The sequence below is a fragment of the Chamaea fasciata genome, unplaced genomic scaffold, assembly GCF_029207755.1.
Source record: "Chamaea fasciata isolate MVZ Bird 193981 ecotype frontalis unplaced genomic scaffold, bChaFas1.0.hap1 SCAF_10, whole genome shotgun sequence".
NCBI classification, from domain to species: Eukaryota; Metazoa; Chordata; class Aves; order Passeriformes; family Sylviidae; genus Chamaea; species Chamaea fasciata.
Window position 1 is genome coordinate 11,975,720 of NW_027094095.1, and position 288,358 is coordinate 12,264,077.

At 39.7% G+C, this 288,358-nt stretch overlaps 1 protein-coding gene and 2 long non-coding RNA genes across 12 annotated transcripts; 2 read left to right on the forward strand and 1 right to left on the reverse strand.

Moving 5' to 3' along the window:
• Positions 1-4,838: 4,838 nt before the first annotated feature.
• On the reverse strand, positions 4,839-158,308 carry NTNG1 (netrin G1). 7 transcript variants are annotated; one of them, XM_066192339.1, is made up of 10 exons: positions 158,086-158,308; positions 151,401-152,101; positions 92,878-93,518; positions 64,372-64,544; positions 54,501-54,527; positions 44,643-44,708; positions 42,670-42,729; positions 37,454-37,621; positions 31,849-31,986; positions 4,839-8,239 (listed from the first exon to the last, which is right to left on the reverse strand). In XM_066192339.1, the coding sequence occupies exons 2-10, from the start codon at positions 151,644-151,646 to the stop codon at positions 8,019-8,021; spliced, it is 1,740 nt and encodes a 579-aa protein (XP_066048436.1). In that variant the 5' UTR covers positions 151,647-152,101; positions 158,086-158,308; the 3' UTR covers positions 4,839-8,018. The 7 variants fall into 7 exon arrangements, with proteins under 7 accessions (XP_066048436.1, XP_066048430.1, XP_066048431.1 ...); XM_066192333.1 differs by lacking the exons at positions 42,670-42,729; positions 44,643-44,708 and having other exon boundaries at positions 158,086-158,306; XM_066192334.1 differs by lacking the exons at positions 37,454-37,621; positions 42,670-42,729 and having other exon boundaries at positions 158,086-158,305.
• Positions 18,772-51,896, forward strand: LOC136294529 (uncharacterized). 3 transcript variants are annotated; one of them, XR_010722439.1, is made up of 6 exons: positions 18,772-18,841; positions 26,590-26,637; positions 31,950-32,083; positions 32,171-32,247; positions 38,092-38,287; positions 51,870-51,896. It is a non-coding gene; the product is annotated as an uncharacterized lncRNA (long non-coding RNA). The 3 variants fall into 3 exon arrangements; XR_010722438.1 differs by lacking the exons at positions 18,772-18,841; positions 26,590-26,637 and adding an exon at positions 28,888-29,024; XR_010722440.1 differs by lacking the exons at positions 18,772-18,841; positions 26,590-26,637 and adding an exon at positions 28,888-29,019.
• A 39,342-nt stretch (positions 158,309-197,650) lies between the features above and the next one.
• On the forward strand, positions 197,651-276,629 carry LOC136294918 (uncharacterized). Of its 2 annotated transcripts, XR_010722523.1 has the most exons (6): positions 197,652-197,921; positions 260,042-260,241; positions 261,151-261,303; positions 263,924-264,036; positions 271,883-275,573; positions 275,949-276,629. It is a non-coding gene; the product is annotated as an uncharacterized lncRNA (long non-coding RNA). The 2 variants fall into 2 exon arrangements; XR_010722524.1 differs by lacking the exons at positions 260,042-260,241; positions 275,949-276,629 and having other exon boundaries at positions 197,651-197,921; positions 271,883-274,727.
• Positions 276,630-288,358: the final 11,729 nt, after the last annotated feature.

The window sequence follows — 288,358 nt, forward strand, 5'->3', positions numbered from 1 at the left end:
TATTGCTGTGGATGAGGTGTCAGAATTAATCTCTTTTTCTGTAATTGAGTTTGTAAGTCTCTCAGCATCTTCAAGATTCAGTCCTTACGAATAAAATGGAAATAACATGCTTCCCCGCTTTGCAGTAGTGTCATGAGGCTAACCTCAGTACAGTCTGGGAGATATTCTGATGTTAGATATTGTCAGTAAATGAGAAAACTGTCAAAAAATGGTTCAGCACTCCATCTACATAGTTTAGTCATCGTTCCTTACATCCTACTCAACGAGCGAATTGTAAAAGTCGTTGTGCCTCTACCAGATCTGGGAAGGCAAAAGAGCACTGCCAAGACTAATTCGTAGGTACCAATCCACCTACTTAGTGCCTGTGGGGGATCTGCAGAGCTAAGTAAGAAAAATAATTTATGAGGGCATAGAAAAAACTCTGACATGAGGGAAGAAAGCAAGCTGGAGTATGGCAAAAGAAAGCAGTATAATAAATGTAACTACCAGGATGTTCTACATGCTAGTTCTCCCATCCTTCCAAGCAACAGTAATTAGAGGTAAGAGCTGTTAAGAAGACACGCATCAAATGAGTCAGTGCATCCAGGGCCTTGTTGTACGTGGTGACTGCAGATGCCAGTAGAAGGAAGAATCTTCTCTTCTGAACACATTTAATTTTCTATGTCCTCATAAAAGTTACTTTTAGAGATTTCCGGGGTATGTGGCAAAGAGCAAATGTAACTGCTGGCATGGCACAGATCCTGACAAGGGGATTCTTCCTGCACTGTGCTTACTGTGCTGTGGCCTGAGCCAGGCCTGTGCTGTGTGGAAAAGCGTCTGCTTCATGAACATCTGGACTAGATGGCCAGACTCGTGTGAAGTGCACAGCTGGAGCAAAGACAAAGCAGAGGTGGTGCTGATGGGCCTGGGCTCTTCTAGTAGGTAAGTGAGCAGTGGATCACCTGAAGAGAAGGTGAAATCCTCAAGTGAAGACTCTCTGTGCGAGGCTCAAGTGCTGCAATTTCCAAATCAGAGATTACAACGCTAAAATCTGTGCCCACAGGTTTGTGAGAATGGATGTAGTACCCAGACTGGGTACTAGGACATGGCTTTTGTTCTCTTGCTTTTCCTTCTCCTGGTGTTAGGTTTTCCTCATTTTAAGTCTTTTATCAAGACTTAGAATATTGTAAGTCTTGAAAAACTGGACTTTTTTTTTTTTTTTTTCCTTTTTGCTTTGTTTCCTTCTGGAGCCCAGTACCTTTCATATACATTTCTGTTTGGATTGAGGTAAAAATTGTGTCTGATTGGTAGTAACATTTTTAGTTCTACTTCATCTTGATCTTGCTGATCTGCCTCTTCAGTAACCTGTTTCTGCTGTGTGGGCTCCAACATTTATTTCTCTCTTTAACCTTTTAAATTTCTACACTGTGAAGCTGAAGACTTTGTTTTAATATTTGAATTTCACTTCTTGTGAATGCTTTTTAGTGTTATTAGCTGAGCAAATCTCAACTTTTAAATGTGACTGTCATTATATTTTAGCTTACAGGTTTGGCATACATAGCTTGGAACTGGGCATGTATTTAGCAGGTCTGTTTTACAAGAAGAATGTAATACACTTACAATGCATGAGGTCAGTAAAACCAGCAACAAGTAAACAATAAAATATTTTAGTACTTGTCTAAATTTATTAGTGCATTTTTATAAATACATTAAATTCTCCTGCAATTAAGATGACTAATATTAAGTTATAGGAAATAATTTATGAGATATCATGATTGTTAAAACCATGATTGTTATCACTAATTTATCAACCACTATATTTTGTTTATTTTCATTAAAACACCAGTACAGGAATACCATCTTCTTTATAACCTTGATACTCATAACCCTTAATAAAGTGAAGAAAGAATGAAGTTAAGTAAGACTATTTACCCGTTCAAGCAAGGAATAATTTCACACCATTTGGGATACATTTGTTTGTCTTGCTTGTTACTTGTGAGAACAAATTTGGCTTGATCCTCATTATAAAATGAGGAGGTGTGAAGTTGTATTCTCTAGTTAGTAAAATAGGTTATGCATAAAACTATTCTATTATGTGTATGCTAATGCTATGCACAGTGGCAGTTGTAACCAAAGCTACCAAGAAGTTTTCAATACTCTTGTAGTGTAACACTATTCATATTCAATGCGCTGTGAAGCTTGAGTGTGCTGAATTTGTTCCTTGACTTTGCCAGCTGCTTCTTGGGTTGTTTCAGGCAACTTCATTTACCTCTCTGAATCAGTGTCTTCATCTCTGTTAAAAGATACCTGAAGTATCTGAACATTTATAGACTATAGAGAATAAAAGTCTAGCCCTATTTGAGAGTTTTTGAAGTATCTCACTTGTGATAAATGGAAGTGCTTTGACTTTGAGTGTCATTAGAATCTTGTAAGGATGACTTAGCCTTGTATTTATTTAGTTATAGCAAACAAATATTCATTGAATGAATTTTTTCATTCATTGTGTTTGCAGAATCCAGTCAAAGGGACCCAAGCCTTTGAAGGAGATTTCTTGGTCCTGTCAATTGCAAACAATTTATACAGGCAGCAGCCACTACTTTTCCATCTACAATTATTTGCAGGTGCAAAGTGAACCATGTTCCCAGTAGATGTAGAAGGCTTGAAATGTTTTCATTTATTTGTTCAGGTAGAACTGAATGCAGCCACTGAGAGATGTGAAAGCATCAGCTAGATCAAGGCTTCTTAAAACTAGGGAACTTAGAATATACCTTACACAAGCTGACAGAGTAAGGGCCTGAATGATCTACATCTCATCAGGTGTTTTTTGGTAGTTTTGTGGAGGAATGGTATTGCATTTCTGTAGGCAGAGAATGTGTTAATCTCAAAACAATCGATGTCCTAACCAGAAAAAATTATTAAAAAACCCCCCTGTTTGTTCAATGGAGCTGAATCAGAAATCAGAGAGTTTTTTCTTTTTTTGTTCAATCATGAGAAGTCATGCTTATATATATAAACATTAGAATTATTTATTCTTGGATGTCACAAATACTTCCACAGAGTACTTGGGTGAAAATTACATTATATGAGAAATGGGAAACACTCATCCCAAACCAGTCCCATTTTCTCTTAACCGACAATCATAGCCCCAGAACCCTCCTCTGACCCTCTTTTCCCAGAAAACACTGCTATTACTTCAGTTTCTCAACAACAGTTTGCTTCTACTACAAGGAGTGTATTTCCAGTGACAACAGTAGACTTGAACATGTGTCCAGCAGCTCCACTAGGCAGCAGCTGTGTACTCAGGAGGTGTCTTGGAACTGGAACAAGCACATCTGCAAACGCAGATGCCAAGGCTTTGATGGGGGAGTGATGCCTGGGTGTCCCCTGTGAGACGTGCCCCTGCTGCCAGATGCAGGGCCCACACCCTGCTGTGGTACTTCCTCTCACTGGGCTGGCACTTTGGTTCCCTGCCTGCTGTGAGACTCCCATTCACTACATTCCATGGGGTGATCTTTATCCCAGTCTTCCTCAGGGATGAGCACTGGATAGCAATGTATGCAGAAATTCAAGCCTGAAGCCTTTACAATCTGTTTAGGTCTTGATTGCATGAATTAGTCTCCCCTATACTATTTCAGGCTGTAAAAAGTCTCAAGCAGTATTTCATTGTCTATGTGTTTGTGTCTGTTTAGATAATGATGGCCAGAAAAACAATAAAGGGAAACATATGCTTTGTACTGGAATTTTATCTGTTGCATATTATGGCAAAATGGTGCCTTGGTGAACATACTGCTCTGGTGATGAACTTTAATTTCATCAAATGAAATGCACCATATGGTGCAAAATGCTGCTGCTCTACTAGTTTGTTTTGCATATACTTATATCCTCTTCTTTTTGATACTGTGTGAGGGTGGGAAAGGTATTGTTGGTTAATATAAAATTTCTAATTTATAGTGCTAGATCTGCATTGTAGTGGATAAATGTTTGCATCCATAAATAATTAAACTTACAGTTTTTCTTGGGAATGAATTATGTCTTAATATTTACATCTGTAACTTTGCATTTGCAAGGACAAACATGAATGCTAGGCTGAAGGTTGCCTGGAAATCTGGTCTTGCATATTCTATGAAAAATATTACTCACATTTCTCACAGGTGAATAAACTGCACGCCTGGATGAATCTAGTTAATTCAATGGTTTAATAAACCTAGAATCCCAATGAGGTTATAACAAATCCTCCTGGCATCTTGGAGTTATGAGAAAGATGTATAAAATTATATGCAAGCAGAAGAGCTCTTTCTAAATTTGAGAAGTCTTTTGCACATTATTTTTTTGTTCTGTTCACTACATGAAATAACTTCTCACCTGTGGCTCTGTCAAGATAAAGTATTAGATCAATTATTTTTTGAGGGCAATATCTGGGGTCAATTTACATCTGACTAGATTTTTTTTCCATTTGGATAGTTTGTTTATGAAACAATTAGGTAGCATGAAGACAGATGCCTCTCTCTTAATTTCCCTGTGAGAAAGATGGCTGGCGTGAAGTGGAAATTTCTGCAGTTCTCTTGTCCGGGAGCAGCACCTTGTCATAAGCTACCCCATTTTCAGATGTTAAACATGTGTGGATCCTGGTTCAAAACCCATTCCCTAGGTACAGAAACAGGAATAACAAGTTGACTAGGACTGAGCGATCTAGCAAAACAACTGGAACTAAGATAACTGACTAAATTATGATGAATGCTAGTTTAAGGGTCACTGTACTCTGAACTATAACCTGGAAAACTGAGCAATCTAAAGCCTGGTCAGTTCTTGGATGAGAAACCTTCCAGGAAAGAAGCATCAGACAGAAAATGATTATTCCATAGTAGGTTTCTTTTGCTGCGTTTTGATACAGAAGCTAAATCCTTGGGTAGGGATTGGGTTGGCCTTTTGCAGTATCATGAATGTGTTGTTATTTTACAGGCATTCACAGGGAGAGGATACCCATTCCAAGAAACCTCAATATGTTGGAAGGGGTCTATATTTTCTAGTGAAAAATAAAGCAGACTCTGCGACTGCAAGTTATCATGGAGAGACCCTGCTGCATGCTCAGGAAAAGGAATTTGTTGTTCACAGCTTCTGAAATGGGGAACAAGTTCTGCCTTCATTTCACACTGAGTTAAGTAAAAAAATGCAGGTAAAGTAATGCTGAGTGCTGTAAATCTCTCTCAAAGATGCACATGTACTTTTAGAAGTATACATGGAATACAGTAGCAGACACTCAAATTTTCATTTAGTAAAGTTCTGTGGAGGAAAAAATAATGAAGCTGAAGAAAAGCAGGATTGATAAGAAGACTTTCCACTGAATGTATTCCTGTATAAAATTGTGATTTTATTAACAGGTGAGGGAGGATAAAATGCACAGAATGGTAGCTAAATACGTGGAAAGCCATATACTCTGCCCTGGTTTAGAAGATCTCAAGTATACGAAATTGAAATGTAGCTGAGTCGATTGTGATCTTATATTCATTATACTTCAGCACTGCTGGCAGAATCCCTTCTAACCAAATGAGCATAACATGCTTACTTAGCACTTCCACAAAGCCTTGAGTTTATAATCACAATTAAAGCACTTCTTTTGTAATAATTACACAATCTGAATTGGTCTGTGGTAATATGAGAAAATTTTAATTCCCCATTTTAATATCAGAAATCCACTTAGTTATAGGTAGTCCCCAGCTCTGTATGTCACCTTGATTAGCATTTATATTCCTCATTGAGTCTGCTCAGTGTACTCTTCTGTATATTTAATGACCATAGTTCTAAAATATACCTACAATTTCATGTAGGCCATGGCTGGCAACCAGCAAAGCACTTCATTTCTCTCTGCCTTATCTTAGTTAGCCCACAAACGAGTGCAAGTGTGAACAGCAAACTTGCGACATGATGGAGGGTCAGGGCAACAGCCTGAAGAGGCAGCAGCAGCTTGATGTCATCAGCATCTTCATAGTATTCTTTTAGAATCCTATTTCTTTTTAGAAATGAAGACCTGGTTTCCCTACCCACTTCTGGAGCCTGGGTACTGTCCTGCAAAATTTGCTTCCTCAGCGAAAAGAGGTTCTCCAAGAAAGCAGTGCCCTAAATTCTGCTGTTCACCATTTGAAAGAGGCAGCCAGGTAGAATTTATTTCTCTCAGGAATTTTTCTTTTGCTGATTAATTGTTTTCCATACTAGGCTATTATGTTGGTAAAATATTTATACCCATTATGATGAAAATTGCCAGGAAGTGAATTCACACAGTCCTGCTACCTTTAGATTTTAATTTTTTTTTTTTTTTTCCCAGGACTTTGAAACACTGCTCTGGTTTTGGCTTGCCTCTCTAGTCTTGCTATTCTTTTCTGTCACACTCAGTAATTGGCCTAATAAAAGGCAGTAACAAGAATTTATTACACCTTGGGCGATACTTGAAACAAACTTTATTTGCTGGAGCAGCACTTTTTATCTACTCGCTGCTGTATATTTTGACAGTCCTTCTAAATATTAAATCTGACTTTATTAAAAGTTAAATCTTGGTGCTTTTTTTGTGATTGCTGCTGTTTTTGCAGTTTCTTAAGCAGACTAGTACATATATAAACATATCTTTTTAATGAAGCTTTCGGAGAACTAATGTAAGCTGTATCTCTATCTGCTTATTGCCAGAATCCACAAAAAAGGTATGAATTAAAGACCATCTTCTCTGTTACCTTGTAATTTAGTTTTAGAATAATGCACGTGATTAATTGAGAGAACAAAGATGAGAACTATTCAACTTTTTCAGGGTTGGGATTTGATGAAATCTTCCTCAATCAATTGATACCTTTAACATTTTACATTTGCAAAGTGAGAGAAGTAAAATTAAAGCCAGGTTAGATTGTTATGATGTAATTTCCACTTTTGAATCTGGGTTTCTTCCAGATACTGAATGGTAAAACCATAAACTTTGTTTTCTAAAAAGGCCTTGAGAAACAGCAATACGTCATCCTGGAACTGTTTATGCAGGAATTTTTATTCTTTGAAATCTTCCAGTGTTAAAGCAACAAGAAAACATTTATAATGTCCTTTGGTGGAATCTTATTACACTTGTTATATATGTAAACTGATATTCTTTGATGCCAGCACGTTGCCCATACAGAGAAATCTCTGCACAATTAAATGAAAGGAAAAAGAAAAAGGACTAAATAAAAAGTAATAGTTTTCTCTTACCTGATTAGAATTAAATACATTAATAAATTGTCTGGTAACACAAATAGGCAATAATACAAAAAATCTACATTGTACATTATTTCAAGAAAAATAACTTCATTTGAATACAAAAGGATAAATACACTTTTTGTCCTATAGCCACTCTTGTACAGTCGGTGAACACAGCATCTCACTGATGCGGTGCTGCTAAGGTATACAAGGATATGACTGGCTCGAGTTTTATTGAGGGGGCTGTTACACATGTGCATCACTAACATCAGACAAAGAAATCTTTCAACCAACAAGGGTTACAGAGCAACGTTCACTAAAGCACAGGTCGGAGAGGATTTGGGGACTGAAGCAGGCCAATATGGCAGCTTTTACAGATTTCCTTAAACCCACAATGCACTGACAGCAAAGAATGCCGTGGTTTGGTCAGTCCACACGCCGGGCGGAGGTTCAGAGCGCACCAGAGAGGAGGAGCGAATGTCGGTGGGATTCTCTTCCCATGCCGGGGGCTGTCAAAGCCATGTCAGTCCTGCAGCCAGCGCTGTTCGTTTGACAGAACAGGCAGCTGCCAACGTGTCCCGAGTCAGAGGTGAACAGTCTTGACTCGCAGCCCTGTCCGTGACTGAGCGATATGGCTTAGTTCAGTTCGGCCTTCTTCCTTTGTACGTGGTTATTTTTACTCTTTTTTTTTTTTTTCTTTTTTCTTTTTTTCCTTTTGGGGTTCCAGTGGCGGACAGCGCCTGTGAGTGGTGTCCCGTGTCCGTGCGGCGCGGTGCCGCGCGCAGTCCGAGCGTGAGGCGGGCCGGGCCGGGCCGGGCCGGGCCGGGGCGGCCTCAGCAGAGCGCCCGGGCGGCCAGCAGCGCGGGCAGCAGCAGCGGAGCGGCCCCGGACAGCAGCGCCCGGCCCGAGCTCTGGCTGCAGCCGCCCGGGTCCCGCTCGCACTTGAGCTTCTCGCACAGTATGCCCGTGTAGGCCGGCGGGCACTGGCACCGCACGTTGTTGATGCACGTTCCCCCGTTCTGGCAGTGCAGGAGTTCATTGTCGCACACGTTGGCTGCAAGATAGCAGGGGAAAGGGGGGGAGAGAACAGACAATAAATGTAAAGTTCACGCACAGCAGAAACGCACTAAAACCAGAACTGAAGCTCCACCTCCCTCCTTTTCCTGAGACATATTGAAAGGGGCTGTGCTTTTTCAAATACTCAGATTTTCTAAATTTTTTTTTTTTTCTAATTTTTTCTTAAGGCTCTATTCTTGGAAAACCATCTAATTCACTTAACACCACCGACTATGGTATTGATTAATTTTATATGAAGGACTACTTAATAATGAAATAATAAGAATATTAATACACGGCCTTGTGCTAATGTCTGCATCTTTATAGTTATTACTAAGCTGGAACTGTAGGTGGTGTGTGTTATTTGAAAGGGGCAGTGTATCCAGAGCTTTTGGAAAGCATGAACAGTGGTTAAAAATGCAACATGGCTTTGCTGAAGTAAAAAGATCTGCATGAGAGGGCAAGGTTTTATAATCAAGAACTGCATGTAATAATGATCTGAAAAAATTATGCAAAAAAGGCAAGCACAGGCAGGAAATTCAGCATGCTGTTGGATGGGGATTATATGGTACAGACATCTGGAAATAAAAGATAATGTTATTTCCGTTATAGATCAAATATTTCATCCTAATTAGATTTGCTACTTTGGTACATGGCATCTTAAAGCTATCTTGGATATTGTAGCCTGATAGTAACTTCAGGAATCAGATTTGACAAGGGAGTTAAGAGAAAATAACACAGGCAAAACTTTTAGACCTGCATAATATTGTAGTATTAGAAAAGCTGACAGCTTTACTTTGTATTGCTTAATATCAATTCAAATACTTCACGGGTGAAAATGCAGAGGTATGAGCAACATACTAATTCAATGTGTCAATCTGTGTTTTATTTCAGATGATATCACTAGTATGATATGTGTTGGATTACAGCTCTGCCTTCCATAGAGAGGCAATTTTAGTAAAGGACTTGCACCCATGATCTAGGTAGAAGGTAACAGTAAAAATTTTAACTTAGTGAATTAGGGAAAAGATTATTTGATTAAGAAGCAGACTCAACATCATATGACGTTTATGTATACCTTAGCCTGAAATTACCCTAAATAATTCAGAATAGAGAAAGTTTTGTTAATTTTATCTTAAACATTGTGGTTTATTGCTACAAAGAAGTACAGTGTTGCAAATGTTAATTTACTTATTTTTAAAAGCAGTCCAAATATCAAGAGAACTACTAGTGAAATGGTCCAGGTTCTTAAGTGGAGTAGTTCTGCATAAATCTGTACAATTTTGTGCACCACTCACTGGTAATCTTACCTGTCCTGGCTTGCTTTCAGAAAAACTACTTTCTCACCCTAGGAGGTCTCTCCAACAACTGCTTTCTGATGTTCCACATCCAAGTGGACCAAATAATGCAATATGTTGGAAACTTGTAGATGCAATTAAGGGGGACCAGTAAATGACTATTTTTTTTGGGATTCCCTTTAGCAATCAAGGGATTTTACAAAGAGCTATGGATTTAATATTGTTGTCCAGTTTCTGAATTGCAGTGGAAAAAATTTAATGGTAAGGTACAAGAATACTGTTTGTTGATGATTCTATGTCTGAATTTTAATATTCTACACATACATTAGAAAAAATTTGTAAGAAACGGTAAGTCACCACCAAATAAATGTGATGAGATTAACAACCCAGAAAATACCATGGTAGCAGGCAGAAAAAATTATCTGCATTTTAAAAGTCAATATTTGCATTACATCCCTTATGACTGAGGCTATGTATCTTTGAAGTTGATTTTATTATTCAGATTGTGTATATTTAGTCACCTCGATATGCAAAATCAAGGTACTTTATCTGATGGTACAGCTACTGGATCTGCATGTTCTAGACCACTCATTCCTGGGATGCTTTCTACAGTTCAGGCAGTGCAAATTGTGAAATACCTGCCCCATCAGTACAGACCCTTGTTGGCCTTGACAAACTCAGTGGGAGTCAATAGTTCATTAAATACCACTTCTTAAACCGCAGAGAAGATGTTTCACTTTACATCTTACCTGGAATAATTAAACCAAAGTTTCTCAAGTATTAGGTGAACCATATTTTTTAAAATGTATTATAAAACAAATATCTTTCCTGTTTTAAATTTTATTCTGTAGACTGTAGCCTGTTATTTGAAGAGGCCCTTAGCCCAGATCTGGTCTGTAGTTACAGGTGGCTGGAGATGGAGGGCTGAAGAGGTGTTTTGCTCCATGCTGGCTTTCCTAGCTGACACACTCAGGCAGACTGCTATCAAATGTCTCTAAACGTCTGCCTTCTACAAAATTCTGGATACAGTGTTATAGATGTTGATTTCTAAATTTTTGAAATGTGCTTGAAGTCTTTGAAACGTGCTTAAAGAAGGGATGATGGATCAAAAGCTTCATCATTATTCTTATGATGCTTTCAAATGTTTGCTCACAGGGAAGCAGGTAGATTTTATTGTTCTAGGCAAAATACTGTATAGCTGAAAATTCTGGAATTGTTGATCTTGTATTGCCACAGCTTTCCTAATGCTGTGCTTTTATCTCTTTCTCTTGCACACAGACATGTGTGCACATATATGTGTTGTGTGGATAGCAACTGTGAGCTGGAAGTTAAATGAAAAAAAATCTGGAAATGTTATGAAATCTCATTATTTTTTGCCAATTTTGTTTTAATTTTATTCTGACCAACTCTAATACCATTTTCACCTTTCTGAAAGTATGGTCAGGATTACTTTCAAAACTTTAATATTGTCTAATAATTATCTGAATGGCATCAGGTACCAAGTTCTGACCAAAGAGTGAAACATGGAGAAGGTACACAAGTAAAACCCCTAATTCTGAAGTCATCAAATTGAAGATTATTAAGACCTGGGTGGCTGAACTAGCTGTGGGTTTGCTGGCAGATCTTCTTTAATTAGAAGCCAGAACATCAAACCGGTCACTTAAGAACCAAAACAGGTATCTCATTTGTTGGATATTTCTGAGCACAGTGTCCAGATCTGTGCTACTGCATGAACTGAAATATTTAAAGTAAACTAAAGGGAATTGTTTTAAAGTTATTCTCATAATTCATCAATTTACAATCCAACTGTGGTCCAATTATAGGATCCTTAAAACACTTCACAAAGGAGACAGAAAAGAAGGCACAACATGCCTTGCATATGTCACAAAATATTCTTGATCTTTAATTGCAATGTTAATAAATTTGGGAATGGAATAAAGAAAGGAAAACAAGGGAAAAATACCCATCTTTGAGCTGGCTCAAGGGGTAGTGATAGCCTGTCATAGATGTGCTAGTGTTTCATAGAATTTGTATTAGGTATTAAATGAAGAATTGTGAGGAGCACAGCTGTTTGACAAATGACTACTTTCCTCTTAAATGTTCAAATCTGAATAATACATGAAAGTTCCTTAGTCTCTCCAAAACTCAACTTCACTATCTTTGCAGCTTCTTGAAAGAAGAGCTCTGGTTGATTTAGTTCTGAAGCAGCAACAGAGAGAAGCAGAAATGCAGGCGTTGCTCTCTTCTGTCTGGAGGGGCACCTCGGGCACAGCCTTGTGATCTTGGCTTAAGGACCTTCTGGTTACTGTGCCTGGGCACCTACACAGCACAGGCCCAGGGCTTTAGGTCTGCCGGCTGCCCAGACAGAAAAACAAGATGCTACTGAACTTGAATTCAGTTTCTTCTACACTCCTGTCTTTCCCAAAGGCTATCCAAAAGGGGAGAAAATAAAATTTGTACCTGTCTTTGTGCTACCTTACTTTTTGTACAGCTTGCCTACAGTAGCATCCTATTCAGGTGGGACAGGCTATTGGCACAGTTTTTAGCAGGGATAGATGGTGTTCTCTTTCTGCATCAAAATCCTGATTTATGATGAAATTTTCGTTGTGGAAACAGCATAAAGATCATTAATGATAAAGTCGTAGAAAGAAAAAAGAATTATTAGAGGTTCTTGCTTCCTTTCTTGAATTCTGAAGACTTAAATTTCAAACAATCTTTTCTATGTTCGCTTCTATCGTTATTTTTCTTCAGCGTGCACCTTCCATGCCATCATATGTTACAGCCTTCTCTCCTCCTCTCTCTCTTTTTAAACCATCCCTTTGCTTTCCTGCTTTTTGGCTCCCAGATCATGAGTATCACAGTCCCTGGACAGGTTGGTGGGTTGACAGCTCTGAATATATTACACAAAATATTTGTCTTTTCAAAAGCACTGATGCAAGCTTTGCCCTGACTTCTGCTGCAGTGAATTTTCCATACTGTTTGTCAGTGGTTCTTGTGACTGGCACCACTGAATTTTTGACCTTGGATTCCATCCATTGTTCATAATTTCGAGAGCACGTAGGTCTCATGGCTGAAGAAATTTTTCTTGGCTGTTTTTGTCTCTAATGCATTTGTTTCATTGGTACTTCTCATTTAGTAAAGAATTTTACTTGAACTCATGAATGAGGAAGATTTCAGCACACATGCTAACAGAATATTCTGTCTGTGCATGAGTGAGTAAAAACCCAGCACAGTGAAACCCATGTTTTCAGTTATCATGTTTATAGGTAGCTCCAACATATGCAGTGGCTGTCTGTATGTAGACACTGAACAGCACATTGAAATGCCATGAAAAAATTGGGAGGTTTCGTCTCGCTGCATAAATAAGTTCAGTAAATCCAGGCCAAGCACAACTGATTTCTTGTCAAATGCAGAATTAGTTCCTAAGAAAACGATGAGGAGCCTGTAACTAACATGCATTATTCTCTAAAACTGTGATCATTTAATCAATAAATGGTAAAAACCATCTCAGAATATAAAAGAAATTGCACTGAATGAAGCTTGTGTGTATGCCTAATAAGAATGTGGGCGTCTACACACATATATATGGCAAGAAAACCTCTGCAGTTGTGACAATATTAGCAATATTTTTCCCACAATTTGTGAAATAGGCAGAAGTGGAATTGGGGAATGCAAAAGACTTTGTTTCATTCGAATGCAAAGGTGTGAAATTCTTTCCAGCTAAACATACGTGGCCACAATCAAAATATTTCAAATTGCCAGTCAGCTACGAATATCTTCATTATTTGGAAAAAAAATCTTAGAAATACAATATACACTTGCTGTGTGTTGAAGATCTCTACGTGGAACTCCACTGACTCATGAGATGTCACCTATATAGCATGGATGTCAGGTAAGAGGATATAAGGGCATGGGGAAAACAGAAGTAGTCAGGCTTCTCCTGAATGGTTACAGTTCGTGTTGCACAGCACATGACAAAGCTTCAAGTTTTTATAGCTTAAGTATCTTATTCATTTGAGTAACCAGTGAGTAATAACTGAGTTAAAGGCTTTGTCACTGAGGTTTCTTCCCCTGCCTGTCTTTCAATTAGAAGTACTTATTATACTTATTTTATTCTAATTTTTAGAATTTAATTTATCGTTACCGTTTACATTACTGCCAAATGGCTTTAAAATGTTTTGCTACCATGAATATTTGTCAGTGTTGATCAGACTTCTTCAGTGTTTTGAATCCACAAACATACCTGATACGAAAAACAGCTACTGCTTTTATAAATGAGATATTCATAATTTCTTTGTTTGGAAGTGACACTCATTCAACATTTGCTGTAGTAGTAAAACTATCTTAGGATACCGTCAAATCAAGACAAGGCAGATGCTTTGATAGCATGAAAATAAAACTGGTTTGCACTTATCTACCAAAGCACATTCTTTAGACAAAATAAATCACTGCAGACAAATACAAGCCTAAAGTGTATCCTGTGTAAAAATTATGGTCACAAAATGACAAACATTAAAACAAAGATCTCTGGTGCAAAGTTGAAACAAAGTTGTGATTAATTATATTGCCAGCAATACAAGGAAATAAACATTGACCAAGTGAGAGTGGTTTCTAAAGGCAGACATCTCCATCTTGACTTGTCTTAGAAATGCCTGTTAGAAGCAGAGTTGAAATGACACTTGCTTTTTTATCAAAGCAGTTTTATTAAGTTATCAGAGAGTAAATGAATAGGGGAGTAATGGAGATGCTGCATTCACTGAAAATTTCCAGTAGAATTTTTAGATTGTTTACCTACATGTAATTTCTGTTCTTTCTGCACAACCTGCAGTTCAAAGCCAAACCAGTTCTAATCAAATTGCAGGCAAAGTCTTCAGAATTTCTACAAGATGATGTAGCTATTACTCAGAGTTCTGCCCAGCACACAGCCAGAGAATGGATGGTGATTCCTCTCTCCTGCATATAGGCAGCAATTTATCCTAGCATCCACAGGGGTAAGCTTAGTTGATTATGTCTCTCCACTGAAAGTACAAAATCCTGTACAGAATATGTGGGGGTTTTTAACCATAGTATAAGAATAGCAGAGGTAGAAAGTTACTCTTTTTCACAGGTTGTGTCCGTGCTTTCTCATTTTTCATCTCTATTCTTAATCTAAAATCCTTGGATTTAATTAATAAAAAATTACGAGAAGAAACACATCTAACCTGTCAAAGGACACAAGGGAGAACTGAATTTTGGAATCATTACTCTCACATGATAGCCATTGTAGCTTTGGTAGAAACTACATGTGACTGTGTATTAAAATGGATGAAAACAAATCCAGATTTAGTTACCTACGAATTTATAGTTGAACTAATACCTTTCCGTTTTCCTTGGTTTCAGGAAATGAATGATTTAACCTTTCAGTGTTCTGATTTTGGTGGTTCCAATTTTATACTTCTACAAAAGAGGATGATTCCCAAAGTGAGGGGAAGAAATATTTCCCTATTATTTTTATTGCTTTGCTTATGAAGGAGCATCACTGAGTTGGTATGACCCTGATCATACTTTAGGGTAATCTCAGGAGAGCAATAAACTACATATCAGCTTTAGTTGCTCAAAAGGGACTACATGCCCCTATCATTCATATTCCACTTACAAAGCTGTAAGCTGCAGTGCCATTATTTCTCTCTGCCTGGAGAAAAATGAGCATTCTTACATGATCTGTCTTCTCTTTCCTTAACTAGGAAAAGAAGCAGTTATAACTACAGAGTTGTTGGGTTTTTTCCTACTGCCAACAGCAAGGTCAGGGTTTAGATGTAACCACTATCAATAAAAACTGGTTAAGCACAAAAAATGCTCAGATGCAAAACATGAAGTCACCACAAGGCCCTATGAATGATTGGGGGATGGGATGTGGTTCCCTAACTACGAGCAGCTACTGCCCTTAGCCGTGCCAGGAGGTGTTTCAGAGATGTACAAGGAGCTGGCAGGTGTGTGCAGCAGCTCTGGGAGCTTTACCTGGGGAGCAGAGCTGGGAGCTCCTGGGCCCTGCTGTGCTCTGCCTGGTGCAGCTCCCCAAGCTGAGGCACAGCTTCCCTGGCTGCAGCCAGCCTGTACCTGATGTCCTGGCTGCCACTGGAGCTGCCCTGCTCCCCTGGCCTGGGGAACTATGTCCTGCTGTCCCTCACCTCTTCTGTCCTGCTCCTGGCTCAATGGCACTCTGGGGAACACCCAGCTGCCACTGCTCCTGAGACATCTATGGCCAGTTCAGTCCTAGCCAAAGGGCTGGCAGGGGGCCTTGCCTGCACAGCAGCTTTTTCTGCTTCATGTGCAACAACAGGATTTTCTTGGAATTTCCCAAGAACTATGAAACAGACCTGCAACAAGTATTGCTTTTATAGAGCACAAAACCACAGGAAAAAGTCTGGAAAGCAAACCAAAGCAGGATCATGCAAAGGTCAGCAATTCAAATACATGATTATGAATTATATAAAAGGTTGAATGTTCCTGCATCCTTGGCTGCTAAGGTGTTTGATTTGGGATAATGTTATGGACACAAAAGAATGCAAAGAATTTTTCTTTGTTTACAGTGAAAATAGTTTCTCTTTTGGCTATTCTTCCCAGTGAACATTACACTGTAGACTTTCAAAATCCATGAAATAGTCCCAAACACTTGTTACTTTGACAGCAAAACCAGACAAGATAATTGCAACTGAAAATACTTCCTGTGTGCATTTGTCAAAAGAAAGGTCAAAAGATACCAGGACAGTGTTCTCCTACAGGAGATCAAATCACCAGTGTGCAAAGTTAATGGTGTAGAATCTCTCAGGAGATGAACATTCAGAATTTATGTGAACATTAGTTACAATGCAAAGGCAAAGGTAAAACATTTGCATAATTCCTACAACATGTATGAAGTGAGGGATGGGCCTTTTTGTTCAAATAACAATGCTGGCAATCAGGACATCTTTCTGAATCTACGCTGATTTATTGTTTTGAGCGTGGATGAAATGCTGCAGAGTGCTTTTGCTGAGCCAGCTTTAGAATGGGGATAAAAACACTTCCCTATAGGTGTCAAAGCTATTCAGAGTAAAACTTCTTATTGCTAGTGAACAATGGGGAAGTTGATGCCAAGGAAAGTCCAATGAGTTGCCTGTGCAAACAAAAGGAGGGAATGCAGGTCCTATGAATTCCTGCTCTATTTACTACATTGCACTGCTGATTAGATAAATGCAATAGCAGAGTTGATTATTGTTTCCAGGGGAGTTTGCTGACAGTCAGCTTTAAAAAGGTTTCTAAACTATGAAGTGTAAAAAAGGACTGCAATCTTGTGCAATTGTCATATGTGACTGCATAAGATGATTAAATACTCTGACAATCTCAAATACCAATGTTGTGTATCGTATCTCCTAATCTCACCTATCAGAACTTCAGCTGCTTCATATTCATTCATAAGGAACACAGAAAAAATTTGCAAATTTTTTAGTCCACTCTGCTTCATCTGACATATAAAAATATTACCTGTTATTGTCTATTTTTGTATTACAGTAAAATTAAAAAATGAATTCCACAGGCAGATTCTTATATCCTAATTCCTGTCTGAGATAGACCTGATGATAACATGCTCTCTTGTGAGTGGGATTTTAATTGGTGCAATGCTTTACTTTTCCACTCTTCATCAGAATACCCGTAAGATGATTCAAACAGCTGGCATGTAGCACTCTGCAAAAATAAGAACTAATAAATTAATGTATCAAATAATTAAAGCTATTAGTTGCTTCATGCTATTTTTCATCTACGATATTTATTGCTACACACAGACTTGCTTTGGGTTATCATGGTGCATTTGTCTTCATGACAGAGCAACCATTAGATGGGAAACCCCAGATAACAGATGCTCTCTTTCCAACACAATCTTCTTCAGGCTCATCAGTTTTTCTGCAGTATTTTACCCAGGTGTAACCAATGTCATAGTCTTAGCCAGTGCTTTTTTTACCTGAAAACATTTTAAAAACTGACTTATCACACAATTCAACAAAAATGTCTGAAAGACGTTCATTATTACACACCAACCAACAGAGCTGAAGCAGGCACACAGGCAACCTACAGATTTTTCACAATATTGATATGCAGGCTACCACTAAAAAGTTGTTGCAATAGTAACAGAATTATATTAATCTTGTTTAATCAACTTTAAAGCTTTGCTACAATGTAGAAAAAGATCTGAATAAACATAGACCTGTCTTAGAGAGTACACAGCATGGTTTGTTCAGGATAGTGTCTGAGAGGTTCTTTCTATCAGTATAACTAAAGATAATGTCTTAACCATGGATGTTGATTTTGCTTACTATGATGAAGTGTTAAGGTAATTAATATTATTAAAAATACCAGAATCTTTTAAAATATTCTAATAAGTAAGAGCTGTTTCCCTGTGAGCTTTATATGGTTCTAGCATTACTTTTCACATACTGATTAATGTACTTATATTTCTATTTATCAATTGTGATGCACAAATGTGTTAAAATTTAATTATTAAAAAAGACTGAAATAACCTAGGATCCTTCAGGAATAGATAACTGCCAAATGCAATTTCACTTCAAAGTAATTTCCTTATTTTCTTTAAAATTATTTTCTCCAGTTTTTACTTTGTCAAGTCATGCCAGGGTTGAAAAATACCAAGGATATCTCCATTAACTGATCAAATAAATAACTCCAGATAGTGTGTTAGGTATTTCTAAAGATATGTTGTATCAATAGCTTTAAATTTAATGATGGAGAGAAGTAGTTGTGTTACTTAAAACGTCTTCCACCTGCACTTAAGACTGAGAAACCAAGACCCTGGTCATTTTCTCCTGCTCCTGAGAGGCTGTGTGTACAGCAATGTCACAAACCTCTGCTTTGGAAAAGGAAGGGTCACACAAAAAATCTCAATTTTTATGAAAATGTACTTTTAGAATGTACTTTTAAAACATAGTGTCTGACTATATTTATTTTAGAACTCTCAGTGAAGAAGCAGACAAATTTTGGCACAACAGAACTGGGATGGTGATGAATCAGTATTTCCTGGCAAGTTTCTCTCATTGGGTCCAGTCCTGTCATCTGCCCCAGAGAACCCTCTACATTACATAATATGAACTCCCACAACTCCTGTCACATGTTTGTCCTTCTCTTCCAGCAGCCTTGGCAAGGAAGGCAATGGAAATCTGACTGATCAGATCCCACTCTGTATTCCTCGACATCGACTCCTGTGGCAGGCATTTGCAACACGCCTGTGCTGATGGCTGTGTGTGCTAGTGGAGGGCAAGGAAAGGCTGTCATTCCAGGTAGGATGAATTTTTGTAGGCCTGGAGCCTTGTGAGGGACAAACACTGGGGGTAAACAGCAATGGAGCCTCCTCCTGCTCCACGGAGCCCCAAGGCAAGCAGGGCTGGCAAGCATGGCCAGCCAGCACAGTGCCTGTTCAGGTTTCAAACAGGCCCCAGAGTGAAGTGAGGGCATGACAGCAGTGTGAAAGGCAAAGGTTTTCTGCTGTGAGACAGCATTTCTGAAGTGGTAACATGGCAGATCTGAGTGGGATGCTGGTTTTCTGAAGACTGCCAGAAAGCTACAGAATGAGTAGCTGTTTAGCTAAAACAGCAGGAGGAGTGCTAAAGGGAAGTAGTTGGAACTGGAACAGAGAGGTTTGGGCTAAAGCCAGGGCGGGTGGGAGTAGGTGAGGGAGGTGCTCAACACATCTTAGCTGGCTGAATGTTTTGTATTTGCAAAACACTCAGGGTCCTTCTAATGGTGCAGTGCAGCGTGGGCTGCAGCATCATCACTAAGTTGTCGTGTTCCCACTGAATAAAAGATATAACTGGAGTACACTTCTCTAAACGTCATTGCACTTTGTTTTAAATCAGTAATGGTTTAGCATGAACTAACAAAGCTCTCAGGTCATTGCAGAAAAATTATTGCAGTATGGCTTTGACAGGTGGTGTAAATCTCAACCCAAATTTTCATATTTTGCAGGAGTTATGCAGTGTACATGCCACCTTTCATATTTCTCCCCAGTTGTCTATCAAAGGACACATGTGTAAACACAATTGGAAACATTTCAAAGCATCCAGCTCAATTTTTGAGATGTTTATGATGCAGTAAGCTGTTGTAATCTGTCTCTAAGATATGTGGAATAGGATGCTCTCTCTGAGAGCGGAAGCCTCCTTGCAGAGAACTGTGCTCTGCTGCATAATGGCGACATAATGGAGCTGATTTAAGGATGCTGTACTTGCCCTCAATATGAATTTCCTTGCATTAACAGCCCCAGTTTAAATCTGATTGTGGGATTCTCCTGTTCCTGAAATCAGTAGGAAGTAAGTCAGGTGTTTGAATTTTGTGAGAGTAACTTGTGCTCCTTGGATGCTAGTCACTGCTTATTGCCTCACGATCAAAATGCAACTTCAGCTCTTCAAAGGAACAGCTACATATGATGAAACTCTCTTTACACTCCTTGGAAATGAAATTCTAAATTGTTCAAAGTAAGAGTCCTATTTCAAGGATCCTTTGGCTTAAAAAGGAAGTTGAATTCCCATTTAAAGTATGTGTATGATTCAGAGCTCAGTGGTGCAGCATCTCATTAACAGAACACCCTGCTGAACTGTCTGCCATGGACTGCTATTTCTATATTGAGGACACTGGAGTTTGTTCCTCCTGCACTTGTCAGCATATTTGGGGACTGGGTAGTGCATGTGGGGAGCAAACCTGGTAGCTCTTTATTTTAGCCCCTGTGTGCCCTTGGTCTGTAGCTGCTTGGTGCTGCTTCTTAAGGCTCACCTAAACACCTATTAAAGGGAGAATTCCTCCTCCAAAGAGATTATGACTGAACTCCTTATAACCTAGAAGTTTTGAAGGGCAAGAATAGATCGTTGGGTCTATTGGAAAAGGTTTCAAATTTAAGCAGGAAATAGAGCAAGAACATGGGCTAGTGTTGGATATTGGTTCCATGAGCTGGAGCAATGTTTTAGGTTATCCACAGAGAGATTTGTAAACCTGGAAAATACATATAAATGTATAAAAAGTGTGAAAGATTTGGAAAACTATTCCACTCAGTCTCTAGAAAGGGAATAAAGTGGGTAAATTGATCTACAGACAAGTGCAAATCAAAATATTGGCTCTAGATTCAGCCAGTGGCATCAGTGCAGTTGTTACTACATGGCTTTCCATGTCCATCTGAACAAAAAGACAGACAAGTCACTAGCAAGAAAAAAAAAGCATATAAAAAGTACCTGTCCAAGATATAGTTATAAAAATGCAACATAATTTTGGGTATAACACTTTAATCATCCTGAGCCTCAGCTACCTAATGTCATCAGTGATGTTAATGAATACAGTCCCTTTAATATTTCAAGTTGATTTCAGGTACAAGTAGTCTTCTATAGAAATTAATTACCAACAACTGCATTACAATCAAACTCTTCCCCCTTCTCTGTAACATCTTTAAACTTCCAGCACTGTCACTTCTCACCTGATGATTACAGGCAATAATTTTATTAACAATTTAATTATTCTCTTTAGAAGCCAAGGTAATTATAAGGAGCTTGGCTTCTACCAAAAGTATTTTTAAATGATTTTATTGTTGACTGTAGTCCAACAGGAGAGGAGAACAGACCATAATCAACAAAACCATATCTCAAAATTGTGCAGAGTTGGGAGAAATCAGAAGAGCAATGCTGTTAATATTTTACTGAACATCATGGTACTTTTGTATGGGCTATGAGTCCTCTCTAAGTTTATACTGACAGAATCCTGTAAAGCTCTGTTCACTTTCACAGTGAATTTGTGCTATAAAAGGTAGTAGTCAAAGATCTGGCAAAAAGCTGGACTGACATTTATGAGATCAAGCTTTTGTTCCTGATTTTATCATACCCATGTTCCTTGTCAAAATCTTTCCTTGCATGCTTAACCTGAAGAGGAATTTGAAATAGCTGGAAAGGCTCATCCATGTCTCAGGTGTATGGATCTGGGAGAAGATGATCATGCTTTTTACTGGAGAGAAATGCAAGAAAAAGCTAAAGGAGCAGGGTGTTTACAGGTAATTTGGTGAGCTGGTTGTATTTGAGATGCAGAGTAAAGTGAGTATCAAAAAAACCCCCAACAACAACTATTTAAAAGGATTCTTATAAAAATTACATTGTTAGCAGCAGATTAAAAAGACTTTCTAAGAAAATACATTTACAAAGGATAAAGAAAAATGGTGCAGTTATGCTGAAATGAAGGAAAAGAGGAAAGAGTACAATGTTCTCACAGCTGAGCTGTAAGAACAGGTTAAAGTTCCATAGTAGGCCAGAAATGATTGAGCAATTTAGTAAAGTCATACCAATTAGCCATTTATTTTTTTTCTAAACATAGGAAAAGTCAGACCTTCTAGAAGGGCTGTAGGGCAAATAAATGCTTTGTAAGGCATTATTAACTATTAACTATGGAAGAGCTTTGGAAGTTACCAGACTCCTGGCTATGGTGTTGGGGGCATGTTCCAGAGGTGTGTCTGAAAGTTTATACAAACCATTATTTAAAAATGGAAGGAGTCTGTTGCATCAGATCACCAGAAGCAAATATTTTTGGTCTGAGAATTTTTAAAATAATGCAGAAACAAATTTGTCACTGCTACTTGTGATTTTTATAATTTAATTTTTCTAATTGTCAGGATGGGTTTGATTAACTACAAAAAAAAGGTGACTTTTATAAAGATTTTCAAGGAGATGGAGGAACTAGAGACTGGCAAATAGAACTTCTGCAGCAGGCAAGTTAATGGAAATTGTGATGAAGAACAGAATTAGCAGTTAGATGAGTGACCATGAAGAGTATGAAAGAGAGAAATAAAAATGTACAAACCTAGTAGAAGATTTTTTTAAGGAACAGAGTAAGCATATGGATGCAAAAGATCAGATTGACAGTGTATCTTACTCTAAAAAAGTATTTTCCAAGATCCCTCAGTAAGGATCTTTTTTTCCCCCCCCCTTTTTTTTTTTAATGGAATAATCATAGCTTGAATAATAAGAAACAGGCTAAGAGTAGATGTCAGAAACTACTAATCAGTCTTATGCGGACTTACACATATAGAATTCTGCTAGAAGAGTGAGTGGAACATGGTGTATGTAATAAATTTCCTTAGACTACAAATGTATTGTGGCTATAAAGACTTTCAGAAGAATTTCTAAGGTGCAGGTGACAAATCAAGTGTTCAAGAGTAATGTATTCCTACAGATCCTTGGCTTTGCCATTTAGGAAAGGCACCTTAAGAGTAATTCAGGGTATTTTATTGAAAATGTTGACTTAATGCTCTTTATCAGTCAGAAAGGCAAAGAGATTATTGAATTTTTCAAGACAGGAAGAGGAGTGAAGTGGAAACACCACAATGTCACTATATAGCTTCATGATGTGCCCATCTCTTGAACACTGCATGAAGTCCTGATATTGAAAAGATATATATGTATGTAGTACTACCATAAAAGGTAGAATGAAAAGCTGCCACAACTATAAGCAGGCCAAATAAAAGAAGAGATTAAAGAGATTATGTTTCTTCAATGTAAGAAAGGGAAGAAAGATTGAAAGAAAATAAAATATACATCTGTAAAATCACTGATGTTATGGAAAAGGTGAATTGGAAATGATCATTCCTTCATTCTGTCTCAAGAACCAGGAAGGACCAACCAACCAGTTAAACAAAGACATTTTCTTGTTGTTGTTGTTGTTAACTTGTCCCCAGAACATTTGGATAACAGAAGTATGAATGTCTCAAGAAATTATTAGGCAAATTAGTGGATGAAAGACTCTCTGAGACCAATGAAATATGAAGATACTGATAAGTTCTTTGGCTGAGAAAATCTATAAGCTGCACCTTCCAGCAGCTGGATTCCTCTGGATTCCTCTGCTGTCCAAAGCTCATACAGCCTGCAACTGCCACATAGAGGGCACTGGTCCAACTCAGAACTGCTTTAGTTTCTACTGTGAGGTGTTCCATTGTCTACAAGCATGCAAGCATGAACATAAATAAACATGTGACTCACAGGAGTGAAAGGTTTTGATGACCAGCTCTAAAAAGAGCCAGGTAAAATGGTCAGAAAATAGGATGAATAGGAACTGGGAAATGTGAAAAGGCACTTCTGTTAAGTGCTTTAGTTAAGAGCTCAGATCTTGAAAGACCTTGATTGTATTCAGAATGTCTTTGCTGAAGTATTCATTTTATTGATACTAAATAATAACTCCCTTAGTTTGACTAGATATCCTTAAAACCTTCAGTCTGAATTTTTTTAACCCCACCTCTACAGGTTACTTATAACACTGTCAGTTAATCAAGACATCCAAAGTATTTTGAACAAGTATGTCAAGTATGTATGTAAGAAAGGTCTTGAATTCCTTAGCTGTTAGATCCTACAATACTCAGCTCTGTAGAACTACAAGTCTGACATTAGAAAAGCTGATTGCTTTAGAATTGCATCCATTCAGCATGTTTGGATGCAGAGCAGAAACACACCTTAACATCATGTGTGCCCCTCTACCTAAAGTAACTCTGAAATCCATCAAAACTACAAGCTAGTCTTTTAAAATTTAAATTTACAGGTGGTAAAATCACAGTATACCTACTTCCACAGCATCCATTTATTCACGTGTAATCAAGTTAAATTAATGTGTAATTAAAAGGCATTGTTTTACTTTTAATACCACTGGGAGAGCTTAACTTCTTTTAGTGGAGGCTGTCAGCACCTTGCAAGTTATAACCCATCAGCTCCTTCCAAAGGAAACTTTGGTTTCCATACTGTTGTGTTTGCACTTGTGTAAAGGAAGTTAAAGCAACAACTACTGAAGCCTTGATAATCAGCCCGTGCTGGTGCCAGCAATGCCACCAGTTGCAGCAGTGCCAAGATAGGAAACTTGGCTATCTTTATTTGCCTCAGGTCAGTAATTTTTATCTGCAGTTAAGTGGGATGGAGATTACTTACTCCTAAATGGTCCTTTTTAGGCCCCTTCATAAAAATGTCTTGTCTGGGTGTGTCTGTGCTGCTATTGATCTCTTTATTCTGTCCTCATAAAAAGGCAGTGAGCAGGCAAATTACACAGAAGTTATGGTCACTGAGCAGGCTTAAAAGGAAAGCTTGACAGATTTTTCAGAGGAAAAGAAGTCCTGCTCATCACTGTTCAAATGAACATTTAATAATTCATAACAACTGAGTTATAAGTTTCCTCTTCAATACGTTTCCAAATGTGAATAGATTAAATAGTAATTGCTATCAAGCTTTATGTTCTATTTCATGTACCTAATAAAAGTTTATCTAGTGGAGCTTACTTTGTATCTTTTTGATCTATTCCTAACTGACTGCAATATACTCTATTAAAATATTTATCATTGTGCTATCAAATATTAACCATTTTAAAATCATCTGACTGAAGAAAACAAATAATGTTATTTGCTTAAGTTTTTATGAATTTCCTGATATTTAGTTGTTCAGAACTCCCCCCTGATATAGCACTAAAAATACACAAGATGCTACAAATTGTATTCACTCTTTTTGAACTGGGCTGTTTTGGAAATGCACTCTGCTCACATCCATCACCACTGTCTGATTTGGCTCTGCATGCAGAATCCTAGTTTTGCTGTCTGAAAAGTTGTGATTCTGCTTCAGTACAAGAGCATATTAGAGAGTTGTTTTTTCTATAGGTTAGTGGATTTTTAAAAGTATTTTAGGACAGCACAGAATGCTGTTATTTTTTCTTTAAGGGTAACATTTTTAAGACGTTTCCCTAATTATCCACCTGCTCACCTATCTGAAATTATGTGGCTTTGTCAGGCAAAAATACTGGCAGGGTCCTAGAGTGTAGAATGATCTAGAGATGGGAAGTGGAGAATACTTCTCCCCCAGACGTGCCACGGTTGCATGGCAGCCCAGCCCAGCCTGACTGGCTGCCAGGCTTCCATCCCTCCCCAGCTGAGTGGGTTATGCTCTCCCAGGGTGCTCCTGCTTGTTCAACCAGTGGATGATTCATATCACAGAGCTAACATAGCAGAAAACTATTCTTTTTTGGTTAGTGTCCTGCTGAGTTAGATCTGAAATCATTCAGTGAAAGGTCAAACAAGTGCCTGAGAGATTGCTAGGGGTGTGGGACTAAATAGTGGGGAACTGGGAGAAGAGGGATTGCAGCAGTTGCAATTAGAGCAGTTTGGACAGCCATGAAATAGCAGCTTTGAAGCTGACACTTGGGCAAGATCAAGAGGAGAACAACCTCTTTGCTCCAGTCCAATCCCTCACGTTGCTGGGGAGAGATTGTTCTGTTAAAGGTCAGGTGTATAAATGTTGCTACTGAACCATTTCTTTTGGCTTTGGAGAAAGCAATTCCCGATCACCAGGTTATCAGAGTAAATCTCCTGAAGAGCTGCAGTCTGTCAGGAGCCTGGTGCCTCTCAATAACATGGTAACTATGCTAACTAGTTCCCTCTTTTGAGCCTCACTCTCTACTTGATATATTTACCTGTTATTTTCTTTCGTTTCTCCACACACAGATATTACCTAATTCACAACCCCATCCTGTTCACAGAGGCCTTCCAGCACAGAGACACTGAGATAACGTCCTTGAGCTCTCCCCAGTACCCTTTTAATCTATTGCTTCTGCAGGTTCTTCCATTTCCACAATCTCCCACGCACTTAGTAGGCAGCAGTGCTAAAAGAAGATTAAGGCATGGTCTCCAACCTAGACATGCTACAGGAAATATGCAGATCTGTATAACTCTTTGAGAGAGCATCTTACGTTTTCATCTCTGTGCTCTTCATAGAGGAGAGGTGCCTCACTTCGTAATTTCTGTTAATATAGAGTGTTTGTGTTCTGACATGTTTACTCTGACTAAAATACTTTCTCCTCAGAGAGAGATCAACCTTCCTTTCTCCTTTAAATCTAGCATCTCATTAAAAAATAATAACATTCCATGATATTCATACTTTGGTGAACAACTTCCTATGTATCCCAGTATCTGTATGATTATTCTGTGGGTTGTGTATTTTGGGAGGAATGCATTAATAAGCACATTTACATTGTTGTTTCTCAGGTTTAAAAGACCCCGGTTTTAAAAGAGTATCAGGATGGCATTACACCGGTAAGTCACCAGCATGCTTCCCCTGAGGCAAGCAGAACCAGTGCTTTGCATCCTCTGAGGATCAGGTCTGATAATGCTGTGATTTTGTTTGTATTCTTGCCTTGCTTGACTTACATCTGTTAACCATACTTTGCTGTGAGTTGCAGCAGTTGGATTCTGGATTAATGTAAAGAGAATTATTCTGGATTTAAATTCGGAGCCATTTGAAGGAGAGTCTGTTCCTCTTGCACCCAATCCCTTGTACACACACACACACAATTTCCTTAGTCTGTGTAGCAATCATGTAAAATAGGTATTTTGAAAGCAGTATTTTCTGTATAAAGACCAGGGGCAGATGACTGTTCCCCGAGGACCACAAGGCTCAGCCCCAGCAGTTTTTTATCCTTTTCAATAAATTCTATTTATATTTTACTTCCCTTCAGCTCCAAGTGTGGCTGTGTGCTTAATAGTACCAGCCTTGGCACCAAACCACACCAGAACTGAAAGTGTATACAGCATCTGTGCAGAGGGGAGTCCCACTGTATCCTGACCAGCTAACAGCATTAAAACTCCTATTGGTATAAAGATATAAAAATAGATAGGTGGATCTTCTAAGGCTCCCCACACAGGCAGTTGCAATGGTGAACTGGAAAGCAGGGCATCTTGATTCTGCGTTTCTATTTTTTTTTATTTTTTTTTTTGGTCTTGTCCCCTAGGCACAAGTTCAATGTGTAGGTATGAATACAGCTGTGTACAAATGTGTAAAAGATCACTAACCTCCACTGGGGAGACAATCCCATTTATATGTATTTAATCCATCTAGAAAGAAGTGCAGGGTGCATTTATTTGAAAAAAGATTTTTAAAGACTTGGATGGTATATGTCTTTTCCTTTTTTCTTGCTGAACAGTAAACCCAGTCTTCCAAAAGCAAATGTTAATATAAGTTTCAAGTTTACAATTTCCAGTTTAATTTTCTTTGGCAACTCAATCTGCATGACGATTTTGATCAAATGCCCCAGCTTCTAACATTTGTAACACATGATAAAAATCCACCCCCAAAAAGCTCACATTTAAATAATCATATAAGTTGTTAAATGCACACTGTGAGAGAATATGAATTATCTGACAAGCTGCAGAGTAATACAAGTTTAGTCTGGAAGACTGATACAAGCACTGAGTCCAATTAGAGCATTGAAGGTAAAAGTACAATCCTTTGCCTGCTTCTATTTAAATGAATGAAAAAGGGTAAAGTGAGGTACATTGTTCAGACCTTGATATAAGGCATCTGGCTGGAAACTCATTTGCTAATTGTTTAAGATTAGCACCATTGAACCAAGATGATTTAAAACAATGATTCATTATGGGGTGCCAGCTACCATTGGTAACTCTCAGTCTAGGCCTTTGTGGTGCTGTGGGTTCAGTGTGTTTACTTGTTATGAAGGGAGATAGAGAATAATATCAGTCATTGAACCTTCCCTCACCTTTTCCCCCATGAGGAACATGCCTAATGAAAATTCGAGCTGTGCTGCCAAACTGATATTGGCAAAAGAGCCACTTTTTCTTTGCCTGATTGGATAAATAAGCAGCTGGTTTTGGAATAAACGCTTCTGTGAGTGAAATTAAGATGTTCCTTTAAAATGCTGCTGTATGTATGCAATGGACTTTAGTCACCTGAAATGTCATGGCCAAGAAATACAGAAGATGCAAGACTGTGAGCAGTACGTGTAGAAAATCAAGTGAATGGTCCTACTTAATATTTTGGCCGTATTTAAAAGTTTTTGCCTTTTGATACAGGTTCCTTTTATCAAAAACCACTATGTTCAGTTTAAAAGTGGCCCAAATCAACTGTAGTTGCAGGTTAAATTTCTTGCCAGGCTTGGAGCTTTCCATTCTGTTTTTAATGTTCATTTTTAAAGGAAATCGTTCAGTTTTTATAAAACAGAAAAATCAAATATATGCTATGCTATGTGATTTCTCATGTTCCAGGAGTTCTGAAAGGGTTTCAGGACCAAACTGTTCTGTTGTGAGTTCATTCCCGGTGCTTTGATCTTGCTTGTGAGGAATCCATTGTGGGGCTGTGGCAGGGAGGCCCCGCTGAGCCCAGCACGCCCAAAGCCGGCGGCCGCGGGGGCTCTGGGGAGGGCTCAGGAGCCGCGCCAGCCACAGCCACGTCTATTGTGCCTCTTCTTCTGAGGGCAGCAAACCTTCCTGTACCAGCCAGACCCCGCTGACCGCTGTGTCTGCAGCACAAACCCTGAATGCAAGAAGATAACAGCTGCTATCACAGCGCTTTTTATCTGGGAGGCAAAGTCTAAAATTGCATCTGACCTCGGTGTGCGCGGAGACGCCAAGCGAGGAGCGCTCTGCCTGGATCCTCAGAGGGTTTAGATTAAATCACCAAGGGTGAGGTACCTAAATAAATAGTTTTGAGGATAATAGCTTCTGTTACTTCTACTTCGTGTGGTACAAAGTAGACTCCAAACTGTAATTTATCAAATGATATACTGTAGGCCTTAGAAAAACACAACTCGGCTTTTGTGTTTTTTCCCTAATAGGTTTACTAATATATAAAATTATGATAATCCATTTACTTATAGACTCATACATGTAATTAAACTAGTTATGGTATAGATTTAAATTTTTTATTTATAGGTCAAGCTTCTGTTTGCCCTAGGTCAATGGTTTTTAGCAACAAAGCTCCATAAGAATTGAATTTTTTAATAATGCCAATAGCCTATGTATAACAAAAAGCAAAGAAGCACATATTGGTCTGTCGAGTGAGTGTGTGTATCCATCTTTGCATATCTATGTTCCTGTACAGCACAGGCTTAGGGAAAAGCAGATCAAACCCACATGCTACATGTCCAGACAAATAATCTTTTTGAGCTTTGCCAAGGCAACAGAATGAGTTCTTATTTTTCTTGTATATTGGGGTCTGCTTGCTTGCCCGGTCATTTGTTTAGAATTCAATGGGAAAATAACAAAGCTAAAACTGACACAGTACAAAATTAAATTAATTGGAATTCTGTTCCTCCATGATAAGACTTGAAATGAGATTTAAATCAGTGTGTGGTTGGCAAAACATGGCAATTTGATGCCTGCTCCGTAAAACTGACAACCGCATCTAGTTGTTTTTCTTCTGAAATTGTTCAGATAATTTGTTCAAACTTGGAAAATATCTGACAGTTACACAATCAGACTGAGATTTGTTCAGAAAATTACAACATACCGAGGGAAACTCAATTAGTTTTGTCAGCAAATATAAAGGCACTAGCTTGCATTTCCAGAAAATGTCCAAAGCTTTTACAAATATTCTTGATTCAGCTAAAATCAAGCTAATTATATGCTGGGCTCAAAAAACTCCTCATTAAAAGAACATTATTTGTCTTATACTGTCCAAACCTGAAAAGATAGGAAATACTGAAATTAATAAGTAATTGCTTTGACAAACTGGTGTATGTATATTACTGTAAAATTTGCTCAACAGTCCTCCAGACTTTTTCAGTATCTCAGCTACCTGATATCTTTTTAAAACCCACTGTATGGACACAGTATTAAGTTTTCTTTATTCAGATTCTGTGCAGAGAACCACACTGGTTTCTGTTTTCAGTTTTTCCCCTTGTAGTTCAGGTCTGCAATATTTCAAATGCTTCACAAATTCCAGTGGTTATTTTGCCGGTATCTAGGATAAGGCACAGGGTGGTGACAACCTTCGTCTGCATATGGGGTGCAAGGCAGAGGGAGACCTCTTATTTCTGAGCGCGTTGTTTTGGGAGGTAACTAGGATCTCATTTGGTGAAGAATTAGTAATAAAGAACTTTGAAACTTGAAACATTACTTCACCTGCTCTCTGCTGCAACTCTAACTGCCCAGTAATTTTGTGAATCATAACTCAAGTAGAAGCAGCTGGAAAATGAGAACACAGTCAGCAACCACATGTGAAAAGTATGGTTTAAATGCCCTGCCAAATACAAACAGGAGCTTGCTGGTAGAGGCTGAGGAAGTCCAGTTTTCTCAGGTTGCACTGAGCAGTGTTACAGTGTTGCCCAGGCAAGCTTCTTTTCTCTTCATATACTATCTTTAATGCTAATTGGTTAATCATCACAATTATTTCCTGAAATTACTTATTGGCTTTCTTTCCAGATATAATCTGTTGAGATGTCACAAGTCCAGCTTTTCTGATTCAGAGGTACTCATCACTTGGAGAGGCAGCAGTAATCTCTAGCAGTATTGCTTTTCTTTTTTAATTTTTTAATTATTATATAAGATTTGCATTTGCTTTTGAGTATTTAGAGCATTTGTATGGCTATTGACCAATTTTATAATATTTGTCTAATTGGTCTCAGTAATTACATTTTCTTGTGTTTCTCAGTCTTAAGAATCAAAAGCAAGCTCAAGTAAAAATTTGTCTTTAATACGTGTGTGTTTAAGAATGCAGAAAGGCAGTGAGAGAAGGTGAAAGAAAAATGTGAGAGGACTCTCCAGAGTTTCTAGAAGTAGATGATCAAAACTGTTATAAAGAATAAATCTTAAGAATTTACTACAAGCAAAATCTGCAGTAAAAGTCTAATCCTGTATATACTGAAGTAATATTTTTTCTCACTTGTTTACAAGACCCGTTAACCAGAAGAGAGGCAAAATATATTATTAAGCATTGAAACAACATGTATTCTAGCACCATTTAAGGAAAATTTCAGCTCTTATTTTTAAGGATATTAAGTATACTTCCATTTTTTCCCAACCATTAACTTTCATCTAGTTTTCACTATTTATTACGGGTACCAAGCCAGTGTTTTGCAGTTATTGTCCAGGGATAGTTGAAAGGTATGAAAGCATAATTAAGTTAGTCAAGAAGCTGAAGTTTAGGACAGAAAAAAAATGAACATGCAGAGAAATCACCTTCTTTCTTTTAGTAAGAATTCTGAACTTGGAAGTAATATGCTGATGTTTTAGTATACAAAACTTCATAGTTGCCAAGACACGTGTATTTACCTATGCCAGCGGGAGCTCCTCCGGGTGTTAGTGGGAGAGAGAGGACAATGAAAGTGTACTGAATTAACTGGATGGCACACTCAGTGCCCTCAGCTGGGAGTCTCCCAGGGTTCAGGCATTATGGCACTGGTACAGCCCAGAGCTTTTGCTCGTTCTCTGCTCCCAAGAATTGGCACATGACAGCACACGGACGAGAGGCAGCGGAGCTGCGGGAGAGGGGCGACTCTCAGAGTTACTTACGTTGACAGCCCAAGCTGTGCCAGATATATCCCGGCAGACATTTATCACATTTAGGCCCTGATGTTCCCTCCTTACACTCACAAAATCCTCTGTCATTACAGCGATCATGGACTGAACCAAAAGGGTTACAATAACAGTCTGCAGAAACAAGACAACACATACACAACTGGATTCAGGTCTACATGTGGAGATAATTCATTCAATACCAATAAAGGGTGCATTTCCAGTGCTAAAGGTAAAGGAAGACTGTCTATTATGGATATCTAGAGTAGTGAATATAATTACTACACGTCCATTTATTTGTTTGCATGTGTCATTTCAGGAAGAGACGTTTTATGATGCAAAGAGAAAAAGTAAACAGAAAAGATATAAAGGCAGAAGATACCACAGTCTTTCAGGGTAAGTGATTGTAACAGATTCTCTTTGGCAAGAATATTTTTGACAATTTAATGAACATTAGAAAAGCTTTGTATAGTATGAATATATCCATGTGCCATCAGGGTGAAATGTTTCGCTTTATTAAAATAGGCTTATCTGTATTACTCCGTATTTTCAGAAGTGCTAGATGTCTTTACAGGGCTATATAAATGCACTTTACTTATTTCCAAGATAGTCTTCCTTTATAGGTTTGAGCAGTATAATAATTGATGTGAATATTTGCCATTGAACTGATGAGATTATATTTATCAGTGACATTAATAAACCTTTTGCGTATTCTGCAATGAAAAGCTTGAGGTGAGCACTAATGTAATGCAAAACCGTTAAGAACGGGCTTTCTGCAGCCATTTTAATTTCTCTCACCTCCCAGCGTGCAGATGGAAAATGCAGTGAGGCTCATTCCCCGCTGTATATTTTTCACATGTGTTCAGCTAATTAAAGAATAAGTAGGGTAACACATTTCCTCCCACAACACTTACTGTGTTGTTCATTCACAGCCCTTTTCTTTAATGTGATTACAGTATCTGTGTTCAGCTTTCAGCCAGCTGAACAAAGGCAAGGAGCTTGCAGAGCTCAGTTTTGGCACTCCTGTTCTTCACCTTGGTTATTCAGATTTTTTTTTGTTTTCAAATTATGGATTATCTTATTTGTATGTAGACCCATGTAGACCCAGAGTAACTTCACTGTTAACTGAGACCACAGACACCTTTTAGAAGCATCTGATCTCTGCTGCATCCTGATTTGGGGCAACCTGCTGGGAGACTGGATTTATATGTCTGAATCAGTGCTACTTTGATGACTACACTTGGCAATTGTTCCCTAGCATTGGGTTAAACCTCAGTGGTACCATAAATGAAAAAATGGAGTTGAACTGGGAAGTTACATATGTACATATCTCCAATGAAAAAACTAACAGGAAAAAATTACCAGAAAGACATTTGTCATCTGTTGTCTCACTGTTTATTAACTATGAATTACAGATGGCACTTTGAACATTTGGGATGCTGAAGAATAGTTACCTTTGGCAAAAGGGTTTCACAATAATAATGGAGTCAATTAGCTGGCAACATTCATTAATGAAGTGGAAAACTGACATGCCAAAAATACTGTGCAAGGCTGAGTATTAATAGCAAAGTGAGTGCCCTTTAAGAAGCTGGGAATTCTGATGTTAATCAGATGTACCAAATGTTTATGTAAACAGGCATGGACTTGAGTGACATTCTGAATGCAGGAAGCAAAATTTGCTTGAAGAGTGTTTATAGAAAACCTTGAAAGACAAAAGTTTGGAATTAATTAAAAACAGGGCCCAATTCTTCTTAAAATAGCTTTGTTAGACATAATGAAGTTACAGTGATTTAAACAAGTATTTGTGAAAGAAATGCATAGCCTGTGATATTGGATGTTATATTTTCCAGAGAACAAGGCCCTGAACTAGTGAAACCTTTCCTATTGAACTCTATCACATAAGCATGTAAGAAGTTCCAGGCCCATATCTTGCTATTGAAGGGAAAGTAAATAGTAGAAACAAAGCTTTAAGCCTGGCCCTTTTGCAAAATTAGTAGATCCAATCAGAACACTTGAAAGACTGATTCTAGCTCCCATCTTTCTCAATTGATACCACAGTAATGTAAACTTTACTGACTTTACAGAGGCCCAGAGAACATTCGGGGTCATTGCCCAACACAATATTACAAGCTGTGGAACACTTCCCAAGGCCTACCAAATGCTTAAGACATTAAAAATCTCAAAGGTGTCAATTTCAGTGTGCCACAGGGGGGCAGTGAGTATCTCCAATGCCCTTGCAACAACAAGGCACTAAATCACACTAAACTAACATTCCAGATCACCCCAATAAGCAAACCACACACAGGTTCCAGGGTGGAGGAAAAAGCCCCTGCAGATCTGAACCAAGAAAGAATTTTCGTCCTAACCTTCATCTGGTAACTATTTGTGAGTAAAGGAAGATAACAGGAATTGTAATCTGTTCACTGGGGTTCACTCTATCAGTGCTTCAAACAAAACGCAATGGAAGTAAACAAAAAAGGAGGTGGGGAAATGGGCTGAGGCTCCCTGCTTATCAGTCTGGGCTGACAGTGTCTACAGGACAGGCCCCAGGGTTCACTTAACCGCTTGTCATTAGGGCTTCTGGTGTTAACTGAAGCTTAAGCTTGAGTGCAAGGGTGGCTTTGTTAAAAGTGGGACAACATTCACCAGTTCAGTATTTATGCTGCAAGGCAAAGGCCATGTTTTATTACTCTGGGTCTACTTGGTGGTTTCCATGCTAACCTTTTTTGTCAGTGTGTGCATTCACTGAAAGTTACTAGGGTTTTATCAAAAACCAAAAAACTCCTCAAGCTGTTCAATTCTTTTTCACACAGAAGGAATAATTTTTAACTTCAGAATACCTTGCTTTATTCTGAAACTGCAGTTGCCCATATGAGGTTATTTTGCTGTTAACGTACAAATCCACAAATTTTCGGTATTTCATTTTAGGAAATAAAATCTATTTTGCTTCTAAAGAAATTAAGGGCATCAAGAATTTAGATTTAAGCCCATTGTATAATACATTGCATTTGGCTCACTGGTAAAAACATTCTCAGTATTTGAATTCTTCAGTCTTAAAAATGAAACATTTTACATTTTCTCCATTGATTTAGCATCAGCTAAGATTCACAGATTTGTTATCCATGTACTTACCATATGTATTTCTGAAAACTGTGAAGCAGTTTTGATAAATCAGAGCCAAAGCCCTATTAGCTGCCATTAAACTAGCTTATCCAAACATTTGTTACCCTTCTACATATATGGCTGAAGAGGAAAGAATTAGCCTGAAAAAATGACTTTCATACGGGAATAAGACTCGCACATATCACTGGAAATCTGCTTATTAAAATATTCATGCCAACATTGCACTTGTAGTTAATTGTGAACTAGAACACAGAACACTGCTTTTGAACTCAGAGAAAAAAGAAATGAGCGTTTCCAATAGAGCAAGACTGTGCTTGACCTAGAAGGGTGGTGAATCCATCAACTCTCTCACAGGTGAAAATACTCCATGTTTTGCCCAATTCAATCTTAGGAGCCCCAGATCAAGACAGCACTTTAAGAACAAACTTCTCTCTTTTCTGAAAAGTGCTCAGGTGTCTGTTCATTTTACTGGCTTTACACAAGAAGTAGGAAAGACCTCTTTAGTTGGCAAATCAGCTAGGACACATACATTGGGAAACATACATTTTCTATGGTAACTGTGATTGTGAAAACTGTCTTAGTCCAGCAAGAATGTTATTTATATAAAATTAATTGCCTAATATGTAGCAAACCAAGGTTTGATCCTATAGTTATTTCATATGGTACAATTCTCATGGGAGCCCATGAGAACTCTGCTTGCAGTTAGGTGGAAAGTCAGCAAATGTTTCACATTGCCTTTTTTTTCCCCCAGACGTTTGCTAAATAAAATATTTAAAAATTTTATTTCCTCAGTGTTATTCTTGGCAATTTTTATTATTGTTCTTGGCAATTTCAAAGCGCACAATTGTCTTACCAAGGCATTTAAGTATATCACTCATAAATTAATTTTAAAATTACTTTTTTTTGGTTTTTTGTTTACTAACTTCCTTGTCTTATGTAGCTGCAGCTGCTGTCTTGGCATTTCAGTGTATATGGGAAAACAACAATACTGAATGAGCTGATGCAAAATTCCAAACGGAGCAATTTAGAGTCATATTCATTAGGCCTATTTAGGCAGCTGAAATTATACAGCCCTGATGTCATACCAATGATGTCTGTCATCTACATCAAACAAATATGTGGGACAGTAGTTTTTTCCAAGAACATTTGATAGTGTTAATCTTCTCAGCACAGTCATACAAAATCATGACTTGCCTACTAAAGTTCTTATTAGTTCTGACTAATTACTGGCAAAGGAGATCATGCATTTCCTGAATGCATTGCCAAGTAAAGTTAAAAGAAGGACACATGAAATGCAGTGCATGGATGGATCTGTGTGTTTATCACAAGATAAAAATATAAATCTGTCAAAGTTACAAACTGAAACAACTAATAGCAACATAAATAGTTTCTGGCTTGAATCTCAGCAAGGGATTATAAATGTATTAAAATATAATTTATTCACCCATAGTCTGTTTTGGTTTTACAGTATCTGCTAACTATTCTTTGCTTCCTGGAAGATGGAAAAAAAAATCCCAGTGAAAATCCAGAACAGGTCCTACTGATGCTTATGTCTATAAGAAACATTATATAATTTAGCTCTCCACCTCTGTTATTAGAATAGCGTCTTTAGTGGCTATCTGTTAATTACTGGCCATTGTACCAGGCTTCCTTTATTCACCGTGTTCAGGCTTCACCTAAAGTGTCCTAACTTTGCTGTATAATGTCTGTGGTGACATGAGAACAATGCATATTCTTCTGGAGTGATAAAGATCTTAATTTTTTCCTAATGTGCTTTTCTTATTATGTTCTGACATTTTCTCTAATTCTGCAGTTTGAATGTTTATAGCAGATGCTTGTTCTAAAGCACAGTTTTCACCTAGGAATCCTTTTTCGAAATTGACATCATGTCACACGGATTTCACAAATTCTGTTCCTAACCTCACGGACATCATTTCAGTTCCTCCTCTAAGTAGAGGGGAGGTAGCACGGCTTTTACAACCGTGTGTCTGGGAGTAGAATTTGCTGCAACATGTTTTTGTTAAATTTAGTGAATAAAAGGGGTTAATAGAGATCCCTCCCTATGTCCTCTTGATGCAGCTGGCACTTTTGTAGGTCTCCAGGCAAGTATTCAAGAGTCTGTATAATAATTGCAAAAGTCAGCTTGAGAACAGGTATTTAGACTCAGCCACTTAATTTTCACGTGCGACCCCAGTGTGGCTCCCTCCTGTGTAAGGACAGCACATTCATCTTCTCAGGGGCTTCTGGGGAAAGTCTACCCAGGACCCACAGCCAGAGAGGTTCATCATCATTTACGGATTCAAAATGCCTCCTTGGGGCTACCAGGGCAATAGTAATGAGGTGAGAAGTCTACACAGATGTTCTGATCCATTGAAAAAGCTCATTCTGGCTTGAGTGGCAAGTAAGCAGCAGTGGTCCCTAGCAGCTGCCAGGAGCTGAAAAGGCACAGAAGAAAAGGCGCAGTTATCCCGGGACTGACCTATGCACACATTTTCATCGTCCAGCTCTGCAGAAGCATTTCTGAAGTAGCCCAGCCTGCATAACTCGCAGTGCTGACCTCTAGTGTTGTGCTTACAGCTCACGCAAATGACCGTATTGAGCAGCTCGATGTAACTGCACCGGTTGGAGTGCCCGAAGCATTCACAGTCTTTCAAGGAAGAACAGAAATGTATACAAAGTGTATACAGCAGCAGAGTAATAGCACATTACATGCTTAGTAAAAAATGAACCATGAGCAGAAGTATGGATGAATGGCACATACATGTTAATCAATGTAACATGGACAGCAGCAGATGTTTATCTGCAATGGGAGTGGAGCTGGTTTCAGGCAGGTTAGCGTGACCCGACAACCATGGCATGACGTCGGAGGTTAGCTGTTGTTGGCAGACCTGATGGAACTGAAGCATTTGCAGTTGTAAACCTTTCTGGGTTACTGGAGGCTCAGTTTCCGCTGAGAGAAATGCACATATTTTTTCACATTTGAGATGAGTATAAATCAAGACCCGGGAAAAACCTCCTCATATTAACAATGTTAAATTCAGTGGACAAATTTGTCAAACTTAATTATGATTAAATCCACAGCTGTAAGTAATTTAAAAGCTTTTACTTTTCTGACAGAAATGGTGAATATTCAAAAATGCTATTGAGCTTGGGGAGCTATCACTGGTAGGCACCACAAGAACAAGAGTGTTTTATTTCATGGCCAAACAAATCTCCAGTTTGACAATTTTGGCCAACACCTCCTAAAACGATTAACAATGAAGAAAAGGAAGGAAGACAGTTATTGGAGAACTACATCCACTGTACTTTTGAGGTAAGCATTAACTGGTTTTTGTATTCAGAGATGAAAACCAGTTGCGCCAGAAAAGATAATGAAAATTCTGAGATGGGTACTGACTAGAAAGCATGCTTACTGCAGCCGTCTGAAATGAAGTTGGCATGACAGCCACTTTAAAAAAACTCTTCATTAAATATAGAATGCTAGTGCCTTTTAGTCTTTAATCACAAGCAATGCTTGGCTTTATGCAGAACAAAGAAGAAATCAGAAATGTATCAATAACATTGTAGAAGACACAGCTCTGCTTTGTGTTGAACACTTGGGTAAGCTGATCACTCAACTCTTGGGATTATGAGCCCAGAATGAATGCAGGAAAGGTTACTAGGATGATCAGAGAAGCTGAGTCTATTTCAAAAGCGAACACTAAGAATTTTTGGCCTGTTTAGTCTAGGAAACTGATGATGGAAGGTATCACTGGGCTATAAATATGTCAAGGAGCTAAGCCTACTGCCATCCTAATGGACAGTACTGGCAGAAGAACAAATGGGTCTTAACTGGCTACTGAGAAATTTCAGCTGGAAATTAGAAGATGGTATCTAGCCATTAGGGCAATGAGGTTCTTGAACACTTTCCATTTGTGACAAAACACAGTTATGCTTTACAGATGCATACAGTTTATTAACTGGTAGAATAAATTACAGTGTTTCTTGCAATAATGGAGCACTGGATGCAGTGACTTGGAAGGGCTTGGACGTCTTGAAGTTCCCTTGTAACTAGATAAAGCTGTAGCAGAGGGTGTAAAATGTCTCCATATGACATCGACCAAGTCCCCTGTTCTGCCTTTCCTCTGGTATGCTCCTGATTATGCTGGGGCACCTGACCATCCCCCTAATTGGTGGAGGAGGGCATCATATCCAGTATTTGGGCCTGTCTGTGTTTTTGTAAAAAAACAACAGTCCCAGTACATGTTTCTGAGTATGCTCTGTGCTCCTAACACATGGATATTTCTTTGGCTTTTGTCTGATGTACTGGACCGTAAATAGATTGCACCGTAAATAGATTAAATTTTTCTTAGACACTTAGCACAACATATGTTTCAATCTTGAGAGCTGCCTTTCTGCTGCCAGAAAACATTAATCCATTTTACATATATGCATTTAATTAACATATATTTCTTGTTCTCTTCAATGTTATTCTGCTAAACCACTGTTTTGTGGTTTGTGCTAATCTGATAATTTTGATGCCAGTAACTGCTGGAGTACAGGAAAACATTTGGTACATCAGTCTCAGTATGTTACCACTTAACACAATTTAATAGGGAGGAAAAAAAATGTTAATGTTTGTTGTCTTTTGCAGCTGGTCAGTCTGATTCAGCATCTCAGCCAGCTACCCTGCAGCATTTCTCCCCAAGTATATCCATCTTGCTCAAGTGAAAACTTCCTGTGTGGAACAGATGAGATGTAAAAGTAGCAACTAGCACTAGCAAACAGGAGTATGGAAAATTGGTGTGACTATGTTTATGTGTTTGATTTTTAAAGTAAGAAAAACTGACTAGTGATAAGCAATCTGATCTTTCTGAGTCTTGGATTCAGAAGCGAGGCTGTCAGTCCTTTCTTCTGACAAAGGACCTGTCTTCTGCTAGCAACAGAGAATTGCTTTTGGTGAGATAATCCTGTACTGGTATGTTGGTCAGACTTGTTGCTAAACATTTTCATACTCCAAGTGAATTTAGAGGAAATAATTTGCCTATATACTATAAAGGAAAGCTGACTATGCTACCCTATCTTTTGTATTTAAGGCAGCAGAAAGAAATTTGATAATAGCTCATGAATTAATGACTGCACTACTTCCACTCTGAAACTGTAATATGACCTTCAATAATATTGCTACTACACATAATTAGCCATAACAACAGCACAAGAAACAAAGCTGCACATTAAGCGATTCACTCTGTAACACAAGGCCTGCTCCAAGTTATGATTTGGAGTGAAGAAAAATCTAATAATTATGAAGCACTTGGATGTATGCACACACTCTGAAATGTATGCAGAAGGACTGCCCAAGTTCAGACATGGGTCGTCAATACCAAAGGTAAAAAATGAGACCAGTTCTCACACTTGGTTGCATTTCTATGGGTATTGCTCTTCTGTAACCACTGTGCTGAAACAAAGTCTTTGTCTCAAAGTTAACTAATGCTAAGGTACAGGAATGCTCTAGGAGTCTTGATCAGGCTAGTAAATGCTACATGGTGTAGAAAAAACTACAGTTAACTTGAAAACAGTTCAACATCTGATCAAACATTAGCAATGCCAAAAGGAAAAAAAAAAAAAAGAAATGGCAAGTAACAATTAAATCAATTTTGTGATAACGTTTGCTTCTCCCCTGCCTCCCCACCCTGTTGTTAGTGCATTAATCTTTTGCTGTTGGCCTGGACAGTGAATAATTTTCACATTCCTCTGTGCTTAAGAAAATAAGCTATGTAAAAAGTCCTCCTATGATCGAAATGGAATTACTTTCTCCCCTGGCTACATGAGGTGCTACCCTAAACCACTCAAACATAGCACACAGAATTGCATTCAGCACCATGCCAGCTGGGAAGCTGTCAGTGCTGTAAGGCCCTTCCAGCCTATCATGTGGTTCACCTTAACCAGAAGGTGTTCTGCTTGTTAACCTGTCAGAAGCACAGCTTAGGGTCTTTGGGCACATAGCTCTGGCTAGCAGCCTAAAGCACTGTCATGCACTGGCAAAGTCATGCAAACACTGAAGGAGATGGGGGAAAAGTATCAAAATCAGGCTGCACATGGTTTACCAACCATTGTGAAAGGACATGAGCTTCTTACAGTGTTAGAAAATGCTGCTTTCAGTTCAGAGTACCGCATGTCAGAAAAGACACAGAGAAGGTGAATAACAGTAAGGAGTGAATGGTTCAGAAACCAAAATCTCAGAGAAGAGGTAATGACAGGTGATGACAGATAGGTTTGATGTGGAGGAAAAAGGGATTGCCATGTTAGATGTGATCATTGTATTTGGCTGATTTAGGAACTGTCAAATCCCTTGCAAACTCACAGAAGCATTGACTCTCTGAATCTCCCTGACTATTTTCCAATGCAGTGATTTTATTGAAACAATCTTGATTCTGTTGCAGAAAGCTTGGAAAAATCACCCACTGAAGCAGGTTCATTCTGTTGATAATCTAATTGTTTTGTTTCTATAAACTGGACACTTTCCCCCCTATCTAATGCTATGCATTTACATCTTTGATATAATGTAGTTTTACTGTGGGGACGAGGTTCAGATGAAGCTTCAGCTAGGACCCTTGAAACATGAAAGGTCATCACATGAAACAATGATAAACACACATGGAAGGGTAGCATTATTTCTAGACTGAGACAGGTTGCATGAGATAGCTAGTAGTGTCACTTTTTAATTAAAAGCACAAAGCATATTTCAAGAAAAGTGCATTCACAAATCATTAAATTATTTTTTCTTTTTCATTTCCCCGTCACTCTGTGTTCCTCCTCCATACACTAAGGCAAACAAAGGAGATTTCATTGTAACCTTGGAAATTACCTGCTTCATAATAAACAGTATGGCTCATTACCATGATCTCATCAAATGGGTCAAACTAAGTTCAAACATTTCTTAATAACCTTTTTGCTTGTTAATATGTATTTCATGAATAATGAGATATTCACAATAGCTGCAGAAAGACAAAACACCTTCATACATACTCTTTACAGATAAATTGATGAGGAATAACAATGAAAAGATCTCAAGGTTCAGACTGTGAATGACAGATATGCAAATGAAACAGGTTGCCTGTAAGTCAGAAAGAATATTGGCATCCTTTATTATGTCCATATAATTCCATTATTTTGATAGAACGCTGGAACATCAGTTCAAAATGTAATGCCTGCACTCTGAATTTGCACACTTACAATAAAATGAAGACATAAGGCACAGTTACAATGCATTAAAAGACACAACAATGCATTACATTCCATGGCATTTACAGATACTTCTTGAGGACATGGACAATTGATGTTTTATGGATTGTTTGCCCTCAACTAATCTGCTTAGGTTTCCTCTTTTACAATTTATGCATATCAATGAGGAAAACAAGACTCGTAAACATCTGCTTTCTAGGCAAGGATCTGAATAGTCATATTCATACATTTTACTCCTTTAAAATTAAATGCCATGTCACTTTATTTGCCACCAACAACCGTCTAAGAAGCATATTTATTTTTCTTTGTATGGCTTATGTTTATGTGACTTAATGCTTCTGTTGTATTCAATGAAGATGCCTCACCAGTAAACTAATGGGTACACTGCACAGATATTCCAGATTCATACAGTGCAATGTTTTCACAACACAGAGCACTATGGGATCACTGTATGAATCCTAGAATTCCTACCTCTCTTGTGGTTTGCAACTTGAACAGAAGAAACAGTTGACATAGCTAATTTGGGAGCAACTGGATAGGTAATAAAATGAACAGCAAATTAGAAAAAGTATCATATATAAACAAATCAAAATATTAAAATAAACATCTTTATTCTCTAACTTTTAAGTTTAACAATTTTTTTTTTTTTTTTTTTTTAAGGAAAGGTTAAAGTTACAGAAAATGAGTTATACACTATCAATTATTGAATCATTTGAGCTGCAACATCCAAGATCAAGACAGGGAATGTAATTCACATCTACACACTTTGGCAGTTTTGTGTTAGAGGTTATTTGGTGGTTTCTCTCAGTCCATGACAAATGACTATATGGTAACCAGAGTGGTCTGAAAAGGGTTTTATTGAATTTGAATACATATTTATGCTGGCCAAATAGTATAAACCTAAACCCCACAATTAAATAATTAGATTTAGGCAGATTACTGTAATCATTCTTTTCATACACTATCCTTAACTGAAATATTTGATCTACACTATATGTTAAACACTGTAACAATATGCTGCTAACACACAAAAGCTGAATACAAATGCTTTGAAGTTTTTGTGTTTTGTGCTCCCTCCCAAAGCATCAAAACTAAATTTACTTAAACTCTTAATTTCAGGGAAGAAACACTGAATAATTCTGTGCTGTTCAAGACGTACTTTGCAATGAAGTTAGGTCTTAGATCACACACAGTATAATTAAGCAATGAAATCCATTAGAAATGCTAAGTATAATTTAATTGGGAATGTTTTGATTTAAAATTCTTCTGAATAACGTAGGCTAATCCTTACAGAGAGAAGAGGAAAAGAGATCAATCTGGGTGGGTTTGTTTGTTTAAAAAAGACATGCAAAAACTTGGAAAATACAATGGGAGCTAAATGAAATTGGAATACTAGATACTACTTTATCAGAGATAGTTCATTTTAAATGTATGTGAATCGTCCAAACTAAAGTACATTTCTAATCCTTACAGAGAGCGCAGATCAATTAGTATTTTCTGTTTTGTTGGGCACATAGAAACTTGCACATATAACATGGTAGATTTCACATGCACATGCATATGTTTGATTTGGTGATTGTGATCCATAGATTTAATTATAGCCCTTCCAGTGTAATTCCCAACAGATTCCCAATACATCTTGTTTGGTTTAGTGGCCATTTTCTAGATTACCTTTTCATTAATTTTCTTCTCCACCTCTGTTATAGTACAGAAAGGACACCCTTTGAATATGAAAGCAAGCGACAGGCCAGATTTCTGCAGGGACTTTTAGGGGAGGAAAGGGCGGTAAATAAGAAGAACAGAAGGACATTATTTTTATAATGAGCAATCACTTTGAAATGTGAAGTACAGCTGAATACTTCTTCAACCAACAAAGAATCTTAGTTTTATTGGTCATCTTAAAAAGTAATTTTGTTTCTTTCAGTGCTAATCATCATGCCACAGTATGTGAGCAATTTTTTGTGTAGCACTCCAATTGTAGAAAACCAGGTGTCTTTCCTGCAGAGAACTTGCTTGTATTGTGGATGGCATGAAAGCTGAGAATGCTGCTCAGCTCACTCGGGAAAACAAAGTGGAAACAAGATGTTAAAAATGCGTTTGATGTAGACAATGACCACCTTTGTTCTCTTAAAAATCTTAAAACTTAGTCAAAATATAGACTGTGCTACGTAAACAAGTCCGAAATTATCTTGGGCTTTCTGTATATCACAAATTTTAGTCTGTATGCCTACTATTTCCATCTTTGCAGTAATGTGCACAGTTTGTGTTGGAAGACTCCCTTTCCAGGTGAGGTTTGTTTTATAGTTATTTTCTCAGAGGACAGCATTACTTAGCACCAGAGCAAAATGAGTTGCATTATCATCGTTACTACTTTTGCCACCATGTGGGACTCGTTGAGAGCAATTTCAGTACTTTAGATCACTAGGAATTTTACAGCATCCTACCTTGGTTTGGTTTAGAAACCTCAAGGGAAGAAATATTCGGCCATATCCTATCAAACTTTGGAGGATCTGCATGCATCAGGAAAAATCAGGTTTTGTTATTTACATCTGTGATATTGTTCTAAACAGGCAAGCATATGGACAAAGACAGAGATTACACACAGCTATTACTGGACTAGTCTAAGTTGCACTAGAACAGAACATGACTCCACAGTGAACAAGAAAACAAGCAATTGATGATTCCCAAAACACCAAATGGACATAAAATACTGTGCATAACAATTTCTCTTCTATGGCTTAAAATATAATTTTTCAAGACGAGAAGATATCCTAGGCCAATATATATGGTTCCAACACCAGGAACAAAACAGGAACATATTGTGTTAAATCTGCTCTGCAGAGATAAAACGACAGTATCAGACAAATATGGATTTCTTACCAAAGACACATATCTTACTGTAACATCCTGTTTCAGGGCCTTTTGAGTGAATTACATATCTGTTATCAGAAGAAATATATTTACCAGTAGAGTGGGCCTTTTCTTTGGCTCTCACACTTTTGTGTGTTTCATCTATTTCCTGTCACCTCTGCTGATACATTTTACAGCTTGATTTTTTTTTGTCATGATGTTAAATATCTAAATTTCTTCTAAGTTCTACAAAATGTGTTACTTGCATGAAGCATTTTGTGTGGAGCAGTAGAATTAGCTGTGTCTCTTTAGAGCTTCATCTCCTTTGATTAATGCGTTATAGGGCTGGGGAAGTGAGAAGTGACAACCCTTAAAAAAATGGTGCTGGGTCTTGGAGCTGAAAGTGAAGGGGATGGGGTTGTGGGGAAGGAAAGAAAACTTGTTTCTCCAGTTCCATGTGCCTAATTTTGAACATCATATTTGGACCATGTTTTTATCATCTTCTCTGAGTACTGCAGTGGTTGTGTCTTGTCTGAACCAAACAGAATTCTTCTTAAGGGTCACATCGGTCTTCACTGTAGGGAGAGAGCTATTCCTTCTCCTCTACGTATGAGGAATTCAGCTGCCTAGTGAGTAGACTGCAGTTGTCATAACCTGGTTGGCATCAAGGGGTTAGGCCTGTATATCTTCAACTAGATGGTGAGTTTTACTGTTACATCCATCTTTGTGGAAAACCTGTAGGGAAGCTGTGACAAAAGGACTGGGGCTTCAAACATCTGATATGGAAGGAAGACATCTCAAAGTATCTTCTGACCCATTTGTCAAGGGAGAAAAGAAATTGGCTGGGTAGTGTCTGTCACTGAAGTCCTCCCTCACAGAGAACAATTAAAGGAAAGGATGGGGACCTGCACTGTGCCATTTGCTGTTAGGCAGTCTTCTGCAACTGAATGGGTCCAGTTGTTATTTAACCACATAATTACATCAGATTCCTGCATTTTTGTGCTTTTTTCTTTCAACCAAGAAAACAGAAGAAAGAAAAACTGAGTCAGTTTAGAAAATTCTCAAGCAGTCCATATATAGACTAACATTAACCTGCCTCTACAGTTCAGATCCACCAATTCCCACACATAGGAAGTGCAGACGCCCCAGTCAGAGTGGATGACAAAAAAGTATCTCCAAGCTATACGTAGTGAGGTGGTGTGGTAACCTTCACCCCCTCCACTGACAGACTGCTACCACGTACCTGAGACCAGCTTCCTCCCCCTCAGACACTCACTGACAAATTACTTGCACAGTTAATTACCTGTTAAAATTTTGGTAGATTTAGGAACACTTAGACTCGACCTAAACATTTTAAAGTGACTAGACATTAGGCATAACATAAAAATGAGGAGTTAAAAAAGGAAAACCCATTGCTTATGGACTATGTTGTCCTGCTGTCCCCTGAGCCTTTTTTTCTTTTAGCCATTGTGCAGCATCAGAGTTGTTGCAGAAAACTGTCACATTTCTGGAGACTGAAGCTCCCAATATCCTATTTGTGTTGTTGAGTACTGTGTGGTACACCTACTATAAAATTTCACATGTATAATTTCACATGTAAGATTAATAGTGTCAAACAACTTTGCAAACAGCTTTTAGGACTAACCCTCTGGAATTTGTCATTTCATAAACTGTAGGTCCTATATAGTCAATCAGATACTTTACATAATTGAACTGATATAATCAGTAATATTTAATAAATAATTTATCCTGGTTATGATTTCTGTAAGTAATATCATCTCCAATAAAATAATTCCTTGTAAGGCAGAAAAAAAAATTATGTATTTCTTAGAAATCCTATAAATGCTATAGATCTGTGCTTGTTTTAGCAAACACTTAAAATGGAGGTTGTGACTTACTGCAAAATAATTAAAAATTCCCTGACCCTTTAAATTAGATAACACTGAACTGAGTTTTTTAATGGGCACCCAAAACAATAAGGAGCATATTTACAGTGCCTGGAGATTACCATTGAAGTATTATTACTAGTGATTATTACTGGTTATTGCTGATAATTATAACCATATTAGAAGTGACTTCTGGAGGCCATTTATTTCTACAGTTTGCTCATGGCAGGGTCAACTTTAAAGTTAGATGAGGTTGTTGAGGATCACATCCTACTGAAAACAGCTGCTGCTTGGTAATGTGGTTAATGCTCCTGAGACTTAATGTTTCTGTTATGGGCTTTTTTTCAATCTTTGGTAAAGAGGATATCTTTTTCTCATATCCTTTATTCATGGCCTGTATTTCCATCAAGATTAGAGGTTTCTTGATAAAGGTCTTACTTCAAATCTTTAGTTTTTTTTTTAATGGTGATGACTTTAAATGCTTTATCTGAAAAGGTGGGTGAGATGTCCAAGTCCAAGAATGCTGGCTGTCATTCCCACATGTACATTGGAGCAGATGAGTCATCCCTTGAACAGACACTGGGAAGATTCATTTAGCAGCTAGTTATTCTTTCACAGCAACCTGTGAAAGTATTTCTAGTCCTTGGTGATTACCACTAAGGGCTTTATTTATAGAGAAGTTGACTAGATAAGCCAGTCTTTTCCAGAACAGTTCCATGTCTGGAAACTCCATTTTGTAATTAGAGTCATTATTTAGCAGAATAACAAATGAGTCTTGGTGTAGGTATTCTGTAAGATGTGCTATTTCAATCTACTGTAAAATATTCCATGACAGTTTTTCTGGGCAAACAAGGCTAAGAAATGTGAAAGAGAGTTTCTAAATGTATGTTTGAGTGTTATTATTTAAAAAGTGAAGCTACTGTAGGCATCTTTAAGAGTGAAGGTATGCAAGCTGTGTGACTGAGCAGAAAATCAGATATGACGTTTTAAATTTGCATTGGAGATTTTTTCATTTTTAGTTACTATTGTTCCAAAGCCAATTATATGTAGAAAGTAACTACTGGAAAAAAAAAAATTACTTTCATGAAGTAAGGAAAAACTTACTGCATTATACTTACTAGATGTATGATAATTTTCTTTTTCTCCTCCCAAACTTTTTTTTTAATTTCCTCCCTGATATACAGTATCAGAATTACTTTCAATGTTAAACTAAGAGAATCTGTCTCAAATATTCACTGGAAGTGCACCATGGGCTCTATCATGGTTTCAAACTGGGGAAATAAAGGAAATGAATGGGTCGTTTCAGCCTAATTCCAGCCAGACAGCTGCGCATGAAAAAAACCTGTCACGATCTTGGCAGAAATTAATTGGCATTTTGTTGGTTTCTCACTCCAACCAAGTACTGAGCTGGCAGTAAAACTGAAATGTGTTCCCAGTGGGAGGGGCTGTCCCTGCTCAGGGATGAGAGCAGAGGTGATGGAGCGCAGGAATTCTCTGCTCTGCCCGGGCACCTGCGCTCTGCAGCCGCCAGTGCCTCATCACCTCTTCAAGTGATGCTGCTGGCCCAGCCCACAAACAATGCATCTGCTGGAAATCACCACTCATAAATCTGTAAGCCTTAAATAATGCTCACTAGTGGCAGACAGGGAGCTCTTGTCTTGGCAACTATCATTATTAACTTAATTTTTAATAGCAATAAGGAACCCTAGTGAGCTATGCTGATTAAGATGTTTTCTAACTTTCTTTCCACTTAAAACAAAAAAAATATTAAAACTGCATCAGTAGAACTTAATGATTCAGTAGAACTTCATGTCTCTAGCCATAGAAAGCTGGCCTTGCCACTGCCTATTTCAAACCATGAGTAGGCAGCAGGGAATATCTGTTCTAAATTAGAGATGTCTGCTGAGGACAGTGGACTTACGACAGTTTTCGGTGCTAATATTGAACAGAAAAATCAGGGTTTTAAAGAAATAATGCTCACTGAAATCACTGGCAGATTTAGTAGCTGCTGGAGTCATCGAGTGTGTTTATTTATCAGATTGTATTCCACCACTTCTTGCAATCATCATATCATTGTTACAGCATTTCTATCTCCTTTGGTCTTTTTGAAGTTACGATAATCTCATAAAATTTGCCTTTTAGCACTTTCATTAAACTGCAAAATCTAAATCACTGAAAGAGAGAAATGTTGATTTTTTTTTTTACCGACCCTTTATTGTATGAATTAAAAAAAAATACTTGGCTGATATTAGGCAATCTTTCTTGGAGCAATGTAGGAAGTTTCATACCTGTTCCTTTGAAGAAAAGGAGAATTCTGCATAAATGTGAAGATGTGGTTGTTTTATGGTAGCTCCTCAGCCATAACAGCTTTTATAACTGTTGGAAGAATTTAAATGTAATTAGTCCTTTATGTGTCCACTTGTAGAGTAAAAAAGAAAGTGATCTTTTTAGAGGCTTAAAAAATAATCCAAAGATCCATCTCTGGAAACCTTCAGATATCAGAAAAAAAATACCACTGATTTGAACAAATTGTTGGCTGATTCTCAAAATAGTGAGGGCTGAGGGAATTCTTCAATTTTAAGTATTTCCACTAAAATGTTTGTAGAAGTGCACAGTCAATTCAAGTATATTTGGAATGAAACATTTAGGTACCGTCTCATGAAAAAAAGAATTACTTTGTTGATAGTTTGCAGGGGTTGTTATTTTTTATTTGGACTGGTTCTGCTTTTTCCTACAAAAATGCTAAAATTGGCTGATTGCCTGGAATTACTGTGCAGTAATTCACAACTGATGAACAGTAAATCAAGTTTTTTTTAAAACATCACTATGCTGATTTGAAAACCTCATTCTTTGCTTTAGTCTGTGAAATAAACTGATTACATGTCTTAAGGAACAGAAAGACAAAGATGAGAGGGGAACACAGAAATACATTTTTTCCTAGCAATTTCTCCCCAAGCTTTATAGATAATTAGATTTTAAAATACCTTTTTAGATCATGTCTACTCTCTACAAACTTCCTTGAATAACTGAGCTCAACTTTTATATTGCAAGTGCCATGTATTTTGCATGGGTACCATGGTACATATTGCAATGTTGATATCTTATTTTCTAGAGTATCCTATTATTTATTAATGGTTAAAAGAAAAATAGCTATTAACTTAGTAGTTTTCTATATTACAGCAAATAAAAAAGCATTGAAACACTGATTGATTGACAGACTGATTTAAACTCAAGATGATTATGGCAAACTGGAAAGAGGAATATCGAAACTGTCAGTGGCTGTGTCTGTGAGACTGCTGAGCACAGCTCTTCTTATCTGTTAAAATTGGTGGATCTGGCAAAACCAAAACCGAAACAAAGGCTCCCGCAAATCCCATCCCAATGACCTCTCAGTGCTCCCTGCGGCTGCATTGGTGGTTTCTGACCCTGCCCTGGAAATCACTGCAAAGAGGCATTTTCTACTCTGTGCTGGGCTCAGTTGTGCTTCCTCATCTTCAGGGGTCACACCCTAGTTGCAGCAGCAAACTGGTTTCGTTGTGACTCCTACCAGGTAAAACTACCCGTAATGGAATTATTTGGAATGGAAATTTCTCTCAGATCCAGTATTCAAATGAGCACATCATACCACAAAGGCTGTTTGTATCTTCTTTCAGCTCAAAAATGTTTTAATATAGTGGAAAATCTAATTTTTAAAGCAAAAGATTCCAAAAGCTTCAAAGCATTAAAGGAGGGAAAACAAATACTGGCTTGATATTATAATCAGTTATCTAGATAAGGTGATTGCCCTAGCCTGGAAGCCATTATTTATTGGAAAGTCAGATTTGGATAAAATTAAATTGAAATGAGAACATTTTGCTTATATGTCTAAAATAATAGATACAGTCTGAAGACAATATTGTAATGTTTTAAGAAGATAAATATCTTAATGGTCTCTCAACAGCACAGCTTTCTGTAAAACTTGACCTCAAATAATAATAGAGAAGTAATGTACAACCTAGTTATGCATGTTTATGCTCTGCTGACATGTGTGGGGTATAGACTCTAGTCCAGAGCCTGGCATGGTAATGGCTTTGATCACACTACTGAAGATTTAATGAGAGAACTTCTTGGTTACTGCAAGAGGGCAAAATCAGGTCCAAAATACTTGGTGTTGTTATTAAAAACCAAAAGAAAATGCACTAGTATTTGCTCTCACCACTTTTTAAGATATATATGTTTGCCACATTAAAATTTCATGACAAATGTGAAACACAACTAAAGCTACACTCAGCCAGACACTATTTTAGCTCCAGAAAAACACCTACAAGATTTTTCAAGGTTAAGAAAACAATAAAATAAGAAAGTGCCCATTCAGTCTTTTTCTTGGTTTTTTTTGTTTTTTACTCCTGTGTCTTGCATTCATTATCATAAAAAAACGTTCTCTTAATTTAAAATTGACTATAAGGAAGAACAAAAACATAGAGAACAAAGCAGAAAATACCGTTTGATTATTGTGATTGCATCTTGCACTTGAGTGCACGGTCTGTCTCTAAACTCTGACTCATCTGCCAACAGCAGGCTTTAAGGTGATAATCACCCACACAGAGCTATTTGCACATCATGTCTATCCTAGCCTCTATCTAATTATACCCTTTATAACAAACTGTTTAGCATAATTAGTGGAGTTATGCTTTACAGGAAAAAAAGATAGAAGCAATAGTTTAGAAGACTCAACTTTTTGAAGGCATACATGTACAGATTAGTAATTGTTGGTATTTGGTCACAATAATGAATATTTTGATGCACCGTTCTACGTAAACTTGTACAATCATTGTATTAGCAAGTAAAATAATGTAGTTTTCAGAATATTTACATACTGTATGTACACATTGCTTAAAATTATGAAGTGGTTTTGGGACTCATTAATTGCTAACACTTTCACCAGTATTTTTTCAGGCATGGCTGAAAAATGCTGAAAGGGCCAGCATTGTGATCAAGAATGCTGGAAATTGTCAGAGAACCTATTATTCAACTGATAGACAACAACAGGTACAAATGACCTTAATGGGAAAGCTCTGGGTTAAGTTTTGTTTTCTTCTAGATGATCAGAAAGGATGTTTACTAATGACCACTCTTTCTTTGTGTTCAAATTTTAGTGATAAGCTGCTTTAATACAAAATCCTTTGAGGTAAAAAAAAGAAAATAGAGAAGAATACATATATGTGCACACAGGTGAATATATTTTATTTCTCTTTGCTTGCTTTCATTTCAGTCTTAAAAAAGTGTGAAATGAACATTGCTTGAGGTGGCATCTTCTTTGCATGCTGGAAGTTTAGTGTTTCTAACAATCCCCCTGCCCCAACCCCATCCTCCTTATAAAGCAGAAAGAGCTGGGAGCACACAAAAGCCAATATCCCCCTGTAGGTGTTTGCTGCCAGGCAAAATGAAACCCAAACTGTATCTCCTGAGAGTAACTTCCTGTCCCCAGACGGGGAAAAAAACTGCTGATATGAAAACAAATACTGTGTTAGCATAGACAAAACAAAAATCATGCAGAATCCATTAAAGCAGCCACAACTAATTAATCTCGTTTGGTTTTGTGTGTTGACTTCTGTTAAATTCTCTTTGAGAATGGATTTTATCCTTGTTTAACAAAAATTCTGCTATTCCTATGTTATAGGAAAGGTGTTCAGAACATTAAGGAGGTAGAGTTATTTCCCCCGTGAGCTATTTAAGAAAAAACACATGGAAAAAACAAGCAGAGTATCAGTATTTACTTGTGTTCATGAAGAGATGCTCATACTTCACCCTTTTCATGTAGGCAAAGAAATATGTTGAATTCTACCACATATTATCTCAAGACATTTACAGCAGACCAAAGATAAAACATAGATTTGCAGGAACTTGTATTTTCTATGGAACGTTAAACATAATTTTCTCTGTTTGTAATAAATAAACTGTACTAATCACCCGAGTGTAAAATACAAAGAGGTCAACAATGCATCCTTTCAGCTCACCATTGTTCAAAAGGTATTTGAGTTTCCCTATTAAGTTTTCAAAGGCCAACATCTGCTGATGCTCAGAAATGGTAGATGTGGTGACGAAGGCTGTATGGGGTGTGAAGTGAAAACACAACCATATAGACCATGCAACACAGTACTAAGAAACTACAGCACAATCAAACTCCATAGAGCTGTTTCCCAATCATCCCATTTCTGTTATTAATTGCAGGAGTATTTCTGAGAGTGGTGACATAAACTTATTCTCTTTCATTTAGTTGAATTTTTTTTGTAATGAAACATATGTATAAACACAAAGTTTTGAAAATAGCACATCACTATGAATCTGCAAACGTACAAATACCAGAGGAGACACTAGAGCAGGCAAATGACATTATTAAGATTGAAGGCTTTCATTTGCACATTATTGTCATTGATGCTGTTTTGCTATTTAAAGCAGAAAGCAGATGCTGCGGCATTCAGCTGCTAACACTGCTCACACTTGCGAGGGAAATAGTTTAGATGGCATTTAACTTGCTGTCTAGAGCTTAACAAATCAGTGCTATTCATGAGCTTAAGTAAACTGAGTTGATTATAAATTGATATTCCTGACCCTGCATCATAAGACATGAGAGAGTTTTACCCGAATTATTAAAAACTTTTCACTTGGATATTGGGCACAGCAAATTGCTTTTAACAACTGTGATATTTTATAACTGATTGTCCTGTGTTATCCAAGTTGTCCCCAAAGTATCTGCAAAGCTGAGGCTGTGGGGAATATTCTTTCCTTGAGCCACAGCAGGATCCCCTTTTTCCCTCCCTGCTTTACTGGCAATTAACTAATGTGCCATGATGGTGTGCACTCCTCAGCTGCAGCATCAGTCAAGGCTCACAGCGCAGCTGCTGTGCACTTGGTCTCTTCACGTGCTTTGTTTAAGTAATCACCTATTTCATTGATATAGTAGCTCTTTACGTAACGATGTTATGGTTTTGTTATAGTTTAGGAGTAGTATTTTGGTCTTTATCTGCATACAGGAAAGGATTTTTCGGTGAAGGAACACAATTCTATTTATTTTGTGGCATAAAACCGAGTTCAAAGCCTGCTAGAGTTAATGCAGATTCCAGAAGATATGCTGCATTTGCTAATCTACTTCATAGAAATGAAAGCTATTCCATTTATCAACTTTTCCATTTGCTCTTTGAATTTACACACAAATATTCATACATGAAAATTATTGGTCCTATACTTCCATTATTAGCAAACGCTTTTCTTCAAAATGCTCAACAAATATTTCTTCTGCAACAGTGTCTTAATTCTTTGTGTCACACTCAGTTTTACAGGACTCAGTGCTCATCTGTTGATAAGAATCGATCAGGAAATCTGGGTCTGAATGCAGATGTAAGGAGTGACATTGTCTCTGACCACGTAATCACAGTTACTTGTTAATGCCAGAGAGGAAGGCCAATGCACAGCCCCTGAACCACAGGACATGTCAGAGAAACATTATCTACACCAGAAAGGGATGTTGGAAAATCAGATCCATGAAGCTGAATGACAATGCAAAACAATACTGGTTTTATTACTTACTACCAATACTGGAAATACTGGGTATACCTGCAGAGAAAGAAAACACAAAGAAGTGTAGTTAGCTGTTTGCTGTAGTTGGCTGAGCTATTACATCTAAGATTTGAAAACATTTTCAGAATACTTTATCAATACATAGTTAAACTCAAGCGTCTGCCATTACATGCCCAGTCCTTTATAAATGCAGAGCCTTTTAGATTTTTCAGTATGGGGCTACAGGGACCAGTAAAATGCATTGACAGATGGGATCTATACCAGCTCTCTGAACTTCATGAATTTGTTCAGAACAGTTTTGTATTTCAACTAACCAGCCATTATGTTTAATGCTCTAGATAAAAATATCAGTCATGCATGTATTATGCAGATCTAGGAGAGTAATTTAACCAAGGGATAGATGCATTGCTAACTGCTTTGGCCAGCTGCTTAAATCAGTTGGTACCTTCTGTTGCATTAATTGTGTATAGCTATTTTTCCCTCTTTTACCTGACAGTTATCTAAATTAAGCTATGTAAAAGAAACGTAATTGAGTGAAACAATCTAATGCAGTAGGTTGGCCATATTGATTAAGCCTCTCATTGATTTATTTTTTTTTCTTGTGTTAATTTCAATTCCTAAACCAAATTACTGCAAGGAAACCATTCCAGAGGCAGGTGAGATTTACCATAAGAGGTGGGGCTGTTAAGGAGTTAAACTCTTTTACTGGATAAGCAGTGTGGGATCTCATGTTGTATAATGATATCCCGAGAACTAGCTTCTTGTCAGGTCTGCCCTGAAACCTAGGCTTTGTGTGTAGCACAAAACCATGGATATGAAATCTTTCCTAAAATGCCATTTTCTTAAGATTAAATGCCATTTGTAATGGCACCGTGCCTCATCACTTGGGTTAGTCAGAAACTGCAGAACACTATTGAAATCCTGCATATTTGCATCTTCTTCCTTAAATACAGTTTTCCATTTTAAAGTTTTATTGACTTTTGTGGCATGAAATTTGTTGCAGAAATCTCTCTGTTTCTCCATTAAACATCTGCTACACTCCTTTCAACATCTATCTTAAAGTTCTCCCTCACTCAAGAGATGGCATGGACCTCACTCTGCAATTAACTGAAGGAATGTCTTGAGAATAAATGATATTCAATGTAAGCAAGGTTGCAGAGTCAATCTGGGAACAATCCTCGCTTGTGGCATGGCTAAGACAGTGCTGAAGTAACCGAATTTGCAGAATGAGGGCAAACCCAGCTTTTTTATGTTTCACCACATCAGTCCTGGGGCACATGTCAGAATTGCAGCTCTCAGGTTTCATATCCTATGGCAGCTGTGACCTGGCAGAGCACCACAGACAGCACCTGCTGGTCACCCAGCCCCACACTCAGGTGTTGTTCGCAAACTTAATTATTTCTACTTCTGCTGAGATTAACGTGTATTTTCCAAAATTTTAGGACTGTGAGGTATCAAAAGCTAAATGCAAATATCATGTAATAGAACAATGCGGTCATAGTTCTAACAGTAACCAAAAGTGCTTTTTAAAATTAGGATAATTAAAGAGAATGTCTATCCCCTTATTTTAAATGTCAAAAAGACAATCAATTTTCAAATATTTTTCCTCGAAGTTTCAATTGCAGCTTTTTAAAATTTTTGCAAGTCATTGTAGCTGGTTTAAATTAGCAGGATTAGTTTTCCTTTATACACACATGGAACCTACACAAATATTAGATAAAAGAAAAAAAAAAAACCTGTGTTCTCGCACTCACACTTGCACTGTGAAATGGTATTTGTATTTCCTCTGGGTATACTCCCCCGCCTCAAACCTCTCTGTCTCCTACACACACACACACAAATATCCTTTCCTTTCTTTCCTAAACAGATTGTAGCAAAGGAAGAGGTTTTCCTGCAAGTCTGCTCACCTCATATTATCGTTCTTCAAAATGTTCAATGAATTCACAGTGATAAATGCTTCCTGGGCAGAGAATAATGAACACAAGATGCCTGCTAGCCTGGGGGCCCTGTATTAACCTTGCAAAGATATCTTCAGGTTCTATTTCAAAAGCTGTTTTGCTATTTCTGTACAGACTTTCTTAGTTGGTATGGTTTTCTATAACCAGACTGGTTTTTGTACTACCAGGTATCCCTGTGTGAGGTGAATGGCCTTGATAGTGCACTACTTTATGCCCTTCTTACTAAAGAGAGTGAGAATGACACTTCTGAGTTTGTCTGGAAAGGAGCTGGTTATGTAGGGCCATGAAGCAGGATCTATTAACACTGTGTGAAAAGCGCACATATGATGGGGAAATTATTCTTAGAAGGAGTGTTTGTGTGAGATCTGGAGTTACATATTGAGGCTAGCTCTTGAATTTAGCTGAGCTGTATTTGGTACAAGTCCTTAGGTAATGAGGCACAGGAGGTGTGATTCTGCTCTCCCTCTCTGTCAGTGTGGAGGCAGGCGAGGGCTTGAGTGCACCTGTGTCACCACTGCTGGGGACAACAACAGGCTGTGGGGTTGTCCCACCACTGCTGGGGACAGGCTGCAAGTCACCCCACCACTGCTGGGGACAACAACAAGCTGTGGGGTTGTCCCACCACTGCTGGGGACAGGCTGCAAGTCACCCCACCACTGCTGGGGACAACAGCAGGCTGCGGGGTTGTCCCTCCACTGCTGGGGACAACAACAGGCTGTGGGGTTACTCCACCACTGCTGGGGACAACAACAGGCTGTGGGGTTACTCCACCACTGCTGGGGACAACAGCAGGCTTCGGGGTCACTCCACCACTGCTGGCCCTTGGCTTGAACCTGGTCTGTTCCATGGCATGGGTTGTTTCCAGTCAGCTTTGTACCAAAACTTTGCAGCAGTAAAGTGATGGGGACAGGTTAGAGAGATGAAGGATCAGGCCCATTACCTCCTTTGATGGACAATTCTATTGAGCAAGGTACAAAAAGGGATTGAATTTACATCTATTCAGTTGATAAACCAAAGCAATGTTCAGCCTAAATTTATCTTCCAGTTGAAATCACTGGGAGGGTTATTAATGGTAATAGATTTATAGTGAGGGGACATCAAGTAAAGCATGCAAAAAAGCTCAGAGGTTGGTACTGCCCCTGAAATGGCAAACATTGCAGGAGAAGGTCACTAATACTATTTATTATTTTTGACTTGACTTGAGGGTGATGGCTTGGTATATTACATGTTCGCTGTAAGTGCATCTAAATATATATGCATTACTTGTGAGGAAAAAAAATCTGGTGTTTTCCTTTCATGCGATCTTCTGCATCTGCCCTGTAATTTTCTCATTTCCCCTGCTTCCAGAAATGAGTTGTTTTAGCTCTTAGCTACCATGGAGCTGGCTATTGAGATGAAGAAAAAAGCAAATCATAATGCTAGCGAAGAAAGCAAGTTTTTGATTCTGTCTCTAGCTTGTGTCAGTGTGAAATCCTTAACACAAAGGAAATGGATCAAGCTGTCGGTGAGAAGGACCACACTGCTGCTTCCAGTCTCAGGGCAGGTCATACCCTGCAGACCCTTTTAGCACCTCCACTGTCAGTGCCCACATGTGCTTCTGGCAGGGCTCTTAAACAGGAACAAAATATAGAGCTTGTCATTGCAGATTCAGAGCAGGATGTTAATGCCTTATCTGATCTTTTGCTAGAATATCTGCCCTGCAGCATGACAGCACTCCCTGCAGTGAGTCTTTCTTCCCTTTGCAGATCTTCCATTGAGGCATGATTGCAGTATCAGATGCTCAGCATCAATTTCAGAACTTCTGAATTCTCTAGCAATTTAAAGCCCTGAGAAGCTCAATGATACTGGTGTCTTGTAATCCCTCACAGGGAATGATCATTATGATCATAGGAGTAAACTTTTCATGTATTGTTAAACCTGTATTCTGACAAAGGATTACACACAGTGAAAGAAAATTCTTTGGAAATTTCATCCGTTTCATTGCAAGAGCCCCAGAACTCCTGCTACTGTTAATTCTGCAGTTGTTTCTCTGTAAAGATTGAATTCATAGAAAAGGAACTGCTTTGATGAAGTTTGTTATCCCTCTCCTCTGCTTTCCCAAGCGATATCACCAGAAATAAATGGGACAGAGAAAATAGTTTTTGTTTTATTGGGTAATATCTTTTAAAATTTGGAATTTTTTGTGTTATGTTTTAGTGAGTCTAAACCAGTATTGAAAACTCTGTCTAGGAAACACCCCGTGAGATCAAAGAATTCTTTTTTACAAGTAATCATAACTTATTGGTAGAATATTAGAAACTTTGAAAAGCCTGAAACTCGGACCATTTTTGGCACTTTGAATATCTTAAAACAGACACTTTGCCTTCCCATGCTGCTGCTGCTTAAGGACCAGAAGTCTCTTTCATTTCACCTCTTCACTGTATATGGCAAAAATAGAGTTGTTTGAAACCAGTGACGTATGGAAACAATTCATTTCCCAGCAACAGATGTCACCACAGCCAGCACAAACAACCAGCTCAGCAGGGTCATACAAGAGGGTAGAGTGCTGAAGGATAATTTTTCAAGCCCCATTTAAAAAAACCCAGCATGTTATTTATAGTGCATTGTTTTTAGGTCTGTACCTGCAATGTTTCGCTGGCTATTGCACTGGATACCCAGATGAAGGAAATTGAGTTTATCACTCGCAGGTTTTTGCAATTTTTCCTGACACTCCTGTTTGCCTGAATGCTCTTGACACACTGCCCTCACACTACGTTTCCCAGCCTTTTGTGTGACATGTTCCTGTGGCTTTATACCTTCTGTAATCTTCTTGGGCTAAGATTAATTATGTAGTATAAAATAGTGGCAATGTGAAGCTTTGCTGTTTTGTAACTTATTGATTGATATCTTTCTTTTTCTCTTTGAAATACACTGCCAAAAGCATCAAGGAGCAATATTTTAGAACTTCAACATAAGTGTCCCATTCCTTCAAATCGAGTCATGAGGAAGGCTGAAAACTTCCAGTTACTTGGGAGAATAGGCCCTTAGAAAATGGGACACTGTCTAGTTTATGAGTCTGCTTTGACTGGAAAGCGGGATGTATGATCCTTTCAGTTAGAGGGATCCTTGTTACTTGGATTCCTGACCAGAGAGCACAACTTCTTTGACAACTTCGTTTATGCTGGTCCTTCAAGATGCCTTTTTGTCAGCAAATATTTATGGGGAAAACTGAACATCAATAAGGGTGACAGCAGTGCACTTCTGCAGGTGCCATAAGTTTTGCCAGAACCCGTTTCTGTGGCAGCTGTGCTGCCTTGTAAGTCTTTTCCCTTTCAGGGAGGTTTAAGGCTGTGCTGCTGAGACAGAGGCTGTACCATGGGAGGGGGACCCACCGCAGGGGAAATTCAGTAAACTGAGACTGTCTGCCTGACTCTTGACTGAGAAGAGCCACCAGCGTTTCCCATGTCCTGGTCAGTCCTTTGTTTCATGTTGAACTATGAGTTAGGAAAGTCATGAAACAGCTGGGAGGGGGTTTTGCTGGGTGTTGGGTACTTTTGATACAGATTATTGGTGGTGAAGGGACTGACACAAAGCGAGCAGGCTTTGATCCATGGCAGCTCAGTGCAGTCTGAGACAGCTCTGTCTGATGGAGTAAAGAACATAAGTGCCAAAAATGATCGAAACAATGGGAAGAAGAAAAGGGCTGGTGCTGTCAGACACACGCAGCTGCTGAGGAGAAAAGCTATCCTGTAATACCAAGTAGAGAGAAATTCAATAAGTTCACTTTGTGTGTCAAAACATATTGCAGAGAAAACTATCTACAGAATGTGGCAGCACAAGGGAATGAGTGTAATCACAAAATAGTCAATAAGATAGAGTGGAAATATAAAATAAATGCTGTGTGGAGACAAATGGAGAAATAATGTTAGTGCCAGTAAACAACAGAGTACTTGCTGTCTTTCACAGGTAAAGCATGGAAAAATATTTTGCATTCTTCTGAAAAACTCAGGATGACTTAAAATGATAAATAAATGGATAAAGAAAACAGCTTTGTATCAAGGTTTCCATTATGACTACAGAATAATCTGGAATGGTCTTGTGTTTCACAAGCTGTAGCTTGAAAAGGTACGATGAAGTCTTATTGGCCACAAAAATGGCAGAAACAGAGCAATGGAAATAACAGAAGTTTCAGCTGGGAAAGATTTGGAAATAGACGTTAAGCTTCTTGTTGAATCTGAACAAATTTCACAAATTCAGACAATCTCAAGAAAGACTCTTTGTTTTGTGAAAAGAAGAAAAAAAATCAGAGTGTTTGATTAATACAACTATTTTTAACTGTATCTTATTTAAGCATGTTCATGTAAACTTCAAATATATTTAAATTTTAAAATAATTTGGTCTTAGATGAAAAAGATGGTCTTTGAAAATTGGAGGAAGGAGAAGTATCAAAGGGACGCTTTATTACTGGATTATACAAAGTGCCCCCAGAGAACTGAAGTAATATTTGAAGGGAAATTATTTCTCAACGTGTTCCACGACCTATTTCAGAATCCACACCTGGCTAGGGAGATTATAACACCAGGGCTGCATTGCTGACCACACAATGGAGATGGTGACATAAAGGCAACAAGATAAGTGAAATTACACTGGCTGTGCAGAGAGTTTACACAGTAATACATAACTTCATATGCTCCAACACATGCAGCCTGAATCAGGAAGTGACAAAAGAAATGAAGATTTACATACCATAAATAATTGCTGCTTGTAGCAAGGAATCAGACAACCCACAAGAAGAGAAGCTGATTTAGTTCTGAAGCAGTGCATAGGACACAATTCAAGAAGTAGTTATCAGAGAACCACTTCTGGACTGAAACTCAACATGCTTGTTGAGAAGGAAAAGGATTAAAAAAAAATCCAGTGCAGTAATATTTAACTTTGAGAGAGCGAGGAAATGAAAGTGAGGAAGTTAGATGAAAGAAAAGTGAAAAGAACATCTAAAAAGATATGCATGCAAACAGCATGGAAGCGGCTGGAGACAAGTGTATGAGAGGCTCAGAATAATCATATATAACTCGTCTTTTTTTTTAACTTATAAAAATGAACTCTCTTGTAAAGAAAAAAAAATTACAAACCTCAGTGTCGAATTGAAAACAACAGAATGTAGATGATTTTGGAAAGATACCCTTCAAAAGTATAAGTCCTCCCAATGGAGAAAGATACGGGGGAAAAAAAAGCAAAAAATCTGCCAGTTTAAATATAAACCACAGTATCTGGAGAATCGACTTCCTATGGACACAAAAGTTAGTAATTCTTTTTTGTTAAAACAATCACTCTAGAAGCAGGAGGCCCAGAGAGATCACTGGGAAGATAAGCAACTGAGGTATTATTAACACTATGACTAATTAATAGTTAATTTAACATTGAATACTAAATTAATTGTTTTCACTGATGTTCACAACAAAGAAAGAGAGACTCTCACATGCTGAAGAATTGTCTCAAAGTCTGTTAGCATCTGAAGTAAATGGTATTGAACAAGGATTGCCATAAGGAAATGTTGCCCCAAGAAGTATTTTAAAGGAACTCAAATATGATGTTTCTGAACTAACTATTCTAGCATATAACCTGTCATTTAAGTCAGCCTTGAGGCCAGAAGAAATGTTTTAACTGTGGTACAGTCTTAAAAAAGGACTCAAGGACAGATCCAGAGAGTAACAAAATAAAAAAGACACATTTTTATGTAATCATGAAAGAGTCATGCTGCTGGCACGTCTAGAATATCATGTGTAGTTTTAGCCTCACCAAAGAGAAAAATGACATCACAGAACCAGAAGAGAGCAAGAAAGCACCAGAGATGTGGCATGGTTTTAGGATAAGATGAAAGAGGTCCGCATTTGTCATTTAAAAAAAGAGTGAAGGAGTGGATAAGGTCAAGTCTATGTAATGATAAACAGTGTAAGAGATGTAAACAGAGGTGCCTTATTTCTTTGTTCCTTCCTTATCTAAGAAGGTCCTGGCTAAACCATAGGAAAACATTTAAGGTAAGCAAAATAAAATACCTTTCACTCACTGTCTCAGTAAAATTTGAAATGCATTGCCATAAGGTACCACGGAGGTTGAGCTTATGTCAGCTGGGTGTCTCTCTGTTCAGCAGGAAGCAGCCCCTGCAGCCCAGCTCAGAAAGCCAGTTTATTTCATGGTAACTGAGAAGATGAAGAAGAAATCCTTCATGCTTCTTCCTGTTTGCTATAAATTGCTGCTGCTGATCACTGCTGAAGTCAGGATTTGAGGGTAAGTGGAGTATTCATCAGCTAAATAAGGTTATGTTTTCATGATGCTATCATCATCAACCCCAGAAATGACTGCCTATTATTTACAAAACGCTTTGGTTTTTGGTGAAATTGTATATTTGCTGAAATTCATTGATGTTGTTTTAACAGGAAGTTGATTTAACAAGCTTCAGACACTCTTTCAGTAGGTGCTAATTCCACTGTTCCGTCTGGTGTGTGCTCAGCTGACTGTGAATGAGGTAAATGACACAGCGAGCTGAATTTAGCTAAAATCAACCTGGAAAATCTCACCATATTTCCCAAACACAGCTTTAAAGTATTAGTTACGTGAGCCACACTCACTTTTTGTAACAGGCGAAAGAAAGTGAATACTCTTACAAAATGTTTTTCCCTGCTTTTTGGAAGTTCATTTTTTTCTGCTCAGTAAGAATTTTATCATAATTTCATGCCCCCACACTTCATGGTTTGTTACTTGGTCTATTACTCTCACATTTTACTTGATAAGGTCCTGCTTCCTATGATCTTCATTTCTGAGTTTTGATTCTTCACAGCTGCTGCTTTGAAGTCTTAGATAACATTCTGAGCATTGCACACTGCTCCTGGTTTTAAACTTTTCATTCAGCTGCATACATAGCTCTGTTTCTCTCAAAGAACTTTTTCACTAAATTGTTATATCTAATATTTTAAAACGAATGTTTTGCTTTCAATCAGGACAAAACTGTGGACTCTTTTCTTAAAAGAAGCTAGTAACTTCTGTCAAAAAAGTTTATCCTCATTTTCAGTCCTTTCTTCAAAGGAATTTAAGTCTATTAGTCAGTTAAGGAGGATTCTGAATCACTGCATATTTCATATACACACAAAAGGGAGAACTGATGGTCAGACTTGCCTTTGTGCCCTCCCTTTCACCACCATGTTTTATTTTGACTCAATCCTGTCCTGGACCAGGGAATAGACCTGTCAGTAACTTCTTCCTTTGGATAACATGGAAGTGTGCTGGAATAGGACACAAGTGGTGTGGAGTGGCTGTTAGCTGGAAACAGGCAGATGTAAAGCCTCAACTTTTGCCCTCACTTTCTTTCTTCAACACTTGATCTACAAGAGTGCATCTGAATCTGGACTGCAGGTCAACATCAGGGAAATGTTTCCCAACCTTTAGGTCTTTAGCTAGCAATATGAAAAATTTGGCCTGAGTTTTTTTTTTTTTTTTTTTTTTTTAAATGGACAAGATATGAGCAAGGATTTCACAGGTTGAGCTGAGAGTGTTGCCAATCTCAAGACAAAAAGGATGTGTGAATGGAGAGCTGAGGTCACTGTGGCTGGAGCAGTACTGCAGTTATTCCCACTGTTTTCACTCATCTGTGTGGGTTTTTTATGTGAAGAGTCCTAATTTTTTCATTCCTTAGCCCTTTTTATCCAGTGTCTGGGGATGTGTCGATGGATATAAACACGTGGTTCTCCTGGAAGTTATTTACAACCATGTGAGAGCACAGATAATGTATATTTACAATTAGCACTTACAAATTGACACCTTGTCCCATTATTCATGCTGAGTCAGAAAGAAATGACAAACCTTTGCAAACATTAATCTTCCTTCAGAGTCATGATATGGGGCAGAATTGTAATAATGAAATATCCTTATTATCCAAAACTACTTACAGATATTAGCAGTGCCCTTAGGTATAGGCAGATAAGAACCAGGGCTCCATGGTCGGCCCTGATAATTCTTCTTGCATTTTCCACAGTCTGGGCCCGTTGTGTTATGTTCACATTCACAAAGTAGTCTTTTGTTTTCTTCTTTACAGCCAGTAGCATGAAGGTTGCACTTACACCTAATTTTAAAAGGCAAAAATAAAACAAAGTGGGATATTATTTAGAGGTGAGGTGAGTTTAAGCTCAAGTTTTAGAAAAGCATGTCCTATGGCAACAGCTCGAAATCTCTGTTTTGCCTGTAGTATTGTTCTACCATGAAAGCATGACATCATTGCAAAGAGCAAGTGGCAGGATCTTCAGCTCACACAGGTCTAAAGGCAGAAATGCCACCAAGACTCCAAGATGCTGAATCTCTTCTCATTTTTACTAATGCAGCTCCACTAAGAACAACAAAATGATTCACAATTTTTGCTACAGACAGGTCTATAATCTTGCAAAAACTCAGGAGTTACTGTTCCGAGGAATAAAACAAATCCTCTGCTTATGTCCAGCATCTGACCCAAATTAAGGTCCAGATTAGGCCCCGGCAGCCTGAGAAAAGAGACTTCATTTAAATATCCTCTGCAATGCCACACTTAAATAGAAGGAAAGCTCACGACAGTGGTGTCTTGCCATTCTTGTTCAGCAAGTACTGTCTTGTTCAGAAAGGAAATTTATTTTCCTGCTTTAATTCAACATAGCTGTAGTAGCTGAAGGTCAGACAAAATATTTTGGTGGACACATTTAATTTTACTTGGGAAAGAAACCTAATCAAGCCTTGTGGCAAAATCATTAGATAAACCAGATTCTGCATCTGGTCTTAAAACAATCGTATTTTCCTTAAATTCCCCCCTTTTCCTGAAACTAGGACACTTACAGAATGGGTAGTTTGTAAGGTATTTTCACTTTTTTTTTTTTTTTTTTTTTTTTTTTTTAACAGTAAGGTATTTTCACCTCTTTCCATCCTTTTCCAAGAGATGTCAAATCCAGCTAAAATCTATTTCTGTTTGGGGCTGGAGAGAAAACCAGTACTTAACGACCTTTCCTGTTTGTTTTCCTAATGACCATACATCTAATAATTTACAGAGTTCTCATGTGGGCATTTGTCACCTGTTCCATACAGTGACCAATAATTAGAGCGAAACAACACGTAGAATGGCCAAGTGCAAATTAACAGCTGTCAAGCTGACTTCCATTTGGAAGGAATATGACCTGAAGCAATTGGCCACATACATATATATCCCCAGGGTAAAACAAGCTTGCAGTTGTCATAAGTGGCTGCTGGAGGAAATCCACAAGAATATGTAATACAGTAGATGGTGGAGCATTCTCCTCTGTGCTAGAAATGAGGCAGATGAAACTGCTGTTATTTGTGCAATGCTCATTCTAAAGAGAAACAGGTTCAACACCTTTAAAATTGAAATTACAAAAATATATTCAATATGCTGGACAAGAGAAAAGAGAGTAATTTTTACACAATTTACAAAACATGTGTGCTTGAACACTAAACCAATTGTGAATTTTCAGTGAGTAGCCATAGCAGAATGAAAGATGCCTGTCTGGGCATAAGTGGATGACATCTATCTGCTCACTAGACGCTGAACATTTTGGTGAAGGGTACTGCTATTAAGAAAAGCCATGGGTTGTTTTACTGTCCACAGGAATATGAAAATGGAAGACATCAAACAGGAGAGATATACAGTAAGAACAAGACCAAAAAATAGAGGAGAAAAGCAGGAGAGGCTGTCGAGTAACTAGAACAAATTAGAGAGAGGAAAGGACTGGATTTCTTTCAGGAGGAGACTTCTGTTTTACTGCAGGGACCCATCAGTGTCAGAGGCAGCAAACTGATCTAGGCAAGAGGAAAAAAGTGGTTGATTCTGAGGAAAAGCTGTAGTACCCAGTGCTCTGAAAGCATGCTGCAGACTTGTATGGGAACTGAGGTCGGGGAAGATAAAGGAATGCCCATCTGCTAATTGGAGTAAATATGCACAGCTATTTTAACAAGCACCTGAAAATAAAGAATTCTTGTGTCACAAAACCTTATGCAAAATCTCTTTGCGCTTCGTAGGTGCTGAGCTTGTCATGTGTTCCTGAAGAGAGACTGACCCTTCCTTAGTGCTGCTTGCATGGGTAAAAGTCTTGGATGGACTCTGGCCTTCTCCATCCTCCTCTGCTTCTATCCAGCCTGTGCCACGCCTCTTCACATATATATACAAAACATCTGCATGTATTTATATGTATGGATGTACACATGCAAACACAAATAACTCCCATATAGCCTCACAATTTCCTTTTACTGCCCACTTTCCCTAATCCCTCTGTGCCCCCCCCTCTTTACAGGCTTCCTCCTCCTTTTCCTGATTTCCCAGGCAAGAGAGCACGGGCATCACAGCTCTGCTGCCTGCTCTGGTGCCTGTTTTTTTAACTTCTTAGGGCAAGGCTGCTACAGAGGAAGTGCTTCAGGGTCCTGCACAAGGCATCTTGTGTCACTGCAGCCACCAAGCCCCGCCGGTCAGACAGAATGAGACACCTGGAGGGCTGTGTTTGTACCAGATACAGGTACAAAACCAGCAAAATGCATTTTCTTGTAGAAGTAGCTGGTAACCTCCTGTCAAATTTTAAAACTCTGTTAACTCAGATTTAAAACCAACAGCCCCCATATGGGCATTCAGACTAAACACACACAAAATAGACAAAGTAGGGAGAGTTTTGCCACTTAGCTTCCTAAATGGAAGAATTGCTAAATGGCTCTTCTTCTCCTAAACAAGTAGAATAATTGAAGATTCATTCAATCAATGCCTTTACGCAAATAAACTTATTTATATGCTTTATATGTATTTTTGAAAGCTGTTCCAGCAGAATTACCCAGAATGCTGCATCCCATCTTAAAAGACAATTCCAAGTAATAATAAAAAAGCTGAAAAAAACTCCCCCAAACCAAACCCCAAAGCATGCCTCCCACCAAAACAAAAAAAAAAAATCCAAGAAAAAAAAAAACCCAACCTAACCAACCAAGAAAAAAAAAAAAAAAAAAAAAAGAGCAATGTGGAGCGAGAAGAGAGTAGTGTAGCCTTCTAGGAGTATGATTTAAGAAGAATAAGAGAAACAATAAGTTTGATCACTGGAAAAAAATAAAGGACTCATCTAAAACTTTTGTAGGCAGAGGATAGTTCAAATCTAATGTAAATAACTGAGCAAAAAAAAGCCAACAATGGTGAATTTCTAAAGAATCCTCAGAATACTTCAAACTTAGCTGTGTACACTTTTTAAGGAGAAGAAAGCAAAGAACAAATGTATTCACTATGTTTTACTACAAGACCAGCTAAAATTAAGGTTAAAAATACATTTGTATTAAAAATGTCAAATTTGACTTAATATATAATATTTGACTAAGTTATACTAGGCACAAAAAGAAATGTTTAAACCCCTCCCTAAACTCAAACCACAAAAGATCAGACAATGTGTGGTAAAAACTTTGCCTTCTTAGTGTATAGGCAGCAGAAAAGTTGGCTTTGGCTCATGATTATTAGTGTTATACAAGTATGAAAAAATCTGGAGATTAATAAAATCTGAAGCGACTGAACCGACAGTCTTGTTAGTGTCAGCAACTACATATAAGGAGTAAAAGAGTGGAATCATACGTAAAACAAGACATTCGGAAGCCTGAACCAGAGGCTCTGATTCTCCTTTTGCACCATTTTCTTTTGTTGAAGGCACTTGACAGATCTTGAAGAGATAGATCATGATTTCCACTGCAAATCAAGGACTCAGATGAATAGTGAATGTGGATAAAATGCAGGCAGTGCTAAAACTGAAAGAGAACAAAAGGCATCTGTAGAAAACAAACTGGAGGGTACCATGGCTGGGGAAAACCAAGCCAGTATCAAAATCTGTGGTGTATGTGGTAAGAGAAACAGGGAAATAATATTTCATGTGCTTTTGGTTTTTTAAAAAGGTTGCACTAGGAATTGGGCAGTCTGTCCCAGGGACCTCATCAGAGTGTCCATATGCACAGTCTCAGAGACTTCTGCAAAGAGAAATGCGTGTGGTGTTTGATGGACAGACATCTCTGGATGACTGAAAGAGGGAAATGAGCATAGCGGGGCTGAGAGATGACTAGGGTACAATAAAAAGCTCCTTCTATTTGCAGGATAGGCAGTAAGGAAAACAGAAATATTTAGAGTTACAGAAAGAAGGCTATTTAGATGAAAGTAGCACCCTGACAGACCATAAGAGAACCACTCTTTTGATGAGATGCACTGGATTGTCAGTGGTGTGAAAACAAAGCAGCACAGTCTGGACCTTAGGAATTTCAGCTGTCAATCAGCTGAGCACCACTGATCTCGGAGCTGGCTTGGGCTCCCAGCAGACCACTCAAGATGTGCAATCAGCTTCCTGTGGAGGATACCCAAATTCATCTCTTTCTTATGGAAGATTACCTTTCTTTTCTACTCCAGAAGTAAGGAAATATTTTGTTATATGAATATTCATGGTGATAAATTATTGCTGAAAATCCTAGGTACCATTTGTTATTTCATTAAATACTTGCTTTGAAGGCTGTTCCTAGCTGTTACTGCTGTCAATCTGAAATACTAAAAAAGCTTTAATTACATACAAAGCACATTCAACACAACAATCCCATGGCCTGTGTTGATGCTTCCGTTGGCAGAATGTGGTTGCTTTGTCTGCTTGTATAAGAAGGGAGAAGGTCTGAAAACCTAAACGACTGATTTCACCTCCAATGTACCGAGTTCCATATGACAGTATTCCATGCCCATCTAGTTTCTTGAAATCCAAAGAAGAAAGTGCAAGTCCTGTACAGGGCATGATGTACACACACCCAGAAAGGCAATTACTGGGTAGCAGTGGGTGGGAGCAGCTGCTGGCACACCAAGTGGGTTTGCCTGTGCAGAGAAGGGCTGACAGAGGTAGCTGTAATCAGCACAGCAGGTTTGAGAGCACAGGTTAAGGTCTGGCGAACACAAGAGGATCTGTGCTGCAGCCTCTGCACTGCACTGGCAGACAGCTAAGGGCAAAATCTCATGTAAGGACACAGCAAATGTTAAGGGCAAAGTGCAGTTCTGAGATACAGTACATGCTCACTGTAAATGGCACTGCTGAGGTCTAATGCTTGTATGACTTTACAGAGAATGACTGAAGTCCATGATTATAAATACCAACAACTCCATGGACAATTAGGTCACGCATGGAGAGATGTAGGCCTTGAAATGGCTTTCTACCTGAAGGGAAAAGCTGTCTGCCATTTTTATCTGGTGACAGTTTTTGCAGACTTTTTTTTATTATTGCTTCTGCAGGGACAGCTCTGTCAGTGCTGAGCTTGTGGAAGTGAACGCCATGGCCCCACAGTACTGTCTGCATTTGGAAACTTCCACCCTGATGGTTCTGCAGCACAGTGGATATCCATCTTCCCAGTTCAACCTGCGCAGACTCCCCTTGCTAAGCAGCCTGGTTACAGCACATGCAAGAACACATTTCCCTCAACGTGCAAATCCAATTTTGAATCACTGGAGATTGATATTGCTGTCCAATGCTATAAACCCTAATTGTGTGGGAGAACAAATTTGTTTTTCTGACCACTCATCTCTGACAGACTCATTATTTTGTCATAAAGCAATTGAAATGATATTTTTGGCAGTTACATAAGGCACAGGAGCGCACTGACGGAGCAGTGCTGTTGTGGTGGGAGCCCTGGGTGCGCCGTGCTCCTCACAGACTCTATTTACATACAGGCAAGTGACATTAAAATGCTGTAAATATCACCAAGGTAATTGCTAATAGCGTGCTGACGCTCTCGCAGGGGAGTGCCAACCAACAGACTGGGGGGCACGTGAGGGGATCCTTGATGTTCTGGAGATCATTCATGAGAAAGAAAGAAAGACAAGAGGAGCTCTTTGATACATTTTTAACGACTAGCCATATGTTCCTCACTCAGATACATCTTTGAATCATTCTAGGTCATCGCCAAAGTTTAGAGAATTAACTTGAAACCAACTTGGAAGCCTTCTGCACAGACTCTTCACTTTTGCACGCCACGAGCCAGCTCCCTGCTCCCAGGTAAGCAAAGCCTGAACTTGCAGAGGATTTGGCGTGTTTGCTCTTCACATTACTGCCCACACAACGTAAAATACCATCCCCACACAGTTTTAATTAGGCATTTGAAAATACTGTTGGCAATGTTAGGAGCCTTAGTCAGCTCCCCAGTGCTAGCAACTACTTCCAGAACCTTGTTACAGTTGTCCTAAAGGACTTGGCCGTGTTTATCATGACATCAAACGTGTTAAGGCTGTCATCTACATTATGCCTCTCAAGCTTACTAATGACCTTGAGCAGCTTCCCCAGTGAGATTTAGCTTGCTAATGTAATGTAGACAAAAAGGAAAATTCCACATTACAAATACATTTAAAGTGATAGCCAGGAAGGAAGATGAGATGTGAGTTGAGAAAGCAAAAGTCAAAATATAAGCACCTTTTATCATGAAATCTTTGCAAGTAAATCATTATTTTTCAAGTTTAAAAATAATTTTTTTTATTCTTTATGAGACAAATCCATCATAACTTGAGAAACTATATGTACAGGTAAGTTACGAAACTCTTGCACTGTTGAGTGTACAAGGTAGACATTACTTTGGTAAATCTGGTTATTCTTTAATTTTCTCTGACAAGTGAGCACATTTTCATTGAGGCTTACAGTCTCAGAAACATCATGTCTGATGAATATTATTATTCATTATATTGTAAGATTTTTCCATGTCGTGTCAAAACCCCAAAGTGTGCCGATCCTTATCTTAGTTTTCTAAGCTTAATAGATTTTGTGGAGATAAAAACAAGCATAAAGGATACTGCTGTGAAGAAATAAAATGACTGGTGGCCAATTGATTTCCATGGGGATGCAGCAGACACACTTTCATCAAAGAGGTAACAAGATAATTACTGCAATCTTGGCTACAAGTGCTCACTGTTAGGACTGCCCATCTGAAGTTCTGACCTAAAAGGGTCAAAAACACCTAAGGACAGTTGACAATCAGAAAATGGCATGGATTGCTGGCTGCAAGTAGGTCTGCTGAGCAAATGTTCTGGCTCACAATGAAACAAAAAAAGTAACTTCTGTTTTCTATTCATATTTGTTTTGAGTCGTAATATCTCGGCTCCACATTGCTGTATGGAATCTAAATGCAAAGAGGGCATGGCATCTTCTTCTGGACATTAGGAATAAGACCCCTGTGGTCTGATGGTTAAATGTAGCCACTGTAGTGATAGTAATGAAATGCGAGTCCTTTTTTTCACTTGTTTATTTCTGGAAATGCATTTGGTCACCAGTTTTTCTCCCTGTCCTTTTCCCTGAATTTATCTAATACATCATAATCTCTCACTGAAAAAAAAAAAATTCCTTTGTGGAATAGGGCTACACCAATCATAAGGGATAAACAAATTCAGTAATAAAAAATATAACTTTGTATAGGTAGATATATTATTCTTTCATTTGCAAAGCAAGGACTAATGTTGGATCAGGTTTTTAAGCTTCTTAAATCTGTAAGTAGCTTTGTGGTTAGAAAAGAAGTTTAACCTGTCCTTGATAATCCTGCTGCACCTTAGTACCTTAGAATCCAGAGATTTACAGAAGCCTCTTCAACTTTATTCTTTACTGTTTCGTTTTCACTGCTAAATTTGGGAGGAAATTGAATTAGATTCCCACAGGCAGTATGGAAAATTGGGGAAAATAGCTTCTTATTCTCCCTCAGCTGAACATAATGTATCTAGTGGGGAACAGCAAAGCCGAGGCACAGAAAGCATGTTTGCTCTGCTTTCTCAGCGGCCTACTTCCAAGCAGTTTGGAAAGCTTGAAATTAAAAAAGAAAACAAAGTCCAAAAGGGCAGCATAATTCCCTTTCCCACAGTCCCGAGGCTCACAGAAAGCTAGCAGGGCATGGAATTGCCCACTGTTTGCACTAAGCTAACCCAACAATAAGAGTACGCAAGTGCTAAATTTAAATATTAATGTGTTTGTAAGATTTATTGTGTTCATATGCTAGTAAGCATTTCTATATAGTGTGAAGTAAATGCTGGCCATACAAACAACTCCAGCATCACTACTGATCAATTTATATCTCAACCCGTATTTGATTAAGATTGATTATTGTCTGACAGATGCATGCTGTCTTCCTTTTGAAGCAAAATATCACTGAGGCAGGTCCTTCTGGCTTTGCTTCTCCTTTTCCCCTGCCCCTTTCAGACAGAGGACCACAAGGTACCACACCCTGCCAAACAAACTGTAGATGTTTCTGAAATGCAGTAGTTTACCAGATGACAGCCTTCAAGAAAAACAGAGGCAACTGAAAATGTTACAGCCTAGATCAACAGCACTGACCACAAACACAGCAAGGAGGAGACAGTAACCTGAGCAAACACCCCATAGTTAGGCATTTATTAACTGTTCCGATTTTGTGACTGGGTAAGCAATGTCACAGACCAACAGATATTCTGACTTCAGAAAATATGCAGACTTCCTTCAGTTTCTTAGATCCGAAGTCTAAAAGTAATCCACTGATGCTTATGTCTAGTAGAACAGAACAGCTAATTCTGAGTCCAAGATATTTCAGTTTACCACATAAAAACCCCCCTTTCCTTCATATTAAAAACTTTTATAAACTTAGCCAAGTGGAGTGGACACATGCTTTTTCTAACTTTGATTCCATATTATCTAAGTGTTAAAGCAGAAATAAATGTCTGAATATATAGCTGCTGTTAACTGCTGCAGAGAACTAACTTCCATTCCCTTCCTAAACATTCATTTTCGCTTTTTTCTTCAGAGGTATTAGTTTTTATGGAAATGTGTCAATAAAGAAAGTGATTATAAAATCTGCTAGAGTTTGCCAGCAGCGTGTTCTGCAAATACTTTCACTCGTGAACACACTTTGTCAGATTCTTAGCTGATGTAAATCCATCTGGCTCCCGTAAATTCAATGAATTTATGTTAGTTCACACTGCCTGAAATGAAGCTTAATTTGTTTCCAGCTTTCATTCATATTATCCTAAGCTTGGTGGCTTTTTTTTAGGTAATGACAGATAATATTTTTAAAATTTTTAGTGGCAGGCCCAAGGCCTTGAATAATCATGGGATGGAAACTGGGAGTCAGTGGAGGATAAGGAGCCCAGGTGTGATGTACTTAGGGACAGGACTGCTGACTGGGCAGGATGCCAGTATTCCATATTGTTGCCACGCATCTATTTTGCTCTAATCTTTAACCTCAGAAACAGGAAGCTTTTCTTACCTACATGAAGGATACTGAAGGGGGACAAAGGCAGTCATGTCTCTCCCAGAGAGGAAGCAAAACCTCTTGTGAAGATGAAATCAAGAATGACAGTTTCTTCCAGTGTTACCAACTGGTTGTTTAACACTAGTGATTGTTTTAGTAGGTTCCCAGACTACCAATGAAGAACTGAGAAAAAGCAGCTGATGTAAACTCAAAGTACATCAGTATTACAAGTAGTTTTGCTTTTTCTTTGTCTCTTACTTGAAAATTTCTTTCTTTCTCACTGGAATCCCTTTGGTCTGACCTACTAAGTTGCTGTACTTCACACAGCAATCAGTGTCGTGACACAGGGATGGGATGAGACGGCAGAGGGGGAAGGAGGGGTTGCAGAGGTTAATTTCATACTGATTTTGGTAACCTTTGAGGGACTATAATCGAGAAAAAGCAGCATAAAGATATCCATGGTGCACACAGAAGTCAACACCAGAGCTCAGGTGTTCTCAGTTGCCATGACGTATCTCCTGTTTTAATTGGTTTGCTCCAAATATCAAGAAAAACCAGGATATGCTAAAAACCTGACTATCCTCAGCTCCCCATAGTGTTACATATCAGCGTGGCAAGGAGTCCTGGGACAGAAATACATCTCTCTCCACCAGCTGGAATAACACAGTCTGCTTGGCAGGACCCTGCCATTTTCTGTCTGAAAGTGCAAAGAAGTTAAGGAGCAACTCAGTTAAGGGACTAACTGAGATTTGACAACTGCTCATTGCCATCAGGATATTAAGAAAGAAAAGCTTTCGGTATTTTAATTTTTTTGATGCTGTCCAATATCCTTCTTAGCCAGTCTTAGTTTGCCATTCATTGTTGGGCAGTTAGTCATTATCAGCAAGTCAGTAGACATGAAAAGATACCTGAAAACCACCTTCTATTTTAACCATGATAATACCACCAGGCAGAATTTAACCACTGTATTGCAGCAATTGTAAAAGTCTCAACCACAACCTGCTAGATTAAAGAATGTGGGACACAAACCTTGCATGAAAGGTGTGGCAATATATCACTGCAAAGTTTTATACCTTACAAATTTAAAAAGAGAAGTTAATAAATCTTTAGAAATCACTTTTTCTGCTCTTTTCTTCTGATACAAATCTGAACACTAGATTTGAAGCTCCCGGCATTCTGCTAATGTGCATCACTACTTTTAAGTTTATTGAGAAATCAGTTTTTCTGGGTTTAATTTGATTAATAAGTACCAGTCTTACATCTGCTTAGCAGCACTCCCAAGAAAGCTGCTTTAATATGCTAGTGATTACACCAAGCTTCCTGTCTTTAAGTAGAATTTCACAGCATCAGCTGCCAGCTGGTCCCGAATTCTTTTTCCCAGCACAACACTGAAAAGGAACAATTTGTTGTGTGGGAGGTCTAAAACTGTGGCCATTAAATTACCATTCAAGTGGACATGGTTTACAAACCCCATTCAAAAATGTCATTTAACTATCTGCAATGGGAGAAATATTATTCTCGCATGCAGCAATATCCCAAGTGAGATGTTAGGAATTTGTGTCCATGACTGATGCAGGACAGACCTGGCTGAAGCAGAAATATCTTTACTAGCTTAGAAAAAGACTCAGGGCATATCACCTATTGTGTTACAGTAGGGAATAAAGTATTTATTGTCAAGAGAGCAGTGTTTCTGCTACATGAGAAACAAGCAAGGTTAATTTCATACTGATTTTGGTAACCTTTGGGGGACTATAATCGAGAAAAGCAGCATAAAGATATCCATGGCGCACACAGAATTCAACACCACTGAAACCAGCTCTCTGAAGCCCTACATCTGCTGCTCTTCTTAAAAGGTTTTAAAGCATCTCTGTTTAAGAGACCTCCCAAAGACGCATTCAAAAGCTCAAACATGTCCCCAGTAGTCACTGCTGTGGATGGTGTACATGGAAGAGTGGGGTATGGGCTGTAATTGATTGCCTCCAAGGGAGAAAAAATACACCTTGTGCTCCTCTGAGCAGTGGTCCTGGAGGAGCGGGGGATGTCCAGGGCTTGCTGCTGTCCTTGCTGGTGGAACCTCTGCTCCCCTGGCAGCTGCAGAGCTGGGAGGGCAGGATCCCTGTAGGCACAGAAGGGGTGCCGAACAGCCCACTCCACACTGCCTTTTGGACACCAGGTATCACCTGAAAAAGTGAGACCTCTGATGGCTTAGGTGCAATGAATAGCCAGGTCCTGGCCTACTGCAGTCAGTAACAGGAAAGGTTTTCCTGTGGGTGTTGCCATCAGGATTCAGTGAGGAATCTTCTCCCTATTCTCTGTTAGACGTCTGTTGTGACCAGCTCTGCTTTAAAACCCTCTTGTTATGTTTATGTCTGTAGGTGAGGGGATTTTACAAATCAGAATGTCCTGAGGAGATTTTCGCCTCCTTTCTAAATAAGCACGAAGACCAGGGAAAAATTGTTTCCAAGAAGAAGATGAGTTGTACTGAGAACAAAGCAAACACAAAGCAGAATCATTTATGGAGGCTGTCTAACTCTGCCAGAGGTGCTGGTTCAACCCAGCTCATGGCAGCTCCCACGGATGCCCCCAGTGACAGGAGCATATCCATACCCAAGGATATGGAGCCGGAGCAAGGGAGAGGAGCCAGCAGAAGAGCTTCAGGCAGCTCATCTGGACACCCACTTACTTTTCTTTGAAAAGAGACAGAAAGAACTCAGACTTTTCTCAAAGATAAAAGGTCTATTGAACATATCCTTGTTTTTTTGCTACATGTGTTGGCCACCTTTTGCTTTAGGTGAACCACCAATACACACAACCAGCAATAAAGCATACCAAAAAACAAAGGCTAAGTTCTCTTTCAAGTTAAGTTCTGTTAATGGTTACATACAACCTAACAGTCCCTGAAAAGCCCAGGTTGTAAGTGCTTTAAACAGAAAAAATCAGATTTTCTTTCTTTTATCTCTCTTGTTTTATAGGGGATGTGTTGGGAAAAGGTAAAAAAAATATTGATAAAATCACTCTTTTATTTTCAATATCACCGTGGGATGTCTGGACACTGGACATTTAGAAAAGCTGCTGGGGTAAGTGAGGGCATAAACAGAAATGTAATTCAGGTGGTTGTCTTTTCAGACTTCTGAGAATCCATACCTGAAAACTTTTGGCACATGATTTAGTGGCCTGTCCTCTTAGTGGATATTTAAAAATGATAAATATCTGAAATATTTTTGAATTGTGCAGACTAATGCTTGATTCTAGCTTAACACTCCTCTTTTCAGGCTCACACCTTCACCTCATCTGCAGAGAAGCCACTGCCCAAGGTTCAGCACGGCAGCCACTTTGAAAGGCACCTTCTGCCCCAGGTAAACTGTGTCCTGCTGTTCCCGTGGTTTGTTGCTCTGCTCGTTGTTGCTGATGCTGCCTGTAGGTGCTACTGAATGTGAGGCTTTGGGATGCCCCCTGTCCCTGTGCAGCGCTGCTGTGGTTCTGGGGTGAGGAGCACACGGCCGCCGCTCTCCGCCAGCTCCTGCTCCTGCCTCTGCTCCATGCCTCTCGTGAGGGTGAAGGAGAACAAGGTGCTTACTATGAGGGCAGGTTAATTGGTCTCTTTTTGAAAGACCACATTGCTGAACTTCGGCTTTAAGGATAATTATCAGGCAGCTCTGTTCTCTTCTGGACTGTATTCCAGGGTATTCCTGATTAAACCAGCAAAGCTGAGGCTGCTTAACGACCTGTTCAGAGCAAGTGAAGCTGAGTAAAGATTTCAAAACGAATTTTGTCTCGGTGTTTTCTGGTGTTTCATTCGGGTTGACTTTTAAAATGCTCAGGCCTCACAGCTCCATCTAAAATAATTGGGATCGGCAGCTGCTTATTATCAAAGCAGACACTCTCAATCTACTTTAAAATACATAGAGATTTGCAGGTCTTTGTTTTTGCCTTTTTTTTAATTTTGGATTTTCATCTCAATTGGAGTCATAACTTGAAAGAGACAAGTGTAAAAACAAAACAAAATTTCTCAGTGTTTATCATGCTAGCTTCAATTTTTTAACTTCTAAATTCCATGCAATATAAGCTCCTTGTCACAGAATAATTCTCCCTGGAATGATTATGATAAGAATTTTTTACCAGTAGTGCCATTGCAAATGATTGATTTTTTCAGTTCACTGACTGAACTGAAAAAAAACCCCAACAAACTGGGAGGGAAGAAGGCGCTTTATTTTCAAATTTTAAATTCTATTTTAGAATTTTTTGGACAATTTTTAAAAGAAAAATATTCCCATAGGAAAAATTGTATCTCTTTTGGGTTCTCAGAAAAATTATTTAAAAGTATTTACCAATGTGGGTTAAATTCTGAAGATACTTTCAGCAATCTTGGACAGAAATTTCTTCGGTGAATAATTTATACTTCAAAAATACTAATTCTTTCTCCTGCTGAAGAGAACTTGATGAAAAGCAAACTGCTAAAGTACGCCAAAAGCAACGTAGCATCCTATAGCTAACTTAAGATACTGAAAAAGAGTTACTGGGTCACCCTATCTTTACTCTTGTTGGTATAACACCACCGCAAACACACTGCTATATGCTGAGAGTAATTTTAAACAGTTTAGGAAATAAAGTTCTAAGTGTATCTTTTCTTTTTAATTTGGGAAAACAGTTCTTCTTTCATCTAATGTATTTCAATTACTGATTTTGTGTAGAGAAAGCTTATTTTCTTTTTCAAAAATACTGTATGACAGCACTTTTTAATTATAGACACTACTTATTGTTATCTGGAAGCCAATAAACTGGCTAGAATCTGCAAATGTTTTATTATGTTGTGAAGTGAGTGGAATTATACGAAGATGAGAAAATTGAAAATGCTTTTTAGTATTAGAATGCTTGAGGTAGATGATAAATGGTCCCATTTTGACTTGCTTTTTACCAAAGAAAAATCTAAAGGGAATAATTTAAGTGCAGAATCACAGAAACTTCTGAGTCGGAAGGGACCCACAAGGTGGTCCCTAGATGCTCTGGCGTGTGACTCCTAATGACTGAGGTGGTCTTCTCAAAGGTGTGGGGCCAGAGCTGGGCAGTCCTGAGCAGAGGCGGCTGGAAAGAAGCTCTTAGACCTCAGATGGTGAAAGGCAGAGGAGACCTGGCTTGCTTTGGAGCAGTGAGTGGGTGACATGTGAACACGAGCAGGTGGCATGTGGACATGAGCAGGAGACACATGTGGACACAAGCAGGTGACACGTGTGGACATGAGCAGGTGATGTGTGGACATGAGCAGGCGACACATGTGGACACGAGCAGGTGACACGTGTGGACATGCATGGAGGCCTGCCCATGGTGGTACCACCAAAGCTGGTTTTCCCCAGTGCCGAAAGAGCTCTGCCATTGGGTTGAGTACTTGTCCCAGCCACAAACCTATGTGATAAGGGACAAGAGACTTTGTGTACATCATTGTGAAATGGGGTTGCTGACACTGCTTTGGGAAATTTAAGTGACAAAGGGCTGGTAGTTCTAAAGCCTTGTATTTTAAAGTCTTAAAGTTCTGGCCTAATGTCAGATGAGAATAAAATAGTGATCGCTTTTGGCCTTCAAGTGCTCTGGAACATTTATTATTCATGTTTGTTTTTAACAAATACTGAGTAAATCAAAGAATGTTCACACAGAAGCTGCAGCGTCCACTGAGAGGTTGGGAACATGTTTTCGTTGTCTATGAAAACAGACATGCTAGGGGGTCGAATTTGATCCAGTGGCTATAATATTCCATGTACCAGAAGAACTAAACAACTTCATTTATATTTTAAATGTTTCAAATCAATACTTCCCTTCATATTCTGCGACCCCCGCCAGGAAACTCTTATAACTGAAAATTTAAAGAATAGATTTTAAGTTATGAATAATGTAAGGCTGTCATAGGGGAAAGCAACAGTGAAATACTGCTGACAGAAACAATCAGTACATGTTTATACTGAAGAACAAACCTTAGCGATTCCATCTTGCATAACACAGCTTTTAAAATCCTATACGAACTTTTCAGTTTTCCCTGAAATGTCAAGCAGTCTTCCTCAGCCTGTAACTCCACTGGAAAATATACAAGCTGTTTCTGTTTCTCAAAGACTGAGCTAATCTGGAAGTAAAATATATTAATATGCATATATTAAATAAATAGCTGTATGAAAAATAATAGAGAACTAATAGATGCAGCTAAAGAAGGAGCTTAGATTTGAAAAAAAACCCCAAAGTCCTCCAAAATACAGGGAGATCTAGCAGTATCTATTTCTCAAGCAGCAGGTTATTACCAGGAATAGATCTAGCAAGATAGGACAGGATCCATTTTGGGACACAGTCAGTCAGATGGTGAACAAGGGCTTCCTTGCACTAAAGCATTCTTCAGGGCATTAGTGTGCTGTTCAAAATGAACTGAGTTTTGTTTGCACACTGACAGAGGGTTGCCATCCATGGAAAATAAGAAGAGGTATTTGTCCTGTAGACCTGATGAGTAGGAAGAGGCATGGTGCCCTGAGAGAATCCTTATAAAAATGCTTGTGTGACTCAGAGCTTTATCTTTAACGAATTTGGGCATAATTATGAGAAACTCCCTGAATTATGCAAATAAAAAAAATCAAGAAGAAAAATATAATGGCCACTTTATTAGAAAATATTTTTGTAAGTAATACTTCTGGGGATGAAGGAGTTATTGTTTGTGTCTGATGTGTTTATAGCTGTGTTCTCTCTCAGACAATGAGGGCTGCAGAGGGGAAGGAGGAGACAGCTCACTGGGATTTAGGATGGTACCCACAGCAGTCATGACCTCCTTTCCCACCACTGCTGTTCATTGTCATTCCTCATCCATTCTCATGCTTGCTCAGCATTTCTTCCTGTTGACCTACACAAGCCAGGAGGGGGGAGCATTACTCAGGACTCAAAAGTGTCCCCAAATCTCGTTAAAGCAGTTCTCTGCTTGCAAACTAGGCAAAAAACATCAGGAGAAAAAAGGGCAGCACTTGTAGATTTTCTGGTATCCACAGATTTATCATGACATATAGCAGATTGACTGAGCCAAATGACTTTGTGGCCATATAATCATATCACAAAGGGGACAAGCTTCTGGCATCTGTTCTTCTAACAGAAGTTGAATGTAGCTTGGTTTTGTTTTTTTTTGGTTTTTTTTGAGAATGCAGTATTTTTATTCCTCTTCTTTGTTTTCCCCTATGCAAATCACTCCTGTATTTTGTATTTTACCCCTTCATAATATTCTCTGGGTTTTCAGATGCTGACCTATCTGTGAAGGTGATGTGAAAGAACTCTATAAAATAAGGGAAGAAGTCTTAGTCTGTAACAGGTTTCTCTTGAGATGCAAGCACTGCAGAATGGGAGCTCTGAGAACATCCCCGACAGAACAGCTGTTCTCTCTGAGTCTCCACCAGCCCCTGCTCCTGTGGCTGTGAGGCAGGACAAGTGCCCTGCTCTCCCCTATACTCAGGGCAATTCTTTCTCTTTTCTTGCTTGACTAATGTAGTTATAGAAGCTGAAAATTTAAACCTTTTTATATTTTTTTTATTTTTATTTTTTAAATGTGCTAAGTTTATGATGATATAAAAAGTACACATTTTATGTGTCAGGAATTAGGAGGAAGCTCCTGCATACAGGACACTGAGGCTGGACTTTATGTTGTATTAACTGTGTTTACATTGCAGCAATATTGGCACAATTGTCCAAAAGGTCTCTCTCCTGATACAACATACACTCACTGCATTTTAAATTGCTGAATCTTTTTCAGTGGCAGTAAACTCTTTTTTTCAAGTCCTAATATGTGCAAGAGATTTTTCAGAAGCCCTGGTATAATAAAACACAGTCAGAATTTCCAAAATCTCCATTTTTTTCCAAGAGTCAGCACTCAACCACTGTTACATAATTTAATTTTAAATGCCAAACGTCTCTAAAAATCTGTGAGTGATGCATCAAGTGATGCTCTTTGGATGAAGCCTTTTAGAGCATATGTATCTCCTCTCCACAATTCACAAGCAGGCTGAATGTCAGCCACACACTTCTTGTGCATTTGTTAGGCAAACCACGGGTATGACTGTACAGTGAGGAAACCAGGGAACACTAAAAGTATATCCTTTGGAATCACAAAACCCTTTGTCATTCCTGTGGTATCGCTGTCTCGCATCTCTCCTATTTAAAGCATCTATATTTTATGAAGCACCAACAGACAAACAAACAAACAAACCAACCAACATATAGACCACAAAGTCAGCATTAGTCTCCAAAAGTAGCCACTGGAAAGACAAGATATTTCAGGACCTGCTCTATCAATATAGTGATTCAGTATCTTTAAAAACAAAAAGTTTGGATATGTATTTTAAAGCATCAAGTCCAAAGCATGAGATATTTGCACATGTCAGAATGGAGGCCACTGCTGTCATCCATCTGGAAGGATTACTGTTGGAAAGAATCACCACACTGAGGGTTACTCCTGCAGTGTCTAACTCACCTACCTGATGAGAAGGTACAATGATGCCAACTGCTTTGGGTGTATAAGGGTTCTACATTGTTGAAACGTTCTTTCAAGACATGTACACTAGAGGAGAAATGAAAGATTATTTTTCATTTTACTTTTAATTTCGTCCAACTCTTTCTCCACTTCACCGCTCAGGAATAAAACAAATGGAAAAGGAGGATGAAGCCCTTTATTCACCCCTGCCCTAACCACCCTCCCATCTAGCTTCTGGATTAGGTTAAACATTTTCAGTAGCAGAATATTAACAGTTAATGACATTCAGATTATTTGATCTTTAGCTCATTACTAACTGTAACCCATCATTCTCAAACCACAGCTTCCCATCTTTTCATTCTTCTCCTGTGTTGCAGAGGGGAAAGAGCTGCCCTTGGCAGACTGCAATTCCTATGGGATGCAAGTGATTAAAAATGTAACTGGCTCCTTGCTGTTTTGCTGTCCTGCTGGAAGAATTATTTCAGGGGCATTCAAAGGAAGGAAGGCATAGTTCCATAAATGCAGGATCTTTAATGAAGCTTGTTAAATGATAAGCAATTTTCTGCATTGACAAAGTACAATAGCTTTATTTTTTTATTGTAAAGGGAGATATTCCTCCTGAAGGTTTCCATTCCTTCTTTGAGCCACGTGGGCAGCGACTCCCCATGCACTTCAGTGGAAGGACTGATGATCACATCATGCAAAAGAGAATCAAAGACAGGGAGAAATGAGCAGCTGGAGGTACGCAGGGTGTGGGACGAGGGAAGGAGGATTTTCCAAAGTGGGTCACTGATGAAACAGATGCCTTGTCATACTGCAGCTCTGTCCCCTGGCCCAAGTGGCATTGCTGCTCCTTGTTCCTGCTGTCTCCACTTCCCCAAGGGAGCAGAAGGTTGTGGGACCTGCTGTGCTCTAACTGCGGGGCAGAAATGGTAATTTTTTGAACAAACCCCAAAAATTTCCCAGGTCAATTCATGGTTGTGCTTACATGGCAAAATCAACAGCTCTAGTTCTATCTAAGGGAAGAAACAGCCCTTAGAAACAGTTGAATAAATACGAGAAAAATCTAAGGCAAATGAAAAAGATCAGCTAGTGAAGAAATGAATTTCATGTTTCCTCTCCTGCACAAAAGGCTGCCAGAGTTTCCTGGACTCCAGTGCGTGTTCATGTGCTTGGATTGGCTTTTCTGAACAGGCCTAAACCAAAGCACTACAGAACCATTTCCAAATCAATGAAGTTAAATTACTATGGTTATGACAATTTCAGTAAACACCATCCCAGCATCTAAAGATCCTTAATGCACAAGAGAATTGAAGGGGAAAATAAGTAAAATCTGTTTTACCACATATAAAAGTCAGAAACAATAAACAGTCCTGCAACCATTCCGTATCTGGTAACTTGCATTAAAATATATATAAAGTGTTCTGGGAACTGAAGCAATGCTTCAGTTCAATAAAACTAATATAATTAAAGAGAAAGAATCCTGGTTTTCCTCTGCTTGCAATTTCAAATGAGAGCTTCCTAAAACTTGTGACCATTGCTGGAATCCAATTCAGGACCTCAGCTTATCAAATTCCCAGCTCTGGCACCATGCCTTTGAGGTATTATGAAGTGCTGCTCATCACAACATCCCTGTCTATAAATGCTCCCAATAACTTTAAAGTGCAGACACCCCATTTTGAAACAGGCAAGTGTTCACTGTGAATCAAAATGGAGTCACCAAACACGTGCAGCCTTCAGCCGGTGCTTCTTTCCTTGCAAGGTAACAAAGGAAAATGTGTTAGCACAAAATGTCTCCTTGTAACATTTTAAATTTGGAAAGCTTTGCAGGACAGCACACCTACACAAAGCCACAGCTTTTAGAGACCCTGTAGACCACACATTTTATTCTGTAATTCATTCTGGGACTGAGAAACTGCCAGGCTAATGAGCTCTCCTGCAGCCTCTTCCCCTGCAGGTGCTTCCCTGGAAGCACAATCTTAAATCAGATGCTGCCATGCCAGATGTAACCTCCTGAACAAACACCAGTCCTCGCTCCCAACGTGGTCTGAGCAAGCCGTGGCAGCACCAGCGTCTGACTTTGATGAAATCGCAAACTTCTCTTCCATTCAGACGGTGCAAGCCAAATTAATTCCTCAGCTTCTTTAACACTGAGAGCCACATCTTGGGAATTCAATACAGGAACATATTAATCTCTCTGATAGGTGATAGTGCAATCTATTACTGACTGGGGAGCCAGCATGTCAACACTGTGATAGTGACCCTGACCAGCAGATGACTGAATGGGTAAGGAGTGAAGGAGCTGCTCTGGCTTGAAGGCACAGCCTCAACTTTGGCAGGCAGTCCTTCACTCTTGTCCCACTGCTAATTTCCCAACGCATTACTTTGTCGCTTGGGTATCCAGGAAACCTCATTACGAAGGTATGTGACAGCCTCTGATAATACATGTCTGTGGCAAAATAATTGATCCCTCTTTGCAGTGGTGATCTTTGATGCTTATAGGGCATGGGAGGTTATTAGACGGCAGGCACCCTTTGATGGTCTCCAGTGTAATACGTTACCAGACAGCAATGTGCCACCTATCGATCACTTACAAAATAATGTCATCCCTGAAAAAGGGCCTGGTAGTCAGGGTTAGGGGAGAAAGGGGGTTTAATTATATTTGTGGATGAAAAGATGTCCTGAGAAAAGTGTGCAGCCTGATTATTTATTGGCTGTTCAGAAGCACTCAACACAATATGAGGAAAACATCAGACTCTCCAATACAGTGGTTCACATTGCTGTTACAGACTTTAGCCTTGAAATCAAGTTCAAGCTGAAGAACAAAATTACCTCTTACAATATGTGGTTTACTTCTGAAAATGAAAAGGGTAAGAGATGTATTAGCAATGTTGGCATTAGTGGAGGCAGCTGTTTTTAGATATTTGGTATTTCAGGGATGTGAGTTTAGCATCATTACTAGAAGTACAGCTTACTATATTCCTCTGCTAACTTTCCAACAGTGAGCACAGATGGTTACCCTATTACCAACCATTTTCATTTAACATATTGTAATGATTTATATACCACATGTCACCGAGCAAAGTAAAAACAGTCGATGGTAACTAATTAGTTGAGTGTGAAGATGCATATCTCAATGTTATATATCCTTATTGTAATAAAATTTCATCATCTTGGTTGTTAATAGCTTTAATGTGTGGTCTAACAGAAATACTGGTGGCAGTTAAACGTGAACCATCATGTCACTTTACCATTGGGACAGCATTGGTATCATTAACATTTCCACCAGCACTCCCTTACATGCCTATTTTCTGAATGATGGTGCACAGAGGGCAGATTATAACAATCCATTGTGCTTCTCTACCAATCCTTCTTAACTGCATTTCAAAGTACTTTATAAATCTTAATACATCAGATATTGGCTCATATTACAGGACAACACACTTCTGGAGAGGGTGGAAGTGGGAATGCTTCTTGGCAGAGAGGAAAGGCACTCAGAGCTACCATAAAGACAGAAATGGATTTAAAGGAGAAAATGATAAGAATCACAAGGTTTTCAAGAAAGTTTGCAAGGAAGAAGCAGACAACTATTGACATTTACAGGAACATCAAAGTCAAAAGATAGACTCAGAGGTTCAGAGGAAGAGCATAACTTCAGAAACCTGCCCTGCACAACCAGAATATGGGCAGATGCATGAACCATGTATCACACTACCCATGGTACGTCCCAAGGCCTGATCAGATGTAGCTTATGATATGAAGCTATGGATTATCTGCCTTATCCTTATCCTGAAATGGTTTTTGTTCACTTTTTAGCTTATTTCAAAATGGTGGCCATCACCCCAGATATGTCAAAATAATTGTTAGTGTTACTCCAGAGTATAGCAGCATTTCCAGCATTAAAGTCTGGATGAACTGTTGTGTGAACAACCAGATGCTGTTGACAGACTGACTCTAAGGCTCCAAGGATGCTGCAAAAATTACAGGTGGTCTCATTCAGGAGTGGCAGTATGTCAAGAAGTTCAGCAGTTCCTGCTCCCTCCTAATGTCATTAGGACACCTCTTGCTACTCAGCATCCTTTCATTTCTACCAAACCCCACAGCTCTTCCGGGACACAGCCCGTTCCCTGCAAAGGGCTGCAGCCAGCATTGTGCTTTCCTGAACATGTCAGCAGCCAGACTTTCTCTTGGGAATACGACCTGCAGTGCAACTCCTTGTCTCCTTTTCCCTGACTGTCTTGCTGCCTGCTAGAATTGCAGCATTGCCATTTGTTTCCGTAGCTCTTTCCTTACTTTTCCGTGAACAAGATGATAATCTATGGGAACAGAATTACAGCAGGGTTGAAAACATACCCTGTAGTTCAGCCCAGTCAACAATACACTTCACCTGTGTTTTACTGAGGATTTTTCACTACAGCCTGCTGTGATCAAATGGAGACTGTGATGATTCCCTTTGTGCACGGGTCACTAGTACTACTGTGCACAGAAATCCCAGAGGTGGACTCCAGAGGGAATGGTAGGAAGGGTCTTACACACCCCATATAATGATAGTATTAGACCTTGCCTTTACTAATTCACTTTCTAGTTTCTGTGTATGTGTGACTCTATCACTAGACAGAATTGGCTGCTTTACAAGAGCTCCATCATACAGACATGAGACAGGATGAACAGACTGGGAGGTGTGGGTTTTTTCTCATTTTTTTTTAGACAGAAGATGGGATAGCCTTCTGACTTCTGTCCTCCCTCCTTTTTTTTTTTTTCCCCTGTTTTGTTCCTTCTGCCCTCCCTTCCTTTTCATCACTTGTTTTCCCTCATTCCTCCTACATGCATTTGAAACTCAATGGGTTCAGGATGGCACCTGAAACTAGTATCAGGACTGGTCTCTTGTTTCAATACTTCACTTTTAACATATAGGGAGTGATACAGAGCACTGTTGGCACTGTTCTAAAGGGAAATGAAAGGAAAGGCAGTGGAGTTAACTCTCTTAGTTTCATATATTTCCCTAGATCACAGCTGAATGATGGGTTATTTATTATGGCTACTGAAAAAAAAATTAACAGAGAGAGAGAGACGGAGAGAAATATCACTATATCAAGAGAAAGTACGTGGATATTTTGGGTTCAGCTACTACTTTCTGAGGCACTTCACACACTGAGAAGTGTCCAGGAAAAAACGGCTCCTAAGCAGATGCAATCAGGTACTGACATGAACAGAACTAATGGCAGGCAATACCACCCTGCTGGTACCCATGGAAAGGATCAGAATGTAAACTTAAAAAAACCTCAGACAAACCTACACCTAAAAAAGGGTAGTTCCTATTACCTGTGAAATAGTTGGAAATTTTGAAACTTTTAATGTGATAATATGTTGTACCACTCCAGCTTTAATTTCAGCCAGAAGGACATCCCTGTGCCAGGAATCATTTGTATATGTGATACAGGAGATCCTTAAGCTTATTTCAGTGTTTGCATTAAATTGTACTCTTTTCAACTGAAAAGATTAAAGGAAAGAAAGTTTCTGCAAGCTATTGGAGTCACTGAATTTATTCAGAAAGGCTCTTTGGATTGCTTTTCAGCATACAAAGCAATACAGAAAGAAAAATCTTCATTTCTTTCATCAGGATTTTTATCTCTACTCCTTTAATATTCAATGGCAAAATTGATTATACTACAAAAAGGCTTGGTGCCTCTGCTCAAAAACCCTGATCCTGCATGATACTGAGCTTCCTTGAAAGACAGCTGTGGGAGATCAGTATGGAAATACTTGATGGCTTGCAAAAAAGAAAAGATGACCAGATGCTAATGAGCCAAGGTGGTGAGTGAAACCTGGTGATTTAAACCCACTGATTTCAAAGGCCTATGGCAGAATGAGAGCCCTAGACAGCATTCAGATTCATTCCACTGCTCTGCTCCCCTTCCAGCCACTGTGACTGAGGCTGTACTGAGCTGATGGACAGAACTTGTGTCTCCAGGACGGAGGGTGGAAATCAGTATTATCCAAACACAGACAGGAGTAAAACCCACCCAGGATACCTCCCCTGAGTAAACCCCTGGAGACTGCTCATGTATTAATAAACACCATGACCATTTAATTATTTCAGTTCCTGATGATCCTAGATTTCCTTAGAGAAAATGAAGGACCATTTTCCTTAGTGACACATTACAGTAGATGTATTAAAAAAGCAAGAATTGCACTTGGGACTTACAGATCAATTGACATGCTCTTAAACACATATGTTTCTTTTTCTTTCCTGTTCTCTAATGAGTTTATAATTTAATCAGAGAAACGGCTAGGTTCCCTCCAAAACTAGTGAAAATCTCAAAGGAGAAAAGCCGCTTATGCGAGTGTTCCTGTAAAACAAAGAGTATTAAACAAAGTATGGTAAATAAATACTAGAGTCAAGTACGGTACTCAGTTGTCTCCTTAAAAGCTTGAAGGCTACATATCTTAATACTGACAGTCTGGTTCTGAGCTGAACATCAATGAAAACATTTTCTATTATAAATGAAACTACAGCATTTCTATATATTACCCCTTCCCTAGGGCAAAGTTCTGCTTTTGGGTAAATTGCAGAGGAACATTATCATATAGCGTTGGCAAGTGTATGACAAAGTAACAAAGCGATTTACTCCGTAAATCCATCCACAGACTTCATCTGCAGAATAAACCAGAGGATGGGACCCAGTACAGCCCAGCCTGCCTGGTGGAACTGCCCAAAGCTGCAGGGTGAGCTCCCACCTGGGGCAAGGGCCCTCACCCACCCCAAATCCAGCACAGCCTCAGGAGCAGTTCAGGCTCACAGCTGGCAGGAGGGGTGGGCTGACCAAGCAGACAAAAAAGCCCCAACCCCCTACGTAGCCTATATATTTTCCTTCAGATTAATTTATTCAGATGCTGAGATGGATTTAAATTTAGAATAGATAATGTGAGAGCAAGGAGCTGTTAAAACTGAGGTTACTTTTCATTTGCGTACTGTGAGTTAGAGGTTTCTATTGCAGCTGGAACTGCAGCCGCAGCTGAGACGCCGTCAGAAAACCCTGGGGCTTAAATACAGAAGCTTCAAGGCGAGAGGAGTATAAAAATAAATTCCAAAGGGCTTAATAACATTGTGCAGAGGCTGGATATTCTGGTGTCAGAAAGAAACTGGTGGCTCTTAGATCAAAACCTAATCATTCAAAAGCAATAAGAGCCTTTGTTTTACCCAGCCAGTCATTCTGTTACCCACTGGGACCATGGTTTTTACAAGCATCCCGAATTACAGTTAATTTACAGTGTATAAATGTACATGTCACTGAAAATATAACAGAGCAAAAATACTTTAAAACATGGTTAAACCTTCAGCAGTCTGATCCAAAATCTGCCAGGAACCTTTAGCCTGACTTCAAAGGAATTATTATCAGCATTTTAGTGAACTTCTTCTACAAAAATAAGTTTAGAACTGGGAGCTGTACCTCACTGCTTACTGCCAGGACTGTCCTTCATGTGGAATTGAAGACAGGCAGAGCCTGCAGACAGGTCAGGCCACCTCTGCAGGCAGCATAGTGGAAGAAACCTTCCTGAGGTTGCGGCACAGGACACCCTCTGATTCTCTGCAGCAAGGCCAGAGGAGGGAAAAATGTCTTCTCTTTCTTAGCTTCCCATCCCAGAAGACTTTATTTATGCATTAGTCGACCTTTCTAGCTGTTAGGACCATCTTGCTTCAGCAGTTAATTAACACAAGTGCCATAATTTAATACAGTTAATGCTACTTTATGCCCTTTAATGTACCTTCCATTAGTGATATTATTGTAGTATTACCCTGTAAATTAAAATAAGATCAAGAATAAGAGAGGCTCTCTTTAATTAAGGTACTGGCACACTGCATCGTCCATTATTCACTAGAAAAAATCACCCTGATTTAGTGAAGCAGACCATCAGTAAGTCAGAATTACTTCATGTGGATTATTAGGTTTCTTGAATAATGTGAGCACAATGGGGTTGCTGAAATTGCTAACAGCCACGTTTCCTTTTTTTCATCACCTTAATAAATACACAATGGAAGTGGTAAATGGAAGGAGAATAAACAGGTGGGAATAGAGGAGGAAAGGCATTCGTTCAGAGTACACAGGTTTTCATCTCTAATGCAACATACATCAGGATTATTTCACACCAAAATGCAAAGCAATGACAAAACAAACCTGTATTAAGTGGGCAAATCTCCTACCTATAACTCATTTTGAAGTATTAACCACCACAGTATCCTGTATATTTAACATAGTGGTTTTAAGATAGATGCTTTTCACTGTCATTGATGTTTAAAACAGAGTGTGAAACAAATTACATTTTTTGCTGCCTTTAGAAATATGCTATTAGGAGCTTTGGTGATTTTAACTATACTTGGCCTACAGGTTATGTTTTTCAGAAAAGGGACTTAGCTTTAAAGTGTGTCCACCGGCATCCCTCATCCACTACATGTCAAGCTCCTTGGTAACCTCCCTTTGTATCCTGTCTTCCTGGAATAGTCTAGTTTTACCAAATTTATATAAGTAGCTGGGTCTCAAAGCCCAGAATATGAATCTTGGTGGCAAAACAAAATAATTTTGTAACAACCTCCAGTTAACATTCTAAATTAAGGACCAAGAGCTGGATAGCTCAGCTGAACTGGAAACAGTGGCACAGCTACCCTGGTAACCCTGGCTTCCCTCCCCTGGTTCCCTGCTCAGGGCATGCCAGGGCACATGCTGGGAATGTTGATTGGGAGACTGATGAGGAGAGGCCATAGTATTCTGGGAGAGACAAAGAATACCTAAAACTAGGTAATAGTGGGCTTATTGCAAGTTACAACTGGTGCAACTAAACAACCAGGGGCGGTGCACTGCAGCCCCACAGCTACTCAGCAGCAAGCGAGCCCTGAAGACTTTAACAAGGATGGCTCACTAGATAGTGAAGGAAATGGCACCAAATCCCAAAAGAGCTGTTCTTCTCATTAGCAGAAAAGTGATAAGAATTCACATGAATCTAATCTAGTGAGGTACTATTACACATCAGATACTTCTTTTAAAGCACATGTCCAATTACTGCAGCATTTAGACAACAAGCATCAGCATCAGATAAGTTCTCTGTACGGTCACGCTTCATTTCTATAGATAATTTTTCACAAGACTGGTGAGCCCCAGATGTGTGCAGAAGGTTTCTGTTTCTAATTTGCATGCAATGCACTCTTTCTTAATCCTTCAGATGCTTCCTTTGATAAAGTAATGATAATCTAATTGAAGTCAGACTAAGCTCCAAACGGGTTTTCAGACAGGCAACAGGCTTTCCTTAAAGCCTAAGGACCTACAAATCCTGAGCTTTGATACGATGCTCCAGTAGAGCTAACCTATGTGGAGCCCAGTGGAGAAAATATACACATTTAAATAAGTGTGATTTTTTTTTATATTGAAGCTGATTTTACCAAACTATTTCAAACTGTCTCGTAAGCTGTTCATGATCCACTTAGCCCTCCCAAGAGACTTCTGAAAAATAATTTACAATGTAACTAATGAGCATTGCAAAAAGAATTCTTAAACCAGCAACATTTACTTTAGATTTTCAAATGCTGGACTAGTAATTCTGTATGGATGGATATATTGTTGGTGTGGACACAGAAGACTGTAACTGCATGTTAAATCTCTGGTCCTAAGAAATGTATTTTGATGATTTTGACTTTCACTACAGGAATAATAAAAATATAGCCAGCACTGTTTTATATAATCACTGTCTCTATTTTTTTCACTCAGTTCTGGGTCTGCAAAGAAAGTCCCTGGCCTTCCAAGATAGATTAGCTTTTCTGTTTGATACTTAGATTCTTTTAAAGAAAAAGAAAAAAGTTTTTTTAAAAAGGAAATCTTAAACCCTGTATAGGAGAAATAGAGGGGGAAGAAAAGGTATATTAGACTGGTGAGTGAATTGCTAATAGAGGTGATCCCACTTATTTCTTCTGAACAACCTGGCATCCAAGACCTATACAAAGGGATCACCCTCCTGCTGGAGGGCATCAGTCTATTGCTAGTTTGAGTTGGGAAGAAAACTTCCCGATAGGAATGTCACTGCAGTTATTGTTTTTGGGACTACAGCACTTGATACCAACCACCACTGGCCCTAGAGGGAACCATTTGTCTTGAACCCAGCTGAATAATCATCTTTGTTGTATTCAAATCAATCCATCTAAAACACTATTGTTTTTTTCCATTTTAATTCAGCTTCTCTGCATTTCAGAGCTAATTTAAGTACGAGGAATGGACTCTAATCTCTGCTGCTTTCCTTGTTCACAGCCAGACCTAGCGGGAAGGGTTTGTGCAAGGGCTGCTGTATCAATCACAGCTCACATTAGAGGCCTGGAAAGGTCAAATGATAAAACAGAATCTCTGTTTTTAGTTAACTGCCACTGGATCAGACTCCGACTACATAGGAGAAGAAAGCGTCCCACTGCTAGGGTGAGTTCCTGAGCCAAGGCATGAACCAATGCCATCCTGCCTGTGAGACCCAGGGCTCAAGATCCAAGGTGAGTGCCAGCCAACACCCAGGCCTTGTGCCACTGAATCAGAAACTTCTGGTATTACAGCAATGGCTTTCAGCTGAGACAGATTTCCAAAGAACATCGGCAGAAAATATCATCTTTTTTGGGGAAATAACCAGTTCTGAATACCTTCTCAAATCAAACACATATGCCTGTTTCTAAAGGTAGATATTCTCTTACCTTCCATATACCCTTATGTCTGAAATTGCATAAAAGTAGCGTGCCAGGTGTTGCTCATCTACATATATTTCACCAGTTGCTGGCCTAAGCAGTCTTATCCTCAGATCTGTGATGGTAAAGAAATCTCTTAACTTCTTGGTGGTGTCAAGCTGGCCATAAAGAGAAGCCATGTTATGAAGCCGAGGTCCAGCAAAAAAAGCAAATCTATCTTTGATTTCGAAGTGGATTATTTTACTATTTGTCATGTACCCAGTAGAGTATTCCTCTGTGCAAATGATTTCTAGGACTGTGTGCTGTGATAAATCCCTCACTGATTTTGGATCCATGTGAAAAGCATCTAAGCAGTCCGTGGCATAGTATTGGTAGGGCTGCCACGTTCGTCCATAGTCGAGTGATTTCTCCAGGATCATTTGGTCTGGGCGGCCAGATTCAAAGGTGATAACTATGTTATCTGTGAGCTCAATGGTTTTGTTCCAGGACAGTGTAATATTAACATGGAGAGGCTTCGGGTAGTCCTTCCAAGTTGTGGACTGCCAAAATGTGGAGGGATGTCTTCCTTCCAGATCGAACATCAGTTCTGGAGGGTGAGCCAGCTCTTGGGTACTTGCATCACATTCATTATTGCACATGTAGGGATTCCCCTGGAAAAGAGCAAAGCAGTGTTACAAGGGGCACCACAGATGTGAGGGTGACACATAAGATTTTTCTTGACTGAGGACTGCTTTTCTCCAGGAGGGAAGCCAAGAAAGAAAAAAGAAATGCCTACAAGTAATAACTTTATCTTAATGAGATTCATCCTGGCTGTTTTACCTGTTAAGGTAAGTGTACAAACACAACATGGAGAGCACCCTTGCTTCTTTAATATAAACCATTTTCTTAGTATATGTTAAAGAAAGAAAAACGCTTATTTGCCCTGAACAACTGTGACCAGGGATTGAGTCACAGAAGACTAAGAACAGTATGCAAGTCCCTCAGAGCTCTGTAACTCCAGCTCTCCTTGGAAAGATGCAGAAGCCAAAGAGAATTTCTTTTTGAAACAAGCATGTTCCTCAGAGGTCTGCCTAAAAAACAACTAATTTTTAGGTCAAGTGTATTTTGTTAGCAGTGCAGCCTGTGTGTACTCAGTATAAGCCAGTATTCAATACACTTTCAAGTTTCCTTTCACCCAGGTGGGAAATTTATCATGCTTAACTTGTGCTCCCAGCTCAACACTGCCTTGCCTTAAAACATTTACATTGCAACCAAAAGCCATTAGAAAAACAGCGCTCTGTCAGCTCTGGGGCTTGATTCAGGTATCTGCCATCTTATTACAGGGTACCAAAGTACTTCAGAAAAGACTTTTCATGAGGCACCAGGTTCAATTTATCAGGACAAGATAATCCAGCACTTGATTAGGTGGGAGATGTCAGTGGCTCCAGCTGGAACACTGCCGAGGTGGCTGGAGCTCTGAACTGAGGGTTGAGTTAAAAACAGCAACAAAAAAAGCTTGCCAGTAGTGCACAGCTTTTACTGCTGCTTGTCCTCTGAAGCAAGGTGAAAGTGAATTATTCTCTTTCTGGCCTTTTGATGCATTAACTTTCACACTACAATCTTCTGCCTCTTCACAAAGGCTATTTTGTCTGCAGATTAGGGATATCTTGCAGCAGTTGCCAAGATATCAGACCCTGTAGGCTGCACTGAATCACGTATATCTAATTTCAGCTTTCAACAGTACATTAGTATTTTGCTCCTTGTTCATTCTGTGTTTGTTCCAGAGAGCAACTGCTGCTCTGTCTCCTTCCCTCTGCCTCAGATTGTGGAAGAAGCCTCTATTCACTGATACTCAGCACTGCTGGGGAAAAATATGCAATATGCACATGCCCACATGCCTATACCTAGCAGAGCTCGCTGAGGTCATTAATGTAGCTGTTATTGTCATTAATCAGAGCTCCCTGCACCTGCCCTGAAAAGAGAACAAGCCCTGGCATGATGATCAACCTTTTCTTTTCTTATAATTGCAGTTATACTTCTCTCCATCTCAAAGCCTGAGGGCAATTAAGACTCAGTGCTATCCAGTGTGGAAAACAGGTTTCAAACATGAATTTTTACCTTGGCCACTGCTCTGCTCCTTGATATATTCCCACAAAAAAAGAAGCAAAAGAACTTCTGCACTCACTTCGACCTCCCCACTGGCAACTTCCTCTTACCTGGGCTGGAAAATACTATTTTCTTTCTCTTTCTTGTTAATACAGCTGAATGCTAAAACTGACAACAATTCACTGGGACTAGGAGTTAGAAAAAGAAACTACAAGACAACAAAAAGGGTTATTTGAAAACCAGCATGCTGCTTGTAACACTGACAGCTTCAAAGCATGCAGCTGTAACTGGAAATACTCCGCAAAATATTGTCTATAATCTGTTACAGCTCTGATTTCAAGCTCATGGTTGCTATTTCTATGCCTTCCTTTTGAATAAAACAGTGAAAACTAAAAGTAAGTTTCAAGCAGAAGAGAGAAAACACAGAATTTTTTAATATCCCAGCTCCATTTAATATATCAGATACAAATGCCAGAATTTGCTAACTTACATAGGCCTATTTTCCTCAGGGAAAATATACATACTGGGAAATCTGTAAAGTTCCCGACCCTTTGGCTGTATGTAAATATCACTTTAGCAGAAGTTGCTCAGATTGCATAAATCACACCTGTCTGAGGTTGCCCAGAAAAATCTGGTCACTTCTATCCATGTACCTTTAACCTATATGCTTTATGATTCTGCTTTGGCAAAAGCAACTACCCTGGGCAGCCACGGGTATCAAAACCCAACAAATGAATGCTCCTGTGTAGGCAGACAGGTGCATTAAGCACTGCTGAGGGATGGCTTTAGCTTCCTGCTCCACAATCAACCGCTGAGTCTGTTGTGATTCTTTTTGCTCAAGACTAAAGCCACTCCGATCCCTTAGTCCCTGGATGCTGGACGAAGCATGTTTTATGACTTCCAGCAGCTCACCCAGGATGTATGGGATGCAGTGTTTCTTTCTCTATATTAGTTGATTTATTTTACTCCCTTTGCCTTTTATCTTTTGCTTTTTAGTCAAAGCTGAGCTGCCAACAGAATTAGAGAATAACTGGGAGAGGGGCTCTGAAAACACCCCACAAGCTAAAGTGATGTATGACACTGAGAGCTGGTAGCCCTAGCTTGCAACTGAAATGCAATCTACAACTCCATGCACAGAGCTTTTTAGGGAAAAATGAGACTATTCCAATTAATGGCAGAGTATTGTGAGAAATAGGTCAGAATCACAGTGCTGTCTCCTGTCCTGCACCTGAAACTCTTACCAGTGGTAACAGTGGTGCACAACCTGCTGCTGAAACACTGGGTTAAGGACATCACTGCAAATGAGAATCCTAATAAAAACTTCAGGCATATCCTCATCAATAAACTGAATCATTCTTTTAATTTTATGGCACAGAATTCTCTTTTAAGAGGTGAATGATTTGATGACACCAAAATAACCTGTGTGGAGTTCAAAAAAGAACTTAAAGAAGAAAATTAGGAGAAAAAAAAATCTAAGCTGATTATAAGCCAATAAAATAAATGTCCTGAATTCTAACAGGAGGAGATAAATTATGAGTTTATGTAAATTCCCCTCTGTCTACTAACATGGCAATTGCTGATGTAATTTTGAAAAATTTAACATAATTATTGCTTCAGAGGCTTGGAATCAGGTTCCCTTTTTCTCTATTAGCAACTTGGCTTTCAACTGCTTCTAATTAATCTTAAATGTAATTTGCATGGTAAGTTTGTACTTACATTACCAAAACAGTCTAAAAGGGTCTTCCTCTACACAAATGTCCCTCAGTACATGTACTATTACATAGCACACATTTTGAAAACAATTAATTTAACTGGGATTAGTTACGTATTTTAATGCCTTGATCTCTACGATAATCCTCTTTAAGACTTTTGTCTCAGTAAAATGAATACAGCAAAGACAAACTTCGCCCAATTTGTGAAAACTAAGCTCAGTCTGTGTTGGGGCTGTCTGAAGGACTAGAGCATTAGCATGTCTAAGTAATTTTGTGCCTAGCAGGCAGCCATAAATAGATCTTCATTCAAGCCTTCCAAGAAGCAGCTCTTCAGTAGGACAATGTGGAAAATATTTACAACTTTTCAGAATTATATTTGAGCCATTAGGAGAGTTCTAAATAATTAAATACTGATAAATACTTCTAAACACTTTACTGCCAATTAGCATAAAAGGTAGCTGAGTCTTTCCCAACACCACTACCATGACCACCAAAAAGAAACCTGCTGTTTTCCTGTGCATAATGGGAGACGGATATTAGACAGCTCCTCGCAGGCAGGCAAATTAAGTTGCTATTGATTTTGGTTTTGGCTGCTCATGGAATTGAAAATATTACTGAAACTACTGACAGTCTAAGTGTTGGCTTTAGGAGGAGGTACCTGATCTGCAGGCACAGTGGGGACAGGTGGCTGTATCACATGACTTGACCACATTCAGCCCTGGCTGGAAAAAGCAGTTACGTGAGAAGAAGCTCCTGAGTAGGGCTGACTGATCCCAGTAGGTTTCCCCTGAACTAGCTGGATTTAGTTTGTTTTACCACACAGCAGTGTCTCTTTGTGCCAGCCAGCTTGAATGTCTGTAGTGGTGCTGGAGGTGCTCTGTAAGTGTCCCTGGCTGGGACGGGTCCGGGGCTGGCTTTGCTGCCCGTAGGCAGCAATGTGTCCTACCAAAAGCCTCTCCAGGAACAGCACAGTCACCCTAGGGTGAGGATTTAGGTCAAAAGCAGAGGTCCAGCAGTAGTGTGACTTCTGAATGTCAGCAGGGGCTGTTCAAGGGTTCGAGTTTGAGTGCTGCTGCGCAGGTGAAGCCTCTGGTCTCTCACCTGTACAGCTCCGCAGGGGCACCCACACAGGCTCAGGGTAAGATTGAAGATGGTGCTTCTTTCAACGTGTTATCTGTCCACATTAAGACCTTATGGACCTTCTCACTCAGGAACAAAGACAGAGTGGCTTAACTCTTCTGTAGTGTGAATACTGGAAGCTGTATCACAGATTAAATGCTGTAATGGACACCTAGCTAAATCCCTACAGAGGATTATAACTTGCATTTTCAAACTGGTGAAGGCTGCTGAGGTCAGGCTGGCCAAGATTTTAAGAAGAACCAAAATAAATTTTCAAGAAATGAGTCACTGCAACTGATTTTTATACCACTGCCACAAGGTAATTAGATCAGATGCACAAGACAAGAAATAAATTCAGCCTCACTTATGTCTGGAGTGCGGCTGTGTGGTAAATTACCACATTCAAGTCACACTTTCGGAAATAATAGAGTATTTCTGTTTTCCTTTTCAAAAGATCATTACATTTGGTGCATGCTGTACATTGTAGGTGATTAATTAGACAGTAATAGCTAACAGCAGCAATTGCCCTAATGCTTACGATTTGCACGTGGTTTCTAACCCGAAATGACTTGTTTACCATGACAGAGCCAGATTATGAAACCATTATTTGTGAGGTACTACTTATTAGGTGTTGTTCTGCTAAGGGCAAACAGTCAGTGAGGTGGAGGATTGGCAAGGTCCAGGATCTGGTACATGATAATTGACGTTATCAAAGCCACTGCATCCATTAGCTGGTTTGAGAACGTCTTGGTCAATGTCTGCAGAATTATTTGTTGTGATGATGACAGGAATGGCTGTAGACAAGAACATTTTACCATCAACAGCCTTTCATCACTGCAATGACAGCATTTTAAGTTACAGTGATTTAGGTTAAGAAAGAAAAAGTGCTAAAATCTGAGTGGAAGATTTGATGCTCTCTCAAGAGCTCCCAAGTGAGGGCATCTGGATGCCCAGACTAGAACTTTGAACTCTGAGCTGCAGGCTGAACAATGTACATTCTTCAAAATGAGCAAAAAAAAGAAAATAAAAGCATGTTTAAATCAATACCTTCTGGGGAGACTTAAAAAGATTAAACCAGGGAGGATGTGACTGGCCAAAAATAGACAGTAATGCTTAACAACTTCATGCACTTTTAAGGTTGAAAGTACATTGTAGATTATGGTCCTGATTGTGCAACAAACTTGGTATAAGAAGGCCCTTGCAATTCAGATTTTAAAAAGATATTGAAGCCTCTAAAACTCTGGCACTTTGCCATGTGGCACACAAACCTAGCTAATTATTCTTCATGACAACACCTCCACGAGGTATGGAATCCTATACCAAATTTACATATAGATGCAGAATTAGAGAGAAATGATTTTGCATGATGAACTCGGTAATCCCTGATTATATTGTACTGTTTCTTGCAAAGCCCTTTGGTAGATGATGTGAAGGTATTCCTGGCATACAGAGTAGTTCTCAGATTACTGCCTCCTTTCAATGCTATTGATTGAAAATGCTGCATAGGAAAATACTTTAATATTTGCAGCACCAAACGCATTGGTGCCATTTGCCAAAGGCATTTGCTTCCTAGCAGAACATTCTCTATTTTTAGTAACTTTAGTTACTTCTTGAAAATGATTTTCAATTTACTGTATGAGGCGAATGGAGTTTTGTTTCCTCTGAAATATTTCTACCCACTTCTGGGGAGTGAAAATCCTTCTTTTCCTCACTGGTAGATTGCTGCCGCTGAAACTGACTTGGCAAACTTGCTGATGTAACTTTGGCCACTTGATCATTCTGGCATAACCTTATGGCAGATCTTACTGGCACTGACCCCAGTGTGGTTTTGTTATTTCAGAAGCTCAATATTGGCGTTTTCCTCTTGCATCAGCAGGTATCTGGCAACATAATCACTTTCATATTTATAGCTTTTGCAGTGTCATGACATGCCTGATGCTGGGACCCCACTGTGCTGAGCTCTGGCTGAACAATACTGCAAATGTTCCAAGAAAAACTGAGTTTCTTTTTTACCAGATGCGTACCTGGATTTAAGAAACTGGAATCCCAGGGGGTGTAATATCCCCTTCTCTCAGAACCGTGGCAGTTCTCCTGGGTAAAGCAGCCCATCCATGAGAATAATCCTTGGACAAGGCAGCAGAGCGGATCCACCTCCAGCATCCTGCCCAGCTCACATCAGTGCATTTTTGTCTGAGCCAGTTTTCCAGCCATCCTGCTGCCCTGCAGGAGCTCTGGCAAGGAAGTTGTGCAGGAGATACAGGGGGTGTCCTCAACTGGGAACAACTTCTACTGCCAGTAACAACAGCTTGGGGTGTCTCTGCCTAAGGTTTCATGTTCTGATACAGCTCTCATCTTGCTCACTTTCTGATTATTTTGGACTGTCCATGGATTAGAATGGGAGCCGTTGAGAAGGTAGAAAGAACTCTCAAACACTACAGCTGAAAGTTGCCATTCCTGAGCAAGGAAAAGCCAGCACAGAGGAAAGCTGGTCCATTATCACGAACAGATGTTATCAAAGATCACAGTGATCATGGGGGGGAATGTGAGCATCAAAATCTGAGAAATTAAATCATCCTGGTGGGGACAGGAGAAATCAGGGTGCTGGAAACACTAAAAATTTGTTGTTGTTGTTGTTGGATTTTTTTGTTCCTTTGTAGTTATAAATGATTGTGTTCAGAGTTTTGGTCCAAAAAAGAAAACTGTGCAAATCAAAAAGTCTGAGAAACAGGTTTTGATAGCATGAAAGACCCCTGCAGGCCTTAATGTCTCTGGCCAGCCCCACCTGGGAGCAGGGGTTGATGTCCCTGAACAGCCCCACCTGGGCCCCAGGCCAGACCCTATATAAGATCAGGCTGAGCTCTTTACTTGGTCTTTCCTTTACCTTTGGCTTGTGTTGTAGTCTTGGGTCATCTCTCCTCCTGAGGGGGCTTCCTTGATGACCCTGCTTTGCCCACTCATTATACTGGGATGTCTGATGGGATGTCAGCGTCCCCCAGCCGTGCTCTGGCTGTGTGGGGCGGTGCTGAGGTGGCTCTCTGATGGCACATCTTCCCCTGCTGCTCACCTGGCACTCGCTGAGGGATATGCAGGGAGTGAAGGGATGTCCACAGCAGGAAAGCAAAGCTCCTCAGCTTGCCCTAGAGAGGTATGCAGAGTGGAGCTCTTTATACTAGCTGAGTATGAAATCAGATCATGAGATACCAAATCGTGGGAGCATGGGAATTCTGTGCTAGCAAAAATTTCTGGAAGAGTCCAGAGGTGTGAGGAAAGTGGAACAGCTTCCTGCAATCTGGGTAGGCTCCTGATCCTCCCATGCCGGGCACAGTGGCTTCTGTGAGCTGTGTGCTCCTCCCAGTGCCTGACCTGTGTGAGAGTGTCAGGAGAGTCTTTTCTGGTACATAAAACAACTGAGCATGTAAATGTAACTAGTTTTGTGTTTTTTATGGCCTACAGGCAAAAAGAAGAAATCTGCCCTGTAATAATGCTGGAGCCAGGTGGGTTGTAAATGGCTTTTGCTTTTGCAAAGGGTTGTTCTTAGGTTTCAAACTGCTTCCCAACAAAGCTCCATCTTCTGCCCCTATGGCCCCCACTGCTGTGGGGACAGCTCTGGAGTAATAACTATGGAGGCTTGTGCAAAGCATTGATGCCACAAGTCCTGGCCAGGATGCAAACTTCTACTTGATTTTTGTGTAAATCAAATGAAGTGAGCAGAACAGAGCACTGATGTGGTGTTTAACTGAGGAGCTGCAACAGCGTTCAGTGCAATCCTATCCTGTGCTAATTTCAGTAAATGCATCTTACTTGGACAGCTCTTTATGTAGAGCATTCATCATCACAGCCCTGAAAAAGTCATGTATGTACAAAATGCCATCTCTGATCAGAAGTGATCAGCATAGAAACACAAAAATCCTGAAGTTAATGGAAAATAAATGTACAGTGTTGTAATGACTTGAATGAAAACAACCTGGCTCAGGATCTTTCCATTAAATGAAAGAACCGTGATTTTTGTGTACATAGTTTAAAAGGAATTACAGTGAAAAGTTTTCATCAAGCTGTTACTGGTTAATTATATCTTATTATGGTAAAATGTTGGATATAAGAGGATGGATTTATACTGCAGTTTAAAATTCTTCTGTCCATAACAGATCTGGACTAAAACTCTCCACTGTCAAATTGCCACTTAAGTGGCTTAATGAAAATGCTGAATGCATTGTTTACTTATTGTGAAAGATGTACAAACCTCCTTGTTCTTTTTTCTCTTGGCTGTGATATTTTTCAATCCAGAAGCTTTCTATAACAATATGTAGCTTATTAACATCACTTTATTAACTATCTGAATGTCCACCAAAGCATACTCTCATAGCTTTTTTTTAGCACACAGCTATTCTACAGTGTTCAAATAGTTAGGGAAGAACTGTTGAATTTGATTTAAACTTGAAAAGTGGTTTACATAAGAACATACAAAAATGTAAAGTGCAAACCAACAAACTATTCTAAACAAGCAAAGCTTTGTCTATTTCTACTGTATTTTAAGTATAGAGTAATAAGAAAAGTCTGCATTATTACAGACAGTTAACTGAAAAGGAAATAATAGAATTTTTTTTAAAGTAACATCCGCTTAACTACGGGCTTCTGTGCAAGTTCAAACAAGGTAATAGAAGTCTAAAATGCTAATGTCCCTCTAGGATTATGTAAAAACAACTTCAGCACTTCTATGTGTAGTTCGTACAATAGCTCAATTTATGTGTTAGGCTTGGCAGACTGATCAACATGATAAGTAACGTGCTTTATAATTAGTTTTTAATAAATTGGGAATTTTCAGATTCAGTGAAGCTCAAAGTATGGTTACAGAACAGTATCATGTAGTTTCAAAGGGTGGTTTTGAGGCCACAGTGCTAAGGGTGGGTGTATGTGTGTGCAGGCAGACCCAAAGGGCTCCCAGCCATTCACCTGCTGCTCCCTCCCTCAGCACCGCAAAGAGACCAAGGGCTCCCAGTCACTACAAGTAATTTTGCACTAAATTAAAATAAGGTGACTCTTTTAAATAGCAGAGACATCATTCTTTTGGGCTTGAAGGAAGGGGTCTTGAAAAAATTGGAAAAGAATTTAGGAAATGCTGTTGTGCGCTTTTCTGGTTCAGCAACTTCCAGTGGATCTCTTTCCTTCAGGATTGCACCTCTGCCATGGTCTCAGTCCTGCCTCAAGTGAATATTAGCCTCACGTGTAGCAATGTTCTGCTTGCTCATTCCTCTCCCTGTTTGCCTGCCCCTGCAATTCTGCTGGGGAGCTGATGGTCTCTGAGCTGGCTGCTTCTCTCTAAGCACGAATTTCCTACAAATTTTGGAGAGCCCACATTTGGGCCTAGAAATTATGCTGATGGATGTGTCTGAAAAATAAGTACAATTTTCCTGTTGTCTAAAGTTTTTTGCCCAATCAGGTCTCTGCTTGGCCAGATGAGTACTGGTACCACCAGAAGGGATGCAACAGCTGGGAATGAAGTGAAGCAGTGCAGATAGATTGACTGGCTTAAAGGCAACATAGAAATGCACCATAAATAGTGAACAAAGAGCTAAATTATGCCCATGCTGTGGTACTCTTGCTTGTCTGTTAAAAGGTCACGTACATACAAAAACAGCCACTTGCATGTGCAAGTGTTATTTATGTTGTAGAACACTACTCGGGATGTACGTGTGTGTTGGACTTAGACACAACCATTTCTGTCCCAACAAAATTAATTTCACTACATGTGTTCCCCCAAGGCATCATTACAATTTTATTCTTACAAAGAGCAGCAGGATTTAGGACAAGAAATTCAGATTATTTCCTTTCTGACAGATGCAAACGTAGCACCTGCAAATGCTTACACTGGTCCGCACTGCAGGTATTGCTGTTGCATTTTCAACAATCTAAATTCAGGTAAGAAGAATTCTGTTTTTTCTACTGGCAGTATTTTATTTCCTCCGTATTTACATATCTGTGTGAGCATGCTTTATTTTTAATTTTCTTCACCTGATAATTTTATTCTTTCCTGAAAGTGGATCTGTAGAATATACTACACCTGGGAAGTACAGCAGTGTGATGGAAGGTACATCATGTTACGTCATTGTGATTGTAGGCTTTATGTTTTACTCTGAATACTGGCAGACTGTGTTACTGGAGATAGCCCAAGGCACTGTACCAAGCTATTCCGATTGACAAGATGCTTACACAAAACTATTTTCATGCACAGAAATGCACAACTCCTGTCCTAGGAACTAGTTAAAATGGAAACCAACAGAACCAAATCCCAAACCTTACCGAGCTTTGTGAAGACAGTCCTTGTTTAAGTATTCACCCTCAGAAACAAGATCTTACAATTTATTTCTCACTTGTAATTTTCACCAACTTAAAAGATGCTATTTGCTTGCCTAGATGCACAGCTACACAGTCATTCTGCAAAATCTGTGGGATGTTGACTATGAATTATGGCAAGACGATGAGCAGAAGAAAACCAAATCCTCCATGGGATTCATTAATGGTTGCCTGTGACAAACCACTGTCAGCTTTAATAGTTTTCCTGGGGTGATTCCTGCTTCCTCTGTGGGAGACTTTTGAGATTGCTAAAGAGGACTCCTAAGTAGTAGCAATAGTTAAATAACTTTCATCAAATGTAATGCAACGCATAGTTAGAAAAAAGTTATCTTCAATTTAATTTTATTTCTTCCTAAAGAAGTAATCTTCTTAGAACAGATGGTCTAATCAAATACCTGCACAACCTACACTAAGCAATGTGTATATTCATTAGAGCATTACCAAAACAGTGAGCTGATGTTTTACTAATCACCCCAATGAGACAAATGCTGAGTGCCATTCAATAAAGAGTTAATTTCCCAAAGCTGGACTTTTATTTTGTTATCATCAAAATTAGACAGCTTTTCCAAGTCAAGAGAAGCTGTCTTCCCCAACTCTGACAGTCCTTTATTTTGCATGCTATCACACCAGTCTGAATAGGATGTAGTGTGGTAGCTATGAATAAGGATAGCAAAACCAGGTCACTTAAAGCTGTAAAAAACCCTTTCAATCCACGTTTATGTAATATTGCATGTTTATGTAATGTTTTGCATGCTACTTTTTTAGCTCTAAATCTCCAAATGACTTACAACCATGTTCAGCTGCCCACAAAGTTACAGGTGGTGGAGATCAGACAAAGAGGTGAAGTAATTAGTGCTCAGACAAGTGGTGGCTATGCCAGACCCTTTTCCTTTGCCTCACAGGCCTTTTTTTCAAAGAAAATTTTTTTTATTAATTATTTTTTTCAAAGAGAAATCTTTTTACTAATTCTATGGCTAATGTAATTGAAAAAAGAAAGTGCAAAGCCAGACAACAAATAAAAAGGACTAAAGAGATAGAAGAATTTCTTTTCTTTTTAGGGATGTCTCAGCTGTGCTTTTGGGACTGTCTACATCTGTAGGCACTGTTCATCCTACACCAGAGTGTTATTGATTCTGTGCTCATGGATCTCATGCAAAATTGTGTTTCTACAATAACTGTAATTTTATTTCTGATAATGTCAGTACTATTTTTGACAATTTTGCACCTACTAATAACATCTACTGCCATTTTTAATAAGTTTTAGAGCTGATGGATTAACGCTGAATGTCAAACACTACAATTAGAATTGCTGATGTTATGCAAAAACACTGTTCTTAATATATATACCCCCCTCCCCCCCATCTTATTATTGCTACAGAATCTGCACTCATTTCTGTTGAATTCGGTAAGTTTTTTGTTACAGGATTCCCAGGCTTAGAGGACCTTTGCATGTATGTGAATCACTCAAAGGGAGAATGAAAAAATATAAACAATAATGACAGTTGTAAGTGAAATCCAATTTCACCTCACTTCCCTTAAAAGGTGGGCCACATTGTTTTCCCTCCATTTGTGTTTGTCAGGATGATAAAATAAATATTTTTAATGAGTCACAGTGTATACCTACATAATGTGGAATTGTTATAGAAACAAATTTGAATGTTGAATTTCATTATACAGTGAAGGGATGTCTTATTAGTATTCAAAATGAATTGTGTGATGTCTCTCCACATTCAAATTAGAGCGCATAGTACTTTGAAAAAGAATAAAGTTGCTCATCAAATCTACATTAGGATACTGCACCAATGTAAGTAATTCAATCAAAAAAAAATCCCCACATATTATCTTTTGAGGAAGGGTTGCAAACTTTGTGATAAACTGGTAATTTGTTCAGTTCTGTGCTAGACAATGTCATATAATTTCCTTATTACATCTGTCCATAATAGAAGATAACTACACAGCCCTGAAAAATATACAATGACTTCCTAAAATCATTAATCCTGTTATGTGCAAATTTATATGTCAGGTATATAAACCACCTCCTAACAACTTGTCATTTAAAAAGCTTATTTCATCATAGCATGCTGGGATATAGAGAAGCCCAACTGGTGGTGGCAGTGCTGCTAAAAGGGAAAGGAAAGCTGCCTCCCCTGTTCCATGCAGAGGGCAGGGGTGCAATGTCTGCATGATCCCTGCTGCTGCCTCAGGTGGGCACCTCAGAGCAATGGGCATAAAACCAGTCCCCAGCAAGATTTCATAGCCTCATGTACGTCCCAGATGACAGAGTACCTCCCAGGTCTGAATGTGAATATTCTACCCAAAGTAAAACAAGAGCATCTCCAAGTGCAAGAAAGGCTTATGACAATGTATGTAGCACTTTCAATTAACTCATCAGATGTGCAGGGTGCCAGCAACTCCCTTGGACTGAGGCAAACTTGCTGGGCTGATTATAAAGTAATTCAAATCTGAAGATGAAGAGACTTCTTCCCCTACAGAGCTGTGGTAAGACTTCTGCAAGCTGGGGTTTCCCTGTGAGCGTCTGCCTGCCTCCAGTGTAACCAGGAAGAGTCATGAATTCATGGCACATGAATTGAGCTAACTCAGGTAACTCAGTAAGAGCAGGGCAGCCTGGGCTGTGTAGTGGTGCTGGGCCTTTCAATGCTGCTTCCCTATGGGGATGTTGTGCTGCCGATTCTTTTCCTGTGCTATTAACCCCCTACAGAGATTAAATCTGCATGTGTATGCTAGGACAAGACAACTGTAACTCACCAGCATTGTCCAAAGAATACAACGTAAAAAGTATTTGACTTTTGGTCAGCATAGGTGGAGGAGCTTCTCACAAGAAGAGACTGAATGTAATTTTTCTATCGTGGTAAAAATAGATTTTCTACAGTCGCCAGCTGGGATGCCTGAAGGTAAAGTTTAAGGACAGGGTTTCCTTTTATCCTAATACATTTCAATCTATTACAGAGCAAGTTGATAAGAGAAGCTCTAAGTATGCTTCTTTCCACTGTACCACCCTGGGAAGTAATAAATTACGGCATATTATGTTCCCTATCAGTCCTACCCATCACACGTCTTACAGAAGATGTGATAAAGAGAAACACCTTGGATAGAGTAATGCAATTAGCTGCTGCCATTTGAAATGTGAAAAATTACTTTCTCTTATCCTAGCCTGGCTAAGTTGCTCAACTAATTTCGAGTAAAAATGCTGTTTAATGACTTGATGGTGGATTGTATGAATACTTTCCAACAGACTGTTTCTTGCAGTGGGTGCAAGACACCCTTGCACCAGCCTGCAGTGTCCTGGCTGTGCATCCCAGAGGTCAGGGGTGCTGAGGGACAGGAGAGTACTGGGACAGCCCAGCTCCACCTTAGCTGCCTCTGTGAGGGGCACAACAGGGACAGCCCCTGCCCGACACCGAGGGCAGCTGGGCAAGGCAGCACCTGAAGCCAGAAAGGGATGAATATGAGAGACATGCCTCCATGTGTTCCTACAGGGACTCTAATTCAAACAAGCCAGTGCTGCTCAGCATTTATCTTTCAATGGAACTTTAGGTTCCAGTTAATATGAAAGCAACTGCATGAAGTGCACTTACTAGAATGCGAAGTATCTGTTTATAAAGTAAGTCAGTACTTGTAAGGGTGCAAAAAAATAAAAGACCTCGGAGAAGGGGCGGTATTCTCTCATCTGACACAGAATGTACTATGCTACAAACCAGAGCCATATGCCCCTTTCTTTAAAGGTATGCAACACTTACATTTTTTCATATAAAAAAACCTTTGCATATAGCATCTGAGTATTTTCAGGCCCCAATAAAGTATTTTACGGATAAGAAGTGGCATAGCTCTGCTTATAACAACGTCTTTAGACAGCATACAAAATCACCCTGTTCCACATGGCCATCTGTGATATGTTAATGCAAAAGTAAAAAAGAAAAAAGCAACTTCAAAAGATGTGCCCTTGGATTTTTTTAATTTTCATTTCTCCTAATTTTTCACTGGGCATTTACTGAAAGTGCTGCAGTGAGATCAGTGGAAAATAACTCCGAGTTTTAGCTTATAATGGAAGCAAACATAAGGCTGTAAATAATTTTAAATGGATTTGAGATTATTTTTGTGAATTTTGTTATATAGCACTTGAATGCACCAGTTAATAATACATTGTGGGCACATGCAAATTCAAAAAGCTGGCCAATAATTAAAATATAAATAAGAAAAAACCAAGCCGCTTAAGGTATCTTTGATTTCAATGGTTCATAGTGACATAGTAAGGTTATGGAAATTATGTATTAATGTAATTTATTTAGGAAGCTGGAGAAATACTTGTCTTTGTCATAGGAGCTATTAAAGAAAAAAAATCTGCTGTTTACCTCTCATCTCCTTGCAAACATTTGTGACTCTGTATCTCTCTACTTATCTGTATATATTCTGCAACACAGTACTGACTAGCTTTTAATCATAAAATCAATTCCTCCATCTGATATTATGCCAACTCAAGTTCCTTTCCAAGTTCCTTCATATTTCTTAGACTGCTTTTCTAAACTTCATTTTGTAATCGTTATTTTGCGGATATAAGAGAAACTTAGAATCACAACTATATATCACAAACTATCTTTATGTAATATTTTCTTGTAGGATCCTGTAACTCCCCAAACCTGGAAAAACTGCCTGCATACTTGCAGGTATCTGAACTTGGCTGATGCCAAAAGTTTGGATATGATGCTCAAAAATAGAAACTTCTGGCTTTTTTAAAAATCTGCAAGCACATAAGAAAACCACTGAAAACTGTGTGTTGAATATATGAAGGGATATTTAAGTAGTTATAAAACAACCCTATGCCATAGAAAATATTTTATTAGGACTTTATAGTTTATTTAAATTCTCTCAAGTTCCTTTCAATGAGGCAAATCCTATCCTGAGATTCAATTAATTTAATTCCTAGACATGAATTTGCTGAAACCAACAGATGTTCTTACTGAATAAAACCTGAATAGCAATGGAATGAAAGCTCCGGGAGGTATCCCAGTGCTTATGAAGTCCCAGATCATCCTGTCACTTCCCAGCAGCTTTTAACTCTGCACACATTGAGCTGCTCTGACGCTGCTTTGCCATCAGCTGCTCTCCCCAGTGGCAGAGGAGGAAAATGAGGAGGCAGTTTGTGATTGAGGAAAAACTACAAGTCACTGCTCTGGTCCTGGAGCTTCTAGGTGTGGCAAGGCTTAGGACAAGATCCCTGTGGCATCCTGGGGCTGTAGGGAGTCCATGAAAACAAGGAATGGGGGCCACAGCCCCACCTGAAGGCAAATGAAAAGGCAGTAAAACAACTGTGACTCAAGTAAGTCTAAAGAGTAATTGTGTCTCTCTGAGCGTAAGGCAAGTGTTTCATACCAGCGCTTGCCTTCTCAGGTGCTGCCTTTGTTAATTAAAGAAATGCTTTATAATAGAATAGCTGTCATAGATGATATAATGCTATCCCTTTGATATCTTAATGAAATTACACTGCTGGCTCTAAGTCCTTCAGGACACCTTCATTTAAGATGCTCTGTATTTGTCAGTCACCATCAAATAGGATTTTGTTTTGTTTTCTTTTAATACCTACACCTACAAATGCCTGGCTTTTTTAGTGGAGTCTAGGCTGGCAGCGTGAAGGTAGGCATGGGATGATGTAACTACCAGAGATTAGACTGAAAAGGCAGATTTGTTCAGGTTCTGACTAGCTTTTATACAATAATGAATCTTATCACCCTGCAGGAGAGTTTAATGTAAGTTGTATAGTAATGGTGTTAAAATGTGAATTATGTAGTGGACAGGCCACATTTTCCATTAAAAATCATAGATGTCAAAGAGCCTAAACTCAAGTGTTTGTTCATCCTGCGTCTTATTTCCAGCAGAGGAGCCAGATTTCAGCTTAAGCAGTGGTCTAAGGGGCATAACTGCGTTGCACACCATAGGTCTGTGTAAAATGTATATAGTTCAGTTACGTGAACAGGATTTATACAATGGTTGAAGCTAAGCAGAGAAAAAAGCTTTCTGCTGGCTGTCATTCTGTTGAATGTCTCAATTATTACTATTTGTTTACACGTTGGTGTTGCAGTGGCATGTCATGGAGTGGTGCAAGCCCAGGGCTTGCTGAGGGCCTTTGTCCTAACACGGGTGAAGACAACCTCTGCCTGCAGGCACTGCCCACCCTGACAGCATTTTAATATCTCTCATTGTCAGTTTTATTATTTTGTTGATGGCCAGCTGCTCTTTTGTCACTGTTACAATGACAAGCTGTCAAGCATGTGCTGGTCTTAGCAAAGCTCAGGTGTTTGCTTGTTGCTGTGTCTTGGAGAAGGGGATGCAAAACAGCCCCATCCTACACTCCTGAGTAAATCCAAGTAGGAAAACTTCAGGAAGCAGCAGAAGTATAAAAAGAAAATATTTACATATATACATATATGTATTTGGTGCTGTTACTGTGGCATTTGTGATGGACAAGTCCTTCATGTGTCACTCTTAACTCCCACTGAAGACTGTGGGAATCTTTGCACTGATTTAAACTGAAGCAGACCTGCTCCTAGATGCTCCAATTATTGTTGCTCAGCAGCAAGAGCTTATGACACAAAATTTTCTCACACTGAGAGAAAAAAATAATGAAGGGGCACAATGTATTCGATGTGGGACACCAAATAAAATCAGTCTCTTAATGATGAATAGTTGCAAAGGTTAAAAAAATGACATTGCAACAAACAATGTGCCCTTCTAGTCACCTCAGATGAGGACTGAGTTTCACTGTGTTTCATTGTTTAGTGTTATTTTATTACTGGACCTAACTTGATGTAAAATTAATTATTCCTTAATATATCTGCATTAAAAAAGTGCCAAACACCAATTATGAATGATGACATTTAAAATAATTCACCAAGTGAGTTTAATTAAGTTACAAATAGACTGTTCTGCAAATAGAACTGCTGCTCTGAGGGCAGGCTGCAGCATGGCATTAGCCAAACAGGCACACATGATGCATTTGTGCACTAGACTTTGGAACCAAAACTTTTCTGAACTGGTGAAATACCAAGAATAATAATTACTTGTGAGAGTGATCTTGTAAGAAAATATGCCATACATCTATAAAGGCAGTATCCCAGACTGCAGTGTCCTAAGTGATTCCATGCTTTGTATTTTTTAAAATAATTCTTTAAAGAGCCATTGCAGTATAAGCCAACTCAATGGTGAAAAGGCTGCAGGAAGGATTTATTTGAGTTTTGAATCCGTAGTAGAGCAGATGAGTGAGAAGGGTTGAGGAAGGCTTATAAATTTTTGCAATGATTCAACACAAGCAAGTACTTGTAAGAGCAATACATTTCCCTTCTTGCAGTACATTTGCTTTTTCAGCTTCAGAAGAAACTCTTGTTTTTTAACACTCCTCCATGACATAATACAGGAGAAGTTACATGCAAAGGAGATTCTGTGTTGCATTCCTAAACTGCTCCAGAGTTTGAGGGGAGATGAGCTTTCTGGATGATATCAAGGGTGACTGAATAAAATCTCGGGAAAAATACACATTTACTCTTTAGTGCTGTGAAAATATAGATAATCTGGACTATAGTGCTTATATTCTTATCTTTAAAGAAATGCTATGGGAAATCTGTGTAAATCAGGATAAAGTGGGAATAACTCTTCTGACTTTTTTAAAGCTGCAACAGACAACAAAAAAATTAGGAAATTAAATCTTTTAGCATGCATTAGGTTGTCTGCAGTACCTTTAATCAAAATCAAAATTCTCTAAAAAACACATTAGGAGTTCAGAAGCTGAATATTTTGATATTTGAATATGTGAACTAAATTATATTTTGGATGCTTGACCAAGTGCAACTGATGCTGGCATCATTATTGGGATTTTTAATTTTCCAAGTGCCCCAGGATGCCTAACTGCTGCAGAAGTGGGAAGTTTCAGGGACAGAGGAACACTGGTCGGTTTCACAGGCGGCGTTTACTGACACATGCTGCTGATAATCTCGTGGCCAGAGAGTTAAATGTGAATTCTTTATTCACAGCTCAGAGCCTTCACCCCCCAAAGCAGCCACCATGAAGTTACTGCAGCTGTATCTGAGAGGTGAATGGTGTGAGCTGCGTGTGCCGCTGCATAAATGGGATCAGTGACTGCAGGGATCCCTTCTAGGGCACTGCAGCCCTTCCTCCTGCATCCTACAGGGAGGCTTTGGGGTGTGTCCTTGGTCAAGAAGGAAGTTTGAAAAGAAAGTGGGGAGAGCAGAGGGGGAGGAAAGAGTACAGGTAAATTTTGAAACAAGTTAGTGACAACTGTCAGCAACACCAGACAAAACTGATTCATAGAGGTGGTAGTGGTACAAAACGGGAAAGGAGGGGTGTGAAGCACTGAGGTCAACAGAAAAAAAATGCAAAAGCCAATTGAAGTTTAAAAAGAGAACTTCTTGTTACTGTTCTCTTTCTCTTTAGTCCTCAATTATTTCAGGTCATTCCCATGAATATGTGTCATGGTTTAAGTCAGCTGGTCACCAAGCCCCATGGAGCTGTTCACTCACTCCCCCTGCAGAAGACTGGGGGGAGAATTGGAAAGGTAAAAGCCAGAAAATTCATGGGTTGAGATAAAAGTATATAAAGAAAGCAAAGCAAGGAATTAATTCACTACTTCCCATGGGCAGGCATTCCTGCCCTTTTTTTATTTTTTTTTTAAATCTGTGCTAACACAGTCCAAATTTCTGAACGACAATCATGCATATAAAATCACACTTCCATTTTGCTGGGTATGAGGCAAAGAATTCACTGCCCAGTCTGAAGGCAGTAGAGGAATTTTGCACACAAGAAGAAAAGCAAAAGGAAATAAAAGGTCGCTGTCGTATGATGGGTAAAGAAAATGGGATGTAAAAGGGCCAGATTGCAAAAAAGTGAGTTACCATTAAGTAATTTTCCATACTGCCTGATTTCCTTTCACTTCTCTAGCTTAGTAGACATTATGCTAAATGGCAAAACAAATGGTGAGGACAAGAACTTCTCACGTAGAACAGCCAGAAGTGCAACTTGGTAAGTCGTATTTTTCTCCCTTTTCCCCCAATAGTCAAAAGATGCTCTTATAGAGAGTCTATGCTTGTGAACAGAAATGGGCTTCTAATGGAACTAAACCATAATTTATTTTTATGGCTTGCAATGTTAAGTAATTTTACTTAACATGCCATTTTTGAAACTAAATGCATGACGGAAGGAAAAGTATGAGACACAGCAAGTGCATGAAGGAAGATTTATACGTTTCCATTGAAAAATAAACTGCTGGTCTGGTTCACTGACACCACATTCCTCAGCATTAGGCAACTCTTGCAGGTAAGTCTGCTACAGTGTTTGACAAATAAGTCTACTTCTGAAGGTGCTTGTAAAATTATATATATTCTTCTCATGAGGGAAAGATGTCACAGTTTAGCATTAATTGACTTACTGGGTGGACCAGCGTGAGAGTGAGCACTGCATCGACTGGTATTGCAGCACAGCATTTTGTTTTCTGGATGCAGAAGTTTAGCAGCAAGTCAAAAACTTGTTAACTATCTGTTTGGTGTCACTGTGTCACATCCATCACCACCACATCTAGAACCCTCCACTTGAGAGTTTATCTCATTACAGCAACTAAAAGGAAAAGGATCCTCTGAACCCCTTCTGACTGGGGCCTGCTACTGGCTCCACCAGGAAAACAATTAGGAAACAAAGCTGTTGTTGGAAATATTACCATCTTAAATGCTTGCTAAGATCTTTTATCAGGCTCTAGTGATTATTTTTAAGTTTAAAGAAAAATTTATTTTTTTCTGCTTTATTAGCCTGCAATTAAAGTGAAGTGAATTATATGAATGAACGAAGACAAGCTTCACGTCTGATGCAAAGTTATACAAAGCCTTATAGCTTATTCCCATTTTTTAAAGCACTGCATTGCAAGGCAATTTTAAACAACCTATTTAGAGCATGTATGATTGCTGAATTGTTTTACTTTTTGTCTTCTTTTCAGTACCTCATATTTTATTGTTGCAAACAGCTGTATATGATCGTGTGTTTGGACAAAAAAGGTGAACAGTGGGAAATATGACCTGTGAGTCTATCTGGTTAATAAACATATTTCAGGAGAGGTACAGGAGATAAATAAAAATTGAATGGTTCCTGCCTTTATCCTATGCCAGGCTCAAGAATTTTTTTGAATTTTGAAAAGAATATTGGACATATTTTTGAATTCCATTAAAGCAAGCGTTCCTAAAAATACCTGTAAAATCATTTCGATACTAATTGGAACATTGTGGTTTTTTCCACAGGAAGCTTCATGTTCCTACTTCTGCCTCAAACCAGCCAATTTCTAGGAGAAACATCAAGCAATTCATTGCATTTGCCTGCAAAGCCTGGGTCACTCTGTTGTCAAATGATGAGATTCAAGGCCTAGAAACTTGGATATTTCCAAATTATGTGCCAGCTACAGCCAAGATTCAGGTGGGCTCTTTTGTTAACCATTTGTCTCATCTATACATATCTGCCAATTGGCATTTTTCTGTAGCTTTAAAATTCCTTTTCCTTAATTTTAATTACGAGAGGTACATCAGTAGCTAGGGCTATGTTACTATGTCTAGACTGAGGCACTTTAAAGTAAATGTTTGTTTTATAATCTTCTGCTTTCTAACCTGGTATTAATGCAGACGTGTGTCGTGGCTTCCTGACGTGACAGATGTAGGTATCCTCATTCTCAGGGGCCCGGCCTGCCCTCAGTATATCTGCCAATGTTGAAGCCTTAAAGATGTTTTCCCCACAGAAACCACAAGGTAAATGTAACAAGTAATCAATCTTTGGAACAACAATCAGGAAATCTCCTAACAAACATCCTACACAAATGAAATAATTAATCTAAGCTATGACCTGAATGGCAATGAATATAATCAGCTTGAAATGGTGTGCATACTGTACTCTTTTTTTTTTTTGGCTATCACAGATAGTCTGTTATAAGCAATACAAACATATTGGGCTGTTTTGAAGAACATTAATTTCAGGAGGAGAATGTGACACAAGTGGTGCATGCAGACCAGGTTGTCTGTTCTTACATGTTCAGACTAAGGCAAAACACAATGTCAGTGTCAAGGCAGAACAGGAAAGATATAACACACTTAGAAACCAAAAAACCCCAAGCCACTAAACCTAGCACAAACCACACAGCACACCCGGTCCTTTAACCACAAAACCTCAGACAAGAGATCGAGGGCTGTGAGCAATAAGTGGTGGAGGAAGAGATGTGTTTGGCACAGGTTCAAATCAGGCAGTGGAAGTTCTCCTTTATTAATTAGGAGGACATGTCATTTGAAAACTGCAAGCTGATCTTCAGCCAGTGTAAGTCAGCCTAGTGCCATCTTACTCAGTCCAGCTGCAGATAGTAATGCCATTTTTTTGAGACAATACATTTTTTAATCTGAATTAGTAAGTAACACTTCAAGATTTTACAAAATGAATGTGTTTCCTCTTCACTTGGCATCAACGCTGGGCATTAGAAGCAGGTGGGCAGGTTTCAGTTCCCAGTGAGCAGGCTGGAGACTGTTGTGCACAGTAATGTTTCCAGGGCAGCACTGCACAAGTGTTTTTAATAAGAGCAAAAGCATTTCCCTGAGGATTAAAATAATGCTTCTTCTAACAGACACACCTCTGACAATCTTTCCTTTTACACAGTTTTTCTTTTTTTAAATCCACCTACCAAAATTAACCTCGGAAATGCCTAAAGAGATGCCACCAAAAATAAACTCCTCCTTGGACAAATACAGGTAATCCTTACTGACTTTCACTGTCAGACATGTAAAGATGGGATTTATTGGTTTATTTATTTACTGTTTGTCTATTTAGTTTGGCTGTCACTTCAAAATGATGGGGGGAACAAAATGGGAATTCCTTGTACTTTTTCTGGTGGTAGCTCACACTAGTGGAGACTGGGTGGATGCTCCCTAGGGACTGGTGAGAAATGCTCATCACGGCATTTTTCTCAAATGACACTGAAATTGTCTTGTAATTTATCAGATCCATCACCTAAATTTAACCATGCATTAAGCATATTATACCAGGTCCATGGAAAGGTGGGGCTGGCCAAAGGATGGAAAAGTCTGACAGGTAACAGTTGAGCAGTTAGATGTCAAGAGGAAAATTAATTGTTAAAAATAACCTTGCTTACTCACAAAGAAAGAGCATGAGGAGCAATGGAAAAGAAGGGAAAAAAATCAGAGAAGTGTGGAATACAAGAACGGGAACATACTAGTGATGGTTCAAGAAACATCCCAGCACAACTAATAAAATGTAAAATATATTTTATTGAAGATTTTTTCAATATTTTTTTTCTGCTCTTCTCTGTGGTGCACCACAGGCAGCTCCTGTTTTCTCTTCCTCTGCCATGGTTAAACACACACCTATGTTTTCCTTCTCCATATAGTATGAAAGTAAGAAAAAATATTTTCCTAATTTCTCACCCATTGAAAGAGCACCTGGTGCCATTCCCACCATGCCCTACACTTTCTTTTCCTTCACCACAGAAGGCATCAGCAACTCCAAAGTCAATTCTTTTGCCTTCCATTCCACAGAGGATGTGAATTGCAGAAAGCAAGCCTCCTCCTTCCCCGTGTCCTCCCTCTGTCAGGCTTGGCCATTTCCTCTGGCTTTCTCTGTGGCCACTTTTGTCAGGGACCAGCAGCAGGAGCTCCTTGTGCCGTGGGCAGGGCTCCCAGGCAGGCCTGCACTGTCCTCACACAGCCCCTGGGACCTGCTCTGTGCTCCCACACGGAGCCAGATGGGAGCTCAGATGGTGACAGGGACAGCCAGGCACAGGCTGTGTGGGAGTGTCCCCTCCACAGAGTGTTCACTCTGGGAACAGGCTGGGAAAGGGGGCACAGGCAGCTTCCAGTCGTGCTCTGAGGAGGGCACAACTTGTAGCTCCTGAAACACTCTGAGATGCCAAAGTCTGGGCTCTGAGCTGAATGTCAAACTGAAAATTTGAAAAATTTCACTTGGAATAAAATTTCCACCAATTTCTGTGTCTAGCAAATATGACGTTTCAAAAGTGTTGACACAAACCCCTTTGAATTGATTTTTGAAAACCAATTCGAATTCAGGTTTTTGGAGGAGGAAAGAAAAAAGCAAAAACTGGGATACAGAGAAGCAAGAAATGGCAGATCTAGACATACCCTGACTTTTATTTGTGAGATTTTCATAGTTGTGACAAAATCAACCTGACTCTTTATTTCAATGGATAACACCGTCTATTAAAAATCCAATAAACCAAGCCAGATCTACAGACTATCTTTCACCTGTTCAGTTGCTTTGGTATACATGAGCAGATGAAAAATGTGAAGGGTATCCCTGCTGAAATGTAAAATGCAAGTGCAGAGGAGCTAACCAAAGCTGTATGAAAGCATACCAGCTGGGCTGGGACAGCAAAGGAGGAAGGTCAGGAACTCTGAAAAGAAAGAGGATCAATACCAAAGTCTTGAGAGGAATGCATTCAAGTCCTACAGAGAAAAAGAAAACTACCTTAGGTGAATTGTCAGGAGCAGCTGCCTGTTCAAAAAATAATGGTGCTTGTTCTTTTGCTCAAGTCTCTTTTTTTTTTCTTTTCTTCTTATTTCCTTTTCTTCTCTTCTTTCCCTCGATTGATAACAGAAAAAAATGGTGCCTCTATCTATATGCTATTGCAAAAATGTTGAAATCTGGCAAGTGCAAAAAGGCTAGAAAAATAAAAGATTAAAAATGTTAAAATATATTCAGCAGCCAAGAAGCTGACCCAAAACCACAGGTAACAAGTTCATGCAGATGTCAACCTAAAGTTCAGATGGATCAGCATTTCAAGCAAATTTTCTGCAGGGTTTTTAGAGAGAAAGGTAAGAAAGGAGATAATAAAACTGGAAGTAATCTTTCAAGCCTGTTTTGGCCACACAGTTCTGCTTAATGGAAGAGACATTCAAATAGTCTAGATTTTTTTTTTCTTTCTACAGATTTCTCAACTAGAAATGGTTTATTAATTAATGGAAACTAGTGAGAATCCCCACTAACTAGTAATCTCCAGCTCTGAAGAATGGTTTGCTTTCCCTAGACACGACATCAAGGGAGAGCTTCAGTACTAATCCTGGGCTAGGGGCAAGGTGCGGGTGGAAGGAGAGGAAGCACAATGCTCACCCCATCTCATCCCCTGCTCTCACATGTCTCCATCTTTCCTTAGGCTCAGATTTTGTCTAAATGCTTTGATAACCCTTGATATGGTGGACTTGAAAAATACTAATGTTGATAGAGAAAATGAGAGCAAACTTATACTAATTCTGCTAAAGCTACTGATTTTAGTCTGGTTTTATCAGAGCACAGCATGGACCTAACCAGCTGAAGAATAGGAATTACTGTACAAAAGGCAACACACTGCATAAACCTAAGATCTATAAAATCTCTTAGTTCTAAGGGGTCTCTGTATTTTTATCTGAGTTACAGCAATGATGTGCAATGAGATATGATGCATGCTAAAGACCTTGGCTATCAATTAGTAATAGGCAGGAATGAAAGATGAATATCTAATGTTTGACTGATCCAGTCTCCAGTGAGAGTGGCTGGGTATTTTAAATGCATGCCTGCATTTCTGGGGAACATACAGTGAGCGGCTTGATGCCCACAGCAGTTGGCACCAAACAGTTGGCAGCTTCTTCATCTGCCTCTCAGGAGAGTGCCTGATTTACACCAGGGTTTGGTTTCATGTTTAAACCTGCCATGGAGAATGACACTGATGATCAGCAAAGAGACAGTCAGCAAAGGCACCCATGTCAGGCACAGCAAGAGAGAAATGTTGTCTGTGCAGTTCAAGTGACTGCTCTGAAATAGGTTAAATCTCCTGTGGCAGGGTCACCATGGGTTCCCTGGGGCTTGGGGGGCAGTGTGTTTACTTGCACAGGCAGCAGCCTGTCCCCACAGCCTGCCCCCAGCCCCAGCACAGGAGCACAGTGAGCAGGGCTGCTCTCTATCCCCACTTTTTAAAGCTCCTCTGTTCAGAGATAAAGTTATATCCAAGGGGGATTAATGCTCTGAACATGTGAATGTCCATGTGTATCACAGACCTGTTGATAACCTAAACCCTCAGGTATTTCGACATCCTTTTAAATGAATAGTCCACATAATGTTTAAACACTTCAAATGAGACCAGTGAAGTTTTTCTACAAGAGAAGATGTTTTTAAGACACACTTCATTACAGAGTCAAAAACCAGCAAGACTGTGTGCCTTATAAGGGTTGCAGCAGTTAACACATACAGCACAAATAGATCTATTATTTACTACCCACCTAAAGGTTTCTCAGTGCCACCAGAGAGCCAGACTGAATCTTATCAGCAAAACTGCTTTGACATCAAGCTGCTTTTCTCACAGAGAGTTTTCCTGGATTCTCCAGGCCCTGCAATGAGAACTGGAGAAACATGCAGGACAGTGAACGAGCAAACAAGGCTACAGAGGCAGCCTGTGCTAATCATTTGAGCTGTTGGCACACTCCTAACCTCTTGCCAACAGCTGTGAAATTATTCTTTTTTCAGATCTGAAAAAAAAAAAAAAAAATCAGAGTTTTATTTTTTTTCCTCAAAAAGTTCCAGAAACAGTGATATGACCTTTAGGGCAATGCTACAGAAAATGGGAGAGATAATGGGTCCTTTGAAACAATGAATCAATGGGGGAAATGTATTTTCTTACATAATCCATCACCCTGATAAAACTTGCACTTGCTCTGTTAGGGAATAAACTGGCTATAAACTGTTCTGTGCCGGGTGCGTGCTGCAGTCTGTAATGAGGACACACAACTGGGGATATTTTGAGCTGAGTGATTTGCATAAGCAAAGAGCCTGATCCTGTGCATGCAGGACTCTGGAGCAATGGAGACCGCAGGGAAGCAAAGGAAGGAATCACCTAACTTCCATGCATTCCCATGACTATGGAATGATAAAAAGAAATGAGTGGAGGATAATCAGGCTGTCTGTGCCACGGCTGGCATGGGGGGCTGGCTGGGCACTGCACTCAGCTTTTCTTCTTGCCGGGCAAGTGAAAGACTCTGATGGCTGTGAAGATGAAAACTTTCACCTGTTCTTCTCTGATAGTGTCACACCTTTTGTGAGATGTTTTGGGAACAGTATATCAGAGTCGAGGATTTTTCAGGATGTTCTGTGGAATTCAGTGGCAGTCAGCAGAATCACCAAAGGTTACCAGAGCAGGATTGATGCAGATTGTCTTGGACTGCAGATACAAATCATACAATTGCACCAACACCCTAAGAGTTAAGCATGTAAAATACCTAAATATTACAGGTAAAAAGCATCAACCAATCTCAAGATAAAAAGATGCATCTGCTAAAAATTACTGGAGCCCATACCAATGTAAAATTTTCTGTACAGGCTTATAGCTGTCATCTTTCAGCCAGAGTCCTTTGGGAATCAGAAATACTGCATGCTTTGAGAATCTTTATGAATCCACTATGAGAAGGAATCATGCACAGCAGTATGTCTAGAAAAAAAAATCTCCAAACTACTATTCTTTTTAAATGCTCACAAAATTAATAATTCAGGGTAATAAAACTCAAAATCATTGCCTTTTTAACCTTACAGTAACATTATTAAACAAAGAAGCAAAACAACTCTCAGATTTATCTTTGCTTGATCATCTGAGTGAGTTTTAGCCGATTACTGTGAAAGATGAAACCCCCAAATTACTACCAGTGTAAAATGAAAATAATAGAGGATTTTTTTCCTCTGCTTTATCATGCCTTCATCATCTCTTCATTGGACAGCAGTGTGGATTTAGTTCATTTCACTGCGGCCAATGCTGGTTTGCCACAGGTTAGGTCAGGCTGCTTCTCTTGTGCAGGGTGTCAGTAACAAATACGAGAGAAATGAACACACAGGGAAAAAATCCTCTACAGTAAGAGTCATGGAAATTGCTGGGAGCGTTAGGCATGCATCACAGCTGAAGTAATTTCTGCCTGTTTAAAAAGATAATGTTTCAATTTGATACTGTCACTTCAAAACAAACAAAGTGAACTAACATTTCCTTGAAGGAAATAGCCATTTCTTAAAAGACTAGTCTTAAAGTTTGTTTAGATGTTCCTTTTTCAGAACAGGAATATTTCATAGCAGAGAGATACGTTGAAAGGTGTGTAGTTTGTTAGCAGTAAATAGTAGTAAATACAATCCTGCTCTCTCCATCCTGCCATTTATATAGTGAAGCTGGCTGCGCTGCCAGCTCTTCTGTCCAAGAATACATTAGCAATTCATCAAAAGAGCAAATGTCATTATACATGGCAAGCCCAGGGAATTATTTTGCATTTGATTTCCAGCTCTGATAGCATTATTATTGATTTAAATATTCTCCTGCATAACATGCACTAGACACAAAAGATCATTGTAATTTTTGAACTTCCAATCACAGTCATCCTGAGTTGCCCAAATACTGATGGCTTTAATGCAAATGAATACGCAAACCCCTTAGGTCAGACTTCTAGCCTGTTCGCTGACAAAGTTCAATGGAAGCTGCCAGACTAAAGCACAATTTCCAAAATATCTAAGAACACAACCCTAAAATAGCTGTATACCCACAAAGCCAGGCATGAAGCCTTTAGTGTAAAAATCTGGTTTAGGTAGAAGCAGTGAGCAAATGAATAGAAAATGAAGAAGGAAACATTTCCTTGTGTTGTCTGTCTCAAGGAAATAATGGCACAGTGAGGTCATGTGTAATCACAGCTCAGCCTCCCCAAGGGACCGAGCCCAGGCCCCCTGTGAGTACAAGGCTCCACCACCTCCCTTAGAAAAGACCAGTTTCAGAGAAACATGGGAAAAGACCAACCTGATAGAGAAGAAATGTGATCATTTTCTCTTTAGGTGAAAAGACTTTTACTGTATTCCTCGAAAATACGACTTTATGATTTATTTAAAGCTCAAAACTATCTGGCTGCAGTGCTGGCTATACCACGGGAAATTATGCACATGTTGGGACTCCTGGGTCATAAGAAAGGTGTTCCTGTGAATGTTTCTGACAGACATCATGTGTCAGACCCCACCTGACAGGACCCGTGTTGAAGGGTACTTATGGTACATGGCCAAGGCATCTTCAGCAACTTCCCAAGCTGCATTAGGAAGCTTACAGTTCTCCAGAAAACAAGGACTCATGGATAGCCTTTGGTCCTCTTGAAGAATAAACATTAATGAACGTGAAAGAGACTTGGCAGGAGACTGGGACACAAAACAATTTTGACACTGGTTTGCAAGATGTCCAGAAGAAAGATGGGGAGTTGTTTCTGCAGCTAGTGAGACACTACATTCTGCCACGGGTGGAACAGGCAGGACTGCGGCTTGCAGCAATTTAAGGCTGTGTAGGGATTTAAATCAACACAGCTGCTGAAGGAATCAGGAAAAGGAAGCAAAAAGACCTTATGACTCCATGTGGCCGTATCTGAGAGGACTAGCTGGGATTTCCCACAAGCCCAAAATAAAACAAGTGAGGGTGAGAACTTGGTATGAGAAAGCACAAGTTTACTCTTCCTTAGTTACTCTGCTAGTAACTAGTATTGGATACAGAGTGGAACTGGTACTGAAGGAATTTGAGCCTTCTCTCTGTAAATGCTAAACCAAAAAGCAAACAAACAAAAAACAAAAGAGAGAAGGAGCTTTGTTTCGATAAATGCACCCGTCCAAAACCGAGAGACACGAAGTGCTGCTGGGCTCAGACACGATGACACTTCCAGCTCATGAAGGGCTTTGACATCTGCTCCCCGGTGACTCTGGCAGGAGGGATGAATTCATGGCCCCTTCCCTAGAGGTCACAGCCCCACAGCAGCTGGCAGAGGAGACTGGCTGCTCATGTCAGTAAAGAATTCATCAGCTCTGCTGACTGCCCTGCTGGCCGTGGTTCAGAGCTAAACCAGGAGGGCTGTAGCAGTGGGGGAGCCCTCTGTGGCCTCGGCTGAGGGGAAATGGGCAATAACCCCAGCAAGCAGAGGAGGACACTCCAGCAAAGGACAATCCATCTTTAGCCATGTAGTGCACTTATTGAATGAAGGTTAAAGGACATTGAAACACCAGATTCTGTGGAACTAGAAAACCTCCAGAGGTGGCGGCCCATAGAGAGGACAATAGTGACAAATAAGATTACCACCTCTCTTCCGGATGCTTCACTAGATTAGCATCTGCTTTATTGAAATGTGTGTCTTGCTTCAGCCTCCATTCCTGGCAGTGATGGGGTCAATCTTTTATCAGCAACCAAAGAGGACTGTGGTCCCAAGACAAGAGAAGTCAGGATGAGTGTAGACATGCATACTGCAGCTTTCCAGACCCTGCTGGCACAGCTCAGCTTCCTCGCATTTAGCCAGACAGGTTACAATTTTTATTTTCTGTCTTCTTTTTTTCTCACTTAGAAAATTGCACTGGGGAAGTTTAGTTATCAGAAGTAACTCGTTTCTGCCACACTGGTAATGACATACATAGCTGCCTACATGCTATATAAAAATTCAGTGATCCCATACCTAGAAAAACACATGTATGTGGGCTAGGGAAAGAGTGGGATGAAGACAGGTACAAACAGCACGATTTAGTTAGCTTGACTGAATGTTAAGGTTTCAATTGTTATTCCAAGATATCTGTTTATTTATAGGTTTGGATTTTTGATCATACACCTTTTTTATAAAATTAATACTTCTTTATAAAATTAAAGTATCCTCTACCGAGAAAGCATCAAAACACACTTCAGATATCCAAGGATGACAGTGGATTTGCTCTGCTTGATTTATTTATTGAAGTTTTATCCACCTACATCTTTCTCAGGTGCTACCATTCTGCTTCCAGTTTCACATTTTAAAAGGAGTATTAAAAAGAGGCATTCTTCAAATCCTATGAAATCTCCACACTAGACTGTTACTTCTAAAAATATAAGTCTAAAAATGCAGTGCACAAATATGTTTTCATCATATAAAAAATACAGTACTGATGGACTGCTCCATTCCCAAATAATTGAAGCGTGAGGATTGTAACATGCATTTTTTTTTTTTCAATTCCATTGTTTCATTTTTTAGGTTGACTTCTTTTGAGAGCCATGCTGAAACTTTGCCTCACCCTGGACCCAGCTTTCAGAAGCAACGTGATAATTAGACATGGATGATTCTTCTGGTTGAAAACCTCCACAAATTTACCCAATTAAGGGTAAATGGTGGTTGTTAAATAAGAGGTAAGCAAGCTTGTTATGGGTGATCTGCAGATGTTGCTAAGTGTTTGGAAGGCTGTGATGGCTTCTAGTCAGTCCTGAGCAAGGTAAGTTTCAAACTATTTGAATAGGACTCATGGTTTTTATTCTTGTAGAATTCTGCAGCTCTTTTTTTTTTTTATGGGCAGCCAGTATAATTACTTTTTATGCTGTGTTTACCTGCTGAAAGTGGTGTGTGCTCACCTCTTACTGTGTGTTACTGTGTTGCTCACTCTGCCCCTGCTGGAAGGGCTCTCAGCAAGTGGTGAAGGTCAGAGGACAATGCTGTCAGGAAAGAAATTGATTGTTTGATGTTGGGTCACTGCTGGAGCTGCTGCTGTCACCGTGGATGTGTTCTGGATCTCCTCAGTGGCAGTGCTGTGCCTCAGCTGTGCAGTAATGTTAGTTCTCAAGTTCTCAAAGCTAAAGGCTTGCGAGGTTGTGTGCAGGGCCCCCTTGGCTCACCAGGGAAGGCTTCAGCACGTCAGGAGACACCGAATCAGAAGGCAGGCCTGGGGCAGCTGCAGTAGTGTGTCCAGGGTACTGGAGTGTCCACCATCAGAACAGCTCTTTTCTTCTAATTTAAAATATGATATGTACTGTGAAAGAAAAAATCCTTCAAACAACCTGTGTTTAATACCTTCCCAGTGAGGCACTTTAAATAAGTTTAAGTAATAAAGGACTCTCTATCAACCCAAGGTTACCGTACTTCACAAAAGAACAGTAAGAGACTGCCCTTGGTGTCAGATGCTCTGAGAGCACCTGGCTGCCATACAAACTGTTTTCCAAGACATTAAAAGCATACGACTCCTCCAGTAAGGGATGGAAAATAATCAATTGCCATAACTTTCTCAGAAAAGCTTCTTCCTTGATAAATTTAAGACTCTCCATATTGTATTTTGCTTAAAGCTGATTTCAAAGTATCTTAGCTTAAGCTTTGAGGAGGTAGGTGCCTACTGAAGATTTTTTTTTAAAGTATTTTCTGTGGTAAACCAAAGTTCTTTCAAGTCTTTAAAAGAACCTAAACCAGCACAATGTGTACGAAGCAGAAACTTCTATGGGAAAAAAATTTCATAGCACTAAGATGCAAAAAGAATAGGATAAAAAACTGGGAATACTGAGATGTCACTCCATAAATCATTGTTGTACCCTACTTAAAATATATTTTTGCTTTCCTCACCTGACATAGGACATTGCAGGAATAGAAAAGACTCACGATCATGTGATAGAAATGATTAGATGCCTGGACTGACTGCTACAGCAGGAAAAATGAGAGCATGTTCAGGGAGAATAGTGTGACTTGCACAAAAGTAGCAAATGAAGGGCTCTATTTGTTATTTTTGTTAATGAAATGAGGTAAATCAGTGGAACAGGCAATGTATTTTAAATTAATTAGTGATGGAGCTTAATCCTATGATGTTTAACTGAATGCCTGGGCATTGCCAAAAAGGTAACAAACATGAAGCAGAAATGCAACAAAGCACCATTTAGGTCAAGGTACATTCTGGACTTATGCTGGTTGTAGCAGCACTGAAACAGAATAAAATGGCTATTTAAAACTTGAAAAGAAAAAAAAAATACAACAACCAACTGTTTCAAACCTCATCTTCAACCCTCAAAAGGTCAAATTCAGCCCCAGTACAGCAGGTACAAAGTATACACAAGCTGAATTTGGTGCTGGAAGTGTATGACTTTATCCTTCATCTCCAAGGTTTTCCTGTATTTTTTAAAAATTTTTTGTTAAAAGCTTGGACTGAGTTATTATTCTCAGCACAGTCCCATAGGCTTTAATGTGACTATCATATTTTATTTGTGCGTTTTAGTCAAATGCATTAGTCATGTATCAGAGATGACCTTGTACAGGATAACATTGAAAGCAGGAGAATATTACAATATTATGAAAGGTAATTTAATTAAAATGATAAAAGTTAATAAAGACAGAGCATTAAATAAAAAACAAGCTCAGGGAAGGCACCAACTCTAAACAGAAGTAGGCAGTGCATATTGTCATTCAGAATTATTGTTGCTCCAAGTATGTCCATTGTTATGGATATTTGCAACTAAATGCAATTAGCACGTTCCACTTTGTCAAATACAGGGCAATCTATTTTACACTGACTCTTTTTCTTGCAATATTAAAAAAAAATTAAAAATTGCCCATTAGAAAATGCTTAATAGCAATTGCAGTATACAAACCAACTGAAAAAGGGGAAATAAAAATAACGAATGACCACTTTTCCTGAGACAGCAGGGAGGACTTGGTTTATTGTTTGCATCAGTGCTGCAGGACAATGCACAACTTGCTATCGAATGCAGGCTGCAGCCCATTCCCTTCGCCGTGGGATGAGAAATAGCTTTCATGTGCTGGGGCTGGTACTGGAGGTGCTGAGCAGAGCCGTGGGGAGCACAGGGCTGTTGCACACACCCGGCAGGAGGGGCAGTGGCAGTGCTGGTTTGTCCCGGGAGTCGCCTTCTCTGTCCAGGCTGACTGACCTAGGCTGGCCCTGCTCTTGGTACAGGGATGTGGGGTCGTGTCTGTGCCCAGAGAGCACCATGGTGCTCTGAGCACCTGCTCCTCCCCTACGCAGAGCTGTGCACAGGACACACAGCACGACGTGCAGGCTGTGTTTGTGCACTGGAAGCCCAAAGAAAGCAGCCAAGAGGCGTATTTATATCCACTGCCAAAGCAGAGAAAGAAACTGTACAAAATTCTGGTCCTAACTTACACGAAAAACTTAGAAAATGCCATCATTACAGTCTTATGTACTATATAGCCTGAGGATGTGACCGTGGCAATTTGCACATCCTCAGGAAAACTAGTGATTATCTCAACATGGCCAGAAGAAAAACTCCTGACAAAATAGAAATGGAATGAAAAAACCCGATAACACAAACACCACCAACACACATGAATCTGATTAAATGCTGCCCTCACTGAGGAGAACTGTGCTTTATGTTCAGAAGATGCGCTGTGCCCTGAATGAACACTTGAGCTATTTAATCCAAATATGGTTAAACTGAAAATTGTGTTATCCCCTTTTTAGCCTAAATTGTGGGCAGAGCTTGGCACATGAGGCTTGCCTTTGGAAACGTGCCGATTGCATGTCACTGCCTCTCCGCGGCAACGATGTGATTTCCATTAGCCAGAGGGGGATGCTGACTGTAAAGAGCAATCCCATCACCTGACAATAGCTCTGTGATGAAATCTCTTACACAGATTAGAGGGAAGGGCAATAACTCACCAGAAAAAGCAGAATTGCCTGCTTAATTACTTGAAAAATGTCTGAGCCACTACCTTTTATGACACCTGGCGGGTATAAACATGTCCACAATTTTAATTAATTTTACCTCTTCTTTCATTGCACCTGTATAGCCCGGAGAAATGGAATTCTAATGAAATTACAATTGCGCATTTCTATGTGAGTTTGAAACACACTTTGGCAATAGCCAAAAAATGAGGCATTTCTGTGGATTTAATTAGAGACAGAAAGTGCACTTGGAAAAATACTTCCCAACAATTATAATTATTCTAAATCAAGCCACAGTGCAAAGTCCCTTCTCTTAATTCATATAACTTAGCTTTTTGGTGTCCATTTTAATTAAAAAAGATAATGGAGGAGGCTTTTCTCTAGAGTAAAGCAGAGTTATGGTGAAAATCCCTCTCTTGGCATTTTCAAAGCAGCAACGGCATAAGCTCATACTTTTGACCTTGCAGTCCTGCTACTCTCATTTAAAATTGATGAGTGAGACCCTTGAATTTATTCTGCTGAAAACAACACTTTTTATAATGACTTTTATAAACATACTACTAATTGTTCAGCATCCTGAAGTGCCAGCTTTGCAGAAAAATGAAAGGAGCAGAGGTCGTTCTTGGCCCCCCGCCCTTTTTTGGGGGGGCAGGAACAGGCTTGCTTCCATTCTTTGGGGACATGAGGTAGGAGCTACTGACTTGTTAAGCACAGTCTGAGTTTGTGCCAAAGCTTAAGCGAAGATGCCTTTCATGTTCCTTATTTCATATCACTCTAGGGAAGTCATGCTTCTGCTGGTCTAAAGCAGATAAAATTGAGATAAAACCTTGCATACAAATTCTAGATAGAAATCAAATGTTCTCTAATACTCACTCAGTCACAACAGGTGACCCTTCTACAGTGGAAATCTTTCACTCCTTTCCTATATTAGTCTGTGAATTTGTAAAGAAAGCAAGTGCTTCAGAGGTTGAAATTGTTTTAGTGGATGAAATCAGGACAAATTGAGGAGGCAGGGTAAATACTGGGGGAAGCAGAATCCAAAGTGTGCAGGAATAGCGCAGTCACAGCAATGTAGTATTGACATTTCTATCAAACCTCAAGCTTCATAGCCTAGGAGTTTGGGTTGGTGTAGGACCAGTGCTTGGGCAGAAGCCAAGATTTGCAGTGTTCCACAGCACTGCTGATGAACACAATGACGGCCTCTGACTTGGCTAATGCTGACCAGAACATTTTCTGTGGGCCCCAGCCACAAAAACACAGACCTTCTGAGCTGCTGAGGAATGGATTGAGGCTAGCCTCTAAATTTTATTTGTCTCAGTCATTAAATTTCTCATTCCATGGACAGGTACTTCATAGTAAATATAGCTCTAGTTTCTCAAAAAGTCATTGACTGATACTGTTTTAGGATGTTCATAGAGGTGTATGTAGCTAGGTCTTATTTTATGCAATCAAGCATATTACACTGGTTTTAAATTTTTGCTCCCAAGGCTTAATATCTGGAAGGTACCAAATTAATAACTATGAAAATGTCATCCCGATGATATGAAATACTTTTAAAAATAATTTTGTATCTTGATAATTTAGGAAAAAAGACCCGCAGTATACTGATGGTAATCAGATTCGAAGTAAAACAGCATAAATTTTCAAGGTTTTTTGACATAATTTTTTAGCAGCATTTTGGATTTCATGTTTTCCCCTATCCAGAATGCCTGTGTTTATCATTTAGCATCATTAGAAAGCTCTCAAATATTATCAGGTATCCAAAATTCTTTACTAAGTGCACTGAATGGTTTGGGCCTACGATGGGATGTGTGCATCCTGTAGCAGTGCAGCCTGGAACTGCCAAATGGCTCAAAGCTGGGCGTGTCTCGGAATGACCAGTGTATCCTTTGGGAAGCAGACATCAGAAATCTCCATATGCTTAATTGCCCTGAATAAAGCCACAGCAAACCTGACATGCTGAGGCAAGAGAAATGACAACATGCTGCTTAGGAGAGATACAGCAAAAAGACAGATCCAGGAAATGTCTATTCCTTTGAGTGTGTCGCTCCTGCCAGTGCATGTCACTGCTGAGGATCTGTCTCCACAAACACTCTTTGCAATGCCATGGAAGACAAAACAGAACTGGATTCTCAGTTTTAAACTCGAGGTGCTGGGGCAGGAAATGGGGTTGCTGTAGGGAAATTGATCAGCAAGAGGAGAGGCTGTAAGTGACTGAAATTGAGAACTGGAAGTGAAAAGCAGGACTGCAGAGAAGGGAAACTGTGATTGCAGGAAACATTCTGCAAAGAATGACTTAAAGCGAGCAGGATCTGCTGTACCTCCCGCCTGTCAGGTGGATTAATTTGGAAAGTCACACTTAGGCTAAATATGTTTCCACTGTATTTAGTTGCACAGAGCAGAGAACTGAGCTAGCTATAAATCTGTTGTTTAGATGTTCTTGTGATAGCTAAAAACCCGATAGCTTGGGTAGCAGACGCCTCGCTTTGGCAGCACAGTGCTCATCATGGGCTAATTGGCCTTGCTGACAGTGGACTGGCTCTGCCAGATGATTTATGGCTTCCATGCTACATCACTATCAAATCACTGTGATATGGCCTTTCCTATCCATCTTCCTAGTTAAACTCTCATTGAGGCTTTTCCCATACTGTGTTTTGATTACAGCAACAACCTTTTTTCTGGCCTTGACAAATGCAATCTAGGCCTGTTGATAACCATCCAGAAATCCAGAATGCTTCTGCTAAGATCATTTTTCTAGCTCACTGCATGCTCTTGCTGCAGTCCAGCACCAGCTACTCCTTCTCCATCTCATCAGCCATCAGCTGTTTGCTCTCACTTTCAAAACCCTTCACTGCCTGTTCCTGCCATGCTCATCATCTGCAGTTAGTTATCAGTCAGTCAGTGCTGCCCTTATATCACTGCTTGGTGATAAGAGTCTTCACTCCTTACCTGTTTGTTTTTACACTTACTTATGCTTTTTTATTATACAGGAACCCCTGTCCTTTCTTCTGTGCTGCTTTTCACACTTGGCAGGAGTTCTCCACAAAAATCTGTGATATGAGATAATGAATCTCCTTAAAGGGGCCCCTCTTTTTCAGCAAGTGGAAATATGGTACTAAATATTAATTGTGTGCTCTGTTACAACTAGTATAGTTCATGCTGGCTAGTGTTGATTCCTTACTTCCCTGTATTTCACAACTTATCCATAAAATGACAGCTTGCGTTTGGGGTAGGGGATCACCCATTTGCTTGGACAGCATGCAGCTAGCACAAGAATGGCTCATAAATACATGTTACCCTAAAAAATACAGTTGTACAAATGTTTTTACAGTGACAGCATAAAAAATGCTCACTTGGGAATCAACCAGTTAAAGCCCCATCTTCACTAAGTTTATGGGAAAGGATGCATCATTAAGTGCCGACGCAGAGTGTGATATTCCTCTCTGCCTGGCTTCCCCTGCAGACTCCCACAAGTTTTTAGACATTGTTACTGCTGTTGTTCTCACACTATCTGATGTTCAGAGAACTCTGATTGCCTTGTGACAAAGAAAGGATGAGATGATTTTTAGACAAAGAGGATCTGGACAGCTTGGTGTAGTTGAAGGAGATGTATTGAGAAATGATAGATGCAAATAGAATTAAGTTGCTATAATAGCACCATCAACTTAAAAAAGAAAAACAATTAACTGGAATGCCTGAGTTATAGCAGCAATCTCCTAAATTTAGCTGGCATGGCAAATAAGTGCTATTCCTTGAAAGCTCCCACTGTGACTGACTTTAAGAATTCTATATGAAAGCAGGAACTTTAATGCTCTGTGATCTCCTGTATAGCCTCTAAAGCATTAAAAAAACCCCCAAAACAATAACCTTAATTCTTTTGAAGGTACCTGGAGTGACCAGTGAGACAGACAAGGAAATATGATGTTGGTTTGCTATAATTTTCTTATATCAATTTTCCTCTGGGAGAATTCCTAATCACAGTATTCAACACCAGTGCATTACTGTGGGAAGTTGACTGCTCATCCATGGAACTGACGTGAGCTGAGGTGCAGGTGCTGGCCCCTGTTCACAGCACATTACTGCAAGTACATGGATTGTCACAGGTACTGCAGATGAACAGGAAGATCATGGTATAAATCATATTACTTGAGTCAGAGGTCTTCAGGTTTTACAGGGTGCCCCACGATGCATTTGTTCCACAACACAAATGTTAAGTGCAATGGAAGTCCTTCAGAGAATGCATTTCTCAGAAGCAGTCTTACAACTCTGTGCTTCAGCTCATGGTAACAAACTGTAGTGTAATCACCTACCACCGTCCACATTTATTTCTGGTCATTGCAATTTAGATTAGTTCATGCCTCTACAGGATTTGTGTCAGGCACCCTGGTTACAAGTGAGTCATTGCTCTGGAGAAGGGACCAACTCCATGCACTCACAGAGATCCACATTTATCACAGCACAACACCTACAAATGCTTAGGTCTCCTGTGAAGGGCAGGAAGCAGCACTGATTTATGTGCTATGAACTGAACGGAAACATCATAAAGGGAGTATTTTCAACTTGAAATAATGCTATTCTTAGCTGGCAAGTCTTGTGATTTTGACCCTTCTCAGATACATAGCCAACAGTGAGCTATCTGGCTGCACAAATGCCCCCGCTTTTCTTCTCTCTGTTAAATCTGTGATTCGAATGCATGCTCCAGTCCTCAGGAACATTATGTAGATTTGCAAAACTTTCAGAAAGACTTCCTGTCCATTAGCCACTGGCTGCTTTACAAAAAATGCATAAAGATAGCATTTTCCTCTTGTAACAGATGTAAGCTCCTTCCACTGTTGTTGGAACTGCTTGAAGGAAAGCAATATTCCTTTTCTCTTTTTGCTGAAATAGTGGCATCTCTCAGCATAAACTGAAAGTATACTTGGAACTTAATTTGATGCAGCTCTCAGAATTTCACACGTGAGGGATGAACAAATGAGGATCAGCTTTCTGTAATTAGTGAGACATATTAAAAGGGCTGCATCTTGTAAAGTATTCTGTGCTGCGATTTGTGCTGCAAGTGACTTGTTCTTGTAGTACCAAGAAGCAGTGAGGATCTGTGTTCTGGGCCCTTCACTTTAGGAGATGGAATGTGTCCACAGAAAGGCAACAAAGTTAGTGAAATGTCTAGAGTCTAAGTCCTATGAGGAGTAGCTGAGGGAGCTGGGGCTATTTAGCCTGAAGTAATGAAGCTCAGGGAAGACATTTTGCCCTCCAAGATGACCTGAAAGGAGGCTGTAGCCAGGTGGGGATTGGCCTCTCTCCCAGGCAACCAGCAATAGGAAAAGACAAAATGGCTTCACACTGTGCCAGGGGAGGTTCAGGTTGGATATCAGGAAGAACTTCTCTGAAAGGATAGTTAAGCACTGGAAGGAGCTACCCAAGGAGGTGGTGGAGCCACCATTCCTGGAGGTATTCAAGAAACAACTGGGTGTGGCACTTAGGGCCATGGTTTAGTTGACAAGGTGGTGTTTGGTAATAGATTGGCCTCAATTATCTTGGAGGTCTTTTCCAAACTTAGTGATTAGATTCTATTCTATCCGAAAGGTTTTGAAATTTTTATTTCAGTTGTCATTCTTGAAGCTTATTTGAAACAGCTCCACTTTTTAAATTTATGAACATACTGTAGAAATTGTTACCTACAGTGTGGAGCATATTTGTGTATTTTAGTTTCCAGATTATGCTCATCACAAATGAAGAGGGGGAAAAAGTAGTCCTAAAGAGCATTTCTTCCTGATTAAGACTTGAAAGAACTCTAGGCATAATTTAGAGCATCCTGTAGGCTACTCTAGCTTGTATTGGTTACACAAGTCCCATGATTCTGACTGTCTAGAAGGGCTTTTCTCAGGTCTGCTCCATGTCCTCCAACTGCTGGCTTGGTCCATCTGATTAAGCTTCTGAAATAGGGGGAGGATCAAAGAGCAGATGGCACTGAGCTGATTTTGCCAATCTTCTGCCACTGGAGGAATTTTTCTTGCCATAGTAAAAATCTTCTGCTCCATCATAAAGGCTGGTTGGTCTTTTTAGGTCTACTCAACATGGTAAAGGCAGTATGGAGAAACTAAACCAGCGTCTAGGTGCTTCCACAGTGTCTTCAGTAGGCTTGCTCCAGACTCAGAAGTGCTGCTGGCAGTGCAGAGAAGCCCATGGCAGATAAAATCGGTGCTTTGTAATGAATGAGGCAGAGCCGTGCAGTAAATTCATTAGGGACACTGTGGCAAGCCCCAAAAGAGAAAGAGGTCTAATATCCATTGAAGAGTGATGATAAAAATAAATTTTGAACAGCTGCTGTCCTCACTTTGCACTAGACAAGGACATTTTTAAGGGTAGATATTGTTTAGAATAATCTAAAAACATCTGCATAATGAATTATCCACCTTTTCTGCAACACTCTTCAGAATAGCTACCCTGAGTTTTATTGCTCTGTCCACAACCATTTTACTAAAAACTCACTAGAAAATACATTCTACAGTTCAAAATCTGGACAAAGTGCTTTAACAAACTTCACAGCAAAGCAGGAGCAGGCTTCTGGGTGAGTGGTGACAAGGTGTTTCATAACTGAGGATCTGCAAACCCTTGCTGACAGCAAGATCAGCACAGTGGGACCAGTGTTCAAGGAAAGATATTTTAAGTCTGCCAGAAGTTTTATGACTCTTGTACAACCCAAATCATCATAGAATCAGTTAAGGCAATTTTTATTTCTGAAAGGCAGCATCTGGCCTACTTGGCACACTTAAAAATTTCAAATGTGTGTTTTTCAAAGCAAGAAGCGTAACAAAAATATATAATTCAAACTGATACAACATTATACTTTGGATGGCATCTTGTAGTTAATAACAATTTAATATAGCATGAACTGTACTTCTGGTGCAACCTAGAAAAGCATCACACAGTTTAGAACAGAAATGCTAAAAGTTCATTCCAAAGTGGTGGTGCAAGCAGGCTCTGTGGCTCTTGCAGGAGCAGTAGCTTCTACATTATTATTAGTGACTGGTTTTAGCATTTGATAGTTGTAAATGGACAAGATTCTGAAATCAAAAGGGAATGTAACACCTCAATCATGGCACTGCAAGATTTATACTTATATATTTATACATATATATTTATAATATATTTACACCATAGTTTTGTCTTCACAAAATGAAAAGGCTGTGCAAACTTTAGGAGACTTGTACCAAATGCACTGCCTGAGACTTTGCCTGGTGTCCTCACTTGCACAGAAAGCCCTCTCTGTGGCTGAACCTGACCCTGCCTGGTGCAGCACTGGCTCCTTCCCCTGCCCCACTCTGCATTCTGCGTCACTTACACTTTATTTTCCTTTCACCAAGTGCCCAGACGTAATCTGGGCATGTCTTAGAGAGCTGAGCTGTGCCTGAGCAATGCAACTGAGCACCAGCTGCCTTTGTTTGTCCTCAGGTACCAGGATACTCCTCCACTCAGTACATTCTGGAAAAATCTGGGTGGCCCCTCACTGTGCCTGGGAATGGCCAGACCCTGGGACATGCGCACACCCTGCAGGCTGGAGGAAAGCCAGACTGGCTAATTCCTCATTTGTGTCGATGTTGTTAAGCTTCTTCCTAATGATATTTTGACCTGGGTAGAGAAGAGGAGCCATATGGCATCTTCCACCCCTGACAACAACTGCTGTTAGTGCAATCAGCACATTACCTAGGTGATTTGTTTAGATTCAGCTGTCACTAACTTGTGGCAAACTCAATTATAATTAAGTTGTGTATTAGGCAGAGTCCTAATATAAACTGGTTTCATTTTCACATGCCATTTCAATTGTATTTTCTGCCATAACCCTGCTTACAGATGAAGTGTCCTGACTAACTGTTCCTCAGGGCATTGCCTTTCCCACCTTCTAATTCAAGAAGTGAATTTGTCTAGCATGGCAAATCAGAGAGCAACAGCATCAGCCAGAAAGCATGCCACAATTTCAATAAAAACAATACACAATTAGGCCTTAACACCTGCCTAAGTCAGCCTTCAGAGCCCCACTTTTTAACATTTGTTCTTGCTTTGGACATCTGTGTTTCAATTATGCTCTAAGCTATTTAAAATGGTGGCAATGTCTTTCCTTAGTTTTGGGCAATATACAGCCCAGTGCAGCACCAGGTATAAAGAAGGGCTTTGAAAGTCACAGAATCACAGAATATTCTGAGTTGGAAGGGACCCACTAGGATCATCAAGTCCTGCTCTTAGGTGAATGGCCAATGGAGGGATTGAACTCACCAGCTCGGTGCTGTCTGCACCATGCTCTAACCCACTGAGCTAATAAACCACTATTTGGTTTTGCAGTTTGCTGTTCTTGGATGTAAATGATGGTTCAGGGAATGGCTCTGGGTTGCAGCAGCACTTGAAGGTGTTTATCATGTAGGTTTTCTCAAAAAGTGTTGATGCAATAACGGTACTGGTTTAAGTTCTTTAAAATTCTCAATTTCCCCTGACAGTTTCCTGTGTTTAATAACAGGATGAAAGAGCTCAATAGTACTAACCCCCATCCTGCAAAACTAACCTTCCTCCCCCAATACCCTGAGGACAGGACAGTGATATCCCCTCCTTTTCACAGTACAGATTTCTGAATCAAATATTAATGCTAAGCATAATGTAAATAGTTCATAAAGCTTAGAAGAAAGAGAGAGAATGTTGATCGTTATCTAGGGCTATACTATTTCTCAACGTTACTGCATTAACATGCTAGTTAACAGAGGGCACGTAGTTCTTAAAAGCTTACTGCTCCAGAATACTGAATGGCAAAAAAATTATAGATGCTGTCAGATCACTGCAGTTGATTTACAAGCTTTTGCTTTTGAACCATAACCTCAGAACAACAGGGGAAAAGATTGTAATAATCACAAATAATGATCAAGCATTGAATTATGGCTTTGATAAATACTTTCAAAATTGCTATGATAAACAAATTAACACCCTTTTACTATGCAGTAAATAGGCACAGCTCACTATTAAAAGAACAAAAGGATGAAGTTTCTGTAGGTATTTAAGGTAAGTGTGGGACAAAATACAGGGCAGCAGACAATGGAGACTCAATCCCAAATGAGCACTATTAATATCATTCAAAAATTCAGCAATTCCATGAATTGTCTCCATCCCCTGCCTGGAAATGGAGGAGACCAGAATGAGATGCAAATCAGTGCGTTTATCTAATGAATAATGCAAATGAGTGCTCCTCTTATGGCATGGCAGTCTGCAGGAATCCTCTCTGCCTCACCTCACATTTCGTGTGGATTTAAGCACCATGTGTCAGAAGAAATTAGAGAACAGAACTGCCAAGAAATGACAAAGCCTTGGAGCCCCAAGTCAGTGCAGACAGCAAGGTACATTAAGATGCATAGTAGAGAGGAGGAGAGAGCAGACATCTCATTAAAATGAAAATGTTGCTATTTTTCCTTCACCTTGTTAATCGAATTGTACAACAATTTAATCAGCAAGTGTTTATGTGGCTACTAATTAGAAACATCGTCTAAAATGATACCAAGGTGGGATCTCAAAAACTTGACAAAATCTTTCAGTTTGGCTTTTTTTTTTTTTTAATGGTGGTGTTATTTTATGTCCCTGATATCAGTTAACTGCATCAGCATTTTTATCATAGCATCACAGAGCATACTGCATCTTATCCATTAGTCACAAGCCTTGCTGTAACTTTCCCTTAGCATCTAACATTACCCTCCAAAAATACACTCAAGCAAACAAATCCAAAGGCATGCAAGCCCTGAAAACTAACTCTTTTTTTCCCAATCATATTTTGCCTGAATGCATACGTGATTCAGAATCCAAGATGGATTTCATCTGCGCCATTAAAACCTCCTTAGCACAGAGCAGCTATGCTGCCACAGCTGACATCAAGTCCCTCCTCTTCATCATTACATTGAGTCCCCAATCTGGGGATTTGTGAAACTTTATACTTTTCTGACTGGTACTCTCTTAAAATACAGAGCTGGTACATCCAAATGAACAAAGCCATTTGCTCCCTGGACAACTGCTTAGTTATCACAGAGTGGTGAAGGAGCTGCCCAACCATGAAAGGATTTGGGATCCCGTGGGTTTTGGATGCTGGGAGAGGACCTCCCACCATTCAGATGCATAGGGCATGCACAGAAACCAGAGGTCTGAGAATGCAGTTTGTTCAGGTACAGTCAAGTCCAGTTTGGGGTGGAGGGGGGTTGCCTCTCACTTGGAAAGGGAAGTGCTCCTCAAAGTTCTGAACTGTAAAACTGAAGATTTGATGCAATCGCTAGACTTTGGGGTGCCCATTGTGTACAATACAACACTAGGGCTGTGAGGGTCACTGGGTCACTGAGCTTTGTCGTGAACCAGCAGGCAACAAATTGGTGGTTTGATTAAGTGACCCATCAAAGAACTGAATCTATGTATTAAGCAAAAGAAGAGATTAGAGATATCCTACTACATGTACTTCCAGGAAATGTGGAAAAAAACCCCATCACAACAACCAAAAAACAAAACCAAGATCCAACCCTTTTTTCTCACAAGCTGACAAAGACATCATCGTTATTTATAGTTGTGCTTCAGTTCATCAGTTGGAGGCACACTGCAGAAGATACTAAAGCACTAGCGACATTGCTACTAAATTAAGAGCTTGCAGTTTCTTTATAATAGTTGAAAGCGAAGCTATTTCTCCATTGGGCAGCTCCTTGCAAACTCCACAATATTGGAGAAAAAGGGTATATTATTTTGATGCATTTTCTCTCAGGTCAGTCCTAGTGAATCAAGGGGGATTGCCTGGGATGCAGGTCTAGTAGGAATTTGGTGTGAATTCCATGAAAATGGGACTTGCGATCAGTAGCATTTTCACTCTCTTAAATTAGAAGGACACGGGTAGGTTCTCTGCTCCTGTTCCTCTTGGCAGTCACCATGCCAGAAATACACAGAGAGTTTAGGTTTCTTATAGCAAGGGCAATGGTAACTATAGTGAAAAAAATACTGTTAAAGCAAACTAAGCAGTTGATTTGAAGCAAGGAGACAATTAAAGCACAGCCTTTCTGAAAGAGTAATAAAAATGTCACTGCAAATGACAGATTGTTACAAGTCCTTGGCTTCTTCCTAGCACTGCGATAGAATACGGTGTTAAATCAGCTCCCAGAGATTATTAGTGGTATATGTTATTTTCCCAAACTCAAGGAACTCAGTATCATTTCATAAATCAACTGCAGGTTAAAATTAGATTTTTTTCTTTAGTTCTGTGACCCTTGCATATACAATTAGCAAAGAAAATTATATAAAAAAATAGCTGAAACCTGACTCATCAAACTTGGAAAAGCTAAAAACATTCCAACAAAACCCCAAACCGAATCAGAAAATAGCTCTCTTCTATGGCTTCTCAATGCCTGTGAGTTTCACTGATTGCAGAAAAAGACACTGAGACAAAGATATTGTAGAAATGGACTCCCATTTCTCATTAGCCTAATGTTCTGTAAATTACCTGTAAAGTGTGCCTGTATTTTGTTGTACCTACTATCTGCACTGCTTTTTCTGTATAAAGCGTTAAGAAACTTAGGTCAGAAAACTGTAAGTACTTAAAGCCAATAATAACTGAACCCAATCACCTGGCATGTGAAGATCTCCAGTGTGCAGGCTTGAAATAAGTTTCTGTGTTGTCAGGTACAGCGGTATTGCAGGCTCAATTACAAGTTCCCCTGTCTCAGGTGTTTATGGGCCAGGTAATGTCTTCTAACAAAGTTGCAGTGACAATGCTGTTAGAATCTCACACGCATTTCTTATGAAGCGGAAAGCTGATTTCTACTGGAAACAAATTATCCAAGAATGCTTCAAGTTCCAAATAGAAATAGGAGGGATCTCTGTTACCATTCTCTGATATGCAGCATTGCTGTTCACTTCTCTGCATGTGCATGGCTTGCTTAGGGGGGCTGCAGCATCTCCTGGAACACTCTGTGTGTTGGATTCAGGGCAGGGCGTGCCACCTAGAGCACCATTCCCTCGTAGGCTCCCTGCTAGCTCAGATGAGGAGGTTTATTGCCCTCTTCTTCAGCAGCTGCACTTGGCTATAGCTGCACTGCCAATGTTCACACGTGTTTCAGCAAAATGCTGTGCACCTGATCCTTGGTTAGGAGGGGTAATTTTGAATTAAAAGTGTTTGGAATTTACGATTTATTTCACCACTGTAAAAGTAAACTTGTTCTGCTTTTCCTGTGACGCTTTATACAGCTCATAATCAACAGAACAATTACTAACTGGGAGTAAAGGCAGTGACAGAAAGGTTTGCTCAGCACTGCCCTTACATCTGCTTTCTGCAGCCTTGGTGGTTGGCTAGGCTGAAAGACAAAAGAACCAACCGCGGCTCACATGATGGGAGTTGAGAGAAACTCGTACACAGTGGTGTCATCAAGAAAGTGCTAAAACAGGTCATCACAGGCACAGGTGCCATGAATCTCTAATAATTTGTGAAGAACATTATTTTTTCTTGGTCAGCTCCTGTAAATCTTCTTTTGAAGTTATGAGAACTGGCCTGACAGGAGGAGGATGTTGATGGTTGCAGTAGTATAGGTGTAATGACCTTGAGGATGGCAACTGAAAAAAGCCCCTGATACTAAGGTAAAATTCAGTGGTACCCTGCTGCTTCCTGGTTTTTGTTTCTGATCTTATGATCTATTCTGATCTAATAATTTTATTATTCCAAACCCATCACTTAGTAGTATGAGGCCCTTGACGAGATACAGTCACCAGAACAAGATTTACTTCAAATTCTTAGTCAGATTGTTATTGATGGGAGAGCCAAACAATGCCTTGTAAAAGGGCTATGCCTGCTTTTTCTGAGCTCCTGCAGTGTATTTACTGTCCTAGAGAGGAAGCACCTGGGAAGAGCAGCATGGTGAATGGGTCCTCATCAACCAGCTGGCACTTGCACAACCTTCTCCTATTCTACTGCTGAACTCTTTAAACTTAGAAAACACTTTACCTGTGCCCATCTAAAGTCCACAGATGAGGTCTGTGTGGTCTGCACCATTTCCAAAAAAGAGTATTATCCAAATGGGGAATCAGAAGTCTACGTAAGAACAAACCCACCAGCCCTGGTGGCTTCTCAAGGTGCAGAGGTTTAAAGGTGTGACAAGACAGGGATGCAGGCAGGCAGGCTCTCCTGTTTCTTGGAACAACTCCCCATGTTTCTCTTCAGTCTTGGTTTTCTCCACCACTTTCAAGACAGGGAGAGAGGGGCTGGCACCCTGGAGGGCTGCGTGGACTGCACAAGTGGCAGATGTGTGAGAACTGCCTGCTGCAACCATCCCCTTAAAGGTACATACACTTTACACCAGCTGAGGACTTGTAGATTGTAGAAGAGGGAAAACAATTGTCTGTATGGCTTCAAAAAACTGTAACAAACCCCATGTGGCATTTTAGACATCAGTCCACTGTTTAACACTGAAATACTTTCTGTCAAGGCTTAAAATTTGACAAAAAGCTCTGCTGAAACCCTTTTCTGATTAACAAAGGAAGGACAACTGTTGTAGTGTTTTCTGAGACCTGTTTTTAAACTTATAAAACTTGAAGTTCATGATTGATAATGCCTGGCTAATGCTTGAGTGCTACAAGCAATGATGGTGCAGTTACAGAGAACTGTGGAAAGATTAGTCAATAATAGTCTTCTGTCCTTTTCAATTATTTACAAATAACCTATGAGATGCATAAAGCTAAAATTGTATATTGTTTTATGCAAACCCCATTATGTATTCTATTTATGTATCCTAGCTGGCACTTTCCAGCTAGATGCTTTCAGTGCATTCTTGTGTGCCCCAAAACTGTACCCAAGAAAAGATGGATAGTGTCCCATTATCCAAAACCTGCTTTGTCACTAGGGACAAAGAGACTTGCACTGAAGCTCACAACAGCTGAACTAATCCAAAACACAGCACCAGTAAAATGAGTAAAGAAGACTTTAAAACTGAAAATGCTGGAAATAAGTGAACTTCGGTGAAATTGCTTCTGACAAGAAAAATATTACATATAAAGGCATACAGTTAACTTTACCTTAAGATGTTTTTATGGTTTCCAGTTGAGTGTTTCCAACTGGTACAGTGCAGAGAATAATGCTCACTACTAAGGATGCTGTATTTTGCTGCCATCCGTTGCTGTCAGTAGGAGTCCTTCTGTTGCCTAACACAGGACACATTAATTTCAATGGAAGATCATATTTTAAGTCCTGTTGATGTAAAGTCAAACACTAGCTCTTAGGCATGAAATATACATGATGAGTCACTTCTGATTTTCTTTTAGTTATTGAAGCGTATCTTTTTAAAAAAATCAGAGCCACTGCTTCAGATAAAAAAAAGCTTCTATGTTCTAAACATTTTATTTTCAAAGGCTTATCCCACTTCTTTTTCAGGAAGACAGGATTTTCAGCTGCAAACGATTAGCGAAAATTTGCCCCACAAATTTAGTGAGGAAAGCTACGATGCTTGAAAACCCCTCAAAGCCGTTACTCAACGTGTTTGGAAGTCTGAACCAACCCTTGCAAAGTGAGACACCTTGCTAGGATATTTCTGCAGGCTATCCCTACAGTATTCATACCACTTGGCAGATCCATATGGTCAAGGAAGCCAAGAGGCATGTCAGTCTGGAAGCCTGTGATAAAAATAGATGAGGAAAATAGCACGTGTAGAAGAAGTTGTCTTAGCAGTTAGAAAATTGCATTCTGTACTTTTTTTCCTAGAGCTATGCACATTGCAGTTTTTAGAGCACGAGGGCTTTTGTGCAGTTGCTTGCTATTCCTTTTTATTTATTTTTTACCATCCCCCTACCCACAGTCACTTGTAAATGTCACCCACAAGTAGCTCTGTTTCTAGTTTTCACTGGAGGAAAGCGTCTTATGAGCAGGTGTAGCTGGTAAAAATCAAATTGATGAGTTAAAGTGTGGCTCATGACAGTTTTACAGATAAAAATCTAAAATGCACCAAGATGTTGGAAAGACACGGCATGTACATGTAAGAAAATGCTCCTTTCATCATAATGGTGTCTTCTTTTAGAGGTTTTACAACTACTTAGCTATAAAAATTCTCTCTGGGCTGAAGCCTGACATAAAATATCCCTGATTTAGTACAATCTCTTGCTGGTAGTAAATATAATTAAAATTCATTTGCACCCTTTTCTTTCCTCCCTGTTTTTTATTCCTAAATTCCATATAAACAATCTGCGTAAAGAACTAGAAGATAAGAAATAAAACCATTTTCCAGAAAATGCAACACAGCAAACATCAAAGCTACATGAAGTCACTTATGCACGTTGCCAAGTCAGCTCAATGCCAAGAATTTTCATGTCCTTAGCTATATTTGTACTTGTAGATCAAGATGATGTCACCACAAGTGACCTGTGAAAACACAAATTTCCATACCTGAAGTGTGTATAACAGTCATTGTTTCTACAAGTAAAATGGCTATAGAATTACCTCTGTTTTTTAGCTAGGGAGATTAGTGTTCATTGTACACAGGGATCTGCATCTCATCAGTCAATGGCCTTAATAGGATCTGGGATTATTTTTTATTTTCATATTCAGACAGTACTTGTAGGCCTTGAAACAAGTCAGGAAATATTTGGATTAACAGACCTCTCACCTGGTTTTAGCTACTCTGAAGTACGTATGTCATGTATTGGAAATGTGTTTTGGCAAAACAGTATCAGTATTAAAAAAAAAAAAAAGTGGTACTCTCACTAAAATTGACCAGCTCCCACAGATTCAGCCCCTTCTAAACTCTTTAAAAGTAAATGACAGGTTTTCATCCTTGCATAATGAGATGGGTAATTTCCATACTTTGTCAAGAGGGATTGCTAATGCCTGTCTGTATTTTTCCCCTCTCTGCTTCCCAGCATAGAGCAGAAGGGGTGGAAGTGCAGATTATTGTCTCAGTTTGTACTTTTTTTTTTTTTTTTTTTTTTTTTTTTTTAGGTGATTTGGGTTGTATTAGGACCGGATGCTTTGTAAGTAACATAAAAGTGTAAATGCTAAAATCATTACTTGAGAGTCAACTTACTGATTTCTGCCTTCTCGAAGGACTCTGGGGAGCCCACTAACCAGAATGGTTGTCCTGATGTACACTAGGCTTGTAGAACTCTCAGCTGAGTTCACTTGGCTTTGTTTCAACAAGATGCTTACAAATGGAAATTTTAATATATGGAAGTGCCTCAGGAATTCTCATTTGGTTTGCAGTGATTCTTAGCTTTTACAAAGTACAAGCTCTGCAAGAAAGAGACATGAAACTCTGGCGTTCAGAGATGTACAGGTACTAAATGAAGATGGAAAAATATGTTTATCCAGATAATTTGGACAAACCTCAGCAGCATAAAACTCTCTGCTCAGTTCTGCTAAGGAAATCCAAAATTCATATTCTGAGACTTGTCCCACTTGACAGTGGGAAGAAATATAATATCATGCTCCTTGTACAGTGTCCCCAGCCTGGAAAGGCTGACACCGCACAGCTCCCTTGGGAGCGCAGGGCATCGTGCCCCTGACCAAAATGTGCGAAAGCAAACTCAGGGGGAGATGCTGCAGCTCTGCTCCTCCAGGCTGCCTGCCTGACACCAGCAGGTTGGGAAGCAAAGGTCACTCTGCTGAAAGGAGAATTTACCATCCTGGAAAAAATTCCCTGTTCAGGCTTTCTAGCAGAGAAGAAATGGGGTCACCCAGCTCTGCCTCCTGTCAGCCCAGGAGGGATGTGCCTGGCCCAGCCGAGGAGCACCAGTTGGGATGTGCTACTGCACTGTCCCCCTGCACCCCAGCAAACCTTGTCAGGAGTCTCCCTGCAGTGAGCCAAGGGCTCGAGATCACCTCTGCCTCACCAGCAGCAGTTCAAATTACAATAGGACTAGTAAATATTTTATTTATAAAGTAGTGTTATTTTACTTCACTGAAGGTGCTGCTGAGGGGATGTTTCTGGTCCAACTGCCTTGACTGCAAGCCATTCACGTTCACTGTGGATGCGTGGGTATTTATTTTACAGTGGAAGACATTTATTTCTTTGTAAAATTGGTGTTGCTGGTCCCATACCCAAACAAGGCCCAAACTCCAAGTTCCCACGGAGTACTTGGATATCTCCCCCCCGTACCCACCTCGGTGCTTCGAGGGGCCAGGGAGGAGGGGAGAGGCACCAGCTCAGGTATTTTCAAGAACCTCATCCAGAGAGCCACAAACTCCACCGGCACAGTTCCTTGCTTTTTAAGATCAATTGTTATTAAAATAATTGTCTAAAAATGTCTACTATTCCCAGCTAACTTCAGGGGGAAAACAAACCAAACTAGAAGAGCAAGTAGCAAATGGAATAAAAACAATGATAGAAAATGCTTAACAGCTGCTTTTACAAAGTGTGTTTATAAAATACAAATCTCCTCGAAAGGATGCCGTTCTACGCGTACTAGTGACATGTGCTTTAAAACTGCAACTGAAAATATGTAGAAACTGTTGATTTTGTTTAGGAACTCTGTTTTACCCTCAAATATTTTTAACAACTGAAGTACTTTGTGGGCGTGCTTTTGTTTTGTTTAAGGCTTGAAAATATTCCAGTACCCAAAGTGTAACTGAGGAGAAAAACAAAAAAGGCAACTGGACGGAGTGTTGTTAATGATTTACTGGAGAATCTTGATGAGTGATAATGAATAAAATGCAAATCTGTTTTACAGCCAAGGCTCAGTTTTGATTTATGAGCAATTATTAATTTTTAGATTGCTTCCAGTTGGAAGAAAACAGAGATTTTACCGAACTATTTTTTTTATTCCTGCTGTCATTAAGTATATCCATTTTTAAAAATCTTGTAGGAAACCAAGGAATCCTTTCCCACGAGGACCAAGGAGCCTTTGCAGAGCGTGCAGCAGGCACTGCCAGAGGCACAGGTAGGCTGGCGGGTGGCACTGCCCAGCAGGAGGGAGCTGGGGCACAGACAGGACCAGTCAGTGCCCCTCACATCCCTGGGGGACACACAGGGACAGTCAGTGCCCCTCACGTCCCTGGGGGACACACAGGGACAGTCAGTGCCCCTCACATCCCTGGGGGACACACAGGGACAGTCAGTGTCCCTCCCGCCCCGCTGGGTGCGGAGGGGCTCAGGGGGCTGGGATGGGAACAGCCTCAGCAGTGGGGGCTGAGCTGTCCTGCCCTGCTGGGGACAGCACAACGGGCAGGGGCTGAAACTCACAGGGCTCCAAGTATTAGAAATGAACTGAAATATTTAGTAACTTAAGAGAAGGCACCAAAATAAAAACGCCTGAAGGCTAAGGTGCTCTCCTACAATGAAGATGTGACAGCTGTAATATTTATACGTGCCCAAAGAGTTCAAATTAGATGAATGCGGATGTTGTAAATAAAGTCTGCAGTAACTTTGAGCTGTACATAATTTCAAAATATACAACTATGAAAACTGACTTTAAACAAGTCAGTAGCAATAGCTTCATCTTTAACTTCCTGTTCCCTTTCTACCCCATGCTATCTAGTAAGACTCTACAGACAGAATTTAGAATCCTACATTTTTATTCAAATTTAGCCCATAAAGGAAAAAAGCTTTTTTCTTAACAGCATCTTTTAATGATATTGCACAACACTGTTTTAAAATGTCTCACTTGAGAAAATATGTATGAATGCCAAAATGCTTTCAAAAATAATTTTTGTTTCACACTGTGATTTATCCATTACTCAGAAAAGTATCTGTTCATTTAATTATTTCAGTGAACATAATACTGGTATCACTATCTATGCTACACAGTATTTCCCCCTTTTTAAGGAATATAAGCATCCTTGTAATTAAAGGAATGCTATATTAATGATGCTGAAAGTCTCAGAGGGAAAAATTTAATGTCCACCTCATAATATTATGCCAGAATTACATGTGCAGAATACTTTTTAATAATCTTTGTTTCTTAATTTAGTTTTGATTGGCTATGAAATACGGAGTAGCACTCAAGGGCTCAAATTTCTACTGTCATCAGCATTTCTGCTATGTAAATTGTACAAATGCACAGAACTCCCACCTGCAGGCTTCTTTTTCAAGCTTCTATTTAACCTAGGAAGGAAATTAGCTGCAGGCAACCATAACTGATGATAATTTCATCATTTTTTAGCCGTTGGGATGGTATTATGATATCTAGGTCTAAACACAAACAGAAAATTATATTTTCACGTTGCTGTTTGAGCTGCAAACACAGGTCGGTAACATAAATCCGTTTCTAGTTGGCAAATTACAGCAATAGCCACTAGGAGTCTCCTGGTCAAACTCAGGATGAATTTGCTTAGTAATCCTGGCCCAGGTTTGAATGCAAACCCCATGCTAAGGGCTGGGTTTCAGCAGAGGGGCCAGCCCATGTGCAGGGCAGGTGGGACTGGGTGACAGGGTCCCTGGGCTGTGAGCAGCATCATCAGGTTCCTGATGCTTGTACCAGGGATACAGCTGGCACGTGTTTTAGAAGGAAAGCCAGAAGCCACCTACACACTGTTCTGGTAGAGCAAAAGATGGTGATGGTCGTGAGAAGTCAGATTTGTTTCTCTTTATGACTGGACAGAGTATTGTGGAATTCTTTTTACAAAGAGGGAAGTGGATTTCGCTGACTGGTAGTTACTCCCAGGGATTTCAAGCAGATTTGTTTTGCACTGAAATGCTGCAGGCCACAACAAGTAGCACCACCAGGTCCTTCAGAATTTGCTTAGTGTCTCTGCACAGTGTAACCTGCAGGTCAAACCTGAAAATGTGAATAACTTCTTTCTCTTTTCCTCTCTCCTCTCTTCTCTCTCCTCCCAGGCTAACTGCACACAAGCATATGGTGCCAGACACACTCTTAGCAATGCCAAATGCTCAAAGTTCATAAATTACAGACCTGCAGGAAGGGGTCACGCTGGCTCAAACACTGTGGCTGTTCAGTCCAAGTCTGTGACTGACAAAAGATGTCCAAATTTCCTCGAAGTAATACCACAGAAAGCAGTCATGCACCTTCTGCCAGCATGTGTACCTCACTCTGAGACACTAGAGATTGCTTTAAATGGACAGGGAAGCCAGAGGTGACCACTGAACCCTTTCCTACAGGGCTGGTTATCCCATAGGCAGGAGGAGCGCTGTTTATATTCTGGAAGGACGCTGTCACATCCTCCTTACAGATACATGCAACTCCACAACTAGAAACTCTAAGTGTTCACTGCTCTTTACCACTTATTTGTTTGTAAGTTTCTTTTACGCATCTGTTCTCTTGGGCAAAAATTCCTTCCAAGCTGTAAAAATCCTGAATTATTTAAATCTGATGAGGTTTTAAACAAATAATAATTTGGAAGGCTATTTATATGGCTTCTGCTTTTTGAACTCCTTGGTTTCATTTTCAAACTCTTCCCTGCAACCAGAAGGACTAAGGAAATAAAGATGATGTTTTAAATGAAAGCTGAGAATCTCACATAATCATAATTGTAGGACTCCAGGGGTTTGAGGTTTCAGAATAATCTCATGAGCTGTCAATACTGAATGTCACCAGAAACTATAATGTTATTCTCAGAATAGATGCCTAAAAGCAACTGTGGGATAGTTTTTCTGTTGCATGCTCCCTATAATACCTACAAATGCTGTTCTGGGGGGACACCACAAAGGTACCTGCAAGTGGTGAGCTGCCAAATGTTGGCTTTAGCTGCCAACTAGGGCTGTTATATTTTGCAACAAATTTACACATGCAAAGCCCTGTTATTCAGTCTGTCAATTAAACAAGCTCACTAAATACAAATTCATCACGGACTCATAAGAACATTTAATACCATGGGGAATATGCAGAAATAAGTAGGGGGCCAATTTAACCACCCATCTCCTCTGTATTGTATGCTTGCACACATTGCAATGCACGGCTGCGTTGTGTGTTATTGCAGATTATTATCAGCTACTCTCACAGATTGCCTTAGATTCTACCCTAATCTCCCAGCAGGACTTGAATGAAATTCTCAGTCTGGCTTGTTTCAAGGGTCTAATCTCTATTACACCTAAGGTTTACAGAGACTCAACAGCTAGTACATTCGGTGAACAGAAAATTCGTAAGCCTGATCAAGGAACCGACATGCAAATAAAACAGGAGACTGCTTCAACCTCCCTGTCATCCTGCAGAAGCAGACTTGGCTGCTTGGTACCCTCGCTTATTATTAGAATAGCTGAAAAGACCCCGTTCTTTTCCAAGTCAGTGTTAACCTCATTTCAATAACAAAACAGTGGTACAGGTTTAGCAGGCACATAGCCAGCACTTACAACAAGAAAACCAAGCATTTGTATAAGCCAGTTTGGCACTTCACCATGCTGAAAAGAAACCTTTGCATCTTTGTCACTTCAAATTTGGGATTTTTTAGCACAAGAACATGCCTAACACGAAAGAACTCTTCTTTCCACTGCCCACTTTCTCCAAGCATGTCAGTGCTATCTTCTTAACTCATTTTCTAAACTAAACTAAACTAAAAATGAGCACAAAAATTAAAGATCTCAAAAATGCCAAAGACTCAGCCCTACAAAATATATAAAACCTCATTTTGAAGGAAATATCTAATTCTTACAGGTAGACATGAAGCATTTTCAGGGATGAGAATGCTCTGCTGTGGGCCCTGGGCAGTACCTTAGGACCATTAAATATTTCTGTCATTTTCCTTACGTTTCAAGCAAGGCAAGCCACTACCAATGCGTATCTAAATATAGTGTATATGTACAATCTACATCTATCCTGGAAACAAATCCCACAGTTTATCTTGTAAGAGTCAGTCACTCTACACTTGCGTGACTAAATACACACTCTCATTCTGCGTGCGCTCTCTGCCTCTTCCCCAGTTACTCCCCCTTCTCCGCTTCTCATGTGAGGATTCTGGAGGTCTTCTGCATCTCACAGGCTTAAGATGCAAGTGAGCTACAGCCGTAATCTCAGGTCACTCCCAGGCAAAGTTTCATCCCACACCACAGCACTGATGACCTGGTGGGGTCAAATGTTTTCAAGGGGAGTTCTGGCACCATTTTTAATGCTTAGATTTAATCAAAATGTCTTTTGTTTGCCTGGTTGCTTTTTGTTTAAAGTTGCTGTTCTAACTAGAGTGCATACTGATAACAAAGGCCTTCAGAAACTTACAGAATTGCTTAAGATAGGAACTGCTGCAATGTTTATCTGCACTGAAAGGAAGAAACAAGTTTTACTGGGCAAGTTTGTTTTGGTTTTTTTTTTTATTAAAAGAACAACTGTTTGCATTACATGATGAGCTACTAAATATTATTGAGTGCTAAATCACAACTATTACTATTCAGAGGGAAAAAATGTATTTTGAGATTAAGGAAACAAAACAGTAAGACAGTATTATGCGGGGCCATGACTTTCACTTGTTTTTAAACAGTGGCTGCTTGAAGCTGCTTGGAGGTTTAGAGTGTCAAAGACACGTCAGCAGAGATGGATTAGTGGGCAGAGAGCAAGTGGTGCAGTCAAAGGTTCATAGTGAATGTAATTTATTCATGTAACTCCGCAATTTATCACGTGGCTATTACCATAATGTACGTGGGAAGCAGCTGCATGCGTGCAAATAATGCCTTAAATGTATGTGTGGTTGGATCTGAACTCCTTACAGAACAGCAGTGGTGGAAAATAATGCCACAAGGCATTTAAAAGCAAATTTCCTTCCTGCGGGGATGCTGTCACCCAGCAATGATGATTTGTACATAGGCACATAAGTATCTTGTAGACTTTTCTCGGTTGTGATAACCTCACTTACCCGAACTCACTGGTTTTTTCAAACCTAAATAATGTAGGTAATATAGTGCATGTTTCCAGAGCTGTATTAACAGAGGTAAGTGTGCATGTTTTATACCCCAGTCATATATTCTAGTCAAGGAACTCAGTATCTTCCACTTACTATTTAACAGAAATATTCAATGGCAAAGAAAAGAAATACTCTGTGGGTGTGAAGACAAAAAGTTATCTACAAGTTAAAGATCTCCTTCAACTGAAACAATTTCTCACAGTGTGATCTATCAAACACTTTGGAGCAGCACAGCTATAAAAGACTAATATACATACATATATGTGTATGTGTGTATATACATATATAGTGTCTGCCTGGTTTCTTATACCTGGGCATTTACTTACCAAGCCAAACATTTCAGACCTAGGCTATTTTAGGACTATGTAAAATAAAGAGCTTAGTTTGCTTGAATGGCTACAGTTTCAGCTAGGAAGAAAGCCGTGAGTAGCTGCTAGAGCTTGGAGGTGTTTTTAGCTGCACTGTCCATACACACCTGCTGCAGCTTCTTGGGTGTCAGGGAACACTTCAACAGCCCAACTCCCACCATTTTTTAAGCTATAGCAATTTGACTTTACTTGGTCTCACTGTTTGGAAATTTTGCTTAATTATGCTATGTTATGATGCTTTAAACCTGATTTAGTGGAATTGGTTCATTCAAGTCTTTCTTGATCAGGCAAAGGCCACCCCAGTTAAGGGTTAGTGCAATAGGAGTTTTATGCTGGTTTCTTTGATACGTTAAAAGTTACTGTAGAGAGACACTGAATTCAGATAAAGTCAAGTTAGGTCCTCATAAGCAGAACATCTCATTGCTCAGCTTAATGCACTGCTTAGAGCTTTTGTACAGCAGAACCTTTCACATTTGGAATATGATCCAGGTTTTATTGGATAATTTCGTGTGCACTCTAGGGCTTCTATTTTGAAGCCATCTCTCACAAATGTATCTCCACTAATTATGAAGAATGAAAAGCTTGCCTTACCATTGCACAGTAAGTCTCAGGAGGATCTCCACATGTTATATCTGGGGGATCCAGAGTCACTTTCACATATTTGATCATGTCTCTGGCTTCTGGCTGGCAGGCCATGTAATCCCATACTTTTCCTTCTTCCGTGTAAATCTGAGTCTTACACACGTCATAGTGTCCCCATACAGAAGGGTAGTGCTGCATCACGGAGGATACAGTAACCCAGAGGGCGTGAAGTGACAGGAATCTTGACAAATACATTTCTAAATCCTTTTATGTCAGCTTCGTAGGGATGCTCAGCGCTGGTGTATGTGCAGTCTAGAGATTATATGTACATATACGTGTATATATTTATAAAAGAGGTTCCAACTCAAACGTGAAGCATTAGGATAGGATGTTTGTTTCACTATGTTAAAGACTTTGGTAGAAGCCACCCAGGCCCTGATGACAGCCTTTCACAGCCATGCAGCGCTTGTCCTTCATCTTATAACTTATCTGTCAGGTCTTCTTATAAAAGATGTCCAACAGCAGATAATAATTTGTGAAGTTGCAGGTCTTCAGCTACACTGTCGATAACCCTGAGTGATCCTCCGTGTTCAGGGCTCACAGGGGATGCCTGGACACACTGATAAATCAGCATCCGAAGGAAGAGGGTGACTGTCTATAGGCTGGTGTCTGTTTCCCATCAATCATCCTTTTCTTCTGGCACCAGCACCCTTTTAGAAACAATAAAAATTAGAGTTATTGTCCAAGAATCAATGCATTACAAAATATACGATATGTTGACATTTTGGAGGTTTGATGCAATATAAAGCAAATTGGTACAGTATGTATAACCTTTACTGTGGGTTCTGTGCTAGAATGAAGAAACTACCAAAATCATTCACAGTGAAAAGTATTTTGACATGAAGGATTTAACTGTACTCTAACAAAGACAGATTTATAATGTTCCAGGTGAGTTACAGTTTCCTGCTTCCAGAACTGTATTTTCACCCTAGCAAAACTGGAGAGCAAACTACTGAACTCAGCCATGGCCCAGATGGTGCAGGCAGGCAGGGGAGCAGGCAGCCCCGCACTGCGGGGCAGCAGCAGGAAGGTTCTTTTATTAAAGTGACACAGAGATGGGCATCAGGGCTAGCAGGTGCTGGTAGTTTCTTGGCAAGAGGACCTCATGGAGCTCCAAAAGCGTATGTATTTCTTTAATGTTATTGTTATTTTAAGAATAACAAAGATATGGCAAGTACAATTCAATTTCCTTGACACTTCTTATTAGCATTGGAAGAGCTCTAGTCCTTTTTTTTTTTCCCCTTTGAACTGTGATTTACTGACCACATTGATGACAAACTACTGATTAGGATAACGGCTTATTTAGTAGCTTACTATAAGGATGCTTTCCCCCCTTCATTTTCTTAGGTTTGAGGGTGGCTGTACCTGAGTACTCAGCATTTATTTCACAGCAGATATATGCCCTTTCCCCTCTTCAGTAAGCAACTAGAAATCCCCTTGCTTTGTAGCACCTGAATCATACAATTACAGGTATAAAATGCTAGAATGTGATCACAGCAACTCCAAAGATATATTTCCTAAATAACACAGGTAAAACTCCAAATTATCTATGAGGGAAACTGCAAAGACAGAGTAAGTACCCTAAAGGAGGGCAAGGAAAACCAGGGCTAGGAATTCCAGTGCATTTGTGTCAGCCTGTACCACCCGAGTTTGGGGAGCCAGGGCGCTGGGCTGTCAGCAGGAGGAGATTTCAGTCAGCCGCTGCAGCACTTCCACACTTCCTTTGTCTGGATGCTAAAATCCAGGCAGACCGCTCGGACAGATGTTGAGAAACAACCCTAAGTCGCCACCTTCTACAGCCTACTTTGCTGCCCAGCTTTAAATTCTGCCAGTGTCATGAACCCCCCTACACCCCAGAGCCACGGGAAGAGGTGTGTGACCTGGTAAGCTCCTTAAGGGGTCACATTGGGAATATGCATTTTCAAAACTTATCTTCAAAGCTATTTGCAAACAGCCTCCCTATATTTAAATAATGCTTCATCTTAAACTGAGCTAAACTACAGACACCATGAAATGCCAACAGATGGTTGAATTGTGTTTCCATAGCAAAGTAATTTACAATAATTGCTGTATGGACGTAAATGCAATTTTCTGTTATATTCATTTTATCAAGTGTTACCATACAACTCTCATGTATTTTATCAGAATATGCAGAGAATATCTGAATTTTTCGGCAGTAACAATTCTCAATTCATTCAAACATATTTAAGCTTCAAATCTAAATTTGACACAAAAGTAGAAATATCTAAGACCAAATTTAATTTAAATCTCTTTAAGAAGCATGCTGGGTAGTACTGTTGGTTTTGCACCAACCTTATATTCTTTTTTTTTCTTTTCAGTGGGAGTGTTTGTATATTATTTTGGAATTTGGTAAGTAAGAGAACACTTTCCCTGTCATTCTAAAGACACTTCTTCCCGTCTGTTTCCTTTCCAATGTATTTACTATTTTGAAGGGGAAAAAACCACATCCACAAGACCCCATAGCTTAGAACAGTCACTATAAAAATGGCAAACAACTCCTTGCTAGAAAAGGCCCCAAACTATTTTAAATTGATGGCAAACCAAATACTCTTTACTGGAGATGGCTTGGTTGCAGCTGAAATAAACAGTAAATAAGTAAATAAATATAGTTTTTCTGTGTAGAAATAAGAAGTTACTGAGTTTAATTCTCTTTAGACAACAACCTTTTATATTCAGGCAAAAAAAAAAATCTTCCTTTCTAGCTCTTCAGTTACCCATAACCTTTTACAACTGCTGAGACTCAGATCCACTAATAAACAGAACTAACTGGATAGGACTAAATAATGTGAAGCAAGCCACTACCTTAACACACTGTGCTAAAATACTTCCCAAATAACGAATTCTCATTAAAGGAAGCCAGTCATAATGATAGTCGTTGCACAGAATTATAGACTATAACATTGATTGAATTTAGTGCACTGACAAGAAAAAAGTGCAGAGGAGTGCAAGACATCTGAACATTAGGCAGCTGTAGCCGTGTACAACAGACACTCCTGACAAGAAGCAACCAATTATAGCTTAAATTTCTGGCATATAACCAGTTCTGATTAATAGTTTTCCATTACATTACAGACATATTATTAATGTATTAAAAATGTCAAGCTTTGGCAAGAACTAGTATGGCATGGCTCAGTTAGTCTGCAATATCTTCTTTTAATGAGCTTCCATTGATATAGAGAAAGATATTGACCAAAGCACATTAAGGATCATGTGCTGAGCGCTGCCAGGTTTTTTTCTGACGGGGCTATATGATTTGTCTTGCTTATGTTTGTTCCTGCAGAGTCACTCACGATATGCATTTTACATCTCAGTGCCCTATTGCTAAGGACATATCTATTTGAATTATTTTGAAAAAAAAAAAAAAAAGTTGAGTAACATTTCTGAAGTTTACAGCTGTACCAGATGTGCAGTGATAGGCCTCCAGCTGTGGGCAACACACGACAATGGGGTTTTTTGTCCCCAGTAATGCCTGCGCATTTGACCTTTGACAAAGGTAATCAAACAAACCAGGAATAACTACTGTCTGATGCCCTGATTCCCTCCGCCCTGCCCTGCTAGTCGCACAGCCTGGGTGTTGGGGGCCATGGAGGTGGCAAAGAGGGATCAGCGCCCTGGCTGGCTGCGGGCGAGGGAACAGCAAACTGCCGGGAAGGCTCCAGCTAATGCGTGCAAATCTCCGGAGCACACCGCTCCCGGCGTCTGCTGCGTGGGGCAACAGCGCTGGGGCCTTCAACATTCCCATGTGCCACAACCTCTGCACTATGGAAAACACTAGGAGGCACCTGGGAAGCACCGGTGCAAGGGCCACATCTGCTCCCTGCCTTCCCCTCGGAGCCCTGCTCCGTCTGTGAAGTGCCGCTGTTGTGGCCACCGGTGTGTCAGAGCCGTCGGAGAAGAATGGCACGCGGCTGACCGCCAGGCTGAAATCAGCTGTGAGGAGGCTCTGTGCACACGCATCCCTTTCCAGGTGGGGAAGTCACACCTCCTGCAGCGTGCTAATTCTGCAGATGGAGGAGACACCCCCTTTACAGAATAGATAAAATGCATCTTGGCAGAATCAGTGCCAGCGAAGAACTTCAGGTCTCATTAGGGGTTGTTAGCAAACACTCCTCCTTCGCCTCCCTCCATCACTGAAAATCCACCCCCTTCCCCAGATAACTCCCTCCTCACAAACCACAGCGGCTGGAGGTCTTGCATGAGCTCCCTGCTGGGAAATCACTGTGAGATCCATAGGGGTGGGCTCCGGGGCCTCTCTCTTTGGCAAGCCACAGGAACGTGAAGGCGGTAATAAAACTGTGACCACGTCCCACACTGACCATGCACTGGTGGAGTGTACCCCGCCAGCACACACGGGCAGGAATGGGAGCCAGCACCAGGCACTACATCGCCTGAGAACTGGCTGAAACAACCAAGGAGTGCCGGCTGTCACCTCCCAACAGCAGCAGCTGCAGAACAGATTTTTCCAAAGGAAACATGTTTCAAGTTTGTATCCCGAACAGCTTAAGCAGATGAATGTATCCAATCAAGCCCAAGTAAAAAGCTCCTTTGCGTCCACTCCAGTTGTTATTTATTTAAAGCCAGTTTAAAACATAGGAAATAATGTGTATTAGAAAGCAGAACTAACCCTCATGCAACTTACATTTACTAACCTCGTGTTTTATACCATGCTACATCTAGACAACTTGAGAACCTTGTACGTATACAAACCGACCCCCTTTATAAAGGCAAAATTATTTATATATTCAAAGAAGAAGGGGACCTCGATTTAACGATTTAATACACATTATTTCTGTCAATACTTGTTGAAATGCAGTATACTCAAGCAACTGCTTTGGTGTCTTTGGCCTCAAATGCTGTTCCAATCAAAGTTAGGTTCTATTCTTATCCAACTTATTTAACTATTTAGCAGAAAAAGATTTCTTTGCCTCAGGAGAAATTCAAAATGTCAATACCTATTGGCTAAAGAAAATAAAATACAGCTACCAAAACCTGTGATTTGGCACTATACTTGAAATACTTTTGGTTTTCACACATTATTCTTTGCTGACTGACACATCATACTACTACTGCCATTACTTGCCAGGTATCATCAGCTGTCAGAATATGGAGTAAAAAGCATCTCAGCTATTTAAATTTTAGAGCCTTAGTACATAGCTGCTTTTTTTCCCCACTCGCATCTTTAAAATTGTAGCTTATTGCCTTAAATATCTCTGAACCTAGCATCAGTCTGTTCTGCAAGTTTTTCCTCTGGGAATTTAAGTTAGCATTTGGGGCAGTTACAGGCTTTGTTTTTGGATTTGTTTCAATGATTCTTCACGCTCAATAAGGTGATGCATGCTCATCACACAGTATCCAGGGTACAGGGCTACAAAGCTTTCAAGTTATGGTGTGAGCTAATGACTTTCTAACTGAAAGTACTTAGCTTCAAAAATGAATGCCTACCAGTTGCAGAATTTGTTCTGTGCTATTACTGTATTTTACATAAATAGTTAGAAAGTTGGTGCTGCTTATCAGTGTCAGAGGGTTGAGGGTTGATACAAAGTTCATAACTCCATGAGAGTATTGCCACTAACTGCTCAAAACTCTCTGATAATCATCCTTTTAAGGTCCAGAAATATACCAAAAATCAACCTTTATTTTTTTTTCCACATGAAAACCACAAAACAAACAAAGAAAAACCCCAAACAAACTACCACCACCACCACAACAACAAGCAAGCCAGGGGAAGTTCTGCTGTGGTTTTCTTCCCTTTGACGGGTTTCCCAGGCCACAGCTTCTCATCCTCAACCGCATTGTCCTTAGGCAAGACAGTGACTTATTCCCTCTTTAAAAGCATCTCCACCGCTTGTTCCACTCACTGTCTCCGCTAACATTTCTGTAGAAGTAATGCTGGCTCCTACCACATCAGATCCGGAATATTGAAAAGTTGATTGCAGAACAATAAAAGTCTATCAATCAGAGACCAAAACCGCACATGCACTAACTTCGAGAGTAGAAAAGCATCTGTTTTATTGCGTTTAGCTGATCTGCGCTGCTCACCGCCATGAGGGGTTTTCTTTGGGGGTTCTGTGTGCGTGTGAATGTTTAGAAAAGCCGCCTGCAATTTCCGACGCAAGAGAGGAACTGTTTCCAGGCTGGGTACCAGTGACCTGCCCGCCGCTCCTCGCCGGCGGGGCGATGCCCTGCGCCGCCGCCCCCGTCTCTGCCCGGCGGGACCGCCGCTCTCCCCGGGCGCCCGCGGGTGAATCCGCGCCGCGGGGCGGGCGCCGGCGGCAGGGGCGCGCCCCTCCCTCAGGGCTCTCGCTCCCGCAGGGCTCTCCCACCGCCCGCGCCCCTTCAAAGCTCGGCGTGGCGCAGCCCGGCCCGGTGCGAGCCCCGGTTCTCGGCTCCGAGCTCCGGCGGAGGAGGCGCGGCGCAGGTACCGCCCCAGCCCGGCCCCGCCGCGCTCCGCTCCGCGCGGGCGGCAGGGGGCGCGCGGCCCGCGCCGATCCGCCCGCGGCCGGTGGCCCGAGCCCGGCGGGGCGACCCCCGCCAGCAGCCCCCGGGATCCGCACCGCACCGCCCGGCCCCCGCGCCCCACGCTGCCCCGGAGCGCCGGGCGGGCTGTACTCACCCTGCGGGCTCGGGCCGTCCGAGCCTCACCGCGGGGCGGCGCGGAGCCGCCGCGGCGATGGAACGCGCTGGGGCTCCCTCGGTGGCGGCATGAAGGACCGCGGGGAGGGCGTGACGAGGCGGGGGATGCTCTTCCCCGAGAAAGTTACCGGCGGGTCGCGGGGGGGGCTCGGCGGGGCCGCGGCTGACCCCGGGCACTTGTCGGCGTCGAAGTTTGGCGGGGCGCGGGCGGCGCGCGGGCGGGCGGCCGCACTCCTCCGGCGCTCGGCGGGGCGGCGGGCGGGTCCTGCCCGCCGGGGCTCCCCGCCCGCCACCGCCGCTCAGGGCGGGGGCGGCCCCGCGCGGGGCGCCGGCGTCCGCGGCATAGGGCGCAGGGCGAGCGGAGCGCGTCCCTGGCCGGGGCTGCGGCGCGGAGGGCTCCGGCGACGCTGCCAAACTTCGGGGGCGGCGGCGGCGGCGGCGGCGCCTCCTCACTTCGGACCGACCTCGCCGCGACTGCCGGCGAGAGGGGCGGCGGCAGCTACCCCACCTCCGGGCCCGCGCAACGCGCGGCCCTAGCGCCGCCGCCGCGCCCGCCCCCCCGCCGCCGCGCTCCCCGCCCCGCCGCCCCGCGGGCGCTCCGCCGGCGCCGCCTGCCCCGCGGGGGGGCAGCGGGACCGGACCCGCCGCCCCGGACCGAGCGGGAGCCTCCCAGCCGCCGGCGGGGCTGTGGCTGCTCCCTGCCCGCTGGAGTAGCCTTAATTTTCCCGTATTATTTCGGCTTCAGCCTGGTAGCGCGCAGGCGGAGGTGCTGTCCGTGCCGCTGCCGTCCGAGCCCCGAGCCCGGCGGGCTGACCACAGCGCCTCGCCGCAGCCGCGCTGGGCTGCAGGGACGGGGCAGCGTCCCTCCCGAATCGCCGGAGGGTCCCTCCGCCGTGCCGGGCACGCCGGGGAAGCGCCGCTTCGTCCTCTGCCTACAGCACTGAAGTGGCACCGACAAAAGGGAGGGAGCGCGACTTGTCCTGTTGTGCTGCTGTGACCGCCCGCCCCGCACCAGCCCTTCGGGTCTCCTGAAAGACGCGAAAACCCCGTCTCCTCGTTCTGCTGTGCTTTCTCGTTCCCTCCTGCACGCCCTCTACTTCTGCCGCTTAAAGGAGAGGCGCACGCACTTCTCCCTTTTAGATTTCTCGAACCTACAGAACAGTATCTAAAACTAATGACTAGCAAGTCCCGTGCAGGAATTGTGCTTACTTCTGGCAACTACCTGGTTACTGAATTTGACCGACTGCAGCTGCTAGCGCTGGGCAGTGGGACAGTGGCTGCATTGTGAACGCTCAGAAGCTGCGTTTATCGTTTGTTTGCGTGTTTTGCATTTTAAGAGGTGTTAAGTGTACTTATGTAGGCAACAGTGCCGTTGTATTTTGTTGACAAAATTTGGCGCTTTGCAATGCCAGTAGGTAACCAGATGAAATGAGGCAGAGGATTTCTGGAGGAGTAAGAAATTTGTTCTCTATTTGAGCCATGGAATTTGGTAGGTTGTGGAAATAACTGTTAGGGGCCATTAGGAAGGACAGTTTTCTTTTTTCCCCTAAACCAGGTAACCCAGCAAAGTAATAAAGATGCCTTCTAGTTCCTCCCAGGTTTTGTTTCCCAGTGTGGGCCGTGGTGCTGTTTTGGCCTTTCCATTCATTCACCGGATTCTCTGTGGCAGTGTTAGTGCAGGTACCACAGGCATGGAAAAGTTCTTTGTGTGGGGAAGCCAGGAATGATCAAAGGGGTGGGAAAAACCAGCTTCGGGGATTTTCAATCCCGCAAGGCAGTTCTTGCTTTGTTTGCAGCCTCCTGGTCCCCTGAGGTGGTACAAAAGGATAGAAGATGGAAATAAGTAATTTTTTTCTTCCCACTTGAACTGGAAGCATGTCAGGCATCGAGGCTCCGTAGGGCCTTTTGTAAAGAAGAGGGGCAGAGTTTCACTGCGGTTGGAAGAAAAGGGTTGTTTTCCTAATTGCTAGACAGATGGTGGGCTGTACAGCAAAGTGCCGGAGACTGTGCACGCTGAGCAAAGTCCCTGCAGTGGCACATGCGGATGGACCAGCCCTGCTGCCTGTGGCAGCTGTGGGGCTCTCTGCCTCGTGGCACTCCAGTGCAGTGGCTTTGTCTGTCTCTGGGCCAGACTGGATTGGCTGTGTGCAGGTGCTGCCAGCGGAGTGGTGTGGGAGCGCTGGAGGAGTGCTGTCTTGCTTTAGACTTGAATTTGGAGAGGATGCCTTCTTCCCACATGTGGAAAGTGTAGCTCTTCATGTCACAACAATGCCACTGGCAGTGATGTACTTGGAGAGCAGAGCTGGGCGTGCTATACACACCTGCTCTGCACCTTGTGCTGCTCTGGTCACATGCCCTAAACTTCACCTCCAGGGATGTGTTGGAAGTTTTCTCTCCTCTGTGCAGTGTCTTTGGCCTCTCTCCTGAGACCATTATTTGCCTGGTGGGACTGGCTGGCCACAAAGATTAAAGGCAGGACTGAATAATCTGATACATCAAACATCATTAACTTCTTCATGCTAATGGTATTGGCCTCTGCATCAAAGCTAGAGCAGCTGGTTTGAGTGCCATGTCACCACGTATGAGATTAGATGTGCCTTATTGGTAAAAATGATGGCAGAAAATCAAGTCTAGTCTGAGGATGTGGCCAAACATTGCAGCCAGATTTTTAGCTCATGAGAAAAAAGGGATCTGATTTAAATTCTTTGTCAAAGGCTGTTGAAAGGATAGACAAGCAGATGGAATTTAGCAGCTAGAGATTTATCTGTGTTGCTTTTGTGCTTTTTAGAGTCATAAGCTGGAGTTAAAGGGAGAAGGGACAGTGCTTTTATAACCAAACTGAAAATATTGTGCCAATACCTGTATTAAATTTCTGACAGCTCTTTTAGTAGTGAGTAATGATTATTCATATGTAGATGGACTGGGCAACTCGCTGTCACAGCACCTTGAGACTGGACTTCAGCAGGATTCCTAAAGCATATTTGATATGTAGACAGAAGATAAGATTAACCAAAGTTTGAAAGGAATATTTTAAAACACCACAGGTCCCACTGCCTGCCTTACAGGATTGGAAATTGAATAAAATGAAGATTTAGCCAGTTGTTAAATACCAAAGGATGGAAAGTCACAACACTGAGAAAGTGTTATCTTGAAAGTGCTTCCAGCAGTATTTCTTATGTCTTCTCAGTAGTAGCTGGCATTGGCCCCTAACAGAATCAGGGAAGGGGATTAATTTTTGATTACTGGCCTGAACATGGGAGCACCTATACCTATTAGGACACTCCTTGCTACAAGGCATAATTTATACTAGAAGCAGCAAAAATTGCTGGTAAAGAAGTGATAACGCTGATTGCAAACTTTTCCGTGAAACGCCAGCTGAACTGCAAGTTTTTAACCAAGTCCTAAATCTAAACAAGCTTTGCATGTTTTCAAGCTGTGGTTTGGCTATTTAGTGCATCCCCTCATGTGCCATTATGAATCTTTTATTACTTGCTGTAGTCCAAGTTGACCTCTAATGATACAGCAGAATTATTTTGTTAGTGCCTTTCCCCACAGCAGAGCACTGCTGCAATGGGCAGTAGCAGAGTACCTGGCTTTGCCTGGAGTAGCAGCTGTCCCTGGGAATGTATCCAGAGACACAGGGAGCTTCCCTGCCTGAAGCTCAGCGTTTCAGCATGGTGGTGGTTGAGGGCTGCAGTGAGAAATGCAGGTGTGGTGTGGTGCTGGGGCCTGCCCTCAAAGCAGCGAGGCTGATGATGGTGGGGCCACAGCAGGACAGAGAGGGGGAAGCAGTGGGTGCGGCTGCAGGGGCTGAGTGCTGGCAGGGAGGGTCCTGCTGTGCAGAGAGCGGCTCGGGGCTTCTGCACATCTCTGCTCTGCTGAGCCACTGCCTGCCCTTGTGCTGCTCTGCTCCTCCATCACACTGCAGACATATTTCTGACTTCTTTTGGCACCAGCTGAAGGAGTTTTTGCGGAGCAGCAGGCAAAAGGTGTGGGAGATAAGAGTAGAAGTAGTGCTAATTTGCCCCTGCCTCCCACTGCTGAGCTGACACGGGTAGAAACGGCAAGAAACAGCAAATTGTCCCAAATTCAGAGCTCATCTGTCCCCTTTATTACTACTTTGCCCACAGTAGTTTAACCTTCTGTAAAATCAATTGGCTGTCTAGAATTTGAGTGTCGTTCTGGGTTTCCATCTTTAGTGCCTCCAGTGCTTACAACAGAAAGATTGGAAAATTGTATTTAGATAAATGACAAAATCAAAAGGTTTCTGTGTTAGAGTTGGAGTTGTTCAACCTGGAGAAGAGAATGCTCTGCAGAGACCTTATAGCACCTACAAGTACCTAAAGGGGGACCAACAGCAAGAAAGCTGAAGAGAGATCTTTTTGCAAGGGAATATAGACGTATGAAAGGGGGAAATGGCTTTAAACTGAAAGGAGATAGATTTAAATTAGGTATTCGGAAGAAATCTTTTACTCTGAGAGTGGTGAGGCACTGGAACGGGTGGCTCAAAGAAGTGGTAGACGCCTCCTTCCTGGAAGTGTTCAAGGAGGAATTGGATGGGGTTTTGAGCAACCTGTTTTAGTGGAAGGTGTGTTCTGCCCATGTCAGGAGGATTGGAACTAGAAATCAACTCAGGACATTGAATGATTCTATGATTTGTACAGGCAGGGGACAAATCCTGACCTCTGTTCAGTGAAGCAGCGAATACACAGACATCCCTATGTAGTGTTTTGACACTGCTTGAGCTTCAACGTAGCTCAAGGGCAGGGGACAGGGAGGCTACTGATAAAAATGTCACCCCTTGCTCTGAAACCTCCATCACAGTACAGTTTGTGAGAGGTTTTCTCTTAGCAGGCTGGGCGACAGAACAAAAAATGCCGGCAGCTACAGGTGCCTTGTCTAGACCACAGCTTCCACCTCAGCACTCTGCACCAGCAGACCCAGCTTTGCAGGCCTGGGCAGTCCCAATGGGAAAGGGCTGTGGAGGCAGCCCCACAGTAAGGTAATCTGGGCAGCCAGCCGGGAGTATGATGTTACACTGATGAACACTACATCAAGAGATATGCGAGTCATCCTGCTCCTGCCTCCATTTCCATACAGCTTGATAATAACTTTTTCTCCTTAGAGGGTAAGGAGATCTTTCCCAATGATGTTTCAGGGCTGAGAGCCTCTCTGAACAGGATATTGGGGTCTGAAATCTTGAAATAGGGTAGGTGTGAAATCTGGGAGAAAGAGTACCTCATCAGCAGCATTTTTCATTTGGCTGGGACTGTTTCCTGCTAGCAGGCTGTGGGACCCCATTACTCTTTCCTCAGGTCTGGGGTAGAAAATGGACCGTTTCAGGTCTCCCGGGAGTAGTGTGTTTGCAATTCCCATGCAGTTCCCCAGGAAATGCAGGCAAAGAATTTCCATGAGATGTGCCCTCCATGAGAGGGCAAAGTTTTTTTTTATACAAAGTGTTGTTTGTAGGTATTGTACTTGTTGATTCAGAGATGCATGTAAATTACAGCCTGGATTTCCACTTGCAGAATGAAAAATGTTTTGTTCTAATAATAAATACTGAATCTCTGCTGTTCCCATTTACATAACATACATGACACAATGTGTAAATCCTCAACAATATTTTTTCAGTATTTAGCAGCTTGTTTTTCTGCAAACATAAACATTTATTTTTGGTGTTAATAATTAATAATATGCCACATGCACATAATAAATGCAAAATCTAATCTCGTATAGGCATAAATGTATCTGCCAAAGTGGTCTTTCTGTGCTGTAAATGACTCTCACAAAGTGGCAGCATACATTCTATTTTCAATCACTGTTTTTTTGTTTTGTGAACAGATATGTCACTAAATTAAATGTTTTCCTTTGCAGTTAACAAATACTTCACACTTTAAAAAAAAAAGAAAGAAAAGAAAAATAGTAGATAATTATTTTAAAAGAGGACATGGCTAATAGAAAAGTCTTTGCAGCTGTATCCTAAGCTAAATACAGATAGAAATGTAGAAAAATCCTGTCAATGGAGGGAAGATCAGATATGAGAGTATCAGTCCTTTTCTGCAGTGAAAAGAAGGAAATGACCTGCTTGGGGTCAAAGTCACTCCTGCAGTTGGACAGGGAACGGCTCGATGCTGTGCAGAACAAGATACTGGAGTGGCGCAGGGTAGCAGATGGAGGTACACCCTTTTCTCTCTTATTGATTCCTCCCTCCAGAGTCCAGTATTTTTAGGTTTCATCACTTCCTAGAAACCAGCAGTAGCCGAGAAACCTCCTGACAAAGCCTTGGGGTTGTATTGCCGCTAATGGCTGTCCCACCTGGCAGCCGGGGGCGCGGCTGCTCCCGGCTCCGCTGTGGCTGCGCTTCCTCTCAGTGTGACCGCTCTTCCTCACGGCGTGAGCACAGCCGGCAGCAGCCGCCGGCTGCGAGCTGTGCCTGCGCTCGGGAACCCCGGCTAACAAATTAGACGGTGTTTTAGCACTGATTTCTGGTACGAGGTGCAATGTAGTTTGTCTCATTTTCAGGGAAGCCACGTGGAGCTGTGGTTTGCTGAACTGCAGAGGGAATAACCACCTTTCCAGAGTAGGCTGAGCTGACTTTTTGAGAAAGGTGTAGTGATGCACTAACACCAAAAGGCTTAACAAAACATGAGATGTCCTATTAGGCTGTTTTGTAAAGACTTTATTTATTTATATATTTGTTTTGCTTTTATTTATACTATTCCAGCCATTAACTCTTGTCTTTGTTGACAATTCGTTGGTTGTGGTTAGTAGTGGGGGTGACATAAGGGTCCTCAGAAATTTGTCAAACCTACTTGAAAAAGTAAACCTTCATATTCCACCATGAAATAAGAGAAGAAAGAGATTTATCTAAAGCATTTTCATGCAATCATTATGCATTCTGTAGAAGATAAAGATCATGAAAGTCCAGTTGCTATTAATGAGCCAATACTTATTAATCAAATGAAAATAAGGTGCCTTAAGGAGGGTGAGTGCAGAGTAACTGGGCTGGGATGACTCAGCCATCTTCACAGCGACAAACTCACTAAATAACGTTGTCCAAGGTGCTTTGGAGGAAAGTTTTCAAAATTCCCTGTTGTCTGAATTTCTCCCTGCTCAGTTCAGCTTCTGTTTGGGCACTTTTTCTGGAAACTCTGGACACTCTTTTGGAAACACACAGTCAGTCACACAGAGCTTCATGTTGCTGGAACTGAACTGAATTTTGGGGGAGCCTACTTACCCGCATGGGTGATCATAGGGTACAGCTATCAATACAATTGATCCAAAATGTGCAGAGCAAGTTTTTTGCGCTTCCAAAAAGGCTTTTAAAAATGAAATGTTCTCTAGAAATGGCCAGCACCAGCGCAAGCTTCAGCCATTTTTCAAACATAATAGTAAACACAATATATTATAAATAGGAATAGATTATTTGTCAAAAAATATTGAGCCTGTTTTTGAAATGGAGGTTCTATCTTTTGATTCTATATTTTGAAAATACTTCTTTTATTTGGGCTTTTTTTTTTTAGCAGATAGTCTTGTCAGGACTTGGAGTCAGGGACTACTGCCTATGTTTGTGTACAGAACTGAGCACTGCTCTCATCTCAGTTATGCAGCTAAGGCTGGACTTGCTGCATACAATACATACAGTAATTAGCAGTCATTCATCATCTGTCACCAGACACCTTCTAGTTGTTAGCACTATCCTAAATGTATTTCCTTTGGAAAAATCACTTCTTTAAAGTCACATAGGTCTCAGTATGTATATAACAACTATCTGAAACAACCAACTAATCTAAATTCAGTTTCCAGATGAAACTTAATGTTTGGACACAGTGACTATTACATTTGCTGAAACAGCTGTATTCTGTTCCTCCAGCAGGGCAAAATGCACGTGCTGAGAAATACCAGTTATTTACCTGCTCCCACACAAATACAGACATTATTTAGTAGCGCTTTTAATCTGTCCAGTATTTTAAGATTGAATAGAAACATTCCAGCAAAACTTTTCTTTGTTCTATCTATGATTGAGGGATTCCTTTAATGGAGGAAAATCATAATTTAACCCTGAGGAGGGGTTTACAGTAGTGCTCTGACATGGGATAAAACACAAGAATAGTGGCCAGGGATAGTATTAGAAACTATTTTATCCCTCCCGGTTAAAGGCGTAAATAAGTATATAAAAACATTCCTTACTTGAAAACTTGGATTGTGAAAAGGCAGTTTTGGGTTCTTTTGATAGGAATGTGGAAGTCCTGGAGGGAGAAGTAGGGAGAATTCAGTTTTCATGCAGCTAAGCCACAGTTTTGTCAGGTAGCCATTAGTTTTGATTTGTGGTATACCATTATGAACCAGTGAAGGGCAGCACTATCCAACTGTTATAGGTAACTAGATAGATCACTAATTATGTTTTCAAGTTTACAATGATGTAAACATTAAATGTTTGCCTAAATTTGCTATGAAAATGGTTGTGTTGCTGTATTACTGCAAAATAGTAACTTCAAGAGCCTTAATCATCACCAGATTTCTGCAGTTACAAATTAACAGCTTACTTGTAATGGATTTTAGGGAAGGGCATTTCATTTATTGAAAAGCTGAATCTCTTGCTAAGAGTCAGGTAAGTTCAATTGCTTTATTAGGTTGCAGCATAGGGTCCACACATCAAAACAGATTTTAGGAAATTGAAATATGATTAGTATCAGAAATATGTAAACAATAATTCAGATGTTTTTGTAGTTCAAAACACTAAAGGTATGGTTTTCTACACAAATTGGTAGATAAGATTGGTACTTTTATTTCTGAAGTTTCCTTCAGTATTTTTCAATAGGAATTCATGATCTATGTGTCTGATACTCATATTTATGCTCAGTATAACAGGATATTGGAAAAAACTTTCATTAACAGTTTTATTTTTTTTCTTTGTGTGTGAAAATTTAGCTGTATAACTTATACAAACCCTTTCAAAGTTCTATCTAATTTAGTATGGTGTTTGGGAGGGAATAAAATTAAAAGGTGTCTTACTATTTAGTCTCTTTTTAAAGGTTCTGTGCCCGTGTGCACGTCTAAAATTTGGTTTTTACTCCAAAAATAGTATCTTGACTATATCAGAGAAATATCGGAGGAAGCTATGGAAAGTCAAGATATTATACTACAAGTCCATGCTAACAGTAGTTCATCTACTTACTTGTAAAAGCAAAGCTATACCTTGTTCTGTATTTGAAGTATCTGTCATGTGAATTCAGATGGTGACACTGTGTCTTTGCAATGTTTTTCATGATGTGAATGTTTAACTTTTTTTGTAAAAGTTGTCTAAGTCTTCCTGGCATACAGCTGGCTCTTCTGCCAAAAAGAGTCTAACTGGTGCGTACCAGAGTTGGAATTTCACCTGTGGTGCCTCAGGCACAGAAAAGTAGCTGCTGGCTGAGGAAGCTTCCCTTGGCTCCCTAGGCCAGGGGATTAGACAGGCAAGGATTCATCCTCCCTGTAAGATCTGAGTTAATGAGAACCCAGTGGGCAGCCTTATGGCTTAGGAGTGGGCTCCAGGGGAGAGAGCCCCTGGGTGCTGCCTCTCCAGCCTCAGGATGACTCTTCCAAACTGCACTGAAGAGAAGTTCTGGCTTTATTTCCTTGTCTTGTTTTTCACACGGATGTACCATTCCTTCAGCCTTGCAGTAGAGAGGGTGTCAGGGCCAAGATGATGTTAGTTACTTTCTTACTCCAGCAGACTTGTGTACATACTAAACATAAATATCGGGCTATTCACATTCCTATAGCTAACATCATTTATTTGTATTTTAAATTTAAATTTCACCTGCATTGCAAGACATTTATTACTATATTTAATGTGCAACACTGTCCAATTAATTCGTGAAAAATTCTGGGACACTGGTTACAAATTAAAATGGCGACATTTGCTGCAGTAATGGTTTTTATGTTGGAGAACCAGGCCAATACATCAGATTATAGAAAGATGAATGAATCCATAAATGAATAAACTGATTAAAAGCCTAAGTTGGCAGTGAAGTTTATATGTTTACTCCGGTATGTAAAACATCTATCGATCTGAAGTTTGATCAGTAATATTTACAAATTTATTCTCATATACATCATTATGATCGTATTCTCTTGTGCTAAAAGTTTACTAGTTTACCTGAGTGGGGCATACTGATTACCCAGGCTGCTGCACATGCTCAGACATCTTGGGAAGCTCTGCTTCCCATCCATTGGTAGGGCTTCCACCTGAGGTGGGAGAAAAAATGGGCAGGAGGGCATTACTTTTTATGTTTGTTCTCAGAGGTCTGTTTCTACAGGACTTTTAAAGTTCCTGAGGGTAAGCTTTCCTTTTCCTAGTCTTTTCCTCATTTCCTTGTTGCTCTGAAGAGACATTATATTAAACATCACACATGCCCTCCCCTCTGATTTTGGACATTTTGAGGGATCCAAGGACTGATTTCGAGACCTGAGAGGATGGGAACTCACTGTATTATGCTCGAAAAAGGCATGTACAGAGACAAAAAGATGTGGACCTGGAAGTTTCACTTTTAAAATAGAGCTGAAAGAGAACTGTGAACAGTAGACAAATAATTTCAGAAAAGCAAGACTGGATTAAGCAGAACCTGGGGTTTTTTAAGAGAGGAAAGCTGGACAATGGATGTGGTCTGCTGATAAAAGAGAAAGTACAAAGGATCTCTGAAAGCAAATATTTTAACAGAATTAATATTTTCAGAATGGTTCACAAACACATAAAAAAGATTGAAAGACAGAAAGAAAAGTTTCCAAAATCAGATGTTAAATGCCAAGGGGATGCATCTAGCATCCGTATTTTAGTTGATGGTAAAGCTACAACTGCTTTCAGCAGGTGCGGGGTTCAGATTTGGCTCTTTCAAAGTTGCCTGCCAGGTGTCCTTTGTACCATCTACCCTCTCAGGCTCTTTGATTTCAGGAGCTTTGTTTGCAGATGTGGGGCTGAGTTCTCAGGGGCTGAGAGCTGGGAGAGCATGTTTTGACATTAGCATCTGTCCCACTGGGGAATCTGCCTCCAGCTTGCAGTCCTGCCCAGTATTTCACGCAGATCAGAATCAATATCAGCTACAGCTGTCTCTTTAAGTATTGGCCATGTATATCCTTCTGACTTATGCAAAAACATAAACTAAAATGCCTCTTCTCATTTTTCATATGCTTCACCTGATGTCTGAAATCACAAATTATATCCAAAATGAGAAACACTGTGTGCTCAACTAGTATATATTGCAACTTTAAAAAATGTATTTTTTAAAGAGTGTCATAATATATTATATTCGTATATATTCAGTGCCATGGAGCGAAGCAATATTTTTACAGGAAATATAAATATGCTGCTCTGATTGGAGTCTGCAGTGGCCCTTTGGAAACATTCCATAATGGGCACCCCCAGCAGGCAAAATGGGGCAGGAAATCAGCAGGAAGGGTTTGCTAAATAAATACTCATAGGAGAGCCAAGCCAATACAACTTATAACTGCAGGTGCTAAAGCTTGTAAGTAACTTTACTCAGGGGAATAATTTCATATTAGTTCTTAAGGGTTCTTTTGTCTTTGTAATTGCATTCTCATGTAAATGAATATGTAGGTTATCTTACAAAAGAGATAACACAAAATCTTTTACAATAGGAAATTGAAATATTTTAAGTCACGTCATGTAATAAGTTGTTGCCTGAACACTCATTTACTTCTGAGAAACTTGACCCAACTGCCCTAAAAGAACTGCTTACTCCATTCAGATTCTTACTTAAAAATTGTATTTAAAATAGGGATCTGAACTAGTTTTTGTTGGGTTTTTGGCTTGTTTGATTTTTAATATTATTTTAAGCCCCTGTTTTGCTCAGCCTGACAGCCTGAGAGTACAAAAGATAAGCATTTTGTGGCACAAACAACCTGAAATATATTTTGAAAGAAAGCCATTAGAAATATTGCTTTCTAACACATTTCACACTTTATTGATGATGAGTAGTGAAAAAAAAAATGTGAAGAAATATATCTAGAGTAATTTTGTCACTGGACAATTATAGAAAGTGTGATTAGTCTCATAATGAAAAATAAACAATGTGCAGCTGAAACTGCAGGCAGGAAGCATGTGCATGACTGCAGTAGAGGTCTCATGGGTTAATTGTGTGTCTTAAGGTCCTCTCCCCTCCCCCAAATGAAGAAATGAGCATCTAGAAGCACAAATAATTGTTTTTCTGTTGTCTTTCATATACAGGCTGCTAAAAGAGTATGGGAAATGAATTGAGTTGTGTGTCAAAAATGACATTAGTGTGGAAAGTCTATTTTCTTGCCTTGGGGCTCTTTATGATAACTTGTGTGTAGATGTCTCATTGCAGCTGTGGTCTTGTCATCACCATCAATTGCATCTGCTTGCTTATTTCTGCATCCTTTTATTCATCACAGGTCAAAATGAGAAGGTCCATTTCAGCTCTGTGCATGTTCTCCAGACAATCCAATAACTTCATCTATTTTCTCCTGCAGATAGGCTCCTTCACTCCCATCTGCAGTGTAGATCTCCAAAGTGCTGTGGAAATTGCTTCAGCAACCTCAGTGTATCAGATGAGAGATGCATTCACTGTGGAACAGATAGAGAACTTTCCTTCCCTTTTAACAGTTTTGAATCATTTAGTTAATAGATGGTTAGTGGCTCATGTAGCTTTATGGCTTCTTGGCAGCTTCCTGAGCAGGTGGGAGTCCTTGGATGATCTTATTGCACTGTGGTTACATAATATGTGTGATGTCATCCTCTACCACAATGGTTGTTAGCTGGAGTATGGAATTAATCCTGAAGAAGCTATTCTAGTTTTGTCCTGGTGGATACTGAAATTATTAAGGAATTAATAGGATGAAGTTTGTGCTAATGTCATCCTTGCTCTACCCTGTATGGTATGTTAACCATAGCTCAGTCATCTGTCAATATCTGCACCTCTCGATCCCATTGCCAATTACTGGAAACAGCCACTCTCTGTATGTATTTTAGAAATTAATCTCTGATTATTAAATCATGACGGCATGTTAACACACATTATTTTTATAAACCCGCTGCAGACTCCCATGCATTATAAATAAATTGTATTAACTCCAGTTCATATGAAATATTTATAAATACTATGGAAAGGGCTCACTTTCTGTGCATAGTTATTAGACATTTTAGATTATAAAAGATTGCAAATGGTCAATTATGTAAAATTATGAGAATACAAACTTAAAACCAGGCTCATAATCCTACAATGAGCGACACAGAAAACCAAGATTCCAACTGGGTTCAAGAAGAGTGGCATGCTTTATGTTTCTTAATTATCTTTATTTCCCAGTAGCATTGCTATTGCCAGAGCTCAATTTACTATGTGCCAATGAAAGAGTAATAAGTTGCAGAGACACTCCTATATCAGATGAGAGAGTTTCACTCTCCTCTGTTGTCAGAACATAAACCCGTAGAGGTCAGATGATTTTGGCTGTACTGTGCTTGACTCAGAGCAATTTTTTGATTTGGGCAAAAATCAGCTGTGAAGTGAATGGTTCTTACCAAAAACCCCTCTGGAGATGAGCACTGAGGCTATTGATGTCACTTAATTTTAAACAGCTGATAGGAATTACAAATCTACATATTTTTGTAAATCTAGGTCAAAACTCCTGAGCCTTTGAAAATATACCTGAGTGTAGGAATAAACCCCAGAAGTCAGAGCACCAGTGCTGGTTTGCACTGCTCTAGTTTATGGACTAGGGAAGGACATGGCTGAATGACAGGACAAAGTTTTTGAAAACATTCATAAATATTCCACTGAATCCAATTGGAAATAATCTTATCTTCTCTGGGAGAGCATGGGGAGACCAGTGAAAAATACCTCTGAAACCCTCGGCCTGGTGGTCTGAGCTGGCCTTCACAGAGCTGCCCGTTAGCTTCCCTGGCAGGAGTTAGAAGCTTTTGAGATGTTTTACCTTTTCGTTTTGGTGAGGATGCACCTCTAAGACTGCTCTGTATGGTCTTTTACATAAATATGATAAACCTGTTTACCCAACCTTCTCTCATCCACAGCTTTCCTCTAACTAAATCTAGGTTATGTCCCTAGTTAGAAAATTAATAAATAAGTTAAATGTTTGTACAGCACCTTGAAGCTGTAAAGTGCTGTCTAAATCCCAAGTACTAGCAACCCTCTCAATTATGATACAGCATGTTTATACAAATATGTTTGATGTCCTCAGAACATTTGGACTAAGTGGAGCATATTTCCTGTTGAGAATAGATTTTGCTGGTTGGAAGCCATGCCTTATGAAATGCAGACTGCTGTCACAGTATCCAGTTCAAGAAAATAATGACATAAAGATACATAATTTGCTACATTAAACCCACATTTTCTACATATTTGGAAGCAGGAGTAAAAGATTTCAAAGAGTCCCTTCTTCCTGGTTTAATCAGAACCGTGTTGCTTTGCTGATTACAGGAGCACCTGTGAGTTTTATTATAGTGGCATTGTATTTGACTTTAGTTAGTGGTCTGACTATTTTCATTATGTATTTTTATGAGTTTATTGTTTGGGCATTTTAAAATGGAAACATAATGAAAATCACAATGGAATTAGGAAGCTTTTCTCTAGAAGAGCAGTTTTCACCATAGCCTGTTCCTACCAGTACTGTTCTTCTCATTGTAAGCAGAGGAGAGGGCTGTCTTTGGGAATACTGGGATTTGCTGGGAGGTCCAGGTCTGCAGCCAGGGAGAAGGCTCGCTCTAAAGCAGTTCTTCTGTCACAGTTGCAGGAGACGTATAATAAGGTGCATGAAAAGCCTAGAAGAAAATGCAGTCAGAGTCAGTCTTCTATTTTCACTCTGAAGACAATGACTTCTCCCTCTCTATACCAGGATATGTAGTAATATATACTTTATTACCATAAGCTTTCTTTGAGTCAGAATATCCTTAGCATTCTGATTCTTGAGTGTTGAAGCTGTCAGGCAGTACCTCAGCAAGCAGAATTTATTTTTTCAGGGAAGTATTTTTCATCATTACAATGCTTTTTAGCCCCAATTAAGGATGGTTTATGAATTACAATATCACTGCTAATGCCAGTAAAGAGGTCACATTTTGCTGTGATGGAAAAGAAAAATTGTGCCTAAGGACTCCAGAAAATGCATGTACATTTTGGGTAAAGAGCTGTTAGACTTCTAACAGCCATGTCAGAATTCATATGCTCCTCGTTGAAAGCTGATACTGGATAATTAAGCCATGCCAACAGATAGCCTCAAAGATATGCTACCAAGGATACACCATACTATTCATGGCATTAAAAAAGCTCTAAGGCAGAAAGTTCTGAATTGCTCACCATTAGGGTGGCCCTGCTGCCACTGAAGTAAAAAGTGGAAGCCCTGTCAGCCTTCACAGGAACCTTGCTGCTCTACTGACACTGTCAGATAACTTCATCATTAATTGCATGACCAAATATCTTAATTGTAAGTCTGATTCAACCTTACTCATCAGTAATGTGTTAATAGTTTAGATGGGCAAAGAGCAACAGTTGTTGCATTGACTATCAAGCCTTCAGCATTGTGTTTTTGTTTTTTTTTTGCCAGATTAAATTGAAATTGAGAGGAAATAGAGGAAAACCCTTTCAGAATAGTGTTCTGACAATAAATAGCTGATCACATAGTGATTAGGGAGTCACCAAAGTGCTGGTTAAGAGAATGATTCCCCATACTTGGGCACTAGCCTGCCTATGCATTGCTTTCCCTCCACAGCCTGGGAGCCTCTGTGCCCCAGCAGAAGTGATAAATCACAGCGGGCAGGGTTGCAAGAGGCTCTTCTGGCCCCCATCCTGTGCCCTCCCTCCTGCAAGATCCCTGGGTGCCCCACTGCACCCCGCCTGCCCGCCTCCAGGCTGCCGGCAGCGCCCGTGCTGCCTGACTGCTTCCACTGGCAAACACCTCCCGCCCTGAACCCCTCCTTCCGCTGCTTCTCCGTCTTTCGTCATGCCCCTTTCTGAGTCCATGATTAATCCCCACCTTTCATGTCACCTGTTGCCCTGAAAAGCCTTTCTGAATGGTGCTCAGGCCCCTGGGATCTTCCCCCTCCCAGGCTATTGCCTTTCCTTTCCTGCAGTTTCTCTTCGTCAGCAAGGCTGTTAATTCTGCCTTTTTTTTTTTTTCCCTGTCTTTTTTCTTTTAGCTCTTTTCTCTGATATTTTCTATTCCATGGAAATCAGATGACAGTCAGAACTACAGATGGAATTAAACTGAGTAATACTCAAATTCATTATGCCAGGTTTCTACCTATGTTTTCCATATCTGAAATCTGGTAATAATCTTTCCATGGATAATTTATTGTGGATGGAACCTTTTCTTGTCTTAACTTTTTTGCTTATCTTATCAACTGAGACCAAGCCTGTAGAATAGAGCATTCTTCACTTTCCTGCCAAACTCTGTATGGAGACCTGCTGGTTTCTCTGCCTGTGTTCCCATACCTGCTGCATTGCTGGACTTGCCTCAGCTATCTCATCATTTTTGTGTGAAATACATGAGATGGTATCGCAAACAGGTTGAGCTGTCTTCAGTTTATGCTTTTTTTCCATAACACAGTGGCCATGAGAATGGGTTGCTCTACTTTAGCCTACTCCATGTTCATCCCATACCTGCTTAATTGCCTAAATATCTGATTTTCTGTTTGCTTTAAATCTTGTTTGCCAGGTGGATTTTTTGATGTGTCATTTGTGTATAGAAGCTTCTTTTCCTGCGAGTGGCTTTCAGCTGAGGCAGCTCATCAGTGCGGGCTCCCTGTGTGACCTTGAAGGACTTGTTGTCCATAGGAATTCCAAATCATTGTTTAAGCTGATTAGTAAAGAACATTTACTATAGATACGGAAAGCCCAAATGCTTAAGAGATCTTCACACTGCATAAACTCTTATGCAACATCTTTACTGTGGTGGTTTTAATTTTTCTAAAATCATCAATATGTCTTATAATTGGGTGCTCATCATAAGCAATTTCCAGTGTTGGTCAAATATCTTATGGCGATTCCCGAAGCTTTCTGGCTGTCAGCTGGAGGAGTGACCCAATTTGTATTTTTGGTGTACAGTATGCAACTTTCTTCTTGAGAATGGTCAGAAATCTTTATACTGAGTTGGGAGATTGCTGTACTTTGTTCCCAGGAGCCAAGCCTCTTTACCCACCACGTTGTCCAACTGGGCAAAGTAGCAGCTAGTGTCTACACAACCTGTTTTAGTGACAGTGAAATGATGGATAATCACAGAGTAGCTCCTTACCTCATTTCTTTAGTAAATATTCACACTTTTTCATGCTTTACTAGGTGAAATCCTATAATCATAATGACATACATAATTTCCATTAATGTAATAGTATTAATGTACATTGGATTATGTTGTTAGAACTGACCAGAATTTGATGTATTAAATTTTATTTAATTAAATGCAATTTCTAATTTAGAAGTAGGAGTTCCTATGATGTTATTTGCATTCTTTGTAGCATGTGCATTTTTAAGAAATGTTCAGCATATATTGAAATCATACTAATTGGTATGAGGGTTACCAGAGCAATAGCTTTAACTGAAATCCACAGTAAATAGAAGAATAAACCCCAAGGTAAATATCAATTGCAATGTAGCTTCCCATAGCACAACAGGGACTGCTACAGGAAAGCAGTCAATTTCTATATAAGCTTTATTTTTCAGTGCTTGTTTTCCAGCAATTTGTAACTGCAAGTGCAGAAAAATATTGCTTTCACATAAGCAAAATATTTTCTCCAGCACTCTCGTCCAATGGCCTGATGAAGAAACGGCCAGTGAGACATGTGAGAGCTCCCCAAGCTTCAGCTCTATTGATCTGGCTGAGATGAGGCTCCTTGAGTGACAGTGTGCAGTGTGAGACTCTGCCTGTCCCAGAAAAGGTGCTGTGCCTTCCGTGGGATGGAATGTGCTGTGGGAGGTGGAATGTGCAGGGGTCAAGGTTTCAGAGGTGAACGCTGCCTTTCAGCTTCCCCTTTGAGCTGTCATGTCTAATGACTCTGAAGAAGCTACTTTTGTTTGGTTCCAGTTCTACTTCTCCAGCTTTATTCTTTGGTTACTATGAAATACTTATACACACACACACACACACACATAAATTATTCCCTAACAAAGTATACATAGAGAATTTTACTACCTGGTATTTATTAAAATGTTATCTGGATGTGACTTCTGGATGGACATTATAATATAAATGTGCATTGAAATAATTGAAGGATTTAGCTGTTGAAATGTTCTTAATTCACGAAATTATTTCTTTCACTGACCAGGGGAAGAAAGGAATGAAGCATGGGCAAGTGATACTGTCTGATTTTGACAAGAAATATGAATTTCACTTTCTTACATCAGAATATTTCCCAGTCCTCCCCCCTGCCCCCCTTCTGATATGAATATCAGTGCAGGGCTGGAAGGATCTTGAGATTGTCCAGTCAAACCTTCTCTTTCTGTTACACTACTCAGTTTCTCCCTGTTTGCTATCAAGCTCAATAGGTTGCTGAATTAATTATTAAAAATATGTATTCCTAATTTTTAGTTTGAATTAATCTGCTTTCAGCCATTGCTTCTTGTTACACTTTTTTTTCAGTTTGATTAAAGATCCTTTTAGTGCCTGGTATTTTCTCCCTACAAGGCGCTTATCTGTTGTAATCAACTCACCACTCAGTCGTCTTCTTGATAAGATAAACAGATTGAGCTGTTCAGCTTTCTTACTGTAAGGTATTTCCTCCAGCCTAAAATAGTGTATGTGAGCCTCTTCTGCACATACTTCAATTTTTTTTAACATCCTCTGCCTTTTTATGTCTAAAGGGAGCAATCTAGCACAAAAATTGCCTTCTCCCCCCCCCCCCCCCCAGGTATAATCATCATACAATGACCCTATGCAAGCCTCAAAATAACAAGAACTGGATTTCTTTTGACAGCACTCATTTATTAGGCAGCAAGGGCAGCTGAAAGTATCTGAGTCTTACTGCTTCATTTTTGGGTGAACCAGGTTGCAGTGAAATCCTCTGATTCGTCAGAGGGGAAGGTGAACAATGACACGTGTCCCCAGGAGAGGCCACCTTGCCTCACAGCTGCTGATGTGCAGGACTGAAATGCGAAAGGTTTCTGGAGCGGGGAGGAATTGTGTCCAGCACTGGGACAAAGCTGGGGATCATGCCATGGCCAGCCCTGCTACGCCAAACCTGGGAGCATCTTTGTACCACAGAGATTTGAGGATTTTAAACAAATCCCATACCAAGCAGGAACAAACATTGTGGGTGAAGAGGGTTCTAGGGAGGAAGACAAATCAGATGAGCAATGCTGGTAATTCTTTGGGAGTGGGTGAAAGGGAAGGTTCATCCTGGCTCTGCAGTGGATGTCTGAGAGCAGAGGGAAACTGTTCCGTGCTTGCCAAAGTCACTCAAAACTCTTGTTTACTACTCTTGTGATACTCACTGGTGTTGTTGGTAGTGATGCAGTCCAAGAACCAAATGCTGTCATCTGTGGTACACTGAAAAAAAATGCGATTTGCCCAAATTTGGTAATTACCTCACTTTAAAGCACAGAATAAGTTGCAGATAATTAAAAAGGCAGTTTTAGTAGAAAGAATTGCAGAATAAAAGACATACTATTTAAGTTTCTCTCTAATCTGTATACCTGATGGAATCAAATTACATTTTAGAAAGCAAAGTGAATTACAGGTGAGTTCCTCCTGATGCTGTTTTACAGAACTTGGCTTTTCTGCTGTTTATACCTGTAAACCGCCATGTGAGTGCAGGAAATTGCCCACAGAGAGTTCCCTGTGTGGCTGGGTTCTAAATAACCAAAAATTCCATCACTCTTACACAGGAATATGGTAAAACACGTGGCATTCCTGCCTTCAGCTGCTGAAGGATGGAGGAGATGAGGTGCTGGGATTTCAATAGTTGCCTTTGACTGAACAGTCATGGTTCAGTAGTTTACCCCCGCTGTTAAAAAAGCTATTTAAGAAATTGCAAATACCTCATTTAAAATCTTGATCCTTTTGATGTGATGACAGGGGGTCAGGCTTGGAGGCGGTGGCACAAACAGAAAGATACAAATGTTCAGCATATAGAAGTATTCATTAATGACTCATAAGCAAGTGTGCCTGGCAACTAATTGGAGATTTTTGTGCAGAAATATTGTATTTATGGGCTCCATAGAATCTAACGTAGTTTTGTTCTGCAGCTTGTGAGGCTATCTTTTTGGCAGGAAGAACTCATTAATCAAAATCCTTCCTTTTGTAAATGACAGAGTATTGAGAGGGTGGGGAGAGAGGACAGGTAGAACATACATCTGAAATGCCAGAGAGATTTTGTACTAATACAGCTCATACCACCAAATAGGAGATGGGGTGTCAGAAAAGAGGAAAACCTCTATTCTAGCGCTGCTTATGTCAGGGCATCATTCATGAAACCCAGCTGTACTTCTCTGTGAAATCTGGAGTTACACTTTTATGATCCCTTTATATTTGTTCATTTTTTAAAGCAATGCAGCTAAAATCCAGTCTGCTTACCATCAAAGTAAGTGAATTAACATTTTACATTCTCAGCCTATTTCTCACTGTCTAAGGGTTCTTGGTGGAATAAAGGTTCATGGACAGCTGTGGGTTTGGGCAGGGAGCCTGATCCTGTTCCTACTGGGTACAGGATATCCCCTCTCTGCCCATGCGCAGGGGTTGCTCTCCAGCTATCAGAGGTAGGGCAGCCTGGAGAACAGGCTGCACAGAGCAGTGCTGGGGTGCATGGGCTACCTAGAAACAGAGAACAGCTCTGGATATGCCTAACAACTGCTCCCCTTGAGCTAAGGCCAATGCTGTTTTCACATTTTATTGCTATTGAGCAAGAATCAGGGATAATTTAAACAGATTGAAAGGTATCTCCACCCTTTCAAAGGACTGAAATATGCATTCTCTGAAACAGTTTTCTTGGAACAGAAAATGTGGTATTTAAGCTCTTTTTGCTTATGCTGTGTCACAGACTAACAGATAGGGATTTCACATGTATCTGCTGGCAGAACCACCTTTTGTCCTGTTCCAGCAAGGCCCGATTAATCTGTCTTTTTAAGATAATAAATATGTCATTGACCCTGTCTGCTCCCATACTTTACAAATTCATTAACACTTTTCTATGTTGTATTTTTTACTGTGCTATACAGCTATGCAAAGAGAGCTCCAGCCATTGTACTGTAAATCACTAATACCCAGACTGAAAGCAGTTGCTGTTAATGAGATAGCTCACCTATCACTCGCATGTCAGAGATGTTAGTAAAAGCAGGAGGATGTGCACAGCTTTGGTGGAGGCCGAATTTGTGTCTCTAATAGATGCAGGAAAAATGGCCAGGATGCTTGGCCACACACCTGAGCAGCCTGTCTGCCATGCCAGCACTTTGCAAAGAACATTAGAGAAATTAACGGAGATGTCCTTCTGATTAGCCAGCTTTTCCAAGTCTAGCTAGCATAAGCTCTTTAGTCTTTGGAAGGAAATACTTCCAAGGAGGATAGAGAATTGTTTTTAGTGGTGGTAATCTTCCAATAAATTACTTCTGACCAGGGGAAGACTTGGAGGGGCAAGGTAATCCCAGAGTAAAGTTGATTTAACTTCTCCATTATTCTCAGGAAGGCTCTGGGACTGGAGGTTTGAAGAGCTGTATGTGATATTTTTAAAAGGTTTCGGCAGAGGCTTAAACTCCTATAATGTTAAGTTTATTTTCTGAAGCAATGAGATTCTCATGCCAGGGGGAAGACACAAGGAACGCTTTTGTGTGTGCACTAACGTAGATGAAATCAGCTTTTTTACAAGGTCACAAGATGCAAAAGTACTTCTGAGTGCAGTCTTATTGCTTTTCCAATTAATAACAAACAGGGAGTTTCCATTTTTCTCTGGAATTAAGCAGTGTACACAGAAGAAACTTCTGCTATCGAACACAACTGTACATCAAAACTTTGTCTGATCTGGCCTCTGCGCTTGTGCTCTAGGTCTGCCATGGAGCACCTTGGCAAGGCTCAGAGTGTAGCTGGCTGCCCTCACTGGCCTGTGCACAAACAGGATATGACTTTGTGAGTCTTGAGAACCGGTGCCTTTTTCATTCAGGTACAAGCAGGAAACCTGAAATTGTCATTTTTTGACAGGATGTACTGATTTGCATCACAAGGCTAGGAAGAAAACATGCACTTCATCTGCTTTGACAGTTGGCCTTCTGAATTACACTTATCAGCTGTATTAGCCCAGCGGCCTTTGGCAGAGGAGGAGCAGGGGTGGGTAGTGTTGCTCTTGCTGATCAGGGACCATGCATGGCTCTGGATTTCTGCATTCCCTTTGGCACTTCGGTGGCATTTAAAAATATGACAGCTGTGAATTAGCTCAGCTATTTACAGGCTGGATTGCACATGGCTCACTGACAGGCAAGGTGCAAAAGGTTTTTTTCTTCTCTTTCACTTAGTGTTTGATTTCCACCAGGAAAACTGTGGCAGCCAAATATAATAGTGGTCATAAGCCTCAATAAGACTCTGCTGATCTATTTGCCTTGCTTATTTCTGGAGACAGTTATGTTTGTGTCTGCAGTAGGTCTCGGCAGGAGGATCTTCCTTTGACAGTTCTATGTGCTTGTGTTATGGGATAATGAAGATGGAGGAGGCTGCACACCTGAATTCCTGCCCTTACAGAGGACCCTCACCCTTGTTGGTGTTTGGGTGCTAATCGTGTTTCTGGCTTTCCCATGGCCTGTTTGATTGGTGTACCCTGCTGGACGAGCTCTGTAATGAACTGCCCAGGCATGGTGAGCAGCTCCCACAGCCTCTGCTCCATTACTTTGTCTTCCTTAGTAGGAGTAGGGGAGGGAAAAAACTCCACAACCACTGTTGCTTTTATTTTCAGAAGTTTCTCTCGATGTTCCACTTAGAAAGTTTAAATGTTTGCTGAATTTCTTTGCTGTCATAGACAGAAGTGACTTTTTCCTTAGTCTGCACTGGCATGTCCATATACAAGGGTGTGCAGGAGGTGCCCGGTGTTGTGGGAGAAAAGAGGATGGGAGCTCATCAGGAAAGGCAGAGAGCAGCTAGAGCCGCAAATCTGCCCAGGGTGGGGAAGAGTTGAGTCTTCTAAAGCCCTGTTTTGCTTTGCAGCAGGCTGTATCCTGGTGGGGTTGAGGTGGGGCATTCATCCAGACCAGGCCACTCTATGAGTGGCTGGCATGTTCTCGCCCACTTCCTCTTCTCACGGAGAGAGTGCCCGTCAGCAACCAGGATATTAAACAGGGAAGACCCGTTCCTTCCTCCAGACACCAGAAAGTCTCACTGCTGCCTTCCGTGTCAGCCATGAAATTAACCATGTTATTGATGCTGGTAAGGTTCACCATACATCAGTGTCCAAGGGTCTTAAAACAGGGAGATGCTTTTCCTCTCTCAGCTGCCTGGGAAACACGGTCTTCTCTTGTCAGATAATGTCAGATCATGTCAGCAGCATCTCTGCACTGCCTTGTTGTATAGATATAATCATATTTCTCTCTTATGTTATATACTGTTTGTTTGTGGCACAGAGTAGAGGATTGGTGTGGAAAATTATGTCTTACAAGAGTTATTTCTGTGTTTGCACCCCCTTCCCTCCATCAGACTTGTTAGAGTGATCTTTTTAAATTTTTTCAGTACCTCCCATACAATTCTGCACAGTCACCACCAAAATCAGTTATCATGGAAAATCCTTCCCCTTCTGCCCCCTCGCAATGCTAAAATCTAATTTTAGCCTGGGAAAAAAAGATTTAAAGGATTCACATGGGTAGGGTGAATTTTGTGACAGACTGGTCCAGAACTCCATCCTGGAAGCAGTCCTGCCTATCAGCTGAGCCACTGCAGTATCTGTAATTTTTATGTATTAGGGATCTGGCACCTTTCTCTGGCATCTTTTGCCGTACAAAATTAACCCAGCATATGGGTAGTGTAAATTGGAGGACATAGGTTTGAGTAATGAACAAACAGTGACTATGCTAATTGGCTTCATGGACATGGAGTTCAGTGTCTTCAGAACAGATTCACCTCAGCTGTTTTACAACCAAAAATGATAAAAATGAGAGTCCCTGATTAGGTGATTTCTGTTTTTTCTTTTTGTTTTGGCAGTGGCATATATTTCCAGCCTCCTACTTATTGTGATTAGAGTTTGTGTGCAGCCTGATTCTCTGCATATTTTAATGGATGGCTCTTACAAACAGGTGAGCCAACATCCTGTTCCTTTAAGTTGTTTAGTGTAGCTGCAGTTGATAATAAAGATCAGCACATTCGAAGGTGTTCATCACGTTCTAACATCAAAACAGTAAGGGAAGCAGGAATTGCTGTGCTCGTAAGAGCTGTAAATATCCCGTAAAACTGAATATCAATTTTCAAAAAATAAAGCTTGCCATAAAAAGAAAACCTCAGAAAAATATATTTTGTAGTAAGATATATTTTATGAATTTCTACTTACTACAGTGGTTTCCAAACTTGCCAGGCTGTTTGTTTTCTGTTTGTTTGGTTTTTTTTTTTTTCCTTTTTCCCTGCAAGCATTTTAATGACCCTCATTCTTCCTCTGCCTGATCCTAATTCTGCTGCCTGTGGTCACTGCTGGCTTCTGTGCTGGAGTGACCTCTGGCCCAGAGACTGCTGAGTCAGCAGCAGCACCGTCTCCCTTGCCAGCCCTGTTCCTACACTCTGCCTGGCAGAAGCACCCTGATTGCTGCAAGGTTGAGCCTGTTCTTTGTCCTTCCAAAAGTTGTGGGCCCTGTTGGGTGGGCAAGGGGGGTCTGGCATGGAGTGGGAAGCTGGGACACCTTTGGGAAGTTGTTTGCTGCCATTTAGGTCCCTGCTCTTGGTGCGGGCAGGACTTGCCAAGTACTAATGTTGGGATTTAGTGCAGGCTGAGCTTGTGCAGAGTGAGTGCAAGCAATTTCAGTTCTCCTCTCACTATGAAAAGGATGGGGTAGAGGGAAAAGGAAAGAAGAAGAGGTGGTTTTGCCTTGTGAAAGCCAGCTCCTTGAGAGATGTTACACTTACTCATTGCTGTACAAGCACACCTCCATCCTCACATGCAATTTTGCAATCTGTGTTCTGGGGAACATAAAAAGTGATCTTTCAGATGGGGTATTCTGGATTTTGCCTGTGGCTCTTGGGGCTATGGAGGTATTCTGAACTTGGGAAGTGTGTTCTAAATGCAGTCTACAGAGGACTTCTTATGCAGCCTTTGTTCCTTGTGTTGGTTTAGAACACCAAGTACCTGCATTTTAGGTACTGTTTGTGTAGTTTTAACTGTGAGTAAATTGGAGGGATTTGATAGTCACATCTATCTTGGTGGAGAGGCAGCTCTAACTTATACACGTTTCTTGACTGGTCATAAATCATAATCACGTATCTCAGAATATTCTGAGTTGAAAGAGATCCATGAGGATCATTGAGCCCAACTCTTAAGTGAATGGCCCATACAGGGACTGAACCCACAAGTTTGGTGTTATTAGCATCATGCTCTCACCAGCTGGGCTCATCTCAGGGTTGTAAAGATCACGAGGATTCATAAGGATTGACCATTATTCATGGTAAATGAGCTAGAAAAATTCTCCTTTCTGCCATACCCCTCCTCAATAACCTGATAATCATTTCTGTGCTAAAAACCTTAAGAAAAATCCTAAACGATTTGCTTGATAATTCAAGCCTTTATAATGGAGATATGTGTATATTTATATTTGTATATGCAAAAGGCTAATAGTACTGTTTTTGTAGTACTGGTATTCTAGGATTAAAATGGGCGGGGTTTTTAGAAGGACAATGTCTTTCACTGGATCAGCAGTTTCAGTTGGGGAACACTGGTAAGTGCTGGTGTCTGTTCTCTCTGCCTTGCAACAGTAGAGCCTGTTAGTGCAATGCTCGTGCGGTTGCTGTCTGTTATCACTGATGCTGGGGCTCGAGTTCCTCACCCAATCATGAGCATTTAAAAGCACATTTTGGTTGGTTTACGTTGCACCTGCTGTAATTATCGGTGGAAAAAAAAGTCCTGCCAATGGCCCCTCTAGCCAGGGACATCCTCACAGTATATGCTACTTAGAAATTTCCTAGCCGTGGCTGTCCACAATTCTTCTCGGTTATTTTTCAGTCATACTGCTCTTTTCTTAAAATTGATTTACAGGATGCTCCTCATCTCACAACTCATGCAGTAGGATCAGGACAGCAGCAAATGCTGTAACTGCTGGCCAGTGTTTTTTATCACCAGCTGGGCTGCTCTTTGTTAGAGGAGTGCCTCTTTGTTACTGTCCGTGTACCTTCATTGCTGCGCAGTTACTTCATCTGTTGGGAGTGAAAGTAACCTAATTTTGAGTAATTTTTAGAACAGACATGGCTAAAATCTCCTGCTGGGCTCGATAGCTGTAAGATTTCATGAAGTAGAGGAGCTAAGACTTTCACCTCCCATATGCTAATTTATGTCTTAACTATCTGAGGACTGAGAAGAATCAGATGGGTGATGCCATGATAATGATAAATTTGTGTAACCATGAGTACAGATTTTAAAAGCAAAAAATCATGATCTGTACGTCTTTGTTTTGCCTCACACTTAGTTTTCATGAGTTCTACACAGCACATGCAACAATGTATTCTTTATACTCTTGACAGATGACCAAAATCTGCCACTTACTCCAAAACCCAAGCATCAAACATTTTCAACCTTTCTAGTAGATAGCTTTAATTCTTTCCAAAGAAAGCAGCACAATCCAGGCAGTACAAAGCTCGGCAGGTAGCATGATGAGGAAGATTGAACAACTTAATTGTGTTCTAGATAGAAAGTGCCAAAAGGAATCAATGATATAGGAGCCAGTAAGAAACAAACTTGGGCAGTCACCCTCTCTTGCTTTCCATCAGATAATGGGGTGATTTGTAATTTAGTATTCTTACATCAAATATTTTGTCTTTTTCTTCCACAGAGGTGTTTGTAGGAAAAATTCAGAAACCTATACAAATGCTTAAATAAAGTTTGCTGTTCCATTATTATTATTATTTTTATTATAATTAATTGTTATTATTCCATTTATAAAGGCATATCTAGCAAAAAACTCTTTTGCTTCAATGTGTAAACTGTATTTGAAGAGGATAATTTCAATTTAATAGCTGCCCACATGTCATAAAAGAAAATCACAACTTAAACGAACCAACTGCATTTTGCAGGTCACAAACCTGCAAAGAGGCTTGGTGCAAAGTGTTTTCCAATTCCAATGTTTTTACCTGATTCGCTGTTCTATAAAGAAATTAGGCACACACATTAGACATGTATTTAATAATACAATACCTAGCAATTTTATGTAGATGGTCAGGATGTAACTTACTGTCTTTAAATATAAATAGAGGTGTACCCTTTCAGTTACTTGCTTGATGTGATCCATTGAATGCCAAGCATTATAGTGGCAAATACAAAAGAGGAGAAACAATAATGAAGACAAAAATTCTTGAACAAGAGAAATGCAAGTTTCCAGCTGGAAAATAACACCTCTGCTGCTCCTTTTGAAATGTAACAGATTTATAATAGATTTACTCATCCCAGAGCTGAGCTGATGGTCACCCCCCACCAAGTTTTGTTAGAAATAATCGAGGATACCATAAAAGCACTTCAGTCTTACACATTTGCTTTAATAGTATAGAAAAGAGAGTTAATAGGTATCATATCACTACTTCTAGATTTCAATTTTAGCTGCTCTGTAAGTTAAAAAAAATAAGAAAATAGACATGACAGGGAAAATGAAGACACCTTTCTTTCCAAGGCAGAAATCATTTCACCTCTTTCTGGTCTGGGCCACAGTAGCTCAGAAATATCACAGAACAATGTGGGAGAGAAAGAAAAGATAATTCTGCATTTGACTGTAAATCCAGGAATAATTTAATTTATCCAAATTGCAGTTTCTCCTGGATACTGTTATATTTAACACTCCCACACTTAGAGGCAATGCTGTGTGCTCTTCAGCAGCCACCATGCCCAGGACCTTGGCATTCCGTTTCCCACAGAAGTTGGGCTGCTTCCCCACATGGGCACTGGGATTGCTCCTGAAAGATTGTATTGGCTCTCTGAGGCTTCCTCTCACAAACGTCTTTCCTGGGAAAGAGTAGCAGGCCCATCCCTGCCAGAGCTGGAATATCTTGGCGTGTTTTTTGTCCACGGTGTCACCATTCCTGGACTCGCCAGCCAAGGTCCCTGCCTGTGGGCAGGGCAGGACCCTGGGGAGCAGGGCAGGGGCAGCGACCCCCCAGGCCCTGTGCCCGCCGAGGCTCTCGCACGTGGCCTACCCTGTTGGCAGCTTTGCTGTTACCACTGCTGGGCTGCTCTTACAAATCAGCCCTTGGAGGGCCCTGTGTGACCAGGACCACCTTCCCTCCTGAGCCTTTCTGAAGCCCAGTGAGGAGGAAACTGGGGAGATGCAGTGTGCCAGCTGCCTGCCCCTTCTCTCCTCCTTGGGCTCTAGACACGTTCCTGATGGAACAGCACTGCTGTGGCAACCCTGTTCTTGGAAGAAGCTGCCTCTCCTCGTGGCTCAGTGGCACAGCTTTCAGGAGCTGTTTGTACGGTCTCCTCTCTGCCTTATGAATCAATGAACTGCCGCGAGGTTCCAGTGTGCTTTGCCAGCTCTTGTGTTGCTGGCAGTGCTTGCAACACTTTTGGTTGGATGTGCTGTGAACATGTCAGGGTTTGTAGCCAGGCTGGGCAAGTGGCCCCTCACAGGCGTTGTAGGGCATTTTTGACTCTTCTGCTTTATTTCCCTAAACTAATTGGATGCAAAATAGAAACCTGTGCCTTTCGACACTGAGTGTAAAATCTGCATTAGTTTGGTATTGGAATAAACTGTGGACATAATTCTTCTTAAAAAAGGGGGTCTGCTCAGGTAAAACGTGAAGTATATATGGAAGTAAGGGGCAAAAAAATTGGAAAAGCACAAGCAGTTCATGTGCTTATTCATGTCAGCAGCTTACTATTCCCTCCCTATTCTTACCCTGTGTCTGAAAGTGAAACATCCCTCATGGGAAAATAGTTAAAATTTGGTAGTACCTCTTATTCAAATTAGAACAAAACTTTATGTTTTCAATAATCCCACAAGTCAAAAAAACTTTCGAAAAGTTTTAGATCAGAAATGCCAAAGCAGGAGGTTCTAACTGCCCCATCAGTCAGAGGCAATTTCACTTGTTAAAAATCAAACCTCAGCACTGTTCTTCCACATGGCATTGGTTTCAGGCAGTGAGTGGCTTCCATGTCTCAGCTGGTGGAACCCATCCTGGAGTTCTCTGGAACTGAGGCAGCCACCCTGCTCCAACCTCTCTTGCAGGCAGAATTCCAAGTAGGAATTCAAGACTTGTGCAGGGATGAGGACATAATCCTACTAGTGTCCTCTCAACTCTTTTAAAGGAGTTTGGATTAAACACATACTTAGCATTTTCTTCTATTAATAAGAATGCATAACAAAGATATGTTGCTGCCTCTGGTGTTTGCACTACGCTGTTCCAGTAAAGGTGTTAATATCAGGAATATAAGGAACTGAAACCTTTTTCCTGGTGCTTTGGTTATTATTAGAAGAGGTGTAGACCTAACAGGATGGAATGGAAAGTGCTTCTTCAAAATATAGTGACTGATCCTATATTTTAATGCTTCCTATTATATATACACACTTGTTTATATTACAGCACAAAGTACTTTTCCACAGCACAATCAAGAGAAATACAGCATATGCATGTGAATTTATCACATTTTTGGCTGATACACTTCTGGTGAAAATTAGGAATAGAAATAGGACTATCAATACTAGGGCAATGTGACAAGTAAATTTAGACCAAAAGAGTAAGCTGCTATCTGGTACTAAACTTTGTACAAGGGTTTTCTTTGTAAGGGTACAAGAATAAACCTGAAACAATTCCACAGAATTTATTAGGGTGCAAAACAAATGTAAAATTGAAGCAAATAAAGCCCTACCTTTGTGTCCTCACCAGTTTGGGGAAGAATTTTGGAGACTGCTATTTAGGCCTAATTCTCATCAAAATATATGCTCAGATGTAACTGAAGTCCAAGCCCAGTAATAAAACCTGTGTGTGCCCTGAATTTATATGAATTATTTAATTACATCTGTAGCTATTAAAAAAAATTGGAAATGGTCTAAATTTTGAGGAAAACAAACATTATTCAAATCCCACTTCAATGTAGTTCACGCCAATTTGCCTTCCATAACAGATGCTACTTCTCTTGACAGTTTATTGAGGCCAAACCATTTCTTTCTAGCCAGAAAACTGAATAAATGACAAAAGCCATACTGGAGGAAGAGATATGTTCTTGTCAGTGGAAGGGCTTTCCTTTCCCTCAGGAAGATGCTGGTTGCACAGGAGGTTGGGTGCCTACCCAAGTGCATGTGCAGGCACACACACACACATTTGGCTTTTTCTTCACGGATGTTCATTAGCTTAGGACTGGTTTGTTTACATTTTTGCTCTTCTAACTTTGTTTGTTTGTTTGTTTCCTTAAAAGTCTGTTTTCTCTCAACTCTTCTGCTGAAGGCTAGTTTGGAACATTTTGTCAGTGTTTGGTCTGATGGTCCATTCTGCAAGTTTGCATCATGCAACTTCACGTCTCAGTTCTTGGCCCTTCTATATGTTGTCCAACTCCTTTCCTAGACTGAAGGGTGCATCTTGCCCTGTAGGGCAGTGTTCTTTTCCTGCTTTCAGAAGATAGGAAACTCTTCCACTTAATATCAAGATAACTTCAATAATCATCTGCTACTAAATCAGCGTTGCAGCCCACTGAAGGTACCATTGTGTGGAAGATCCAGAAAACTATAATTGTATCATGATTTACTAATTTATATTTTTCCCTCTCAGAGATTCTAAGCAGATCATTATACTGCTTTATTTGTGACAGCAGCAAGAATTTTAACGTGGTAGAATACTTTATGAAAATAAGCAAAATTGTCACATAATGCATTTTATCAGGATTTACAGCTATTGCAGCCAGACACAGAGAGAAGCATTTGCTTTTACTGGACAATAGTTGTACAAATCAGAAGAGAAAAATCTCAAAGGAATATTTCTGAGGGAGTTCTTCTTTCACACCAGTGTCCCCAAATTTCCCACTGCTCTTGAAGAAACAACTGATCCAGATGTATTTCACTCTTGAATCAGGAAAAGGATCCATGAGCTTTGAGTACAAACTGTCCTCAGGAAGCTTGCCTTCTCTGAGCCAGTGGTGTATCTTTCTGTCTTCTTCAGTGTCCTTTCACAGGTTGAACAGACACACACTTACAAGAAGCTTGCAAAAGCTGAATTTATCTTGACCCCAGTCCCACAAGAAGATCAAAGATTTCTGCAGAAATTCCAAGGAGTTGGAATATTTTTCCAGAAGCCATTGGGAGAATGAGAAGTAAGGATTTTGAACAGGTACAAACAATTTCAGATCTCAGATTCATGGACAGGATGTGACTTTCAACATCATTATTTCTTCATTTGTGCTGAGCTGCCAGCATGCTTCTGCCTGGGCTCTGGACAGATAGGGACAGTCAGGCACAGGGCTGAGCACTGCCCTGAGGGTCTGAAAACAAGCTCCTGGCAATGGTTTGCAAGTGACCAGGACCCCTCTGCCCAAAATGATCTGTGTAAAAGTAACATATATTCTTTACTAGTAAGATCTTTTTGGATTCCCTTTATTACTGTTACATTCACAACATGAGTGGAGACATGCTGCTAAGACTAAACTTGATGCTTGCACTGTATTATAATAAAAATTGAAGATAATTTTCCATTGAAAGGGAGAGTAAAAGGAAACCTTTCCGTCTTTACTGATGGCATAGCAAACTACCAATTGTTCAGGCTGCCACCAGCTCTGTACTGCTGTGTTACATGGGAAGGAGGCAAAGGTTTCATGCACTTTGAAACCTTTAATTTCTCTGACTAAGAAAATAATTTTGCATTATTTGTAATTTTACACATTTCATGGCTTGTCACAATCTTACTTGCATTTGAATGCAGTTTCTCTGTGTTAAATATAGCCTTCATAATAAGTGACATTTCCTGTATTTTATGTGGTGACAAATTGCAAAGTAAGAGTCTTAAAAATATTAAATGATATGCATGATAGGCCAGCAAAAACAGAAATCTTGGTGTTTCACCTCTACAAAGGGGTTCAAGCAGTAAGCAGTCCATATTCAAGGTGTCTGCAAGGACACCACAGGATGTCGTAACACATGTTGCTGTCTCATTCCTCTCTGTGCCAGCTCCTAAAAGCTGGAGCCATGACTTGGGTTAAGTGTGTTCTTGGGTACTGGGGGAAAGGCAGTCTTTTCCCTAAAGGGTTTGTGTTTAAAGCCAGTCTTACTCTGATTTTTAATTTTATTTTTTTCCCAGAATGTTATAGATAAGAATAAATTCTACTGCCAGTGGTGTACATGGTTTCTCTTGATTTTGCTGAGCATAAAAAGTGAACTATTTTTTATCAGGTTTAGGAAATATTTAACCCTAAATTGTCTGTTTCTACCCTGCAGCTCTGCATGCGAGGATCCACTGAGGACCTCAGTATACTTGCAACATTATAATTTAGAAACTGCTGAATCAAGCTTTTCCATCTGTGTGTCAAGGCAACAGATTTTACTTTCTTTGTTACAGGAAAAATCAAGGGAAAATGTTATTCAAAAAAATTTTAGTAAGAAATCACTGACCATCGCTAACATCATAGAAATGGATGGGCCAATATTAAATGAAAAAAACCCAATCCACCCTTGCATGCATTTAAGCTCTCAGATGATTCTAAGCAGTACAGCACATCCCTATTGCATGTTGCCGGATCTTCTTAATGTCAGCCTGCAAACATCCCTGGCAAATCTGTTCAGAAAAAGAGCACAGGATGTACGAGTCTCACTAATCTAAACAAGATGGGATGCTGCTTACAGGTATGCAGTTTACAAGGCATGGAACATATGTTGAGTGAGCAAAACAAAAGAAATCGTGATCATGTAGCAATCAACCATCTGAATAAGCAAGCATGCTGTGCACAAATGTCATTCATCACTTAAATGATCACCTGCATTTTCAAAAGGCTTTATTAATGTGTTTGATGACTTTTTTGCCTCTAGTGCCATTGTTTCATATTCAATTAAGTACTGTTTAATATAGTTCATGCAGACAAAAAGCAAAAGTCTTAATAAGCTAATAAAAAGTCTTAATAGACTGTAATTATAACAAAGTATCTTGATCAAGAAACCCCAACACTTCTAACCCTCTAAATCCAACCTGATTGTAACAGGATGCTTGCCAGCTGTTCAGATGGGAATGGGCCAAAATTCATCATCTAAAGTAATACCTAATTAATATTTTTTCTGCAACAGATATCAAACTCTTTTTTTCTAGACCTGAGTGCCTATATTTTCATGTATTAAACATGTCCTCAGAATCCCATTTTTGACCTCTGTTTTAGTACAGCCCAACCAGAACTTGCCCTAAAGGAACAGCTGTGAAACACCCTGGTGTTCAGATGTGCAAAAGTCAGTGCAGGCAGCAGCTCTGGGGACCAGAGCTGTGCCCCAGGGCTGCTGTGGGATGTGTAATACACAACCCGGGTCACAACTGGTCACTTGCCTCTGCTCATTAATTTGGCTCCGTGGCCTCTTGGGGTCTTAGGGCAGCAGGAGGCCAAGGGCACAAGACTGTGGTGATTTTTTTTCCTTTGTTTTGTCCATTTTTGGGCCAGTTAGTTCTGCCTGTACACTCCTATGGCTTTTATCCCACTCATGTTCCTGATCAGTGCCTGCAGAGGTGTCTGGAAGCGCACGCCGTAGCCAGGCACAGCAAAGTGAGTCAGCTGCAGCCTGCATGGCAGCACTGAGCTGTGTCCCAGCAGAGCTGGTGACGTGTCCCAGGCCTCCCACTGCAGGCAATTCTCTTCTGTAGTCAGGGGAATTTGCAGCAATTGTCCTGTCCCCAGTGATTTCCCTTTGCCCAGCTGCCATGTGGGCAGTCTGAGGCTGGCGCTGGCAGCGCTGCTCAGGAGCAGGTCAGGGGCCTGTTGGGGCTGGGCATGTCAGGGACTGGCACAGTGCTGGCACAGCCATGCCATCGTGGGCCTTTCTTCCAAACCACTGCTATGCAATGTGCATGGGGAATTACTTACAGGGGTGTCTGAGGAGTTTTACAGAGAAGCCCCATTTTACAGACTCAGAGAGAGAAAAAACACACCCAGCCGTAAGAGAAATGACAAGGAACATGAAGGAGATGAAAACCGGAGAGACAGAGAACGCAATGATAGGGAGGCAGCTCTGAAATGCTGCATGCTTTTGTTTTCTCTGTCATCTCATCTGCTGTCTAACCTGTAGCTCTTCCAAGAAAGGAACAAAATACAGCTTAGCTTGTGGAAGTAAGGAGGGCAAATTTGGAGTTGGATTTGACCCAGTTTATATAGGACCAAAAATTCTAACGATAACAGTGTAAGCCACAGAATGATGGATTGGAGTGAAGCGCAGAGATGGGCATGGAGGGAGGCTCTGCAGGGCACACTTGGTATTTTAAAAACAAAGTGCAATAAAAAAAGACACATGTACATGTGTCTGTATGGAAAAACCTGACCTTACCTCCAAACAAACTCTAAACTGAATTTTGCAAGTGGGACAATAAATTTAAAAGGAGAGGCTCGTATTTTCCTTCTCTAGACCTTATTCTGCTTCTGTTTTCCCCTGTGAGAGGAAGGTGAAACAAAAGTGGAGTTAAGCCATCTTGTAGTAGGAGCAAGACAGTGCTTCTACAGCCTGACAGCATTGGCTAAGGCTGATGTTGATGAAATCCCTTTGGTTTTTTTGCTGATGCTTTAAAATATTCTAGGGGCAGTGATTAAAATATTTGAAACTGACAAATGGCATGGAGAAACCAACCTTTGGGGTGCACAATCTATATGGATATTTCAAAAGACTGATTTCTGGAGTCTAAAGTCCCTCCAACTGAGACATTGAAAAATGTATTCTGACCAGGAAATATAATTTTTCTTTATTTTGAGCTTCCCAGCTTTTGTTGGCTTGGAACATGCAGAAATATAATAAAAAACTGTTATCCTTTAAAATTTGGCATAAAGATACAAACTATTTACCTTCTTTAAAGAACTTAATTTAAGAGCTCTCCCTTCTGTCCTCTCCCAGTTTTTAAGAATGCATGGGGAGAATTTTAAAAAATGAAAACTGTGTGATGGTGGGATCGCTTGCTTGACATTTCTCAACAAAAACAGAGTTCTTGGTTTCAGGCTATTTTTCTAGCCTGAATGAATTTTCATGGCTACATCATAAACCCTTGAAAATCACAGTTTATAGGGAAATGGGTGATACAACCTTAGTTATGATATATAATGAGCTGCCATTCTAAAAAAAAAAATTGTTAACTCCTTCTGGGAACTTGTGACTATATTGTGATGTTCATGCACCATCTGTTTGGTTATATTCCAAAAAAACGTGATGGTGAAACATGTATAGTCTAAGTGTCAGTTTAGATTAAGTGATCAGCTCCATGAACTACAAACACAGACGCACACCTACGCAGCTAATCAATCTAGACTTCATTTGTCACTTCAGTGCATATCATTTGCAGAGGAGAGAACAAACTCGTATGTTTAATGTGGTTAACTTTGCAATAAGGAGGCTTTTCCTGATCTATATGTTTTCCCTCATCTATAATTCTGTTTTGGTAACAAAATTTGAAGCTGGGGAGCTACACTCTCAGGAATGCTGATGTTGGCTTAGAAATCATGACTTTTGAGATGTAAAGATTTGGGAATCTTATTAATTTAGTCTCTAGGCCCCTTAAAAACATAGGCATGATTTTCACAGATTAGCAGACGTCCAGGAGTGGGACTTTGTACAAGTTCTAACAATCAGCAATTATTTGGCCAAGCAAACACTTTCAGCAGGTGGTTAATAGGGTCTGCATGGTGTGTATCAGGCAGGGGCTGGAGCTGCAGGGCTGAGCAGTTCTCTGGCTTTCACTGCTGCCCTTTCACGCTCAGCACTTGTGGGTCACAAAGCCAGCAAGACTGCAGGTACAAGGAAATTTCATTGGCTTAGTGCAGCCATCGGAAGTTTTTAGCCAAAGAAATTTCAGCAGCTGGGGATGGATATATTGGAATTACTGGCTAAAAGAAAGCAGAACAGATCTTCCCCCTCCCTGCTCTGCACAGAAGGAATGAATGAAGCGTAGGGATTTCAGTTTAAGTTAATGCTGTGTTAGCTGACGCACAGGCAGCTTCAATTCTCTTTAATTATTGCAGCATTAAGTGACAAAGTATTTAATCAGCAAGCTAACAAGTGCAGTGGCTGATTGCTCTGTGCATGCACTTGTGTGGGGGTGTGACTGAAAAAAGTAAATAAAATTACTTTCCTTGCTTTAAATGAAATGGGATCCCTAATTTTATTACAGCTGCAATCGGTTTAGAGGCATGATAGAGCAATAAAAATTGATTCTATCCTGTTTTATTCCTTTAACAAAGTATTTAATTTAAAAAGCTAATACTGTAATTTAACTGTTTAGCTTCTTGAGGTATGAATTTAGGCCTTATTTCCACAGTGTCTGTCAAGGGAATGATCCAGCAGTCTTATCTTGATGTTGTATTCTTGCATCTAAAGCACACTTCTTTCTATTTGCCACTGATCAGATTGAAGATTGAGCCTCCTTTTCTTAGAAAGGTCTAGAAATCATGATCCAAGTACATAAGCTTATTAACTTCCAGTATTGCAATTCATTACATCAAGGTCTTAAGATAAATACTGTGAAAACCCTCTAACTGCTGCAAGCCACTTACTGGCTTAGTAATGCAGATTACCATCAACATGTCACCCTGCACTATGCTCGCTGCTGGGTTCCTGTTGAATACGGTCCAGTTCAGGATTTCTGTCTCAGATCCAAACTGCACAGACCCTGCAGTTACCTGTGAGATTGTCACTCTACTGTACTAAAACAAAACTGCATGAACTGGCAGAGGATGATTTGCATGGTCCTTTCGTGCCACTGACTTTGTGGATCTCACACACATGAACTGGAAATGGCCCATGCACCTGTTCTCTTTCAGATTCAGAGCCAGAGCTTCCAGTTCCAAGCAGAATGCTTGCTGAACCTGATGTTCCAGGCAGATGGGGGACTCCACGTGTTAGGTACCCACCAGTCAGGAAGGAAAACCTCATGATAAGCAATTTCTGAAACTAAATCAGACAGGAGGCAATGGTGATAGGTGAAGGAACTCAGAGAAATAGTGAGTCTGTATTAATTTATGTGGGCATTAGTGTGAGAACAGTGGAAACTCAAATGTGCTTTGGAGTGAGCGAACCAACTAACTAACTACCTAGTTAAGAGCTTCTTTTGTAACTCTCTAAGAGGGAGAAAGAGACTATTCAATTAATTGATAAAAAACATGACTCACAAATGCAAAATCACCTCTTGTAGCTGAGTGGCAAAATTCCTAAATATTCATTGAGATCTTTGTCATTGTTTTCAAAGAACTTGTAATTTCAGCCATAATTGATAATTTACAGTTGGGGCCATCCCAGAAACGTGGGCCCAGCAATGGGGGCTGAAATCACTCAGGTGAAAAGGCTGAAGTAGCTCTGATGTGACTAGGTGGTTTGTGGAGGAGAATGGTGCAGAGCACACCACCACCCAGCCCTGGGAGTGGGGGACAATGGCACATGCCCACACCTCCTCCTACATCCATGCCTGAGGCAGCAGAAGTCATCAAAAATCTGTAGCATTTCCTCCACTCTTTATCAACAGCAACACTCCTGGGAAGTTTGTTTTTTGAATTTACAGTAGAGTGCTGGGGGAGGTTAGCCTGAGAAGACAGACGTGGAAAACAGACCCTTGAATATGAAGTTGACAGGTTTTATTTAGAAAGCTGGCATATGCACTGGCTGCATTCATATCTGCAGTGTTCCCCAACTTGACAGGCAATCTAGAGTATGGTGTATATTAAAGAGAAGTAGTTTTGAACTCAGATTTTGGTTCCCTTCATACAATTCCTGTAACACTGAACATTTTTAGACAAGTACTGGTTTTGTTTTTCAGTAAAGACTACATGGCTTTTTTTTAACAGCTCACTGAAAAAAAAAAGTGCAGTAGCATAAATCTGGCTGCCTAGTTAGGCAAGTTTACTTGCATTTTTTTAATGCAAATATAATATCAGAGTTGATCATAAAAGCCTGCCTGATCACAAAACCAGAGTTGATCATTAAAGAGGGTATAGGAATACATGACAAAGTTTTTTATGGTTTTAATTTTATCTCAGAAATAATGCCCAGCAAGTGGAACATTCTACTAACTACATAAGCAATATCAACATAACCAGAATTCCTTTGAATTTCTCAGTCATCTTAGGAGGATGGGTTGATTCTGCAGGTTTTGTCAGACTAATACCTTTCCTCTGAGATGACAACGTAAAAATGGCCTGTTCATGGGATCTAATGTTGAGTTATATCACCTCATTCAAAAATAAATAAACATATAAGAAAGACATGGTTTCTCACCCATGTGCTATTGACCTGGGTTCAAGTCCTGACTCAAGAAGATGTCTTTGGAAGAGCACTTAAACACAATGCCTGTGTTTACACGCTTTTCTGAGGGGGAGTTGGGCTGCAGAATGTGTGCAAGTTCTTTCTTCAACTAAGATAGAAGAAAATGTATGCAGTACTGTTGTAAACCTTTCAGAATGGGAAAAATTAGGAAACCTCAAAAAACCTTCCAAACATAATTGTTGAAGTGTATTGGTCCAGAGTCAAGGTGTTGCTAGATCTGTGTAATGAAGACTACCAGGCTGTACTTTCAATGTTGCACTTCAATAAATTTCTTTCATTTATTGAAGAGGGGTTTCCCACACAAGCCTTCCCTTGTGTGTAGAAGTGTTACTGAAGAACTCTGTCATGTAATTTCTTAACCTTGACAAGCAATTTCTGATTGCACACAGAGCACACCACCATCATTGTGATGCTCCTTCGTGACTCTAGAACCACAGGATTGGCTGCTGGGGAAGATGTAGGTCCTGGGAAAGCAGCTGAACAGTTTGTAGATAACCTTAAATTGGTCCCAATGGTTAAAAATTATCAACTATTTTAGAGTTATTATAAAATAACTTCTTTAAAGTAGCAAATGGAAAAGCCTTCTACAACTTTCAAAGCAATCTCAGAGATGGCTCAAAACCAAATAAAAATTAGTTAAAGTTTTATTATGCAAGTTAAAAGAATTTAGGTTTTGTATTAGTCTCTGAAATATTTTCTTGCTTGGATTTATACAGACTTTTCAATATATCCCATGAGTTTTACAGTTCCCTTACAGATCTTCCTTATATTGATTCACTGAGAGCAAGGGTGAAAAGAACAGAAAATAAGCATATGACAAAAAATGAATTATTAGGATTTCTCCCAAACCAGGGGGCTTAATTATGTAAGTACTCTACAGGGAAACAACTCCAGGTGTTAAAGGCTTTTTAGCTCAGGAGATTATGAGACCCAAAGTCTGGCACCTGAGTGACTCAGAATGAAGATGGGGGTGATTGTTCTGTGACCAATCAGCCCATTCCCTAAGTAATATCAGGGAATCTCCTCTCAAGGGAGCTGTTTCTGAGTCAGAGATTTTCAGATTAGGCCTTATAAAGCAAAGGGTTTACCCTCTCTTCCCTCTCCCTCCCAAAAAACCCCAAACCCTACCAACCAAAAAAGGGGCTATGTACTTCTTTGCAGTATAAGGTGTTTCAGCTTCTGTGTGGAGCTATGAAGCCTGAAGAGCTGGAGGAACTACAGAAAGCTGATTGTTTATTGACTGGTAAGTGAAATGAACTTGTGGTTTTAATCCAAACCTCACAAGTGCATGTTCAGATAATAAATCCTGTAGCTATTGGTACTTCTGTTTTGGTAATCTTAAGAGAAAGTTCCCTGGAACTGTCATTTGGGGCTGAGGCTGAAAGGCAAAAAATAAGGGTCAGGAATCACACTGTCAAGAAGGTTTCCCCTTTCATTTGTCCACTAGATGCTGCTTCTGATTACAGCTAGAGATTGCTCAAAGTAAAATGATGCTCATGGGGGAGGATGCTACTTCATGGTCTGAGAGGTCTGAAATGAGCTTGTGGCAACAGGGAGAGTTATTCCCTGACAGGAGAGCCAAGCTTCTGGAGAACCATGGACTAGAAGATAACATGATAGCAGTGTTTTGCCTGTTAACAGTATAAATACTCTGGCTGTTTTCTGTAGGCTGAGTTCTGGCTGGACTAGCCATCCAGATTTATGGCATCTCAGTGGTTTCCTGGCACTGCCTGCTGTCCAAACCCTGGAGCTGGTTTCTACTGGAAACTAAGTACAGCAACACAGGGAGCATAGATGCATATAGAAGTGAGAAGTACAAATGGAAGCGATAATTTTGGTGTGATCCTTTCCTAGATTTTTAAGGCTCTTGCTGTACTACGCTGGCATGTAGCAAATATTTTTAATAGATACTTATTTTTGCTTGGTTAAAATGAAATATTTAACATAGCACGTTTTCTGTGTATCTGGACAAAAGGGAGTAAACAGAAGAGGGGCAAGGACAGGGAAAGGGGAGAAGAGAAAATCTCTGAAAAAGCTGAGGAGCTTTCCAAAGAACAAATAGTAAGATCTACTTTGTGGCTAAACTGATTAGCTCTCATATAATCACATCTCAGCTGATGAACTTTGTGATCTTCCTCTGTAGAGCCCTCTATGGCTGTTCTATTTCATTCCTTAAGAAGATTAGGTGGGTAATCCTGAAGCTCCACAAAACCACCTGTTGTTTGGGCTGCTGTATAATACGGCTTTTGAGGCAATCCTTTGACAGTTCAGCAGCAGGATTGTGAGTAGACTCAGTGGTTTGTGTTCCTGCTGGTTGCAGTCTGTGTGTGCTGCATGGCTCTCTGGGCTGAGTTTCCAGCAGCATGAGTAGCTGGCCCTTAGGAAAACCCCACCCAAACAGCCTCCCCTCTCTGCTGCTTTCCCCTCCCGAGGGAGCATTTCTGTCTGCAGCAGCACTGCTTTCCTTGCTGTAATGACATTTGGAGAGTCTGTGTCTTTACCATCTGGCTGTTCTAGGGTTTCAAATGCACCAGGTGTTGGTAAATTCATCCGCTTCATCAGGAAGGGTGCCTGGCACTGTGTCTAGAACAGAATTATTAAAGAAAACAAAAATAATCTAAAAGCAGATAAATTGTTTGGAGAGAGAGAGTAAATCCAGGAAAGCCAGTCAGTTGCAGGTTGAGCTGTAAACAATAGTCATGCCAAAACTGGGTCAAAATCCTTGTTCTACATAATCTGCTGGGACACAATGGTGACTGTTCAGGCTGGGATGTTTTCCTGTAAGCTGCACTGTCTGACCATCCTACTGAAAATGTCACTCACTACAAACGAAATTCCTAAATTTAAACCCACAACCCTAACTCTGGAGGAACTTTTCCTCAGAAGAGTTCAGAAGCCTGTGACAATAGAATGTATGTATAAGATATAGTTAAATACTCTGGGTTTCTTGTTTTTCTGCTCTGCCAATGTTAAGGACACAATCTAACAATATGTTAAGCTGGTGCTTAATTCTAAGCACCTTAATGATCTAATGGTAGTACGCAGTTGTGTGGCTGTTTGTCTGCTTTGATTTAAAGACTTCCTTAAATGCATTGCTGATTTTGGCCTTCTCCACCACAGGTTAATACATTGTGATTAAAAATGAATAAGTGGAGTCATATCATCAGCCACAAAATTGTCTTTGTCAATCCATTAAAATAAGATTATTCTCAAGTATGTTTATTCTTTTTCATCCACCCCCCCCCCCCCCCCCAATGAAGCCTGTGAGGGAAGGAAAAATAATTTTCAAGTTATAAGTCTTATTATAAATGATAGAGGGATTTCAGACAAAGGCCTTAAGAATGTCTTACATTTAGTGCCTTTTTAAATGAAAATATAGACAGACATTAAGTAGTTCTCCCATGTCCTGCTTAGACATCTGTCTTTCCAACCCTACAACAGTATGTTTTGGTCAAAGGGTTTTTCAACATCTGGGGAATACATCCTGGGAGTAAGAGTTGCACACTGCTGGTGTCCTCCCTTAGGGCTGTGATGACAGGTAGAGCTACAGCTGTTTGCTGCAGTTAGATTGCAAACACAAGATTTTGTGAGCTATGGGTGCTGAGAAAATTGTGTAACAATTCATCAGTGCTTTTCTGACTGTGAAAATCTGATTTCTTTTTTAAAAAAGAAAACATATGGCTATTGCATTTGATTAATCTGTTTCTTCACATTCCCTGGCAAGGAACAAAGGGGTCACCAGACTCAAGCATAGATAAGTCACTTCTGGTTGCCCTTCAATTTGATCTCTAGTAATCACCATTAATGTTGGTGCAGCTCAATTGAATGTTTTGTTTTGCAAAATGAGTCTGTGTGGTTAGCACTTTTCATGCTTAAAATGGCTCAGTAGAAAAAGAATTATCTGAAAAATGTTTTTGACAGGGTGTCTTAAGTGGCAGAGTTGGAGAAGAAAACAAAAGATTACTGTTGTGAGGATCAATTTTATCAGTGGTGCTAAGGGTAAATGGAAAATGGATTAATCATCCTCTTCCTGACAGTGCAGGGCGGAGAGGGTTAATAACATGGGTATTTTTTCACTATGTTCTTCTGGCTGAGGAAGCTCAAGGTAACCAGATGTAGGGATTTGGTTTGATTGACAATTTATTCATCAAGGCATTGATTGTTTCCTGCCATTCAGCTTGTAGACAGGTTGTTGAGTAAAGAAGTGTCTAATTAAAATTCTTTTGTGGTGTGATTCCCCTAGAAACACATGGAACCAACAGTTGAGACAGCAGAAGAATTTAAAAGTACTGTTTTCCAGTGTTTCAAAGTACCTGTTTTGCATGATCAGTTTAGAAACCTGATTGTGGAGGTTTGTCCTTCGACGTAGCTGCCCTGTGAAGTTTCAGGCACGTGCCTCTGCTTTCTTTTTGCTTTTGGCTAATGGCTTTGTATTTTCTGATGACAACTTACCAGGGGAGAGCTGTGATAAACTGGAGCTTCTCTCAAGATAAAGAATAAACAAACCAGGGAATTTAGTCTACTTTTGGTTGAGGGGGTGAATTTGAGTTGTTGATGGCTTCTTTTCTTCCTCAGAAATTGATGTGTGAACTTAGGAGTAGAAAGGAGCTTATCTGTTTTAGCTCTCTGAAGGGTAGGAAATATTATAGGGGAAAACAGCTTTTTGCTTGTAGCAATTACATGAATAGCAGAATTTAAACATCGAAAATTCTCCCACTCCAGGAAGTCAGCATGCTATAGCTCAGCCTTGTGGTTGCTCCCATTGTACTGGTAGTCATTTTCTGTCCAATAGTTTCTGTAAGACAAATAGTCCCTATATGGCAAATATCTCCTCCTGCTTACTCAAAGAATTACACTGCTTCCCAGCCTTCCTATCTCCCAAAGTAAGTGTTAGACAAACTAGGCTGACACAGGGATTGTAAAATCCCAAATGTTTTGAATGGGGTGCTTCTAAAGGGTAAATTAACGCTGAGCAAGCACAACTTTTTAACTGTTATACATTTCTATTTCTATCTTGTAATCTGTAAGACAGCAAAAACCCCTTATTCCTAGTAGAATACTCTTAATTGTATCTTGCAGAATTGGAGAACTTTGAGTGGCATTACATTCCAGAGCACTGAGATAGAGCTACAAAACACTGAGAAATATAGGGATAAAGACTTGTGAGTAAAAAAGTGATTGTAACTGCATTTAATGCAGATATTTGCATATTCCATGATGATAAAGGGATTAAATGAGACTTCTTTTAGATCAGTATAAAAGGATCTTTCAATATTGTAGTCGTTAATTCTGGATTTTACATAAAATACTTGTAAATCAAGCAATTTCATGTCTAGGTATTTCTAGAAGCTGACTGCAGTGTCACTGAACTGTTTGAAATAGGAGGAAATAAGCATTGTATGGCTTGAGACAGTGAGAAAAGTCAAGAAGTCACCTCTTAGAGAAACAAGGCCTGGACAGATGAAGAAAATAAGTTGCTGGATACTTTATTTATTATTAAAGTTTTTGGCTATGGAGAATCTGTATTGCTTAATGAGATAGTTTCTGAGTATTTAGTTGTAATACTTTCATGAGGATGCAAGTTGGCCACAAACTTGTAATCCTTCTGATTGTGCAGAGACTCTGATAGAAGACAGCAGATAGAGCACTGTCACTTGTAGGCAGTGGTACTCATAGACCTGCTGTTAAATTTTCTTCTACCTAAAGAAAATGTAGTAAACCTCCCTTGGAGCTTAAGTGAGATAGAGAAGAATAAATCATAGGAAAGATCTGGAGCTATCTGAGTATCTAGAGGTGCTTTCTTTCAATTTACTATTTTCCTAATGGAAGATGGACTTTAGTCCCAAAAGTGGCAAACACATCATTTGACTACATGTGGGAAGAATGTGAATAATTATGTGGTGTGATTTATTTTGCATCATTGAAAGCAGTTTTGGTTTAATCAGAAATCATAGAAAATGTGTAACTAAAAAGCTTTCAAAATCTATGGGTTAAAAATGTCACTTAGTATGGGTTTATAACAGCTTCGTTTGTCCATTCTGTACTTGGAGCTGTATGGCAGGACACAATCACATGTATAGCACAGTGATTTATAGAGCTGAGGGCAGACACTAATGAGAAAAAGCTTTTAAAATAGAGACTTGTATTATATAATTTACGTAGCTATGGCCATAAAAATTTTAAAAATACTGAACCGATAGTTTCTAGGCTTAAATGTAAAAGTGTCCAAGCTTTATACCCTTATGCATATGAGAACTATAGTAGGAAAGAGCTGACAATAAATCTGGAGGACAGCTATATCTTGCTAAGTGGCACTTCAAAACTTGTATTAATTCTAAAAGATGAAGTCAAACTTGCCTTTTCCCTCCCTTCCTTATGCAATGAGGAGTTTGGGGTTCAGCTGGTGCTGGGTTTTTGTACTGTAGATGAATAAATACTGTTTGTACACACATAGAGGTACAGGTTGGAGAGAAGCCTATGTTATTCAATACAATACAGGCAAAAAGTTTTTAATAAATTATTTATCTAAAGACTTTTTGTGGTAGTGAAGGCAATGCCCAGCCCTGGCTGGTACAAGTCAGCAGTGCTGACATTAGAAGCTCAGGGCTGAGTGAGTCCCATCTGTTGCCAGGTGATAGAGCCCATCATCGGCTCTCACTCCTGTTTAGTAGTTGGCTGGAATTGCTGTGCAGTAATGTGGAAGGGCACTGGCAGCTCTGGAACACAGCTCTGCACACAAGTAGGAAACAGCTGTGTAGGGAATGCTTCTGCCTACTTGTCCCAAGTTATGAGGACCCTCTGCAGTGAGCTGGGTTTGAACCATACCAAATGTCTTTGCAACTATTAGCAGTTGTGTCTCTGTCAAAAAGTCCTGCTTGTGCTTTTGAGTTGACAAAGGTTTTGCTAATAACAAGAGTAAAGGAAAGAAGTAAAACGTTATAAATAGCATTTCTAGTAGATAACTTCATCAGCAAATAAAAACCTTACTGGAGAGTCGAGTGATCTATTGTCTAGGTACCTTGACATACAAATAAATTCCCAGTTCTTGAATCTTAGTTTACCAAGGCATGTAATGCTAAGTATGTTTGGGGTTTTTTCTGACTGACATCTAGTAACTGGCTCAGTAATACCAGAGAACTGTTCTTAAGGCTATTGCAGGGCAGTCTATGCGTTTCATACAGCTTCCATAAGTAATGCTGGAAACATTACAGTGGTATTCCAACCAGTAGCTCAGAGTGGGGCCAGCTTGGGCTCCCTGTCCATGAGGGACTTGAATGATGGTCAGTAAACATCTATGCGTTACAGAAACGAAATAAACTTTTACTGCACTTTCTTAAAAATTCTAAAAACACTCCAAAAAACAAAATAAAACAAAGAGAACTAATTCAAGGACTAGTGGACTGTCAAACTTGGATTTTATTTGTGAAGAAATATGAGGGGTTTGTTTTCTTTGTTAGTTGCTTTTAGCAGCAGGATTGAAGCTATGTAAGAAACTGTAATGGACTTCTGTAAACCAGGAATAGGACAGGTTTATAAAGCTCACTCCTACCTGTGGAATCACTGGAGATCCTGTAGGGTGGATGACCTTCCTTTGGGGTCAATGCTTCCTTTCACTAGAAACTGTTCAGGGGCTCAGTTACATATCCTGGTGAGTGTTGCCTCAGCACCTGGGAAAGACCTTGCCTGCTACCCCAGGTAATTTTTCTGTGTCATAGCTGAGGAGAGAAACAGGCAAGTCTTTTGCCCAGCCCTGAGCCAGGCTGGAGGCCAGTGCTGTGTGGGGTGCACGCTGGATGACTGCTTGTAAAACCACTGTCTTGTTCAGATGCAAAAACCAAGGATTATTTTAACACTGTATTTTTGAGGTAAGTAGTTACGAAGGATGGTCAGAAACAGCCTGTCAAACTCTACTGCATGAGGAGGAGCTATTGCATTCCCAAGTACAACCTCTAAATTTTTGGCACCTTGGGATCTACTTCAGCTATGAGAGCTGTTTTGTGTGGTACAAAGCCTGGAGTGAGTCCTTTGTATAATATAGCATGAGTGGGCTTTTGCATGCGTATTGGTAGAAACAGCTGTATTAATATACCTGTTAGTTCACATTCCTGGTGAGTTACCAATTATTCTAATTATAAAACAATTTATCTTTCTTTTTTTTAAGAGTTCTTCATTCCCAAACAATAGTCAGTCTTAGAGGAAGCTACCAGGGGACTTTTCAGCCAATTAATTAAAAAAAAAAGTAGTGTTTCCTGAATGTATGATTTTTCTTGGCTTTTGTTAGATTAATAATTTAGTAAATATAATTGAGTGTCTTTAATGAAATTTTCTCCTTTCAAAGTGTTCTTGTAGGTAAAAGAAAAATACCTATTTTTTTTTTTTTTGTGCTTTCATGAAAGAATCTCATTTTCCCTCCCTTCAGGATGATCTAATGCTGCAGCAAATAGGGGGTGGGGAGTGGAGGGGAAGGGTTGAGCAGCCAGGTTGTTCAAGCATTGCTGTCAAGTTTGAATGGCCAGTGCAAATTAGTTGCTTTTCATAGCTTACGTCTTTGTAAGCACTTTGCATATCACTGTAACTTTAACTGAAGGAAGCTTGGTGACAGTGCAGTGGTAAGAAGAGAGGTCTGGAAGTACAGGTGAGGCATGAGGACAGCTGGAGAAGCAGTCTGCTCTTGCTTTACCTGCCCCACATGGACACAGCAGAGGTGCAGTGTTGATGGGCTGGGATCTGCTGCTCTGTGCACAGCGTTGGGGTCAGGGTGAGTCCAGGTGCCGGTGCACTGGCAGCTTGACACATCTGTGGCTCTTAGTGAGTTCTCCTGGCCTGCTGCCCCTTCCCTCTTCCAAATGGTGCTCCTTCACTGTGTGCTCATAGCATGAGCTACATGAAAGAGAGGTTCCCGGTTGCTGCAGTCGCTGCCCCAGGGGCTATTGAAGGGTCAATCTGCAGGGTTCTGGCTGCCAGCCGGTGCCCCTCCCTCACATGACTCATGGGCTCCAGAGCACCTCATGTCATGGAAAAGATAAGGAAGGATGTGGCCATCCACCCACCAGCAGCTGGGCTGAATCAGACATTGTATTAAGCAGGTCTGTTGATTTCTGCTGGAAAGAGAAACAAATGGTAAGCAAGAGAGTAACATGGGCTCTAGTTTCAGCATTAGCAGAGATTTGTAGCGGAAAATAATGCCTCTTGTTCCCTAGAGGCTGTCCAGCACATTGTCTGCTGCTGTGGGCTACATGCTCAGCAGCCAAAAATTGGCACTTGGGGAACAGATATTCAGTATTTTTGCCTAATTCTCCAGAAGTCCTATTGGGAACGAGACCAGGAATTCGCTGCCTGGCATGAAAATTTTATGTTAAATAGTTCAAATGTTTAGTCTAAAAAATAAAAACTCCCATCCTTTCACAACTGGAATAAAGAGCAGAATATTCAGGTAAAAATAATTTATGACAGTAATTATGGTATAAACCAACTTTTCAGCAGCCAGTTGCTTAAATTCCTTCTTCCCCACTCCACACTTATCAAACCTGTAGGGAAATCACTGCAAGAAACACCCCTTCTGTCTGCTATATTCATCAGAAATAGGATGTTGTATGTGAACACTAAACTGTGTAATGAAAAAAGGATCTAATATGCAATGATCTGGAGGATCAAGAGGTCAACCAGTTTTCTGAAACTAAGTCTAATTTTTACTGGCAACATCTAATATTAATTACTAAAGCTCACACCTTTCCCCATCAAATTCTGAACATTTATGCACATTAATGTGAGACATCTAATAGCTTGACAGCTTTAATTTTTTTCACTGTGTGCATTTCATTTTGTTTAACCACAAGAAAACTGAACTTCTATTTATTATGGGAAAAATTGATTCAGAATAAATCCTGACAGTTTGAGTTACTTCTGAGCTTTTGTATTTAATGGAAACACAGTATGAAATCCCTTTCTATGCTCCCTGTGTGGGAAGGGGGGATTTGACAGCAGGAGAGCAGATATCACCACTAATAAAAGTGACTGCGTGGCAGGGTGGGACAGGCATGTTGTGCAGTCATTTTTCTTCAGGACTCTTCCCCTGCAGGAAAGCCCCAGCACGACGGTACTTAAGTGCAGATAACCAAGAGCAGCCCCAGCAGGCAGCATTAGTTGTGATTCGTGTGCAAGATTGCTGGTATTGCTGCCTTTACACCATGGGTTTCTGCAGACCAGAGGGAGTCAATCAGATGTCCCTTCTCCAACCACCTCTTGCTATCTCCAGGCAAGCTGAAGCCTGTATGGTTAATGCAAATGCTGCATTCAGAAAGCAAGCCTCGTCTGGTGGAGCCCTTCCTCATTGCCACAATAACATTGCAGAAGTTTGGTGCTTACTGGCCTTCAGCTGAAATGCTCAGTCTGATGTGACAAGCATGGATGCCAACTGGATTAGGTATGTATTGCTGCAAAACTGGGAAGTGGTCACCAACTCATTTCACACCAGCTACTGGAGAGATTCCAGCTGAATAGAAAGGCATAAACTTGGTATGGGAGTTAAGAAAGAGAAAAACCCGAGCCATATTTTAATCATTAAGAAATAAGACATAAGTGAAATGAAGTAGCCTTCACCAACTGAAGAAGGCTAGGTGAGGACATTGCGAGGCCCCAAGGAAATTCCTTATAAGAGAACAGTTACTGCAGCAGAGTTCAGAAGTGGTAGGGAGATGCTCAGGAGCAAGAAGAGAGTGGATGAGCTGTCCTTGATGGGACAAGGACATGACTATTAAATAGCAATTTCTGATATTGCTTGCTTTTCTACCTTCTTTTTTCACTTTAACTCAGCATGAGTAGTAGCTTAATAACTGCTTTTGTTTTGGTAGTCCCCTGACAGGAGTACTATCAGGCTGGATAAGCTTTGAGAAATTCAGGACTCCTGATGCAGAGATGACTCTGACCTCAGGTGCTGAAGCTCGGTCCCTGCCCCTCTGTCACTCCTGCTCTGGTTGCCAAAGGTGGGGGGGGGATTTCTCCTCATCACTTCTGACACTTTTCAGTCTTTGAGATTGTTTTGTAAACCATGGATGTTGGAGGCACGTATATCTAAGCTGTCTAAAGTCCAGGCTCTTGTGCAGGGATATGGCTTGACAGAGGGAGTAATCCTTCCTAGCCCTTATCCTGCAGAAACATAGGATAGTGAGCAGGAAATGGTCTGATAGTTAAAGCAGATGGTTTCTCAGCAAAAGCCTTCTGTGGCTTGTGTTCTCTGTAACTTTTTTTAGTGAGACGAACCAGCTTTCCTGAAATGACAGCTTCATTGCTGTGCCTTGTGGAAACATGCTGCCACTTATACTAATTTTACCTTGTAAGAATATGAGAGCACAGTGGTACAGCAAAAAAAAGTCAGCGTTGCTATGATTTGAAAGATGTCTTTTTTTTTGTGGCATAAATGGTTGGCAATAGAGGGAAGCAATTTGTTAAAGTATGCAGGGAACAATAGCATTAAAATATAGATGTGTTCCTAGTTTTCCTAATTTTTTACATCTCTGCATCATGAGCCAATGCAATTGCTCAAAGAGTGCTCCCCAAAAGGGCTGTTCTACAGCTACATGGTTTGTAAATGACAACAGTTAGGGGAAAAATAATAAAGGCAAACTTATTCCAGAAGAGTGCACTAGCAGGGTTTCGAGTCTGAAACAGGGTGCATGCAAGTGAGTGTAGAGCACCGGTGTTGATAAAGGCCAGGGAATGCTGCTGACAGGGCTGGGGAGCTGGGAGAGGTAGGAGTGCACTAGCCTTCCAGGGAGTGAGGGGGACCAAGGAGGTGGTGACAGGTCTGACACTTCTTGGTTTGTGCAGACCAGGAGAAAGAGGGCAGTGTCTGCCTTTCCTCTGAGGTATAAAGGAGGAGCACACTGGTTCACAGTGTCTTCTCCTCTAACTGGTGCATCAGACTTTTCTGTAAGTTGGAGGTGAAAATATGATATTCAGTTTGTTTTAGGCTTTACTGATTTCCATTGAATATACCAAAATGTTTCAGATTAGAGCCTGAGTGACACTGAGGTGGTCTTCCTACAGTGCTATCAACCATGTCTTCCTACAATGCCAAGCATGGCCTGTGTTCGATGGGAAGGGGTCACGGTGGTATCTGATGCCATTCATGCTTGTTCTTAGAGTTAGCCTTTTTTGGAGTGATTTGAGGGCTCTGAAGGTCAAAGTGCAGGAACTGCAACTAACAATCACTTATAACAATTCAGAAACAATCTCTGGAAATGCCTTCACCATGTTAACTGTTGGCTTAAAATAAGAATTCTTAAATGATTGTGTATTTGTCCTTCACATTTCAGCTCTATGAGGCTGAACTCACTGATTTTAAATTCATGTCCCAAGACACTTTCTTCAGTTTCCTAACTCCGCATTTGTGCTCTGAATGACAAGTTGATGACATCATGATAATTTTTCTTATGTAGTAAATGGTGAAGCCATTACCACATGACTTAATGGGACTATGTGACTTTCGACCAAAGATAATGGGTTCTCAAATAAAAGGGTTCTTAGTCAAAAACATATCTTCTATAATAGCAGGAAAAATACAGAAAATTACTGTCAAAGTAAATTGCATTTTTGATGAATACCATCTCCATTCAAGTTTGCCCCCCATGACAATCCTTCTTTATTTACTGATGTTGGCCTTTTCTCTTTAGAGACCTTTAGAGAAGACTTATTTTATGTTTCATGTATCATTAAAGTGACTTAAATGATCAAGGATGTGGTAGGCCTGACATTTATTTTTAATTATTAGCATAAATAAAGAGCCATCTATATTCCACACCTACTGCAATTATAAAAATATATTTTCTTCATTTATAAAACAAAGGAAGTGCTTCAGGGAGTCAACCAGAGAGAAGAGAGCCTGTTCTTTTTGGTAATCTCTCTCTCTATTGTCAATGTTTATTAGATCTGACTGCAAAGGACCAACAATGTGGTTTTGATGCCACTCAATTCATAATTTCCATGCAGTTCCTGGGAAAGGTATCTGCATAGTAATGAAAACAGAATTGTGGAAGAAAAATACTCCAGGAGTGTTTTATCACAGCCTCATATCTACACACTGGGCTGCACGGCCTTAGATCTTGTGTTTCTGAAAAGAGCAGTTTGGTGAGAAATGCTATATTGGTCACAAAAAACTTAAGTTAGAACAGAAAAGAGGCCCCTTCAGCTTTTAGATACCATCTAAAAAACAATTCAGTTTAAATTTTGGTCACTTTAAAGATGAAAAGTTTCATATGAATTGAAAACGCTCAGCTATGTTTTGCTCAGCATTGCTTCCTATCTTCTGTTCCATTTGTACATGTAAGTCAGCATTAGTTATATAATGTATATGTAATTGCATTTTAGAAAACACAACACTTTCAATTAATCTAATCTGAGACTCCATTTGTCAAACTACTCTGCTTTAGTAGTTCATACTCCCTTCTCATACAGGCTGTCATATTTATTTTTTTAAATGAAAAGTGTATCATGAAATAGTAATGGTATTTTAACACTCTTGGCAAGACTGGCTACAGCACAACAGTGGAATCAACTGGTTACAACTCAATAATTCCTCTTCTAACTGTAGTGCCTTAGGTTAAACGGTCTCATCTAATAAGGCTGAGAGAAGCTTTCTGCACTTTTCTGTGTGGTGGAAGAAAGCCTCTTTTATACTGCGCTAGGTAATTTCTACTTCCTAAGCTGTTCTTCCTATTCAAGAGTTAACTGACTTCAGTGAGTTGCGGTATTGTGCACAGAAATGTAAGATGTCTTACATTTGGATGTTTTCAGTCTGGAGATTTCTTGTGATCCCCTTAGATGTAAGGGGGCCACACATGGTCTTCTGGGGTCCATGTGGCTCTCTGAGGCTTCCCCATCTCACAATGTGTCACAGCTCTTCACACTTGGGAAGGTTTTCACAGCATGAGGTGTCCAATGTGACATGTTTGCTTCTTGTGACACACCAAGATCATCTAGCATTTGTCACAGTGCAAGTTATTAGCTGGATACCTTTTTTTGTTAAAAAAAAGATATGATGGCAATTTGGTAATTTAGTGTAAATTCATAAATTTGTTGTTTAAAAGTTGAAGTAATTAATTAAAAGCTTTTTGATTAATGATAGCTAACAGCTTGTATGTATGAATATTATAGTGCTGAGTGGCTGTATTCCAGGTGAAGTGATTGATTGTGTTCTGGGGGTGCACATATGTTCTGGGTGCATATAAATTATTGTTAGTCATGCAGTTTCACTAATGGGATTATTTTTGGTGGTATTTCTGCCATTTTAATGTGCTCGCTTTACAGTCTGATTCTAGGTATCCAAAACTCCTCTGTCTTGCATCACTGTAGTTATTCTCTTGTTCTTTCATGTAACTGCCCTCAGGGACAATGGCAACAAGAAAAATGAAAAGAAAATGTATTTTGATGTCTTGACAACAGCAACATAGACAAGAAAAAACCCCAAACCAAAAAAACCCACAAACCCATAGTATTTTAAGCAAATAAAAGGTCTGCTTTGAATTTCAGGTGCCAAGACAATTTGGCTTTTAGTATAATGTTTTCATGTATGTTCAACAGGCACCTTAGTAAAACTCTTTGGAGGTCTGTCTTCCATTTGCTTCAGTCTGAGGCAGGAATCCAGACTATATGGTGAAAGAAACTGGTCTCTACAATGTTCACACAATTTGTTCCTCAGCATGTAGGCCTTTATATCACTTGACATTCAGGGAAGCAAGTGTTCTTTTGTAACAAAAACGTTTCTTGAAATTTCATTTGAAGGCAATAAACTGAACCGTGTGGGCTCAGCTTACCAAGCATGTTGCAGCTGCTCTGGTGGTTTTGTTAGCACAGAGAGCCCACTTGACATCTCTGGCTATACCAAGAGATCTGTGTGAGCACTAGGCTTCCAGGATATGGCCAGAGCCCAAGATTTTGACTGAGACCTTGCTGTGGGGTGTTAGACATCACCTTGAGCCAGTGAGGATTTTGATATGTAATCTAAATTAGAACAACCTATGATGGGGTCAATTTAATACCAAGCCATCACAGGGCAGAGGGACTGCAGAGGTGGCATCAGTTCAGTTTTGGCCCCAACCTCTGACCTGGGTAATAGTTCTTTGGCTGCAGCCCTCAAATGTTTGTTCTGAAAAACAAACCCAAGATGCTAGACTGACAGCAATTTCTGTGCAGTGCTCAGTTGTCTCAGTGGTGCAACTAAAAAGGCAGCAATCGGGCATGTCTTCTTTCCTTATTTCCATGAACCTCATCTAGGATTTGCCAAAACCATTTCTAGACACAAAGGTGTCCCTTGTGTCCTTTCAGGATTTGGCCTCTATGCTAAGACTGTCTGGAATTCTGTGGAGAGGATGCCTGTCTCCCACAGCCCAGACTGGGACCATCCACTCGTTTCACACAGCAAGGAGAGCAGCTGTCAGACAGTAACTGCTTTCATCCACTGACCCTCTCCCTCTGTTATTTGCACATTACTGTCATTTCTGTCTCTTTTCTCGTGTGCGGCGTATCTGCTTCTAGATGTTCTCAGCAGTTTCTGTATGCAGATCTGGAGCAGGTTGCCTATCAGAAATCAATATTTTAAATGATGTTTTCCCCGCAAGATTATTATCATTGTAAAATCAAAATATTTTGCAGATCTTGAAAGCTCCAAGAATATTCTGTGTATGAGCTGACAGGAAACCATAATCAAATTGTCAAGCAATTGCTTCTACTGTGGCAAAGTGAGAATGTTAGATTACATGTGTCAGCATGTGAAGATAAAGACTGTGTAGTGAACAGCATGCTGAAGGCTTGATAGGAGATGGGAAGTTTATCGCTGTATGCTGTGACCTATTGTGGACAGTTCTGCTACCTCAGCAGTCCTCAGTTTGCATTAAAAACTATGATCAATAAAATGCCTCAGTTTTGTCATTCTGCCAACTTTATTTGGTCAATTAAACTGAAAACTAATTGCTATTCCAAAGGGTTAAGTAATAAAAGATGCAGAATGCTAATATACGTTCAGTAGTTGTTTACTGAATCTAATATTATTATCGCTGCCCTAATCTCTTCAAACTGGCATCAAAATGTAAGCTGCTGTGATTATTTGAGTAAGAAAAATGGCTCATTTATTCAGCGTATGCATTGGTGCTGATCTGGGATTTCAGATGTTTAAAGATTTATGTTCAAATTATTTTTTTCCAGTTTTCCTGTCCTTTTACCTATTCTTCTGTAAAATCTTCAATCTTCCTGTTCTCTGTGGCTGCTCCATGTTCACTGAAAACTTCTTACCTGTGTTTGGTGCTGAGCTTGGGACTCAAACCCAAATTGTGTTGAGAACTTGAACTCTCATTAAATTCAGTCAGAATCAATGGCTCGTCACCTTGCAAGATCAAGGCTTGTGGGACATGTTCTCAAGTAGCCCAATCATACCTGTAGCTTTTTCTTTTGAGGAGAAAGAAAATGTATTTGCAGGAGTGGAATTTAAAAGGCTTTTAACTCTGGTAACCAGATTTCTGTTCAGGGTGGTTATTTAACTGTAGAAGAGAAAAGGTATTTAATATCAGCTACACAAATTAGTCATTTTAGAAAAGTACAGTATTTAGCCAGTCAATTGGTACAACCTTTGTCTGACTATGAAATGACTTGTAATTCCCCAACAAAATTCAGAAAGAAGTAAACTGTAATACATGATGGGAGAAGGAAAATAAATAGTAGACAATCAGAATTAGGTTGCCAATGGTAGGTTAAACCAATATTGTACATTGAGAGGGTGACTGGTGAAGGGAATGCACAAAACATTATCATTTTGGTTGGCAAGAAAATATTTGCAAGGTTACTGTTTAAAGGTATATGGAGGGAAATATAATGGAGAATGACAAATGCATGAAAACTGGAAGCATTATATGTGTTAATTTAAAGATAAGAAAAGAAAAAAAAAGATAAATTGTGAATGTTTAGATTGATTTAGAAATAGATTCCTAATATTTCTGTGGTAAGGGAAGCAGCCTTCCAGCAAGACTTGTAAGTGGGAAATGTGCTTTCCCCTGCAGCCATACGACTCAATTTCCTCTGACTTGTACTAGAGAGGGCAAAGCAGCCAGTATTGGCTGTGCCTCTGTTTTTCTGTTAGTGGGTATTGCGGGTGGACTGTCACCTTAATACTAAACAATATGCTAAATTTAAGTTTAAACAGGAAAGTAGTCTGCTAGTGAAACAATCATGTAGTGTGGAGTTGGGACTAGACAAGGTATCCAAAGACTCAGCTCTAGTTTTCTACTCTTGCTTATTTTATAGTAAAGAACGTGTTATTTCTCAGAACTATGTCTGGTAGGGGCATTAATTCACACATTGAAGGGCAAAGTCTGTGCTTCTGTGATCAGTATCTCTGCTGCTTTAGTGTGTTATTTGAGAATGTACTGGGGAGAAATTGGGCCTAGGCTTGTACATTTATTAAGTACCTACGAGGTGAACTCTCTCTAAATTTAAATTCCTTCGCTCCTTCTGGGGGTCACATGCATTTTTACCTGTGTCCTAGCCCCATTAAAGCAGTAGGAGGGTGACAGATGAGATTCTCTTGATTTGGAGAAAATATTCTTTGCCAGAGTCTTGAAGGCTTATCAATGTTAGGAGTCTGAGACTCAGAAGAAGAGAGACTGAGGCTGTGACTGATCCAAGTGTAGTGTTAGGGGAAAAAAAAGTCTTTCATTCCAAGCTACTAGTTCTTTAAAACGAGCACTTCAGTGTCTCCTCTCTTCTTGATTTCTCTCCATGAGAACACTTTTCCTACAGTCCACAGCAATATAAAGCAATTTGAGAATGTTGTTGAAAAAGGTAGGATTTGAACCTGTATAAAAATGATCATATGTGGACAGTATCCTAGGGGAAGATTGAAGTACAAAAGGAAAGTTAAGAAAACCCTGTGGGCTGAAAACTTGCTATTGGTACAAGTACAGTACACACTAGTTGAGTGCTGAGAAACTTTTGTTTGCCAGCAATCTGTAGGCCTCTTCATTAGAAAATTACTGTTTGTGTTCAATCACTATTTTCTCATCCCAGAGGCTTATCAACTCTATTTCACTGAGCAAACGTATCTCTTCAGTGAAATTTGCAGTCCGGAAAGCCAAGTGCACCCTGGGCTGCATCCAAAGACCCCTCTGCTGTGCTCTGGGGAGACCCCACCTGCAGTGCTGTGTGTGGGGCTGGAAACACAGACGAAGGACATGGATCTGTTGAAGTGAGATCACAGGGGAGACCATGAAGATGCCCAGAGGGCTGGAGCACCTTTCCTCTAAAGACATGCTGAGAGCTGGGGCTGTTCAGCCTGGAGAAGAGAAGGCTCTGGAGAGACCTTAGAGACCCTTTGAGTACCTGAAGGAGAGTCCTATAAGAGGGACTTTTTACAGGGGTGTGCAGTGCTGGACAAGGGGGGATGACTTTAAACTGAAAGAGGGGGGTTTTATGTTAGACTCTAGGAAGAAATTCTTTGCTTTGACGGTGGTGAGGCACTGGAACACTCCAGTATGTCACTGTGGAAGTGTTCAAGGCTTTAAGCAACCTGATCTTATGGGAGGTATCCCTGCTCGTGGCAGGGGTGTTGGAACCAGATGAGTTTTGAGGTCCCTCCCAACCCAAAGTGTTCTATGATCTTAGTTGACAGCTATACAGCTAATAAGTTTTGTCCACTCCACCTAAGCAATGAATCCTGACTGGCTACTTTCTTTGTGCTGCCACAATGTGAGCTGCAAATGAGTAGGAATTAAGCAGCACTTACTGTTGCTTTAACTCTTGGTTTGAAACTGCTTACTTGCGGTTTATTTTTGCACAACTCTCCAAGCTGCCTAGCTGAAAAAGCATTTAAAATGTTTGTTGTATTGCTGGGAAGGATAGCCTGCCAAGGTATATTATGATGACAAAATAAATGCCAGTGACTGTACTTTGCCAACAGAATATTGGACCATAACTTTTTTCTTCAGCATTTTCCGCAGTCACTATCTGAATGGAAAATGGCAGGCATGTTGGGGTGAAATGCTGTAGATTCAGCATTCTCCCTTGATTGGCTCTCCTCTTTACTTGAAGGAACTTAAGTATGCACCTTCCTGAAATGAGTTTTCTACCAGATCCTACTTCATCTTCCTGCCTCTTTCAGTTGCTTTGATAATTATAAGAATTTTAGCATTAGAAGAATGCCTTTGTAGTATCACTCAAGGAGAGTCTTTGTTGTCATACATCTTAATAATTTATCATGCTCTTGATAAGGATTCCAGATCAGTAGATAAGAGTAAACAGGCTCAGGGAGACAGCCGTTTGATGCTGATGTTAATTTTGCAGCAACTGAATTGGTCTTCTGTCATTACAACTTAAGATGTATAATTGCAAGATCATAATTTTGGGGAAGTTACTACTGCCAAATATTTTACAAAATGTGTATTAATTAAGCAGTTTAAAATGAAATGCACCTTTCCTTACTAATGGGAAAGAGGAAAAAACTGCAGTGTTGAGACCTTAAAACTTTTATAAATCAGGAGGAGAATGTGCTGCAATCCCTCTGCTAAAATAAGAAAGATTTTTTGTTTTTAATATAACCAAGCCATTAGAAATGGGCAGGCTAATTCAGATAAAAATAGAATTAAAATGAACCCATAGTTAATATTCAAAAATACTGAAACCTTGAGGAACTGAAAACCATTTTTTAATATCTCAGTAGCCCTACTCATTAGCAGGGGCTAAGGAAAGCAAGACAATACGTAATAAAGGTAATTCTGGAGAGGGAAGTGGTTTAGTGATCTAAATTTAAGTATTTGGGAGTTTCTATGTTTTTTCCTGATCACGTTTGTTAGTGTGTTTACAAATAACTGTAGTAGGAAACCATATGGAAGAACAGCACATGAATGCAGCATCAGCTCCGTGAGAAATGCCTGCAGTTGCTTGTGAACCTGACTGTGTTTGGGAATGATGAGCTTTGTAATGCCCTTTGTCAGTGGCAAAAAGAAGGTGGTGGTTCTTAGCTCCCTCTACTGCACTCCTTATGAGAAGTGACACAGATCTGAGTGATCTGTGAAAAAGGAGAGCACAAAATGTGTGACTTGTATCGTTTCTGCTCAAGTGCAATGAGAACAGCAAAAATGGCTGTTGGATGTTAATTAGTCTGTTTCTACCATACTGGAATACTCTTAGCTGCTACAGAAATGCTTGCTGAAGAATTCTAAAAATCCATTTAGGAGAGAGCAGACAATTGTCGCTGGGCAGATAAAGCAACAGCATTATGGAATATTTCAGGAAATTTGAGGAAGTGAAACCAAAATTCAGGATCCCTTTGAGAAGTTTAACAATTTTGGTGCATCATGGAGGCGAAGATAGAACAGGTTTATTTATTCTTAATGGAGAAAACAAGCACTTAGGTTCTAAGCTAAGATGCAGTTGTAGATGCCAGGAATTACTTCATAAAAATGAGAGGTGCTACAGTAGTATAACAAGATCTGATCTTGTGGCTCTGGTGACTTGGGTTCTGCTTGTGGAGTTACGTTTGCTTTTAAAACAACGTGTTCAAGCATTTGCCCTGTAACTACTCCGAGCTGGTTCTGTTGTTACCTTTAGGCAGATATCTAGGAGTGGGCAGATGTGTCTGTTGATCCATTTAGACTAGACCCCACTAGTCAGACCAGCCTACCGCCCAAAGGCAGGAGAAGCCTGGCCTGTAAATCTGCTTCTTTGTGCCTTTGTGATCGAAGTCCATGTCCCAGGAGCACTGATTACCTGCAAACGTTTCTGGTATGAGGACAGCAGTAAAAAAAAGCTATTACAGCGGAATGAAACCAAGCACAGCTAGGAAAAAGCTAACTCAAAATGAAGGGGATGAGGAGCCTGGAAGAGGTAATGGTCCTGGAAAACATTTTGGCCCTAGGACAAAGGGTTATTTCTGATAGGTTTTCTTAAAAGCATTGTCAACACAAATACCTTTCTGTTCTGTAGAGATCTTTTTCTGTTTCAGGTATCTTTCACAAACCACTGTCACTGTGTGGTTGTTGCTGTCTCATCTTTTCCATCTGGACATTTTCTCTTCTTCAAAGTGGTTTTAATTGTTGCAGTAGCATAGCTACTCTATGGATCTTTGTTGAATTCTCTAAGAACTCTTGCCCAGTGCCGAACCAGGGCTGAAGCTGTCCATTATGAACGAAACACAATGCGGCTTCACAAACAGCATTATTGAAGAGGCACTTTGCATTATTCCAAGTACCCACTTTACTAACATGTGTCTACTCTCAAGAGTAATAAGGGCTGCATTTGATTCTCTGTGAACAATTCAAGGGTCAGGGTCTAGATTCACTTGTGCTGGGATAAATGTAGTGGAGCACCGCAGAAATCAGTTGTTGTTACGGCTCTGTGTGGCTGGAGCAGAGATTGAAATGTTTTTCTCTGTACCACAAGTAGGGCTCTCCCAGGCCAAATACATAGATTATATTTCCTGAGCACTTACCACCAAATAGAAGAAATATGTATTTAACAACCTTAGAGAAATGAAAATAGGATTTATTAATTTAAGATATTAACATTTTTGTCAATCTCCAGTTGTTTGTTTGCCCTCTTTCTCTAATGTTATTGTTTGCAGCTTTCCATTTTATTTGGGCTAAAAAAAAAAAGATGAAAGAGAGGAGTAATATCTTCTAGCATTTTTATAGTAACAGTTATGGTAATTTTAGAACATTGTCATGCCAGTTGGTGTGTTAAGGTAATTTGAAGACATTACAACAAGATGGAAAAAAAAAATCTTTTATGCTGATGATGTCTGATTTACTCGCAGTGGAAGCCTGGGTTTTCATCACTGCTAGTATAGCAGGCTTGCTGTTACACCTGCCTCACTACTTCCCAAATAAAATATGATGGGCTTTTAGGAAGAAGATTGAGCAACTTAACACAAGGAATATAGCCCAGTATAACTCCTGATTTTCAGACATTCCTGACTGAATCCCCAGTGCTGAGAGTCTGACCTGTCTGTAGCTGCACAATAATGTGCTATGTTGTTTTAATGAAGAGGACTGAAAGCAAAGAGATGAAGGGTATCTTTCCCCAAACCATGCACAAGTCTGTGCCAGAAAGCCTGGGGTCTGTTGAGGCTGCCAGTTCAGGCTTCTGGTGCGCACCCTGGGTGACACGGTGGCTTCCGTATCTTGTGCCTTGTAGCCCCCACTTTCCCAAGGGCTGGATCTCCTTTCCTTTTCCATCCATCTCATTGAGGGTAGGAAGAGGAGGTTCTGTTGAGCTGAAAAGAAGAAGAAAATGTTACTTTTCCGCCTTCAGTTTTCAGTGATTTTAATGGGCACGGCTGATATGGGAGGGAGGCTGGAGCTGGCTGAGGGGTGGAAGTTGCTGTGGGATTGCCCTGGGGTGTTGAGGTGAACATAGGCCCATACCCTCAGCCACGAGCTTTGCTGAGGCTCCCCCTCAGAGAGGAGACAGAGCTCATTGCCATGCAAATTGCTGAACCACAAAGGCTGATCCATTCAGAAGTGCTTTCAGACCAGGGTGGTTTGTGGAGCCACCTATGCCCTGACCCAGTTTTCCAGGAGAGTATGCTGGAAGTGGCCATGTGGAAGGGAGAGCAGAAAGGAGCCAAGAGATTGAGGTGAGTGCTTTGGGGATTTGCAGGGGATGTCTTCAGAGGTGAGCTGTTCCTGAACCAGGGCTTCCTTACCGAGGTGAGGACTAACTGCTCCTTCCTCATGAATTCCTGCCTCTGGCTTAATGCCAGTGTCTTTATGCCCGTTGGATTTAACCTGTTCAGCAGGCTGAAGCACTGAGCCTGTGGCTGTCTTGGAGCACAAGGGGGTTGGCTTTGCCTATACTGTTTAGCAGGACAAATGCAGCAGAAGCCCTTGAAGGAAGCTGGTGCCTGGTTCCTCTGTTAGGGAAAGGATGTGTGACCTGGGGAGTGCATGTCTGCAAAAGCTTTTTCTCACCTACACAGAGAGCAACAAGGAGAAGCAAGGCCAGTCTGTTGGGAAGTTAAAGCTTAAAGCATCCTTAACAGGAGAGTGGGAGGGAATACTGTTTAATCCCTGAGTTTTACCACTCTCAGGAGATAAGAGTGGAGGAGTGAGGAAAGTACATCATGACATACTCTGTGACATGGCAGAGAAATGCACTCTTTTTTTCAGCATTGCCAAGGAGCACAAGTTATTGACTTGCACTCTGTTGTAACCAGGTACTATACAAACACAGTAAAACCCTGTAAACTCCTTGGATAGGGGCTGTCTTTCTAAGCCAGGGAGTACAGACCCCTTGTTTTGTGCTCTGACAAGCTGGCTTTCCTGCAAGTCAAGCAGTATTTCCACAAAAATCACAAACAGGTCCCTGTTTCACATGTTTTCAAGTGGTACCTGGTTTTCACTGCCCTCTCTAAACATGTGCACTGTTTGTGCCCAGGGGACTCAGCATCTTTTCCACAGTAAATTACCCATTGGACTTATCTGAGCTTCCTGTGGTTTCACAGCAAATAACTGAGTAAAGCATTCTCTGAGAATCAGCAATTTTTTATTATTTGTTACAGATCCCTGAATTTATACACAGTTATTAAAAAGGGGTGAATTTCTTGATCTAGCAAACATTCGTATACACTATTCTCATACAACGACAGCAATTCAATGTTGCCTTTTCCATAATGTCTGGTCAAAGGAAGAGCTGAGCAAAGGGTCCTTTTTACTGAATCTTTGCTCAGAATGGCATTTCAGGTGTGTCTACAAAATACAGAACAACACAGTGTTCAATTCTCATGGGAAGTGATCACTACCAATGAGAGACTTGCCTCTCAGCGCCCACCTCTTTTGGCAGTTGGTGATAGCTCTTGGTTTGCAGCAGGTGACCCAGTGACACACATGTGTGAAGGTGACAAACCAGCTGCTGTGCAGGACCTGCCCTGGTTAAAGCCTGCTCCTGTCACTGCAAGCAGCATCATAAGCAGGAGCAACCTGTTGGGAGTTTGATCAGGTCCTGAGGAAAACAAGGTCGTTACTGTGGGAGATGTGTTGGTAGACAACCTGCTGCACTGGTGGGGATTCCCAGGATGGGGTACTCATGTTCCCCCAGCTGGTTACTGGACAGAGATGCAATTTGTCTTTTCTCTTTGTCCTGTGCTCATATTTTTATCACCAAAATAACTCGTGCTATTAAAGTATGCCGTTAGCTATGGACCCTACTAATAAGACTTTGTGCATGTGAGCCTGTCTCAACGTACTTTGTGCTACAATTAACTTGTTAGAACCTAATATCCGCTGGAACCTTTGGTAGTGGTAATAATGCAGCAATGCAGTATCACAGAGCTCATTTGCATAGGCTGTCAAGTGCTGCTGTGATGCCACATAACCCCTTCTAGAAGGACAGGGAGACCTGAGAATTTTACAATAAATGAAGAGGAAAAACTACAACTTGTATTCACTTATAGTTAGGATTCTTGTCCAGCACATACTTCAGATGGAGCAATAAGCTTTCAGCTTCCATGTAACTATGCACAGCAGGTCACCCACTTGGTCTGTCTGGATTTAGATGAGAAAGGAGGTTCTTGTCAGAAATCCAAAGAATGCTCTGTGGAGCAGATTTTTAAAAGGAAAGTCATTATCCACAATGCGAGCCAGGCTTCCTTCAAAAGCTTATCCCCAGTTTAGGCACCAAAACAAAGTGATCATATTCAACCCAAGAGCTCAGTGTTGTGCGTGTGTGTGCGCAGAGTCCTAATCTCTGTGGCACTGCCAGGGCAACGGGGGGCAGCTGCTTCTAGAAATCATGAAAGTGTCTAAATATGACCTTGGCATATTGAAAAAATCTGTCCATCCACAAGTGAGGGTGCTGAGCCCTTGAAGATTTACCCCCCGGGCTCTTACGGAAGTCTGGTCCTGTGTCTGTTTGATCTGGAAGTGCTGGGAGGGAGCTCCTTCCATGCAGATTCACATTCCTTGTTGAATTCATTTAGAACTGGTTATCATATTTTGTAATTACTCTGTCATAACCATAAATATATTTCGGGGAGTAAAAATCATTATTAATTTGTTAATGTACTATTACAAATCTCTTTGGCATAGTTTTCATTATTCTCTGTTTTGTTAGAAGCATGTATCTTTTTCACAGCAAATTACACTTCACTTGATTAAATGCTGGGAGAAACTTTGCTCCCTGTAAGTGGAACAGCCTTTACTAAGACAGTGGTTGTTCTATGCTTTTCATTTTGACTAACTTAAGAGAAGTTTAAGAAATAATTAAGGGTAGATTACACATGAGAGAATTTTTAATTATTTTTTTCCCTTTTCCCCTTTTTTTTTTTTTTTTTTTTTTTTTTTTTTTCTTTTTTTTTTTCTTTTTTTTCCTCCTGGTGATGTTGATAAAAGAGCTCTGTTCACAACTTGCTTTTGGTTTCAGTGTCAGGAGGTCATCATAGGGCTGTGGTTGCCTTTACCTGTTTCAGTTTTTTAACTTAGTTTATTACTTGCTTTGCAACAACTCAGAAATTCTGGGATGTTGTAAGGAGTTCTGAAGAGCACAAGCCTGTGCTGAGGAAAATGCAGAGAAGCTAACAGTTTAGCCAACGTCATGCACAAAAGCAATTGGTACAATTGAGAACAAGCATGAGCCTTGCAACCGATTATTTTTTCAGTGTTTTCCAGAATGGAAGCCTACTTATTCAGACAGTGGGTCTGTGTTGTGAATGCAGACAGTGAAACACTCTGATCCTCTGGACGAAAGAGTTCAATCAATATGTGCAATTGTGGTTATTACTAATGATTCACATTACCCATTTTTATAAAAAATTGGTGGTTTTGCTAAAGTAGTGCTTTGACCCATTGCAAACCATAACACTTTTTCAGTATATTCTTTCAAGCTATAAGCTTTAAAAACTTTTAATTTTTTTCTGTGGATTTTTATAATTGTTGACAAGCAGTTTGAGTATGTACCGTCACATACACCGTATGTGGTGTGCATTACTTCTCAGTTTCTCTTGCATTGTTGAATAATTTTCCAGAACACAGCCAGTACAGCAATCCAGCAGAACTTGTGCTACACTGTCCCCAATTTGCAATAAGAGAAGCACTGGGAATCACATTCCCTCATGGCACAGCTTTAATCTCACTAGATTTATCCTAATTGAGAATATCACCCTTGCTATGGAGACATACATTAAAATAATCCCTTTTTCTTAATCTGTGGATATTCATTAACCTAAGGGAATATCCTCAACTTGTCCTATGGTGAACCTTTTAGTAGCTGGACAAACAGAGAGAGTATTGAGAGAACAACTTCTGTCTGATAAATAATAATTCATTTGTCTTGGTGTCCAGGGTTCAAAGATTAGGCCACACAGCTTAACCCGTGATAACCTACCATCCATGAAAGTCTAAGATCCTTTTCATCACCTGTATCCCTGTATAACACTCATCTCTTAACTTCTGTACATCCCATGGAGAGCCTGTGTTGCACAAAAGTTACATACAGTCCCTTCTGTTTCATGGAGGTTGAGAGTAATTTGGCTTTTGTTGTTGAAGAGTAGAAATCACATTGCTTTGGTTTTTGTTGTTGAAGAGTAGAAATCACGTTGCTCCCCATGTCTGCAGTTCCTTGTTGAAGAGGGAAGACTGTAAGTGGAGTAAGGTTATGGTTCCACTTCTGTCTTTAAACAAGAACGTGCAGTAAATGGTGGGTGCTTTGGTTCTTTAGCTGCACACCTGGGCCTAACTGGCACCAAAAAAGAACTTTTTCTCTCAGAATCTCAGACCCTTTGCAAACCCTAAATAGCGTCATTAACTCTATTTTATACATGAGAAAATGAGAGACAGATGTTTGTTATGACCTTTACATTTAAAAAAGTAACTTTTGGTGTTTGGATGCCTCAGTTTTGTTGTGTTTGAAAAATGACCTCTGCCAGGAAAACCTTTTTATGCTCTTGCCTGCATCTTCTACATTTCTATGAGTTGGAATAATCTTTCCAAGTAGACCTCTTTTTGAAAAACTTGGTTTCTGCTGGGTTTTTTTTAATAGGCTATTTGAAAGGTTTGGTTTTGGTTTGTTTTGGTGGTTTTTTAATAGGCTATTATTAATAGGTAGTATTTTCAAAAGTCCCAAGTTTTAGTAGAAGCGGAGGGAGAGACTTTATCTTAGTTTTCAGGGAGTAAAATATGATGAACAGAAAGTAAAAATTTTGGATTTTTTGTTTCACATAGATAAGAGTTTCACATCCTATGGTGGTTTTAATGTTGAGATGACACTGAGGCATTTGCAGAAGGCAGTGAAGCTCCTGGAGTACAGGGTGGATTCAGGCTTTTACTGACCTAGAACAGATTGGGTAATACCTGGATATTGTGGACAGAGAAAACAAGGAGTGAAGGAAACCAAAATCACTCAAAACAGAAACAAAAGTGTTTTACAGGCAAGAAACAAACCAATGTTTTCATTCACAGTCAGCCTTGAAATGAGAGAATCTAATTCCAAGGCCTTCTGTGCTTGTTACAATGTTTGATTTCAAATGCACTACTTAAGTTTTCCCTGCCATTGTTTTTACATGTGATTTTGACATCTGATGTAAAAATATTACTAAAACACTTTATCATTCTTTGTAGAGTACTTCCAGGTACCTTTTCAAATGACGCCATTGTGGAAATGTCATTTTTATTTTTCCCATAAGTGGTTTTAATTATTTTGGGAAAACATCTGTGATAACTGTAGAGTGTAATTTGTTTGACATAGCCTTTACTATTTTAGGTGGTTAGCAATAAAATGGTCATTATTGCTACTATATAAAAATCTTAAAACAAATTAAGTACCAACTTAAGCACTTCAGATAACAGTGACAAATGCTGGAGACTAGTGTGCCCTGGTTTGCTTTCACTGTTGGCAAGAAAGGAGTGGGGGGGAAGTGATATCTACAGTTATTCCTTTCCTGGGGAGCAGATTTGAGGAATGAGTTCTATGAACACCTGCAGCAACACTCAGTATTTCTCATACACTCAGAATTAACAGCCACACAGAGGGCTTTTGCATAGGAGACACATCCTCCAGTGAGTTAGACAAGAACTATAGATGTCCTCCAATAATGATAGATAGGCTGTACCTCCACAGTGATTTAATGCGCAACAACCTTGTTTGTAGATATGAATCCTTGTCACATCAATGTGAGCAATTCTGTACAGCATCCTAATGGGTTCCCAGCAGCCTGTGAGATGGTCTGCCTCAAACTGGTACTTAAAGGGACCTTTAGAGATCATCTAATTCCAGCCCTGTATTCCTTAAGTATTCCAGCACCACAAGGACTCCTGTACTTTTCTTTAGAGCACTTCCAGGTTGGAGACATGACTGAATGGATATAACAGCTCACTTGCAGAAAATGTTTTTAAGTGCATATTCACTATTAACCTGGACCACCTACTTAACCTGTAATCCATTAAAAAAAGAAAGCATTTTTAAATTTCCTTTAATAATCAAGTTATGGATTTAGAAGCTTTATATCATCACTTCGAAATAGGCAAAATAGATCCTGTGGGTGCATTCAGAGTGTTAAACAGCATTTAACAAGGCATATCCCATTAAAATCATAGGCTGCTGTCTGGAAAAAAAAAGAGCAGCAAGAATGTAATGGAAAACAAAATAAATCAAGCAAATGCACACTGAATCTTAGCTATGAATCTGGCCTTAGGCAATTTGGCACCAGTTTGCACCCTTGGAGATCAGCTGCATTGCAGAGGAGCTGCTCTCTGACGGGAGGGTGCCTTTAGAAGCCTGTTCACGGCTCTGCTGCAGCCCTCTGCCAAATGAGTTTCTTCTGCCCAGGGACAGGTGCTGAATCACGTCTCTCTTGGTCTAACAGGAGCCATCTGCTTCTGTACCAGCACTGTCCTTTCCTAGTGGAGATGTTGGCTTCTCCTCTGTGATGGAGAGCCTGCAGGATAATTGTGATTCTGAACCTAAGAAGAGGGATCAGTGGCTGAGCTGTGAGTCTAATCCTGTGTTCTAAGGAACTTTTTTTTTTTTTTTTGTCAGTATGGTGAAGTAGTCACTTGTGTCACTAACCAGCTGAAATGAGAGGACGATTCTGGAGCCACTTGCACAATCTATCTACCAAAATCTTTGCTAGAGACACTTAGTTTTAACCAGCACCCTTGAAGTTGCATAAACTTACAAATTTGAACAATAAGCACTAATTGAGAGCACAAGTTAAACAGGATTGAGTTAAACAGGATGATAAAGTCAAGCTTATAATACAGGAGGAGAAATACCACCTGCCTGTGCAACTGGGTTGTTTCTGCAGGTCGCAAAATCAGGTGAAGAAGCTCAATTTTCAGTGGTAATAAAGTGCAGTAAACCAGCAAAACCCAAGTCCTGTGTGGCTTCAGGTTTCTGTGTGGCTTCAGGTTTATAGCAGCATTGTTTGAAACCATCCTGCTTTGGTCCCTTCTTAAAGATGTAAATGGGACTTGTACTCTGATACTTTTGTGGCTGAAGTTTTAAGGCAAGGCTGTAACTCTGCAGAAAGTGTGTTTTTGGAGGAAGTGGTTGACTGTGGCCTAAAATAAATGGCTGGTCCCAGAGTCCCTGGAGCAGCTTGCTTTCCTTGGACAGCACAGGACAGGCAGCACGCTAAGCTTCAAATACTGACAAATGTTTTTTGAAGTGCTGCTAGCTATATTAAACCTGGAAATGCTCACAGTAGCCCCATTTTCATCACTTACCCTCATTTTTCCTACAGTCATTATTTGTTCCCTTCATTTTCTTGTAGCTGAGCAGTTCTCTGCCATGAATATGGCAAACTGAAACAATATTGACAAAAAAAGGGGGGAATAGACTGAGAATATATATGAAGATGTAAGTATTTATGAATCCCATATTAGCTATTACCGTAGAATGTGCCAATTTAAATGAGTCTTCATTGATAACTGCTTTACAATTACTTGAAAATATTGCAAAAGAGGACCTTGATCTGTAAAGAGCACCAAGGAGCAAATGCTGGAAGGCCTTCTGGTACAGGAAAGTATATGTTTCATTTTAAGGATGTTTAATCAGTCATGCTGAATATCTAAGGACTCACACATTTAAATGCATTACTAAATTGTGACCTAAGGCTTTCCAGCCATCTGAAGATACGAATAAAAATAAGTGTGTTTAATAAGAGACATATTTTAAAATAATAATAATAATAAAAAAATGTTGGTGCTGGCTATGTTCCTGGGATTAGCAAAAGACTATTGGCCTTCCTCATCCATAAATTAATCCAGGAGAGATTACACAAACTTTTGTTGTCATCCTCCTCTTCCAGATGAAGGGTAAACCTGTGCTTCTTGGTGGAATGTGGACTTGTTAAATACTCCCTTTGCCTTTAATAAGTACAAAGGTGTCCTTCCACTTTGGGGAAAAGAAGAAATTAAATCTTTGACTATTTAGAAGCAGACTAAATTTTACATTTTCCCTTGCCTGAACAAGGATGGATATTTGTCTGGCCTGTTAGTAGTAAATAGTTCTTTTATTTCTCAAAAGGATTATATGTATACTTATGATAAAAAAATTATTTCATTTTATATGTAAATAACTGTTGAATTTGAAAAGGTAATCCTTACTGATAAGTAAGTTGTTTTTAAAGTATTTTCTAGATGTTATGAAAATGTTATGGAATCTTTTTTAAGACGAGCCTCTGAATACTAACCTTCCATAAATATTTTTTGCCTATGAAGCATTCAATAGCAAGAAAATGATGGCAAAAATTAGCACCACCAAAAAAAAAAAAAAAAAAATTGGATTGTTGTCAATTAGAGCAGAGTGCCTGCCAGAAATATTTAAAGCAGATATTATTGATTGAGATACCATCTTACAGTCTTGGCAGCAAGATAACTTTTACACAGAACAGGGGAAGCCAAAGGGCTAAATTCTCCGAAGAGTAGGGTGTTCAAAAACCTGCCCAGGCTTATGACCCGAGAGCAGTCTCTTCAGAGTACTTCTGAGTGAAACAGTCTATTATTGATTCAACAGGCTTTCTTGCTTTTCTTGTCTTTAGTTTCTTCTGCTGTCCTTCATTTCAGTCATTTGGGGCTTTTCAGGAAATCTCAAAGAAGAAGTATCTGCACTCTTGTTTTGCAATTTCTATTATTCCCATCCAGAATACCTTGTTAAAGTGCTAAGAAGTTTGAGGACACACTAGTAATTTAAAGATGTAGAGCATTAAAAGAATATACAATTTTGTAGATGTAGTGTGTAGTTTTTGAGTATTTATATATATATGAATATATTTATAAAGCCCTACATTATTCTCACAAAATTTAAAATGCAGTCGAATGCACTATCAAGGCTGAATGTCAATGAAACTGGAGAATTCTGAATAATGGAGGTGCAAGGTTAAGGTCACTCCAGCCAACTTCTGTGCTGTTCTTGTTAGTAGGACTATGAACAGCCCTTTGCATAGTTTAGGGGATTAACCTGAGAGGAGGAGCACTTTTCTGTAATGTGCAAGAATACTGTGGTCTTATAAGGAGCTCATTGCAAGTTTGCCAGAAGCATCACAGTATATTTTTAGCTAAAACAAATTGGTCTTTCCTTTAGAAAGCCATGAGCTGAGGCACTTCTATTAGCAGAGGAATGAAAGTCAGTTTTTATGAAGGAATGCCAGATTAATATGGCTGCTGCTACCCCACATCCAGTGCAGTCATAGTTTGTAGGGTTTTTTATTGTTGTTTTGTGGAGGTGTTGAGATTTTAAATTTTTTTTCAGAACAGTTCTATTCATTGAGGATATCATTCACTGAGGTCAGTTCAGTGCTGTAGCTCTTGCTAAGCTTCTCAGGAATGTGTCATTTGATGGGTACAAACACCTCTTTTGGAATTGAGGAAAATGGGGCAAATCAAGTACCAAAAGACTTCTATTTTTTTTTTCTTTTTAGGGGGAAAAGTTTTTTTCCCCTGTTTCTGAAAGACTGAATTACAAAATGGCAAATACAGAATGTATGTAGAAATTGGGAAATGGAGAGAATAGTGGAGATGTTTAGAAGGAGAGGGTGGAGAAGAAACATAGCTGAGTTTAACCATCTTTGTGGTTATGACCAGATTTGTTAACATTTCAGGCACTTAAGACTGTAGAGTTTTTATTTCTTAGTGTTGACCTGGAAGAGAAGATATGTTATTTGGTATTCTGGATACATTAACTTCATTCTCATTTTCATTCTGTTTCCATTGGAAGACTTCTGTTCTACTACAAGTTTCTGGAGCAGAAGTATGTAAACTTTTAAATTTCAGTTTAAATTGACCATACAAAAGAAAACTTAAATACTTGCACTGCAACTGTCTGGGTACATCTGAGCCTTCATCTTTAACAGCACAGCTGTGCCCAGTGCAGTTTACTCACTGAGCAGCTCAGGTTAGAGCAGTTTTATGAGGGCCTGGCTTGGAGCAGCTCAGCCTGGGGCTTTTCCAAGCTGCCTGTCCCATTCTCTCTAGATCTTAGTGCTTTTTAGTCCCACCTCTTTTTATAGGACTGTATTTCTTCACAAAGACTGTGAAACATGTAGCAGCATTTCTGACTCTTCTGGCTGTTTATTAATGGTTGATGCTAAGTGGGCACACAGGACAGAATTAGGAGCTGCTTTCTCCAGCTGTTAGCTAACACTATATCCTTTGGACTGTAAGTTTATGATCCAGTGGGTGGCAAAATTTTCTAGATGCTGTGACTCCATGGGGATAGACAGTAGACTAGTTAATAAATTTCCATTTTTCTTACCATTTTAGTGCAAATCTGTCTACTGGGGTATAACTTTTGGGCATTATAAATCCGTTTAATTTATAATTATCAATTGCTGGTTTTACCTGCTTTTCTCTGACATATTTGACAGTATGATCCATGGACTGAAGATCTTAAAATACAAGCAATGAATTGGGTTCAATGCTCACGATAAAAGGTTCAGCAGATTTGCCACAGCTGATCTTCCTTAAATTCCTGTCATTTACTAAATTCTTTAGAACTGAGACTTTGCATGCTGTATAGGAAACTTTAGAATGATTTCCTGGATGTAATACAGCAAGTCAATTATATAAATTCATTCTTTTTAGGAGATTTGCTACTGGCTGCATATTGATCTTTGATGAAAAAGTATTATGAAAGGAAATTTATGTGCCCATAAACTTGATGGCAATAGTGATAAACAGCATTTGCATGCAGGCATAGCTACTGCTTGCATTCCCAACAGAGAGGTTATATTGCTTCCCTCCCTGTGACTGGAAGTGAGAAATAGTGCTCTGACTTTTAGATTCATGAATTTGGTGTATGTGTGCCTGTGCACGTCTGCAAGCATGGAATATACTTTTCATATGGTAAATTAGAGATATTTAGCTCTTTCATTTACATTTAGTGACTGTAAAGCACATTTTGGTTAGATCGGCCCTAGCTTAGATTCTGTGGTACTGACACACTTTCCATGCAGGAAGTGGTCCCCTGTTTTCTTGGCTTTTTACATTATTTCTTCTGGGGGAGTATCTCCAAGGGGGCTGCATCCTTTCTCAGCTTTTCAGAGGAGGACAAGTGGTTTGTACCCTGTTTAGTTTATGCTGGGGTTGGGTACCGTGAGTTAAATATTCCCTGAATGTTTGTTTCGGTACTGCTGACAAACAGGAATGGGTTGTCGGATGTCAGGGTAGGAGCTGATGTCACTTTGAGAGCTGCCCACTGGCATGGGGGAGGTTGTCAGACCCTTCTGCAGAACCCTTTGGTGCAAAGTCTGTGGGGCTCAGCCAAACACAGCATGCTGTCAGCAGGGACTACCATTTTTTGCCATGGTTTAAAGTAGAAGTCACGTGAAAGTTGGTAACTTGTAATAACCTTGTGATCTATCCTCAAGGTGTTAATCATCCTCACAGTACATTAAACAGTCAATTTGATCTGTGCATCAATCTCCCACAAAATGATGGGAAAAACAATATCATAGTAAGCTAGCCCAACAAAATAATTAATATGCAGTATTAAATCTCTCATAAACGGACAGTGAGGGAAAGAAAGCTCAGTCATTACATTGGATTTAATTTGCTGAGGGAAACAGCCTTCACACCTGAGCCACAGTCACAGCTTGGTTTTCTCTCAATTAAATCCATGCTTGTCTAAAGCAATGAGGATTTGGAGGACAAGATCAGGGCACATGCTAATGAAATTCCCTGCAGAACAAGGACATTATGCAGAAACTGTTACAAGGCATAGACCACGTTATCTGTTTTTAAAATTCTCTCTAAAGCAGTGAATGCAAAAGCTTGGTGAACATTAGATATAGATCATGGTATTAATAATGAGAATTATTTCTTCAAAGTAAAATTCTATGGACGTTCTAAGCTTTAGCTATAGGATGTTGCTATTCAAGAGTACTTATCATAAGATTTATATTTTTACACCTATCCTTTTGAAATCTAAACAAAAAGTTGTTGCTTCGTCCTCTCCAGATCCATTTAGAATTTTTCCCTTCATAAACTATGTTGTTGGCCAAATCAAACTAAAGCACTATGATCTACTGCAATACTGCTCTAATTAGGTTTTCTTGCCAGACTGTTAGGATTTCTGGCAGTATCACATAGCTCCCAGAGAATCTCTAAGTTGGGGCTTCCAGAAAGTTGCAAGTAGTTACTATGAAGGCTTGCTTTTCCTTTACTGAAAACCATCCCTTAGAAGGATGATGAGCAATTGCATTAAAAAACACTTTGAGGTATGCCAAATACAGATTTTTTTTTTTTCTTTTCTCAAACACAACAAAGATTTTTCAGGAACTTTTTCGAGGTTCTTCATCTGTATACATGCATAAGCAAGTACCCCTATTAAATAATTCTTGACCATATGCATATACATTCACAAATTCCTTCCCCGAGTCTAGAATTGAATTTGAACTGTTTCAAGTCATTCCTAACTAATGCCTTTCTTTAATTCTATAGGGCATTTTTTGGCTTCTGTCCATAACTGTCAAGATAATTTCATAAAAGAAATTTCAAGGAGATTAAGAAGTTTGTTAAAACTAACACTTTTACATTTAATAATGTTTTAATTTGCCTTCAGAATATTAATTCTGAGGGTGTTTTTTCCCCTCCCTGTGCTAAAGTCATCAATCTCCAAATTTGGCATTGGAGAAATCCAGCATTGCAAGTTTCCAAGTTTAGGAGTCCCATCCTATTCTGACTGGCTTTACTCCACAGAGTTTATTTAAATGCAAATACAATATAACCGTAAATGAGTGGCAACAGGAAACCCATTTTCAGAATTTGTTTATTTGGAAAATTCTGAATTAAAAATACTGGACTTGAAATAATTTAGTTTCTCTCTTCCCTTTCTTGCTTATCCCTAGGCTGCTCTTGGATTTGCCTTGTTTTTAAGCAGGGGTCTAGATGACCTATTTCCCCTCTATCTCAGGGAATTTTGTCAGCTATACAGCTATTTTTATCATTCTTAATTTGATCCAACTTGTGTCATATGTCACATTTATGTCATTGCTATTTTTTGTCTAGTCTTGCTGTTTATACATGACAAAAAACTTCCTAGCTGAGCCTAATCATTGGGCTCCTATCCCAAAATTATAAACTGAATTTCAAATAGTGAGCTGAGTTGGAAACAGGAAACAAAACCCTTAAGAAAGGATTAAAAAAAACCCCCAAACCAAACAACCCAACAAAAACATCACCATATGTTGGTAGCCACTTAGGATTACATCTTTTGAACACGCTGAGGTACTTCTGCCAGGAACAGTGCTTAACTAGGCTATTTGGAGGTTTGCTATTTAATAATTTATGAAAATCCCCCAACTAGTAATTTCCACTTTGGTGTGGTTTCATGATTTGTTTGGGGTGTTTTTAGAACACTTTCTCTCTTGGTAGGGTTTTTTTTTTGCATTCCGACCTTGTCTGGTTTGTGTAATCTGATGAGTCATCAAGATTTGGACTCTGCTTTTGTGACTTTATTTGCATATGAAGCCCAAAGCAGCAGTGGTCTGTTCACAGGAGCAAAGAATATCCTCAGTTTTAAGGGGTCCATGAGGCTCCTGGAGTCCACACAGGGGCAAAGTGTTAAACATCTGAGAGCATTGTCTGAATGCTTGCTGGGCACCAAAAGGCTTGGAAACTTGGCCACTTCCCAGAGGGGATTGTTCCAGTGCCCAGCCTCCCTCACACCTCTTTCACACTGACTTTTCTGGGTGTTTTGTATCCTTCTGGAAATAAACAGTCCACTGCTTTTTTGGTTCAAAGGTGTGAACCCACCATTGAAAATTCATGTTGGCAGAAGAAAATTGGAAATTATAAATTCTTCAAACTGTGAAATGTGTACAAGTCAGCCTCAGAATGTTTATAAACCCAACCCCATTTTTGGCATATCATGTTTATGCCACTTCCATGGAATTGCCTTGAATCTCCTAGCACTATTGATTAGAATTCTCAGTATGACCTGAAAAAGAATTGGTGTGGAATAAATAAGTAACTCTCCCAGGGGTCCTGTGAATTCTGAGATTGATGGGTATGGCAATAACCAATACATGACTCTGCAGATTTGAATATGCAAAAATAAGCATAAGAGTAAGAGATGTGAGAAAATTGGCAAAAAATAAAGAGCTATTTAAAAAAAAAGGTCTTAGATGATGGAAGACTTGTAGTGTAAATGGATTTAATGATTAAATTTAAAAAGCAAGAAATGAATTAACTTCTCCTCAAACTACAAAATAAGACTGAGGGACAGTCTCTCGAAGTCAGAATAGGAAAATCTGAAAACAAGGATGGGTCTGTAAAGGATTTTGCTGTTGCACACAAATCCAGAGAAAAGAAAGAATGGAGAAAACCCCCACATCAAGCAGTAAAAATTATCCTAGAAAGAAAAGGATAATAAAAATGTGTTACTGAGGGAAACTTGGCGGTATGACTGGATCTCTACCCAGTATTGGTGAACAACAGATCAGTGCAAAATGTTTCTGTGTTAGAATTTGGCATTGAAGAGCTGGCATGTTTTGTTGTGGTCTGACTTTCACTTTTACATGCAAAAATGTTGTAATAGTGCAAATCATTATTCTTTAATTCACTCTGATCAGAATTGCCCCTAAGGGGATGTAGGAGACAGGAATGGTGCCTTACGCACTTTCAGGTTTGGGTGTCATTAGCAGCATCTAACCATGGCAGACACATGAGAGGCTTTACTTCGTGGAGTAAAGAATTAGTAAGAAATGGTAATGTGGGTGCATAAATGATGGAATAAAGCTATGTGTGTAGTAAATCAATGGAACCTTTGGTAGGTTAAGGATCTGAAGAAGAGTGTGGTAATGATCTCTGTGAACATAGCTTATATTTTCAAAATTCTCCAAGATTTCTTTCTGGTTTTTCTTCCTAAAATTTAAAGCATGGCTATTTTTTTTTTTTACTAACTAAATAAATAAAATAAGTGGCATGTATGACAAGATTGAAGGTTGTTTTTTCATATTATGGCAAGTAAATTTCATGTTTTTTAGGGGAAAAAAAGAAAACAAAAATGTTGAGAGTAACTACACTTTAATTTCCAAAAAATGAACCAAAATATTGCCTTTCTTTTCCCTTTTGGATTTGCAAGGGCAACTGTCCTCCAACCTTTCTCCTTCTGTAAAAGAAATTCAAGAATACGGCATGCAGGCTGGTAATTAAATCTGCTTCACACTGTGTGGTTCAAAATGCAAAGGTAAAGCAGAACAGAGAGAGAAGAGCTCTCTGCTGCACCTATTGAGCTGCAGAGAATTAACTTCGTTTTGAGCATCCCGTAATCTCAAAGGAAGGACTGCTTCACAGAAAAACTCAAATGAAATCCCAGTAATCCCAAATGCTCAGTGGTTTATAAACAAGTTGTTATAATGGGACTAAGGCATGCACAAAACAAACTTCAGGTTAGAATGGAAGGCAGAAACCGGCATTTGTGACAGGCTCAAACTATAAAAAGGTAGCTCAAGGTGCATTCACTCAGTTGGGACTGGTCACGTTTTCCTATTACTATTATCAAATGAAATGTTTGAGTATGAAATGTGCTGTCGAAGAGTATTAGCCTAAAAAGTAAAAACCAAACACAAACCTCTCCAAAACAAAACAACCCCTAACCCCTGCCTTCCCTTCTCCAAACCAAAAGAATCCCTGAAATAGATACCCAAGTTTCTTTATGGGAGTAATGTTTACAATTACTTTCTTAAGGCTTCCTCAGTTAGGAGCCAGAATGAATAAGATATAAAGTGATCTCATTTGTGAAGAAACACTAAACAAAGATTTTTTTTTTTCCTAACCAAAACATGGTTTCTCTCAGTGCCTTTACTGATAGAAACATTGGCTCTGAAGCCAGCTGTAGAAAGTTATAATGAGATAATAAACTTGTTGCATAGGTTAGGGCAAGGAACTGGTAATAGCATTTCAATAATAAGTCTGCATAAGAAGCAGCTTCTAAGGACTGCCACAGGCAAGTAACAATTTCAATAATGATCACTTTTGAGACCCAAATTATTACTGGAAATGCCATAAGTGATTTCTATGGTTCATAGCTTAACTATATGCAAGGCATCTGATTATAATGACTTTATTTTGCACAAAGGTATGACATATGAAAAGAAATGCATAGGAGTGATGGAATGTGATGGGCAAGGTTTTTGAGGGTATTGGAGGTCCCTGGCTCCCTGTGTGCAACAGGGGCCCTTGTCAGTTTGTTCCCATGTGAAGGGACTGTGGCCCTGATGACCTGGGACACCTTAATGGGATGCTTGATATGATAGAATCTTCTCAAAGAAGAAGAAATAGAGTTTTGACTAAAGAAATGATGTGACAGCAAATGCCCCCGTAGTAGTCTGAAAGTTTTGGCATGTTTTTCAAGTGGTACATTGCCATTGCAAACTGGTAACTGACTGTTTAGGAAGAAAAAGTTGTACTCTGATAATTAGGACTGAGGTACAAGGATTAGAGGGTTGTATCTTTATATTTTATCTGTATATTTCTCATGGAAACCATGAGGGAGGAATGGAAGCAGGTAACTGAGAACACACCATGGCACACACCAAGGTTTCTGTTGAAATAAGAGATGTGCCCAGGACTGGAAGTTAGAACTTGCTGAGTTACGTGTATTATATAATGATGTCACATGCGACACTTAATTGAGTTCAAGCACTAAATTAATTCTATATCCTCACAGATATGTTGTTTTCAAAACGTGTCTGAAGAGAGAGAGAGCTGTTACTGTGCAAAGACCAAAGGGTACAGTATCAGACGTGGAATTATTTTCACAGGAGATTTCTGGCTGTGTGGGCTGGATGCAAACCTTGAAGAAAAGGGTGTCAGAGTAGCCAGAAGCCGAGAGGACCAAACTCTGTCCAAAGCTGCACGGAGAAGGCAGTGAGTCCAGAAAGGGGGTGGCTCTTTGCTAAAGGATAGTGAGTCCCACCAGAACCCTATCAAATTTGCTGAAATAATTTTCTGTATTTTGACTTTATAGGGATATGCAGTGATGGCATAACAAAAGAGAAATTAAAGAGAACAGAAATCTGTCTTGTATTAAGTTGCAGTATGTCATAACTTGTTACAATATGGGAACTTACTTTTTATAGATTTTCTTGTTGCTTTCCCAGTTCTTATGCAAGTCAGCGTTGTTTGTTCTTGTTGTACCTTCTCAGTTTGAATTTCCCATGGGAGCTTCATCTGACAGCTAGAACTTGGTTGAGAATTTAGTGGTTAAGATTTCGGGTTGGTTTTTTTTCTACTGACCCCTTATATCCCTGGCTTTGGACTGTCAGTATCAAGAGAATAACTAAACTAGCACTTGTGATCAAACCAGCAGGGGTAAGGGCTGAAGACGAAAAGACCCTTGTGGAAACACCACAAACATTTGGAGCCAAACAGAATTGACACTGTGAAGGAGTAAATGGAGAAATGAAAGAAACCAGAGAGGCAGTAGTAAGGGGAAACCATGATATGATAGCATTTCAGATTTTAATTTCTTGGGTTGGAGCTATCAGATGACTGGCTGACCTAGTAAAGAAAATGTGACTAAATTAGCATTTGAGATGGGCCTGATCTTTAGACATTTAGAGATATTTGCCTTGTAAGGACAGGGTTTAAAGAAAAATGAACAAACTAAAAATAGCCAAATTTTCAAATGTAGGTATCTGAATTACAAAGTGTGTCCATTTTCAGTGTAGTATTTGCATAGAAATTTGCTAGAATGTAAGAAAAAACATAGTAATTATAAAGGTTTTTTAATTCTTTTTAGATTAACTACCAGATGGTTTGTAGTAACTTTAATACTAAGGAATATTTTTGGGGCGAGAATCAGGCAGATGTCAGATATTTCACATCCAAGAACTTTTAAAGGTTTGGCCTTCATAAATTCTAGACAGGAGAAGGTATCAGATTGATTGTCAAGTATGTGTTAGTTACTGAATAGGGATAAAGCAGTGCTATATCTAGATATTTGGCCATAATCCAGTAAAATCTTATTTTGTCCAGATTTTTACTATATACTTGCTAAATTAATTTCTGTGAAAGCCACTAACTGGAAGGAGCAGTAGAGCAGTACATGGGGGAGGTATGCTACAGCATATGCTCTGGTTCTGCCCTTGAATAGAACAGTTCTGAAAACAAATTATATAATGTGTTGACAGAAAACTATAATCCCTGAGGTAAATTTGGCTTCAGAAAATATTCTCTAAGAATCATTTGACAGGTCCTTTGAGAACAACAATATGGTAAGAATGGTATCTGATGAACTGTTAGCAGATTTGAATCTATCCAATCTTTTTAAAGAGATCTGAAGTATCTGTGATTTATAGTGGGTATAGGGCAAATACTATAATATTTGCTTAATTTTGAAGGGTATTTTTTCCATCTACAGGATTATGTTCTAACACATTTGTTCTTGATCCTATATCTAGCAAAAAGGGTGCAATTCTGCTAGGAGTCCTGCTGCGACTTTGGTCAAATTTAGCTCTCAGCTGAACCTCTAGAAATCCAGAACTGCTTTAGTTAGTAAGGTCTGTGTTTGAACTTGTACAAAAATTACTGTCAGAAGAACCTGACTCAGTCAAGTATTACCAAGTGGTGTGCATTTTATAAATGACTGGTATCAAACTTACAGTCTTCTCACTGATGTAAGCTGGAAATATAGTAGAAGTGGAGGAGAGTGCGTGGTGCTGGGTCATGGCTCATGCTTCAATGGATTGTTTTCACAGCTTATGTGAGACTGCTTTAAAGAGAGGGAAGTTTCAGCAAGGAACGTTTAATACAGTTATTTTGGTACTGGCTGGATTCCACTGCAATGAAAGCTGAATAACCCTTCTTACGTTTTAAACCCCTTGTTAGTCATAGGAAGAATATTATGTACTACTATATTTACAACAAACACCATTTAGCTGCTGTTTGGTGTGTGAGCCTGGGATTGAGAAGTTCATGTTCTCAGGGCCATTATCACCACAAAGTCACTGGCGTGGCTCTTTCAGAACTGATCACACGTACAGGTGTTCTACAGATGACTGAGTATGACTGACACTTTAAACTTCCCAAGAAAAATAGGAAAACATAGAACAGGCAGTTTTGGGGCTTTCTTTGTAAAAAGAGGCATTCATTCAACCTGCCAGTGAGTTAATAAACTCCTAAGGGTTTAGTGGAATTAGGGCATAATTATTAGTGGTCTGCTGAGACGGTGAGACAGTTTTGGAAAAGCGCAAAGTGTTGGTGGCTTAAGATTGCTCATAAAAACAAATGCATGATTTGCTGAAAATGAGCTTGGTGTTGATATTTTTAAAGATGCTTTGTGCCTTAAAACATGGGTAGCTAAATACATAAAGGTCAAAGGTTGCATTTTACTGGTGGAAGCTGTTTAAAAGTGAAAAGGTTCTTCAAAAGCTTTGTGGAAAAAACCATCATTTACATCACATCTTCTTTACTGTTTTGTTGGATGAGTCCTTACTTTTTCATACTTTCAGTGCATAATAGCACTGTTTGGTCTTTGGTCATTCAGAGCATTAAATAGCAATTGAATATCACTGGGAAACATTTTGTTTGGGTAAAAGAATGAAATGCCATGGTTCACATGCAAGCTCTTGCATGGTTGAAATAAAGGAAGCTCTTGCCAGTCCTTGGGTCCATATTTTAGTTTCCCTGAACTTCCAAACTCAGTATTTAATGTATGGTCAAGAATTTTATTTACTTATTCCAAATAGATGAAATTTTGTTCTGTTATTGGAATTTAAATGCTCATGGAAGCAAACTATAGCACCTCAAATATAGTCCAACTTTGGGAGAAGTGCAAAAGGATGAAGATGCTTTTGGAAACTTCACATACATCATATCAGAAACCTAGAGTACCAAGGAAAATTGTTCCTTCTTGCATAGTCCATTAGGGGGGATATTTCCCTTATTCCTGCTTCAATTATTGTTTTACCAAAATGTTTAATTTTTTCTCTTTTAATTTTATTCCAGTAGTAACAACTGTTGCCCTCTCTGTACCCTGCCCTGCTCCAGCAAGGAGAGCAGAAGTGTTTGCTCTGGGTGCTGCATGCAGGTTTGCCAGTAGGAATTTTTAGGAGCTGTGAAATTGTCACACTTCCTCTGTGATATCTACAGATATCACAAAACTTTGTTGGGGAGCAGAAGGCTTGAAGGAGGTACTTTTGCCTGGGTATTGGGACTATGTCCAGCTGAGACAGCAAGACTGTCACAACATAAAAACCTTTTCTTGCTTTGAGAAATGTATTCTGTGGTTTTGTATTAAGTACTGAAGGGGTTTTTTATGCTACTTCTACTTTCTCTCAGTATTTCATTCTTACCTACAAAATGTTTTCACTCTGCACTTGTGAGGTCTTCTGTGACATTCATTTGGTCCTTGCAGGGAAATCTTTTACCTGCACAAATTCAAAGCAAGTCAGGGGCCACCTTGAGGAGCCCATGGTGGATGAAGTTGCAGTATAACAGTATCATGCTCAGAATAATGATCCCTCTTCCACTTTCAATAGAAATCAGAGGTACTTCTCTGCAATGTCGTATTCTCATTCTGCTCACATTCTTTATTGATTTCCAGTGCTCGAATCCGATTTTATTGAAGTATCCTTCCCACCAACTGTAAAATGTCAACACAGCTTACAAAATTTTTCATCTTTTCTATGACCAAATTCTATTTGATTAAATGTATAGCATCATCAGACATTAAAACTCCAGAATTTTCTGAAGGAAATAATGCAGTATAGTTTTTAAAATTTATTTTCTTTTACTGCCTGAGGTCTTCATTCAAATGCAGTTGAGTAAGACAACTGTCATTAGCAGGCAGCCTTTTCAGCAGGTGAAAATGACTGCGGAACTGCTGAGCATCATTTGTGTGTTAGACAAAGTCACTCTTCAATAATAATTTAGCCAAACTATATGACCTGATAATTTATGTGACTTCCGGGGATCAGAGCATCTGTGAACTGGATGTTACTAGACTAAGTCTGTGCTGGGACTGATTTTTTGGTATAGTGTTATCTGAAAGTATCTTGACCAAGAGCTAAATCCTGCTGCCTTACTAATGATAGTGAGTACTGATACTGTGTGTTCAACAGTGGTAAATGAAAAAGATATTGCTTAACATGAAGAAAGAGGGTAGAGTCATGCTTTACAATGTGAGTCACTCATTCCTATAGCAGGGGAAAACTGGATATCATTAAAAAGAAAAAAGGGATATTTTAATTTTTTTTTCTTTCTAGGGATTATTCAGCAAAGAGCCAAATGATCCTTGGAAATCTATTCAAAAACTCTAGTAAAAGTGTGTTAAGACTGAATCTCACACAGTTCAGATATCTTACTCCAACAGCCCACAGTGCCTGCTTGCAAGGGTGTTTGAGTGTTTATTGACAATTAGGGATATTGTGGCCAGTCCTGTTCAGTGGTGGGAAATGAAAGATTGTCCTGCTGAACCTCATTCTTCAGATGTCTTTTTTTTTTTTTTTTTTTTTTTTTTTTTTTTTTTTTTTTTAGGGATCACATGTATTTGAGTCCTGGCTCTGAAGCTGATCCTGCTTTCTGCCTTAGTGGACAGCCGAGTTCAAGTCATGCTATAATAAATCACGTACCTAGAAAAGAGTAAACAGGGAAGCTGAGTCAGAGCTCTTTGCTCTTCTCTTGCATAGCCCATCAGGTTTTTGTGCTTCAGGCAAACATCATCAGACCCACACACATTCCTTCCTGAGCACACTGACAAAGGGATGTCCCTTTCTGCCCCAGAAGAAGGTGAGGATAGAGACACTACCTGCAGGGTTTAGTGATCCAGCTTCTAGCTTTCTGTACCACTTTCCTGGCCCTGTAAAGGGATTTTGAAAAGGATTGCATAGGCAGTGACTCAGACTTGTTGATTTAGAGTCACATTGAATCAGCCCACAGGAGCTTGAGTGCGGCATATATACTTTATCTGACCCACTTGAGAAGATCAGATTTAAAAGGAAGATGACTGAAATATAGCAAACAAGAGGGACAAAAAAAGATATGGAAGTCTGACCCATACTAAATTTTTCAATGCTTTTTCACTTAAATTGGTTCACTTTACATAATAGGTCAAAGGAGCTACATAAACTTTGCAAGGAAAGATTGAATTTTAGCCTTTGTCTCCTAACCTGACAGGAGACATAAGCTTTCCTTTATAGCTGCCTCTCTTCTAATGACAAACAGCACATCCTTTTTTTTCCTAATTACTTCACATCTGGGGTCTAATTCATTTGGTCAGATTTTATGACCAACTTAGACAAACAGCATATAGCAATTTTATTTTCTTAGCTTTGTGATAATTTTTTTAATCCTTTGGACTTGATCATAAAAATGAGCATGCATGAACAACTGCCACTCATACAGGCGATACATTTCCAAGTGACTGAAGGACCTCTTAGGAGTGAGGGAAGAGAAACAGAGGATTGTTCCACTGGAAGTGCAGCTGCAGTTAAAGAAAGGGCTCATCTCTTTTTTTTTTTTCCACAAGATCTCTGTAGAGTCTTTAAAATGATGAGAACTTGTGTGAATAGTGTAGACAGCCAGCTATTAATCATGTCAGGTGAGGTGGGAGGAACCCCAGGCTGTGTTTGGAGGGGTTTGTTTATGGTGGTGCCTCCCGAAAGAGCATTTGCGCTGTTGGTGGCTCCTGTTTGATTTGGGAGTTCCAGCAGCTCCCAGACTCTACCCTGCACTGCAGGTGTCTGGGCAGGCACTTGAATTCTCACAGAGCAGCTCCCCTGCCCACACACAGCACCTTGGATTTCTCACTTTGGAATTGTCGTCTTTTTTCCTCTGTCAAGATTATTTCAATCACTAATCCTGCTTGTCAGTGCTACCTGCAGTCCCTCTTGGTTCTGTGTCAGTTACATACTTAATTTTACATCTGTCTCATAGTAATTTCACTTGCGTCATATTTCTGAAGCTTCCCTATGAGAATGTCATGCAAAACTGTCAAAAGCTTTACTAAAACCAAAGAACATGACACTTATTCCTTCTTTTCTGTTCACACAGTCTGTCTTGAAAGGAAGCTGGACAGATTTGATGTTTGCTCTTGACTTAACACAGTGGCTGCTGTTAACCTCCCTGCTGCTGTCCCAGCGCTCACAAACAATTTTTAATAAGCGTTCCAGACATTTTTGTCCGTTGAGCCAGTTCACGTAAAATTACCCAGTTCTTCTGTTTTCCTCTTGGGCTCCACAGAGAAAGGCGGTCACATATAAAAGTATGGCTTATGGTGTAGGAGACCAAAAGTTTGCAATGATGGCTTTTTTCTTGGTAAAATTCTATTAGTGAGAATTCAGATTTGTGAAAGAAAGATGCTCAGAGGTAAGCTTTTGTTGTTGTGAAAGAACTGACTAAATTTGAATCTGAGGGAAATCGTATAAACCTTTTGTAAGCAATAGTGCATTTGATAAGAGGATGATTGGGAAGAAAAGATATTTTCCTTTAGAAAGAGCTATGTGATTTAGCACTAGTGAAACCAAGATCTAGGACTGTTATTACAAATGATTTTGGCAACATGTGAGTCTGAATCAATTATTGCCTGATGCAAGGTCAAACTTTTAATGTTTGCAAAAAAGAATACCTAATTTTAGTAAATAATCTATATCTGAGGATATGCTTGGGCCTTTAAAATGTTGCCAATAGAGAAAAGGTCCTGTGGCATTTATTTTCTTCTGGTGCTTTGTTTTTCATTGGAAAGTACTCACTCAGAAATGCCAGCTATTTGCAGAATTTTGCAACAACATACCTAGGCAATAAAAATTAGAATATTAAAAAATTCTTTTGTTTCAGCAAGTTTGAAACACACTATTGCCCTCTTATAATTTCAGAGTTGATCCTGAATATGCATTTATGTAAAACACATCCCACAGTACATTCAAGACTTAGAAAATGCTTGATAAGAAGGAGTTATTATATTTGTTAACACAGAAAAGAGAGGCTAGAGGAAGAAGTTTCCATAGTTCCTAACAATCAAAAGGCTACAAAAAAGGCATTAATTACCTTAATTTTAAGAAAAGCTGATTTAGATCCAGTAAATATTAATTATATGGATATTTAAGAACAAAAAAGGCTACCTGTGGAGGCTGTGAAATGCCCTTACAGCAGAATTTTAATTATAGATCTTGCATGGACTGCATAGTTATACTTGACTTTGTATCAAGTTCTGGGGCATAAATGGGATGACTTCTTTATGCTCTTTCAGGTCTTTTTATTATTTTTGTAATCAATATCAAAGTGGTCACATTTAAATATTTTGAAAAAATAAAGTGACACAGTATAATATATAACAATATAAAATGACTTTCAGATTCTCAAATGGATTAATTTTCTTTTTTACATCGGCCTGGGCAATCAATATTGCTTTGTCTCTGTCTATTATTTAACACCGTCATTTAGGCTTCTAAAAGCTGTGATTAAAAGCATTCTTCCCACAAATAGGTCTTGAAGTAATTGGCTGTCTTTGATAGAGTTTATCTAACCAAAACCACATGATTTCAACTGTTCAGGGACACATCATTGCATCTGGGATGAGGGGAATGGATCATGTGTTTTACCAAAGAAAATGAATGTGATGCATTATTCTCTCTTGTTTGCGTGGCACCAAGAATGACCCAGGTGCTATCGAGGCAGGCAATAAAACAAAGGGGAAGGAGCTCCAGACATAAGTGGTGGAGTTCTGCACAAACGTGGATCCAGGCATAAGAAGGGAATGAGCTGAAAGAAAAGCAATAAGTAGCTTTTAGCCTGAAGCCTCTGCAATTATTGTGTGGAACCCATTAATGCTGTGATGTACCAGGGTGCAGGATGGCATTCCAGGGCTGATCCTCCGGATCATTACGGAGGTGATGACATTTCTGCAAAACGGAGCATGTCTCCTCTGGAAGCAGTAGTTACTCCCCCTGAAGGCGGACCAAAATGTACCAAAGGAGAGAATTTGCAGAATCATGCACACAGCGTTTATGTGAGGAGACTTGTTTTGAATACAACAATCATGACTTTAGTAGTCAGTGATTACAAAGAGATTACGAGACCTGAACCTGTGCTTTATGACTGCCAAAACAGCGTTCAGCCGTATGTTATATAAAATTTCAGGAATAAAAATGCAAAATTGTTGTCAACTGTAATTTCAGAAACTTTGCAATTGACAGTAACTGCTTCAAAAGAAAAAAGCATCCTCGTTAATGAACTCTGTTGTGAAAACTCATCTGCATGTAAACCATTATTTTAAGAAGAATTTGCATTTCTCATATAAAAAGAGGATTCCAGTGGCTTTAACAAGCAATATCATTGGTTTTTCCTTGTAACTAGGGGAATGTGGAAAAAAAAAAAGTTCTATAGTTTCAGTAGATGAAACTTAGTTACTGCAACACTCATGAGCCTCTCTTCCGTAAAGGTCATAAAATGAAAGCTGGCAGGGTCAGTCCAGCAGGTCCCTCAGTCTGAGGCAGGACATACTCTCTACTCTCTAGTGAAAATAAAACAAGTATTTTCTCTCGTTGCAGAAACAGCAAAACAGTTATTATTATTGCAAGGTCCCACCCCTTTTTAATTATTATTTTTTTTTAAATTTTTTTTATTTTTCTCTGTCTGGAAAAAAATGAGATTATGACTGCCTTGTTTGTTTCTGATTAAAATGCCAGTTATTTGTGATTTACATTACAACATGCGATTGTCATAGTACTAGGAAGGATTTGTAAGAGTATCACATGAGCTTGCATTTGAAGCAATCAAAACTGAAAAGGAGGTAGAACAGGAAAGAAACTTCAATTTGTGTTTTTCCTACTTTTAATCTGCTTTTTTCAAATGAGGTTGGGTGAATCAGAAATGAGGCAGAAGACTATGCAGGGAAAATATAACCACTGAGAAACATTAAAAGACTAATAAATACCACAAAATCAAGCCTGTAACTTGTAGGACCTTTAAGAAACTTCCTGTTCTTTCTAATCGATTTTTTGTGCGTTTTAGGGCATGTATTTTCAGCTTTTCTTTGTACTTATGAGGCTTTTCCCTATTACCTGTAAATCAAAAGTTGATCTACTCACAAAATCACCAGAATCTAGCATATAAAAGTTTGCTCAAAGTTATGAAATACTGAATGTTGCAAAACTAAGAGAGTGGGCAAAATTACCCTGAAATCCATAGGATTTAAAGGCAAATATGCCAAAGCAGGAGGGAACTGAAGTAAGGGAAAAAGAAAGTAGCAAATTCAGAGATAAAAGGTGTAATTGGCCCCATCCATGGCCATCCGTGGCCACAAGGAAGAGATACCTCATACCTAAAAGCCAGCACAATGCTCTTCTTAAACCTTTTGTTTAAGCACTGCTTCAGCTTATTGTCCCTGGTTCCTCCATTTAGAGGTGTGCAGAGCTCTCAGGTGTTTCTTTTCTCGGCCCGCCGTGTGACACTCTGCATGTGGCCTCTTCAGCTCTCCTTGTCTTTGAGCAGTGCCCTCACCTCCTCCCCTGTGCTGTCTCCTTTTCCTGTGACTCCTGGGGCTTGTGCCAGAGTGCATCATGTACCAAAGGAGGAGTGGTTGTGTTGGGGACACCAGCACTGCTGTTGGCAGCATTGAGGACACGTTGTGCTTATAGCATAGAAGAGGTGAAATAGTGGAGCAGACTGGTGACAGCAAGACGAGTCACCCTGCTGCATTGTTGTAGCAGGAAATCAAGGAAACAGGTTTTCTCTGAAACTTCAAAAGAATGGCAGCCCAGTTTTCTTCTATTCTAGTTGCTACTGTGTGCCTCTAAACCGGAGAAATCTGCTTCTTGTTGCAACGTCTCCTGCAAAAAGCATCCTGACTCAGTTTCAGAAACTTCCTCTGACCTGTGACAGGGTCAGGTAAATCAACTAAGCCCCTATGATCTACCCAGAGAAGGGAATTGATGAGTAAGTAGGAGGCAACACTACTGACTCCAACGCCTGTCTTGGAAAGTATCAAACCCAAAGCTCTGTGAAGTGCTGCATAAAGTACATGACACGAGACATTGTAGAGATTCCAGGCTCCTGGAGATTGCTATTTTGATGGGCAGTAATTGTGATTTTGAAGCAGTGACAGAGCAAGCCACAGGAGGCTGCAGTGTTCATAAACTGCCATGTTCTTTGGATCACTGAGGCACAAAGTATTTTCTGTTTTACAGAAGCCGATTTCAGTAACATAATCTTGTTTTGTTTTATAATGGCCTGCTGGGAAACAACTCTACCCCATGAGGGGTGTGGTTAAAATAGCTCAAGGCCTGCTGTTACGATGCAAAAAAATTACCATTGTTTGTGCATATGAGTCACATGTTGTCTTTCATAGGTTGGAGCCGGATGAAAAAAATTAATAGTTTTACCAGATGAATTATCTTTCTGCTCAGGAAGTCTACCTGTCTAAACAGGCTTTTATAAGACAGGGAAATAGTGGTCATACTTTTCATCTTTACTGATGGTACCAGAATAATCTAAAAAAATGGATTTCATAAAACAGCTTGAGGTCATGAAGTACAGACAAAGTGGGTGATAAATATGTGTATATAAATAAGTTGCTTCTCTGATTATTTAAAGCAGTAGAAGTTATTGAGGCTGTATCCTCAGCTGGGGAAAACTGGGTTGGCGTAATTGGCCTAAGTTAGTTTTGTTGGTTTCCTCTGATTTTCATGATCAGATTTAGTGGTTGTAGCTTTTAATCAAAACAGGACAAGAAGAAAACTAATGTGAACTCTTTACTCTTTAGCTGTGGAGCAGTTACTAGAATAGGGTTGTTCTGTTAAATAGCCCATTACCTAAAAATCCCCCCAACCAAAACAAACCCATAGAAAGCAACATGAAAAGGACGATGGTGGTCTTCTCTCTTGGTTGACAAGCACGTACAATTCAATAAGAAACAGAATTAAAATTTTTCTCAGGTTGGTTTTGGACAGTGCAGAGACTCTGATGTGAGGATGGGGGCTCTGCTGAGGCTGGGATTTTGGGGTCCCAGGGGGTGTTTCTGCCAGTTGGGCTCAGAGGGCCTGTCCAGGCCTCAGGCATGAATATTGTCCCTACCAGCCCCATGCCAGTTTCTTTTATGAGGAAAGGCAATAAATAAAGTAATGATGCCCCTATTAAAAAACCCCAAAACTCTGACTTGAATAGAAGTAGGAATATGGAGAAAGTTCTGCTTTTCCTTCTGCCTTGCCTGTGTGCAGACTTTCAGGGTTACTCTACTACAAAAATATTGGGCTTTATTTCATTCTCACTTCATTTTAAAAGGCTGTTGGTTTTGCTATATTTTTGCATATACTGTGGATTCCCTCCTAAAGCATTAATGGACTTAGAAATATAATAGACAATTTTGTGTTGCAGAAGCTTAATTTAATTAAGCTGTTACTCTTCAAAATTTGTTTGATCCAAGTCAGTGAAAGACGAGAATTTTACTTTAAAGTCTTTATGTTGCAAGATTCGAAGGCTGAGGCAAGTTTATTTGAGGCTTTTGAGAGCTGGAAATATGTGTGGGGGTGGTACTCCTGTCTTGAACTTAACAATTTCTGAAAAGAAGACAACTTTCTGCTTGCAACCTTTTAAGATGGGGTTTTCTGTCCATGAGTTTCTATTAAAAGTCTGACATCCACCTTGGCTCCATCTGTGGAGTCTCTGAACTAGGTGAAAGTGTTTTTTCAACCAATAACATAATTATTCCATTATGATCTTCCCTTAAAAAAACTTGATAAAAGTAATGGGAAAATAATTTGTGCACAGAGCTTACCACATATGTCTTCACAGGCATTGTGGAAGTGTAATGTAGTAGGAGGTTAAACTTGCTTGTGGTGCACTGAATCAATATTTTTGTCCTAACTACATAGTGTCAATAAATCTTTTCATATGCCTTATGTATGAAAACCTCATTTTTTTTAGTCAATAAGCAAATATCTATACACAGACTGACAATTTTTTCCTGAATATAAAATTTCTTATTCTTCCTCTGCTTTTAAATCCCTTTAGAAAGGGATTTAATGAATTCCTGCAGTGATTAACTTAATGCAGAAGTGATGTAAATAACATCACGCTGGTGTAACTTCTAACAGAATCTTATAATGCATGCGGTGCTTGGGGATTCTGACCACTGAATTCCTTCTAACTTTGTCTCATTTCTGTGGGTTGCAGCGTTTTTCTTTCATGCATCTGTCAGGTTTGATAGAGCAGAAAGAAGTAACAAATAACAAGCAACCAGGTAAAGTGATAATGCTTCATCTTAAATTCTTATTTTTATTTGCTACTCTTCTGGAGCACCATCCCTTGGTTCAGCTTGGAAGTTAGACCAATTTTCATGAGCTTCCTCACATCAGTACAGGGTTTTAAATTAAGGTCCAGGAAGGGATGATAAGAATCTGCAAGTAAGTGGTGTTGCTTCTTGGCCAGAGTCAAAAAATCAGACATTTTATATATATACACTTTTATATGACAAGTTCAAAGAGACAGAGAATAATAGTAGGAAAGTTTTTAGATCACCTTTGATGTCTTTGTTAGGACTACACAAAGTGGAGAATTTTCATTTTTGTGAAGTAATTTATGTGCCAGCTATACTAATACTTGAAGAACTTATTCGACAAAGACAAAATCTCAAAAAAATGGAAAAAAGAGTCCTTCAAGGAAAGAGGCATGGCTCTGTGTGTGAAATCTGCCTACGCTCCTTCCAAGGCAGAGATCAAGGAGGACAGTAAACCTCTGATCCTTAGGTGACAGCTAGAAAGGAGAGCCATGATGAGCACTATTGGTGGGATGTTCACTATGAACAAACAGTACAGTAGGGAACAAATCAGTCAGATCCTTTAAATCAAATTCTGTCTCTTCTTTTACTTAGTAATAGAGATGATTTTGGGGACAGATACTTTTTAAGACTTGATTGTACCTGCTAGGTAATTTCTGCCTGATTAGTATTAAAGTCAGATAGTAGCTACCTCATTCAAAGGTAGTTTGAATGAGGGCAGCCAAAACATAGTATCTGTGATTTCTAAAAAGGTTCTTACCTTGCAGAGCAGAAACAACCTTATCCTCCCAGGCAAGCAAAAAAACGACAAAATGTGCAGTAAAGGAACCAAGGTATTTCACAAAGATGGTCTTCAATTGTCACAGAAAATTCCTAAGGAACTTTTTCTGAATGGCTGATTCAATTAAAAAAAAACCTGAACAAGCAGTTACAGTGATTTAGCAGATTTTATAAGGAAAATAATTTTAGTATGCTTTGGGGGAGCAAAGTGTAGTTGATGTTATTTGGAAGTCCATACCCAGAGAGGTGCTTGGTGGCCCAGATTCAAAATGAAGGGCAGTGTTGAATAGTGCTGTTCAGTTACTTGCCTTGGGTCTGGTCATTTTCTGTGTGTATTTATTCCTTTGCTTAGTGCATGAGCTAGAGGATTGAATAGTGTCACAGCTTTTTTAAATCTGGAGTACATCTGGGAGAAACTTTGGATGTGTTGGAGGATGGGAATAGAATCCAAAAATTATATAGAAAAATTGGGGAAATACTGTGAAGATGATGGGTGACATCTGTTGGTTCTGCTCTGTGGGAGGGAAAGCAGGAACAGCTGGCTACCAAGCTCTGCAGGGAGCAGCAGTGGGCTTCTAGTGGATTGTGACCCAAACGTGCCTTTGGTTTGTCTAAAGTGGCAAATGTGCCAGTTTTGCCATGGCTGGAAAGAATTGTCATAAGCACTCTGGGGAAACATGATCCTGATAAGGCTGTGAGACTGATTTGTGCAGTAGTGCACCCTGCCAGATGCAGGGGGTAGCTTTGAGTTCCTGAGCAAGACTCAGCTGCAGTGTAGTTGTTTACACACTGCAAATCAAGACTGATACAGACAAAAAGAGAGATTCTACAGAAAAGGAAAGAGAACTATTTGAATAGAAATAGGTATAGAAACATAAGCTTTAAAAAGGAAAAGGGAAAGAATGAAGAAGAACATCACTTCAAAGATATAAAATGCTGCTGCAAACCAGAGGGAAATGAGCCATTCTCCATCTCCACAATGAATAGGACAGGAAATATCTATAGATTTCTGCAAGAAAAACTGGTGTTAGGAATGGGGATGAATCCTGTTAGTGTGAAAACAAGAGAGTCTTGACGTGGGAAATGATTTGCTTTGTAAGTTGTGGGATGGCAGTGATAGAGATTTGCAGAACAGAAACCTGTCAGGACTGAGGGTGGAGCCCAGCAGTGCAATAGATGACTGCTTGAAATATCTTCCAGGTGTGTGTTTAAATCATTCCTTTACCATTTTTATGATTCTCCAAAGAAAGCACAAAAAGTGAAAATGAAGAGGTTTTGCAAGGCCCAAGCTATCCTGTTTCATTGCTTCTTACTGCTCCAGTGAACTAGGTGTTAAGCTACCTGGTAAACTGATTTTACTGAGTTGGTGCTGGAGCTTTTAGTGATGGAAATGGAATCTCATAGGGTTTTTTCAATTCACATTTAACCTGAGTCAATCTCCATATAATGACTACTTTAATTTACACAAGGAATATTGGAATCAGAAACTTTGAATTTACCTAGCAGTAAATACTTCCTTTCATACATAAATTCAAGAGTAGGAGAAGCAGAATTTGCCACATCCAATTTGAATTATTAACCATCTTAATTATCCACATTATCTATATATCTATTTGGTTTTTTTTTTTAAGATTTGGAGTTTCTAGAAGTTACTTATCTTTTAACATGTCTGGTGTAATTTTGGTTTAGTACCTCTTTTGGGGTTTTTTGGGTTGAACATTATGATGAATGACAAGGGAAATTCATCCTTTGAGTTGATTAAATGATTGTGTGAATGTAATAGATTTCCTTATCTGTTTCAGTTTAAGAGTATATCACTGGACAATAAGTCTGTCAAATGAATTCAAAAGCTTGACAAAATATTTTTGTACAAACAGGTGATATTAAATAGGCAGCTGTTATCTGGTGTAGAGGCATGGATCTGTGTCTTGCAGAACAGCAAGTCCACATTTTTATGAAAGGATTATTTCATAAAAGCAGCAGGGCTTGGTCTTTGTGACATTTTTATTACCCTGTGCTTTTCAAATCAACATTTAGTCGGACTTGGTAAATGTTTATTATTTTTAGTAATTCACAACATGCATGAATCTGTGTTCTCATGGAGGCAGTAATGCATTCATCATGAATGATACAGAGTTTTGAGCATATTTTAACAGGAATAACCACAGTATACAGTCATTTAAAAACACATTTGCAAAATACTGTTTTGCAACCAAAATGAAATGCTAATGCTGAATATAGACACAATATTTCAGATATGACAGATTCCACTTTCCCTTCTCAGTTTCTAACATTATTGTTACGAGTTGTCATGTGTAGCTGAGTGCTTGGTGATTCTGAATCCTTGTGATGGTGCATTCAATTACTGCAATGAGCTTTGCACTTAGAGAAGTTGAGTAACGCAGAACTGAGTGTTGGTTTCTTGATTCCTTTTATGTTCTTTAAATACTGGAAGGGAGCAGAGGTTCATTAAACTTTGGGGTCTCTAAGTAGGTGTGGAGCAGGGTGGGTTTTAAAATTTGGAGGAGGGAATTCCTGTTCAGAGAGAGTGATTAAGATGAAGAGGCATCACTTTCTGTGAGAAACACTTGGAGAAGAGGGAGAAAGGGTGGTGTTTTCCTTCACTAATCCAGAATCTAATTTGCTGCTGGAGGCTTAATCATATGCTTATGTCTCAGGTAATCGTTACCAGCAGTTAGGATGGTTTTACTTAATTTTCTAAAGCAGGCAAGGACAATTTGGAATAAGGCTTACCCTCCTGGAGCTGGGCACAGTTTTACCTCATAGATGTCTTAGCTCATACTCTTTTTTTACTCTGTGGGCCTTTTGGGCTCAGGTGAGTGCATCTCTACAAACCTCTGTACTGATAACCAAACTTAGATTACAGTAACACACGTTTACAGTACACAGCATTTTTAGCAGAGCCAGTGTGTTTCTGGCAGTCTCAACAGAATGCATAATGCTTTGCTTTTGTGCACATGAGGTAGTTTGATGGGTCTTTTGGTGTCCTATTCTTCCATATTTTTTTCTGATGTTACTGATCAGATAGTAAGTTTTACTTTATCTGCTAAATAATACCTGGGATTAACAAAACTATTCCTGCTTTCTATTCTTACAAAGACAGTCAGATCTAGTTTGTGTATATCTGTTTATTCTTTAAAGTGAATTTATATTTTAAAGCAATTGCACGTTTGGAATTAATTTAAATGACCAGTGGACATTGCTGCTGGCTCTGCCAAAGACAGGAGCAGGCATATTTCTCTGGCTGCTTAAATATAGACAAGTCTAGGTCCAGAAGTTCGTAATAGGGCAGTTTTGGAAGCTTGCCTCCTGTCTCTATTCCCCAAAAGTTGTATTTTGATATTAGTATTCATAACCAGCCATTGATTTTTCCAACCTAATTTCCTCCCTGATGTATTTAATATCAAGCCAGATCTGCCATCTATCTACAAATCACCCTGGCTTTACAAGCCAGCTCTGCCATCCATCTACAAATCATAATGGCTTTAGTCAGGAAATTAGAATAGGCTTAATTTTTTTTGAAAGTAAAGGATTCTTAAACCACTTACTTCAGCCCTCTCTCATGACTCAGCTTGTGTTTCTATTTGTTGCAGTTCCTGGCTCATGGACTTTTTCAAGTTATAACATACAGCATATTGTAGCTGATTGAAATTCTGGCAATCAGAATGGTTAGTTGCATTTTTTCTTTTTAAAGAAAGAGTCTTCGTTTTGGGTAATAATTCTAGAAATATGCATTTTAATGGCAAGACAGTCAAAATCAATTGTATTAGAAGAAGGAAACATATAGTATAACAACAGTACTTCTTCAATAAAGAACAGGAAACTATTTAAAATTAATTGCTGATAATTAATGACTGTAATTATGTCCTGAATTTCCTTGATATGATAAACTTATAATCAAAACCTTGTTCTTTGTAAAAGTCCTCTCAGCATATATTACCAGAAGTGAAACTGAAGTTATAGTAAAAATAAAAATATTGAAGTTCAATAATCTTAATTTCTGACAGATTTTGAAGATGATTCAAAGCCATCACGATTGTTCTAGTTGAGCATATGCCAAAGCCATCGCTCCCAGTGTGTTCCAGCCACAGAGGGGTGATCTATCACCATTGTCTTTGCTACTGAGAGCAGAAATTTATGAAAATCAGCATTTGGGAGTTCACATGGACTCACTGTGCCTTAGAATGCAATAGCAAATTTTAGATGCTCTGTTGATATTGATTAATGTTTATGATCACCCTACAGTTAATTTGTTACTATTAGGTATTAAGCTTATAATACTTAATATAGAATATTCATCAGCATAGTATATACGATCTCATATACTCATGCTTTGGTTTCATATGACAGTATATTTTTATGCTATTTGGGGGTGGAAAGACCAGAGAACTACTTTTAGAAGAGGTAGGTATGCACCCAGATGGATTTTCTAAAGCATCTGAAAACCAGCAAAGTCTTACCTTTGAACTGTGAAAAATTTTCTAGATTTGAAACCCTTGTTGGGGCTATCTTCGCAAGTTTTAAATCACATAGGGTAGTGTTTTCTAAGGGACAGATTCTGTTTTTGTGTTTCTGATCTTATTGCTGGAATGGGCACTTTCCCCTACAAATAGCTCATATGTGCCCTACTCAGCAGGATGCCCTGCAGTGCTCCCCCAGTGAACTGAACCCACTGAAACTCCTGAGTACAGAGCTGTACATTGTCAAAGAGAATTACCTTGAACTTCTGCATGTAGATTAAAATATAGAAGACGAAAATTGTAGAATTCTTATCTTAGGGAAAAAAATCCACCCTCTAAATAAAACATCATGAAAGTCTCAAAATCTGAAAAACTGTTTGAGATTTTTAGGGTCAAGGAAAGTACCACCTGAAAACAGCTAAGAATTATTGAGCAGACAGTGGATCTATGCACCTGGAGTACATGAGCATCAATACCAGGAATTACCAGGTAATGTCTGTCTGTGGTTCAAATCAGCTGTAGGAGGCAGCTTTTTTTGGGGGAGGGCTGTTGTCCTTCCTGTATTTTTCCTGAAAGACCAGATACTCTTGCTATTCCTTTTATGAGATCATTTCATATTTTTGCTTGTACTTATTGCTAGTGCGTATAACTTTTACACTCCTTCTAAACTAATGATGGCCTACAGAGATATTTACAAAGATGACTCAGTTTAGTTGTATTTTGAACAGATTTCTTGTAATGTATCATTTATACTGAAAGGAGAATTCATCTGATAGAAAAGGAAAGCTGATGCTCTACAAAATGTTCTTTGCTGCCAAACCCTTCACGCATATGGACTGGCTCTGTGTTTTGACAGTGTGTGAGGGGAATACCAGATGTCAACTAATCGATGTATACTGCACTGCAAAAATGTTTATTTACCAATAAGTTATTATTTTATAATTTTTTTTTTTTTTCTGTGAGCTGCTCAAATGAGCTATTCAACAGCTCCATTTAGTTATTGCTGGGGCTGTATCCTGAACTGAAAGGGAAGAGACCCTACTGGAAAGAGGAGTCTTGTGTCTTTTCTCCATGGGAACATGAAGTCTTGGGGAATTAGATGAGGCTGTTGAAAAAGCATCAAGGTTTAAAATGTTGTTATAAATCACTACATAAAAAGTCATTCATGTACAACACCTCAGGATTTATAGATCAGAAATATAAATTTCAAGCAAGTTAAAATTTTTCTATATAGATAACAGAGCTGTGGACTTCAAATGAGTTGGCTCTACACCAAAAAGTTTGAAGATTTTAAATATTTATCAAGATGTACCTTTTAACCTTCACTCCCACAGCAAAGCAGCCTAAACTCTGTCCAAATCATTAAATTAATCCTTAGTGGCCTCTTCAAAATCAAAATTTCATTTCTTTAGCATGCAAATGATACTATTAATGCTTGAAAATACGCAGTATGAAAAACCCCTCATCCACCTGTCTATTTTGGTCTGGTCTGAAATCTTCAGCATTGTTAAACTAGACATATGGTATAAAACATAATTTTATATTAATTATTGCAATTAGATGGCAAAAACTAGCTTACTTGAAGTATTAAAAGATTAGTCTTTTTATCTGCTTTATACTGCTGAAGAGCATGTGTGGACAGTGTAAACTGAATTATGTAAGAGGAAAAGGTGTATTGCTATGAAAGATTTTACTATCACTTTGATTTTGCAGCAAGTTTTGGAATTGCTTCTTTTGACGCAGTTTGGGAGGGTCAGCTTTAGAGCAGGGCTGCTGAGTGCTTCCCTCACTTAGAGAGCTTGGTGCCAGGGGAAGCCTGGGGATCACCCTGGCTCCAGCTCAAGTGCCTTCGTTCACCTTCTGAACTTCCTTGGGTTTCCAGTAGCAGCTGCTTGGTGAGAGGGATTTGTAGGTTCCCCATGAAAGTACCTGATGTCCATGCGTTAAACTGGATTTTGTAAACTCTCTGTGGCTGCATCTTCTTGAGGTGGCCCATGCTGGGGGAGCTGAGGTCAGTGCACAGCTGTGCTGATGCTGCAGCTCTCCTGAACAGACGCAGCCTGGGTGCCGCTGGTGCCTGGCCCGTGCTCCTCACCCATGCTGCACCTCCCAGCCCTTGTGTGTGTGCCACCCGTGTGTGGCGCTGGGGTGTCTGCCACCTTCTTGTCCCAGCTGGGGGGCACACCCGAGGCTGAGCCTGGAGCACTGCCAAGTCCAGCAGCCAGAAACGTGAAAGCAAGCCTGGGCTACGGTGTGACCTGAAAGGGGAGCTGAGCAGTCCTTGCACCTGCTGGACTGGATGCCAAAACACACAAGTGAACATCATCAGGTTGGGTTTTTTTTTCCTCCTGGTGTTGCCTTAGTTTCAGGAGACCTGGGTGGCTGAGGGGTGGCCTTATCCAAGCTCTTTTGGCCTCCACCCTGCGCTCAGGCTGATCAGTGACTGCCGAAGTTGCCTCTGCTGCCCTATGACCATTTCTATGCCTGGCCTTGTGCTGACATTTCTTTACATTTTGGTAATTTCAAGGTTGTTTAATTCACACACAACTTCCATCTGAAACGTCTAGGGAAAGAACAGCAGCAGATTTCTGTGAGGGTAAAAATCCACTCTGAAGTGGAAAAATGCACTCTGAATGCTGCTGCTCTGCTGTGTGGATTGGGTAGATACAGAGCACAATGGAGAGTGTGTACAGTTGCATATAATGCCATAGAGGGTGTGGTGAGACGGACCATGGGCGAACTGAGGTTCCAGGCGAAACCACTGAGCTTTTTCAGTCATGCTGTTCCCCTCTCCTGCTCTGGGGACAAAGCTTTCTGTAGAAGGAATTTAAGAAGATTGAAGGAAAGTGAAGGAAAGAAATTATCCTTGATACCACGTGGCTCCCAGCAAATCATTTCACTTGAAGTTGCAACTAATTATTGAAAAGACCTGGTTTTGGGAATCTTAAAGCTACAATCTGTGGAGCATCTAAATTTTTCTAAATTTTTTCTGGAGATAGTATGGAGATAAAGCATGATTAAATTTAAAGATAGATGCTTAAATTTAAAGGTTTGAATTGGTTTGATATGAAAGCAGTTTATAAATTTCAAAATTATTTTTATAATTGATCAACAAATACTACATTCAAGTTAGTTTGGAAAGAATGTCAGCATTCTTTTGTGGAAAGCAATGGAATCAAGCTTCTCTTTTAACTTCAGTGTTCTCTGTGTGCGGAGACATTTAAAAATTTCTAGAAAGAGAAACATGATGGTAATTTATAAAAAAAATGAATGGAGAAAAACTTATGGATGAGAATTTTGATCATTAAGGAGAATTTTTCATAGTCAAGGTCTTGTTCTATAAAGTGTTGGCTTTGCTGTGTTTTATTGAATCATGGGGCAACTACCATATGTCCCTGAGTTTCATACCCTTTATATATCTGGAATAATCATCCTCCCACCTACTGCCTAACAGTTTGCCAGAGATGCTTTGCTTTATGTAAATATAATACTTTGTATTATACTTTACTTTTAATGTAAATAACATAACTTACTGTGTACTAATACATAGAGAGAGTCAGACTGAAATTTTATAGCCTGGATAAATAGCTCATGCTAATAACCCTACTAAAGACAGCATCTGCTATCCATGTGAATAACTTCTGTTCAGCTTGGCCATTTTTCTAATGCTTGTACAGTTGCATGGAATATGTCAGAGTACCAGGAGCTCATATTTGTATTTTTTGAAAGACCTTATTAGGAATATTAATTCATGCTAACCAGTGGCTCCATAATATGTATATCTGTAATGCCCTTTGAAGGGATAAGTGAAAACTTGAAGAAATTTTGCAAAGATCAAGTAGGTGAAGCCTCAAGACCCTGGTCTGTGTTACTTAGTATTATTGTGCTTTATGGATAAGGAAACACCTGGAGAAACATGGAGGAGTTCTGTTCTGCCAGTAGGCAGGAGTGAGACCTGTGTGATTTGCCCAGACAGTCGCAGGAATCTCTGGCAGAGCTGTGAAGAGAAACCGAATCTGTTCCAGTGTCCAGGGGAGAGGATGACTGAGGCAACTTGTCCCAGGCCACAACTGTTTGTGGATGTGTGAAGATTCCTCTTTCACTGAGTGCACACTGAGAGGAAGTTCAGGGCATTTTGATTTCCTCTGCTTTACCACAAAGGGCTAAATAGGATTCAAGAGTCAAAACTTGTAGGTTTTTTCTGCTGAGCTAATACCTAACAGATCACCATCTGTGTATACGTACCAGTACTATAAGTCAGTCTGCAAGCTACCTAAGGCATTTAGGTTTAGACCCCTGAGTGTTATTGTGGGGGTCAGTCATTTCTGGGTTCAGAACCTCTCTCAGCTACAGGTTATTTTTTTCAGATTATTTTTCAGGGAAACCAAATGGGGTTTTTGCATTGTTTCATCCTTAGTGAAGTTGTTTGCATATTTATCTGAAGCTGAAAGTTTTAGCAATATAGTCAATCAGTGCTTATATGTTAATTACGGAGATGTGGGAATACTAAATTGGCTTATCCACAAACGTAAAAGGATGAGACTGTATAATGGGCACTCATTGGTACAGCAGCAAGACAGTGTTATGAGTTAAGATTTTAATTTCAAAGTATTTAGAAATTAAATAGGTATTCTCTTTTATTTTTTCCTCAAAAATAATTGTCACAGGCATCACAATGATTAGTGTTTTCATAAGAAAAAATATTAATTACTTAGAAGAGCCCGCTGGTTCCTTACTAGACCTTCCAATCATTCTTTCTAGTTTACACAGTCTATTACTCTAGAGGGTGAAATCCAGAAGTCTGTACTCAGTATTTATGCAGTTTCAATTGAAATCAAATCCCCAGCAGCTTCAGTAGGACTTTTACCTAAACCAATTTCTGAATAAGCACTTCAGAATTTGGACCCTAGTGGAAATATGTAATCTGAATTTAAAAAGAATTGCTCTGAGTATACAGAAAGCTGTAACGTTCAGCAGTTGAAGAAGAGAATTCACGGCATCGTAGCTTTTAAATTATTAATTCCTATGAATTTGTTATCCTCTACTTTCCTTCAAAACTTTTAACTGCAAAAGAAATTATCCTCGTTGGCGTCAGGTTTCTGCCACTGTGGCTCCCAGTGCTCTTCCTCAGAGGGGGTCTGGTTACTCTTTGCTGACCAGTCCCCTTCTTATGCCACACAACCCCAGAGAACCCCAGGTGAGCTATAATTTCTTGTGGGAGATGAAGGAATCATCCAGGAATGAGGCCTCGTGCTTATGAGTTAATACGGAGCCAGGGTTCCTCTGTTCCTCTGAGGTGAAGGCTGTGTTTGGGCGCATTTGAACTTTAAATAACCTACTTGAATAGTAAAAATTATGATAAATATTATTGGGCCACATGATAGTGCTTCTGTATTTGTTGATCCCTGCAGCATTTCATGTCTATTTTAAAGGTAGTATTCAATACTTGATCTTATCTAAGGCTAAGCAGGAAGAGAATTGTGCAATATGCACATTTTTTCACTCTACTTTGACCTTCTGTGTCTAGCATGCTTTCAAGCAGCAGTGATTTTGCTTGAAAAAAATTCCTTTGTGTGAACTACTTTTCCCACAGTAGTTGAAAATAAGACCAGATTATTGTGGAATTTCATGGCTTTTTTGAGTTTCTTTGACTGTGATAGTATTCAGTATGGGCAATACAGCCCTGGTCCAACTAGGTGACAGACTTAATATTGATGACACATTTATGTAGAGCCTGATCTGGGTCACCACATTACTGATTCCATCAATTGGTGATATCCAAACAAGATCTTCTCTTGCTTTGCTGCCTTATGGAAACATGTTCTCTCTCAGGGTCATTGCCTCATGAAGGTCCAGCCTTTTCCCAAATTCAGGGAAGATAAATGGTCCAAGACAAATCAAGTTAGCAAATATCTGTTTGATTTATGTAGTACGTTGGGTTCACTCCCTAAAAGTTTCTAGATATATCAGTTTTGGAACAAGTGAGTAGTTCAGAGTATATTATGTAAAGAAAAAAAAAATCAAAATTATCAAGGAAAATTTTATTTAATCAAACATTGTGGAAGAAACACCACTGAATATGGTAATGCTGTCATTTTCCTTGCATGTCCTTTGTTTGCATTTTATGTGACTTGGAGTACTGAATTCTGTATTCATATGGGCTGGAATGGGTGGTAAAGTACTGTACTGAATACTAACAGTATTTGGCATTTGGAAACCACAATGTATCTATTTTGGTTAAGTGTAATTGTGACTTGATGTATTTGTTTCCCAGTTCTATGAGTGTAACTCACCACATTCTTTTTTTAAACAGATCGTTCTCACAAATTCCGAATCCCAAGTCCTAAACACTTCGGTTTAATGGGTTCAGATTTTTGGTTTAGAGAAATAAGTCTTGCAAAAAATTGTTTTACAGGAACCTAGTGGAATAATAAATGAAAAAATGGACTAAATACTAGGATGAACATAGCCTGTGCATATTTATTTAAGAATTTGGATATAAACCTGTTGCTGAAGATAACAAACTTTAAAGTGAGTGTGCTGTATTATCCAGGGAGCCATATGGTGCTAACAACTTTGCTGCTTGGATCATTCTACCACTCAGATGACAAACAAGTAAGAAAATGGAATTTGATCATTTGTGAAGTTAGTGAGAGGTCTGCCACTGAGTTTGATCAGAAAATATGGGACCTTTGCTCCCTACCTGATACTTCCTACAAAACCTCTATATTTTGAAGTCTCATACTGAGACTTAACATCTTTAAAAATGTATATATATTTAGAGAAGTAAAAAATTATAAACGTGTGAGGAAATGGACAGAAACCCCCCACAAAATTAGAATTGCCTCTAAGGGCGTGAAGGAAAAGGCCTTTATTTATAGCCAATGATTATGTTTTATCTTATGTTCTTAGTAGTTCCTTCAATCCCCTTGGTCTTAAATGGTATTAGTACTACAATATACAATCATCCAATACACATTAGGATGCCATAAAGAAATAACTGCTTTCTTCATATATTTTCTAACAAACCTAAATTTAGATTCCTTAGTACAAATAAAACCAGGAAAGATACATTTTCAAAAGAATGTAATTTTTCAAACTTAGTTGTTGAATTGAATTTCCTCTTTCCTACAGTCAGCTGATAAAATCAGATTAGGCAGTGTGTGTTTCTCTTTGGGCAGCATAGGGAATCCTCCAGAATGACCCAAGCAGTTAATGAGCAGTCGCAGTTTCTTGTGCTGTTCCGTCTGAACATCATCCTGTTCTGTACTGCAGTCAGTTAAGAAAACCTTTGAAGTACAGAAGTGAAGCTCAAGGACTGGAAATTTACTGGTCATTTTTCATTAGCTACTTCTCTGCAGCATGGAACAGCATCACATAATCGAAAACTGCCTAAAGCCTGTGTTGTAGGCAATGTAGGTGGTACAGAATCCAAGGAGTTAGTATACTGAGGGAGAATTTGATCCAAAATGGGAAGGTATTACATGAATTCTTAAAATCATACTTTTCTCTTGTTTTCTATAGATAGGCTGGGGATATTTTTAAAATCCTCCCACCAACCTGCCAAATCACAGGATGGAGTTACTCAGCGACTCCTTTCCATTGAATATTTTGCCACATGCAAACTTTCATCTTCTGTCTTTGTACTTTTGTGTTCTGCTACCCTTACTTCCAAAGGTAGGTATTCTTATAACATATGAAACTGCAAGGAAACTTAATCATATAAATGACAGAGTGCAGAGTCACAGGTCTAATGCCTTTGTCTAGAGATACATTTCTCATCACTGTGTGGTTTGGTGATGATAGGTATTGTTTTTTGTTGTTTTATACGCTGAAAATAAAGCACAAGGAAAACTAATTCGCATAGGTTGTAATTATAATGGATGTTTTTTCTCCTCATTGTGTGTGGATTGAAACCAAATTGAATTATCATCTCTCTCTGATTTCTTTTCTTTGCATTAGGAATAGGGGAAGGTTAAATGTATCCAATAATATTTTCTCTGTGGAAAGAAGCTACCAGAGTGAGTTGCAGCTGCAAATGTGTGACACCAAAAGCCCTTTCACCCTGACCCGCAATTTCAGTGTCAATAGCTATTATCCCTAGACTAGTAGTTTACAGTTAGTGTCAAAAGCACCTGACATGTTGGTGGAAGCATGAAATAGATCAACTAATAATGAAGATTACTGCTGGTCTACAAAATTTCTAACTCTAGCTATATTAATAATTCCTTGGAATGCAGGTGATTTTATCAAAAGGAAACAGTCTGATTATAGATGTTTAAAGGGACATAGAAGGAGATGAGGCTGTTCTGGTGTGTTCGAGTACCAGTTTCAGGGCTTTGATTAGTTTGATTACTTTGAAATGCCAGCAGATTAAATTAATTCTGAACTCATTATTATTGGGTCTCTTTCTGATGATTTCAATAATCTTACCTAGAAGAAGTAAAAAAACCTCTCTGTAACAAAACCAAACAAAAAAACCCGATCAAAACCTGCACAAGCAAGAATGCATAATTTTTGAAAAGATTATAGAGGATGCTTTGGTATTTATTGAACAAAAACTATGGTAGGGTATTTCATCTTTGTTGTTTTTTGGGGGTTCAAAATTTTTTTTCATAACTTTTCTGAAGGACTCAGACATCAAATTTCCTTATTTAGTGACTCATCAAATATTAATTACCACTACTTATAATTTTATTTCATTGAAATTTTATTCTTATATTCTCTCAGGTGAATTTCAGATATCACCACTCACTTTCATTAGGCTAAAATATTTCCTGGGTGATACTGCAGGCCACAATGGTTTGATGTATTTCAGTTCCATTTCAATATTACTGGAACCTTCCTCGGGCCATTCCACCCTGTACCCTCCAACCTTAAATGAAGCTGCTGTGGTAAAGGAATAGAATTTAAATGAATCATAGGAAAAATTAAACATGACTTCATATTTTTCCCCCATTAGTTTGTGTTGCACAAATAAAAGGTGCTCTGTACCTTGTATCATCTCTATAATCCTGTAGTTTCATCTGAGCCCACAGCAAAGGGAATCGGCACACGCTGAGCGCCGCTTTATGCTCGCGGTAATCTCGCTGTGACACATTTACTTTAATCTGTCAATGATTCATGTTTGACACAGACCTGAATTAATGTTAAGAGAATTAAAAGAATGGGAAAACCTTTTATTTTTAAAATAGAGATGCAAAACAGGAGGAGAGTTGAATGCCTCTAGCCAAGACAATATATCAAAGGATGTTCTGGGAGATAGACCCAAAGATCAGGTGCTCTTGCCATGAGGGAGAGAAATCTGTTTGGAAAAAATATATAAATAAACCCAGAAAAACTAAACAAAAAATGCCATTTACTCTCCTCTCTTAGAATGAGAACTGCAATTAAAGATTATGAGGCTTGCATGAAAGGGACATAACCAGACTGAGGCATGATGAATTAATGCATAGGCAATTTCTGTAGCAATCACTAAACACACCAAAGAAGCCATACAAACACAACAGAGATGTGTCTTTTGTTTCATAAAGAGAAGTTTGGTGCCTGATGAAGGGTCAAATGAAAAAGTGACCAGATGAAAAGGGAAGACGCTTTAAATCCAAGATTTTGGCTTCCACTCTGCAAAAGCAGCCAAGGAATTGCATGCTGCTGGTGCTGTCATGGTCTGGCCAAATTTGTGATGTCTCCCTCTCTAAGGGATGATGCTGGAAGCCTTGTAGGTTTCAGATCCATTTCATATTAGTAACTGAGAGGGTTTGTGTTGGTACCTCAGATGTTTAGATGGTTACTCTTGCTTCCAGATCCAGCAGACTCTATAACTGGGCAGTATTCATAGGAGAGCAAAGGATTTACATGTGTGCCCCAGCCAGGGAGCTTGCTTTCAGATTAGTACCATATTCATTTTTCCTTTTAACTAGGTAGAACCAATGATCATGCTATTTATCAGCATGTTATTGCTGTGCTCCATAAACCTCACACAGGAAACTGGCCTGCCTGGTCATCAGGTGAAGTTTACTGAGCTAAATCCTAAAAAATGACTGTTGACTTGTAGTGGGGCAAATACTCAAGTGAGGCTAGGGCAAATTTGCCTTGAATAACAGCTTCTGAATTTTGCATGTTTTGCTTTAGAGAAATATTGGTTGGCAGTATTTATGCAAGAGTTATTTTGAAGTTTCATTGGAATTAAAAAAAAAAAAGCCTGTCCGCCATGTTTTTACTAGGAAAAAAAGAAATCTATAATTTCCAGATGCAAATTATCATTTTAACTCTCTTGTTTCCCTGTTTTCTTGTCAAGGTTAAAAGAATGGAGTGTACTGGAGTGGGGAAAGCTCAGTGTCTGTTGGAGGTGAAGTCATCAGCATTGCATTTCTGCACCAGTCACAACTGAAAAGTTCGAAACCGCATCAGGTGAGATTATTGTACCCTTGACTTGAAATGTGAAAGTCAGTGCATGTGCAATCACATATCACTGTTAAACCTTTTCCTTGTCAAATCACATATCATTAATGAGTTTTTAACTGTGAGTTTGGCTATGCGAATTTTCAGATTTCTTCTGCATTCATACAGTATGAACAGATAGGTAAAAATACCAATGTTGTGGTAACTTCTGCATTTTTAGGTCAAAAAAAGTTCATATAATTTTCCTTTTCACTCAAAATAATTGCTGGCAAATCAAAATAGATAACACAAGCAGAGGAGGGAATATTTGAACTAGTACATGCAAAATAATTATTCAGCACTCCAGACTAGTCTTTTGCAAAGTTTTAAATAATGTATGTACAGAGATTAGAAATCCCTGCAAGGAAGTTTTTAATTTTTTCCTGCATACTTCTCTCCAATATTATCTTTGAAGCTTGCGTGGCATATCTTTTAGCCTAATTCAAAATGGTGTTTTTACATCAAGAACTGCAGCCAAGCCAATACTTTTCCTTAAAGTGGTTGTTCAAAGGGGAAAAAATTGTTACAATTTGTTGTTTAAAAATATTTTGCTTCATGTTAGTCAATGTGCAATCCCATCCATCCATCCATCCACCGATCCATCCATCCATCCATCCATCCATCCATCCATCCATCCATCCATCCATCCATCCATCCATCCTTTTGGAAAAAAACACTGTACATACAATAGATTATTTTTAAAAGATATCTCTATTTCTTCAAACATTGCATTCTCAGAGAATATTTTTATGTTCTCTAAAACATGATAAAGAAACAGATCTTTTTCTTTAGGTAATGGATGGCCATACTGTGATTAAAAATCCAGCAATTCTTGGCTGGAAAGTACTAGTAAACGGTACAAACTTTTGTGTTACAAAATTCTTTAGCTGAATTACAAAGTATGTGAAGAAAGTGCAGAATGATCAGGGGTTAGAAACAAAACTAGAAAAACAAAGGTATAAAGACATACTATATTAAGCCCTGCGGCAGTGCACCTTATTTATACAACAGAGAATGTCTACAGAATAAGCAACCAGCACAACAGAGGTATGACTAATAGATAGGTATGAATCAGTGGATTTGTATTCTCCTCACACATCCCTCTTCCCAAAAGCAGAGAAAATGAAAGAAACCCCCTCCTGCGCTTTCTCACACATTCATCCTTTTCAAACCTGATGCTCACAGTTATGATAGTTAAATTTTAGCTTTGGGCAGCCCAGGGTACTAATCTTGCATGACCTGTTCCAAATGAAATCATGCCCTTATGACTCATTTGCTTTCCCTGTCTAATTTTTTTTTCTCTTTGAGGATCCTGTACCTAAGGACTCTCTCTATCAAAATAATAATAATTAAAAAAATAATCTAGAACCTCTATCTTAGATATAAACATGAAGAGGTAGAACATAGCTTTCGATATTGTGAAATCTGGATTGCTCCTAGATCAGTTTTCCTGCTTCAATTTAGTTGCATGGAAGGACATTTTCTTAATATCAGGTTTATAACTACTCCTGAGTGCCAATAAATCAATACCTAATTGCAGTGCAGTTAAAATCAATTGATAAATTTGTTTTTATGGTTCTTATAGGGAGGCAACAACTAAGAATAGAAAGTAGCATCTCTGCCATGATAAATCACCCCCAGGAAAACAGGCTTATCCCAGCTCAAGGTGGCCATGAAATCAACATTCTAGCAAGTGGCTTTGTCTCTAAAATGAACCCAGATATTTTTTCACTAATTCTTCAGATCTTCCAGGGTTTTTTTACAAATGAAGCACTTACTGGTTACTTGGAGGTATGCATTTGGAGCCTTTCACAATACCTGTTCACACAGAAAGAATATTTATTTTCTTTATTCAGGGAGATACGTATCACTATAACCAGTGTGTGCCTTAAATGTGCTTTTCTGTGCAGCTGGGGTTTGAGAAGGATTCCAGTGATTCATAGGCCTTGTCCTGGACCTCGTACAATAGCACATTAACCTTGGTGCAATATGTTAAAAGAACAGGGTCTTGACCTTGCAAACGTTACTGAATGTGCCAAGCTTCCCCTGCGGGACTCCCTGCATCTCCTCTGGAAAATGCCTAAAACCATATCTGGGAGAATTGATTTTGCAGGGGGAATAATGTCAGGATACAAACCATATTCTGAACTTATCTTGCCTTTCTAATGTAATACAAAATCCCAGCAATCTGCTTTCAGCTGTGATTGGAGTTAGCAGATGAATACAGTGGGCTTCTGTAGAGGATTGTTGGTTTTACTCAACCTCCTTGTGCTTAGCTGTTCTTGTTTGCCTCTGTAATTAATGGCAATGTGTCTTTCTCATGTTTCTTATCTATGGTTGGGTAACTCCAGACACAAATGCCAGATCTGATGAACCTGTAAGGCAAAGTAGGTGGGAGAAAATTTTTCAAGAGTGTTATTCTAGTTGACAGGTCTGCCTCTTGTGACATTAATAATGCTTCACAAATGTTGATATAAATCAAGATAAAGCCAGAAACAAACCATAGGCAGGATGGGGAGCCTTGGCTCTGCAGTTTTAGCATCCCCAGAACTGATAGTAAGACTGCCGATTTCAGCTGTGAATACCTTCCTCCTTATCCCAGAAACTTGTACAACAACATAGGTTCTACATCTGCCTGTATGTATGAATCACATCAGGCACCCTCAGGGCCAGATCAGAAAACTTGATTGAAAATTTGATCCAAAATGCAGTGTTTTTTCTTTTAAAAAAAGTATTTTCATGGACTCTGGTGGACTTAAACTCAGAATGTCCCTGAACTCTTTTTCTCTGGCTAGTTCTATGACTTAGGAGAGCCACATTTCTGGAGCACTTTTGTATCAAAATACCAGGTTGGTCCTCCAGTCCTTATGTAAGAAGGCACATCTTAAATTTACAGAAATAAGAGTGTAGCTAGAAATCTTGCAGAGTTTATGTGCAAAATAAGTTGGTTATAGGTCTTATGCTGCTTCTGGAAGTAAGGACAAATATTAGTTTCTCTTGGTGCTGCAGAGCCCCTGTCTATCTTTGGTTGGTGGTGAAGTCCTCAGTCTGAGATTAGTAAAGAACAGGGCAATCTACAAAGTACACAGGAGAGGAATGAGACTGGAGCCAAGGTAAGTGTTTGCAGTACTGTGTTAGAGTCCCTGCCTAATAATGAGGTGCCTTTTGGAAGTGAAGGGCATTACCTCTCCTGAATGTAGAATTCTGTTCCTAAAATATGTCTTTTAACACCTGCAGCTGCTGATTTTGCTTTTCTGATGCTGTATGGTTAAGACAGCAAACACCAGAGGATAATATTTTGGCAGGAACTACTCTGTCTGCACTTTTTCTTCCATGGAAGATGCACGAAGGTCAAAAGATTTCAAGGGAGGTTTTGTGGACAAGAGAGCTGCATGTTCTGTAGTGGAAGGTGGATACCACAGTAGCTTTATAAGAAACTGGCATTGTAATATTTCTTTTGTGGATGTTCTTGCAAAGCCCTTGACTCCCACTAGTGTGTGAAGCTCTCTTCTGATAGACAGTTTTTTAACTCTAAAGCCATTTGTCCATCTGGACCAGTAGTCAAACTCAGTTCACTTAACCTCCTGCCCAGCCTCTCTCCACTTTTTCTCGTTCTGACTGGTCTCAGTGTTTTCTCACTTAAGCCCCCTTGCAAATGGAGAGAAAGCTCTTCCTTCCTTTTCTACCATTTCTGACAGCTTTTACTCCTGGAATCTGTGTACAAACTGTTCTCTGACAGCTGCCTCTGTTCCTTCTTTGCCTTGCTAAATGTACAGCCTCCATTAAAGCAGTATGTATCTCTAAGCAAAGGAATGATCTTTTCAATTAACAGTGAAATTTGATATAAATTCTAGAGCAGTAATTCCCTCTTTGATGTACTTGTTATCTGCATCATTTAGATCTCTGTACCAAAGAGGGATGTTGCTCCAAATCTGAACGCTAATGCATGGAAAAAATGCCCTCAGGACCTTGAACTTCCCAGAAAACCTTCAGTTACTTCCATCAAGGTATAACAAAGGCAATTAAATGCCTGCACCGTCTACTGAACTGTGGTTGCTGAGTTTAATGCAGCATTTACACCTAGCAGGGTAAATCAGCTGTGCAGCAGGTTGAGTTTCTGATTGTAATAAGACAGGACAATAAGACCTGTAAGACATGAAGACACATCTCCAACAATGTGATAAGACTGAGACAGAGAAAAAGGAAAAAAAAATTAAATCCCTTTGTCCTTGAGGAAAATGGACCTTGTAGAGACCTTGGAAATCTATTTGGCTATTCTGCAGTAAAGCCAGAGAACAACCTTATTGACTCTGGGCAAGATTTCTGATCCCAGCTATTACAGAATGCAGAAACTCCATGGCATGGAAACTTCTCACCATGTCCATTTCTCTCTTGATGGTAAACATTTGAAATGTTGCCCTTAAAATTCGTCCTTGGTTGTAAACTTTAGTACATTTTTCTGACTTTACTGGAGTTAAAATTTGTATTTTTCAGGTGTGGGCAAGTTTCTCCTACATTCTTGGATTCCAACCAAGTTCCCTGCAATTTTGCTTTACCTTCAGCAGATCTTTAAGTTTCCAGGGAACAGACTATGACAATTTAGAAAGGGTTTAGCCTCCTTTGGAGTTGTCTACCAAACTATGACTGTCTCTTTTCCCCTAACAATTGCTTCAGCTCTCACTTGAAAGAAGAATTTGTGACTTACTATTGCACATATTACAAGACAATGTGAAATTGCCCTTTTCATGCAATCTTTCAACATTTCACTGTTTTATATTACTAATTTATGTTCTTTTTCTTTAAATGTAAATAACCCCCAACAACAACATCAGATGATGGATTCTCTTCATTTATATAACCTTGACTTTACCAGGTGCATTTATCCCAGAGAGGCCTGGCAAGCCCCAGGGTTCTCATTTTTCTTGTAATCTCCTTTCATTGGCATCTAAAGTGGCATTAAGTATACAGACATTTTGACCTTGAAGTCTTCTCAATAGAACAGAAAAGCAAGACCCCTTAAATAATAAAAGAGGCAGTTCATAGTTTTATGGTTATAAAATAAGATCCCATTTCTTTTCAAATGCTGTGGTGATTTTTCAGTGTCTACATTTACTGTCTCTTTGGAGACTTACAAGTTTGTTTCTTTCATCTCCTGAAAACACAACTAAAGTCTAGAAGGCATCTTCTCTTTAAAAAAAATGCATTCCATTTTCATTTCTGGAAATGCTAGTTCTCTTTCACCATTTATACCCTTTCAATCTTCCTGTAATAACCACTCCTCTTTTCCCATTACTTTTTTTTTCTTTTTCTTGACAAAATGCTTTGTGTTTCATATTGTCATCCCCCATTTTGACTAAAGATCCTCCAGCATTTTGGATATTCAGTATTAGTCCTTAACTGCTCACTGCACAGACTTCATAAATACTATATTAGCTTTCTCTTTAACAAAAAGAGCCAAAATGTCCCCTTTTTATTAAGAGTACAGTGATGAAAACTCATGTAATTTACTTTTGGTACAGTCTCTCATTAAGAGAAATGGAAATCTGATTTTATAGTCTGAATTGGTACCTTGATAATACAATATAATGGCATATGTCTCATTGACGGAACACAATAAAATATATTTCATTGATACAGCACCCCAGTTTCATTTTAATAAGTAAAGAGTTCACAGTATTCCAGACAATTCATTCTGTGATCAAAGTGTTGGCAGAGATTTAAAAAAAAAAAAGTTGCCTGCTGGACATATTCTCCTACATTTCTCTATAGCACATAAAGCCTTTTGGGCTAATTACCATTGTCACCTTTAGAAACCATGACTTGAAAAACTGGAAAGAGAAAAATTCAGCCCCCACCATTGCGGCTCTGTGGCCATGATGTCTCCAGGACCAGGGAGCGGCAGAGTCTGTGTCTCTTTGGGGTGGCCCCATATCTGCCAGGAGAATGCTCTGGCACAGCAGGGCAGAAACCTCCCTGGGAGCTCATGGTCTCTCCAGCAGCCAGCCGAGAACCTCAGGTGCCTCTTCTGGGGAGGGATGTAGCTTAGAAAATACTCATTGCTTTTAAAAGGGACTGAAATTTCTGGGGGTTTTTGGGCACTGACAGGAGGATACACAAGGATGGGGTGGAGGGTTTGCAGGGCCTGCACAATTGTATTTTAGATATTAGTTACGGTTTGGGAACCATTATTTTGATGTAGGAAACTTTTCTGCAGTGAGCCCCTGTGCCAGGTTACCACTGAGTGAGTTTACTAACCCTTGAAAAGTGAGGATGGCACAGCTCAGTGGCCTGTGTAAGCTTCTTGTCCCGTAAATGCCAGTGTATGAGAATTTTATATTCTCCCTCTGTGCTTCTCTTTTTCACACTCAGTTGTTCATTCTTCACATTCTCAACTTTGTTTTCATCCTATTTCTCACTGGAGTTTTTCTCTGCTCCCTCACTGATCCTTCATTTGTAGTCTCTCTTAAGCAGAATAACAATCAAGTGACATTCAATTTTGTACCAGCCTTTTCAAAACAGTGTGATTTGAAATTAAAGAGCTTGAATATACTATCTGCACACATATGTGTTGTGGATAAATAAAAATTAAAATATTTGGGGAACTGTTTTTTAAATTGCAGCTTACATATGAATTTACAAGGATAGTCCTTAGCCTTGAAAAAACCTTCATTGGAATTAAAATTGGGCAGTGGACTAATCCCACCAGAAGACATGCTGCTGATACTAGATAATTTTTAATGTAGGATAAAACTGCAGAGATTGCATGTGTACTCTGTGTTGCAAGATTGTTTAATTATATTGTTTGTCCATGTTTTTGTATGTCTGTTAATTACATGTGAATGTGAAGATTAAACGTATAACATTGGACAGGAATTTGTGTGCATGTAGAATTCAGTCCCACAATACCACCGTAGACAAAATCACTGTCTCCAAACTATCCACACATTCTTCTGCAGCAAATAAATTGATGTGTGGTTAAGTCCTTCAGTTCCTTTGAAAAGCAGACTTCTAAGCACATGCTTATGTACTCTGATATAGATAAAAGTAGTTTATGGTCTGAATTAAGATGTCTGGGCTTAATCCCTTACTACTGAAAATTTAATTGTTGAATTTAGCATCATGCGAGTGTTAATGTCTGAAAGCCTGGACCTCATTTACACCTGCAAATTAATTTAGCATTTCCTCGTAAAAAGTTTTAGGCGTATGAAGCTTCATCTGCACTGCTAAAAGATATTCTTACGATGTGCCCATGTCAAAATCAACTGCAAAAGTTTTATACAAAGTCAGATACCTCATCTAGTGTGTCTAATAGTTCTGAATGTGTGCATGTGTTATGAGTTATAGGTACAATCATTCTAGCTTATTTCACTTGTATTGTGCTACGTTTGTGAGCTGAAGGCCTGGATTCGGTGGTTTAACCAGAATTCTGCATTTAACCAGACCAGGGTAAATCCTGAGAAATGCTTTATCCAGAGTCATCTTCTCTAGATGACTCTTTTGCATTAAAGCTACTTTCACAGTGGTGTCTTCAGAAAAAAGTTTTGAAATAGCCATTCAGATTATCATATGGAACAACTCATGCAATTTTATCTTCTCACACAAGACTTAAACCTTTCTTGAAAGACATAGTTAATTTTTAATGATTTTTCTACAGAACTGGCCAAATTTTTAAAACTAAAGCTGATATTACCCCCATGAACGAATGACATCAGTTGAAATGTACTTTTTTTTCCAAGGTGATTGATGTAATTTCATATTAAAGTGACCTTTGTTAGAAACGTTTTGACTATAGTGATTTCCTGTCCTTTTTACTCAGCAATTGGAACAGCAGAACTGGCATCAGCCTGTTTCAGCTCCTTGCTGTTAATGCTTGAAGGGAAGCAAGCTGCCCTGAATGCCTGCCTGAAGGATGAGCAGTGGCTACAGGTGAGGCTCAGCATCAATGAGCAATGGAAATTTAAAATCCCAGCCTGAGAGGTTAGTAAGGAACCAGACCTGGGCCTCATACCATTAAAAGTACAGTCAAATTGCTATCTTGAACTTAATTATTTTACCTTAAATTTCTTGGCAAGAAGCTTTGTTCTCAAGGGAATTGCATTTCTGACATGTGTATGGGCTGATTCATGTTTCTATAGGCTGAACTTCTTTGTGTTGGAAGCCTGGCACCTAGAAAACCTGTGATTTATGCTCGTGAATGATACCTATTATATAGTTATAGAAACATACCTGCATCTGTAAAACTGATTGATAGGTCCTTATATGAAACCATCTTATTACCAGTGACTGGAAGTGCTGAGGATGGCAGTGATCTTTTGTAGATTCTCTGGATGTTGTTTAAAAGGTGTTTTCATTTAACAGAGATAAGTACAGCTAAATTTTTCTGGGTGAAATTAATTCTAAAAAGCATGAGTCAAAACTTTATACTGTTCAGGAAAACACAGTTACAAAAAAAAGTAACTTCCATTCCCACTTCAAAAGAAAAATTAAGAGTAGTCCTAAAATGAAGGTGTGATAGGTGCTTGGATTAGATGCCCCATGTGACCCACTGGTTTTAGAATGTGTAGGCAGTACCGCAGGCCTTTTTGAATTTGAGCATTATTGAATATCATATCCATACAGGCAGAGTACTGAGTAAGACAAACTCACTATGGCAGATGTTTTTCTTTATTTTCTTACTTTGCTTGTAGATAAGAAAATAATCTTTAATGTGTAGACCCCTATTTATCATTTCCTGTTTGTAGGAAGAGATGTAGCAATATTACTGCCATGGTATTCTTTCAACTGTGAAGTGAATTTTTGAATAACAACTCTGTGATCTGAATATTTTAGTAAATAAATCTGAAATACAGAATGTAATAGAATTAAAAGGATCTGTTTAAAAATGAGGGTATAATTACAAGCTACCAGGATTTATTTCATAGAGCATATGGCTTCTCTAATTAAGAGGAAGGCTGTTATTTTTTTTGTCTTTTAAGCTGCATATAATACTCTAAGTTCTATTCATGTGCTGCCAAACTTGTCAAATGTGCCTGCTTTTGCAGCTAAATTTTTGCTCTTGTTCAACCCCCTCTTATCAAAGGCTGAAGTTAAAAAAAAAGCACACAACATAGAATAATATTGAGCTTTGAAGCTAATGCTGGACTTTCTTTTGAAATTCTTCCCCTATTCTACCTCTTTTAAGTTTACTGTCCTGAAGTTCAGTGCTCCCATCTATTTGAAAGTGCTCACCTGATGTTAATCCTTTATTTAGGGCTTCTGTCTCCTATTTTTTGCGTTGATAGGATGATGCATCTATTACATGATTATTGCCATGTCAGCTATTCTGAACATAATTGAATGACCACATTAAGGATGGTCTTGGCTGCTGTAATAAAGTATAGGACATAGTTTGCATGGTTTCGAAAGCAACACTTTATCTTCTCTATTGTCTACTTAGTAAGAAAAATCCCAAGAGTTTAAGTAGACTAGCAATCTAAGAACAATATTTTAAGAGAAAACTAGGCCAGAGTTTACTCCAGGTTTTTTCCTTGTTTTGCTGAGTATATCTACTTAGCAAAGTAGCCCCAAAAATGCCAGCTGTTAATCATTGTGAATAGTTGGTGACCACATCGTCTTCTGTTTTATTGTCTGTTCAGAAAGGAAAAGGATTAAAGCATTTTTGTCACATGCATCTGACTTTTTAGATAGCAAGATTTTAGTGCTATACCCAGTTTTGCTGGGTCATAGAGCAGAAAGGACACTCCAAATTACACTAAGCTAGGAAAAGTAATTGGCATAGCCTTGTGCACAGGGCTTTAGGAAAAATATGTCACTCCTGGATGCACCCCTCTGTGTTTCTGCTCCTCAGTGCAGTGGGTCTGTGGGTCGCACACTGACCAGCAACCCAGCTACAGGCCACTCCCAGGCTGGCACAGCTACAGGCACAGCCCTGAAAGAAAAAAAGGCCTCAAAATGCCCCAGCTTGGAGATCTGCAGAATAAGATTTGGCATGTGCTTCTTAAAGCTGATCCTATGACAACTTGAGCAACTGCTGCTGATCCTGTGAGGCTTTTGACTGTTTGAATAACTTCTGGAGGATCTAGACTTTTACAGTAGGAGAGTGTTGGTGCCTCTGGGAATTGGGGTTAGGTGCTATCCCAAAGTTCCCCTTGCCCTCCCCCAGGAAGCAATGAGTTTATCAACTAAAAGTTTTGCTTCATCTGCCTCCACCCTGCTACCCTTCCACTAAATAGCACTAAGTGTTCAAGTAATCCTTCTGTTTTCAGTGGGGTTCCTCATGTGAGTACCACTGCACCCAGGGAGAGTGATGGGATCAGCATGTGTATCGTCCACCGTGTGGCAGTTATGACATTAGTGCTTATTGACTTGGATATACCCACAACTTCCAGTTGTTAAAAAAAAACTAAACTGAACAAAAACCTCGAGCAAATAAAAATCCCCCCCTCGAAAAAGTAGAAAAGTAATGAGAATTGAGGGTTATTGATGTCTTTCTCTTATTATGTTTGACTTTTTTGTATTGTAAGCCTACCCACACTTCTCTTATATTTATGAATTCACATGCTAGGCAGCCTTGTAATGATTTTTTTTTGGTAACAACAAGTCCAACCCGTTCTCTTTGTATTTATTTTGTACATTGGCTTATCAATAAATCATTCAAATGATCTTAGTCATCTACTGCAACGTGAAGAAGCTATTCTTTGTTTCTGTCAAATCTGCTTCTGAAGTTATCTGTTCACAGGTACATGAATATTCATACAGATGACATTTTCAAGGCATTTTTGGCCCTAGATTCCTAATGGAGAATAATATTCCCGTTTAAATGAGTTTAACTTGTTTTCTTTTAATTTTCTATGAAACATTATCACTGCACATAAACTAAGGCTTTGTTCACTCATTTTGATCCTTAATAATGTAATTATGTACAAAAATTATAAGAGAGCTATAAACATTGGTGAATTATAATTAAAAGCAGATTTGATAAGGTGCTCTTAGCTGCTAATTGCCTTCTTGAATTGAAATCTGAAGATTCATGCAGGATGTCTTTAAGGAAAGTCATGTTATGTATGAATTTTGTGAAATGTTCTCTAATGATGTCTGAAAAGAGGAAGGAGGCATTGAGCTATATTCTTAACACTGATGCTGCCAATGATGCTGCTACAGTTGAAGATTCAGCCAATTATTGCATTACACATGGAGAAAAATATCATGAACTTTGCTTTCAGGTCCTGGGTCTGACCACGTTCCTTTTTATCCCCTCAGGTTCTCACTGGGAAAGGGCTGTAACAAACATTGCACTGGGATCTGTTGAAATGTGTCATACTTGATCAGTTTCCTGTAAAATGTGCAGAGGTCTCTGCACAGGAATGGCACTTAGGAAGTTATAATATATTCACAAATATGTGGGTTTTTTTCAAAGGAAACCTTTAGCAAGGTGCTTCTGGGATGTTATCCGTTCTCTACAGTATCCTTAAACTCCATGCTCAGGATCATCTTCAAAAGCTGAATTTGTGAGTAAGCATGAAACAGATTTGTCAAGCTGCTGTCCACAAAGTACTCAACAACCTGCATGGTGAAAGGTGGAGGAAAAAAACCAGATGCTTATAGGTTGTACACTTATTGCATTTCAACTATCAATTTGTTTAAAAGGGGATTATGTTGTTTAAATAAAATAACATAAAATTAATATGAGACTCAGGAACTGTCCCATTTGATCATAGTGAAATATAACAGAGACAATATTTTGTACTATATATACTAGATATATATCTAGATATGTATCTGAGGAATATACCTACAAATAATCCAGTGGCTGGAATTGATGGGTCCCTTGCGTCACAGGGCCTGTTGTGTGAACTCCCTGAAAGGAGCCTTTGTTTCCATAGGCAACAGAGCTGCTGTGGCACTATGGATCAAACACATCCGGATTTACTTTTATGCCTCTGAGGTAAACAGTTGCCTGCTGCACTACATAAATACTGAAAGAAAAACTCTCTTTCAGTAGAAGACCTGACCAGCATGAACTGAGGGGAGCTGCAGGCTGCTGGGGAGAGCCTGGCACAGGCAGCTCCTGGGAGAGCACTACATGCACTGCCATTTTTGCCTTTTCTGTCATTTAGTGCTCTTTTTTTTGTTGTTTATTTCACGGCTTAAAGACTAATAGCAAAAAAATCTTTAATGTGATCGTTTTTCCTTCCCCCACATCCAGGGAGAATATGTTTTGGTTGTCTTGTCACAGTGAGGCTGGAGATAAAATTATCAAATATTTCTGCTTTTGACTATTTGAATTGTAGAATTAACTGCGCCTTCTGATCTCAGCCAGCCCAAACTGTTTGATATAGCTAAATAGAGAGTTTTAGAAGACAATGCAAATCTGGCTGGGTTTTGAAAGCATTTTAACCAGAGTGAATGTAATTAAAGCAACATATTATTATATGGAAAAATGGCACAGGAAAAATGACCTTTAAATTAAAAAATGAGCTGTCTTATGACCGTTGTTGTAGAAGAAAACCGCGAAGATCAGAGAGAAATGTTAGCTACTGATAAGTTATGTCTGGGTTTGCTGAGTGTGCTTATTCATCTGATTAAAATTATGTCATTCCATGCTATCTATGTTTATTTTATTTTGCACTTCCTATTTGTCTTGCTAATGGTTTAGTTCTCTAAAAGATAGGTTTCCAGAGGTGCAAGCCACAGAGAGCTGATACACTCTGCTGATTTGGTACAAGTGAAGCCTAATCCTAAGTACACCAAGTTTTACAGATGTTGTGGTGAGAATTTTTTGTTTGATTTTAATGTTATTCTCCGTGACATTTCTGAAACCACTGTTAACCTGCAAATAATCAAACTCATCGAGCTTCTGTCTCTGTGATATTAGATTGAGTCTCATAAAATATGTTTTTTTTTTTTCTGCTGCTAAAAATGCTCTTAGTGATTACTTATGCATCTTCATGAAAAGTAAGTCCTTGACCTGTAGGCAGAAGTTTGAGAGTGTTCAGAGCATGGAAACTCTCCTGCCTCCCTCTGGCAGGATGGATTTGTCCAATGCCCAACTCATGCCCCCACGGAGGTGGCACCATGGCACCTCAGGCCCCCTGTGCTGAACGAGGCTCCTCCCTGCACCCCACAGGAGCCCCAACCTGTCCCTTCCTGACCTTCCACTGAGCCTCCTTCAGCTTTCTGCTTCTGCTGGAGAAACTTCTCTTCAGAAAGGGGGGATGGAACATGCCTTTTGGTCTGTGACTTTCTCTGTCATGAGAGGTCAACTACCGAATATTTTTATCCCAGCTGGTCTTGCCATAGAAATACTCCTTGAATTCATGTAAGTGCTCTGTTTATTTGTCCTGATTAGGGCTACTGAATAAATTAATTGTTGAGAGCAAGATTTGAAATGTCATTTTAAGATAGAAATATGTGATAAATCACAAAGTGAATGTGTGATAATCAGAAACATGATAAATCACAAAGTGAATATGTGATAATCCCAAAGTGATGAGCACAGTCTGCATGGCAATGCTTTTTATTTTTTTTTTGAGTTCTGTGTCCTAGGTCTCTACATCCTTTTTTGGTTAACATGAAAGCTTTTCAAGGTCAGCAGTGCAATACAGGTAATGATGAGCCTGGGGAAGGCTTATGTTAAATGTGTCCTCAGTGCTCAGGTTAATCTTTTCATTTGTGATTTTCTTCCCATAGATGGATACATGGAAAGACATTACCTCTGTCACAAAAGTAATTTTTGTCTTTAAATATTATGGTGGTCTATTTTTCAAAGAGGTTAATTTATGCATTAAAAACTGTGACATTCATTAACAATCCCCTAACTTCAAGCACTTTATTTAGGAAAATGTAAACTCTGGGTACTGCAGGGTTGTATAGATATAAAAAGTAAAGGGAGGGATAAATAAAAATAGGGCAGCTTATCTGCACTTTTACATTTAATCCAAAATTGCATGTTATTTTATCTGACCCAAATAGGTGGAAACAATAAGTTAGTGAGCTGAACAGATTACCGGTGTCTTGAAAGTGGAAATCAGTTTATATACTGCTGGGCTGAGCCCTGTAGTCCTTATCTGATCTCGTGAGCTCTGCCTGCTACCTTCACTTTCCATTTATGTTGAGATGTTGATTTTTGTTACCATGAGTATCATTTGGTGTTATTTTGCCAAGCTTTGCAAGGGTCATTGTTTGCCAAAACACTTTCAGCTACTAGGAAATCGTGTATTGTCATTCTTTCCTCTGAGACTCTTGAGTCTTAAACAGCAATCCAACTTGTTTCTTAGGATTTCCTTATTATAAGGATCCAGCTGTCATATATTTCCCTGTGCATGAAACTGAACATAAAAAGGTAAAATAGTTTTTTGGAAAAGACTTTCAGCCAGTTTTTTATAGCAATAACATTTTTGCATTTGTTTGTGTATGACTGTCTAAATGTCTTGTCTAATAACTTTCAAACCCACTGACCGGTGTCAACCAAATTTGACAGAAAGGAAGTAGTCTCAAGGATAATTGAGTTCCCAGTAGTTTTGGAAAAATAGACCCCATAAGTATTTTGACTGAAAGAAAGCAGTGAAACTCATGTTCTGTGAGTTTTTTTATAAATTTCCATACCAGAAGAAAAGCTCAAATTCAAGCATAAATCATGAGATACAAATCCACAGAAAACGAAGCTGCATTTATTTCAGGCTTCATTGTTTCACTTTTGTTTCTAATAGCATCTTACGGGATTTAGAGATCAAAAAAATTTTAATCTTTTGTATTTGTCATTATTTGCACTGTTTATTTAGTTTTCACTGTCCAAACTTATTGAAAAGAGATTATTTTTCTCTTTTTCCATTTTGTCAACATAAAATGAAGCATCAGTTTATGGGAGGTGCAAATGGCTGTGTTTGCTGTTTAATTACTCATTTCTATCTGTTGTGTGCTTTAACATTATTCCATGTTTAATCCTTTTTAATACAATGACTATGTCACAATCTTTCTTTGAAAACTGATTTGAAAAATCTGCAACCGGTGAGCTGTGAGACCCTTGTTGCCTCTGGGTCTTTGACTTATACCTGGAGAACTAATTCTGAGCTGTTGGTTGTTTGCTACAGGCATCTTGCTTCCCCTAAACATGCAATGGGATTTGACATCAGTGCTGTTTCTCCCTGCTGGTATTGTGATTAAACTCCCAGATTTGAGCAGGTATTTGAACATGCCAAACAAATCCTTCACCTTTTCTAGTCTTCTCCAGCCAAAGGCCACTTTCATGCCCACTTCCCTGCAACACTTTTTTTGTTCTAAGGAAGGACGGACCCTGTAGGGAAAACGTGGGAACCTGTTGTAATGTGCATTTTCTGTGAATGCTCACTTTGTGAAAATCTACCAGTCTGTGTTTTCTTTTTTCTAAAATTTCCTCTACATGTTAGATCCTGGTGAGGACGAAAGGAGGACTGTGAATTCTTGCTTTCTCCTGTATTTATTCTGGCAGGATGAGCTGTGCAAAAGGGAGCACTCTGTCAGTAGTGTGCATACTGACAGTATCATTGTAGGTGGAGACTGTGTTTTCCGAACTGTTCTTATAACTGTGCTAAAAAATTAAACCAGATAAATTATCCTGAAATATTATTGTGTAATTATATATTCCAAGCACTTTTTAAGAAACATTTTATGCTTGACAAAAGCATTTGTTCAAAGTGAGTAGGAACTGAGAGGAAACAAGCAAATACTTCAGGGTCTTGGGGTAGCTTGCATGCCTGTCATCTAAGTGACTGCCATGTCACACAGCTGCTTTGTGATATGTCACTGCCTTTCTATAACATGCCACATCCTAAGCAGTGTGCTGAGTGACAGCATGTCACTCACCTCACTGTCATGCACAGTCTTGTAGTATTGAAACCTTCTTAGGAAATGGATAAAAAATTGAAATTTGCTCCATGTTTGCACAGTGAGTGGTGAAAGAGTAGGGAGAAAACTGATTAACAGAAAAATGGTAATAGACTCCCACTTATTGGTTGCTTTCTGTTACCAGTTAATTCTAGTCCAGTGAGCACACATTTTGCACCTGTTTGGTACAATATTCCACCCATTGTCCTTTGGAAAGAAGTTGCCTGTATTGGAGGCACTCAGGAGCTGGGCATTTTAGAAACGTAAGTCAGGGTTCTGACAGATTAGCTCTGACAGATTTAGATGCAGTGATAGGATGCTCACACTTTACACCTTGCTTCTCCACTGGAAGTAACCACCTGAGGAGCAAAGGCACCAGAATGGATGTGTGATGTAGCTCATAGGCCAGGGGCAGTCCAGCTGAAACTGCTTATGAAGGTAGCAATCCCAAACCAGGAACAAGCATCCCGTTTTGTAGTACTGGGATGGAGACGGGTGGAGTGAACACTGCAAATCAGAACAGGTATATCCCTGAGGAAAATGTAGTTCTTCTGCTGAATGGGCCAGGGGATCTGATGGAGGATGTGGGAAAGGCCAAGATGGTCAGCACCTTTTGGCCTCAGTCTTTCCTGGCAAGGCCAGCCTTCAGGAATACTGAGTCAGCTGCTGCTTAACCCCCTTACTGAAGTGACCAATGGGTGAGAATTCACCCTGTGAAGCTTTGCAGTTGATGCAAGACTGGGAAGAGTCTTAGGTACACCAGGTACTGTCATTCAGAGGGACATGGAGAGGAACTCACAGAAGTCTCTTCAAGTTCAGCAAAGTGCTGCGCCTGGGTAGCAGTAATTCTGTCTGGCAGTAGCTGCTGGGAGGCAGCCAGCCGAAAAGCTCTACAGTGGGACACCTTGGTGTCCTGGTGGATGAGAACATTGCCAGCAGGTCTAGAGACCTGAACTTTTCCCTCAAATCAGTAGTGATGAAACACATCTAGTTGTGTGTCCAGTTCTGAGCTCCACAGGACAAGAGGAAATGGGCACAACTGAAATGTGGGGCATTCCAGTTAAATGTAGTGAAAGACAGAACAGAAATGATGAAGCAGGAACACATTTTCAACAGAGCTTGCGGAGTCTCTTCCCTTAGAGATAGATATTCAAAACCTGTTGGGACCTGGCTCTGAGCAACTTGCTGTGGCTAGCCCTGCTCTGACCAAAGGGTTGGACTGGACAATCTCCTCCAGAGGTGCCTGCTGCAGCCAGTCTGAAAGTCTGTGATTCTAAAGCTCACACATCAGACTCCCCAGACTCTAGACCTGAAGACAGTTGTGCTTTAAAATTTGCTTGCTGAGTTGCTTTACTTTTGTTTGATTGTCAAGAGAATACAATGTGCAAAGCACACTACTGGGCCAGTGTTTGTGCAAGACTTGTACAACCTCAGGGTAATAAGGGTAACAAAAGTCAGCAGTGGTGCAAATCATGAGCTGGCAGTTTTAAAAGGTGTTTACTGGAAAGAAATTCTTTATAGGTATTTCTTGACCATTTTCTTGGAATTCTGTGAGGTAAGTTTCCTTTCTTCTTATGCCTTTAGACAGATGTACAAACTGCTTTGAAACCAACCATACTGGAATTAATAGTTTCTTCAAGCCATTATAGACTTGAATTTTTTTTGGCATTTCTTCTCTTTGAGACCTCTTTAAGAGATTTAACTTTGAAGCCTTTGTCCCTTTGAATGTTATTGTCTTCAGCAGCAATTTGTAACTCCCAGCATTCCCTTTCTACTGCAAATATGAATGTAAGTCTCTACATTATTCATTCTTTCTAAAGTGAGAAGGGAGAGTTGTAAACTGCTGAATTACAACCTGCAGTTGCCAAGAGGCAGGAACAACTTAAGAGCAATTTAATTGTAGATGTTTTCCTCCTTTCCTCTTTAACTCTTTCCTCAGGGAAGGATAAACACTACAGGCAGTTGAATAGTAAAGGAGCTGTTCTGGAGATAGAGACGCACAGGGATAGAGAAGGTCAGAAGGAACTTTGCAGCTAGGAGAGCAAAAGACAACCAAAGTATCAGACCATCTTTAGAAGGGCAGGTATTTGAAATTAGTACATTGAGTTGCTCTATTCAAGTTTGCTAATGTGATGGACTTTACTCAAAAAAAAAAAAATTAAATTTCAGTTTAACATTAGGAAGGAGTTAAAACTGTTACATAATTGTTAGTGAGTGAGATTCCATCGATGCCCTACACTAGCCCAGCCAGCTCAAGACAGAATTTTGTGAAGGAAAGAGATGTGAGGTAAAGGTAAAATGAAGCTAACAGGAGGTCATTATAAAATCAAAGGGTATGGTCTCAGGCCAGTTGATGATGTCATAGTTACACTTTTACTGATATTTATGCTAGTCTGAGAATGTCATCATGAAAAGTAAGCGCTATTCTTGATCAGCCTAAAGAGCATGCTGAATTGGTTCTCCTCCTCTTAGGTACCTTTTTTATCCATTCTGTTGTTTGTTTATGACCATGGGAACTTGTGTGGTCCCTCACCATCGTTTCCACAGTAATAATATGGATGCAACCTGCCTCCTCACAGTGAATCTCTACAAGATGTCATCTCAAAAAAGTTGTGTCATCTGGAGAACCTTAGGCAGATTACATCCATAGTCAACAACGCTGCAATCCTGAGATTTGCACATGCTGCAAACTGCAATGCCTGACAGCAGGGTGAGCTGTTCCTGTTGACTGAAAAGATTCGTTTTACTTACTGTGAGGAGTGGTCGAGAGGGACTTAGAGAAACACTTATTTTACCATCTCCCATAAGCTTCATGTTAAAAGCAGTACAAAACTGCAACCTTCTTACCTGGGTATCCACTACTAGAGAGGGACAAGCCTTGAAGCCAAGAGCTTTTGTAAAAGGAATGAATAATATTAATGCTATTACCATGGTTGAAATAGAAGTGGGCATATTCTTCTGTTGTTGGCTTTGTGCAAATGCCTTATTTTCTACTACCAGCATGAACACTGTGTACTGCCAGCTAAGGGTGACCCCTTTTTTGTGCACACATTACACGCTGTATTTGTGAAGTGCACAGGCATTTTTGCATGACATTGCACACTGTATTTTTGCAATTCCTGAATGTAGCTGAAAGAGGATGTTTACAAAGAAGATGTGATGTAGGCACCTGCAAAAAGATTTCTCTTAGGTTCTCTGCCTGAAGTGGAAGGTCTATAAACCTGCTAATACATTAATTCACTATATGAGGTGTCTGCCATTTTTTAGATAATCTTGTTATACCTCTGGTCCTCAGAGTCTGTTAAAAAAAAAATCAAAATATGCACAAAAGTATTTAAAAAAAATCTTTTCATTCTTTTCTCTTCCTTTTTGTCTAATTTAATTGGATTCTCATATGCCATTCTGTGAACTAAAGAAAATTGGAAGACAAAAAATGTTGACTTTTTTTTTTAATCCCTCTCATTTTGATGATAAGTCAAATATGGGGTCATTTGTTTTGTCTGAACTATAAGGCAGTGTTAGCCTTGAGCTTGTTCCCTCTTGAGAAGAGAGATTATGTAACAGCACTAAATGGTGTTAGTCTGGACAAAAAAATAAACAAACCTGGTTTTTATGGTGTTAGTCTGGACAAATAAATCAACATGGCTCGCTCCTTGAAGGTAGGTAGGGGCAAATATATAACAATAGCAGATAAGGGGGACTTTTCTATGAGTGGCTGAAATTTACTTGCGCAGCCCCACACTGCTTGGTGTCATTTTAGCTGCCTTCTCCTTTCCTCATGAGGAAAATCCTCAGAAAGGCTGGATGTTTGCAGCCATTTGACCAAAAGCTGGAGTTGTCAATACTCTCTACTATAATCAACTCTACAGTGCTCAGTGACATGAGTCCTTGTGGCCCTTGCAAGTTGAACAAGTTTTCTGAGGAGACTTTAGCCTCCTGAGATTTTTCACCACTTTTATCCCCTCTTTATGTGTTTCCAGCCCTTCCCAGTCCATTGTTCTGTGTTTCCGCGTGTGGTTGCCCCAATATGGCTGACGTACAAACCTCTGGGAACTTATTCTCAGCGCTAAATCAAGGCCATGCAAGACTTAGAAACAAAACCTACTGTTGTTTACCGCTTTAAATAATAAAATCCTGTGGTGTTCCACAGCCATTTACTGAACACAGTCTCCAACCATAAAGAATTCTATACCTTCTAATCCTATTACTCAAGAAACCTGTCATATTACTTTAACAGACCATTCAGGGAGAAGAAATATTTTTCTTTGGATTTCACATTTCCGTTCTGCAGTAACCTCAAACACAAAATTTTACCTTATTTTCTTTGTACTCCTATGACTTTAAATTTTCTCTGCAGTGCCTGGAATATTCTGGTTTTCAGGCTGGGTCCTCACTCCTTCTGACATGACATTCTTGACACTTTGGGGGTAAAAAGTGAATTGTGTGTAAGTTTTTTCTTCCAAGTCTTTCTGTATGATTTAGGTTCTTCCTCTCACTGGTTAAAGTGAGCAGTTATAGTGTCTGTGCAGGGACCCTGTGTGAGCACATCACCCTCTAGAAGACAGATTGCAGTTGGGACATGCTACAGCAACAAGTATGTTGTTGGGGATAAAAAAATCACCTCCAAAATCCACATCTTGAGTTTCTAAAAAATTGCATATTTAGGTGATTGAACATTTATTGACTATGTGGACTGTCTTTTTTAAGTACTGGCTGTATTTTTAAACAAGCAAAATCTTAATCTGAAGCAATACTACATTACAGTTCTGTTTATAACAGCCATGTCAGAATTTTCTGATCCCTCTGTGCATGCCTCACTTTCATTCTGGGATATAAATAAATGTACTCTGAAGGAAAAGCACTTCCTGTGGATGGCTAAGACTATATGCCATTGCTTGGGAAAGAATATTATTGCCTAATTTTTTTCCCCAAATGGCATTATACTTCGCCTCACTTCCCCTTATACTTGGTTAGTTTATCTTTAGAGCAATTCTCCCTATCCTGAGGGATTTGAGTAGCCTAACTTGCCTTTCTTTTCATTTCTTTTAATGTCCTTATTTCATGTCTGCACAAGGAGGAATACAGCTCTCAAAAACTTTTGCTAGATTAAGAGCATTTAAAATACTCAAGTAGTGTTTCAAACGCAAGTGTTATCAGCAAGGACTACTAGAGGAGGGGTGGATGTGTCTCCATGTGCCCTATTCATTTGGGGAGAAGGTTACTTGCAAGAATTTTTCTCAAATGCTAAGTTGAAGACAAAAATTATTTTGAAGCGGAGAGCTGCTTGATAATAACATACAGTTTTATGGAATAATTGATGAAGAAAAACATGTATGAGACAAATAATTTCTGTCTCACAGTGTGACAGAATACAGCTTGAAGTCCCTTTAGCAATATACTGTCACTATGAGCAGGAGAGTGACCTTTACTGATAATATGTACACCTGGTTTGAATCAGGGTTGTTTGGGTTGATGAGCAAGGAAGAAAGAAGAGCCACAGTTTTCTTTCAGATTTTGGGACTGCATAAGGCTTAGATTCTATTCAGTTCTTTTTACAGTAATCTCTGAAATTAGTGGTGCAAGATTGATAATAAGCTAGTAAGCTTGTTCTCAATTACAAATATTTCAATATTAAAATTTCCACAAGATAACAAGCATTCTGCAATGCATGTTTTATAATTATTTTTTCATCTGGCCACTCTCAGGCTATTGAAATTCACTTTGAAATTCTTGAGTAAACACAATTTTTCAGATTGTTTTTATCATCTCTATTTTTTTGATAATACTGTTCTGTGATCTTTCTTTTCAGCTAGACACACCAGGCAGATCTTTCTGATGAAATTGCAGCACATATAATACCAAAATCAAGAACATGTGAGCAGCAAAATACAGTCCTCTGACTTTGCCTATGAAAATATTAGAATTAATTGCTTACAAGCAGTCTTTTCAGAGGCATCCTCAGTGATGCTAAACTGTGTAGCTGAAATTCTGATTAACGTTACCAAAATAATTCAGAGGGAGGGCTTTTGTGTAATGGCTGCATCTTAAACCGGCAGGAAACTAAATATGGGGAGCTATTCACCTATCAGATATTTTAAGATAAGTATGTGTTGAAGTGTAAAGGACAAAGACTCCTAAAATAAATTTAGAACATTTCACCTGATTTATTTCTTATAACAACCAGAACCTGATCTTAAAATGAAGAAATATTTCAGGAAATAGTTCTCCTCCCTTAACTTCTGTTTTTCTAGGTAAAACATTGCTATTTGTGGTGTTTATAAAATTATATTCCAGTGTAATTCAAGTATGTAATGACATTTCTTAAATGAAAGCATTTAAATAACTCAGGAAATTGTTTTACTGTCCTGTTTCCTGACTTAAAACCCATTTTGTCATGTTCGTTTTATCGTTCAATCTGTCTGAGCTCATCTAGGTATATTCTTCCCTATACAGAGTAAAATGAAATATTTACTAGCTCGTCATCTCATATATGTTTATATCCAAATATGCATGTTATATTAAAACATGTTTATAATATGCATGTTATATATCATCTATATCGATCTATATCATCTATATCTCTCCATACAATTATTATTTTCACCCCTTACTCGATTTTAGTTTATATAGAAAACAGAAATCTCATTCATAAAACACTGGAATGTGACTAGACTACAACAAAAAAAGAAGAAATTTAAATTATAGAGTATCAAATAATAAATCTATTGGTAATTGAATAAAAATTTTTTAAAAATAAATCAATTTAATTTTTCATGTAGTACCAATCAATTGTAAGAAATAGAGTTTGTCTTTGTGTTTGGCAATACAGTCAAACTATTTTCTCACATGTACAGCCCAAAAGGATGCTTTGATTGTTCAATGAAATAGAATAGCTGGGTACAGAACTAGTATTTTTCAGCAAAGAAGAGGAAAATTTACCAGGCTTGCAAGAGAACTGAGTCTTCTTTTACCCTAAAGACCCTTCTATGAGACAAGTGATAGGTTAACCTGTCTCATTTTTATCCAGAGCTTTTTTAATTTAGTGGATAAGATTAAAGAGCAAGCTGAATACCACAGGTGTAGCTTGGGTTTTTAATCTGCTTGACTCAAGTTAATCTAGTTCCTGAATGGGGCTACTAATAATATAGTTCCCAAAGTAAAATAGGAAACCTAAGTACTGCAATGCTTTTATTCAGCTTTGAACAAATCAGAGGAGCATAAAATATATGGAAACAGATTAAATTTGATTCCTGCAGGGATCAGTTTTAGAAGTTGTAGTAGAGATGGAGAGAAACTCAGCAGTGGAGATCAAAGGCTACCCAGGGCAGCCAGGCTGTGCTGGGGTGCAGTGCCCAGAGAAACCCCCTGGGGCTGCTGCAGGGCTCTGGGCACTTGGCCTGAATAAACAGCTTAGCCACAGCCATGTTCCTGGTTTTCATGCAAAGAATAGACACCAGTGAGATTATGATACTTATTTCTGAGTTATGCTGCACTGGAAAATACGTCTCCGTGCTCCGGGACAAAAATGGAAGCAGAGGCAGAAAAGTACCCTGAAATAATTGCTGGTATATAAGTAGTGTCTAATTTGGCACTGCAGCATAAAATTTTGGGTGCCTTTTTTAAAAAGCACTTTAAATTTTATATGTTCCAAGCCAAATTCTTTAGCCCTTAGGTGAGCAGAACTCACTCAGCTGTTCATGCTGAGAGGTCTGCTCAGTTAAAGAGCACAAAAGCTTCTTCCTGTGTTCCACTGATAGTTTAGATATTTCTGCAAGTTTTGAGATTATTTTTGTGAGCTGAGGAGTCACAACCCCCTGTCTGTGTCACCCAGCTCCTGGCATGGCTCTGTGAAGGCAGCAGAGTGAACCCTGCCCCACAGAAGAGCCTGAAAGGGGCACAGGCCCCACCTACGGATTGGGATCAGCTGATAGCAACACCTCGGTAGGGACTGGAGTGAGACCAGGAAAGTGATGGGAGAGAAAAAAAGTGTTGTGTTGGTACCAACAATTGCAGGATGTAGCTCAGAGGAGCAATGGGTTTTGTAAAAGCCTTTTCTTGCCAGAAAGGAACACTAGAATGTTTAGTTCCTCCTCAACCCCAAATTGATCCGGGAAGCAGCAGGGCTACAAGCCTTGCCTGGAAAGAGCTCTGGCCATCCCTGGATTTGGGGGAAGGAGAGCCAGTGTAGGGACTGCACAGTGACTGGGTGGGTGGAAAGGTGGATGCACTGGCCACAGGGGTTCCACCTGAAGAACTTCTGCCTGTCCCCAGAGCTAAGGGTGTGGAGTGCTGATTCTGTGTGTGCTTCCAAGTTTTTCCTATGTCTTGAACTACAGAAAGAAATGTAAACCTAATCTGTTTTTCTTCATTGGAACAAGTTGTATTTCTTAGATGTTTGCTCTAAATTTGGCAAAATAAATCCACTGGATAT

Bases quoted from the DNA above. Each gene is read 5' to 3' on its own strand.
- NTNG1 (XM_066192339.1), bottom strand. From the start codon at position 151,646: ATGTATTTGTCAAGATTCCTGTCACTTCACGCCCTCTGGGTTACTGTA. The intron at 93,519-151,400 runs GTAAGGCAAGCT...GCTCTTTTCCAG, and splicing joins CTGAGACTTACTGTGCAATG to GGGAATCCCTACATGTGCAA. The intron at 8,240-31,848 runs GTAAGTAACTCT...GCTATCTTGCAG, and splicing joins GCACAGCTTGGGCTGTCAAC to CCAACGTGTGCGACAATGAA.